Below are 282,713 nucleotides of genomic sequence, written 5' to 3' on the forward strand. Positions count from 1 at the left end.
TTTGGTGTTGGTGAGTTTCAATACGAACTATAGAAACAAGAGCCGATGTGGTCTTCTATGAATGAAGTGTTATTCAACCCATTTCATTTTCTTAACTTAGTGTTGAATATTCGATCGTTTTTGAAATTATTTCACACCATTCGTTTTGAGCACTAAAAAAATCTGATATTTCTGGAAAGTCAGGCTGCTTTAAGCATGAATTAATATCTATTCAGTACTGGGTTTGGAAAATAATCGAGCAAATAACTTCAACGCACACTTAAATTACAGGAAACCGCATGCTATCACTACTGAGGTAAAGTCAGTGTAGTTAAGCATAATCGATATCTTAATCTGTTTACAGATTCTTTCGAGCTGAAGCAAATGAACAATAAATATTACAGCATAAATTGTAGTACAAATTTTTGAATCATTTCTGACATTGACTATTTGGAAAAAAGGAAGCGGTCACAGGGATCTACTATGCCGAACTATTATTGAACCGATTCAACGCTAAATTGGAGAATACCCCACCCTATTTGCAACGAAAAAGTGGTCTTACACCATGACAGCGAACGAACTATAATGAAAAATAAGTCGTCATTAAGGTAAAGTGTGTCAATTCAAAAAAAAACCTTCGATTAGCGCCTACTAATAACTAAGTCCAGAAATAAAAACCTTGTAGTTAATAATCCGCCTACGCCTACCAAAATTTAGTTTGAATATTGGTGAATCCTTATACAAACCCGGGTGTTTAATATTGCCTGCCAAAGGCGATCACGTAAAACCGTTTCTATAATTTTAGAGTTTTCTCGCGGTCGCATTTTGAATTGACTATGAACAGCTTGACATTCAACCCCCTTACTTACGGTGGTCTTCCAATTTCTACGCATTTACGTTTGCCGCAAAATATTAGCGCGTTGACCATTCGAGTTGGCCAAAGGGTGGTTAAAATGTTGAATGTGATAAGAAGTAGATTTGTTTGCGAGTGTGTATTCGACCTTTACTGCGTAACAATCATCGATTGTACATGAACTATATTTGTATTCCCAGCGCGGTGGGTGTGTTTGATAGCAGAGCTCTAGACTAAAACACAGAATACATATCCTGCAGCAGGATATGTTCGTTCGTTGCAATGACCGCAATTTGTTGCAACTATAAAATTATAAATAACCATTGTAGCTTCTGGCTCACAAGTTAAGCTGCTGGCTATATAACGAAGTTCTGTAGGAAACGGGGGTGCAAATATTAGCAAACAATTTAAAATTATTGAACGACAAATTTATAACCAATTGGGAAAATGTGCTGGGGATATAAAACGAAGTCAAGTGTAGAAAAAACAAGCTTAACAGCGAAAAGTTAATAAAAGAAAAAAACGCAATTAAAGTCGAAACAAAAGCAAAAGTAGCAAATTGCAGCAGCAATTGTTTGCACTCAGTGCTTAAGCACTCCAAATGCACATGCATAACATATGTATATATATACATTCATACGTACATATAGTAAATGTATGTACAAATATATAGTTGCAGTAGTTAGTGGCATGTGGCATGTGGCGGTGTGCGATACAACTCGTGCAGTGTTTAAATAATTGCGGTTTTGTCTCGCCCACAATGGTGTTTTAATATTGCCACCCTTCCTCGTTGGTCAACTGCAATTGAATCGTCGTCGTTCCAGTGTTTTACTAGCTTGGAGGTTTTACATTGAACTATGAGCTGGGGCAAGGCATGTGGAGCTGATGACAATGTACACAGATGCGTGGAATTGAATTTTTTATTGAATTTTAAACTTTGAAGAGCTTTAAGGACAGAACAAATGCATTGAGCTTGAAACAGACAAATAATGGGAGTAATAAAGGATGCAATAAGGCTTTGAGTAAGTACAAGTCACACTCGTGAGTAGGTGAGTAACGTGACATAATGATTTGGCATATTTAATTATATTAAAATATATTTTATGTTATGTCATTGAATTATCTATCCTCTTGAGAGTATAATAATAAGGGCGAAATTATTTGAGAAGAAACTGAACACTTCAGTATATTCTGAGCGGAGGTGGCAGCCATAAATAAAACTTTGGAGCAACTGATCATTCACCTTATATTGGTTAAAATCGTAGAAATATATTCTGGTAACAAGGCGGTCATCAGACACTTATCAGTTATACGTATAACTTTTATATCGAAGTGGGTTACAAATGCAGCATTTCATAAAGTCACAATAATTTAAGATTAAATTCGTTCGCGCTGTCGGCGTCGAGTCAGCATGACAAACCCGCAACTTTCGATACTAATATAGCATTGGAAGCCTTTCAGCACGTCTTCATATATAAATATAAAGTACCACACTTGCTCAGATTCAGCAGAGTCTAGCTTTGACGAAATATAGTTTCGAAAGTTTGAGCCGTATATAACTAAGAAATGAGCGACATTGGACATCATCTAGTTTCCGTTTGAATTTCACTTATAGTTATAAAAGCGGATGCTTCAGCCTAACCTAACCTAATTTCGTCTAAACAAACACAATTTTATCTCTAATAATTTTATCGACTTTAAATTAACCAAACTAAGCTTACAAAATTATTGCTAAATTTCTATATATCAATCGATAATAACCTTTTGACTAGGTAAATAAGAAAATGGGATTATTTTAATAACGAATTTAAAATGTGACGTTCCAAATACAATTTCATTTCTTGAACCTTGATATAGAATTACATAATTTAAATATGTGGGTATAACTTGTAAGTCAGAATATTTTTTTTAAGAGGCATTTTTTTTAACAGATAAATACAAAAATGTACTTCTAGAGAATTTCATGTACTTTAATAATCGCTTTATATGGAAAACTTCACACTACAGAGTGGCTTAAAAAATTATTGACAAAAATTTTATTTCCTCAATGATTATCCGCCAAATATTTCTAAAAAGATCGTGTGAAAATTTCATTCGATCGACTTAACCGTTTCGGTAAAATTTTCCTCACCAACTCCTAAAACAGTGTTTCGAGAGCAACGCTTTTAGAGTTTTGGGAGCCGATTACACTAAGTTCAAATATTTTTACAAGTACGTTCATATCTCCGAAACTATTTGCCGGATCTACTTCAATTCATTTATTTTCAAATATATGTTCATTCGATACAAAATTATATGCAAAAAAAAAAATTTAATGTAATCCCTTAAGACAGGTTTTGCTCATGTTTCCAAGTCTTCTTTATCATTAACAAGTGTTTAAAGCAACAGTATATTTAGTAATAAATTAGGTTGTATAAATATTTGAAAAACTAAAGAATTTTGTAAATTTTTTGCTTTCTTCTATGCCTTCTTTTTAGAATTTTATGGTCACATTTTCATTTAATTTTTTCTCAAATTTCCCTATCAATAGCTAAAATAAAAATGTTTCTCTCCTGTGCAGCACTGTCTGAATAACGGCTATTATATCTTTCCCATATCACAATTTGCATTTCTTCTTGCAAATAGGATAAGAAAAATTGCGAAAGCTTAATCTTAAAATATTTTTCATGTTGATTATTAAGTAAATCAAGCGTAAAAAACAGCTTGCAATTACGTAAAAAGTCTAAGCGACATAGTACGAATGTTTTATGTTTTAGACATCAAGACACACCTCTAGTTTCTTTACCGAAAAGATACTATGTGAGCATTACGTTTAAGTACGTTGCCATATAAATATACTTAGGCACTCACTCAAACTCAATAACTCAGCTGCGTTTGCGTCGGTAATTGCCCTCGTAAATTTTATTATTACATCATTAACACACACCCGATCGTAGACTGGAGGCCGATGCAGTGTTGATAGCAGCTGTTGAAATTAAATTTTTTAACACGCCACGGTCCGGCAATTGTCATTGGCATGTGCTTTAGCCACTTACTTACAGCTGGACAAGTGAGGGCTCAATGCACCACCGCACCACCCCCTCGGAAATACTCTCTATAAGATACACGCTTTTATGTACGAGTACTTCCGTTGTTTTCATTTACCACATCGTCATTTCTGACTTCGTCATTACTTCAAAGTCAGGCAGACGCCGCATACACACACATACACATCCATACAAATATACACCCGTAAATATATATAGGTGCTTATGTTTTGACTTTAGAGCAAGTATGCGATCAGAAAAAAACACTTGCGAAAAACAAAAACTCGTAATTATGCCTTGGCAATGGTCCAAATACATTGTGAGTGTACAAAAAAAAAAAATCCAATAAAATTGCCATTAAAAGCTTTCTGCGAATTTTTTGTATATTTTTTGATTTCCTTTCAGGTTTTGTTGCAATACAGGTTTTCGAATTGCAGTTACGCATATATCTTATCGATATAGTTGTCTGTTCATTAGTTTTAAATGACTCTGTCGAATTCCAATATAATGTTTATGCTAATAATTAAATATTTAGGATTGATGCGTGTGTGTGTGCGTGTAAGTAAAAGATCACCTCTTAAGTCAGACGCAACTTAGTAGATGTCTTATATAGTGGCATGAGGAAGATGAATATCGATTTTGTCCATTTGAGATCCCGCTGTTGCTAAGCGAAGGAAAATACTTGCCACAATGTTCAGAGCCTATCACTATCCCCTGCTAAATCCACAACAACCATATTCACAAACTGGACGAAAGAGTTTAGACTAGATCTTAATCTTGCAGTCGACGACATTAAAATTTCGACCGATAAAAATAGTAAAATTTTAAATGTTACACTAGACAGCCTTTACTATTATACTCCGTATACGATCACGTCTGTTGTCAAAGTACAGAACCGCAACAAAATTCTCAAGTCACTACCCGGCACCTGGGGAAAAGACTATGAAATTTTGTTGGAAACTAACAAGATAATCGGCCGGCCGGTTGTAAATTACGCAGCAGCGGTATTGTCGCTTGTAAACAATGTGAAGCTATAGACGTGTCAGAATACTGCTCCCCGTACAATAACAAAATGCCTCTTAATGTTTCCCATCACCAGGCCAGAATGCTTCCGGTTAAGGAACACAACGAGCTCCGCTCCAGGCACTACGACGACATTCCACACCTTACCTGACTCGCTCCCAAAGAATAGTGAAGTCAAACTACAACCCATAGAAGAAGAAGTGCTCGAGTTGCCTCGCGAATCTAGAGTGACACTTGCGCAACTTCATTCTGGATACTGTAGCACTTCTACTTATCCAGAATTGACCCCAATATGCCAATCAAAAGTGCTGCATGCAATGAGTCCTTGCATTACTGTAACCACCGCTTTGCTTGTCATATAAAACCAACTCAGCAACCCTTTTTCCCTGTGGTCCGACCGATAGAAAAAGTATGTATCCTGGGTGGTCCTTAGGCGACTTTTGACAATAATTAACTTACTCCTTAGCACTCAAAAAAGGCCTAGGTAACCGCTACAACAACAGTTGACACTTCTTTGAGGTACTATATTTTGATAAGTTTTATCACAACATAATAATATACTAAGTTACGTATCCTTATCCTGATCCGAAAGAACATTATATTTCAAACTTTCACAACGGCATTCAAGTCTACTTAAATCGACGGATTTGTGTTACTTCAGTAATAAATTTTGTCTAAACAAGAAAAAAGTTAAATTAAGTTGCACCGAAGCTACAACACTCTTCAAAAATACAAAAGGTTTCTTAGAAGAATTCGATTTCGATGATTCAACTTGTATGACAGCAATGTGCTATACTTGTAATGATTCGATCTGAACAATTTCTTTAGATATTCTATTATTGCCTGAGATAATGATTCGTTCGAAATTTAGTGAAGATATCTCGTCAAATCAAAAAGTTTTCCATGTAAGCACTTGATTCCGATCATTCAGTTTGTATGGCAGCTATATGCTATAGTGATCCGATCTGAACAATTTCTTAGGAGATGCCATTATTGCCGAATGATAATGATATACTAACAATATCGGACCATATGTATTAGTTATGGAATTTAATCGGCATTGCCGACATCTAATGATATGACATTTCCCTCCTTGATATTGTATATGTATCGAGTATGAGTCAAATAGGGACAAACTTACAATTATTTCTCATAATTCGATTATAGCGCCATCTAGCGGAATAATAGTCCAAGCTTCCTGCTTCGGCATAAATACGATATTTTTTAAAATTCGACTCTGGTATCACTTATCGAGATTTAATTTATCTCAAATACAAATCGGTTAAAAAAATTGTATGAAACGCACACTCATAGACACATATATATATATATAATATATTATATTTACTACCCTTGTAAATAAAATTTTTAAGGTGTCATACTTTTTCATATTGCAATATGAAACATTTCCTTTTGCAGATCCTCTATGTATATACCATATATATATATATATATATAAATATATATATTTTTTATTTAGAGATAAAACTAAAAATCGGGAAAAAATCGAGAATAACATATACTCACATTGCTGCTATATAATACATCACAGGGAAGCGCTAAAAAGCATTTTCTTATTTTCCTTCACTTAAATATGCCCGCCAGTTTGTACAATAATAAAAGTATTGACTTAGGTAACATACTCATAATTCTGAACTGTCTGTGGTTTCAGTATTTGGTTTTCAATCAAATAAATGCTCATAGTTCGACTCTTATGTGTAAACAAGCTCGGCAGGTGGTGTTTTCTTGCGCCCACTTTGCCGATTCTATGCTTGTTTGTATGTATGTGTATACCGGTATGTGTACAAATAGTATATATATACAGAAGCATATAAAAGTATGGAGCTTTATGTACAGTTAATGTTAATCTATATCTTACATTAAGCTAATTACTTTCTTTTATTTTTCTTATGATGTATGTATGTATATATATATATGTGTGATTACACATTTTTTGAGTCGATTACATTGTTGGCTTTAGTAATTATCCTCTATTTAAATACTCATAAGCCTAATTAAGAAATTAATTTGTGGCAAACCTTGATCATTAGGCAGAAAGCCGTGGTAATTACAAAATGTTAAACAATTTAATTGAATTCATTTATTTTCAGCAATTTTTTTTTTGTTTGGTTTTTGTTTATATTCTTCAAATCAGTTTGCTGTGCTTTTTCGCCCACCTCGTTAACGTCTACGGAACATTTGGCGCATGTGTCTGTTGTTTCGAGTAGTACGCGATTGCATAACAGTATGCACATAGAAATATACGTATATGCTTATGTACATGTGTGTGTGTACTTTGATTGGGTTGTGCAAGTAATGTTTGTTTATACAGGATAGCTGATGATAATTATGTTAATTACCTAATATAATGTACTAATGCATATTAAAATACATTTAAACAAATAAAAATAGATGGAAATCAAAGGAGTACGCACACACATATATATATATATTTATATAGGCACAGACATACATGTAATTATACATTAATGCCAAGAAGAAGCTTGAGAACTGTGTTCCAATGGAAATACCAATGGTAATGACTTTAATCAACAAGGAATCACAGTAATTGCTGCGAAGAGTTAGAAAATATATCCCCAAAAAATATTAATTCGATAGGATTTAAATTTAGCGGTTTTAACAAATTTAATCTATGTATTCTCTGAAGTGCGCCGAAAATACTATTATTTTCAAAAAATGTTTCCATTGTCACGCCACTTAAGAACGGCTAGACCGATTTAGCTGTTTTTTTTTTTGTAGTTTTCTAATACTCTGTAGAAGGTTCTTACGGAAAAAAATATTAAGAAAATGTCTCAGAAAGATTGAAAAAATACATTTAATTTTGCATATTTTAAAAAATGCGCGTAACAAATGTCATCGTCATTCACAGCCAAAGACTATATTGAAAGAGCATCGTTTGTTCGGAAATGTGGTTCTCTAATCAAATTCTATCACACTAATTTACTAATTTTTGAAAATTACTCGCCACAATTAAATGTACCGACTTTGACGGTAATATTAATAATACCAGTGATGATTTAATTTATATGAACAGAAAAAAATGATGAAATTAGTTTTAATAATAACATTTTACTAAATTAAACTGCTTACTCAATATAATTTAATTATACCTTAGCCGCAGCAAGGCGTGGCCGGGGTACTACTAGTACAGAATATTTTCCAAACAAATGATGTAACACTAAGAATCTCTTTCAACAGCATCAGTAAAGAGAAGTTTACGTAACTGAGCGAGTAGAGCTTTGTTGGTAAAAAACGTTTTCCTGAAACGGAAATTTTGTTAGGTTTCACTTACTGTCTTTAAAAGCGGTACTTGAAGGTAAAAGAAATTAATGGAGTTCTACTCGACTTTAGAAATACGAATTAGAGGACATTGCTTTATTTAACGTTTCGAATAAGCAACATTTTCTACTGAATCTTAGAAATGTCTGCGACGTAGACGAAATGGTGATTTTGACATAAATCGCTGAGAATCGCATAGTAAATTTTTCAGGCTGTATAATTTTTTGTCCAAAAATATACTTGGACTATCCATGACCTATCATAATTTTTAAAGCTTTTGGATTGCATCATAGAGGTATCTGCTTAACGAACATGGTGCGCAAATAATTGAAATTTTTTTTTTGATATCATCTATTCGCGATTTTCAAAAAAAATTTTTTTATTAACATAACTAGCTGCTGTGAGCCTGCGAGATCCTTTTTGTCCATGAACAGAACGCAAGAAATCCACTAAGCTGATTGCTCTGAGTAAGGTTCATCTTGCCGTCGTAGGAGTTTTTTCTGGTCATTGCTTAATAGGGTTGCATGCGGTAAGGCCGAAAATTTTGTCGGACGCTAGCTATCAAAGTTGTATGGAGGAAGGTATGGTGGAAACATTCATGCAGTTTCTCCTCCATTGTCCATCTTTTGCAAGACTGATGAAATAGTCGGAATTTATATCAGCAGCCTCGGCAGGCCAATTTGTGGCAGCCTCAAAGGGCTTTGTCGATTTTTAAGAATAAGTTTGATCAATATTTATGAGTATTTAGTTATCACAATAGACCGGTGTTTTCAGCTGTCCAAGCAGGAATCGTTTATGGATCGACCTTTTAATCTAACTTAACACTACATATAAACACCATAAGAAAGTTATCAAGTCGAATTCAACATAAAAGAAAATGTTTAAATATACCATATATTTCGGCTTGTCAACTTATTTGCTGCTTGCTTGAACAACTGGTATAGTTTGTTCGGTTTCCCACCCTCTAATGCTTGGCAAATCGATACAACATGTGCTTACCCGGCCTATTTGATTTGTAGTCTGGTGTATTGATAATATCAATTAATTTCATAAAGCTAGTATATTCTTCTGTTAGTACTTATAATTATTTATTATTCTATTCGGTAAGTTTTTATTCTGAAGATAAATAAGTTAATATGTTTTATTATATATGACGATATCATTAGCAAATAAATTTTTTTAACTTAGACAGCGAGATCTGACGCGAAAAAAATCTAAGAAAACCTAAAGCTTTTAAAATAATAATCGAAAAGACAAGAAAGTGTCATATGAGCACTTTTTAAATTAGCAATAAAGTAAAATTGTGAAAGCAAAACCAGAAAGACAAAGAAGGAAGACTTATCAGTTTCGGACTGAAAATATAGAACATTGATGATACACCAAAGAAGTATTGTGTTTATGCCACTGTTTTTCACACTACACAATAAAAATAGGAAGAGCGAAATACTAAAAAGTGAAATAGGCACACCCAAGAAAAGCCTGTTTGTAAAATTTTCCACTAATAATTATTTTTGCTTCTTTCAAATTGCTGACATGCTGAATTTCGCACAATCGACTTTTCTCACTTTTCACTTATTTACAAACTCACATACACACTCAGATGCAACCGCGTAGTTTTCGCCTGCAATTAAAGCTATTAGATATAATTTTATTGACAATTAACCCCAACACAATTCCGCACAACGATTTTACTTCATCAGCATTTTGTAATTAATTGTGCCAGTAATGTTGAAGACAAAAACAAAAATTAAGTGCGCGAAAAGCCTGCAGCAAACTGAAGCAAATTGGCCATGGCTGATGATGACTGCTGTGGCGACTGCAAAGATATCTTGTTTTGGTTGCCAAAAATGTGAAAACAGAAATTTCTGACCAGCAGGCCTTTCCAGCAGTGAACTCGTTATAATAACGGCAGTATACTTGCTACTGTACATATGTATGTACGAGTATGTGTATGCTGCACGGCATTCGTCAAAAGCATGTTGGCAGTTCATAATCGTAAAATTCTAGCATCTCCTCCAGGCGCTCAATGGAGATTAAACTGACAGAGTGAGGCCATAAGATACTTTTAACGCGCACTTGTTTAGATTCGTCTATGTGTATTTGTACTTTTACTTTGTTGTTTTTGTTGATACGGCGGTTTAAGAAAATATTTGCGAGTTTTTATATTTCCACTAAAAACCATAAAAAATAGAAAACATAAATTGACGACCAGCATTCACTTTGAAATACTTTTTTTTAGATCAACTGTGTGTAAATAAAACATAAATGCGCCACCCATTGCAATTAACCACCTTTCCTCCAACTTTCCATAACGCCAGTGCGTCAGCGCTTCACCCGGCCTTCCTGTAGCTTTGCGTACCTTATTATCAATAGCAATATTTAATGTCTTTTTAACATTGAAAGTGGCACATTTGTTCCAGTGAGTCACATGATTTTCTGTAAGTACGAAATATTTATGCATATATGTACCTTAATGCGTGTGTGCGTGTGTATTGACAGTGTATATATACTTTTAAAAAGGCGTAACACGTATCAATCGGGCAATTTGAGGCCCCACGCGCTACTCCCATAAAATACAACAAATTGGAACAACAAACAAAGGCATGCGAAAATACATATCTAGGCCGAAATACTAGCATATACATATAGGTTCACCAAATGTAAACTAAACCAAATTTTAATTGCGTATTACTAAAAATTTTGCAAAACCCCATCGAAATTCAAAAAGAGCACATCGAACCAAATTAGAAAACCACACACACCCATACAGATGTTGTTAAGTAAAAAAGCAGACAAAGGAAGACTCTTGTGTATCAAGGACTTGTTTTGCAGACATAAATCTTTGTCAATGTTAGAATACAATAGTTTAAGGATTGAATGAACAAAGGCATACAAATTTTAGTCAACTAAAGGAAAACTTTATACATACATATGTATATACCCATATGTATTATATAGTATGTCGACACTATGTTTGTTTATTATTAATCGGATGCTCCTCAATTAAATAATAACTACATTTAATATACAAAATGACCGGTTCTATGATTCAGCAGCCGCTGCTACTGTCATCTTCGCTGTCGCACAGTATAGCGCCCCCGTTTAAAATGCGGTCTTAAAAATCAAGCGAGAAAATCTGAAGTTTGTTCGATATCCCAACTTCAAAGAAGAAATATTATATGTGTGGACGCGATTATTTTAATGCTATCACTATTTCACTTGTAGCCTGGGTTGTCCAAGCGCGTTAACTTCAAAAGTACTGAAAGGATGTTTGCCAATTAAGCGCTTATTTTCTTTAAGTCTAGACATTTATTGTTGAGCAGGGTTTGAAGCACATGGCCACTGCGGCTAGGTCGTATGAGTGGCATGTCTTCGAATGAGTCCTTGACTTTATGTGCCTCTTCAAAATTATGTAGTTTCAGCCGCTCAGAACCTGAGTGCTGGAAATAAATTTTCATGAATTTTAAACGTTGTACCAACGCAAGTTTTTGTTCCGTAATTTTTCGAAGTGTATGGAAAATAAACGTCAAACACATCGGTATACTTTGACAGCTGGTTCAATATATATACATCATATATAATATACCTATATACATCAATGTATATCCCCAAGGAAATTTTATATCTCTAAAAAGTAAAATATATATTTGCAAAATAAACTATGAAGGAGGTGATGGGTGTATTAATTGTCTGAATCTTTAATACAAAATCGGTTCAATATTTAAACCTCTGGTCATTAGCATAATTACTTTGTAACTTTGAAAATCGGTATTTTTGACTGCATTCGCGACACTGTGTGCTTCCGGTGTAGCCGTCATTGTCTCCCAAGTAAACATAAAAAGGCTGCTGACCCGTTAGATTGTCGTTTCTTTTCATCAACTACATGGACAAATAAAAGTGAAATGGAAGCATAAAAAGACTAGCAAAATACTCGAACAACTCAAATTTATTACATCGATGTAGAGACTTTTATGACACTTGTTTGCACAACGTATCATTGCCGGAATGAAAATCTCCAAATCTCCATATCCACCCATCTCAGCTTGGGATATAAGTGAATGTGACTAAGTATACTCTCAAATGAAAACATCAACGGCCAATTGATTTTTGGCTGGTCACAACAGTTTTTATACTTTAACTCGATTATAGGAGTACTCGTAATTGCTAGTGGAGACGAAGTAAACAAAAACCTTTCAAAAATAAATATATACAAAATATGCATAGATATGCGAGCATAAACATTTTTTTCTCTTCCAAGCCATAATACACGAGTGCTATGCATAATTAAGTAGCAGCTCCCTCATTTCAAACGACGCTAAAGTTACCATTTCGGGTTCGGTATCGTGTGTGTAACAAATATTCAAATAAGAAGGCACTTGAGTCAGAAGATGGTTATTGAAAAGTTTCAAGCGTGAGGGTTTTTTTTTTAGTTTTCGTTTTTGGTAACTGTTTTAATGAGAAAAAATTCGAAACTCTGCGGAATACAAATTGAAATATAATTTTAATGCGTCAAAAACTAAAAAGACATTAAATACGGAACTTCGCTGCGATCAGTTGGTCTGATTATAAAATTTATCGGAAGAATTAATCAGCAACATGAGCTAATTAAAATCGTTGAGCCATCAATTAAGCAAAAAATGTTTAGACTGCATTAGACAGGTACAGAAGTGATCTCGACGCATACTTTTTGCAATTGGTTGGAATGATCAAAGAGATGTGAAAACCTGATGTCTGAATAATTGGTCGACTCTCTTGCAATCGAAAACCAAGGTTTATCGTCCTTAAAGAGTATATTTCTCTAAGGAATCTAAAATGCAATGCAGTTTTCTTTGTCAGCATTGTAAATTAAAAGCTCTTTTCTTTTTTCGAAAGTGAATCAGGGATTACATCAATCAATGACAACCACATTGTTATATGAATAGAAGTATAGAATATATAATTAAAATGAAATGATGCCGAACATGAATTTTTGGGTGGGGTGAGGCTTTATAGGTATATGAGTCTCGTGTTGAAAGAAGGCAGTGGAAATGCACATGGCTCACAACTTTGAAGGTATACTTAGTTTAGTAAGAATCGAAACGAATGTCACTCTTGAAATTCATTTTGAATCAATTCTACCCGCTATTTTAGACTGAGTAGAAAATAGTGATGTAAACTCCTCTGTCGACGAAGGATACTTATACTTTATAAACTTTTTATCAGGTGGGATGGAAGAAGTACTTAATCTCAATTAGTTTCGGTTTAGAGTCATCTTTCAAAAAACTAATTGACTGGCTATTATGTATACGGGCAATTTCACGGCGTTTATATAACCATAATATTTAAATATGTCCTTCAATTCATCATAATTAATGCCCAGCAAAATTTGCATATTAGTTTCATGGACAACCAAACAGTGTAGCAGATTAGTAGTTTTATTTGCAAACACGATTCAACTAATATAACACAAACATAATTGTGAGCTGTCACTTGAAAGCATACCCAACTCATAATTAAGCATCCTTAATTCCGCAAGACTGTTTAAAGTCACGCCTCATTTAGCTAAAATGCGGGTTAAATATAATAAGTAGTGAGAGAGACAGAAAGAGAATGAGAACCATAAGTGTCTTAATGCAGCTCAGTTGAAATGCTGCAAGCAATGTGATTGTTGCTATTGGTTGATTCATCCTTACCTAAAATGTACGCACATATGCAAATACTTATGCATACCGACACACAAATTTAAAATTGCAATGATAACAGTCAAAACAAAAGATTGCTTACAAAATATGACTGTTAATAAATCGGATATACCTCAGTTAAAAAGACAAACAAAGATATAGGCACTCCCATATTTGACCTATTTTCACAAACGACATTTATTATTATGTTCTTTATTTATATTGTCTTTGTAAACATAAATACACATATATATGTATGGAACGTAAGTTAGTAAGCATTTTATGATGTTTTCTTACTAAACAAATATGGATTATGCGCAAGTAGAATTTTTCAGCTAATCATTTTTGACGCACGTACACATTTTAGTATTACTTGTAAATTTATATGTATATCTGCGTATAACACGCGTAGGCGTGAGATGCTATATTTTTGGTATGATACTTTCATTTCCTCCATCCTTTTGGATTATTCGAACATTCCATTGACATCACTAAAGCCCATAAAATAGCGCCTGTCATATTGTTGAATAACTTTGTGCAAAATATATAGCCATTCATAGAAGTACATTCTCATCTATGCACGTTAGGGTGCGCCAAATATCTATATTTTTTTAATATTATTACACGGGTCAACAAAAAAATAATTGTTGTTTGTCCTAAACTTTATACCATGATTTTTCGATTATTTAGACACAAAAACGAAAAGAAAATACTTTTTTTTTGGTATAAAGTTTGCTTTTGCGATATACCATATTAAATTTTTTAAAAATTTTAAACACAAAAGTAAACTTTTGAAGGTCATATCTTTTTTTTCGTGTATTTGTGACCTAAACTAAAGAAATTTTACACTTTCAAGTCAAGGTCAAATTTCGTGTTGACCCGTGTTATCAACTCTAACCCATTCAAATGCCTCTCACACTCTCTTTGCGATCGTGAATGAACTAGGAATTACATTAACCGAAGACCATCAATTTGCGAAATGGAATAAATAAAAAAATATTGAAATTTATTATTAATAATTTGACTGGATGAGACTTTATAAAAGTTTAATAGAGAAGGGTAAAATAAATTAATCGATAAAACCGGAGTCCAGCTTATATACATTTTTGATATTTTTTTCAACGCTTACTCTCTCAAATAGTGCTATTTGATGTAAGAAAAATCGTCACCAAACATGATCCCAATTGCTCAACTCAAAGGAGTCGCTATTTTATTTTAGCTTCTTAATTAATTACCATTTTCAAATTACTAAATTTTTAAGTATGGACGGTAAGAGTTGATAAAAATTAAGTTTTTTTTAAACACCCTAATATATACACACACCTACATATGTATATAAATTGCTTTCAAGCGATATTGCTTTACAAGCGATGTTTTAGCGTTTTATGGCACCCTGAATAGAGAACAAGATAAAAATGTTGTCTAAATAATTTATGTGAGTAAAAATTTGCCTGTCAAATATAAAACGTAAATATGTAAACAAATCGTTTTTGTTTATACAAATTAACAAGTAAAGTAAGTTGGCGAAAGGTGTTAAGCACCTTTTGATATTAATTAAATAATTCAAATTATGCTTGTGTGCATACAAAAAAGAAAATATTAAATAAATGATATTATTACTGAATAGTTTAAAAAATTGCTATAAACTAAAATCGCAAGTCTGTGCAAAGTAAATTCAAAATTTCTTTATTTGTTTTTATACTCTAGCAACATTTTGGGATATACAATATATAGTTATACATACATATTATATAATATATATATATCTTGATAAAACCTATATATATATATATATATATATATATATATATGATTAGAATGACAAGACATGTTGAATCCCAGTAACTGTCTGTCTGTAAAAATTGAGATATCTTGAATAAACCTGGTATATGTTTATACGGATGGAATCGGAAATATGAGAACACTTTCAACCAAATTCAGTATGGTGTTCCTGACGTTTTTATATTGTGGAATGAAAATGGGTGAAAGCGAACTACAACCACGCCTACTTCTCATATAACACAATTTCGGCGCTCTCAACTTCATTTTCACACATTTTTTACTCTGAACAGGGCATATTAAGTTTGGCACGATGTTTGTAACACCTAGAAGAGAACGTCAGCGTGACAAGCTAACTTCATTTAGCCATGTCCGCATGTCTGTCCATCCGTCTCATCCAGAAGCTGCGCAATTGTCAGAACGGCTGATATAAGACTACTATATGATATAGCTGCCATACAAACTGAAAGATCGGATTAAAGTGCTTGTATGGAAAGCTTTTTCATTTGACGAGATATCTTCATCAAATTTGGCTTGGGTTATTGTTTAAGAGGGTCATCTCGTGTGACGGTTTCAAAAAATTGTTTTTTTTTTGCATAAATCCAATCTAGAGCATTCATGGTAAAGTACTTTTCCGACATTGAATGTAGTTGGAAAGTTACAAGAGTGTGAAAACTTGTATTTTTGAATATTGAACCGTTCTTTTTTTTCATAAAAAAGTAGTCGCAAAAAATCATGAAATTTTGGGTTTTAATGTTTAAAAGCATTTAAATATTTAATTTTCAATTTGTAAAATATCCTAGCTCCGACGGTAGCCACGTACCTATATTGTAACATGCAATTTGTATTTTGATTTTAGGGTAGGCAGTCAGTCGGCTGGAATCATGGAGGCCGTTTGTCTACATTTTTTCAACATGGGTGCCATTGGAGCGATAAATCTTGCAATTTTAATATTTTTACTTAAAAAAATTAAAACTAAGGGCTTAATAAATATATAGTAAGTTCATTTCACTAAAAAAAATTCCAAAAACACCTCTAAAAACGGCCGTCACACGCGATGACCCCCTTAAGGCAATAAACTGACCGATCGAAGTTCTTGTAAGGTATTTTGTGTATTGGTGAAGGATATTATAGCTTCAGTGTAACCGAAGTTAACGTTTTTTCTTCTTTGGACTAAATTCGTGTCAATTAAAATTGTCCCATCCCTGTCCTAGATCGAAGAGCGGTTCGTGTGAAAAGGTTCTTATCCACTATCAGCCTGGGATAGTTGTGTTCCATGCAAGTTCCTTTTAGCTTGAGATCTTCTTGCTTAACGAAGGTTTTTTTAATTACTTCTGATTATTAATCAAACAGGAATGCTAAATAATTTTCTTAGCCTTCCAGAGGAACTATCTGGTATGAAATTAGTCGCTTTGTGATGGATTCAAAACGTTTCGCTGATATATTTAATAATACAAAGATTTATTTCGTCTTCAAGAATTTTGTCTCCAGAAAAGCGTGATTAAAATTGTTCAAGTGTATTCTTCCGAGAGAGATTAAGCCAAAAACTTCACCTAAATCAAAAATCGTATGAAATTCAGAAAAAATAAGAGATGAAAATGAGGAAGTATACTCCACAAAGTTTAAAATATTATTCCTTAAACAACAAAAAAAAATTTTAAATTTAATAAAATAAATAAATAATAAAAAAAATTAAAATTTTTTTTGGTTTTTTTCGGATAATTTCCAGCCGAGTTATGGTGAACACCGCAAATTGTTTTTTTTTCAAGACGTTCTGGGGGAAGCTCTGTTACCGGCTTATGCTTCAATATTCCCTCATAAAAAATTTACCCTTTATTGTCGAAAGTATGCTGTCCGAATAAAATTACTTAAGCCATATTTAAGAAAAAAATTCGCAAAAAAAGTCTTTTTTTTTTACTCTAACCCCCCCTTAAACAACAAAAAAAATTTAAAATAGCAAAAGTTTTGATATCTACATATAGGTATACAATAGATATGTACATATGTACATAGGTGCATACTGTAAGTAGTATTTAGGTGTTCACAAATTTTTAATACGTATTTTTGATAACCTAGATATTTATAAATATTATAATCTTTAAATATACATATGGCAAGACAATCTTGCTAACACTTTGTACGCGAATCACACATTAAAGAATTGAAGCTGTTATATCAACTTGCAAGTCTTGCGTTTTTTGTGATTTTTTTAAAAGGCATTTTATTTAACAAATAAACACAAAAAATGCATTTGCAGTATTTAATGTACTTCAATAATCGGTGATTCACGGTGAAAAAAGTTGGATTCCCTTGTTTTCGTTGCCGATCTGGTTGTTTTTTGTGAAAAATTTTACCCTTCATATAGGCTTAAAGAATCGAAAGTTTTATCAAAAATCTTATTCCTTCGATCATTAACTGACAAACATATATAAGAGAGATATTTCAGAGGAACTCTCCTCACCAACTCAAAAAACAGCGTTTCGAATATAACGCGTTTAAAATTTTAGGGACTTATTGCACAATGTTAAAAAAATTTTACAAATACCCTTATATCTCTGAAACTATTTGCCGCATCAACTTCCAACTTTCGGAGAATATTCTCAAATACATATGTTTATGTACATATGATATCCATATGTACGTAAATGCAAAATTAAATTTAGATTTTTTGAAATTTACAAGTAGATGTAAATATGTATCTCTTTAATACGCATATTTTAACACTTCTATTAAAAAACATGAAAAACTATCCCCAGTTAAAAAACACGTTATCATAGACAAATGTGGTATAAGAGTTTAAAAAGCTTGTTTGGCCGAAACCGAAAAAGCTATCACTGAATATTAAACACACAAATAATGAATTAAGAGTGCAAAAAAATTTACTCATCCAATATATTAAGTAGTTTTTGCTAAGCGGTCAATAGTAATAATTTATGTAAATTAAACCAAAAAAATCTTGTCATCAGACGCACACACAAACAAGGCCGAATTTCCGACTGCTTATCTGAACTGGTATTGAAACGTGTAATAATGTACATTTATCTCTGAGAAAAATCTCAGCTTTACATGTTGCATTCCATGTAGCTCGTCATAGTTATTGAATGTTTTTGCAATATTATCAAGTTCATATTTCATTACATTGACGTCATTTGCTCACTCACTCAATCATTAACACCATTGGTTTTTGTGGTTTCGTTGATTTAAGGCCTAATGATTGCCGACACCAACTTTTGGCAGCTAAGAATTACACATCATTTTTCATCTAAACAAATTACGCGCAACAAAAATATCAACTAGACACAAAAACTCATGGAAAACTTATTTTGCGGAGGCAATAAATGCAGTTGTTTGTTTGTGTAGCAACCACACAAGTGGCTTGCACTTGCGTAGCCTCGAGGCTTTCCGAAAGGCTATCGCACAATAGACACTCAACTGTCAGCGAGCATAATTTCAAGTGCCATCAGTTGGTGTAATCATTAATATGCAACGTGCCACGCTGCCAAACACTTATTCTTCACAATATTTTGCACCAACTTGCAGCGCTGCGCCGTCTTCATCAGCACCAGCCTGTCAATGGGTGAGCATTATTCATGTCGACTTCGTGGTAAGCGGAGCATAGCCGCCACACAAATGTGACTTAATTTTCACTTAACATTTTATTGTTGTTATCTCATAACCACCAAACAAAATGCCAACAAATTACACGAACGCAACTGGCTGCAACGAGACTTACATAAATTCTAACTTATTTATTTTACTTGACTTGACTTTTTGAATTCACTTAACTAACCGCTTGCTAATTTGTGTATATTTCTTCTCTATGTTTGAATGCGCGTTGATTATTTTAAATTTGGCATATCAGTTAAAAAGTGGTTTTCCCGCGTTACTCGCTTTCCACTACCGGCAACTCGAATAACGCACGCAGCTACACGCACACAACTAAATGCGCTTCCTCGCTCACATACATATGCGCGTGTTTATGTGTTACGTATTTCAATGTTTCCGTTTCGCCGAGTTTCGTTAACAACTCGGAATTTTCGCGCTTTACCGTTAATGGCAATCGCAACCGTATTGCTTCGATTTTCCCAATAGACTGACAAGCGTTTACCACCAAAACATATCAGTGGCCATCGGCAGCCGCCGCCAACAAATGCGAATTCGCTATCAGCAACAACTACAACCGCTAGCAGCTGACAACTTGAAGTCAACGTTGGCAGGCAAGTAAGCAAGCGATTGCTGTTGGCCATTATACAGTGACGCAGAAGCATGTATTATATTTTATAACTTATTTTTTTAGTTTTTATTATTATTTGTTAGTAGCAGCAGTTATCACAACTTTTTATATAAACAATTTTACTTTTATAATTTTCAGTTTTATAAAATTATTTTATGAATAACCATTTTAATATATAAAATATGGAATTTAGCAATTAACAATTAACAAGTTTTAAAAAGTATTTAAAATATTTTAATTATTAATGGCTTATTATTATATAAAAAATGTTAATTTAAACCCTGTTTATTTTTTATTATAATTTCATAAATTTTTTATATTTTAAAATCTTAATTTCTAAAGCATGAAAATATCATAACTGCACAAAAAAGTCTCAAACTAAAAAATGCACCATGTATATTATTCCAATACATTTTTCCCAACTCACTGCACTTGGCAACTCTAACTACGTAAGCTTTTATAGCTAAGTTTTATATCTCAAGGAAATATAGGCTTTTAAGCTCGCCAAACAACTTTTAAAGCTCTTCAAATGCCGTTACAAATGCATACATATGTACATAAATCAGATATATACATATATACATTCACTATTGATAAAAGGCCAAGTTTTAAATTTACATTCATATTAATTAATATCTACTGCACAATTTTATGAATGAAATCCGTACTTGCGGTTATGGTGAGTAAAAAGGGGAGAGGTTAAAAGCGCTATAAAGAAACAAAAACAGTAATTTCGATGTTTGCCTGCTCATAAATGTACATATATAGATATATTTATGTACGTTTTATATGATGAAAATAAAATGATTGTCATCAAAACACTTCTTAGAAGAACTTCTTCTTGAATTAAAAAAAAAAACTACTAAGGAAATATTATAATCTATTCATTTGTCATCTTAGATTATTGGATAGCCCTATACCAATTAAAGCTCTAGCAAGAGATAAGAATTAATTGCATGAATTTAAACTAATTCGTTCATTATAATATTTGGGAATCCATTATGGTTGTCTTCCAAGTAAGCCATACATTTATTATAATATATCCAAGCCCATTAGACATAAATCTAGTTATTTATCACCAAAACTTCTAAATATATGAACCTAAAATTCACATAAATGAAAGACATTTTTGACCGAGGGAAAGCCTCGTAAACAAAAAATGTCTATACCTGGCTTTGAGTACCAACATGAACTATAATACTGTCAATATTTCATGACATTTGATCCAAGCACAGTTGGATTATTATTTGATGGTTATTGACTCAAAGGAATAGATAAAGGCGGGGCCAGTATGAGAATGAAGTGGCGTACGTGACGTATGGGTATAGAATGTGTTGCGTAAATAGAAATAATCAGCTGTTCTTTATTACCGCCAATTATTTCGCCACATAATTCCAAGATTTTTCCTTGGCCCACCAATTTTGGTAATCCATTTTACTTTTGTCATACAGACAAGGATTCTTTTGCACTGCCTTGATTAATATCCATTTTTTTACCGTTTTTGTCGCATGCAAAAAGTTGAGGGATGGAGTACTGGATTCTTCTCCAGTAAAACACGCATTGTCAATCTGTCGCTCTCCATATAAATGCACACATTCAACACAGTTGTCAGTTGCACACTTTTCCGCTACGGAATCAACTTCATGCTTTTTTACAAATGAAAAGTTTTTTGCAACGGGAAGCCGGGTTTTTTGACTTTGGTCAAAAAGACAAACGTTCAAAGGACAATTTGGCACTGAAATACGCAACCGGCTTTCATCGACTACCTCGAACAATCAGTATAATGTGCGTTATTGGATCGATTGAGTGTTACGCCGACTTGTAAGGACAAATACTTTTCCGCCCATGTAATATATATATATAAGTGTAATTTTTGGATGTATGTATAGTTCTTAATTATGTAATCTTCAGTGGTACAAAAATTTTGTTTCAATATTCCTCTTTCTTATTTCTTTATTTTATATTGAAATAGGAAGAAGATTCGTCGATTTAGTCAAAGGTTTTATTAAAGGTATCATTTTATGCTCTCCCAACATGTTGAAACAGAGTATAATAATTTTGTTCTCCTAACGGTTGTTTGTTGCATCTGAAACTAATCCGGATAGATATAGCGCTATATACTTATTTATATAAATATACAGGATGACGAGACAAGTAGAATTCCAAGTGACGGTCTGCCCATCCGTTCGTCAGTCTGTGTAGTCAACAACTTGAGTAAAGCTTAACATATCTCGGAGAAAAATGTGTTTCTTGGTACTTGTGTGAAACATGTATTCCTTGGCACTACAAGTATAAGAAGGTTTACATTGCAGATGGGTGAAATCGGAACATTGGCACGCCTACAAAATATCGTTAATCGAGAATTTATAAAGTGACGTAACTATGCCATGGAAATGTAAAGAAGCAAAATTGTCATATATGAACTGAATCAAATCCAGAAATAATCCATGAGACGGAACTTCACCAAAAACGAGTCACTGTGTGGTGTGCAGTTTCATCAAGGTGTATTGTCGAGCCATACTTCTTTGAAGAAAACGGTGTATTAGTAACTGTCAATGGGCACCGTTTTTTTAAGATTTTGAATCAGTTTTTTTACCCAGAACTGCGCCGAAGACGTATCTCTTTCAATAGCATTTGGTTCCAGCAAGATGGAGCCACTGCACCCATAGCCAGACCGGTTATTGCGGAGTTCCAACGCAAATTTTAAAACAAATCAAGAATCAAGAAACTCCACTTACCGCTGCATCAGACTTTTTTTGTATGAGGTTAAGTCAAACAAGAGGTGTATAAAACAAAACCCAGAAATATGACTGAACTGATGTAGTCCATTAAATCGATAATTGAGGCAATTCCGACTTCAACCTTTCCGGCGCAATGAATAATGTTCTACTTAGGTGTCGCATACGCTTGGCTGAGCATGAGGGTCATTTACGGCAACCGAACTTAGCATTTCCTTGCGGTTGCAAAAAAAATATATTTCTAAAAAAATAAAGAAAAGCCAATTTTCCAAAAATCTTCCAAAATATTTCACCTAACTTATTCATCATTGAACGTAACCACTTAATTGTCTGTTGTTCACCAAATTTTCCATCCATGCTTGATTTATTTAATAAATTTTATAATTCTGATTCCAAGTCAGAAATGATTTAAACAACAAATAAATTATATATTTACTAGTTGTACCCTAGTTGTTCACCAGCTAAAATAAATTTGAAGGAAAGACATTAGACAAATATTCATCTCATTTTGAGTGTGTACATGTATGTATAACGAAAAAATACTAAGATCTTAAACATTCCGATTACTCCATAAAAGAGAAATATTCGCAAACAGACTTAGACTTAGAGTCTAAAAGATTTTTTTGCCGACTTATATGTATTTTATATAATATACGTACACTCAAAATTAAAATTGAGCCATTAAAACTGCGCGCAAACCGAAACGATACATATTTTTTCCTAGATTTATACATTTTTATGTTTGTGTCAAGTTAGATTCATATGTCAATTAGTGTATGTTTGGTAGCTTTTGGCCAAATTTGATCTTGGGTGTATACAGTCACTATATTATAGTTGAAAGAAGTTCTTCGATATTATTATTATAGTTTTCCGGTAACATGGTCTACAAAAAAGTTGAAACCTAATTAAATTAATTACTGCATAGTCCGGCAAAAATTATTTGAAAGCGTTTAAATAGGTAATAGGAAAATTATAAATGGATACTAAAATCGGCATGTAAGTAACCTAATATTTATTGAGTCATGTCGCCTAATATGTATGGTAATAGTAATGCACTGGTATGTTATTAACATAGTAGCACTCATTTATATTGCTATTGGAATTAATAAGAAATCGCCAACGAGGTTAAGTGAAACATAATAAATTATTTACTAAAACTGAGGAGAAAAAAACGTAGACTACAACATTCTCTCCTTTTTTATTGTATTCTCCTTTTTTACTTATTGTATAATTATGTAAATAGTTATATTCTATGCATTTACTTTTAAATAATGTATGTGACATTGGTGTGTATGTGTGAGTGTAAGCGAAGTGGCCGTTCGCAACACAGCGTGCGTCTAATACCATGTTCCGACCGTCAAAGTGAAAAAAATTAAACAAACATATAAAGAAAAAAGTAAAAAATTAAAGCAATATCAAGTAAAAAAGTGAAAATTGCAGAAAATAGTATCAAAAGCGAGAGAGTAATGTGGAGTGAGGCTGCCCAAGCCGATATAATAAAGTTGTGGCGAGTAAAAATGGCACAGCTTCGATCGGTTAGTCAAAAACAGCTGTTCGAGCTAAATCTTCAACGGCAGTGAGAACATTCTAGATTAGTGAATAAATTAAGTTAGATTACGGACACTTTGATATTTTTATACTCTTGCAACATGTTTTGCTCACCTAACGGTGGTTTTTATCACCTAAAACTAATCGAGATAGACATTTTTTAAAGTTGACGTGGCCCCGCCCTCTAAACCACTGAAGCTAACTAAGTGCGATAACTCACTGCCATTGAGCCATTGAGAACATTGGACAATGGACGTGGTACCGCCCACTTTTAAGTGAAATCCTATATCTCAAGAACTACATAACTATTTTCAACCAAATTTGGTGTGTGGTGTTACCCAATCAGTTTTATCATATAGTGTGAAAATGGGGGAAATCGGTGGAGAATCACGCCTACTTCCCATATAACAAATTTTAAATTTCATCTGATAAAAATTCAATACTTCCGACTTTTAACTTAAATATTATATATACGGAAATCTCGTATATCACTTCACCATGCGGGAGTATAAAATGTTCGGTTACACCCGAATTTAGACCCTCCTCACTTGTCAATATATTTTTTATAATACTCAAATCAAATTAAAATGGAATCTAATCAGCGATCTAATCTGAGGTTTGATCTATACCGGTAAATATTTATAATTTACATACAAAGACAATCTATGAAGTTTCTCTACATATTTTCCTAAAAAAATTCAAGCAAGTTACATACACATACATATGTATGTATTATATAATATAAAATTTTTATAATATTTTATAATTTATGTGACATTGGAATCAAGTAAGATAATTAAATCTTATTAATATATCGTACCCTAAAATATAAAATAACATATATCAAAAAATTCGAAATAGAATTTTTTGGTGATTACGATTCACTGCACCAGATAATATTGCATATACAAGTATCTACATATATACAAAGTTATAAGCTCATTCTATCAGATATAACCAAAGTATTACCAATAGTATGTGTTTCGTTCATTCGTTTTTTCTTTTCCTGTATACTTTTCAAAAGTGATGTTGCGTTATTTTGCATTTTAGGTGACGATATATATTATAATGTATACATATTTATTTATAAAATTAATAATCTACAAAAAGGCAGCCAAAGCACTCCATTTCGTACGCCCGCTTGAGCTTGCTCTGTGGCTTTATCGTTTGAACGCTACGTCAACGACTTCCACGGAACTTCAGACAAAGTGAACCACAAGCATGACCGTAATAATTATAAGAAACTACGTACCAACCAACACCAACAAAGTATTATAAAAACTCATACACACACATGCAAACACTTTATCTGATAATGATAATCAAGTGAATCAAGTGTTTATCTTAAAATAGCAATAACCACAACAAGTCCAAGCCTCGTCAAGTGGATTGGGCGATGACAATTTTTATATATGTAAATTATATGTATAAAGAGTCCAAAAAGTATTAAATAGTAACGTCAATATGTATGTACATATATGAGTATGTTATGATATGATTAATGGTAGTTAATGTAAATTGATTGAATTGGAGATTTGAGACGAAAATATGAGCATGAACATAACAACTATGATATCAATAAATGAAATATCAGCTTAAAAGAACACTAATGTATACATTTAGATTATATAATAAACAATGTTTATTGATGAGAATTTAATGTAATGGCGTGAAGATATCTTAATTTTTTAATTGGCTTGATTGTACTTATTGGCTCTTATCTTGTCCTCTGTAGTAAATTAGCACATAGAAAATTTTTTTTAGTAATTATCATCTTATAAGAATGCAGCGGTTAAGCACAATTATTACAAATATAAATATTATATCATATTAATACATCAATAATCAGTGTAAATTCTTAAAAAATATTTCAACAAAGTTTGAAAGTATATATTATATAAAATGTATAAAATTTTTAAGGAGTAGCGATTTTTTTTAAGATCAATTTTCGATAAATCATACAAACTTTCATAAATAAAATAAAAATACAAAAATGAAGTCTACATATTTTCGTAAAAGATATTCATTATATTCAAACCTCAAAAGTCGCAAAAAAGAGTAGACAACTACTTAAGATTAGTTTCCTGAGTATAATAAGACTTGATAGTATTTGATAAATTATTCATTTAGCAACGTTCATAAATAAATTAAAAATAAATTATGAATACATATTTTTTATAGATGTACTCAAACTCCAAAATTAAGGAAATAGTGGAGGCAACTGCTCTAGATCAGTTTCCTGATATTGACATTTCAATTAACTGTAAAAAGAGTTGAACATAATCGATAATATACACAAAAAGACCACTGTCAAGACAACTTCCCGTAGGTAGTCGATATTCACTTGTAATGTAAATTTTAGTATACAGTTGTCGAAATAACAAACCTTGAAACAATTGGTAAGCCCTCATATATGGGTGAAAACTTGAGAAAAGCAAAAAGATTTGTGTACAACGAATAAAAGCAATGATGAATATCGCGTCAGATATATTGTAATTAAATTCAAATGAAAACAGACTCTCTAATTCTGAAAGTACAAAATTATTGAATACTTCACAATAATCAATCGCTATTATCGACAATGTATTTTAAGAAGGGCGAAGAAGACAGTATATGAGTTATGTGCATGAATATGAGCTTCCTATTATATTTAAACCACTTGATTACAATAAAGTAACTTTGAAGAGAATTACAATGAAAAAGTAAACCATAGACTTCTCATTAAAATTATGTTATGATTAGTAAAACGTTTGTAAGCATATTTGTCCACACATGTGAGTTCTTAATATAAAAAACAATAATTCAGCGCTTTTAAAAAAAAATTTAGCCTTCAAAGTTAAAACTATTGGAGTGATACTACTTTTATATATTATATAATGCTGAAAAATAATCGCCTTAAAACGACGAAATTAAACGACGTCAGAAAAATTCATGAGTATTATTTAAATTGCTTATTTTTAAATATGCCTGAACTATTTTCACGTGCTGCAAGCGAATAAGCGAAAGCGACTCTACATGAATTCACCCATATACAGGTTTACTTAAACATTCAATAAAGTCTTGCCGGGGATTTCCAAATAGTGTCCATCAATGCTGAAATGTGAGTAACGTTAAGTGAAACGTGTTGGTCACACTTCTTTAACGACAGGTGCTGTGAGCCAAAAGCGATATTGCACCTACTCATACATATTTATTAATATTAATGTACTTATTTAGAGTATGTGTATGTACTTGTATTGCATATAGAATAAAAATTTTTTAAAAGACGAAAAATTGTGTCTATATACTATACTTGAGATGCATATAAGAAAAATGAAAATAAAAATGCATAATGTGCTAATAAAGGAAGAACAAAATAAATATGTGAATAAGAGAATAAATACGCAAACAAATGTTGTTAATTATTGCGAAAGGCAGGTTTGTTGAACTTTCTTTTGTGTAAGTGGTTTCCATATGACCCCAATTTAATAAAGAAGGGATGCTTGCGAGTCGATTAAATAACCTGGGACATAAAAATGTATTGAAATAAAAAAGAAAAAACGATCTCTTATTTCAAATACATATATCTTTCTTTTAATGATGAAGTTGCCGAACTTCATTTGTTTATAGAGATGTTTATGTATTGTAATTGATCGCTTTAGATATATGATATGTACTTCCGTTTTCCAAATTTAAAATGTATTCTAAATGAGCTTATATCACTTATCAATTCAACATTTTAATAACATATGTTTACGACCCTATATATATCCCGATAAATTTTAGATACAAACATCGGTTAGGTGAACAAAAGTAATTTCTGCAGCATGCAACAAGATCATAAAAAGTATAAGCGTTTATTTTGTCTGCGATTGTGAGCGTGTCCAAATTACACGGTTGTCACAATTAATAACATGTCTTCATAACAATAACGACGTATGTACATAATTGTAACTTGTCACAAGTTTCATTGTACATGCAATAAAAAAATTTGCTTAATTCGAATTGCTTCCATCAAAAAGTGATTAATTTACTATTTATAAATTGAACATTTTTGTGTGTACTAGTACATACATACATACTTATATATCTATGGTTGAAAATTCAATGAACATATGATATTTATGCATCCGAGTGCTGCTCACATGGTATTATTGCTTTGTTAAAATTTCTCCAAAATCGATTTTCTTTTCTAAGGTTTTCGATTTTTTAAGCCACTCCGAAGTATAATATTTTTCACAAAAATCAACTTTTTTGGAATCCATTTTTCAAAAATCAAAGTTTTGACTAGTTTTTCGATCATTATCTGTATTCATCTATTGAATAATAAAATCTTCCTGTCTGACGGCGACATCTTTTTTCGGATTTCTCCTGGAGATAGGCTATGGGATCAAGGGAATCCAAAGTTATTCAAAATTAATCGCCAATTATTAAAGTACATTAAATTATGTAAATATTTTATTTACTAATAAAAAAATAAAATTCCACTTTGAAAAGAATTCCCAAAAAACGGCTTCGCACTACGTTAGATATTCCTTACTTGTAAGCTATATTTTTTTTAACCATGAAAGCGTGTGTGATTTTTGACACTTTAAACTACATGTAATAATGTTGTTAAACACATTTATAGGAAAAAAAACATGCCAATGTTTTGGAAAATTATCAAAATAAAGTAATATGGTAGTTTGCAACGACAACATGCACACCTAACCAGTTTTTTCATTTTTCTTGCACCAAAAGCTTGCAAAAAAGGAATAATAATAATTTGTTTAACAGATTGAACTGGTGTCCGAACTTTTATTCACCTAAATTTTTAGTTGGACATTTTAAATATTAAAATTAATATGCCGATATTTTGACTTGACAAGTTATTGTTGTGGCAACTATACACGGTGTAACTGCACTTCATTTATCATTTATCATTTTTCGTGCCTAACATAATTTAAAAGACCATAAAATTATATGTTTATATTTGTATAATGTCATTTATGTCATTCAGGACATAATATTAAGATATTATGGTATAATTTTCCTTTGACATTTTTTTAACCATTCTGTTAAACTGAAAAAATTAATGCAATAATTTGTGCGTAAAGATCGAGTACAGTTGGAACGACTTTTTAAAATATCGGTACGGTGTTTGAGTGGACTACTCATAGTATGGGAATGTGGTATATTAAGGGGTAACCTAGGAAAAATTAAAAAAAATATATATTTTTTACTTTTTACATATTTTGATAGATGTCCTTTAATAACTGTATACTGTTAATGAATATATTATATATAACAAATATATTTTGATTATTTTTTTTTTTAAGGGTTATCCACAGAGAATGCGGGATTGCTGCAGTAATGAAGGATAATTTTTTAGAGCCTTCGGAGATCGCCTGTAACTCAAAAAGTATTAAATTTGTGTCTTTAAACATTTTACTGTGTATTCTCAAAATATGTATAAATATACCCTATAATTTTAAAACAATTGATAGAGTCTTTTCTTCTTAACTTTCCAAAAACCACCACACTAGTTGTGCCCTTTAATATAGACGACGCCATGAAAGAGAATTTTAAGAATATAAAATGCGCAAATGCTTTGTACATTTTAATGCATGGTCTGTTCCCTAATAGACTTACTGAAATCTGTATTTTAATTTGTGTGTTCATTATTTTTAAAATTCTCTATCATCGCAATTACAAATGAATACTGAGTAATAACTAACGGCAACTATAGTTTATTTGTTCCGAGATAGGGATCTCCATATCATTACTTTGGACCTAAAATATACATTTCGGAACATAGCAAAGAAACCACAAAATAATAGGGATGTTGAATTGAACGGTATTAAAAAGCGAAAACTGAAAATTTTACGTAAAGTTAAATAATGTGTTTTAAAAAAATTACGTACTTATAATATTCTGTTCAATATTATTTGCTAACATCTGGACCAAATTTTAATTTCCTTAAGTGCGAAAAAATTAAAGGTTGTGGCAAAGTGCACTAAATATAACAATTAATTGCATAATTGCCAAGTGCACTTACAATTCTATTCAGCTGAAGTAGTATTTAGCATATATTATAAACCAACAAACATTGACCACAACTAAATCCAAAATGATTAACAATTAAAAAAAATTGTTATGCTTTAATCAGTATTTATTATTGCGTTATACAATTTATTAGTTTTAGAGCTTATATTCAATATGCCACAAGGTGTTTATAAATATGCAGTTATTATTTAAAAATATGCGATATTAATTAACTTATTTTATGCCGCTAACGATCATCGAAATTGCCATATGATTGTAGGAATTCCGCAGTCTTTACACGCTTGCCAGATTTTGATCAATATGATTCGCGAATAGCCGATCATAATCATGCCGCTCAGCTTAAAAATCCGTTTAATTGCAGGCATCCCGTTTGATTGGACGAACTAATAGATTAAGAGGCAATGCATTATGCATTTTAAGTATTAAGATATTATATTAAATGAATTATCTATAGGCACGGAAGTGAAATCGATCAACCATAAGGAATGTGTGTGACATATCGAATTCCTTTACGCTCGCAGTATACTACTTAGCACCTCCATAGTGAAAGTTATTATTTTAGATTGTTCGGTGTAAAACTGGGAAGATTTCAAATAAAAAAGTTAAAAGGCTGTCACTTGTTTAAAATTCTTAAACAAATTTTAATAGAAAATTACAAATTTGAAAGGTTTAAAGAAGCTTGTATGTTGTATGGTCTATAATTATATTCGTGCGTTTTTTCTAATCAAAATGAATGTTTATTTAAGAAAAACATGTACAATAGTATAATTCAAAGTATTGCCCATCTGAAGTAATAACATTTTCCCATCTTACTGATAATTTGTGGATTCCATCTTAAAAGAACTCGCGTAATGGATATATTTTCCTTCACCACACACAAACCGATGCAAAAACGATCATTTCTGACATGCAAAATCATCTTTTATCGATTTTTGGCTTCAATTCATAAAGCAGTCCCGCTTAGAATGGCTACTTAAGTGACTCCCAAAGGTTTTGCAAGCTCTTCTTGCGTTTGGCAACAATCTTCATGATGTAATGCTTTCGGTTCCCTATCTTCAAACCTTTTTGAAAGCCGCTCAGGACTTTCTTCGAACCACTTTAGGCATAATATATTAATGAATATATGACCAACATATCACTTTGCTATCTGTTAGGTGGGATTGGCACGGAATCATCTACCATGAGCTACTCCTCTATCGTCAAACTCTTAATTCAGTCCTGTACTGTCACCGATTGGAACGTCTGAGGGAAGTAATCGCTCAGAGCTAGCTAGCGTCTGCGAATAGTTGAGGATTGTATTCCATCAGGATGACTGTAAGCCTTGATAGTGACTGTAATCCGTATTATATGGACCAGTTATTTTTAAAATAGAATATTCCTGAATTGAAATTCGGAACATTTAGTATTTTCATGTAGGTTATAATTAGTTGCGTTACTAACCTAAAAACTACCTAACTTAGTTAATTATCGAGCATTATTTGAGCAATTTAGCTGTTTTTCTCACCTGGATGCATCTTTACATTTTCCATTCATTTGTTCGCGTCATTTAAAGTGTGATTCAATGAATATATGATATACTTTTTTCAGCTCTTTAAAATATCTGTTTCTCTTCATCAATAGAACAATGGGTATCTTCTAGTTAATCTGAATTTAATTTTTATAAGAAGAATTAAAACAATGCAATTACAATTAAGTGCAATGGGAGAAAAAGTGATTAATTAGCACATAAGTAAAGCGCTTAGCAATTATGCAAGTTATGTAACTCGTTTCATTATTATAGTTAGACAAATTCATACTTATCTATTGAATCTGGTAATTGCCAGATGGTTTATACAATACATATCACATGCACACACACACACACATACATAGTTCGTTAGGTGGCAATCAATCACTCATTCAGTTTTTGAATATTGAGAATTCCTCACTGCGCAACACCGATTTGCCACCAGCAATGATAGTTCAAGCAACTAAGTCCGTTTTATTGCAGGCGAATAAATAATGCTGGCTAATAATTGCATACAAATATTTGTACATATGTTTGTATTGTATACTCGCGCAATGCAACGATGGACAAGGCTAATGGCAGCACACAGCATGCACCCGATGTGTGAATACTTAAAATTTAATTGATTCAAATTTGAGAATTACCTGTGGAATCATTAAGTGTATTTATATTGGTTAGTATTATGATCCATAAGTGTCCACATATATACAAGTATACACATATTTGTGATTGTGGATTTTATTGTACCAAAGTGTGAAACTGCACATCTCATATTTATGATCCTGTTTTTTTATTGAATGACACATAATAACAACTATAAAACTCAAAGTTTAAATATGCATGTGCGTGTAAATCTTAACACTCAATTAATATCGGGTTGTAATTTCGAAATGTATGCGCATACATACTACAAACATATGTGCATATATATGTGTATATAAATTATACTATCTCATAACTATACTTAATAGCCCGCAGTCGTCTTTGCATAAATACAAATAACTATTTTCCTTTATTCATTACTAACTATATTAGGTGTAAATATGTATGTAGATACATATAAGGTGCATGTAATTGAACGTAAGATAATTAAAAGTGCACATACCATGCAATTAGTTAGAAAACACTGTTTTATTCACAGATACATTCACTAATAAAATTAATATTATTCATTACTTTTTCTTTCGAATTCATAAATGATTTCTATCTGAACCAACCTATTAAGAAATAACAAAAATAATTTTTGTTTCAATTTCTAACCCCCAAAGTCTTTCTAATCTCGAATACCGAATTAAAAAATTAAAAATAATAATATGAAAATTTTAACCCTAAATACCGAATTGCAAAAAAAATTGATACCAAGTTTCTAATTAGAAATTAATTTTTAAGTAATAGCATTTTTAATTCTATTTAATAATTATTTTAGTTTTAGATACTTCGCGTTTGAGTATTTGTGTTCTACCATTTTGGTTATCCGCTGAAAAGTTAAGTTTATTTTCAATATATTGTAGTACAGCACTTTTTGTCTTATTTAAATTTTATTACTTTTAAGTGGAGTTTTTCAGTTAGAAATATGTATGTACATTTTTAATTTTTATTTCTTCTCCTTCTCGCTTTTAATACAATATGAAAAATATTTTTTTTATTTGGTATTGAAATTATTGAATTAAAAGATATTTTACCACTCAATTCCGATTTTGGGATAAAAAAAGATGCGAGACTCTTATGTAATGAAACTAAATTTGCAAAATTTGTCTTAACGTTATAGTCAAGTTCTTTTTTGTCATTATCATGGGCCGATACTATTCAATAAAAGTATTACTTTAAGTTAAAATTTACTAAATTTCGAAATAAACTATTTTTGAGCAGGAGGAACGAAAAACTTTTGCGAAGTGATGCTGTTGTGAACTAAACTCTTTATTTTTAACAGTTAAAACGCCTTGAGCGCAGACGAATGAGATAGAAATAGAATCAAAAATATTTTCATAACTTTAAAATAAACGAATTTTTAAATTGAAAAAAAAAAATCGCCCGAGGTAGATTTTTATTAAATTTTATGAATCCACGATGTAAATATTTTCTCTTCAACGGTTCAAATTCTATGGTATTATTAATTATTAATGAAAACATTTTTTATGTATTTTTCTATGGGAAATATTGAATGCATCCGTTAATATTAAGCTAAAAATCCTTCCTCACAGGGAATTGTTTTCTCTGTATATACATTTATTTTAACCCATAAATTCGATATAAGTTCCTTTTATGTTATTCATTTCAAATTCTTAAAACATTTGTAGCCGTAAAAAAATATATAAATCGTACGACGATATATGTATGTACAATAATTAAAACGAAAAACTATTTTAAACCATTTTCAAACGCTAACAGGTGGCAGACTGAACCCACTAGACAATAACAAGCTTTGAGCATCCTATTTAAACTATTATAATACGAATACACCTTGTTATATGTAGCTATATATTCACATATGTTTTTGCTTAGTATAGGTGTTAGTTTATAGTCGCGACGAATAGCGATGGTAACAACTTTCTAGTGTAGCTGCCACATTTTACGCATGCGCGGCATTTTACAAAGACGATTATCAAAAGCGATTTATAACACAATAAAATTGAAGAAAAAAATAAATTCCCTCGTTAAATTAAAGCAATTTATGAATGTTCTTAATGTGTAAGCAATAGATTGTAAATCGTAATACAATTGAATGATGCAAACCATTGTAATTGCAGACGAAAGGTTACATACTTATATAAATTGCACAGATTAGCATAAAAATGTGCAACAAGCAATACAAAACACATGCTCACACACACCAAAAGAAGAACAAATCTACAATTACATATGTATGTGTGATAAGAAGAATCAAGTCAGATAAACAATTATGTGAATTTACAAATCATTGCTTTTAAACAATACAAAAGTTAATTTATATCATGAAAATATACAAACAAACTAAAATAGTACAAATTTTAATTTGTTCATGAAATTTTCGTAAACAAACATTTATTTATAATAATAGCGATCGCAATCTATTGGCAGCGGCGATGAACCTTCATTTTTGTGGAATTTAATTGCGGTGAACTTGAATGGAATGCAGATAAGTTGGCTTTAATGTAAAAAACTTGTATGTAGTGTACAAAATGCCCAGAACCTTTTTAGCTTTATATATATTTGTATGTATACTAATGCGACTTGCTGTTTTTAAACTTAATACACTAGACTATTACTATTATTCTGCCTTTTGTTTGAAAGTTCTTCGCGATTCGCTGTCATCTCAAGCGCAACACAGTGATATTACTGTAATTTGGCACATTTCAAGATTGACATGCTTGATTTTGATATATATTTAAATATATACAGTTGTTTGTACACCGTTGAATATCTTAAACTATAATAAGATACAATATATATATAGATAATACATGATAATGCTAAACTTTAATAATTTAATTGTACATAATATAACAAAATACTACCAGCCATGTAAAAGTTATTTATATATACATATGTATGTGTCTAGTAGTCATTTAAACAAGATTATTAACTAGCGGAGCAATGTTAATTTTAAACACAAAATTACTCTCAATTAAATGAAACTGAAAGTTATATACTCCAGTATAATTTAATAATTAGATAAGTAATGAGGTCAGTAGTACACCTATATTGCGTATTATTTAGCTACATATCTATATAGTTAAATTTATTTATTTAAAATAAATCTGTTTTTCAACCATCTAACACTAATTTCAGCTTCTATTGTTTGTTCATTATGGCAAAAAAGCATATAAGTACCTCTGATCATTATGGAAAACGGGGCTACTCAAATATCACATGGCGTTACGATTTAAAAGTGTGATATACTTACAATACCTTAAAAATTAATTTCGAAACAAATGAAATTAAACCGTTAACAATTTCGTGCGATTATCGACATGTAATTTCAAGGCAAGTAAGCATCAAAGATGTAGAATTATTATATAATACAATTGAGCATCATTGTTATTATTCTTTGTACATATGGTATATTTTTTGTCTATACTATGCTTGAGGTTTGAGAAATAATATTATTAAGTATATTGCGAGATTCAGACATCTTAAGGAATTAGTCTGATCACCTACGTAGTTAAAAAAAATCATGAAATAGACTAGCAAGCATACGAGCTTGAAAACTAATTTGCTGAGCGATTCCAAGATATGTCAAATTCAACAAAAGTTACTTGAGGTTAGCTTCACTTATAACCAGCTTTACAAATACTAATTAATGACTACTATAAAAACAACACCCCAAGAAACTCAATAAAATGTTTTGATATTTCAAATCTAAAAATATACAACTGCTACATAAGTTATTCGGGAGAAAAAATTAAATTGAATAAAAAAGTAGTATACTAAGCCTACTACTTGTATACTTGTAATAGCCGGCGATCGAAGTGAAATCTATTCATCCATCAATAGTTATCGTAATTAACAACAAAATTATTCGTCATCTCCATGTTATGAATAGTTTCCCCCGGCTTTTATGTGCTTTTTAATATACACTCACTATCAAATCGATTTGCAAAGAAATACCACTTGGGATTTCCAAAGTTTTTATTTTCAGTTTTAACAACAATTAAAAATAATAAGTTCGCTCGAATTCCCTGTTAATGCGACCATAATGTGTGTATAATGCTCAGTATAAGTGCATAGATCTGTATGTTTGTAAGTGTGAATACAATGCAGTCGCAGTTAAACGTCTGATGCATTAGAGCGGGTCGATTTTTTTTCTTCTATAATATCGCGTATGCTGGAACTATTTTACGGAGCATTCTAAACGCCATTACCTAAAAGATAAAGGGCTATTTTTCTTGCCTCTTCGAGTTTTTAATTGGAGTTTAGAAATCATAAAATGGCAAATATTTTCCGAATGCTGGATCAACTTTAAAAAATTTTATGCAAATGCACTTAAAACTTCATGTATGCTTTTTTGTATTGGAAATATATGTTATACGATGTTGTCCGATTTTTATTATTTTCACTGCCATTGTGGACTATTCTGCAAAATTACGTGCTGTTGGCTTTTTAATGAAAGGCAGGCTACCGGAAAATAAAATATCTTAATATTCCATTGTATGGGAGATATGTTATATAAAATATAAATTAAACTTCACCTCAAAAATGGCTGGCTCTAAAACGGTTTTAGATCCCTAATCTCTTAGGCAAATTTGTTCAGAATGATCTGTAGAACATTTAACGCATATGCGATTTTTTAAATCATTTTTTAGCTCCGTGTAAATTAACCCGCTCTAATGTGCTTAATATATTATTGATATTGTTAATAATATATGTATGTATATCTGTCGTCGCCTGTACTTCATAATCGTCACACACAAGCCTCTTTTAGACGTCAAACACTCGTTAAATGACTGTCGTCAGTTGTTTATTTTTAGTTGCAGATAAAATTTCTTATAAACATACATATGTATGTATGCATATTTTTACATTTATATGCTAAAAACACATATACCTACAAACATTAACGTAAATTCTTATTTTAACATTTTGAATGCGCCGAACTTCGTGCGAGCCAGTTACAAATTGACCACAAAACCAGTCATTTAAAAATGTGATATATCCAGCTACATTTGTACGAGTTGTGTATTAGGCTTCCTGTTCATTTCCGAAACAAACTTGAACTCTGCTTGCAGAGCGCGCAAGTTGAAACGAACATGCCCACTTTTTCGCGCTACCTCCACCACGCCTCGCATTGTTGCCCTGACAAGTGTTCAAACGCGAGTGTGGTGCTAATTCGGTACCCACACGCGTAAGTAGTAGCTGGTGTATAAACCTGCTTTGCCGCGAAACTCCTCGTTCTGACTTACTCACCTACCGAACTTCGATGTACGATTAAAGTACGTATGTACATGTGTTTTGCATACATACGTCACGGATTGTGTAAGCGCCTGCTCACAACAGAGGAAATCCACAATTAATACTGATGCTTGAAACAACAACAGCAACGACAACGGTCGTATACCGTTGTTGTGAGCAGGCGAAGAAGTGCCTGTAAGCGCAGCTTTAAATCGTTGCGCTGTGTAATCGGTCAGCGAAAAACAACAACTAAAATACACCAGCTCGTACATTGAGAGCCCAGCAAATGTTAGTTTTGCTCTCTTAGTAGCGCTTGCTGCCACAATGGCTCCCAGCAGCAACTAAATTTGGTTGATTGACGATTTGTCCGTTGTTTTTCTTTACGATTCGCGATCACACATACATACACAGGTATAAGCGGTGAGCCCCACAAATTACTAAAGCTGCTGTTGCTGTGCTTTGTTCGGTGATCCATTCTTCATCCTCACGAGCTGCCTCTGCAGCTGCTGCTGTGATTGCTGCTCTGTTTTTTTGTTATTGGTTTTTATTTGTTTTACGTTGGATTTGTGCGGCGAGCGGTAGTTGGCTCACAATTGACGGCTGTTATGCATTCTAGCGCCTGCGTCTGCGACTAGCTCTGTGCGAGTGTCTGTACCAGTGTCTGTGTCCGCTGTGGCCATTGTCGTGCTGGACGCGTATAAAAGTTGACTCGCGTTCGATGTTCTGATTAGTATTTGTGCGCCGCTGACTTTGTAACGTTCGGAAAAACTTTTGGAAAAACTTCAAGCTCGAACTTGTATTTGGTGTGTTGAGCAAGTGCAAAATTTCACAAGAACAAACATAATTATTAAGTTTGAGTAATAAATAATTGAGTGGAGTTGTTGAAGTGTATTGTGAAAGCAAACGAACCCAATAAGGAATACTGGAATTAAACAGCAAAATTTACAACAACAAAAGGATATACAAGTTTTTTAGTGAATCGGCAGTATTGGATTAACCATTGAAAAAGTATGTAGATTTCCAAATTTTTTAAATAATGTCTTAAGTTTTATTATTTTCTTCCATAAAAAGCAACTGTGAGAAAATTGTTTGCTATGTTTGCAATAAATTTTATTTTCGTACTCGAATTTTAAGCTTTAAGCGTTAATTTTGTAGTGAAAAGTTAATGACTTCAGCAGTTTTTGTAAATTGCTATGTGCCGTTGCCAATAAGAATGGTTTTTCAAATTTATAAATGCTATTGCTTTTTTTTGTCTCTTTTTGCAGCAAGTGATTTTGTACTACGCTGGTGTTAAAATGATTTAGTTTGATTCATAAGTGAGTGAATCTAATCCTTCAATGAGATATATAACGTAAAGCATAAAATATAATATTTCCATCATAAAAAGTTAACTATATTCTGAATGCAATATTTTTTTCTGAAAATAATGCAATAAAAATATCTGTTTTGTATAAATATTTTAAAACATGTGTAAGACACATATTATGATTACATTATTTATATCTATATTTCTTTCATACTTAGGCTGCGGTTAATCGATTTTGACATTTTTTTTCAATACCCAAACATTATTTGTATTGTACTACTTTGCCACTATATGCATCGAAAATATATACCTACTCAATAGGATTGAGGTTTGGGATTAGGTAGTAACTGAATATTTCGTGGCTAAAAGGATTCTTTCGTGAGATCTGAAAAAGAAATTAAAGCATTATTTTGCCTAAAAGTCCAAACTTCCTTATACAAATAGCATCGCATTCTTTTTCTGACAATCCAGTACGTTATATATGCAAAATCAATTATTTACAGAAACATAGTTTTTTTAATTTACTTGCAAATACTGTGGATTTATTGTTATAACTAAAATTAATATTCACTCCCATTCAGTTGACAGGTGAATGCTCGCCCACACCAGTGCTAAAAAGAGAATATAGTTGTTAGTAGAGACATGTAAATATATACAAATTAACTGTTGTCTCGTTTTCAGGACAACACAATTATTTCGCATATAGAATTATTTTACTGGGATTCATTCTATGAAAGTTTAGTGAAAACCATTTGAAGCACACTTGAAAATTTATGAATATTCCTTAGATTTCCATTTTGAAATGCAACTAAGCCGTCTTGTATATATTATGCACTATTTTAATAAAAATATATTGCATTCACATTTTTTTGCTTTATTTTCAAAAATTTATTAAATGAATTGAAAGTATTTGAAAAATTATATATATTTATCCAGTTACTGGTAAGGCATAATATTTGACAATAAAAATAGTCCCATAAATTTCATGTTTTTTGTAATACCAAAATGTAATATTTAAGATTAGTGTTCTTTAATCAAAATGTATAATTTAGTCAATTTATTACTTTTTAATACCTTTTGTAAGCTTATATACTATTTTAGAGTATTTAAATAAACTTATAACTAACTATCCGATCGTTCAGGTATATGTTATAGTGATCTGATTTAAACAATTTCTTCTGATAATGCATTATTGCCTTAGATAATAAGTTAAGCTTTAATAATTATTTTAACAGATTTTTATAGCCTATCTACATATTAATATTTACAAAAGTGAAATTGAAACTATTATATATTAAATTAAAAATTGTGAAAAATATTCGTAACGATCTTATATCTTTAAAAAGTTTAATATTATTTGTATATTTTTAATGAATATTATTTTGACTCACCCCGAGGAAAGCTACTATTAAAGATAAGTAGTTAAACATTTAAAAATCTGGAAGCACTTTTCGACATTTGAATAAAATCATAGAAACATAATACTGCTCAATAAAAAATATGTTGTTTTTAATTTCTTTTTATTAAACTATTTTTAGTAATCTCCTTCTTTGAAGTCGTTGACTTTGAAATAAATTAAATAAAATTTTTCAATTAGGTTTCTTCTTTTTTCTACTTATATAGTTTTCTAAAATTTTAAGGCATCAAAGTAATTGAAAATTTCTTTAATACTACCAAAATAATGTGCTCTAAATTAACCACTACTTTGGATTTATTTTTTTGCCATAAAATAATTTATCAATAAATATTTATTATAAAAGCAAGCTATAATTTCAAAAATGTAAATTCTTTCCAAAAGATATACTCCAATGTTAACTGTGTTTGTTCGCCATATCCAGTTTTACGCCAAACAACAAATTTTTTAGATTGTTTTTCAGCAAATTTGTACTGACATCGGCTTTGAGATTAAAACCATTAATTATTAAAAATAAAATGATATATTTCAATTGTATGCATAAATTATATGCTTTTTTTTGATTAAAAAACAAACTTAATTGTTGCTATGTAAATACAAGTAATTTTTTTATTATAAATATTATTATGTGGTATCGCAAGTATTTGGAAAATTCAAAAAATGTGTTCTACTTTTACTTATCTACGTTATATTTTAAAATTCCCTCAGTAGCATAAACAAGTAACTAAACTGGTGGCATTCCACCTCTACCATACTTGTCCGTTTTGAATCGATTAATATATTATAATGATTAATAAAAAACACATATATTTTTAATATAAAAATGTTAAAACATAGATTTACATATATTTAATTATATAATTGCTGACAACATTAACAGTTTTCGATATGAGCTACTCAAGAACAAATGTACGCCTGTAATTGCTTTTAAGCATTCTGGGGCGTATACGCAACAATTTTTATGAAGAAATGTACTGTAAACACATAGCAATCTTGTTTAGCTGCAAATACACACACACATACAACGGCAAGCCGACATGGTGTTTTACGAATTCTTTGCGTTATTACTTGAACTTTCTAATTACGACTATATTTTGATTATAAACGCGAAATTATATATAATCACTTTGAAATGTTTTCGGTAAAGTTTTTATATGAATCTATATACATACATATGCATTATTTATTAATAATATTTATTATAAATATGTATATTCTGTTGCTGATTACCGCTTCTAAGCATACAGTTATGCCTGGTGGTACTTTTGTTGTGTTTTTGTTTGATTATAAAATTGAGCTGGCGCTCAAGCCTTCTGGAGAGTTTGTTTAACTCTGAGGCTAATCAACCGATTTTACTCAATTACGGTAAAATATGAGCAAAACTGTTTATTTGGTATATAATGTAAAACTTTGCCATCCTTATGACCATGAAAATTCATACCAAGTTTTTTTATTGTTTTTACAAATTACTACTTTTTCGTAAAAAAGTGCCAGTTTCAAAAATAGAAACGCAATTACTCTTAGTTAATATGTCGTTTGCAATAAAATATTACCTAAGCAAGTTTACCCCTATTAGTTGTTCATGTTTAATTGCGCTTAAGTCACGTCAATGCTGATAACAACAGATTTCAAAGCATACTATTACGATTAGCAGTATCATTGGAGACCAGTAGCTGACTTTAAAAACGCTAAAATATGCATTTAGTGCGGATTGTAAACCATTACCTTTCAAACGAACAAGTTTGGTTGCACTCTAATAAGTATCAACAGTTACATAGGCACACTTATATGTATATACATAAATATTATTATTATTGCATTACTAAACCGATTTGCATTACTAAACCAATGATTAAATAGGAATATTTATAGCTGAACTCTACTAATATTGCAAAAAAAAGTTGGTCATAAAAGTTGCAATTTATCTTTAACATAATGTAAGTAATTTCAGTAAATTCAGTTTCTAATAAATGGATTATAAAACAAAAATATTAAGGGGCTCACCTAGTGTGATAGTCTAAAATAAGACAGATTGGAAATTTAAAAAAAAAACTATCAATTTCTTTAAATTTTTTATAGTATATTTATACACATTAAAGAATACATAGTAAACTTTTTTAAGAAACAAATTAAATATTGTCAAAATGGCGGCGTTTAAAAATTAAATTTCACCTAAAGTTTTGAATATTTTCGGTCTGTAAAAATTCATTATATGGAGAACTACACATAAGTACAAAAAATACATAAAAAATGTTATAGTGATCTTATCATTTGTCTGCAAATAATCACTGAAGCAAATTCGAAAAATGCATATAGATTAACTGATTAGACTGAGCGATTTCTCTTCCTTCCCTTAATAACGCTAGGTTTCGTCTAGAGCTTTGCATATAATATGCTTGTCCTTTTGTCATAAATATTAGCTATATTTCAATTATGTATATTTATATCTTGAATACACTTCATCAAATTGAACTCAGAAATGATTATGCTGTTTACCAAAATTTTGTTCAAAGGCATCGCTCCTTGGAGAAACATACATTTAAAAGCAAATTCATCTATTTTCGCCGCCTTTTCTACTTTCTTGTATTTAACAATAATAATTCAGATCTTAGGTTTCACATAATTAACATTCAACATAATATTCTCCTCCGTTGAAGAGGTAAACAACTTTCTATCTGAATAAGTAGATTCAAACAATAAGTTTATGGTAGAATAGAGTAAAGCAAAGTATAATCGGTAAGCGCCATAACAAACTCATTCTCCTCAGTCGTCTACGATTCACACAACACTGGAGAGTAACGAATCGAACAAACAACTGTTCTAAATTTTTTGATAATACAGGAGAGAGAAAGTTCAAGCTAGCTAGAGTAGAGAAGTGAAGAAAAAATGCCGGTTTACCCAATTAAACTTTAATTTCTTATTTTCTGAGTGGTTTTCTCAAACTTTTTAATTTTTTTAATCGCGTTATTATTTAAATGTGAAAAATAGATGTACAATTTTTTGCTAATTGATTGGATAGAGACATAAATAATCCAAGTGATATATATCTGTTGGGATCACTTATATTACTTAACTAACTTCAAACAGCACTATTTTCAAAAATACAACAACAAGCAATACAAATAACAGGGCCAATAATCGAAAAGTAGAATTCAATTAGCCACAACTTACTTAATTAGCAATTATTTGATTTACAGCGCGTATGTTCATGAAAGTTTAGTATTTTTAATCATTTTATTGCTATCCAATATTTATGATTTAATGAAGGTGAAAATTAATATGTTAGCTTAGCACCTTGTTATATTGAAAATATCACATAACTGTAATTGAAAATTTTATCTGCATACCAAAACAATAATTATTACATATTTCAACACTTTGTCCGGTCGAGGGGTCTTTATATTAGATTACACAAATACACGTTGTAATACATACATGCAATATTGTTCATATATGGCAGAAAATATTTGAGTCGACTGACTCAAGTCGTGTGTGTGTTTGAAAGCTATTTGTTTGGTGAAAAATTAACAACGAGTTTGTTTCAAAATTTATATATCCAATGGAATTACGGTAACGGAATCGTAGAAAATGTTACAGAAGTGCTTTGGGGAGTCTACTTTATCACGAACACAAGTATTTTAGTGATACAAAGCATTCATGGAAGGTGTCGATCCACCTCTGTGAATGACGATAACATAGAACAAGTTAAAAAAAACAGTGCTTGAAAATCGGCGTGCTGGCATCAGAGAAATAGCAGAGGATCTCAACATCTCTTATGGATCGGCTCAACATATTTTGCTTAATTTTTTGGGTATGAAGTGTGTCAATGCTAAAGTTGTACCAACAGACCTGAATCTTTTGCAAAAACGATGTCGAGTAGAGAATGCAAGCGCGTTACTGATGACAAGGCGTGGAGTAATGAGTATGAGGTCAAAACTGTGTTTGTATTGAGCTTCGACGTGCTTGTATTGACTTAAAGATCTATTTTGCAGGCGATAGTAAAAATCTGTATTAAAATACGTGAAAATATAGTTTTTCCTTTTCGCCAGTCCGAGTCAAATAAAATGTTAAGATTCAATAAAAGTTCTTTCACCCCGGGCGTTTCAGAATAGAATTTGCTGAAATTAACAAAACTTGCCATCTATAAAAAGTTAATTTGGTTTTAAAAATGTTTGCAAACCTATTGAAACACCATATATGCATTAGAATGAATAAGTATACATATGTGTATGTATGTATGCGTGTATGCTTTCCCACCCATGCATCTATGCATTTAATGACTTCGCGTCCTACAACCGTTAAATCACCCCAACTTGATTGGCCGCTCTAATCAGCGCTTGCGCCTATTAGCATGTATATGTATGTAGTGCATGCATATGAGTGCGTCGTAAAATAGTGTTAAACACATACAGGTACGCCCATTGCTGACATCTACCTATGAATATTAAATTTTTAGTTTTCTACCATTTTTTTAACTTGAAAGCGCCATAAATGCAGCATTCTAACTGTGATTGGAATTTTGTTGTTATTGTTATGATTATTATCTTTCAAATGTGTTTACAGTGTAGTTAAAACAACACTTGTCTGAAAATGTATGTATATGTGGACGTAGTCGTATTTTACGGGAATAAAGTTGAAAGAATTCATATGTGTGCATATATGTATTTACAAAAACAACAACTACATAACAACAATAATCGTATGGAATAGTTTTGTAAATGGAAAAGAAAAACATTATTTCAGTTATTTATAGATAATTGTATTTTTTTGTATGAAAGGTGTAAGAATATAAGCATGTATGTGTGTATATGTACATATATAGTACAACATTGCAGAAAGTATTGCGGTTTTGCAGGAAAGATATTCTATTTTTTTTTTTAATTTTTTTTTTTGATGGCAAAAAAGTAACTACTAACTAGTGCTTAAAATAACACTAGCTATACGCTAGTAGTATTGGAAAATTACTTGAGCGATTATCTACATATGTAATTGCCTCTATATAACATACATATATGTATGTACATGAATATTGACAAGCAAACGAATTTTATGATATTTAAGTGAACAGTAAACTGAACAATTACTCTACACATACTCATACATTTGTACTTTACTAATAATCAAATTGTCCTTTCACAAATTCAATCTCAAGTCATACGTGACGTATTAAACGATTACTGTTGAATAAGTACCACAATTCTTACATATTCAAGGTTATGTTATTGTTCTCTGACGTTGCATCACGTAAATTATTAGTATTTTGTACTTTACTTTCGAAACTAAAAATACCAATCACTGGCCGAAAATTTTGATTTTAAGCTATATTCTGCTATTCATAACTGTCATATACTATAGCTAGTATTGCTGGTATGGTGGAAATTTTCAAAAATTCTATTAATAAGCTTTTTTAAAATCTTTTATGTGGAATATGTTAAAATCTGGTACAGTTGACGTGTACAGATTACTAAATGGTGGGTTGGAAGCGTGATTGTAAATAATTATCCAACTGTCACTAGAGCGTTAAAGAAAATTTTTTAAATAATATTTCTTTATAATTCTACTTTCCACTGGTAAGTGAACAATTTTTTTCTTGGAAACAATCAGTTACAACGTAAATTACATGAGTATGTATGTGCTTATATTGTAATATTCATACGTATATATGTAGCTGAGTAAAGTTTCTGTAAACAATTTTTTTTCAACCTGACAATAGTTGGAATTTTTGAACTTCAATTATAAATTTTCACAAAATTGACATTTTACATTTTTACAACAATCATTTCAATTAATACTGACGCACATTTACCAGCGTTCCAGGGCTACTCATGTGCACGATCACATTCGTTCATAACAAATTATGTTCGCTTAACCAAATTAAACAAATCAAAACGTATTACATTTAAGCATAGCTGGGTAAGTGTATTTGAATGGCAATATTTGTATGTATATGTGTGTGTGTGCTGGCAGCGAGAACAGCACAACGCACAGACAATTGCACAGCAGCATCGCTTGTAGGAAATATGAATTGTGTCGTGCAACCTTTGATTGCTGGTAATTCGGAAGCACTTGCTTCTTTTGTAATGTCTTCTCTATTTTGTTGGCATGCACGTTGTTTCATAGTTATTGTGTACGATTGTTTTTTTTTATAGATTGTTTTAAATGATGTGACCGTCAGTTTGCGGGCGTCATTATTATTGCCAGAATATATTTTTTCACAGATTAAGCTACCTAATTAACGGTTTTTAAATGCACGTGGTAGAGACCGAAAAGGTGCAATAGAGGAGGGTTGGGTGTTTGGAATTTATTACTACTTTTTTATATATTTAATTTGTACGTGTTGTAGAGTTTTGAGTACCTTGTACGAGTTGACGGAAGGGTATCTCAACGTCGTAACTAATTGGGCGGACGTAAGTAGCCTCGACTTTAACTCGAATAACACTCAAATGGTTTTATTTACTAGGAGATACAAGATCCCGGAGACACCACTGTACGGATAGGAAGTATCCGCCTGCAACCTGTGGATACAGTGAAGTATTTAGTGCTCGTCCTAGTTAGGAAGCTTTCATGAAAGCCTAATATCGAGTAAAGATCAATTTAGCCACTACCTACCTCTGTCCGTCTGTCTATATACACAGCAACTCGTCCCTCATTTTTTGAGATATTGATCCGAATTTCGCACACATCCTTTTCTCAAGCTTCTTATTTGCCGGAACCGCCGATATCACATCTTTATAGGATATAACATCCATACACACTGGTCGATCGAAACTAAGTCCTTGCATTGAAAAGTATTTTATTTGACAAGATATACAAGGTGCGTTCCAAAGTAAACATTAAAATAGTAACAAAGTAAACTCTAGTAGCATCACCTATATGTCGACTAGTGCGTTAGAATCTGCTATCCTTTATCGACTTCCAGTAAAAATTTCATGACATTTCATCTATTGAAAGTGAAGTTATTGCGTTTTAAGTGTCACTATGTTTTTGTCATCGGTGCGAAATTGAGCTCCGAACAAAGATCCAACATTAAATTTTTTTTAAATTGGTAAAACTTTTACCAAAACGTTTCAATTGATGAAACAAGTTTATGGCGATGATTGCCTATCCCGTAGCAGAGTGCATGAGTGGTTTCAACGTTTTCAAAGTGGTCGTGAGGACATAAATGAGAAATGAGCCGAAACCCAAAAAATTGCGCCTGGAGAAGTCAAAAGTGAAGACAATGATTTGTTTTTAGGATTCCAAGGGTATTGCCCACAAAGAACTTATTCCACCCGGCCAAAACGTTAATGCGGTATTCTACCTTGGAGTTTTGAAGCGTTTGGTGCGCCGTATTCGACGTGTTCAGCCCGAATATCGCGAAGATGGAAGTTGGCGTTTGTTGCACGATAATGCGCCGTCTCATCGATCGACACTTTGGGCCGATTATTTGACCAAAAGTCACATTTTAACAATCAACCACTCCCCGTATTCATCTGATATGGCACCGTGCGACTTCTACCTTTTCGGAATAATGCATTTGCCGATGAAAGGAAAGCGGTATGCAGACGTGGAGGCCATTCAAAAGGCTTGCACCGGCATACTGGCGGCCATACCGGGCACTAACACTAAAATACTCGTTCGACATGATTGTGGACCGTGCACAAAGCTGTATTTAAGCAGAAGGAGACTATTTTGAATAATTGATTTTGCCAATGAAACCATTTGTTCTGTTGTTCCTGTTTACTTTGAAACGCACCTTGTATTTATGATTTGTCGTGGATTATTGTACGAGACAATGCGCTATAATCTCCGAAAATATTTCTCAGATCGGACCATAATAGCATATACTGTCATTCAAACTAACCCACCAAAGTAAGGTTCTTGTATGGAAACTTTTTTTTATTTGTGAAGGGTATTATAGCTGATTGTGTAACTCTGTAAAACTCGTATTCGAATGGCGAGAATGTAATCATAAAACATTAGAATTAATCATTCTACTGCTCAGCTTAGCACATAAGACAGTAAAGTAATTATCGGCCATAACATTGTTAATAAACCATTACTGATGTGTATGTGGCGAGCTATGCATATAGGCAGTAAATTGAGTCTGCATTTATGAAAATAGAAGAGCGTCAATAAAGACTGAAAAAAAACAAAAAAAAACATTAGAAGCAAATGCATTAAAAGCAGAAATAATAAAAAGGCGCCATACGGCGCACTGACCAATTGGCGAAAAATCAAATTGACCTTGAATAATGGTTATGAGTACGTAAAACCGTCATCTATAATTGTAAGAGCGTTAAATACATATATATGTACGTATGTAAGTGTGCACGCTTGTTTGTTTCACTTAGTACCTAGTGTATGCATAATTTAATAACAAACACGCTGTATATTAACTGCTGACAGCAGCAAGAACCGCTGATTTTACGGTTGCAGCTTAATTCAATGACAAGATTTCACCTCATCATCGGAAGCAGTGAACAATGAACGGCGAACACCGCAGAATGCAATTTGTTGCCCTTTTTCAGTTTCAGTTTTTTTTTCTTTGCTTACGTTACATTCAAGTTTAGCCACGAAATTCGAGCGGTAGTTTCCACTAAAAAAGTGGCGCATATAATTATATTATATTACACATACACTCATACACTTACTACGTTTTTACATAAATGCGAGTTAATAAGCCTGCTTACAGATATCTTGTGGATACACAATTGTTCAGACGTCCATTAACTGTTAGTGGCAAGCTTTAAAAATCGCTAAAGAATACAAATACATTTTTACATACATACGTCGTGTTATGCCAAGCCCCATTCTTAGGAGTTCAACCGTTATGTAATGCATTAAAGCGTTGCCAAGAATAATCTTTGTATGGTTTAACGTAAAATTTGCTCAAACTCCACACTTTCATAATAATATGTACACGGAATGCTGTTTTATAAATACTTATATGTATATATATGTATGTATGTATATGTATGTATGTATATGTGTAAGTTCGATATATGCACTTGCATAACAGTACAGTGTACATTGTTGTGTCCCAGCATTAACTTCCTTTATTTATACATATGTATGTACATATGTATATAAATGTTAAAAATTATATTATACAGGTTTAACCAAAAACTTGAGTACCTATGTCATATAGTGGTAGCGGTATTTCGAAATGCAATGGCAACCAATGAGATTTCAGTGCCATGATATCATTTACATAACGATACACCGCTGTTTTTCTCACCGGGCGTGCAACGGCATATGAATATGCATGTCAAAATGCAATGAACAGCATTGGCACGCATGCGCCTGAACTTACCGTTTACCAATTTCACGCTCAAGACGCCACTCACGTACGTTTTTTTGCTTATTTTTTTTTTAATAATAAATGCCAATTTGTTCGTTTTCCTTGTAGGCACCGGTGTCGCTTTTGTTAATTGCATTATGTTTGTTCAAACGAACACTGGCTCACTGAACTTCTGCACATATATTTCTATATATGTATATAGTGAATATGTCTGTATGTAGGAATGTAATAAAATTTCAACACAAATTTTTACGTCCTTGTGCAGTCACTGCATTTTATTGAATATCTTTTTGTAATTGCAAAAATTTGGCAAACAATTTTGGCTTCTTAATCGTATTAAACTAAATCAATTTACAGCAAAACAATAATGGCACCTACGTAAGTATGAGCAACGAAATAAAAAGAAGATCATATTAAACTAGTACAGTTTGATGGCACTAGCAAAAATTAAATTTTCTTTTGTTGTTAAAATTATTAATATGGCTGTTATATTAAGCCTAGTTATTTATGAGCTGCAAATGAAACTGTTTTGAAATTCCAAAACGCTAACTGCTGCGTTATTATTGAGTTCCTTTATTTAACATAACAACGTTATGAAGATGTGCGCTATATATATTGATTTATGTGTACTACTTTTACCTACATATGTTAAACATGATATTGAACGGATTGCCTTCCGCAATTTGTGGATCCTGCATCGGCTTTGCGGCCAAGAATAAATCAAATCAATTTTTGATACCCTGTTCTGATGTGAATCGCTTTCCAGTGAGAGCGTACTACATCGTTTAGAACAAATGTTAATCAGAAGGGCAAGGTCTGGCCTATAAGGCGGCAGAGGAAAATCTTATATTGATGAAATTTCGAGCGTTTTTCGGCAACCGCTCACTTCAATTTGAAGAGTTGTTTTTGGTAGCGTTCTCTTTTAATGGTTTCCCCCAGTTTAAGGATCTCTTAATTAAACACCCCCCATCTTACCAAATACAAAACATTTTGCGTTTAACATTGGCGTTATGGATATTCGGCTTCGCCGTTAATTTAGCTAGTTGGCCAGGTTTCGTAAATAACATTTTTAAGGCACAATGTTAGACATATTTGAAGGAAAATAAATTATTGTTGTTTACACTTCGAATGAATGACATATGTATGTATACTGAAAAAGAAGTACTAGTTCGGAATATTGGAAGAATTGAATAATAATCAATTAATTTACTTGGCAAATCGCACGAATATATTATACTTCCAATACATTATAATACATTTACCATTAACACTCATAAAGTACCTTAGATACATACGAAGAATATCAGAAACCAACTGAAACTTTTTCGAAAATAGTAGGTGAAATTTAAAAATTATGAAGTAATTATAATTAGTCAACTGCTAAATATAAATAATATTATTAATTAATTGATTACTATAAAACCAAAAAATAACTTATTATTAGCCACCATATTTAAATACCATCTAGCCATAAAAAATTAAAGATTTTCCGTTATTCACAGTTAACCAACTATGGCGGATGTCATAGCATTAAAAAATATGACTTTTATTTTTAAATATTGGAGAAATTGAAAACCGACTAATCGAATGTTATTTCAATGCAAACCAGCTCAGAATTTAGGGTTATCTAATTGAAAATTGAAATTAGCAATGTTCAGAATAGACATCCAACGCGAAGATCGAAGTTATATATATAAGAGTCTATAAATAAAATTAATCAATATATGAATTTTTAGTACATAGTATTTCTTCTAATCAATTACTTAGACACATTTTCTTACATCTGAGATGCAATAATATTAAAAAAAAAGACTTTCATTCATAAAAGCTAACTTGTGTATAATTTTCAAAAACACAATGTTCATCTTCTTTTATTCCACTTCATTTTGGTCGAAATCGAACTCGCTTAAGTACCCCGATTCGCACCTCTTACCTCGTTTGTTAGTACAACTTTTGAATTTTAAATTGTTATCAACTTGCATATACATATGTAAGCGTAAGAACTTGATCATATCAAATAAATTTTGCTTTTGCTGTATTCTATATACTTCAATACATACGTACGTATATAAATAAATCACAAAGCCGCAGCGACCAAACAGATTTTGACAATAATTAAGCAAGCGAATAAAACGTCTTTGTTCTCCGTGTCATTGTGTATTTAAAGTGAATACACACAAATGTACTCATATGTATATATTTATAATTGTGTACATATGCATATGTAAAGTTTGAAGTTATAATTTTTAAAGCCCATTCTAAATTGCAAGCTTAAGCATAAGTATGGCAAGAAGGTCAGCGGCGTTGTCATAACAATCAATTTTATAGATAAATACCTTATATGCAAATAAAGAAAATAAAAAGATATATAATACGCTTTTAATTGACCTTTGAAGTCTATCACAATCAAGTTAGGCCAAGAGGAAACCCAGCATTTATGTATAGTTGTATGTATTATAATTACACATGTTTGTATGTTTATCAAAGCCAGCATTTAGAACTCACACGCATGACTGTATGTATGTATGTATGTATATGTACATCTAACCATTAAGACATTTAGACATGCACATATCGGACTATTTCAAATAAATCACAGTTCTCTTGCGCATTGCCTTTGTTGGTGTATTCACACTTCATTTGCGCTGGCATACTTAGTGCTCAGCTTTTATACATATTTATCCTATTAAATAGTATATACCTAAATGTTTATATTAAATATATATATAAGCGCCTGCATGTTGTCGTAATTATGCAGCTTAACATTGGATAACGAATTAACTTCCCCAACAATGAGATGATTGGTCTTTTCTAGCCAACAGCTGTGGAGCAATGAACTAAAACCGAGCAGTATGTGTGAAATTCTATAATTATATAATAACAAATACAGATATTCGTACATATATGCCTACAAGCATACAAAGGTAGACATTGATAAGTGCAAAATAGCTTTTTATAGACGTTGCATTATAGAATCGAAAATCTCTACCATGGCCGTTTTCATTTAATTAAAAAATGCTACTATCAGTCTCCTTTAGTTGGACAAGTTATCGCATTTTAATTATAAAATAATTTACTAGACTCAAGGCTATACGCTCGTAATTTATTGGTTTCAGCAGAATTTTCAGTACACTCCTCACCATAAACTTCAGTACATATAAATACCTGTCAAGGATGTATGCGTCAAACTTTTGTTGTTTATATCATATGCATGTATGGAGTGTAAAATCTACGTGTACATGCTTCTTTCAAAACGTCATAAAATCAAGTGTTTGATGTGCAATGTAACTATGGCAGCTGTCCATTAGCCTGATGGACAGGAAAATGAAGAATATATAATTTAATCGCATAAAAATTAATTTAACTCAAGGCTGCACATCCGTTTAAACTATTAATTAAATAAAGCACAGTTATGTTGTTGTACGATTACTGAAGTTATTTTAGTATTGAACACATCAACTCTCTGCTTGGGCTTATGACATGAATATTTGTAGTTGTATGGAAATACTACATAAGCTGATGTCCAGCTTTGATATTCATCACAAAAGAAAAATTTATTTATTAAAAATAATGCATATTTCATTGAAACTAATATTTAACATATACATTAGATATTTATATGTATATATTGCTTGCTGTGTTTCTAGCTTCATATTATATTAGAAGGTGCTTCGAGACTTTGATGCACTTGATAATCATGTACTTCACGCTCTCAGCTATTTAGAATTGAATTGATTTCAGTAAAACCTCTTAATCATCAGTCATTCGAACCTTATTACAGAACTCGGGCAAATTTGGCCATGCGAACGAGAAAAGGAGATCCATGGGTAGTTAAACGCGACGTTTTCATTCCCCAGCAAAAAAGAATGGACCAATGGGCAGCTCCAACGCGGAATCTATGTATTCACCGATGGACCAAAGCGTAAAATAGAGATAGGAGTGTGCTTCTTCTGTATCAATCCATACGATGAAGATTGCTTCAAATTATTGTATATGACTGCAATTCAGTTTTTCATACAAAATTGCTGGCATAACGGAAGACGGCCACCTACGGCGTTTCTGCGTCTCCTTTTTCAACCAATCAACCAACTATATTATAATCTCAACAATTATTAATACTAAATTCTTAAAGTTGCAAGTCAAGTGGGCTTAATTATATGAACAGACCCTTTTAAAATACGAACAATAAGCCTAATTTGAAAACGGATTCGAAATTGTCGATTGGCGATTTTAACTGATACAAATAAGCAAAATAGTGCAAGAAAATCAACAACACAAACTCTTATCGAGCAAGATTGTCTAAAAGATAAGCAACTTTAAATGTGCAGCGTGAACATTTTTTTAAGAATTTTTAAGCAATCTAAGCTAAAATCTATAAAAACCCCAAGAACAGACCTAATATAATAACAGCTACATTTAAAGGCTGAGATATTGCCAGTATCGTTAAGTGCACACATCTAGTTTGGAGTTTCGAAAAAATAACATACTAGAATTTAAAATAAATATTTCAAATATTTTTTGAGTTATGGTCCTCTAAAGTGTAACCACCCAGTTCAATCGGCTCATTCACTTCGGAAATTGCGAATAGCTTGCTAAAAATATAATTTTTTGTATATATTCACCAATTATGTATTAATATATCTTCCGAATTTCCAAAAAATGTGTGCAGCTTCTTATAAAAAACTTAAAAAATCACCTCTTTTAGGTGTGCCACTTACATACCCATAAGGGAATTTTAGCCGACTTGGACTCATTTTAATTTATTTGATCCTACGTAGATGCCAGTTGGACTAGTTCTAATACATTTTTCATTTCAAGAACTATTACGATAAATCTGCTCAGGCACCATTTTCAGACTGATAATGTTAAAAAATAATGTTGTTTTAAAAAGCAAATAATTTTAATTAGTTATCCCTATTATTTTAAAAAATCTGAAAAACATATTTTTTTTGTTGTCAGATTAAAAAAATAACCGTAATAAATTAAATATATCAATATTATTAATATTTTCATTACAACTGTTTAATTCGCTTTAATAATCCTTCTTTTTCTTTGAATTTTATTAATCTTATTGAATGTTATTAACATATTGGATTTAAAAATACAAACAATTAAGCAATAACTAAATTTGATCAACAATAGATAAACGACGATTATTATTATTTTTTTTTTTTTGCTTAAAATTTTCAATAAAAATTTATTAGATCTCTAATACAACCTGATGTCGCACTCATAATCGCAAAAATTAAATTGTATGTGAGCATGTAATAATATAATATAACACTGTTTATATAAACTTATTGCATATTTATAAAGCTCGTGAAAGTTGATTTACTTTGTTGATTACTTCCGACATACTAATATAGAGATTAAGCGGCAATTATCTATAACTGATATCCAAATAGCCAAAAGTTGTGAGTACGCATGCGTACGCTCATGGCCTTAATGTTCATACTTCCGTTTAGAAGAAATGTAAAATATATGAGGATTAATTAATTGTAATATATATTAAAGGTTAGACTGTTGAAATTATTAGAATACTAGTTTTGATGATCTTATGCATATTATTATTTTTTTATTTTTTTGAAATTTCAAGGTTAGCTTAGTTTAGTACAAATAATACGTATTAATAAAAATACAAAAAAATATATAATATAAAGCTTATATATATAAATATATATAAAAAAATATGCTTACAAAAACAAAATTCGTTGAAGGTTATGTGCATTTAGTTCCTGCCATTAGATTATCTCTTAATGAAACTAAACTTCACACACATTATTAATATGTCCGATAAATTCAATGCACTCAAAATAGAAAGCTGCTCGTTTATTTTGCTTTTTCCTTCATTTTTTCCTGACTCATAATAATAATCAATACGATTACAACCTTGACGGTGGTCCTTCTAACTGATCTTAGTTACGCCAATTATGAAAGTCTTGTGGTTTCCAACTCATTAAAAAACAAAAGCACATAAATATAACATTACGACAACATTATTATGACGAGTAGTATGTAATATTCTACATATTTTTGTACGTACTTTGCAATATGCATATCAATCAAGTTGAATAATAAAAATGTTTATGGTCGAAAAGTTTGTCGCAAGTGAACACATAAAAATAAAAATAATTTTTTATTTATAAATTATTGATTAACAAGCGTTAACTTAACTCTAACACAAACAACATACCGCCACTAAATAGTTTATATATATATATATATGTATATATGAGAATTAAATAACTGTGCATAATTTAAAAATTAATTCAACAATATTTTTCTTGTCTCCTTTCGGTACATGCAAATTCGAAAAAGTCTGACAACTTATTACCCATATCTTGATTAACAAACCGTCCACTTTTATTACATGTAGTTATAATGCATACACACATATATGTATACACCTGCGTGCATACCAACTAACTCACCTACTCACAGCGTAAACTTACAGACACTTTATCAATATACTCACATATAAATAATTGCTACTACATTTAGTCGAGACATACATATATTTGAATAAAATATTTTACTATAAATTAGTTGTTGATATACAAAGAAATTAAATGGAATAAAATAAAATAACTTTGTATGCGTTAGTTAAGCTTTTTGCATGTTTTTTGTTTTAGTGACAGCAAGCGAGACTCCAAGTATGGTATTGCATCAGTTTCGCACTTGTCCTACCAGTCGTATACGCAACCTTTTCAATATTGAAAGCTAGTTAGAGGCCACTTCATCGTATGCAAATACATATGTTCGCACTCATATATGTATGTTTAGACAAGTACATGTGACAAGTATATGTGAGCATTCTTATACAACATATAAATAATAATATAATATTGAATAAGTAATTAATTACTTGTAAAACCAAGAAATAATGTAAATTAGTAATATATGTATTTGCATCTACTCATAAGTGTATTACGGCACCTATTACTCAAATATGTATGTATATTATTCTTGTTTCCGTTACTTATAGTAAGATTTTTGCACAGATTTTCAAAAATATTGAAAAATTACAACTGATTCCTTTCTTTTAATCATTGTATAACATTTTCTTTTTTAATATTATTAATAATATAAACAAGTAAGGAAGGGCTTAGTTCGAATGTAATCGAACATTTTATACTCTCGCAACTTGCAAGAATCAAAGCTCGGGAAATTCCTTCAGGTGCTGGCAAAACTTTATATTAACAAGTAAGGAAGGGCTAAGTTCGGATGTAACCGAACATTTTATACTCTCGCAAAGTCAAATGGTATACTCGTTTGAGATTTCTTTGTGGATTGGCTGATATTTTCGGTAGAAGGTCAACTATAGGCACTGGGGTCTACATATTTAGTACTTAGGGGCTTGAACAGTTTTGGTTCGATTTAGACAATTTTCGGTCACAAGGTGGCATACTTTAAACGTATTATTCACGTAAAGTTTTACCCCGATATAATCATTGTCGCTTGATATGCATAGTGGAAATTGAAAGAATCAGATGGAATTTAAAATGGTGTTATATGGGAAGTAGGCGTGGTTGTAATCCGATTTCGCCCATTTTCGCACTATAACATACAATATGAAAAGAATGTTACGTACCGAATTTGGTTGAAATCGGTTAAGCAGATCTCAAGATATGGGTTTTCACCTAAAAGTGGGCTGTGCCACGCCCACTGTCTAATTTTGAACTCGGTTCCTATAAAGTCATCTCATACCATCCCAGAGATAAAATTTAATGTCTCTGGCGTGTTTAGTGCTTGATTTATCGCGCTTTTAGTAGTTTTTAACAGTACCGTTATATGGGGAGTGGGCGGAGTTGCCACCCGATTTAAACTGTTTTCACACTGTGGGTAGAGGTTCTAAAAAAATTTGCTTCCAGTGAATTTTGTTATTATAACATTAGCGGTTTAGGAGATATGCACATTAAACCTATAAGAGGCGGGACCACGTCCACTTTAAAAAAATATGTACCAAATAACAATCTTATATCTAATTGCGGAGCTTAGTTATGGTAATTTATTTGTTTCTGATTAATGGCGTTTTGTGGATGTGGCAGTGGTCCGATTACGCCCATCTGCAATACCAACCGTCTCACGGTACCAAGAAACATGTCTACCAAGTTTCATAAAGATATCTCAATTTTTACTCAAGTCACAGCTTGCACGGACGGACAGACAGTCACCCGGATTTCAACTCGTCTCTTCATCCTGATCATTTATATATATATATAACCCTATATCTAACTCGATTAGTTTTAGGTGACAAAAACAACCGATAGGTGAACAAAGCTATTATACTCTGTAGCAACAGGTTGCGAGAGTATAAAAATGTAGCGAAAGCGTTCAACTTTATTGATGAATTACAATCAAATTTGGTATCATATTAACTTAATTATATTATAGGTCATAGACTTAATTAATTTTTTAACTAAATTTTACTCTCCGTTAGCGAAAATTATATTAAAATCATCTTCAAATGAGATATAAGCGCATATAAAGGCAACCGAAGAGGCCAATATAATATATTGAGTTGATGTGGAGAACGTTGACCAGAGGATCGGAATTCAATATATTAAAGATATGAAGTTTAGATCAAGGTATATGGTAGACTTATTCCATTATAAATCAGAGCTTAATCACATAATTTTTAAGGAAAATTGCCCACTTAATTTCACTAAAATATCACAAATTTTAACCAACCTAAACGGTTAAAAGACAGATGGAAAGATGGAAATCATTTTACGGTGTATATTGGCGACAGAGAAAGTTACGGGCTGATTGCATTAATTTTTGACATTGCTCAATTATACTCGAGAACATATTTTAAATCAATTTTATATATATAAAAATCGAAAATCATTATTAGTAATATATGGGAGTTGGGGATAGTATTGACCCGATTTTATCAATTTTTGCCAATACCACACACTACTAACATGCCACAGACTAATAAAATATTCCCAGGGTTTCATTAAGATACCTTACATAACATCATCAATCATATGGAGTAAAGTCAGTTCGAAAATCCTGATATTAGTTATATGGGGGCCAGGCCAAGTTTTCGCCCAACTTTATTCATTTTAGACACAAAGATACACCGTTATGATTAAAACACGCTCTCTAATTTTCATTGAGATAACTCACATATTGGCCGATATATGCGGTATAAAGTCATCCGGAAGTTCAAAAATCTTTATATTAGGTATATGGGGGCTAGAGGAAGTATTGACCCGATTCAACTCAGTTTTGACATAGAGACATACTATTATCAGGAAATGATCCTCTCTAAATTTCAATTATATATCTCACACATTGGCCGATTTTTTGGTTCGATTTGGATAATTTTTGGTGGTATACTTTAAAAGCTTTGTTAGTGCAAAGTTTTATCCAGATACGTTTATTGGTGCTTGATTTGCATGCTGGGAAATGAGAGGATCAGATGGAATTTAAAATTGTGTTATATGGGAAGTAAGCGTGGTTGCAGTTCGATTTCCCCCATTTTCGCACTGTAACATAGAAATGTTAAAAGAACGTTACATATCGAATTTGGTTTAAATTAATCGAGCAAGTCCCGAGGCATGGGTTTTCCCCAAAACGTTGGCGGTGCCAAGCCCCTTGTTCAATTTTTGTTTTGGCTTACCAAAGGAGTACCATCCTATGTGTTAAATTCAACGTCTCTGACTGGTTTATTCAATGAGTTATCCCACTTTTAGTAGTTTTAATCAAAACCGTTATATGCATGGGCAGTGGGCGGTGTTATCACCCGATTTCATCAATTTTCACGCTCTTGATAGGGGTGCTAAAAATATTTGTCTTAAGTGAATTCGATTATTTTAGCCTTAGTCTTTTAGAAGATATGCACATTAGACCTATTACAGTTCAAGACCACGCCTATTTTTAAAATGTTAAACTGCAGATACCCCCCTCTCATGTGATTCGTTATACCAAATAACAGTCTTGTATCTTATTGTAAAGCGATTAATGCCGTTTGTGGACGTGGCTGTGGTCGGATTACGCCCATCTGCAATACCAACCATCTGACGGCGTCCAGAAATATGTGTACCAAGTTTCATCAAGATATTTCAATTTTTACTCAAATTACATCTTGCAAAAACCGACAAACGAACAGACAGTCACCCGGTTTTCAACACGTCTCTTCATCCTGATCATTTATATATATGTACTATATTAGACTTCCTTTTTTTTTAACTATTTGTTTTTTCGATCCCATGGTGAAATTTTGTTGGAAATACCAAAAAAAAAATTCCCTAAAAATTTGGGACTTTAATTTTAATATTAAATACTAGGCCTAGGCCTGTAAAGATTTCCCATATAAAATACACGTAAAACATTATTTTTTTTCTTTTTAATTTTATAACTCAGCGGCAGTTGATGGGATTATCTCACCCGTTATTAGGTATTCCTCAGAATTGAACGCTCTACAAAAGTCTCCATTGCGGTAAAGTTACAACCTGCACCTGCGAGGTAGTTCGGGCCCCCAAACCTAATTTTTCCATGAAATTCGCGTTTTTTTGGAATTATCTCGTAACCAACACTAGCTACAGAAAAATTGTAAATAACGAAATTGTAGGAAATTTAATTTCTTTGGCACCAAATCGATAATATTAATACTCTTTGAGATACAGAGATTTTAAGTTGAAGTGGTATGGAATTCTTAAGTTAAATTGTTAAATAAATTAATTTCACTATAAATTGTCATTTAAATCACCAAATATTTATATTTTACATTGCAAACGATTGAAAAATTGTATTATTGAACATTTTGATGCTGAAATAAAAATTTTTTTTTGAAACTTTCAAATTTTTTTTCCTCTTACTAAAAATTTTATGTCAACTCTCTCCTGGTTTTTATTTTATCTGTTAATCATCTACTGCATTTAAAGTTTTTATAAAAAGTGAGATAAAAATAAGCAAAACAAAGATGGGATGATTTTTACTTCTTCACTCTTTGTATTATGATACTGATAAATTTTTAATTACGTAAAATACCAAGGCATTGTATGTTATTACTCGACTTCACCTGAGTTGTACAAATTTGCCGTTTAATTGCAGCGCTTTCTTTGTTATCGCGCTCGAGTTCCGCGAGAGTAAGAACATAGCTTCGCGACTACTGAGCGGCCTAACGTCGTTAAACGTTTTTTGCATTAAATTTGAGGTTAGGTAAACTAATTGTGCTAAAAAAATGTGTGAACAAGATAATAAAAGTATTTACCATTATTTAATTAAATGAATTGTTTTTTTTTAATGAAAATTATACTTGAAAATAGTCATTTTTATTAACAACTATTTATTTTGATGAAAAATTCATAATTTATAATAAAAAGCTGATGATTTAACAATTAAGCTCAGAAATCCCTAAAAATTCCATATCACTTCGACTTAAAATCTCTGTATCTCAAAGAGTATTAATATTATCGATTTGGTGCCAAAAACTTTTTTATAGGAAATTAAATTTCCTACAATTTTGTTATTTACAATTTTTCTGTAGCTGTGTTGTTTACGAGATAATTCGTAGTGTTGTTTACGAGAAAAACGCGAATTTCATGGAAAAATTAGGTTTTGGGGCCCGTACTACCCCGCTTGCACCTAAGTTATAACTTGCACCTAAGTTATAACTTTACCGCAATGGAGACTTTTGTAGAGCGTTCAATTCTGAGGAATACCTAATGACGGGTGAGATAATCCCATCAACTGCCGCTGAGTTATAAAATTAAGAAGAAAAAAAATCAAGTTTTACGTGTATTTTATATGGGAAATCTTTACAGGCCTAGGTCTAGTACTTAATATTAAAATCCCAAATTTTTAGGGGATTTTTTTTTTGGTATTTCCAACAAAATTTCCCCATGGGATCGACAAAAAAAAACGTTAAAAAAAAAGCAGTCTTATGTATATATAACACTACATCTAACTCGATCAATTTTGGGTGATACAAACCACCGTTAGGTGAACATAACTATTAAAGGTACTTTGTAGCAACATGTTGCAAGAGTATAAAATTAAGCATGGATTTAATCTGATGAAGAACGGAAACTCAGTACAGTATTTCTTATAATTACTATTTATTATGGCTCCTTGAATTAATCTTTTTTTTTATGAAATAGAAAATTAGCACATTATGTATATAATATAACCTCCCAAATTCCACTCCAAATTACAGTATTAAAATGTAGGAAATTAGAAAATGATAATAATTTATGTGGGAGATATCTTCTTCTAGTTGCCTCTACAGGATTCTGAAAGAAAAAGGAATGAATTTAGAATATTTTCATAAAATTTCCTTGATTATTAATTTTAGTTTCATTTACTCTTTCAATAAAAGTGAAATATGTGGTAGCCCATATAATGGTTTTCTAGACATTGACAGATAACAGATTGTTCGGCTATTTCCTTTTTTATACTTTGAACAGGGTATATTTTGTTTACCATGAAGTTTGTAACACCCAGAAGGAAACGTCGAAGATCCTATGAGTTATATATATATACATACTTAAGAAACGTGACTGTCGGTCTGTATAAACCAGAGTCCTATAGAGGTATTATAGCTTTGTTGCAGTCGAAGTGAATATTTGTGCTTTTTTTTTGTGCTTCGAACAGACAGAACTTAATTTTACCGTTTTCAAGCGTTTGTTAACGTTATTTATGGTCATGAATCATCAATAGATTATTCTCTTAACTCTGGCTCGTCGCAGCAGCTTTTGAAAAAGTCTATCGGCCTTAAATCTAAGCTACGAGTCGGTCGATGACATCGCCAAAACTGTAGGATCACAATTTCCAGCCATATCCAAGCATACTTGTATATCATGGTTCTGTTTCACGCAGAATTGCGCAAGAAAGAGTTTGCGCCAACATTCTCAAAGAAGGTTGTGTCACTACGCTAAAATTTACATCAAACAGTTATTCTCTGGAGATGACATGGCCTCTCTACGATCACGTGTAACTCACAGCTTATAAAATTCTGCAACATACAGCTCAACATTTACATTCGAAGTAAATTTGCAGCAGTGTTTTGCAGCAAATCACTTCAACGCTATTACTTTCCACTATCTTCCTCCAGTAAGGAAATGTAAACATGTTAGGACCCTTTAGTTGTTAGGAAACGTATAAAGTTTTTGGCAGTAGTTTTAGTACCGGTCATATGACGTACCGTGTCATCGGACGACATACTGATCAAGCTAATGTAAAGCGGATTAAATTTAATCTTGCACCTATAACATAGGTTAGAGGAACTTGATATGATGAAAAACATAATTCATAATTTAAAATAGGTACAATAGTATTTTATATCTGCTTCCAACTTCATAATAATATCCTCTTAATTAATTAGTAATAGAAAAATATGAGCATTAGGTTATGAACGAAAACATTAATTTAGATATTTCTTTTCTACTTCAAATATTTCCAGTCTTAATAATGGGCTCTATACCGAAACTGTCAATTGTGAAAGGTCAACAACAGGACATTACACCGCGTCCATTGCATCGCATTTTCGAATCCAATCTTTTGCATTACTCACACAAGAGCGCGCTTATAACGCACAACAATGGCAGCTCCATTGCCTCCGAGTCCACGAAATGCACCTACAAGCAGCTGAATCAGCGCGCCAATCAATGTGCACATCTGCTAGTAGCCGATATAAAACGCAATTGCTTGCAGCCCAACACTGATGGTGATTATATTGTGGCGGTATGCATGGAGCCGTCCGATGTGCTTGTCAATACATTACTCTCGATTTGGAAAGCCGGTGCCGCTTATCTACCAATAGATCCAACCTTTCCGAATAATCGCATACAACACATATTGCAGGAATCACGTCCCGTTATCGTGCTGTGCGACGACAATATCGATCGACAACGCTTTAACGGTACACCGACCATCAGCAGCTCTGAGCTCTTCCATCGTTCGGCCGAATTAAGTAATGCTAATTTGATGCCAGCCGATATGGTTGCCGACGGTACTAATCATTTGGCCATCGTGCTTTACACATCAGGCAGCACTGGGATACCGAAAGGTGTGCGTCTGCCACACGAAATAATCTTAAACCGTCTGCAATGGCAATGGCATACATTTCCCTATGCGCCGACTGAAACAGTGAGCGTTTTCAAGACCGCACTCACCTTTGTTGACTCGGTATCGGAGTTGTGGGGACCGCTGATGTGTGGTCTTTCCATTTTGGTTGTGCCAAAGTCGATAACTAAAGATCCGGAGCGTTTAGTGGATTTGCTGGAAAAATACAAAATACGTCGTTTAGTTTTGGTGCCGACACTTTTGCGTTCGATTTTGATGTTTTTAAAGTTGAATGATGGCAACACTAAATTCAAAATGTTGCAACGCGACCGTCTTCTGTATAATTTGAAGATTTGGATTTGTTCCGGTGAACCATTACCGGTAGCTTTGGCTGCGAGTTTTTTTGATTATTTTTCCGAGGGCATACATACGCTATACAATTTTTATGGATCCACCGAAGTGATGGGCGATGTCACGTATTTTGCTTGTGAAAGCAAGAAACAGTTGAGCTACTTCGATCATGTGCCGATTGGTAAGTTAACGTTCCCATAGAGGCCTAATAATAATATTCCAATTCTCACTTCTACTGCACAAAATAACATGTATATTCTCACAGGCATTCCACTTTCAAATACGGTGATCTATTTGCTTGACGGGGATTTCCGACCAGTCAAACAAGGAGAAATTGGTGAAATTTTCGTTTCGGGTCTCAATCTTGCCGAAGGTTATGTAAACGGTAGAGATCCAGAAAAGTTCGTGGAAAACCCTTTGGCTGTGGAATTTAGTAAGTTCAAAGTCACTCAAACACGTATAAAAAATAGCAAACGTTTTTTTTTCACACAGAATACTCACGTCTCTATCGCACCGGCGATTACGGCTCCTTACGTGACGGCAATGTGATGTATGAAGGACGTACTGACTCGCAAATAAAAATTCGTGGTCATCGTGTCGATCTTGCCGAAGTTGAAAAAAACGTTTTAGAATTACCGTTCGTCTATAAGGCGATCGTATTGTGCTATCATGCTGGCAAAATTGATCAAACAATTCTGGCTTTCGTAAAACTACGCGACGATTCACCACTACTGAGCGAAATGCAAATTGAAGCGAAATTAAGGGACAAACTTGCTGAATATATGACACCACAAGTGGTTCTAATTGATAAGGTGCCCTACCTTGTCAATGGTAAAGTTGATCGGCAGGCACTACTAAAAACCTATGAGACGGCAAATAATAACGAAGGTGATTCCAGCATTGTACTGGACTACGATTATAGTCTCGTGCCCAAAGATATCAAGCACATAGCCAGAGAACTCTTTGAGACCGTGGGTGGTGTGATCGGGCGCTCGACACGCACTACTCTTTCGCCGCGCAGCAACTTTTATGAATTGGGCGGAAATTCATTGAATTCAATTTATACAGTTTCTTTACTGCGGGAGAAGGGCTACAATGTTGGCATATCTGAATTTATTGCGGCTAAAGATTTGGGTGAAATATTGGAGAAAATGGTACATAACCGCAATTCGAATGCAACGATCGAGGACTGGTCAAATGCTGCACCACATCTCGACATGATCGCTGAACCGCTTAGCCATGCACACAAGCAGCATGTGATTGAGTAAGTAATGCGAAATGTAGAAAGGATTTGAGGTGGTGTGATCAAATGCTTTTATCTACTCTTTTACATAGCATCATCGTCGACAGCTTCTATGGCAAGGCGGATCTGGAGCAATGGCTGAAACCAGACATTTTCCCAAATGATTATAGCGATCTCATCAATGTAAGCATTTATTGTAATTGCTTTTATTCACGGCTACTTGTACTATACACCTAAATAGGCATTTCGATAACATTAATTAATATTTTATCTGTTTAATAGGAAATATGGGACGCTTTGGTAGAAAAGAATCTAAGTTTGGTGGTGCGTGATAAGCGCACGGATCGTATTATTGGTACCGCGTTGAATTTTGACGCACGCGCTGAGCCAGAGGTTGAGGTTAAATCGAAATTGATTATTGTTTTCGAGTTTTTGGAGTTCGTTGAAGGTCCTATACGGTAAGTAGCAAGTACTTCAATTAGTAAACATATAGGAAATTTAGAGAAAAAATTAATTTTTACTCATAACTTTGGAAATTCGAAGATCGATTTTAAAAACTCTTTTTTATAATTTTTATTTTTTTAAAAAAAGAGACAATCAACTGCCTAAAGGACTCAACCAAATACTACACTCATTCATGATGGGCACCAGCTCCGATTTAAATCCACAAGAGAATATTGCCTGCATGCATTTCATGGAAAATGAAGTGCTGCGCGTTGCCAAAGAAAAGCAATTCGCTGGCATTTTAACAACCAATACCAGTCCCTTAACGCAGGTAAAATAAATAGATAAAAGCCTTCCTTGTTTTCAATACGATTTCAATATAAATTGTATTTAACGGTGTGCATTGGTTTCACTAACTTTTTTAGCAATTGGGCAACGATGTCTATCAGTACAAAACATTGCTGGACTACCAGGTCAATAAATATGTGTACAACGATGGCACTATACCCTTTAGAAAAGCGCCCGATTCGCAACGTGCCATTGTCCATTGGCGCGAAGTGACCGACTGAAGTGTGGAGCAGAGCATCATTGTTACCATATTAATACATTTTGTTAGTGATTTCGAAAATTTTCAATAATTCTTGATTTAAATAATCAGTATTTACGTAGTGACCTTCTACCACACAAGTACTTGCGTTAAAACTGATCTTCGTGTAGTTGTAAATTACGAGTATTAGTAGCTTTGCAACCCACACTGGAAGTCGCCTTTTGCACTCTCACCTGATTCGTTGATATGGAAATCGAGTTTAGCATTAAGCAATTAATTATCGGTGTGCGTTTTCACAATTGTATATAGTATTATTTTATTTGTTATATAAAAATTGTATTTTATACATACATACCATTATTATAGTTGACAACTCTCGAACATAGAGTTTTCATTTAGCATGTACCTGTTGAACAAAAATAAAAAATCATCCATATTTATATATTTAAGCTTATTATATAATGATATAAAATAAAAACAAAAGTTTAATAAAGAAAACCGTAGAAAAATGATTACCTGTTTATTTAATTGCATCCGAATGCTGCTTCTTTATACAAATGGGGAGCCTATATATATTGGGACGACGCATCCTAGAGGTTTACTCATCATATTATTATAGAATGGCAATAGAATTACTCCATCTCATCGAGCTAACCTTCAAGCGTTTTCACATAGATTGAGCCTAATCAACTAAAACGAACTGAGCTTCATTCAAAATTGTAAAACTTGTTTGGAGAATTATTCAATTGAAAACATTCTTAAATTAAAAAAAAAAAAATAAACTATATATACGTAGGTACATATTTTGTAAAGGTATTCCATGAATTCAAAGTCCAAAACTCACAAAGTACTGCAATAAAAAATGGCGACTGGCACTCAGTTGTCTGTGATTGCTAGCCGATAGACAATTTTAAAAATTTTAGTATAATGATGTCTAGCGGCTACAAGTATTATACTCGCGCTAGTAGCCGTACTTAATACGGGTGTAAACTTTTGGACTCAATGAAGTTATATATGAGATTCCGCTAACGAGACTTTCTCCTACTTTTGTTTATGTTTACATTTCGATACTTTCCCTCAGTCTCTACAGTTATGGCTTACTTAAAAAAAACTTTATCAATTGTTTTAAATTTTAAGGGTATATTTATACATATTTTGAGAATACACAGTAAAATTTTTGAAGAAAAAACTAAACATTTTTCAAGTAACGCGCGGTCCGCCACTGCTGTAATGATTCCGGCCTTTTCCGTGGATAAAATGATGTTTCGAGAAAAATAATCAAATATAAAAAAAACATTGACCATTGACGGTTACATTTTTAAAGGTTTTAACTCAAACAAATAAGGAAGGTCTAAGTTCGGGTGTAACCGAAGATTTTATACTTTAGCAACTTGCAAGAATCAAAGCCCGGGAAATTCTTTCAGGTGCTCGCAAAATTTCATTTCAAAAAATGTTGGAAAGTTATCCAACATTGATTGTTCGACGAAACTGAATGGTTTACAATCAAATTTGTATCTTATTAGCTTATACTAGTGGTCATAGATTAAATTAGTTTTATATCTATATTTTACTTCCCGTCAGCAAAAAGTATATTAAAATCATCATCTGATAAGATATATTTGACACAAACTCAACCGAATTAAGGATATGAGGTTTGGATCAAGGTCTAAGCCAATTCCATTTATATTCAGCGCTAAGCCGCATAGTTTAAAAAAAAAAGCTTCTCCACTTAAATTTATTTAAATATCACACATTTTGAGCAACCGTTTAGAGATAGGTGAGAAGTCGGAAACCATTATACACTTGTAGGGTATATTGGGGGCAGTAATTGTCTGACATTGCTCAGATATATTCAAGACATACACTGAACGACATGTTCAGCACAGGGTCTGTTAGAATAACGAAAGTCATTATATGTACGGTATAAAGCCAACCGGATGTTTGAAAATCATATATTATTTATGTGACAGATAAGGATAGTATGGAACCCAATATCAACATTTTATGAACAGAAAAAAAGATATATTGAACGATATTTGCAGTATAAAGTCAGACGGAAGTTTGAAAATTTGTCTCCTCTGATTTCGGATATAAAATTTTATGTTTTCTCGTATGTATTTATTGATTTATCGCGCTTTTAGTTGTTTTTAACAGAACCGTTATATCCGATTTCATCCAATTTTACAGTGTCGGTAGAGGTGCTGAAGGTATTTGTCCTGAGCGAATTTGTTTATAATGGCTTAAATGGTTTAGAAGATATGTACAATAAATCTCTTAGAGGGCGGGGCCTACACCATTTTTTTTTTTTTTAATTTTTAGTAGATCGTTACCCCTTGCTACTACGATCTCCTGTGCCAAATTACAATTTTATATCTTTATTTAGTGCGTGCGTTTTATGGGAGTAGCAGTGATTCGATTACGCCTCTTCATCTATTTATGTATATCTATCTAGATTAGTTTTAGGTGATAAAAGCAAGCGTTAGGTGAACAAAACTACTATACTCTGTGGCAATATTCATTTAAAATTTTAGTATGTTATTTTTGCAGGTATATACTTTCAATATATGCCAGAATAAAAAGTTTTATTTTTTCGAAATATCACACAAGGTCCCCTCTATCTCAAATGCTGAAAACTGTATGAAAATGACGTCTAGCGTCATAATATTTTATATATACTACCGAACCTGAATATTGGTATATGACCGTGAATGTGACTTGATGGTTACATCACATGATGTCAGAAAGTGTTTGTGTGATATAATTTAGACCGTAGGTGATTTTATTGATTCACAAAGTGATCGTGTCGTGATTAGGTGATGTGATGTGACGTGATTTCATCCCGTTTTCACGACTGTCACATGTCTATGTAATCGGAACGGCCAAGGACTTTCAACTCTGCAGAATTCTTCCGCTACAACAACCACAACAACATGATTTGATCATGTGATGTCATCTAGTGTTCGTGCGATATCATCAAGTGTGGATGTGATATAATTTGACCAGGGTTACTCACAAAGTGATTGTGATGTGATGATTACAAAACAAAACATAACAAATACTAAATTGCATTGAAATAAAAGGAAATGAACAAACAAACAATTATCAGGAGCATTTTTTTATATTTTAACATTAAGCCATAATAGTAATGTATGTGTGTAGTTTATTTGTATATCTTAATTTCATTTCCAAATTCATATATCTCTATAACTACATATGTATACAATTCAAATTCTCAACTAATACATATTTATATCATAATCATTATTACATAGTATTAACGGTATTTATACCCACGGCTTAAGCGGTTATATTAGTTTTTGTTTCTCGAATTTATAATATAATATTGTACGCTAAAAAAAATTATCATTATTATTAATTATTTATTTATTTTAAATACAAATTATTCAGCTCTATGTAGCAACATTTTAACGCAATTTCACTCAAATACCTAAGTATTTACCATATATGCCCAACATTTTGAAAATTAGCGATAGGCGTGTGTGTTTCTGTATGCGTGTGTGTGTGTATACATACATCGGCGATTAGTGGGTGCTGGTTGATAGATAATACAACTAAATATTAGTACACTTTACGCATTATTAAACAGTTAAACTACAATACATCCTTTTGTACAGCTAAGTATATATATATTATATATATGTACATATATTTATGTATATGTACTATACGTAGGTAGTGTGAATCAGTTGAAAATAATCAATATAAGATTATAGATGTCGCCAGCGCCAACTTTTTTACTCTTCAGTTTTGCATTTCTGCATTTTTTTTTTAAGAATACAATTTGGTCTGAAAGTTAACGGCTGGCTGGCTAGCTGCGTAAGAAACGGAAAAAGCCATTGCAATAAGTCCATTTAAAAAAAAGATTAATTTTATTGCCTAAAATTACACTCGGTGCCATTATTTCTTATTCTTTATATAACCTTGTTTGCAGTATTTTTTTCGAATTCAATTTTAGTAATCATTATAACTAAAAGAAAAGATATTTTAAATTACGCCGATTTCGTCGTTTTTCAAATTCGGCTACGAACTCTTAAGCGCATACGACGTAAGATGCATTGCATGTAGTGGTGTATACACAAACCGTTACTTAAGTATAGATGTATGCAGACTGGTATAAATACAAAACGAGATGAAATTTGTAAATTTCGGCATCAAATCATCAGGAATATATAACACAAATAATGTTTAGTAATTTGCATCTACTAAGCGATTTGGTTTGAACTTATGCCTGTATAAATGCTGCGCTGACTAAGGTTTATGTACGCTTTGCTTTTAACTCGGCACACAGCTGCACACGTCACGAGTTATTAGTTTTGCTTTCACATTTCTTTCACATAATATATTGTTGCCCTTTATGGAGTTAACCGTCTTCTTCAATGCCATTTTCACACGCGCACGCAGCAACTTTGACCAAGCAAAATGTAGCGCAGTCACTATATTGCGCGGCGCATGCACAAAGACACGCAGTTGGCTCCGATGATTGAGGTTGATCTATATGCTGTTACAACAACGACAACAGCTAGTAGTTTGACGCGCACTTCCTTTAAATAACAACGGAATTCTGTGCTTGCATAACGCCGCCAGCTCCACCAGGGCCACCGTTTGCGCTGCCGTCCACACTTTGTCCTTGCACGCTTTGATCGAGACGTCGATAATTTTGGAATGTCTTCCACTCGCCGGTGTTGTAATCCAACCGTATATGCGACTCAACCAAACAAAGTGCTGTGCTGCCATCCTCTTGCTGCACTTTCTCCTACGATAAAGAGTTATATATTAGAGTTTATATGATATGTATGCACAGCAAAAATAATAAACTTGACTTTACCTCAGTTTCACCCAATTTTATAACTATGACATTCTCCGAGTTGGGGCGTGGATTTTCACGCATGCCCGCCATGAAGCCCAATATGAGCGCCTTGTCCGGACGTGAAACGCGATTCGCCTTGCGGAACATTTCGTGCGCTTTATGGACATGCTCGTTCTGTAAAACAGACACAGCGGTTAATAAGCACTCGATTAAGCCAAAACTGCAAAGACAAGTGTATGCTTACCGATAATGAGAGTCCTTTGCGCTGGGGTGCCTGTTGCGCCTGTGGCTGTTGTTGCTGTTGCTGTGCCTGCTGTGTCACCTGCACGATGTGTGTGGCGCGCGGCATGTTCGCCGTTGAGGCGCCTTGCTGAATTTGTATCTGCTGCGGCTGGCCGCTCGCCGTTTGTGCGCTCGTAATAATTCGTTGTTGCGGCTGCGTCTTGTGCTGCAGTACGATCTGTTGTGGCCGCATTTGTTGTTGCTGCTGCGCCGTCGGCTGGGTTATTATGGTGCGCTGTATTTGCGTCTGCTGCTGCTGTCCCACACCCGTGGAGTTGTTGGCAGTCTGCACCTGCACAAATTGCGGTTGTTGACCAGGACGCTGGATTAGCGTTAGACCTTGTGGCAATGTTGTCAAACTATTGCCCTGCACATTTGATATAACCGGTCTAATTATGGTCTGCTGGGTAGGCTGCATACGGAATATAATTGACATTTATATCATATATTGTAAATCTAGCAAAGCTTGTGTATAGGCTTATGGCATTACTTACCGCATTAATGAGGTTCGTTTGTGTCGGCTGCTGCACGATCATGTGTTGTGATGACAGCGTATTTGTGGGTATTAATGTTGGTATGTGTTGTTGTTGTTGTTTCGCTTGATTTCCACTTTGTTGCTGTAGTTGTATTGTTTGTGCTGTCTGCACACCAGCTGGTGTGGTCTTCATCAGACTTGGTGGTCCACCGGTGGTTGTGGTCATTAGCGTAGTACCGGCGCTAGTATTTAGCCCTTGCAAGCCGCTCATATTGCTTATGGGTATCTGCTGATACATGTCGCCCCCAATATTACGCAATATAACACCCTTCTGTGTCAATATGATCGTCTTGTTCTTCATATTTGCATTCGCATTAGCCACATTCACGCCACCCACGTTGCCTACGGAGCCACCAACACCAGCTGGATTCGTGGATTGCACGAGTACTTGTGTTAGTTTTGGTTGTTGCGTGGCGCTCGTATTTGAGACGATCGTATGTTGTGGCTGTTGTTGCTGCAATTGCGCTTGCATATGTTGTTGTTGGGCTGCTTGAGAGGCTGGCTGTATGGTGACTGGACGATTGGGCAGTTGTACATTTTGAATATTCAATAAAGTAGGCTGTTGTTGGTGTTGTTGCGTTGTTGAAGTCGCTATAAGAGGCGGTGGATTTCCACTACTTGTGTTCGTTGTTTGTTGATGGCGTACCGGTGTCATCATCACACCTGACGGTGAACTTTTCAAGAGAATCTTCGTGGGTGTTTGCGAGTTCGCCGATGCGGCGGTTTGGTATAAGGTAGTGGTGTTCTGTTGAGTTGGCCGAGCGAAGGAAGTCAGTGTCGGCATTGTAGCGGTTTGTAGTTGTTGTTGTTGCTGCTGTTGTGGTTGTGTTGCTGACGTCGTCAAGATGTATTGTGTCGGTGTGGCAGATGTGCTAACTGACTGCTGTATAGTAGATTGCTGTATATGAGTATGTTGTTGTTGTTGATGCGTTTGAAGGTTTGTAGATGAGTTAGCTGTACGCTTAGCTGGTTGTATGATTGTCTGCGATATAATAACAGGTCCACTGTTAGCGGCAGTCTTTAGCTGACTCAGCGGCATAGACTTAATGGATTGTGCCGTTGTTGTTGTCGACGTGCCAGACGAAACAAGTTGTTTCTGTAATTATTTACAAATGTGACATTCTTCGCAACAAACAAGAAATGACAAATTAAAAACTTACCGGTCTTGAAACAGGTGCTGCTGACGAAATTATCACGGGTGTTGAGCTGTTAATTAATATTGGTTGTTGTTGTTGTTGCTGCTGTTGCTGCTGCTGATGAGCGCTTTGCTGAGGTATTGACTGAGCTTTCGGTGATTTAGTCGATGTTATTTTTACCGAAATATTATTTGGCAAATTCGCCAATGGATTGTTGGTCTGTCGCAACTGCTGTTGGGTGTAAATATTGGTCGACATGGTGGTGTTGGATACAGGACTCTTTGTCGTTATTGGTTTTATATCTAACTTTTCCATTTTTATCATTGTATTGGCATTAGTTGGCGATGTGGTGGTTGTATTGATTTTTTGCCTAGTCACGGTTGTTCCGCTGCCGCTCAATGTTAAACCGCTAATCGTTTGTTTTTGTTGTTGTGGTGCGGCACGTATAAGCACATGCTGTGTGGCCTGCTGTTGCATTGGCTGTTTTTGTGCTTGTAAGGGCTGTTGTTGTGGTGTTTTTTGCTGTTGTATAATTATTCGCTGCTGCAAACGAGTCGGCGTCTGAGGGAGTTGCTGTGCCAACAATGTAGGCTGCGTTTGTGGTTCGATCTTTTCCACTTTAATATTAGGTGGCATTAAAATCTCTTCACTCTTAATTTCAATCTCTTGTTTAATTCGTTTGTGGCTGTGATTCAAATTATTACTATTGTTATTAACTTGCGTTTGTGTCGGTGTTCGAATTTGCGTTTGTGTTTGTGTGGACATGCTGCTCACTTTCGTTGGTGTTGCAATTGTGGCAGTAGATGCGGATGTCAAAATTGAGTTGGCTACACATGTGGATGGTATTTCAATTGATTTAATTTGTGGTTTGCTCTCTACCAACTTGGGCGAGGTTTGTTGGGTATAGCTTAATGATTGAGCGTATTCCGGTGTCGATGGCTCAATCTTAGTAGTCAACACATTGTCTTTACTATCCGTTAACATATCATCTATGGAACTACTTGTATTTAAGCTGGCTCCTGCCTCTGTCTTGATTTCGACAGTTGTGGTAGCCGAAGGTGTAGTGGCGACCCCCACAGCATTGCTAGAACCACTTGTCTGTGTTGGTGATGTAGCTAATGGTGATGTGTTTTCTGCTGCAGCTGCCGTTGCTATCTGTTTCTGTTCTTGTTTCTTTTGTTGTTCTTCTAATTGTTGTTCTCGTTTACGTTTCTTGGCCGCAGCATAACCCAAGGGTTGTTCCGAAAGTTCGATCAATTTTATTCCACCGTCCTTTCGACCCGCTGGTGTGCGACTTAGGTTTGGACGTTGTGGTGCGCCAGATACATTAGGCGTTCGAAAACCCAAAGAAGGCACTCTCGACGGAATACCTTTCAGCGGTGTGGTATCCGTCATTTTACGTGGCATACCACGTGATCGTAATGGTATTGTTGGAGCAGAAGATTTTTTTAAGGAGGATTGTGCGTCTGCTGATTTATGAAGAAGTTCAGTTCGTAAGTTGGCACTTTTAGGCTTTCGTTTTATGGTAAAATGCTTCACGGGATTTGGCTGCTGTCCCACCTATTCGTATAAACAAGAATGCATGTAAATTATGAAACATTTATAAATAGTTTGTATAAGAAGCGTTTACCCACTTACCACTGAGACCAAGGCATTTTTGTTTAAATATAAACATTCTAATGGAAGCATGCCTAGATCGCTGTGCTTACTGACTAATTTCCGTAAGTCATTAACCATATCAGTGAATATAGGTCGCGTATCTTCATATTCTGAGATTTCTGTATTAAGCGAGCTTGTCGCTGGAAAAGTTTTCATGGTTTCCGCCAACATTGAGACCCACAGCTCCGAATCCAAACCTGCCACTTCAATTACTTCCTCTAATTCAACTTTCCACTATAATTTGAAAAGATACAAATATATATTTTTATTAACTTCTACAACATGATTTTAACTATTTTAACTTAAAAACACTATAAATTCTGACAGCCAAATTTCCATATCAAAGCTATTTTCAAACCCACACATGTTTATAAATACGCACATCTTCACATATACACATGTGGTGGTACTTTCATAGTGCGGATACACTTGCCGCAACACTTGCTAAGTTTAACAACGAGCCAAGTGGCGGGAAAATTTTTAATGGTAATAGAATCACCATGAACTAATACTAGAAGCAAATGAATATTTGTAATATTAATATGAATTGATCGTGTTTTAAAATTGAGACACTATACTATATAAAGTCAACAAAATTGTACAAGAAAACAATGACGAGGCACTGGCGTTCAGCAGACATGGAGCGATGTCATCAAAGCAAGCACAACTACAATCATAAAATGCTAAACATTAAGTATTCGTATGCTCTTGTGCGCGCATATGTTCATTTACATGGGTGTACTTTTAATGTGTGATCTATCTTAGGTTTTCATAATTTACACCGCCCGCTAGCCCTTCCAACCAATCAACGCGTTTATTTTCTGACAGCAATGCAGCCGTATCAGCAGTATTTACGCACCTCTTCTACCAACCGACGTGGTATATGGAAAAAACTTAGCAATAATTTCAGTTTCACTTGAGTCTGCAAATCCGGAAAACACTCCTTTATGTTGCGCAGCACTTCCTTGTTAAGTTGTGAGCATATCGACCCACTTATCCACGAATCGTTCGAAGTGCCGAGTTTGTTATGCAGCCACAATGAAGTGTCGCTGTCCCGCACATTTGCCATATTTTCACTTATTTTGATATTTTCACTGTAACAAAATCACACTATCCGTATTTGTTGCACTTTACAATATGAGATTGCTTTGCAAACCTCCTCTGCAACAATTTCTTTATATTAGATCGCGTTTACTTTTTCCAATCAAAAATTTGACACGAAATCCCGAAACGAAAATATAAATGGCGGCGTCGAACACGGTTGCATTAATGCGTGACAGTAAATGTCAGAGGGTTGCTTTCCGCCAAAAAAATAGTAATGCTCACAGTGTGTAATAATAGCTTGAAGAGTGCATATTTGTGAAAATACATCATTAAAAAATCTAATTATATTTTCCAATTTCTAATATATATATTGTAAAATATGTAAATAAAAATTAATTTATTTTCATAATTGTAGATTATTTAATTGCAATTAGTGTTGAAATGTTACTAAACAACTATGCAGCCAAATTTAAGTAACTCTGTTTTACTTTCTTCTATCAACGTCACTTTAAGCAGAGAATGTATATCATATGACAGATACCATCCGCCTTCCTTTAATTCTATTCGTAAATAGATGTAAAGAAATCATGGAATAAGAAAATATCGTAATCATAACGCAATGGATTACTTGGGTGACCATAGCACTGGAACTGTGAAAAGGAAAAGTATGTCAAATTCGGCAAAAATTCTTATTGCTGCAACCGGTGGTGTTGGCATTGGGTTAAGTGTCATATGTGCATCTTTTGTAGCTCCTGCTTTTCGAAGAATATGTCTTCCATATGTTCCTGCCACCTCTGAGCAGGTTAGAAATGTGCTCAGCTTCTTACCTAAGAACTCACAAAGCAAATTATTGGACATAGGATCTGGAGATGGGCGAATTGTTGTAGGTACATAATATTATTTTTTTAATAAAAAATTTAAATAATTAAAAAAAAACCTTAATGTATTATTAGCGGCGGCTAAAAACGGACTAAATGCAGATGGTGTTGAACTCAATCCCTGGTTGGTATGGTTTTCGCGAATATCAGCTCTACGACAAGGTGTCTATGGTAAAACACACTTTTATAGACGTGATTTGTGGAAATATAGCGTGACGCCGTATGAATATATTGTTATATTTGGTGTGGAACAGATGGTACGTCAGCGTATAATCAATTTGAATGTATAGCATTTGGTATGATTTCTTTTTTTTAAGATGAAAGATTTGGAAAAAAAGCTTATTGTGGAGTCACCGGGAAATGCCAAAATTATCGCATGCAGGTTCCCACTGCCGAATTTGCAACCACAACATATTATTGAAGAAGGCGTTAACACTGTCTGGTATTATGACTTGGACAAGGCTAAGTCAACCGCCGAAAGAAGTATATAACCTGGAGTTACAATTAACACATTTAAAATGCGATTCTTTTTTTTTTTAATTTTTATTTGCTGCATATGGTGTTGCGCTGGTTTTTAATCAAGCTTTAAAAAACGCAAAATGAACTGGATATAGCAAATAGTTCAAGTACTTACATACATACATACATACATAAAAAGTGCAGACACATTTACTATACATATTTTTAGATTAAAATGGATTGATATATCAGTCATAGAGCAATACCGATGCTTATTTACCGTGAGATGAGTATGAATTCCGCAGTATATAAATTTTAAGGACGCCGGTATGTTAGCTGTTTTTAATCAAAATTGTAGTGGCTCACAAAGTGCCGGTTTCTTCGTAAAATGAATCGTAATAATTGTTCACAAATTTGAGTTTTTTATCTTGCCTTTTGATTTGTTTTTCAACCCGTTGCGAGATTCGCACACTTCGACGCAATTTTAGTAAAAAATTTGTCTGTGTTTGAGCTGACAGTTGCTAAAAACGTCGCCCAAGATAGATAAATTTATTTTCAGGGTCACGATACACTTCAGTAAATCCTACTTTTGCATAATGTTGTTGAAAGATTTCAGAGTCCCTAAAAGACAAACGAACATGAACACCAAAGCATCCATTCGAACGTAACGTGGCCAAAGTCACAGTTATTAAACGCTTTAAAAGTCCATAATCCCGTAATAATGCATCCTTTAAGGCGGTGGCTGTTAGTAAAGCTGGATATGCGTTACTTACTTCAGCTGGACATTGATATTCATAATTATGAAAGTCACGTATCATTTCAGCAATAAGCGCGTTAAGCTTAGATGAATGTCTCTGCGCACTTTCTGAGCCATTTGCCACGTTAATGAAGTTATCTTTTTCCAGTAAAGATTCGGAGTACTTTTCTTTCATCGATGGTATCCAACATACTTCCACATTTCGCATGAATGTTTGAATGTTTAAGGCAGCAGCTGCATAACCAACAATAGCATTAGAAGCGTCATGTGCAACCATACAAAACTGAGGATATAACGTGACAAAGTGTCCAACAATATTATCCGCAATAAGTTCACTCAAATGACTGGGAAACAGTGATTCGAAACAAGCGTCACTTTCGACTGGTCTCTCGTCCGAACCATTTAAGCTTAGTTGCAAAAACGCCTGTATACAAACTTGTCCCAATTCAACTTCGTCAATTGGTGTATAGGGGCGTATTAAATGATAGTCACTTGTCGGCAGTTCAGGTAGTTTATATAGAAACAGATCATTTCCAGAATCCACAGGCATCAGACGCTTCGAAAAGAACAATAATTTCATATAAAAGATAATTAATATAATAATAATTGTTGAAAGGCTTACTTGCAAATCAGCCGTAAGACCGCCACGAAATACCCAAGGCTCTTGGTCGCCCGACATGAAGGCCTCCTTCCAACCCTTGCTAAACCCTATAAATAGTTAACGTAAAGTACACCACATATAAATAAATTCACGTCCCTTTCCTTCCATATATGTATATGCTTACATGTGTATGTACCCTGCGTGTAGGTTTGAACATTAGTCGGAAAATGACCCAGACTCAGCCATTTCACGAAGGCATTTAGTAGCGTCAAAGTACCAGCAATGTCCCACACGTACGAAAATAAATCATGACATATCTCCTTGTTCGCACAATTAGCGATTTTACGTAGCAGTTCGTGTACAGAATTACAATGATTGGAGAATGATTCCGCTCGCTGCATCCACTCGGCTACCTCTGGTTTGGGCGATACTGCGCCATCCGCATTAGAACATTTTCTAACAGCTTTGTCGTTACCTAGCAACACGTTCGCATTCGCTTTTAACCAGTTGAATTCATTTAATAGCTTTAAACCACGATTTCCATGCTCAAATGGCAGATAAAAGAGATCACATAGTAAGTACAGATCCTCCACAGTAATGCTACTACTACTACCGACCTCCGGAGGATTTCTGTCAATGCAAAATAATATAAATAATTACTATAGAACAAAATAATAAAAAAATAATTACTTGTCATCGCAATCTTTCATGTCGGCATTTGAGAGTGGCGAACCTTCAGAGCTCTCCACCTGCATGCTATTCTGTATAAGAAGCAGAGTTAGAAAAGTAAAATTGTTAATATTTGCACTCACGAAATTTTAAATTTGCAATTCTTTACATTCAGTTCGTTCATCGAGCCATTGCAAATATCATCATCATCGTCCACACCTTCAGCCATTACAACATCCTCAGAAATCATTTTGCGATCTTCCTTGCCAGAAGCTTGCGAAGCTAGACTACTGCTGCATTCCATTGGTTCATTGCCACCTGCACTGTTTGCACTGAGCGGGCTCAAAGTATGCTCATCTACCATAGGTAGCGCACCTGTACTATTTACATTTTCCCTTGGCGTTGCGCTTGTGTCTACTGATAATTCTGGTGCCTTTACAATAGTTGTGTCAACACTTTCAATTGCCAATGCATCCGGCAACTTCTCTTCATGATTCAAGTTCACAATTGGCGACTCTGTAGAGAGTGATTGTGCTTTCTCAATACTCATTTCGTCCTCCTTGTACACATTATCCTGATTTAGTGTTGTCGTTGCATCATTTGCATTTAAATTGGATTTTGTTAGTGCAGAGCTATTTTCAATTGCTAGCGGTATTGGTTTTGTTATTGCCGTTGTTAGTTCCAGTATAGAAACTGGCGATTTCAGAATTTCGCCTTCCGTGTCTAAATTTCTCGGCAATATATCCTCCACAACTTTGGAGTGCATTATTGGTACCGCTACGATGGATATTGGAATTTTTTTGGGCAGCTCAATATTCGACGCCACACATGTAGGTATGGGATTTACAATGTCGTCATTTGTTACAACTTTTGTTGGAGAAACCAAGGAATTCATTACGGGATTCGCAATCGGATTAATAACTGATGAGTTAACGGTACTACACACGTCAGCCAAAGCTTGGAGTTGTGTGGTGTTCACTTCAGGCACCGTTATAGTTTTCGTGCTAGTCGATGTCGTTGTTGTTGTCGTCAAACTCATACAGGTGTTAATAGATGGTATAATTGGTATAATAGGCATAACCACTATTCAGCGAAAAAAGATAAATATATATAGAGAGAATAAGTTGAAAATGCTGAAATATGTAACAGTTGTGAAAGATCTTACTTGTTACTTGTGGTTGCGGTTTCGTAATGGGACCCCAGGCTTCCTTTGCCACAAAGAACTCAGGCAACCATTCGTCAATAGCGTTTCTAAAAAAAATATATATAATATATAAAAACAAAAAAAAAAACTCTTTTTAATTAAAAAATAAAAAGCCATAACCATACTTTAACGCAATGCGAGGATGATACATATTTTTCGATAAACAATCCACCGGCAATTCTTCCTCATTCGTGCCGTCCTCGTTTTGGGTTTCGAGTTTAATGTCAGCAGATATAGAACCTGGTTTCAATGTATATTAATATATTAATGTGAATCCACATTTTTTTTTTGTGTTACTTACTGTTTACTTTAGAATCAAGACTGCATTTCGACCAGCTGGCTAAAGTGTGAATGGCAATGGTATTCGCGTGGAACTCACAGTTTGGATTAGTCATAACTCCTCGTAAATGTGGTATTAATTCTGGTGAACGGCCAGAATAAGGACCCAAGAAAACTCGTTTTTGATCATAATCGTTCGCATGCAAATTATCCCAAATAACGGGTGGTCGACGTAAAATTTCAGTTATTTCCTGAATAGATTCGAGACTAATAATTTTTGAGATTACTTTGTTGCCAGTCCACATGATATCGATATCATGGTTAAGTTTTGAACCCAACGTATTTAAATATTCTGAATCGTGGACTGTAGGTATCGCACGCGTGCTACAATACTGAGTGGGGCAAAATAGGAATTTCGGACTGCCTAAATGGGTGAATATTTCGTTTGTAACAGATACCTAATTTTAAAGAAAATATTATATATAATTCATGTTCTTAGTATTGGTGTTTGTGTTACTTGAGCATTGGCAAATGTTTGAAAAGCTTCTTTATCAACTTTGGACATTTCCGAATCGATATCGTCAAAAAGTAATGCAAATGCTTCGCATCCAAATTGTGAAACCTGGTCCAGTTTCCGCTTTAGTGTTTGAATTTCTTTTGGGCTACTGTACGACATATCCAAGCCAGGTGAGAGAGCGTAGTAAAACATTACATCGTGCTCCCTAGCCGCAGTTATTAAGCCTGCAACCATTATATTATTCGTTTTGCATTAAACACCAAAACTTATTTACGAAATTAAATTTGTAATTATAATACTTGTAAGATGATCAGCTTCTTCAACAGTGTATAATTCACGCCAATAAGCTCGATGTTTATAGTCATCCTTTGGAGCATACACATATGAATCCATGCCCCATTTTTTCATCCTAATAGATTTAAATTATTAAAATAATTTACCATTAAAATATTATATTTTTACGCACTTTCTAAATAGATCCTTCCGTTGCTCAGTTGTCCAGGGTCTTCCATAGAACCCTGTATTTAGAAATAGAAACTTGAAGTAATTCGTTTAAAGGAGAATACACAAACATTACCCTCAATTACACCACATATGAAATTTCGACCCTCCTTGTGGTCCCGCATTTCTTTTACGGTATTCGCAGGCCTTTCACCGGCCTGCTTTTCATCCACCATTGACTCCTCAACTTCCAAATTAAGTGTGTCCTCCATTACAAGAGGCGGATTCGTACACTCAAGCTATCTCAAATATCTATTATGTTATTAATATTATATTTTTATATTACTTTTGAAGTTTTCTGATTTGTTTTTTTTTTTTTTTGGAAGCAACTTTTTACAAACTAAAGTTCGTTCAATCGTGTTAAGCAACTAATACTGCATATATTTGAAAACTTATAATACTTTAAACTTTTCTAAAGTACGCACTTTTAGCTACAAACTTTAAATTGAATATGCAAATATTTCTACAAAATAATTGCAAAAATGTAAACCATTGCAATAAAGCCGCTGGAGATTAGCTCAATGAAATGTGAGTACAGCAATCGACAACGAGTGAAATCGATAAATAACTAGCTCGAATGTGCTGGTAACATTTTAAAACGGCATTCTCAACAAATAGATTAGGGTAGACAAGAAACTTATTTTCCTATTAAGACTATTCAAATTTAAAATGACAAAGGCAGACATATAGTACGTATTGTAGTATACTGCAGCAATCATATGTGTGTCAACCGTATTTTCAATTTTTGTTCCAAACAAATGGAGTTCTGTACTACAATGGTGTTCAATAAACCATAAGAATAATGTGCTGCTCTGTAATGTACTACGATGGCGGGAACTGAACACACCCAAAGCTTAAAGCTCTTCTGCCAAAATCATATGTTTTCCGTCAAATTGACATGTAACAAAAATTAAAAATTTAAATAACCGAACAAATTAAAAAAAAAAAAATTGGAAAAATGTTGTTGCAAGAACCTTTTGCTAAAATCAATATTTTATATTGATTGGCCCTTTTAAATGCCCATAGAGATAATGTAAAATATTTCCTCTTCTCCTCAAGTAATAAAATATTTTAAGATTCTTTGCTGTCATAAACATTTTGGTATCATTTTGATTTAATTTTTTTGCAACAGCTCATGAGTGTCAAACTCATAGCAAACCATATGTGTAAGAACACATAATAGTTATATATGAAAAGTAATGTAGTACAAAAATTTAACACAGTACAGGAGCCCAATATCATTTTCTTATATTGTTCGATATAATGAATAACAAATTTATACAATGAGGTTTTATAGTATAATCGCTTATATTTCTTATAGGACTATCTACTGCAAATATTTAACAATATTTATGATTTTCACATATAATCAATTAGAGCTATCAATGTCTTATAAATACGCTGCTGGGCATCGTAGAGAAGACAATGTAACAAATTGTATTTTCTAATCGATTACTGTTCTTATCGACAATAGAGATACCTTCGGGAATGTCATCGCAATTTCCATTTGTTTTGTTTGCAAAGTGCTTTCTAAGGTTCTAGTATAAATTCCCGGATTCAATCGTTTTAAATATATTAAAGTCAGGTGGGCACACCTGAGTTTCAATTCAAATGCAACCGTTTATTGTTATTCGCAACTATCGTGATGATGATGAGCTCAAATGTCAAGAATTGGTGCGTGATTACATTATGTCCTTCGTTAAGAGATCCTTCTACTGCTTTTGCTTCAGGGAGGTATGTTGAAAGCTTTTACTCTTGAGAGAATAAGCCTTGAACTATTAAGTATTATTAGTTGTATTGTTACAGATAACGCTGCAGTTTATTGTAATAACTTGGGCTATACTATTCATATTCATCGGTGTGCCATTGCATTTTTGTGCAATGACCATACCTGGCTGCATATTTTTCTTATTTTCTGGTACATACTTTTCATTTTACGCCAAGGCCGTAGAACTGATGAGGGTATAATAAATCTTTATAACATAATTACTTCGGAAATAAAATGTATTAAATTTGCTTCAATCACAGACGAAACCATCACAATCTCTCGTGGCGGAATGCTACGAACCATTCATATTTCGCCTGAAACCACGAGAAGCGACATACCAGATCTTCCTCGATGAATCTCCTTACGAACAATCATACCTAAATAAATTTAGAAAAAAGGTTGGTACTCAAGATACTTTTGCGATAAATGATTTTCCCAATCATATACTTGTTTTGATTGGTGTTTAGATAATCGCTACAGTAAGTGTTAAAAAACACAATTCGCTTTATAATGCAGCTTGGATGTATCGCTTTGCTATGGCGCCCGATTATCCCTTTCAGAGAATCGCCGAACCAATGCTGAATTTAGTGTCAAAAAAATGTGTTGCGAACGGATGTAGCTCTTTGGAATGTACAATTTCCGAGTGGCAAGAGGAAGAACGTGATTTTTATGACAATATGGGGTACTTTTTTATTTACTTATATTTCACTTGTTTCTGATACCATTGATTTGCTTTTCGTGTGCTTCATTTTCAGATTTGTTACTCGTCAAATTTACCATAAACAAATTATAGGAAGTAGTTTAACTGTTATGAAGACTCTTCTTACATATGACATTCATGCGAATGAAAGAAGCGAACATTCCAAATTAGAAACAATAAAATAGTATTAAAGCCGATTAAGTATACTGTACTGAGCAAAACACAGAAGCCTTCCGTAAGAATCCTTATCCAAATACTCACTGCGAAAACGCACATTTTGATTGTACAATAAACTGCATTGTATTTTTGTATAATAAACTGCACTACATTTATAAAAAAATTTAAAGCTTTTCATTGCAATAAATAAAAAATAAACTTTGTATATACATAGCGAAGCTTTTTTTTTAATTCCTAGATTGAATCGGAAAAATTTGTTCTTTTGTAAGTATTTAGATAGTTTAGATTTTCTACTATTTTTGAACAGCCCTCGAAACTTACAAAATAAAAAAATATAATATAAACGCGCTTATTAATACTTACTCCTTTAAGCGTCAGCAATCAAAAGAGCGGATATTTCACATTAAATAAATGTTAAGCATATATTTGTAAATACATAGTTTTTATGCAATTTTCCGATTTTTAGCGTGTTCTTTTATCTTAATTGCATATTTCTGTTTGTTGTTTTTAGAAAGCAAATTAGTAATTTAGCATCATTTCTGCTTTTCGACCTATTTCGCCTTAATTATACGCGAATAAATACAAATGCATAAAGGAAATGAAAATATATATAAATCAATAGAAATCAGCATACATGCAAATATATATGTATGTGTGTCTCGTACATATGCAACACATACGTAGTATAAGCTCTCGCAACATTCTCTTTTAATATAATTTAAAAATACAGGTATATATAAATACAATATAATTGCGAACATAAGTAATATATGTAAGTATGTATGCTACAAAAAATAGAAAAAAGCTCAGATTTAGTTTAAGTTTTACTATTTTTGTATAATCGTAGTGGAAAGCTGTAAAGCTTGAAGATTGATTCTTTTTTTATTGCATTTAGGCAATTCCACTTAATCTTATTCACTATAAGAAGATAGTTGGTAGTCAATTTGGTAACTAGGGGGCGGTCTCTGGCGCTTATTCTCGTTTACAGCTAGCTATTAGTTTCAATAGTTTTGTCTCTGGTGAGTGTAGCAGATGTGAATAGCGAAGCTATTGACATTGTCTCGTAAATATCGTTCTACTATGAAAAAAGCAAGTGTATACGACGAACTTTTTTTTTTGTTTTTTTAATTATTGTTTGTAATTTGTTTTCTCTGTTTTTTATGTGTGTGTATGCTTTTAGTTGCTTTTTTTACTACGAACAATCGCAGGTGCATGTGTGTGTGTGTTGAGACAGTCCTATTTATCCAGCCAGTTATCCGGCAAAGAAATGCTGATTCAATATTATTACTAGAAAAAATTGTTTTTAGAACAGTTTAGCCCGTCGCTTTAGCTCGTTTCGTCTCCATTGGGGCAGTCTGTAGAACTCGGAACGTGAACATTGCAGCACATGTTCGAATTCTACATCCGACAAATGACGCTAGGGAATAAAATGAGAAATTTTTTTTACTTTGCATGAATGAAAATTAGTAGTTGGTAGTTAGTTACCTCTAAGTTGCAGCGATCAACATCTGTTGGTAGACGATAGTTTGTGATGACTAATAAATGATAAGGATAAATCTTAGCCGGCTCATGTACAAGCAATGAGTGCGCCATGTTGGGTAAACTCCGACGTATCAAACCAGCTTGCGGATAATGATAGGACAATACACCCGAATATGTGCTAGAAGCGGGAAGCTCGCCACCCATCTGTTAAATAAAAATAATAAAAATAATATGAATATTTACAGTTGAGTTAATGTTACACTCACCAGTGCCCGTCTATCACCATCAGTTATGGAATCCACCGAAGCTGTTAAAAATAAATTAAAAAATGAATAATAAACAAATATTTATTATACGTAATCGGCGCGTGTTTACCTTCTGATTTTCCGCAACTTAAATCTGTACTATGAGTTTTATCCACAAGACCTCCATATGAAAAATCCTAATAAGTGGCAAGAGTGAGAGTTCAAAATGTATAAATATTACAACAATAATTAGAGTTTTTGTAGTGAATCGATATTGGTATGTGCGGATGTCTAGTAAACTTGTGTGAAGCAAAAAAAAAACTATACTACAAAGAAGGTGCAAATAAGGAACCAAAACAAATAATGCAACTTCATGCCGTGCCAAGTAAAATACAAAAAATTCGATTTAATAGATAAAGATAAAAACAATAACCAACCCCTAATATAAATAAATCAAAAAGGAACAGAAATAAAGAATTTGTAATGTGTGTTTTGGGTGTACCTACATATGTATGTGTTGGTTTTCTCAAAATCAATTTTAAGAAATTTAATCACATAAACATAGTTTTCTTATAAAGGTGGATGTGTTTTTTTTTGTTTTTTGTATTTCGTAAAATAATGGTTTTATAAATTTAGCCTGGGATAAAATTATCACATAAACTCTAAAAGTATTAAGAATTATTCAATTCAAAATTTTTTGATTCAATATTAGGTTTTTAATTTTTTATTTCAATATATTGGAATTAAAAATACAATTTTCAATTGTTCTGAGATTAAATATTAAAGATTAAAAGTTTTATTTATTTTAAATTTAATTAAGACTGGAATGAAAAGGGATAAAAAAGGAATGACCTACATACTTCTATTTGAATCGCTAATTTTCAAACTAATTCAATATAAATAGGACAAAAAGAGCTAAGCTATGTTTATATCTTATTTATTTATTTATTGACTACGAAAATCGGCAATATACATATTAAAAAGAAGCTTTTCTTATCCAAAGGTTACCAAAATGGTAGAACATAAGTATGCAAACGCGAAAAAATGTAAATTTTAAACAATTTATTTTTTAAACTTTTTTTTGTAAGGTGGGATAAACTTTTTTTTAATTCCGCTATTTGGGATTAAAAATTAATAACAATATATTTTTAACTTAAATTTTTTTTTAATTCAACTATTTCACATAAATTTTTTGAAAATATTGAAATTTTGTAGTTATATTAATATAAAGTCATACAAGTGATGACAAAATGTTTGCGGAGATGGAATCAATATGCAGTTTGCTTAAAAAGGGCTATCTAGTTGAAAAGATCTATGAAAATATATATGGACCTTACTTTTTTTATGTTATGTAAGAACTATTTGACAATGCATCTTTAGGTCAAGAGGTATTTAAAAAATTAATACAATAGTAACGATATAAATCTTCGCAAACTCAATATTTTTAATGACGAACCTATTAATACAAATACCCGTTTGACTAATCATTTCGACACTACATTTTTTATCATATGGTAAATTTAAAAAAATAAAAAAAATATGATAAAGTTAACTATTCACATTTATTCTGCTAAAAAATAATTGAAATGTTCAAATGAAAATTAATGCACAACAAATAATATGGGAAACACAAAGAACTATTTACTTGGAGTATAAAAAAGAAAATAATTAAAATGGCATTATTAGGCAGATTGAAATAAAGCAACACACTGAAAGCGCTTACAGTAGCAACAGGGTGCACAGCAGTAGTACCACCAGCCGCAGTGGATGCACTGAATGTATGTGAGCGTGGAGCCAAGCCGTATCCTGGTTTAGGGACATGCCGCAAGGCGCTCACCACTATTTTTAACAGTTGTATGTAGGCATATATATTTCATATATGTACATATATCACATAAACATATGCGTGTGTGTGCGTATATGTGCATAATCGTTATATGTGTACGTATGTAGTAGCATGTGATATGTATGTATGTGGTCATGCAGGCGTGAGAGAATGTTGTTGATCACAAGACATTTGATGACGTTGATGTTAGAATGAAGCGTCCAAGCAAATATTCAATGAATTACAGGTGAAGCGTATGATATGGTGATATATTGGCAAATTTAAATCAAAAATGATCGACGAGTATGAAGAGTTTTACCATTTGATGAGGATGAACGAGAATTGCACGTTGTTATCATTATGTCATTAGATAATTTAGTAGTAATCATCAGTCAACAGCATACAAATTCACATTTTCAAGGCGTTGTAGTTTATTTGCAATACACGTTGTTTATTTGTTATTATTATTATTATTTGTGCATAGTTGTTGTCCGGTACCGTATGTGGATTTTGTGCACACGGGTAATAGATATACACGAACGCAAGCCAAAAGCAGCATTGAAAGAAAAAATATAGTGGCAATTCAGAGGAAGAGTTGGAAGTGAGTAACAATAGGCCATAAGTAAGGGTAATTATTAAATGTTTTATAAATAAGGTACTTGGCGGTGAATGCCGCAACTTTATATCATATTCAAATAATTTACTTAAGGACAGAGGGCGCTAAATCATGTATGTGTATAGTATAGTTAAGGAATAATTGACCAATTGTGATCCTCAATTAGAATCGATATATGTATAACAAAATTCTTCCAGTAATCGTATTGAAAGTTCAATTACAGATACTCACAAGTATTTAAGTTTAAATATGTATATACAATGTAAGTAAGTATATAACCCTGTTAACAAGTAAGTGTAAGCATAAAATTCACTTTTTTCTATTAAATATTACAAGACTATACAAAATGGGTTAACTAAAAACTCGAGAAAAATAAAAAAAAAATTATAAAAAAAATGCGAGATTTAAAAAGTGAACAACGCCGGAAGTGCAGTACCTGCTTTGTGTATATAAAAATACTTTTTGCTATATTTATTGTAGTTTATAGGTTATGTCCAACTAGTCATTGTTAATAGCAACAATACAAAATGTTAATCACAAATGGGTTGTTTTCAATATGAAACGTAGCAATACCAATCACCAACAAATTGAACGAGCCGAGTATATAGCATGGCTTTTGCACCAAATGAGACTGCATTGTGTTTTTTTTTTTGTTAAACTTACGGAGCTATAGCCATTGCGAATAGATGGCGGCAAAGTAGACGTTTTCAATCCATATCCTGGTCTAGGTGGAGATCGGTAGGAATGTATCGCTATATTTTAAATATGTAATTCAGAATTATGATTTATAATGGGCCCAAAATAACTATATAAGTAACGTAATTTTTAATAAAAAAAAATGTGTTATTTTAATATATCAACGGTTCAAATTTTCAAAACTTATTTCGACTTTTGAAGTTAAAAAGGACTTTAGTACACAGACTGTATGTTATTCATATTTCATTTGTTTATATAACTAAAATAGTGATTTGAAAAAACTTAATGAAATGAAGTTTAACTGTAGATATGTAAAACTAAATTATGCTGACATGTAGTATATACTTAGGCGCTCTTTTTAAATTTAAAGTTTTCACGAGGGGTTAATAAATTTTATTACTAATGTATGTATATATATAATAAAATTTTGAAAAATATAATTTTCACAAGGGACTAACAAATTGTATTACTTATGTATTTAGTAAATGATTTATTCCCAGAGATGCTAAACCTCACATATTGCTTTATTTAAAGGGAGCTTCGCACGCATTTGTGTTTTTAAAAGAAGACCCACTCTTCGAAAGTTGGACTATTTTTCTTTATTAACCTTATATCTCAATATATGCACATCGTTTGTCTTCGTTACTTACCGTTGTAGCTGGGCGCATTACCAAGCGATTTGCCTAACGATCCCCTGTAACTAGTCGACCGATCAAACATTTCTTCCTCATAGAAAGGCTTCTGATGATCTAAATTACGTGATGGTGAAGCACCAATAGGCGACTCGTATCTATTTGCAGTTATGAAAATGTAAAGACCAGATATTTGTTAAATTTATTCATTCAAGTTTACAATAAATTCAGCACACCTTAGCTTGAGTATGGGTTCTTTGGCTGCCGAGGGTGTACGTGATGCATTTCTCGGGTCTAAATTTTGCTGTTTCCACTTTTTATATTTTGCGTGTTCTTTTAAATCTTTTGCAATTGCTGAACCAATGCCTGAATTCAACTTTTCAAGCTCTTCAGCCTCACGTTGTAGACGTCTATAAGATAAAAAAAAAAAAATTAGCATAACCGCTTTTATACATATTTCCCGTTACTACGTACGTATCAACTTCGCCATTTTTCATATTGTCGACTTCATCGTCATCATCGGAAGTAGCTACACCCCTATAAGTGTCGCTGTAACGGCGCCTACGTTCTGGATCTGTGTATGGATAAGGCGGTGCTGGGAAATCATCTCTTTCGATTTTCGGTTTCTCGCCTGGTGGTGGTTTCTTTGCAGCTGGATAGTGCGAGAGCTCTATGGGCTCTTCGTTGTTCATGGCAGGACTTTTGGGGCGTGGTGTCTCCGATCGGATGGCATCTACAAGCACTTTCATAGCGCTGCGACTACGGGAATGTGGTCGTGAAGGTGGCCGACTGCCAGCTATTGAACCACCGGTGCTGGTGGCATATGATGGCGGCCGATGAAAATGTGGCGACAATGGCATCTTGTCATAGGGATCGATCGGCTTGCGTAAGTAGTGTGGGGCATCTGTCAAGTAGCTATATGTGTAAATACGTGAAATATCTTCACCACCAGGTCGGCCATATTCACGTAAAATTAGACCAGGGCTAACTGTACGATAGTGCTGTAAAATGTTATGAAACACATTGTTGTTAAAGGAGTTAAGAAAAATTATATGTATGTGTGTAAAAATACATATTTTTTATTTGTTGTTAATTATTTAAGCAATTATTACTTTTTAACAAGAGTTTTGATCTGTGAATATAAATATGCTATTTTATTTGAATTCTTGTGATTTTGCATGTGTTTATCGAAAGCGCAAACGTAAGAAAGCCAAACTTATAGATACAAAATTAAGAAAAATTATGCAAATTACTTATGTACAAACCAAAATAAAAACAAAATAAACTTAAAGAAAAAACAAACCTTGCGGCTAGAAGAATAAAGTGAACCATTAAAACTCGGCGTTCTGGAGCGCGTGTACTGAAAACAACAGAAAACCATTGCAAGCTCAAAATGTGAAAAATTAAAATAATAAACAATAAGAACGGGAGTAAATTATAAATAAAAGGTGGAAGTGGATGTACAGGTACAGGTACAGGTAAGGACTTCCTGGGATATTTAAAGGCGGAGAGACGGTTTGATGGGCGGCATTGTATCCAATGAAAGTTGCTAGCCATAAGCATGCACACTCAAGGGCAGTAATGTGTTCGTCCAATACAGCGTTTTTGTTAATCCTTCAATAATCCTTTGCTTTAGGGTGGTTGGGATGATAATAGGTGAAACGTGCAGCTATATAAACGTGTACAAGTGCACAGTGCAATATTATTTTGTGTGCTGCTCTTCATGCTTTAAACTCACAAATTTACCGATAAAGCTTACAATCGTTATTATTTGTAATCTTATGTATTTACAATATAAATATGTTAGCCCACAGCACATATGTTTATTTTCACACAGCACCGAACCATTCATACTTACCATATCACTGAGCGCACTCGAGCTCATGCGATCGCATTCTGTGTCCGTAAAGGCACCATTACCCACCGCTGGGCCGCCACCATTTAAAATAATACCAGACTCTGACGGCCCGGGGCCACAACGAGGGTGCCAAATAGCGCTGCCTTGTAGGTACATCTCTTCGCCATCACCAAATGGATCGCCGCACTTTGTGCAGCGTGCACAGGTTGGATGGAAGTGATGATTATCACCAGCTTGCAACACTTTTCCACTGATAAAGCGATTGCAGTAAGCGCATTTCACACCGAATGACTTTTGATAGCACTTTTCGCAATACGGCACACCATCCTTGCCCATGTACTCGCCATTTAGAACGGAATTGCATGCTTTACAGCGGAAGCACCAAACATGCCATTGCCGATCTAGTGCAACTAATGCTTGACCTTCTTTCAACAATTCACCACAACCAGCACAATCGTTCGGGTCGTAATCCTCCTTTAAACGTGCCTTATCAGAAACTACACCACTAGTCATTTGCTGGTGCGCCGTGGCGCGTGTTGGACTTTCAGCTTTCGGTACTGGTGAAACCGTGCCTTCTTTACGCGACACATCGGCAGCATTGGGTTGTCGTATGGGTGATGAAGTAGCCGCTGGAATACAGTTTTCACATAACACCTCTTTACCGGTATTTGTTACCTACAAACAAACATAAAGGTAATTAACAAAATCAGAAAATAATACAAAATTGAGAAATCAAAAACTCACCTTGCTTCCAGATTTGAAAGGATTGCTACATTTCGAGCACGTGAAACACTTTTGGTGATACGTCTTTCCCATGGTCGAGACCACTTCGCCCTCGACATACTGCTGGCAAGCGGCACACTTTGTGCCATAGAGACGCTGATAGTCGGGAATGCAATAATATACGCCGTCTTTGGTAAAGAATCCGCCGGTGGCTAGCGACTTTTTGCACTGACAACACTGAAAGCAAGCTTTGTGAAAATGCTTATCGGCAACACGTAGCACCTCTCCCGAACATTTTTTATCGCATTTTGCACAATAAATTTTTTGCTTTCCTGAAATAAAAAGGTGGAAAATAACAAGCGACTTTATTTAATAAATAATAGAAGCAACTGGTTTGAAGAGTTAAATTTAATTTAACAATTTGAATATTTGTGTGTTGATATAAAAAACTGGTTTCTACACATACATATGCTAAATATGAATTAATTTTTTTGTTTGCCACAGTTAAATATATTGGGATTTAGGCCACATAATTTCCAAAAAAATATTTTTAAATGAACAACTTCCATTTGTAACTTCCAAAACTGATGTCGTTAGTAAGAAAAAAAAGTAATTAGCATAATATAATATATTCTATATATAATATATATCTGCGGTCTAAAACTAAGTTGTCACTCAATGAAGTGATTATTCTTCAAAACCTCAGCCTCAACAGCTTTTTGCTATTAAAAGGTTAGGTAAATGGTACCTAACCTAAGTTTTTTGGACTTTTTTTTAGAGCTAAACTAGAACTTGAATTATATTGGGTATAGTATTAAGTGGTTATATCCTCATGCAAATTTAAAAAAATCCATTTTATTTTTTGCACATACATATGTACATACTATTTCGAATGTAGATATATTTGAAGTTGGTCCGGCATATAGTTTGGGAGATATGAGCGTATTTGTAAGAATTTTTAACTTAGTGTAATCGGCTCCTAAAATTTTCAACGGGTTTTTTGTGCAACGCTGTTTTCAGAGTCGGTGAGGAAACTTTCTGTCAGGAAATGAACAAAAGAATAAGATTTTAGATAATAATTTCGAGTTTTTAAGCCACTCAGTGTAAATTTTTTCACAAAAAACACTTTTCTTCAGAAGCCGTCATCTTGTCAAAAATCAAAATTTAGACTGGCCCGTTGATCTTTACTTGTATTCATCTCTGATAATAATTTTTTTTGGTTTTTAGATTTGGAACAATTTTAAGCAGAAAAATCTTTCCCACTGTCTGACACTTTTTTTCGGAGTTCCTCCTCTATGGTAGATCAGTTGCGGAATCAATGGAATCCAAAATTTAAATGATACGCATATAATTTTTATATAACATTTAAAAAAACAGAAGAAATGTTTTTTTTCTAAATTGCAAGTGGTTATGACCGCCTAATCAAAGATTGAAAGCGGTTTGATATTATTTAATCTTATAAAAAGGTATATAAACTACTGCAATTGTTTCTTGAAAAAAGCTAATGGGATGAGGAATACAAGCACTTGATTACAAGACGCAGTTTCATCATGAAAATAAAGCTATAAGTGATTTCTAATTCAAATCGTATATTTACGAGAAATTTATTTTAAATAATTGCTTTTAGATATTTCATCAACATATTTTTATTAAGTTTCAAAATAAAAGAAATATGTTCAAGTGTATGCATGTGTTGTTCATCTCAACCTGCATTTTTATTACTAACGGAAATTTCGTCAATTTAATTACCAGTAACTGTTAACATAACAACACCAAGATTACATGTGTTATGCCTAACATTTGGTTTTCGGTTAGTTTACTGCACTTTCACTCAGGAAGTACATCATCGTTAAAATTGTAAAGTCATTACATACTTTCATAAAAAATTTCGACACAAAAGTAAGGCCATGTCTGCACTGTGCATTTTTATACATACCGTTACATAACTAATAATAATTATGGACGGGTTTTTATAACTGTATTACAAAAATCAAAGGTTTAACAGAAATTAACAAACGAAATTATTGTACAATTGAAATTGAATTAACCTCCAAAAAAGTTTTTATAATGATTACGATTCCCATGTAGTCATGTATCGCTGTAGTAAGTATTTAGTATGCACATAGCAAACTTATGTACCATACATACTCTACAACAAATTTCTATAAAGTAAAAAAAAAAGTTTCTAATAAATATAATATGAGCCATATCTTACAGGCCGTGAATTTTTTGAACTTCCTACTAAAAAAAAAACTTGTTAGAAAACGCATGGCAAAGGCCATATTTGGAGATATGTGTGTTTGTAAATATAATATGTCTTCCGTTGTAATTTCCATGCAAAAAGTGTGAAAAACAGAAATTTATAAGAGACAAAATAAAAAATCTGGCGAACTGGTTATAATTAAACCAACAAAAACAAAAAAGTAAAAAAAAAATTTCTTATTTCCATATGAACAACATATGTATTATGTATGATATGTACAACGAATAATTCATGTAAATACACGAAAACAAATTGTCGGTCAATATTTAATTAAATTCAAGTTCAAAGTATGAATGAAGAAACACATTTGAAAACGAAAGGTTTGTAAGTGTATTGTAATAATAACATTAATAGTAACAATAATGGCGTGACTTCCTGTCTGACCTCTTCGCTTTCTGTGTTAAGAAAAATATTGGCCTCGTTAAGTGTTATTAAGCATTTGTGGCAATACATGAGGGAAGTACATACCATATGTATGTTTTAAAAATTTAAATATGGAAATGGTGGTAAGCAAAGACGCGCAATTTTTAAAGTATTTAATTAACTTTTAAGATACCTGATTTTTATCAAATATATTTTTTTGAAAATTTAAATAAAATAGTAAAAATACATACATATGTACATAATATGATCAAATGTATGTGGTGTTAAGTCACCATGTGAAATTAACATTCATAATAGAATAAAAGATATCGTCAAGGTCCCGTTTATATATTCATTTTGGATTATTGTAGAGTTCAATGATTTCCATTGTCTCTCTATTTCTGATATAACAAAGCTTTTTGTATATTCATTAGCTCAAAACATCAATTATAGGGTATTAAATCAAAGCGTCAAATCGGAAAGTTCTGTAAGTAATTAAGCATAAAGTGACTTTTGAATCTCCCGTGTTGATATGTAAATGTGGCACAGTCCTATTCTTAGACTACAAACATTTTTTTGTTTTTATACGAAAGTCAGACGTATCAACTTATTTAATTATGCATCAAGCTACGTAATTTAATTTGTGCCTTTTGATTTGAAGTCGTTATATCGTCATATTATTTGAAAAGTTGTTTCACAATTTTAAAATAATGCTAAATCTACAGTATTTAGATACAAAAAATGCATATTTTAAATATTTACAATAGTTAATTCAAAGCAGGGTTGCAAAATTGACTATTAAAAAAGTTTGGATTAAAGAATAACAAATACTTTTTAATTCCGCTCTTGAAAATTCATTTATTTTAGCCGAAAATCGAAACTAAAAATTGGAAATTTGATTTTTAATCAGAATTAAAAAAAAATGTAATTATTTTTAAATTAAAAACTCGGAGTAAGAGATAAAAACATTATTATTTGTATCAAAAACTGTTGAAAAAGTAAGCTTTCTTTTTACTAAAATATAAAGTATAATATTTTAGAACATTTCACATTAAATCACTTTTTTTCAACCCGGTATATAGGATTAAAATTTTCGTTTTTAGTTTTGATCCGATTTTTGCGATTAAAAATTAATTTTTTATTTTTCAATCCGGTATTTGGGATTAGAAATTAAAATATTATTACAATACTTTCAAAACGTAAGGGTAGGTAAAATTTAATCAGAAATAATTCTAAAAAATAGATAATTCATTGATCTTAAAACATTATTACTAGCATACCACAATTGAAGAGGATAAAATTTGTCAAAAGCTATATAATACAAGTGATGATGGATAGATTGAAACATTTAAATAAGTATATGATTTCATATAGATAAAATTAATATTATATTACAAAAAAAAAACAGGAAAAGTACTTTTACTACACATCTTTCAGACCCCAAAGGAAAGACAATTTAAAAGACAGCAAATGAATTTGAAAAAGTACTAGCCCTGCAATGTTTGATCACACCTTTTGCTATAGCATAAACATATTATTTTAAGGGTCACCCATAGTGTAAAATTTAATATAAATCTATTGTTTTTTCATATTTCGATAGGTATACCTTTAAAAATAACATACTCTATTTTAATTCGATATCTAAAATAGTTGTGAGTTACAGCCTTCTAAAATGCAACCGCTAGTTTTTTTTAATCCAAATCTCAAATATCGTCTTTCTTTTATTGTCAACGAAAAGCAACGAAAAAAACCATATTCACTATTATCGAGAGTATTTGTAAAATATCATACTAAGGAATATTCTCTATTTAAATCCCATTACTTCACATTACAAAAAGTTCTTTCACTGTTCATTGACATCAGATTAATTAGGAGTTCCTATAATTATACAAAAAACTTCAATTTATGTATTTGAATACAGTGCATATTACTTGAAGAATGAGCTCTTAAGTGGAGAATATCATAATTTATGTTACGCCTGCTTTAAATTATGAAACTTTATATTTGTGAGTGTATTTGTAGACGAGTGTATATGAATGCGTGGATATATATACATTTATATTTTTTGATTTCATATAGAACGAAGTGAAATTCCTGCTCACTGGAAAAACAAAATATGTACGAAAATAGATGCTTCGTAGAGTTGCACAATGAAAAGAGAGAAATTACAAATACAACCACTTGTGTTATGCGTACCAAGTCTGCATTCATGTGTTAATGTATGCATGCAGTGGAATTGAAAAAATAAAAAATAAGTAAATGGAGCAACTCATTTACAAAGCAACGAACTCACGATTTGTATAGGGATTAGTAGGGCAATAAAATCGTATATGCATCCACAGTAATTTTGCAGTGAAAATATTGTCATTCGCTGGATTAGCTTAAACAAACTCGTCCCGTTGCTATACATAAACAGATGGAGGGCGAAGATGGCGCCAAAAGCTGAGTTAAAAATACGACATCAAGTGCAAACTGAACAGAAAATAAAATTAAGATCTAGTATTAATATTCTCATTCACTTAATTGCTATGTCAAAATAGTGTAGGGATTAAGGAATTTGTATCTTCTAATCTATACAATATATAAGCGAAAATTTTTGTGATTAAATTTAATTTTGTTTCAGGCAGCTACTTATAAATTGCAAACATCTCAAAATTCCCATAAGCTGTTTCTGTAAATAATATTTGCTGTGAGTATTGGTATATCAACTACATAATCTCGCTAATTTAATTTGGTATTATAATTAGTTGAAAACATCAATATTGACGCATTATTAGTGTCCACTGTATGGATTCATGTTACTTGTGCTGCATTTACGATCTCCTCACTCATTTGTTAGATTACCACACCTTAGTAGTTTTTTATTTTTTGTTACAATAACTGACTCTTTAAATTTCTTTATACATATGTATATCGAAAAATAATCAAAATTTTCAGCCTTAGGCAAACTAGTATTGGAAGGATAAAAATAACGGTATGTAACATATTTATATGTTGAGTTTATTTTATATTAAAAAACTCATACAATTTTTTTCAGATAATAAATAATATATCTTAAAAATTATTAAATAATTAAAATAGGTATTATAAATCATTTTATGATTATTTGTGTATTTAATAATACGATTTTATTTTTAAATAAAAACAATCTGAAAAACGAGCTTTTTAGAACATACATATGTATTTCTAGCGTCGACCCTATTAAAATAAATTAACAGCTGATAAGTTATCAGATTTGTGAGGTGAAAAATTTTCTTACGTAATATTCATTTTTGAACTAATTCGAATTATTTGTGTTGTTTGTTATTGTATATGCAGCAGCTTTGTGAAACTGAAATATATAATAGTATATTGGAAAATTCTATTCGAATAATCCATAAAATCCTTAAGTAATCCTAAATATTAGTGACACTAAATTAAATGAAGAGGTGACTAAAACTATACGCCTACCCAAAAAATCACACTATAAATAAAAGAAATACCTGAGTTTGGTTTATGTAAATACAACTATAAGCTTATAATACCGCAGATTATAATGTCCGGCGAAGAGACTGAAAAAACCTTGGACTTCCATACGGGTAACCAATGGTATGACTAAAGTCTTACTCAGAGCAACAATATAAAAATTTGTGTGGAAATGTGTAAAATCAAGATGGCGTGAGTGAAATTTGTCTCCTCAGTATTTTAGTTCCCAAATAATTTAAAAGTCGACCTTCACTTCCTGGCATAAACTTCACATACGAGTAAGTTTGTGAGGGGATATCACACAAGAGTAAAAAAATTACTTCAAGCGGTAATGACCGATTTACATACAACTTTCCTCACTTTGCCTGACAATTCATACTTTAACAACGAAGCGCAGAAAGCGTATGTTAGAATGAACGAATGTTGCTCGCAAAGCGTAAAAAGATAAGAGTTGCCTAATATTTTGCTTCGCTTTGCTGTGACCGTATTTATACGAAAGCGTACATCGAACTTTTCAAAACAAATGCGTGAAGCAAAATGAAGCAGAAATTCTATGTGAATCAGCCATAAGGAATACTTAACAAGTATGTAAGACAGTGTGCGGCAACCGATCTCACAAAAAATCTTGTTTTTTACTACATTCCTTCGTTAATTTGCTTCTTGCTTCTTTAGGTGCTAATGTTTATATTATTTTTGTGTGTTTTGTATTTTAACGTATTGAATGCATATATTCAAAATTTGCAAAATTGGATATTGAACATTATACCTATATACATTTGTATGTATGTACATATGTGTGCATGCAAATAATCGCCATAACGCTTTATAAATCTTAAATAAAAATATATGGTACACACATTTATTATTATATAGTATTGTAGATACATACACAACATAACATTTCAGCATTTTTATAGAGAAAGGAGAATTTGCTATTAAATATAATAAAATAAACTTTCATAAAACATTTTTTTTTAATTTTCATCAATTTTTCATATGTTTCATTCTGAGGAATTTTGCCCCCGCTTATTTATCGCTACTGCATTGAAATTTCTATCAAATTGTCATCAACAGAAATCACTGTCAATATGTACATATGTTACATATATGTATATCTAATAAGAGTGAGCAAGTCTACTTGCTATATTCTAATACATACTAACTGTGATAAGAACTAATCAATAAATGCAGGTTTGTTATATAAGATTTCTATTGATCATGTTACTTGAAGGTGTTGCCATTTGACTACACCCAATAACATAATAGGAAAAATTGTTCTCTGTTAGACCGTGCAAGTCACGAGCTAAGACAATATTTTGATATCGAATTTATTAAAGTGGTTTCAAATTTTAGCACTGAAGGTGATTCTTAAGCAAACAACTGTCTAAAGAAGTTATACGAATGAAGAATTGTGCACACCTAAATATCGAAACTTATGTACATTAAAATACTCAGATCGTCTAGTTTATATATAGTACATATGTATATTGTATTTTCTTACTATCTTAAATGTCAATTGATTTTGACTAAATTGAATTCATATACAAATATATATTACGTATATGTATGTATTCGTACGTGAATGAGTTCGATTTGTGGCCCACAATGGCATTTAATTTTGAATAAGTTGCTATAAATAACTTTTTAAAGTTTTTTTTTTGATAATTTTCAATTTTCTTGATTTCGTTCCTAGTGAGTCACAGCTAAGGTATTTAGTTTGGCAAATTTTAGTAATAATATGAAGGTATATACATACATAAGTGGGAAGGAATGAACATAAGTAAATAAAAAAAATTTGACGGCGATAGAAAACAATTTCAAATTGTGTCTAAGAAAAATAAATATGGTTCAACATATAAATAAAACCAAAATTACTACATGTGTATACATATACATATTCCCAAAAAAAAGAGAAAAAGGGAAGCTGTCTATGCTTCGTTATTTTCTTAATCCAGTTTAAAACAATAGAAGCGAAATTTTGCAAATTTAAAGGGAATACACTGAAAATAGTAACACATAAATATCAATAATACTTATATTATATATTCTTAAATAGCACATATGTACATATGTACATATATCTGTGTCAATGTACGAAAATAGCTCAAATCATCTTAATTTAATAGGGGCAATTTGAGTTATTTTGAACAGCTTATTCGAGACTCGACACTTTCTTTTAGCTTTAAAAATAACATACTGAAATTTTATAAAAATCGATATGTCAAATAATTTTTGAGTTACAGTCTCCAAATATGTAACCACTTAGTGCTTAATCAGTTTATTTTTATAGCGTATACTCCATGGTATCTATAAGTTTTTTAAACTGACCAAAAATCGAATTTTGGCAAAAAGTCTACTTATTTTTAAATGCCGCCAATTTTAACTATTTTTGGTTTTTGTTTTTGCGATCGTAGATGATTTACGAACAATATCTGCTAGTAAAGACTTTTATGTTTCATCCAAGGAGAAGGCCGAAATCACTGCAGCGTGGAGTGGAGGACCTTGTTTTTAACGCCGTCGGAAATCGCGTGTAACTTGAAAAATATTTAATTTGTATTTCAAAAATTGTACAATGTATTCCTAAAATATGTACAAACATAATTTTAAAATTCTAAAAGAATTAATGCTTTAGTTTTTTTTTTTTTGAATTTCCGAAATTGCTATTTTAGGCTGTCACATTCGGTGTGCGTTTTTAAGGTATAGGAAGTCTTCCATTATAGTTTAAAAGACAATAAATACAACTTTACAAATGGAATCTAAATGTCTGTCTTAGTTTAAAGGGACTTAAGCTTTTTTTTAGCATATATACATACATGTCTATATACATATAGCAGATCATATAGTAAAACCACAGCAAATATTATGATTTTGTTTTATTGATTTTTTTTTTTTTTGTTTCAAACATACACTGCACCGAGAAAATATTATAAGAAGTATTTTAAGATGAAATACAATTCAATTCAGCAAAACGAAAAAACAATAGGGAAAAGTAAAAAACGAAAATTCAATTATCCATAGATGATAAGGCAATAATGACTCTACTTTTCTCTCACAAACACATACTCATGTGCACATGGCAAACAGGTGGAGACTTAAGTGAATGTGCATGCCGGCTATGCATATGTATGCACAAATGTACATTTCTAACTACATACTTGAGAGAGCGTTTAAGTACTTGTGCAGTAAATGAATTCAATTTCGAACATGTGTATATACATACATATACGATTACATACTTATGTTTGCATATAGTGTGAGATTGTACATTTGTGAGTTACGTCGGTAAAATGATTCGCTGTCTAGAAATACAGAAAAAAGCATTGAAAATAGTTTCTATAAAAATTATTAAAAACTTAAGTTTCTTAAAAAATTTAATTTGAAAATACTAAAATATTTTGATTTCACATAAATATATATGTACATACACACACATAGGAGCCAAATTTGAGATGACGACATATTGAGTATGAAGTGATTTCTAACGAAGAAAAAAAGAATAAAAAAATCTAATTTTATTAAAATTTGTGCTTGTGTGTTTAAACACGAGTTCGAAGATAAATATTTAAACTATAAAAAAGTGGATGAAATCAAAAGTAACTAAATAACATAAGATCAGCAAACATTTTTTTTTTTACAAAACTGTATGTACATGCATATGTATGTGCATAAGCAAACCAACAAAAGCTGTGAATGTTTGCAGGTTCAGTTGGTTAAGTCATGATATGACGTACTTGATGCTCTCTTCACGCCGCTTCTCACTATCGCGGCAAACACTCGTTAACCCCACGGTATAGCAGAAAAACGAAAAAATAGTAATGTTCGTTTGCTGGAAAGTATGATTTTTATTACTTGTGTATTGTAGTTGTTTTCTTTTTTGCTTGAAACAAGTCGGGCGTAGTTAATATTATGTAATCACGCTTTTCGTTGTTCTCCGAAGTTCTCACAGCGGCGTTATCAACAAATGACAAACACATACAACTGAACAAATAGATATGTTCAGGTGTATGTATGTATGTACATGAAAAAACTCTTTTAAATACTAAAATCGACCTACATTTTGCTTATTTTTAAATAAAATAAAAATATTTTAACAAATTTTTTCGCTGTTTATTCGTTTTCATAATAATTTATGTTGTCCTATATGTATGTACGTAAATAAGTATATACACATTTTCTATTTAGTATGTATGCTTGTAGGCTCATATGGTAATGGTTAAGCCTTCAAGTGGAGTCGATGATGTCATCCGGAGCCACTAATTGAGCAAATATGTATGTATATAATTATATATTATATACAGTTGTGCTCGAAATATTAATAGTGCGTGAGTTAGAATCGTATCATTGAACTTTTACTCGTATTTGCATGTGTAAATGGCAAGTACCGCTATTTAAGGTAACTAAAGCTATAATAAATTAAATTAATTTGAAAAAATGACTGTTTACTTGAGTCTCGAGCCTATCTGTGGTTTTTATTGTTTCATTGCGAAATGTACTGTTCAAAATAATAATAGTGAAAATTGAAAAAGGTACATATTTTCACTTTATTAAAATTTTTGGAAACGAATCATAAAGCGTAGTTATTATACGTTATAATTATTAAAAAAATAAAATGATTTTTTCACGGAAAAGAAACGCAATCTCAATATAAAATTAAGAAATGAGGGAAAATTTTCTCGGACATAGAAGGCATCCTGAGATGTACTGTACCAATAATAGCCAATACCATTCAAATATCAGAAAACCTAAAAGTAGAGGCAGTAAAAGAAAGACAATCGATGCACAGTTCGCTATAGCAAAACTGATGCTGCTGCGTCTTTGTTTTACATCCAAAAGCAATTTCTTCCAGCAGGAAAATGATCCGAAACATACGAGTCGGCTAGCCAAGAAGTGGTTTCGTGTCAAAGGGAACGAGATCATGCCTTGGTCTGCACAATCACCCGACCTTAATCATAATATAGATAACATATGGGGTGATATTAAGAAAGAAGTCAGAAAAGCTAAACCAGGCAATAATCGCGAACTTTCGCTAATAGTGAAGGATTTTTGGGAAAAAATACCTAAAGACCGTAGTGAAGGTCTAGTGAACTACATGCCGCGTCGCTGTAAGGTAGTTCTAGATAATAGTTCTATTAACTCCATTTCTTTGTATCTATTCATAATATATAATAATATTTTTAGATTAATTTTTGCTTTATTTTAGTTTTTTTCTTATTGAAAAATTTTGCAGTTTTATATACACATAATATGTAAGTAAAACCCATATAATATTATATGAAATAAATGTTTGTTACGTTCGTACTCAAACACATAAAAAAGTAAATGAACATTTTGTCAAAAATTCGTTAATTGACTTCTTAGCACTATTATTTATTTTGAACACAGCTGTATGTACATATATATGTGCATAAGCAGATTCATGTGTATGCACATACCATAGAGGTATATACTATGTACATACATACGTCTGTCTGCGAATACATTCCATGCCTAATTCATACAATAAACACATTTTGGTATGTATTTAGTTCATTCATTTAATATAATGTTACGTTATGTGTGTAAATAAGTATGAACATAGGTCTGAATGAATATTTAATTGCGTGTGAAAGGCAATTATAGCTTTTTTGGGCAAATAATAGTAGAAATAGTAAGTCAAACAAAACTTTGGGTTAAGAATTATAATTAGAATATATTTTACATAATTATTAAGGAATATATATATGTATGTATATATGGTATATGACTCTCAAAGAAATGCAAATGACCTACATTTCATTTTTATTTGGAGCATTGCCTTTTTGGAATTATCAGCTGTTGATTCATGAGTTTTATGCAATTAATGACAACTCTTCTAGACTTGTATATGAATTTGGTGGAGGAATGGGTGTTCGAGATTGAAACTTTCAAGTTTTAAGGACTAACTAATCAAGAACTAATTTGACTAACCAAACCGTTCCGTATTTTGCCGGGACAAATATGGTCACCTAATTCAAGATGTTACAAACTTCGTAGTTTGCTACGGGTATAAAAATTTATGGAAAATATTTTGTATTGCATTATTATTAATACAGAATTTTGTATGAAGCATTGTATTATAGTTTTCATAGCTATTCAGCCTACACAGTATTATATGTACAAATTGGGAATAAGGAAAAACGTTTTGATATTACTTGGATGTCAAAAGGTCAACGCCATTTCCCTATGATCAACGAAGTTGACTGCTCAGAACTAAATGCTGAATCTTTTGTGGCATGCTTAAATAAATAAAAACAACAACGACAACAGCATGCTCACCAACATAGGAAAGCCCATTGCGTGCATGCACACCCTAATACAGCTCCCACACAATTCCTTCATTGCGCTGCCACCGTCACACACATACTCACAAGACAGTTGCCCTACACTCTGTGTAATGTTTGACATTTTTATGTTGTTGCCGTCATTGTTGTTTTTGTTGCTCTTGCTGTTGCCACAGTTTCAAATAGTCACAGTCACTTTAGTCGAGTACCCAGTACGGACGCCACTCTCTCAATCCGATCCAAGTACCTAAAGTACTATGCGATGGGACTGGCGATGAGGCTAGTGTGTGGAAGTAAATGACAAAAAAAAATAGAAAAAGTAGAAAAATAAAATGTAAACCAAACGTGTAAAAATGAGCCGAGGTGTGCCGCCGCTCGCTTGCTCAGCTGAAGGAGAAACAAGGAAATTAAAATTAAATTCAATTGAACTAACTGGCAGAGAGTCAAGTGTAGGTGACCCACATTCGCGAACTCTAGTCAATGGCTTCATTTCGCCAAATCCATGTGAAGACATAATGTAAGATAAAATCATACATATTGATAAATTCAGATAAAATTTAAGTAGTCGGGAATGCGTTTGTAGTGATTTGTGATAGAGTGTATGAGGATATGAATGCAAGCGTGCGATTAGAATAAGCACAGCATAATGAGTTTTCATCTTACATTCCTGAAACATTTTATTGCCTATATATACATATATCCCTTAATTTAAAAAAAAATTTAAGTGAAGAAAAATATAAAACAAAATAAGAAAAAACATTAACTTCGGCTATAAAGCTTTTATAAATAAAAACGTTTTCATACAAGAATTTCATTTTGATATGTTACTTTTTATGGCAGGTATATGCTAACTTGGGCCGTAATCCATTCCAAATATCAAAAAAATATCTTGTCAAATAAAAAGTTTTCCATACAAGGACTCGATTTTCATCTATCAGTTTGTATAGCAACTGTATCCTACAGTGGACGGTTCCGATAAATGACCAGTTTCTTGAGAAGAAAAGGACGTGTACAAAATTTCGATTACAAATCTAGCAGGGAAAATAATGTTTCATGTGCATTTTTGTTATTGTACATTAATGATGTTAATTTGCACCAGAGAGCAAATATAATAATGGAAACCAGACCCAGAAATTTTAAGGATACATTGTTAGCCGCAGACATAATGAAATTATTTTACTTGCTTTGGCTATTTCCTTTTTATAAGAATTACTTTAATACAAAATTTAACGGTAACTTTCTAAATTAACTTTACTCCAAAATAAGTATCCCATTTGGCAAATATATATGTACCTATGATGAAAATTTAAAAATTTTTCCCAAACCGAAACTTAAATGACTCATCAAGTCCGAGAAACTATTTTGTACACAAATCTAAATCTTTAAATATTTGCTCTTAAATAACAAAAAATAGACAAACTCCATATAATAAAATTATTTCCTTACCGTGACGGGAACAATATAAGTAAATGTGTATGTATGTGCTTACATACATGTATTAATATGTTTTTCTTCTAAGTACATATGTATCTACGAATATGAGCGTAAATAAATTAATATTTCATCATTAAACTTCTTCACTAGCGCGGCGTGGAGTATTCAGTAAAAAGTTATATCCATCCGTACATACCATATATGTATACATACGCACATACTTATACATACGTATAATAGATATGTATGTACATAAGTTACAAAATGAAAGTCAATTAGTTTACTTTCAAAAATATTCGGTGCAAACAGGCATTTTATATCAAAGCATAAAATAACTAATTTTAAATCACCAGCAGAGATTTTAATTACTACATAACGTGATCTTTCAAGATATTCAAAACTTACGGAGGGACTAATTGCAGATCAAATCGAAATATATAACAAAAAATTAGTAAGTTTAATTATTTGTAGGAATATAATAATATTTTAGTTGTAAAAAATTCATATCCATAACAACGTTTCTCACTTAACATTTTTGTGAGTTAAAAAAGAAAATATTAGTTTTAAAGTTAGCCTGGTATTATGTTTTGAATTTGTATAAGTTTCCGTTGAACAAACAGACATAAAAAAGTCGATTTGATACTTCCTCTCGTACTAAAAACAACCTTCATGACAGGCTTCGCCAATAATGAATATTATTTTCGCATTTATTTAACTTCTTAATTAATTTTTCTTCTTCTTTGATTTTAATGTTGCTATATTCATACATAAGTATTTAGGCATAAAAGAATTACAACAAAAGTTCCAAATTTTGTATACACCCATAAAGACTTTCCGATGGGTATTCGAATTTATCACTTAATACTTAATCATATAATTCATTGAACATTAAAATGCACTTGTCTATTTTCTTGAATGAAGTTCCTTATGCCATTGAGAACAATAAACAAAGCAAACGGTATAATGTGTGATTGGGTTGAAAGCAGAGCTCAAAAGCATTTACAATAGAAGTGGGAATATACAATAAGAAATTCTATAGCGATAACAGTATGAATGACGTACACTAGCAATTACAACAACTACGGCATAGCGGTGATATCATTCTTCGAATTTTCGAAAATTCGAAAAACAATTGGATTCAACACTCACACAGCGCGGTATAGCAATCAGATTGCGTGCAAAACGAAGGCAAACCATGATGAATGATGCAAAGAAAATAAAACAGGGAGTGGACGTGTTTGGCTGTATGTGTTTATGTACAAGAGAGAAAAATGCAATTGTATGTGAATATTTGAAAGAATCCTCTCCGTGGTTAAAGATCATTGTCAAAAATAAAGTAAAAATATTTAACTAATGAATTTTTACCACTATCCTGCTTCATTTCTCCTTTTCTACTAATTTAAATAGTCGTTAATGAACGACAACTCTGCATACGGTTAATTCACGAATTTAATTAGTATAATTTTGTACTGTCACACATTTGTGCAACAATTTGCACTCTTCTTACCCATCTTTCTTGTTGCTCCCTTATCCGGCGCTCAAATACACGTACTCGGTCTGCTACAAATTCACTCGATATCTCGTTGTTGTTATTTTATTGCTGCCGCCCCGCTGTTGTGTGTTATTCGAAAAGCACCACACCAATATTTCTATCTATATACTCTTCTCACGTTTACGGAACAGCACTCAACACAGCACAAATTGGACAATTTCTTTAACCACTACCACACTACTCCGTAACCGATACCACACACACACGCACCAACATGTACGTACGATTATCGACTAACCAATTGACCGATTCCAACTAGAATTTTATCCTTAGCTTATTTCCAATTGCAACACCTTGTATGCACCTTTCCGCCCTTTTTCACTTCGTTGATTTTTCTACTATTTTTCAAATATAATTATTACTGCCCAGACAGTTGCGATTAACTCCTTCTCTTTACACTTCTAATATTTCAATAATTCTTTCTAAAGCACCACTGGACAAAAGTTTTGCAAATACAAATATACCGAGATCGAAATGAATTTACAATTCTATTGATTTCTAACATTCACAGATAATCTTCTACAGCCTGTTTATTAGGTATTTTTTATACTAATTTTACAGAGTTGTGTGCTACCGTTTACAATCGACACCACTAAATAGGACTTTTCTTAATTTTGCGCACCAAAAATTAACCACCACACACCCGCTTTTATTAACTATTGTCAGAGCAGAGTCTGCTTCAATTTTCGAATGAACACTATACCAGAGAACTCTATTTCGCTGTTGTCGAGCGAAAAAGGCAATGTCAAATAGTTGCGCCAAATTCATATTCTATTAATATGTGAAATAAGGCCCTAACAGGGTGATTCGCATGATATAAACAAATGTTTAGTTAATGTAAAATGGTCTAGTGAACACTAAATAAATATTCGTATGTAATGAAATAAATACAAAATATAAAACGTAAGTCACGTGACGCATCGCCGAAGTAAAATTGTTATATTTTGTGCTTACAAAGCTTAATATTAGTATAATCAAGACAGGCTACCACAAATATCATTAATACAATACTTATACGAACGCGTTGTATTCGTTTTTTGCTAACAGTATGCCAAAACAAGTAAAACCGTTAACTTCAGTATTTTTTATAGCATACAATGGTATATAATCATCATAATATTGATTTTGATGGGTCAGTTTGTATGGCAGCTAAACGATCTGAACAATTTCTCCGGATATTGTAACTTTGTCTGGGACAATGATCCATGCCAAATTTCATAAAGATATCTCGTCAGTTGTTTGTATGTTAGCTATAGCTCAAAAACTAAGGGAATAGCTCGCGTATGTACTGACAAACGAACATGTACAAATTTACTCAGCTCAACATGCTGATCATTTATATATACATATATTTTATAGGGTCTCCGATGTTTTATTTTAGGTATTACGAACTTCGTGGCAAACTTAATGGCACATCGGAATAAATGATTGCCACAACGATTACAAATACCATCAAACTCTGGGACTGATGTAAATTGTTGCACTTTTCTGATAAGCATGTTGTATACTAACCTCGACCAAAAGTCAGCTTAATTGCGCCTATTAAATGCGGGCAACTAGATCTAAGGTAGTGTTGTTGTTGTAACGACAGAAAATTTCGAGGAATGCTGCCAAGTTGACAGGCTAAAAACTAAGATAGTTAAATAGTATAAAGCCAATTGTTTTCTCTTTTAATCCATCTTATATATAGTATATTTTGTGTGAAATGGGCGTAAGTTTCTTTCAATAACATTACCAACAAAAATAATAATATGTATGTAATATAATAATCCATATATAATTCCAAGAAAAAAATCGTAAACAACTATTTATATTTTCTCATACATCATTGATCGTATTCATACTTATTAACTTTTTAAATTATTATTGTAGATGTATGTTTTTAAAAGTTTTTTTAATATAAATATATTTTTTTCCTTTTTGATTGCGGACAATTACTGATAAAATTAGCACGACAACTGTAGTCGGCCAGCAAAAAGAAACGCATTTTATGACAATAAAATATTTTCTAGTTCAAGTATTACATATTTTACATTCATTTGATTTTGTAAATAATACATACTTATTATTAAAACTATTTTATTTTAAATTTTCTTTTATTTATAATTGAGACTCAACGTATGCATGTGAATTCAATGTCAGTAAATGTTTGACATTTTCTTTCATCAAAGTTTAAGTAGCACATGTATTGTATGAGATGCTAACGGTTTCGCCTTTTTGATCTCATATCCGTTTTGTCTTTTACCTTTTGTTTTGAATTTTACACTAAACTCGATTTATTATTACACACCTGTCAGTAAGTGTGATCACCATATAAACATAATTTTCTGATCATTTTCTGTTTATATTTACTTTTCCTTTAGATTACACGCTTTAGCTTTCTTACTAAAATCAACGATTTATGTTGAACTGGAAACGGATACGATTTTTTTGTTTTTAGTTATTTGCTAAATTTTCTTTGCAATTTTTTCTCATAATATATATTTATATGTATGTGTGTATGTATCGTACAAACTTACAAATACGTAAGTTCCGCAATACCCATTAACTATGTAAAATATGCTTCAAATTTTTTTAATCAATATAACGGCATGTTAGTTATCTAGGTATTCATACTTTTAGTTACTCAATTTTAATAATTGTATATATGTACTCAGTTTATGTTTTGGGATTCTTTTATGAAGTATACACTACCACTTTATATCGTGCTTATTAGCTTAATGTTACCGCCGAGCAAGCCGTCCCCAAGAAGAACTGCAACTAGTTTGCGCTCGTGCCTATTCTTCGTCGGAATCACCTTCACTTGAGTAGCCAGTTTGTTGAGGTCTTCGTACAAAAGGCGCTGTTATGACTTGACTGAAATATTGTCAAAATTATTAATTTTGCATGAACCAAATTTCGGGAGAACCAATACTTACGCGATTCTTCGATAGTGATTCAACCATTCTTCCAGCATTTGTGCTACCAACAGTGGACGTTTACGTATTTTCTGCTGTGCCACTAGTAAGCCACCATCTGTAACACACACATCCAACCATTGTCGCATTATAGCCTCTTCGCGGCCCATCTGAAATTCAAAATAATTATTGGACTATCAAGTATGTTAGTAAAATATGTTTATTTCAATATTACCTCAGCCTGAGTTAGAAAGTGTATTGGAAAAAGTTTTGATTCACAATCCATCAACGGCAGATAACGTACATCCTCTGGTTCATCTCTACGCGGATCGATGCGGGCAAAGGGTTCCATTGGCACTAAAGCACTGAAATGTCCACGTGTATAACCGAGCGCAATGGGTGATTTTATGCAGAAATTTTGATCCCAAAATAACGGCAAGTAAAGACCTATTTTTTTTTAATTATACGACATTTTTTTAATAAGAAACTTATTTTTAATTATAAATTTTTTAATTTTTAATTATTGAAAATTAAAAATAAAAATCAATTTTTTTCTGTTATAAAAAATTTGAAATAAAAATTAATTTTTTTTAATTATAAAAAATGTTAAATAAAAAGACTTTTTTTGGAATACTGGTATTAAAAATATGGAAAACAATAAATAGTTGTTATTGCTACATAAATAAAGTGTATAACCTTCAAATCTCGCATAGCCGATGTCCTCGCCACGAAAGCTTTTGACATATTTTACACCGTAAACTATGATTGGTCGTCGCAATATATGTGCTAAAGCAAATATATGTAACTGCTCCAAAGATGAGCCCGGTTGATTGGCCAACGATAGCAAATTACTCCAGTCTTCTTGCCATTGGGCATCTTCCAGTGTAAAGTGTAACATTGATGCCTGCCACTTTTCGTATTCCTTCCAACGTGGATAAAAGCTGATAGACGACAAATTAATTATTAATAATACCATTCATAATGCATGTGGCAGTATGCGTGTCTTACATGGGACCACATTGATGCAAAGTGTCTGCCAAGGCTCGACGCAGCGTATTGTCGCGGTCAAACACACCCCAAGTTGCCTGCATTGCCGAGTCTAATAAGCAATCGCCAGCGCTACGATTCCACAACACTAATAACCGTGAGCCCAAACGTGCTGTGATTTCCAGCGACCAATTGAGTGCGGGTGGAGGGTTTTCAAGTTGCTTTTGGGCATCGCGATCTAACAATTCATCATATAGTTGCTCCTGAATTTGTATTGGCAACTCTTCTATCTCGGCTGGCAAAGCGAATGTCGCATGCTCTTGCACATACAAGCAATTAAAAGAAGTTTTACGCATGCGTAGCGTATTAGCAAAATGTCTTCGTATATCAGCGGCTAAGTCGGGTGCAACATATGAAGGTACGCGTTTAATGCCAGGCCCAGAGCCTGAGATTTGTGCAAGCAACATGGGCAACATTTCTTCTCGATGAAAGCGTATTGCCAAATGAATTAGCGTGTGGCCCACGTCAAACGCCGAGTTACGATTCAATATAGCGATTTCAGTCGCCGTTAAAGCACGTGCAGGATTACCGCCACAGGACAAATATGCCTCTACAGCACTATAATTGTTTTCAACAACACCTTTGGAGTATGTATATAATTAATGTTGCTGAGAGATAATAATGTTAAATGAGGTTGGTTGAGACTTACCGAGGCAAGCATTTAACCACTGCCAATCAACTTGTCGCCTTATTTGTCGTGTTCGCCGTTCTTGACGCTCTTGCACCGTATCACAGTTGTTTATAGTCTCAGAAGAACCTGCACGTTTATTTACCAAATATGCGCGTGTTTACTTCAAAACAAATTTTGAAAAACAAAAAGATTTTAATATATTCTCACCTAGTTGGTAAATATGTTTTTTGTTGAATGAATTATTCGTTGACACGGTCATGTCATGGTTTTCATCCTTTATGTTGAGGAATTTGTTACTTCCCGAGCCAGCTGTTGTTGTGATGGCATTGTTGTCACCCAAGGAAGCTATGCAGGTTGCATTTCCATCACGTGGCTCACCGCACATAGAACATTTAAGACTTTTTGGCCAATTTTCATAAGTACACGTCTGTAATCAAAGTACAAAATTAAGTCAAATATTTATAGTATTTATATTTATAAGAATGTATCTTACATTACAGGCCCATTTGGCTACATAACAGTTCTGTAGAGATGTGGACGACTGATTGTGCTGTTGTTGTTGTTGCTGCGATGAATTAGCAAGATTATTTAAGTGTGTTGTATTAACGGTTGTGGTATTTGTCGCGACAATCATATTGGCATTAGACGACTGTTCAAATGGACTAAGTCTATTTGAAGCGGCACCGACAGATTGAATATAACTATTACTTGCTTTTTTATGAATTTGGTCAGTGTGGCTGCTTGCTTCATTTTTATTCGATTCCGCGTTGTTGCTAGTATTCAATTCCATATCATTAGTGATACGTAGTGATTTTAACTGTTCTTTAAGGTTACTCGACAAAGTTGCCGAAGAGTTCGTGGTGATTACAGCTGCTGGTGTTTCGTTGACGATATCCACGGTTTTTGATCTTTTTTCAATATAACCTTGCGAACTATCAATTGTATCTAAATTTCCTGTAGTAGGTAATGAAGCGGCCGCCGCCTCACCCGCATTGCAAATATTTTGTTCGACATTAACATCAACAGCCGTGCCCCGCTTGCTGCAACATTGTACACAACGCAAACTTCGTGGCCAGTTTAGGTAGGTGCACATTTTGCAGGCCCATTTAGCGCAAGCAGATGGGGAGGCCGTAGCGGGTGTTGTTGAGGGCACATCTTGCCGCGACTGTGCATAGCAAGCGTTAAGGCTGGATGCTTCCACCACATCAGCAGTAGCGCCACGCTCCTCCTCGCCACCAAAGGCAGTTTGCGGTGGACTTAGTCTAGAAATTTATATTTAGACGTTAGTTTGTTCAGAAGTTAATAAAATATATATGTGTATTTTATTTACCGAAAAATATCCTCATTCAACAGTGGCTTCGCACCTTTACACATGGTGCACTTAAGCGACGAAGGAAAGTTTTCATAGGTGCAATAATCGCATGTCCACTTTTGTACTTTGCTGTCATCTGAATCGCACATCTCTTTAGTCGGCAAAGCAGTACCTTGAGAGCTATCCAAAACTCAAGCTAACTGCGTTTGGTCGATCGTTTGACAAAACCACAATTCACGACACTGCACAGCACACTTCCTGAATGTCCGATTTATAAGTTATTTTAATGGGAGATCTGTATTTGTCCAATCTAATACCTTTTATAATCCAATTGGAAAAGACAATACGCAGCCAGAATGTTGAAGGTTAATCGTACTTATCAATTTAACCTTAGTATAACCGTATCTTTTTGTAAGGCAGATGGAAAACGTTATATTGGAGGACACTAAAGGCGCAAACGTGTTTTTTCGGCCAAGGACAATGGTATATATATATACATCAATGAAGGATGAAAGCAGCGTCAAAGAAAAACAAAAACAAACACAAATGTGATTAATTAAACATAGGCAATGCCAATTGGATATGTCCTTGACACTCAGCCACAATATTTCTTAGGCATCTATAAATATGTTCACTGCACCTACATACATATGTGTATAGCATTGATAATGCAATATAATTAAAATTGAGAAAAGTTTGCGCTTTTCACATTGGCACAATGGCGCTGGTCCGAATTCCAATGTCGGAATTGGCACAAAAAATATTTAGCAAACAAATTACAACAATCACACACACATGATTTTCACACGCGTCGATAATTTCTAATTGTGAATATAATTGGACCCAAAACAAAGGAATACGGAACACTAAGTGGCCAACAATTAAACTTTCACTGCATCACCAATATTGTGGGAAAATTGCATGAAAGCATTAAAACATATTCACCTCCCGCCCCTTTGCTTGTACGAATAATTGCAGCTAAACACGCATCCGTACTTGAAATCGACGTGCCGCAATTTTTTTTATAAACTTCGAATTTTTATTATTTCATGATATTGATTTGCGTTTTCTATTTTTTTGGAATTTTTGCAGAATTGCAACAAATAGAAAAATTGTTAAATTCGACTGAGGAAAATGAAAATGGACCACAAATTTATTACGTCAATATTTTGACAGTTTCAATGCGTTTGCGATAGTGGTAAATAATTGTAATGCGTTCGAAAATTGAAATAAACGTATTATTTTACTAACAAGCGTTTGCATTCATACTTTTGTGTATATGTAAATATTTTGAATTTAAAAGGTTTCATGTAATTTTGTTATATTTTGGTATTTGTGTTAAATCGTATAATAATAATTTTACAAATTCAAATATATTTTAATTGTGACATTGATCAATGCATTTCGTTTATCAAAATTATTTCTTACTACATTTCGATTAAAATTGTGTAAGATTAATTTTTGAGACATAGTAATTAATCTGTATAAGATTATAATAGTTTATATAATCCTTCGACTATTTGCACTTGTGTTGATTTTATCCATGACTCTGGTTATGCACTTGTAAAAGCAATTAAACATAGCTCGTCATGAGCTCAAGGCAAAACAAAGAAATCATCATTAAATTAAAAACAAGCAATAAAGAGAAACAAAGAAAGTTATTGAAGATCGGAAGTGATTTCAGTGCGTAAACAAAATAAATAAATATCTCTCATTATTTGAATAACAACAAGTCAGATAATAATCAACGTGCATTGTATAATAAGTAAATATTGTAGTTGCTACATAATTCTCTAATATTTTCAAACGGGAGTGTGAATTCCAAGTGGTGTGAATTTAGTGACAAGGAATAGTTACTTGACGTGAGTAATGATTCATTTAATTTACAGATATGTACTATATATGCATGCCGTTTTAGTGGAAACCGTTTTTATTTAATGCCTTTGTTTGTGGTTTTGGTACGGATACAGGTTTAGTTATTTAAATCTGATTGCGCAGTTCTGAAACGATTATGGTTGCACAAACAAGTAAATATGTATAAGTGATGCGCTTATAGGTATACATTCATATACGCATAGACATAAATATACATATACATATACTTAAGTACTTGTAGTGATACTAATATATATGATAGGAAAATAGTCAAGTTCGTGGCCAAAGTTTTTAGTTTCTGTTCGTATCACCTTGATGCATAGATAACAAATACTATTTCGCTTATTAAATAATTTATTATTGTTACAAATAAAATACTTACCGTATATATGATTATTGCAAGTATAATAATTTTTATATTAATGGTTGGCATGACTAAATTTTCTGTGGATTGCCAGTGAAACGATCGAACATAAAAACGCATACGCATAGCAACAACCGCTTCCATTTGGGGTGGAGAAAGTGTTAACCAGTGGCTAAATTACTAATGCCGCCAGGAAGTAGGTTGTAGACACCACTTGCAGCAAACACATTTACCAAGCGTTTACTGGTTACAGTTATCACATAATTTTAATGTATTAATTGCGCCGCATCTTGCCAGTCAACGAAAGCCATGAGCATACGCACAAGGGCACTAGTCTTTTCAACCTTCTTCGGGAGTTGCATCGCAATTGGACTCCTGCTGGTCAGTTTAACAACAAATCATTGGGTACGTGCCTATCCGAAGCGCCTCAATTCCACAGTAAGTAAATCAAGATCTGCACGTGGTGCAATGCAATGACTGATTGAATATCACTATACTAATCTTTAAATTTTAATTTTTTTTTGCCAGGATTCTAAAGGTGATATTAACTTTGGATTATTTTATGGCAACAAAGATCTAGACTATGGCTTTGGTGTACGCACCTCAGCTATTACTGGTAAGTAGTGTAAATATATACATTTATCCATTTTTTTTACCCTGTACTCTTGGTTTTAGTGTACACATTCGATCAAAATGGCCCGGAAACGATGAACTTTTGGCTTTGGCTGATCACAGCTTTGGGTACTGGCTTCGGCTTACTTACATGTGCAATTTCCGCAATCGCAGCCGTATTAAAGGCTGCATCAGCAGCAAAGCGTCCTGCAACTATGGTACTACTTTTCGCTTCTAACATTTCATCGGCCGCCGCTCAGGTGATCGCTTTTATATGTTGGCTTGTTCAGTTCTATCAATATTTGCAACAAAATGTACTTGCTGTACAAGATCGTCATTGGTATAGTCATGGTTTAGCTTATTTGGGTTACAGCTTCTACTTGGTAATTGCATCTACACTTGTTGTTATATTGAATATTATCATATTACTGCATGCCAAACGTCGAGAGCAACACGATCGCCAAAGACTTGAGCCTCCCAGTGAGGTGAAGAATCAAGGCTCCATAATGTTATACTAAGAGCTTACGCTTTATCCTCATAGAAATATTTTTTAGTAAAAAAAGAACCAACTGATGTTAATTTATTATTCGTTGGCGTTATTAATGAATCTCAAACTGCAAATGATCATACTCGGAAATTGTTATATATCCTAAAAGGGAGTTAATTTCTTATCCATATTTATGCATGTACAGTTATGTACATATGTAATAGGTAAATAGCATTTAAAGTATATACATACTCTACTATTTTATTGGACTGCCTACTTTATCAACCACTTAGTTTAGTCCTATTTCGGGTTTCCGTTAAATCTACTTGTAATATTTAAAAAAATATGTTTTGAATAAAATAAATTTTGAAGTACCTACCAAATGTATGACTCGGTGAATGATTGTCTTATATTTATAATTATGCGAGTTCTGACTCAGTGCTTACTTCGGTAGAAAAACTTAAAACATTTTCAATAAAATTTCAGTGGTATGTTTGTTTCTTCTACAATCGTTGCTGGCTGCGCATGTGTATGCTTCAACAATCGCTGTCGTAACTACAGTACTACCAAATTACAAGCATTCAGTAGGCCAGCGAACAGCAGAAGGTATACGGAGTAACCAAGTTTAGCACGTCCATTTGAGTAGAATGTGAATTCAGTGCGTAGAGTGTCCGCTATGGAGATATTGTTTGTCAAATGTTGAAAGTAATGTGTTGTCCAGAAGATAACGGTTGAAAATGCAAATACGGAATTCACTCCAATCCAAATAAATAAACCGAAAATATTGAATATGCGTTCTACTGGGTTCTTGTACAGGTTAATTATTGCAAAAGTCAAGGCGCATTTGACGAAAGTCAGTTAGAGTTAGCATTAAGGATAAATAAATAAAACGCAAAGCCACCAGTAGGCTGGTATGTAAGCTTTATCATTGATGGCGTTTTCTGCATTAAAATTTAATGACTTAATGAAAATTCTTACATTTGAATATTTGGAATAATACTTCACTCACGTTTGAATAAGTTGATTTTTGGGCTCCAGCTATTTCTCGTCTTTGGAACCATCTTTCTCGTGCAACGATCTGTTCACATGGTATCGTGGTTATACCTGAATGTATGGGATTTAGTTCGTCGAGTCGCATGGTAGCATTATGTTGACAGTTATACATACAGAGACCAATGTCGAAATCACAGATCAATAAAATTATTGAAAATTTACTAAGATATTTGTATAAAAATATCAATTTACATACATATATTGTAATCCCTGTATGTATGAATATGTGTTTTTATACCTTGATCAGGGATAGATACCGATTCTTTTCTCCCCAAGTAGCTGCTCATTTGTCGAAACCGCTCATATCGCTGTAGGACTTTTTTATTTGACAAAGTACCTTCACGAAAGTTAGCATAGATTATTGCCCGAGACAATGCCCTATAATCTACCAATATATTGTTCAGATCGGAACATAATAATTCAAACTGATCGATCAAAAATAGAATACATATTGCCATAATATATCTATTTCTATTATTAAGTAACTTTAATTCGACTTGAAAGTTGTTTATGTCAAACAACGTGTCTAGAAAGACCTGGCAAAACGTTTTCCGTTAATGCAAACCGTTGGCCGGTTACCTTATCAGAATCAGTTATACATATCAGTTATACATATAGTTGTTATAAGAAATGCACCTCCGAATTATAACTTCGGTTCAGCCGAAGTTAACGATTTTTCTTGTTATTTTTGTACATATTTTCTCATTCCGGCTTTGAGATCACAACATACGGAGCCTCGACAAATCCTCGTTATCATTTATGCTCGATTTTTACTCCGGAAATCTTAAGTTTAAAGCTTTGACTCAATTATAATGAAAATAAATAATTACTAATACACAAATACATGTGTATGTAAAATATATTTGTTGATAACATACCCGCAAGATCAAATACCAATTTCGATGCTAATTGTTGACGATTCAGACAGCCCGCGTTGAGAGTACGGCCGTTGCTCTTAACTTATAAGGATAATTATAAGTTTTTGTGGAATTTATATGTAATTTTCATACGTATAGACACTTCAGATATTCTCTATCTATTTAGTCACTTAGTAAAATGTCTATTCATACATATATTTATATGTATGTTATAAGCGGAAATTGGCTAATTGACTCAATTAAGAGGTGTAGAATTGACACACTCAATTTTTGTTGTAATACTAATAGTACAAAGTACACATGCTAATAACGCAATTATTAGTGTTATTGCAATAAGTCCACGTTTTGCCGAGACCATTGTTTAGAACGGCTTCATGGTATTTTCGTGTTAACTTTAGTATTTAATTTTAATATATGTGACTGCCTGATTTTATTTGATTCTTATCTATTTTATCTATTGTTGGGCTTAGTTTACAAAATATTCCAAAGTTTATTGAAATTACCAAAACTATTTTTAAACCAAATTAATTTTATAAACCGTTGTTTAGGGGATTGAACAATGATGCTTCGCAACGAATATCTATGTTCACAATAAAATCATTTCAAACATCTCCCAGCTAAATCAGCTGCGATACCAATCATTAGAGCAAAATACAATCTTATCATTAAAGATGGAAATTCGTAACATTTTATCAACGATCTTGGTTGAAAGGCAGACTACATACATACCTAAAATGCAAAGCAACGTACATACATAATATCCAAATATTAGAAATGGAGTTTTTATTGAATACGATTCACTACATTATATTACATACTTATGTATTGTATATCTGCAAAATTTAAAGCTTGTGCAATTACCATACATATAACCAAGTTATCATATTATGTATGTATGTACATATATACAAGGTGCGTTCCAAAGTAAACAGTAAAAGAGTAACAAAGTAAACTACTAGGTGCCATCTATATGTCGACTAGTGTGTTAGAATCTGCTATCCTTTATCGACACCTATGGCACCGTGCGACTTCTACCTTTTCGGAAAAATGCAGTTGCCGATGAAAGGAACGCGTTATGCAGACGTGGAGGCCATTCAAAAGGCTTGCACCGGCATACTGGCGGCCATACCGGGCACTAACACTAAAACACTCGTTCGACATGATTTTGGACCGTGCACAAAGCTGTATTTAAGCAGAAGGAAACTATTTTGAAAACATACATACATATGTATGTATATAAATGACTGCTTGTTGGACAAATTTAAAGATACAATGATTTTTGGTTGTTTTTTTGAAGAGCATATTTCTAAAATAAATTGAATCCTAATTGATATACATTTTATGTTATGTTTGAAATGAATTAAAATGTTTTGGTAAATATGTACATACATTGTTTTTTCGCCTCTTTGATCAATCATTAGGGTTGCGAATTTTTCGATTCAAACATTTTGGATTTAAAATTAAATTTTCATTTTTTAATTCTAGTGTTGGGATTAAAAATTAGATTTTATTTTAAATTTTTTAATCAAGCTGTTGGGATTAAATTCAAGTTAAAATGTTTTAATCCAAGATATTTGGGACTAAAAATTTAAAGTATTATTTTTTGATTTGAATGTTCGCGAAAAAATGTTAGTTCTAAAGCAAATTCTTTTTTTAAATTCTTAATTATATGTTTAATATTAAAGCTTTTTTTTTATTTTTTAGTCCGGTATGTGGGCTTAAATTATTATTTTTAATCCGGTATGCGGGATAAACAATTTTTTTAATTAAAATGTTAATTCAATTGTATTTTTAATGCATTATTTGCAACACTGTCCTCCAGTAATTGGTACTCTCACGAGCAATCTCAAACCAATTGAGGAAACCAGCAAATGAAGCTGAACTTTCCTCAGAAGGCAGCTTTGTCTGAACCGTCTAGTGCGTTGATTTGCATTTCGAGTGCATCTGAGCCACTTAATTTTTAGTAGTAAATCAAAAACTAGAGACTTATGAAAGGCCAAAGAAGCCTTGACTTATTAGATGACAAACCGCAAGGCATTTGGTGATCTAGAATTAAAGAAATGTATAGCTATTATGAGATTGGTAAGTTAGTTTCCATATTGTTTAAAGATCTTTCAATTTAAACTACTATAAGTTTGAAATTAAATTTGGTATTGAACTTTAAGGAGTTATATCCACACGCATAAAAAAAAAACGGAATTTTTGTGAATTTATTTGTATGAGCATTTTATTTAATATATAAATAAAATAATAGTACATTTACAGAGTTTAATGTACTTTAATAATTGGTGATTCATTTGAAAATGTTTGGTGTCCTTTGACTTCGCAGCCGACCTCAACGAGCGTTTCCGGAAAATAGATGTCTGGCGGTGAGGTAGAAATTTTAACTAAAAATTATCTCAAATCCAAAAACCAAAAAAAAAAAATTATTACTATAAAAGAAAACAGGTAATGATCGAGGGCCAAATAGCGCCTTGCCAAAAAATCATATTTTGTGAGAAACATTTATATTTCGGAATAAATTAAAAATCGAAATTAGTATTAAAAATCTTGTTCCTTCAAATATGTACAGCTGTGTTCACAAAAATAGCAGTGCGAGAAATGCAATCAAGTAATGTTATTTTTTTTCAAGTTCCGTTACGATTATTCCAACGTCTACGCATTGTTGTCGTAGAATGGAATGTGTATAAGGAAGAAAAAAGTGCGTATCTTGATAAGCCAAAAAAATTTTGTTAAGACGTTTAATTGATAAAAAGTAAGTGGTTTTGTGTTAGTGACTATTATTAACAGTAGAAAACAAAAAAATAAATTTATATTTTTTAACTTAGTGGGAGGGGCAAGCATTGTACTCTTGAAAAATAAAATATAATAGTGCAACTAAGAAACCTGGGAAAAACATATGAAGACATCCAAGAAATATGTGGATATTCTGCTAAAATGATTCATAATGCTTTAAACTTTAAAGAAATACCCGAAAATCGTGGTATCCAACGTAAAACCTAACCTCATGAGGACCGATCTATTGTGCGATATAGCAGGGCGCAGCCTTTCGCATCGTCCAGCAAGATAAAAAATGACTTAAGCTTGAATGTTAGTGGCGTTACTATTCGGCGACGTCTTAAAGAACAACATCTCAAAGCGTGCCATCCACGAAAAGTTCCACTGTTAGCCACCAGACATGTCAAAGCACGTTTGGAGTTCGCCAAAAGTCACCTTAATTGGCCCATTACAAAGTGGCGAAATATTTTTTGGAGTGACGAAAGTAAAATTGTGCTATTTGGTTAAAAGGGTTCCAGACAATATGTCAGACGTCCACCTAACACAGAGTACGATCCTAGGTACACTTTGAGGACAGTTAAACACGGCGGATTGAGTATTATGGTATAGGCATGTTTTTCTTACGGTGGAGTGGGCCCTATATTCTTGATTGATGGGATCATGGATCGATCTGTATATGTTAACATATTAGAAAATATTATGTTTCCTTATGCCAATTGGGATATGTCACTAAAATGGTCGTTTTAACAAGATAACGACCCCAAACATACAAGCAAACTGGTCAAAAGCTGGATGGCATTAAGGCGGATCGATCTTATGTCATGGCCTGCGCAGTCTCCGGATTTAAATCCAATTGAAAACCTATGGGGAGATGTTAAACGATATGTTGCAAATGCAAATCCAACATCTCGATCACAGCATTGGGAGGTTGTTCAAAAATCATGGGAGCGGATCCCTGTCAAGCGCTGCCAGGACTTGGTGGATTCTATGCCTCGCAGTTGCCAGGCCGTAATAAAAAATAATGGGTACACGACTAAGTACTAACCCAAGCAAACAAATTAAAATAGTTTTTTTTAATCCAACAATGTTTTTTTCAACTAATTCCACTGTTTTCATTACTCACTGCTATTTTTATGAACAGCTGTAAACAGCACTTTTTTGTTTAAATTATTAATGTAAAAAAAATTAACAACATTTTGAATAATAAATTGATGTGTTTTTGTTTAAAATAATCACAAAGTTAAAACAAAATTAAATTTGTGAACATTCATTTACTTTTTGATATATAAAATTAAGTTTAAAGTTGTAGCTCATGAGCACTGCTATTTTTATGAACACAGCTGTATGTACATACATATATATACATATATGTTGTCTGTACAGCTGCCAGAAAACAAATAAGTAGATGAATTTGCACATATAATTATGTTCTATGAACTATACAAATCGCAATGCTGTTGCTAATTAACGGCACTACAAATGAGACGAATATTAAACGTTATATACAAACAAAATATGTGAAGCAAGAATACTGCATATGGAAAAAAAATTTACCGTTATAAATTCACGAGATACACTAAAACAAAATTTTGCACATACATATAAAATAATGCTTTTACGAAGGTAAGTATATGCAAAGCAATCGATTTTTTGAGATCTCAGAGTAATCTTGGAAAGCTCGTTTGGCAAGAAAAATGTTATGATGAAACAACTGTTACAATAATTGTTATTTTAATTTAAAAATGTAATGCGTTATAAGTTATGGTTTTTCTGTCAAGACAATAATTTTTAGGCTTTGAAATGATGAAATTTGTGTGTGTTGTGATTGCAAAAGAAAAACCTGTATGCGTCGAAAAGTTTTGAGATATGGAATTCTAATCTGGAACCTTCTAGGAGATATATTTATTCGAAAGGCGACAATGAATAAACGTACAAATATGAAATCCGAAGAAAACGTTTGCCAGATTTCTTTTAAATAGAAAAACTTTCCTCGATTTAAATGGCACATGAATTTCTACAACTCAAAGAGTGGTAGCCCCGCATCAATACACTCCGCTGCGCTTTTGGTCAAGAAGGTTTTCCAAAATTCGGTTCAAGATATTGCAAAACTAATCCAAAAAGTCTTTAAAATATTTGGACATATGTATGTACATATATGGATCTTATTCTGTGGGAATGTATTTATTGTAGTATCCAACAGTGTATTAAAGGAACCCCTGTAGGTTTTCTCATCAGCAGTTTCCTTGCTAACCACAGCGTCGCCCCCAAATGAAGACACTATTTATTGGGCAATATTATGCAGTGCTGCACAATCTTACATACAAACAACATTATATGTATTATATGTACACATGTATGTATATACATATGTATGCATGTATTTGGTCACCTTAGTGCGCAATTCTGTATGTCATTGCTTGCTAACATTTCTTGCTTCGGTTTGTGCAACACTGAACAGTCAATTGCCGGAAAGGAAGTGTGGGGTGCAGGTAGATCCATGCGGAATTCTTCCGTTTTGCCTTTTCCTAGCAACAGCAACAACAACATTAGTATGTACATACATATCTTCATCAAAGCAGTGAATTTGTGAGCCGGAGAAAACATCACAATAAGGAAACGCTGACGATCAGTAATTAGAGGAAGTGCTGCCGCTGTGTCTTTGTCCCGACATATCTAAACAAACTACATTCATACAATTAATTTGAAGAATGACCACTCGTACAATCTATACCACTGGGATGGAGAGTAGTAAAAAAGGCAGAGTGAACTGTGAAATAATGCCAATTAATTGATTTGTTTGCGAAATGTCACAGTTGTGACATAATGACACCGTTTAATGCCTTATTTGTTTCACTTTACTTTTATTTACTGGTTTTCCTTTGCATTTCTAAGACGTTCGCTTGAGCGATTGCTGTGGGCCCAGCATGTGTGGCGATCATCTCCCTGTGCAGCCAAATAGGTGTCGAGCCGTAGGCGCACTCAATTAGTCGTGTGTGGTTGCCGTTCTGCATTCGTATGTTCGAAAGAAAGAAACGAGTATTGCTGACTATTTTGACATTTAGAACACAATAACAGTGTCAAGAATGCACCACAAGAGTCCATCCATCAAAATCGTCTAAAAATACCCACATACATATAAACATGTTTCGTTTTTTAATTGCTCAGCAAAAATTTAAGGAATTTCAGTAAAATGAAGCAATCTTGCAGATGTGTGCCAAGAACAATCATACGGCATAATTATTTTTTGATATACGGTGATGTTAGTTCTAAAGATAATTAAAATTTACCTTGCAAAACAAAACTACCAGGTGGTTTATATCTTTTTTAATAATTTTTCAGCCTTTTTATTTTTTATATATCCCACTTGCTTTTCTGTATTGTTAGAAAATCTATTTAACAGTTATAATTCATCTGTATCCTTTGCCGCTTACCCTCAAACTTGAATGAGTTTTATAAGAAATCATTTTCTCCATTCTTGAAAAATTGGATGTTTTCCATTCGGTGGCTATCTGCTTTAGCAAACTATATTTTATATTCAGCAGAGTTATGATATAGTTCGAGATTCTCATAATAACAGGTAAAAATTTCATCAGTCTTCAACCGAATATAAATTACGGTTATGTAATAAGCATAAGTAAATTCTGAAAGACTAGTACGCTTTGTCATTGCAAAAGACCAGAGTTCAGATTTTGCTTCGACCAATATCAAAAAGATGTTTTCTAATAGGCGATTGTGAACTTGAGATAATCTCATCCAAGCATGCAGTAGAGTCATATCCCTTAATTATATGGTATATTTTCCCACAATTTGCAAAAAAAACACTGTAAGTTCGATTACTACAACTTTCTTACATATTTCTCTTTTTTCGTATATAGTTAAATTTATAAGGAATCGATGTCATTGATTGTCATATTTCTGCAAAACACCATAAAAAATTATAAGAAAGAAAGACTTTCAATTGACCGGTTTTCACAAAACTGTCTCCTTATACAAAACATATTACTTTCGTTTATAATTATTACAATATTTCCTTCGAGTTACGAATTAAGATATTCTCAATTTTAACTAGAGTTTGCTCGATAACCCACAGAGACATTCAAGGGCCCCTTGCAACATAAACAACCTCAATAAACCACAAAGCAACCAAAACAAGCAAAGAAATTGCATTATTTGACTGGGTGGCCCAAACGGTAGTTTCGCAATGAGGTTCCGTTGCCATAAATTACCTGCCACACAAGTTGCAAGCAGAGAACGGAGAACTACTATTAATTGTTTGCTCTGATAAAGGACATATTTATATCATTCAGATTTTGACTCATCGTATACTTTGCGAGAATTTAGTGAAAAGAGTGAATGGCAGGCGCAGAACAAAGGCCTAAAGAGGAAACAATAAGAAGTGAGTGAAGTGAGAAAGAAGAAAGTAAGGCCAAAGAAATCCCCATACATTCTAAATTACCAACACCTTTGGTGGCAAACATTTTAGTTGGCAATAAAGCATCGACAATGTCAACAATACGGATCCCGGCGAGTCCAATTCATTTGGGCTACCTTACACGCAGACACAGAAGCGCAACCAAAGATCGCCATATCAAATTTAGCCAAAAGGTAAATATCATTATTACACTTATAATAATGCTTAAGATACTCGTAGTGGTACTTGGATGGTTGCGTTTGCGTTCGGTGCCACCAATGGTGTTTGGACAGATCAACCCCTAACTATGTAGTATGTGCATCCATCGTGAGGATGCGTGTGTATGTGTAATGATTAGAAAAAGGGGCACTTTTCATATTGCAACACCACAACACAAATTGTTTTTCCTTTCTCTGCACAATCACAAGAACATGTATGTATAATGCATATGTATATAAAAAGTCTTTTCCTTTCTTCTGTCCATCGCTTGCGCTGCTTGAATTGTCAGATTCTTTTAATTGGGAAATTTATTGCACGAAACTCTATTCAGTCGCGTTGTTGCCAATATGTCTGGTCGTGCTTAGGTAATTCCATATTCATCTGAAGTTCGCAAGAAATGGCAAAAAGACAGTTAAATATATAACAAATAGTATATGATCTGTAATTTAAGTGGAAAGAAATTATGGTTGTGATAATATATGTATGTATTTATTACAAACAAATTTTAAATTTCTCTTTAAAACGCCGCAGGTGTTTTGACAGCTAAGAATCCTCTAATAATCTAGTAGTGTCTTAACGTATGTCGAGAATAAGGAATTCCATTACTTCGTCAATTTTCGGATAGGAAATTTATGCTCAAATATAGAACGTAATACATACATTATGTCAGAAGCACTATTGGCATACGAAAACCCGAAAAAAAATTTGTTCGCTATACTTTTGATATACTCCAATAATATGCTTCCAAGAGGGTGATAGTTTGTTATCCTAACGGTTATTTGTTAGTTGTTAAGTTAGACCTAACAATCATCAATTAAGCTTCGTAGGAGATTAGAATGAAATGAGATATAACTACGCCCACCTCCTTCATATTGGATTATTAGCCTTTACCAAAAAATACAAAATATTACTACTAGGTGGCGCCCCAGTTGAACTATTGCCAAACCCGTACAAAGGCATAGGAAAAACTTTGTTTTTTAATATCTTAGAATATAGATTTTAAAGTACCGATTAACGAACCCTAAATCGATGGTTATATAAGAATGTCAAAAGCCGCAGCCACTGTTTGAAGACAGTGTAAAATATAGTAAATATAATAGTTAATATTTGCTCAGAATGATCTATGATATTAGTGGAAACTAGAGCAGCCTCTACGTATGTTGAGCTATTAAGACATCGGTTCAATGGATCAAGCTGGAAACTCAACTAGATCGTATCTATAAAGTAATCGTAAGTGAATAGAATAGACGGTCAAATGGTCGTCACAAACGAATGGCTGCTGTCGAATTTAAAAATTAATTATTCCGCTAGATAAGTGTTAAATTGATGTAGAATCCATTCAAAACAGAAGTAACTTATGTAAGTAGTGAAAGCGAGAGCGTCCCAAGTGAAACGAACGGAAAATGCAAGAATGATTTATGGGGATACAGAAAGCTTACACAGTCTCTAAAAACTGAATCATTATAATTCTAATCTTGCCATGTCCTCTACGATCAGCATTTATGGCAACACTTTTTAGAAAGGATTTTAAGATTATATTTTTTTCGTTTAATAAGCTATTTGTTACACAACTTATCGCTTTTATGCAAACTAAATATTTGTCGATGAGACATTCCAATACATATTGCTTGCATATGGAGGCATATTTATCCATGCGAAAGTATATATGGATAAAATCGATAGAGTTTTCCAACGACGCAAATTCTCATATTTTTTATCGCTGTAAGGATGAGTTACCAAGATATGGTATAAATCCGACGGATAAATTCAGAACCTGCAAACAGCGAATGCGCAAATATTATATAATCTTACGTATATAAATAAAAATGCACTTACATCCAACCCAATACAAATGTATATTTGTTTATATGTATGTATGTATATTCATTCTTAAATATTTAAGTAGGAGTACGAGTACCTGTGTAAAAAAGGCACTTTGCTTCGAGTGTCACATGTTCAAAAATCCTTCGTGTTCAATATTAGTATGGACATGCATCGTACATATGTATATATTTATGTGCAAGAGGGTGCAGAGATATTGAAACTGACCGATAGTAGATGTCACTTTCTAGCTGAATATACATCGATGTATATGTATGAACAAATGTATATACTATGGGCGCTGGAAATATTTGGTCACGTAAGAATAACGAATATTTATTTGCATACAAAGAGTATCGATGCAATCGTTCAAAAGTTCCTTTGTTCCAGCGCGTTGATGGGTATTTTTCTCGTTGAGCCTTATTTCTACTTCTTCTTCTTTCTGTCGGCGTGTAATCTACGATTTGCCAGATTATTTAGCCCCTGTGCCTTTACTACAAAGGTGGGTATGTCCCAATAACCGCTAAACGGTGAGCTTATCTTCTCTAAACGTTCTTAATACCCTACAAGTTGATTGTCTGTGCGTAATCTGTGGTTAATATTGTTGTTTGCTTGCTTGTCTTCAAAATTTTGATATTTTCATTGCTCTACGCTGTTGTTTCATACATACCTAACATGCTTGCCCATATGTGTGTACATACATATGTATATGTGCTGAAAATAGGGAAAATTTCGCTTCACTTTCGCTTTCACACATACCCATGCGTACTTTCAGGCAGGACAAACCGAGTCGAGCGGTCGATAGGATTTAAGTATGCAAAGATTCTATTATTTACACGTTGGCACGTACGACGGACGGTATTTGCAGCGTAATGAGCTGGCTATATAAACAATGTGGCATATTTGTTGAGCGACCGCAGACCTGAGTTATCCTGTCTGACGCCGTCGGACACCGGTGGCCGACTCACTGTCAGCGCTAAGAATCCGCAAGTGTGAATTTCAGTCGGTATGTACACATGCAGACACTCGTAGTTCGGAGTGAAATTTCGTATGTGCACGTGAAACCGCACCTACGCCCCTTAGGTAGATAATCACCTCATTAGACACGTTGATTCCAAAGTGGAAAACAGAAAACTGAAACTGAAAAACATTTGTGGATTTTATAATAAGCCAAATTCCAACGATCGTTGGTAGAACTTCTCGCCAGTGTTCTGTGTAAATAAGTACAGATGTTAATGATGTTTATTATAAGTTTTAAATTAGTAATTATCTCTTATTATACCATTTACATATGTTTACATATTGACACGAGTTTTGTAACACCCAGAATGAAACGTCGGATAAAATATATATATAAATGACTGAGCTGAATGGGTTTAGCTAGATCTGTCCGTCTGTCCATATACACGCAAACTAGTTCCTCAGTTTTTGAGATATTGATCTGGAATTGCTGTTGGAACCGCCGATATCGAAGTACTATAGCTTTTTCGGAACCGTGATATAGGACCACTATAGCTCGTAGCTACCTTGCAAACTATACGATCAAAACCTTGTTTTTGTATGTATTGAATCTTTACGATATTTGATATGGATTATTGTTTAAGGTAAGGTACGGTACAGTCTCCAAAGAAATTGTTCAGACCGGTACGCTATAGTGAGTATAACTGCCATACAAATTGGCCGATCAAAATCAAGTTCTTGTATGGAATCTTTTGCTTTGGTTCAACCGAAGTTGAAGTATTTCTTGTTTTTTTTGTAAACAAATATACATTTTCTTCTAAATTACTGTCCGTGTTAGTTGTTCTTCGGCGTTAAAATTATTTCCTGCGAGAATTTGCTTGAGATCTGATAACAAGAAAAAGACGCAGATCCGGTAAGAAAGCTCGCACCCACTTTGAACAACTTATTACTGTGATATAATATCTTTAGAGTGCCAATTAATTTCAAGTCAGTTTATAAATTTTTTGATGCTTGTGCCGTAGTCATCGTCTTCGGTGCACTTATGACTTATACGGCATGCTTGGTCGGTCCGCCTGGCACATAGTCCAGACAATACTCATCAAGCCACTTTTTGGTATCAATAGCTTTTTTCATCATATAATAGTGTTTAACCTTGGACATTTCTTTTTATACATTTCTTCACCTTTCCTTCTTCCATACCTACGAACTAATTCTTTAATTGCTGTGAAATGTATATACACATGTCTTTTCAAGGAATACAATAAGTTATGAAAAAATGAAAATATTTGTTGTTGTCTCTCCAAAGACAATTCTATGTAAGAAGCTTAAAATTAAATTGAACTTTGTTGTCACCAAGAGCCTGATGGTATATTATACATTTTATTTGTAAAATGGATTTTAGCCATCCGCCGTACTGTCTTTCCCATAGTAAACATTGAATTAAGTCTATGAAATTTTGGGCATGCCACAAATTTCAATAACAGAAACCACATTCTCAAACTTAACAGTTCACAGCAAAGCAAATTTATAAATCATCCATAAATATTTTAAAGATATCCACGAATAAGGAGCAAGTAGCCTTAACTGCGACTTTTATTATTCAAATAACTTTTCTATCCGTGTCGAATCGCATATAAAACGTACATACGTATATACATTTATAATTTATATCGCCATTCAATCAAACTCGATTGACAACTGAGCTGTTGATTTAACAAGATTTACACTATTTTATAGAAGTGACAAATTAAAGGCAATAAATTTTGAAAAAACCGATCTTCAACAAATCAAAAACTTCTAGAGATCATGTCAAATGTGAGCTACACTACAATTACTACGACAACAATACTAATCCAGCAAGATACGCCGTTCGTCCCTTGACATCGTCACTTTGTGCATTGCCGAAGTTGCATTAGATCAATACTTTGATTCCGACACTGATCTTGGGTGTGAAAAATCACTTGAACAATTAATATAAATTGATGTTAACGACATGGATGGTAGCGATAGGAGTACTTACGGCATTCTGATCTGTTTGTGACGACACACTGTCTAGAAATTCTTCCCACGTGCAGTGCATTCGAGCGAAAAACAAATTGAACAAGCGTCGCTTGATCGAACAGGTAGGTGTTTCATTGCACGCCCCCATCAACTGAGGAATGTCCTTTTCATTTCTTTACAATCACAAAACATAAAAGCGAAAATAAAAACTCAACCGAAGCGAACCGACACACTTACATAAGTACACATAGTCGTGCATGGGTCGTATGAATAGAGAAGTGTGAGCACTCGCACAGCGGTTAGTCCAGTTCGCAGCCTCAGTTTCATTCTTAACCATTGATTGTTGTGCTCTGGTTTATTGTGCTACCAAATGATACGCGTTTGTACCTTTTCGCTGGACCAGACAGTGTGTCTACAATTTTGCAGTAGCGGCGAATGCAAGGTGCAAGAGTGCGCATAGTTGCGTTTTTGGTTGTTGTTGTCTAGAAGGCATAGCAATAGCATAAAAAAGGCAACTAGGTATTGTTTTGATGAAGAAGGAGGGAATTGCATGAATGACACAGAAAAATCATCAGTCAATTGAATAAAGAAACCTGTGGCGTTGCACTCGCTTACATACATATAAGTATGTCTATACATACATATATACTATATAATTTATATTGCAGTTTTTGTTTCCATTTAGAAATTTTGGTGTGAGAAAATTTCGTTTGACAAAACATATTTGGACAAAAGAGCATTTGCACCAAGAATTTATTTTCAAGTGCTAATTTTCTATATCTTAACTAAATGTAATTGGTGTAAAATTAACACCGACTTATATAATAGCATTGCAATTTTTAATTTTAATCATTATAAGTATCTATGATATATACATTTGCTTATTCATTCAGGATACTCAGGATATTATTTGCCATAACAATTTGGTTTAATGCACGGTATGACGGGCGACAACCATTAAGCGGATAGGTATGTAATGTTGTATTCATACTTTCATCCAAAAAAATTTCTTGAATTTTCATGATGTTTTCTAGCGAGTTGCCAACATGTTTTTGGAAATTTAACAAACTAGACTTGACCCTTGAATATGCTGGAACAAATTCGCCTTAGCATTTATGAAGATTTTTCTTAAATCTCGAAATTCACTGTTTTCATTGTAAAAAGAAATATCATACTAATATTATATCTTGAAAACGGTTGAATTTGTTTTATGAACCTTTGACAGTATTTTAGTTAAGTTTAGAACTCTCTCTCTATTTTTTGTGTATTCCTTGTCAGGCCAAAGAATTTTTAGCCCAAGTACTATATATCACAATGGCTAAAGATCGTTATATTTCTTATGATTGAGAGCACCTACAAGTGAAAATACAGCTAATACTAACAAATGCTAGTTTTTATACTCTCGCAACATGTTGCTACATAGTATAATAGTTTTGTTCACTTAACGGTTGTTTGTATCACCTAAAACTAATCGAGTTAGATATAGGGTTATGTATATATAAATGATCAGGATGAAGAGACGAGTTGAAACCGACCGTCTGTGCAAGCTGTGACTTGAGTAAAAATTTAGATATCTTTATGAAACTTAGTACACATGTTTCTTGGTACCGTAAGACTGTTATTTGATGCACATCATCACATAAGGGAGGGGCATCTGCAGATTAAAAGTTTTTGTAAAAGTGGGCGTGGTCCCTCCCTCTACAAGGTTATATGTGCATATCTCCTAAACTGCTAAAGCTATAATAACAAAATTCACTGAGAACAAATACTTTTAGCACTTCTATCGACAGTGTGAAAATGGGTAAAATCGAGTTGCACGAAAGAACCCCGTTCAAAATTAGACAGTGGGCGTGGCACCGCCCACTTTTAGTTGAAAACCCATATATTAGAAATTCGGTGCATAACATTCCTCTCATATTTCTATATTACAGTGCGAATATGTGTGAAATCCGATTACAACTACGCCTATTTCCCATATAACATCTTTTTAAATTCCATCTGATTCTTTCAATTTTATATAAAAAATAAAATATGCAAATCAAGCAACAATGATTGTATCGAGGTAAAACTTTGCGTGAGTAATGCGTTTAAAGTATGCCACCTTGTGACCAAAAATTGCCTAAATAACTATAAAGAAATCTCAAACGAGTATATCATTTGACTTTGCGATATAAAAAGTTCGGTTACATCCGAACGTAGCTCTTCTTTACTTGTTTATCATTCATTTTATACAAAAGATCCTTTGATGTTGTGCCGCTAGCGACACTTGCAGCCGACATCGCTTACATTCGGAAAATGTCTAACCCTTTGTCGGCATACAACGCCACAGTCGGCCATGTTGATCATTACTGTGCAAAATACAAACAAATGCGAAATATTTATAGTTAAAACGAACCCCGAGCACAAATGTGAAATGTCAATTTGGTGAGTAATATGGAAAATCATAATTTTGGCGTTAATTATGTTGTCTTCGAAAGGTACTTGTACTCGGTAGCCGTGATATTTTTCGGCAAAAATAGAACTTATTTTTACATCGAGCCATTTAATTATTATTATTTATTATTAGGCTTAGCTAATATAATTTAAAATACATAAAATGTTATAAATAATTATCCAAACCTTTGAGCGTATAGCGAATCGAACAAACAATTTCTTTAAACCACGCCACAGGGACATACTTTAATCAGGATTAAGTTAAGTTAAGTTACATGATAATTATTTTCGCCGATATTTCAAAATGGGTTAATAAAATCTTAAATTAATAAAATCTTTACTTAAACATTATTTTGCGAGTTCAGAAAATATTTTTAATTTAGTAAAATTACGCAGTGAACGCCTCTGTCTAGGTTTTCCGTTCTTTTGTATTTAAGGTTACGCCATTTCGAAAGGCTCGTAATCGATTTCAGGTAATGGTAATGTCATTTGTGAACGACTTTTCAAGGTTTTGAAACACTATGATTAAAAAAAAAACATATAACTGAGACAAAAAAACCTTGTTTTAGTTCAATTGTTAATTAAATTAATTTTTAATGCTTTATTTGCAATCATGTTTGTAGATCGGCTCAACACTTTTTGTTGAGATTTTGGTTATAAAGCTGGTCGAAAAATTTATACAAAAGTTCATTAAAAACTTTGAGTAGATGCCTAAAAAGAAAGAAGATCAGCACAAAGCAGCTTCTTCGTAAAAATTTACTACCTGTGATTCTGTTTTTTCTCGAAATTCCTGTATATCTCAATATACATAATTGTAAAAAATAAAATGAAATAAAGAAATCTTTTAAATCTCGGACGCGTATGAAATTGAAAGTTATTGTACGGTATCGAAGTTTTTGTTTATTATATATTGAAGTAGCCTCATTAGTACTAAGTTATTCTTCGATCGTTTTATGTCAGTCGTTTCTTTGAAACCACAACGACCTCAGAGTTATAACCGGACTGGGTATTTGTGAGGACCTTAATTTGTTTACTCTCCTATTGCTTACCTAAAATAGTGAGAGTACCAAAATATACATTACGGAAAAGCATCGACTACATGCCGCATTCATTATATTGTTATAGCAAACAAAATGTCAAAATCAGCCAACTGCTCAGAATCAGTCAGAATCATACATAGGGTTGTTTGATTGTAATTGATATTCAGTATGTGTACTAATACTGTATTATGCGACCCTATTCCCTATACCGTTTTTTGTTTTAAAACGAAATAAGAACGGTTATATGGCATTATTGTTGAAGTTATCGACACTTATCGAAAATAAAGGTGTTCAACATTTATGTACAATATGTATAACCCAAAACTTAAAATAAAGAAAAATTGGTAAATAACAAAGAAGTGGAATTATTATTATTATTGCCCAATTTATTATGTACTTAAATTTACAAAATTGTTCAAACATTTTCTTCAAAACAACAAATAACAATGTCAGATACAATGGCGCTATTAGGCGTTATCATACTTTCTTCATTATACCCTGAACAGGGTATATTAAGTTTGCCACGAAGTTTGTAACACCCAGAAGGAAACGTCAGAGACCCTATAAAAATATATATAAATGATCAGCATGATGAGCTGAGTTGATTTAGTCATGTCTGTCTGTCCGTCTGTCCGTCCGTCCGTCCGTCTGTATATATGCAAACTAGTCCCTCAGTTTTTAAGCTATCGATCTAAAATTTTGTACCTGCTCTTTTCTCACTAAGAAGCTGCTCATTTGTCGGAACGGCCGATATTGGACCACTATAGCATATAGTTGCCATACAAACTGAACAATCGGAAGCAAGTCCTTGAATGGGAAACTTTTTTATTTGACGTAATATCTTCACGAAATTTGGCATGAGTTATTTTCTAAGGTAACAATGTAATTCCCCAAGAAATTGTTTTGATCGGATGACTATAGCATATAGCTGCCATACAAATTGAACGATCGGAATCAAGTGCTGGTATGGAAAACTTTTTCATTTGACGAGGTATATTGACGAAATTTGGCAAGAATATAATCTCCGAAAAAATTGTTTAGATCGGATATAAACTGAACGATCGGAGTAAAGTTCCTGCATGGAAAAAAATTTTATTTTTTATTGCCGATTCACGAAATTAGATCTGAATCAAGTTATTGTAAGAAACCTTTGTATCTGTGAAGGGTATTATAGCTTCGGTGCAACCGAAGTTAACGTTTTTTCTTGTTTTAATTAAAAATTGCGATAACTTCTCTTCGGCGTTACGATATACTTCAAGAATACGAATATACCATAAAAGCGAAGCGACGATAACAACGACAACTAGGAAACGACAATTAAAACAACAACGGGAACAGGGCTAATGGTTTCATGTTTCTTTCAGCTTCCTCAGAACCATAACTCTCTTAGTCAAATAAAAAAAGCAAATCAATTTTAAACGAAATATTTGTTTAATTTTGTATTTTCTGCACACAATCTTTTCATATTTAACATTTCAAATTGAAAAATACTTGCTTAAACTTAAATATCTTTCAATTTAAATTACATAATTATCTCCTAAATCTTACACATATTTATGTTTATATTCACGTTATATAAAATATTATATATCTACTATCCTATATTGCCTTACATATATTTAGCTTGTATACCTAATTAAAATTTATCTAAGGTATAAAAATAATATTAATATGATTGTTAGAGTTACCGAGTATTTGAATTTGAATCGAACCGTTTCCGTTTTCCTTCGCCCGATTTTGAAACGAATGTATATTTATATCTACTTTACTATTTGAGGTTTATGTGGTATCCTTTTATCTGAATTTATATATGTGGGTATATGTGTATTTATGAGATAAATATGTGTTGATGTATATTTGTATAGGATGCGTAAACAATAATATCGAAACCTGCGCTTTGTTTATGCTATTGACATTGACAACGCTAAATATATATAAAATAAATATTATATACATATACATAAATATATATGTAATATATATATATATATATATATATTCATTTTTTAACTTTTGTACATATATAGTTTCTCTAGTTAGGTCCTTTTTAAGTAAATATATATATTAAATATATACACGTTTATGTATATATGAAATATTCGATATAAAAACGAATTTGTTTCTATTTTTGTAAATATTAATAAATTCTCGTGTTGGGTTCTGTTCACGTCAAGTGAATACGATGAGTCGCAAGTTCCTGGCTGCACTCCTCTCGCCCTTCTCATGTCAAGTGAGTTAGATGAAAAGCAGTGTCCTGACTGCTTTCTCTACTATATTCCTTGTTATTTATATATGTGATGTGTATCTTTTTAATATTGCATCCAGAATTCAGGTACAATATAGAGTATATGATTGTAAAAAGTTGTAATTGTTGGTTAATCGGTAATATTTGCTATCCAGTAAAGAGGTCTCTCAGTTGAGGTATTGGTTGTATTGGATTTCAGGTTTTGTTTGTATTCGGGTATTCCGGTAAATTCGCGATCCAGTAATAAATTCATATTTAGGTGTTCGGGAAGACGCGAGATAGTGATGTAGGTATAGGTCCGTGAGAAAGGATATATTGATTTCCACGTTTTATTTCGAGTATTCGGACATTTGGAAAAGGACACGATTCATTAATGAGGTCGCTTAGTATCCATAGAGGTAGGGGTACATAGGCACAAAAATAGCAGGACCCATTTGACGTTCCTGTGGCATATGGGTCTTCATGTGTTTCTTCAGGTGGTCGCGACGTCCGAATTTCTTACCGCAAGCTGAACACGGATAAGGTCGCAGTCCAGTATGTATGCGTTTGTGACGTGTTAGCTCTTCATTGCGCGTAAAGGTCTTCCCGCAAGACTCTACGTCACATTTAAAGGGACGTTCTCCTAAAAAATCGAAAGTAAATTGATGCAGGTCAGATTTATTTTTCAGTGAAATTTTTTAGCACTAATATTAATATATTCCATAACTAATTATGCTTTTTTAAGAAATTTATTTTGATATAGCGCACTTTTCTTTATGCAAAACTTACCGGTATGTATACGTATATGACCCTTCAGTTGTCCATTGTTGGAGAAAGCCACATCACAGTGTGGACACTTAAATTTCTTTGGACGCTGTTTTCTCGCATTGATGGCTTTGAGATGCGCCTCTTCGGCCATAATGCGTGCATATTCCTGCTCCATTAGTCCGAATGCGTATGGGTCCATGCCCACGAAACTGGTGGCCGGCGCAGCGGCAGCACTACTACCCGTGGCTATATTGGTCGATGATAGCGCTGACGTGAGATGGTTGGGTCTGCTTAAAGTGGCAGCTGCACTCCACATGGTGGCGGGAGTCGGCGCAATTGTTGGCATAACACTATGCGACAACAAGGGGAATCGATTCTGCTGGTGAGCCTCAAAGTTATCTCTGGAATCGGAAAAATGTAACGAAGGCATTGTATGGCGACGAGGAAGTCGTATTCCATAGACATCATCGGTAGATGGATGGGCGGATATTGTTGGGGAGTGACTGGATTCGCTCATAAAATAATTTCCATCGACAGTGCGTTGCATATGCTCCAAGGGTTCATTGTCTTCGCTGAGTTGACTGAAATTACTTTGACTGGAAGCACATTCAGAGATTCGGCTTGTATGCATGTAATCAGCATCGGCCACTTCGAGCTCCTCATCATCTGACTCAGATTGGTCCACATCTGTGGTGACATCCTCGACTTTCAAAAATTCCACCTTAATATTAGCTTCAGCCGTTGCTGGTTGTATTGGTGTGCTTTTACCACTAACAGACAGATTTTGGGGTTCAGAGGGGTTGTTCACCTCCTCGGCGATGACGGCAATGCGTTCATCTTGGAGGTGAGCTTGCGCCTGATCAGCTTCTTGTACTGCTGCTGCTTGAGCTAGTGGTGTTGTACGTTGTGTCGTATCCCAGGGACGGAAGAGACGAGAATAAGTATGTGGTGGATATGGAATTTTTAGTGCAGACATTTTTCTTTTAATTTTAATTTGCACACAATTTGTTTTTACTCTCACTTTTTAAAAATTTATTTTTGCACTAAATATTCGTAATTGACATATTCACGAAACGCGCAGCGTAATGGAAGAAAAATACACTAAAGAAGAAGCAATTCAAAATTCTTGTGAAATAGCCGTGTGGCAGCGCGGCAGGTAAGTGCGTACACTATGAAGTCTTTACAAAAACTGACTGCTTTGCAGACACAGTCGCAACATTTATGTACTGACGCTGCGAAGGATCTGCGAAATATGCAATCTTTTTTCTCTTTTTATCTACCTCCTATCCTTTCAACACACAGATACTTACAACTACTTGTGCAAGAATACAAACACAAAGCGAAAAACGCACACACACACAGACGGCTTGTGTTCACACTTTTATACTCCACCCTTAAACGCGCGTCTCCATTGAATTCATTCATGAACAAGAGCAAAACCCTGCGGTTTTGTCGTATCCATATAACTTGCCTTGACTTGCCTTCGATTGGTGTGAGTGGCAGGAGTTACCAGCACCACATGTCTGTCTGTCTGTCCAACTGGTCGTTGGCTGCATGCCCTCTGTCAATTCGCAGACAAGCGTGCACGCACACTGCCATACAGGGGCACACCAATAATAAATGCCGAATGTCGGGGATGATTTTTACAGCAATGGCTGCTGCGCTTCTTCCTGCTTTTAGACGCTACGACTTTGCGGCGTTGTTGTCATGCTTTGCGAAATAAAATTTATTACTTTGCACTACGTTTGTATATGCGTATGTATCTACTTGATAATTTTTTACATTGTTGTTGTTGTATATACATGCATATGTGCGCTGGTATATCGTCGTAATTATAGTTTGGTGCGACCATCGAAAAGTCAATGCGTCGCTTTGCAGACACATTTTAAGTAATGGTCTTTTTTGTGAGTTTTTCGATTATGAATTTTACGCTTTCCCACCGACAAACCCTGCACTGGATGTGCAATTTTTGTAAGAAAGTTGTCAGCCTCCGTTCCAACCTACCCCCACCCCTAGCAGCCACCGTCACCGCAACAGCATATCACGCGCCTCATGAACTCTCCCCTTGTAACGGTTTTGTTGAGTGCTTCGAAGTTTTGGCTACTGTTATTGTTGTTTTTGTTATTGTTAGCGATACCGAATTCACATATCAAGTGGGTTTCTGCCATTTGCCGTAGCTGTTGTTGTTGTATGTATGTGTGTAAACTGTTACAATTCTGGAGGTGGAGTGTGCATATTAAGCGCGCCCTCTGATTTTGCGGGCATGTCGCAACTTATGGTGCCGCACTAAAATGCTGAGGAACGGTTCGGTGGATTCCATTTTGCGTCATTCTCATAATCATCAACATTAAATGCAATCATGCTTATTGCTGGGGCCTGAGTTTTCCGTTCGATTTCCTATTTAAGCTAAAAACTTTAGATTTTTGTCGTTAAAGAAAGTTCGCGAATTTCTCAAAGCGTGTTACCACGTCCATAACTTTGAAGTTACAACAAACTTGAACTGTAAAATAATTAATATTTGGGCTCTAATAGGATGAATTAAGGATAAAATGGGAAAATGAGTAACATTGCATAATAAAACCGCCCACCCCTCATACAATTGTTATGTTCAAATGTACTAAAAATTGCATTAAATTCTAACCAAAACCGTCGAAATAATTAAATTTAACCGTAAATATTGTACAGAAGTATTCTTGTGAATCGATCTATAGGCTGCATAATGGGCGTGGTACCGCCCACTTTTCGGTAAAGTTCATCACAGAGCAACTACCCGATTTGAACAGCGTTCTCCTGCTTCTCCTGATACCCTTATGTTATAGTTTGAAAATTGCCTGAATACAATCAACTATAATCTACTATATGACATTATTTTAAGTTCCAAAAAATTTGTTCAATTTACAATAAAGGAAGGGTCAATAAAGATATTCAAATGAAATTTATCACTCTCTATACCTGTAATTGTTTTTTACCAAAAATAGCGCTTACTATGCTAAGAATTTCGGTATTTATACCAAATATATCGGCCAATGTGTAAGATACCTTTAAAAAAATTAAGTATACTTGTAATATTGGATATACTGTAGTTTTTAGTGTCCTAATTGGTTGAGATCAGTCCAGACCTTCTCCCAGCGGCAATATATCCAATATTTTGATTTAACTTTCTTTTGACTTTGTGCCGAATAAAAATGATAAAATTTCATTTGCATTATGTGATTCGGTAGGTTTTATATAATATATTAAAATGGTCAGGACGCCCGCTGCATTCGCGGTCATTAATAACTATTATGTATGTACATTAGGGTGGGTAAAAAAAAAAGATTTTTTGCTTGATACTCTGAAAAATAGGTTCTCACCTTAAGAAAATCTCTCCAAGTATAAGCTTTTAATTGTAACGGGAAGGTCCTCCGCATACAGTGTATGACAATGGATATCTCGTAAACGTTTAACTTAAACGAAAAATGATAAGAGACCATTTTGTAGAGCAGTAAATTTTGAACAAAACTGTGACTTTTCCTATTTATAATAATTTTTTTTTTATTAAGTTATAAAATTCATAGTAGCAACTAATTTTTTCCATAAAATAATCAAAATTTATCGGTTAATATCGTATCGTAAAAGACCATTTTGTAGAGCATTCTATGTTCACAAAATCTATGATAGATATTTTTCAAGTAGTTGGAAGCTAGATGCCTACCTAAAAGTTTTCTTGATCCTTAAGCTTTAGGTTTTTATCAATGTTATTTATAAAAACTCTGCTTATCGTTTGGTTGCAGGCTTTGGATTCCACAAAATTGTATTTTATTTATCTTTTAATCAAATAACAAAATTATGTTGAAAATCATGCAAAATGTGTAAAGAAAATAATAATATTAGTATTTAAAAAATGTAAGGATCACTAAATTCAATTTTGGGATTATACATACATATGTAGGTATATACGCGAATCTGTTATGATCCTTAAATTGCTTGGGGTTAGTCAAGGTCTCTCCTGTCACCTGCCTTCTTGGGATACATAATATAGAAGTTTCTTCCGCATATGTGGACACGTATCTTTTTTTTCCATTAAACGCATCATAATATCTTTTTCATGTATTTAAATATTATTGACGCCAGCTGAGCTGTAAGTGTTACAAAAACAATATTACGTCAGAAAAGGTTGGCAGGTATGTTTTGGAAAACTTCTATTTTGGGATTTCTTCAATAGTCTTACATAAATATTGAAGCGTATATATTCACGTATATTTTATCTATCATTAAGGAGTTAATTCTCGTTTATGTTGGGCGTTTTCTAAGAAAAATTATTCCATTCCCTCTTTTGAAAGTACTTATAACTAAATTTTGTGGCCTTGCAATTATAAAATTCATAAAGACCTAACATACAAGTAAACTGAAAAAGCTTAAGGCCATTAAAAAAAACACAAAACTTAAGTACCAGGTAGACGTAAATTTGCGCAAAAGACTAATAACGCTTGTGTGCCTGAAAATATTTACAGATTTGCTCAGAAACTCTATTGTTTTTGTTTCGTCTTTTTTTAGTAAATCAAAATCATCTAGAGACGCTGCGACTGCAGTCAGTTATGATACCTTAGGGAGGAATTCAGTGAGATGTTTAGCTTTTCCGTTAATGCTCTTACATTTTTAGTCCTCTGTACTCTGCTTTTCTCCCAATATACATATGAATGAACCCGATTTCACCTGCTAGCTTCCTTAATTTTAAGTGCTTTTCCGGAGAAACTCCTTTTATTACTGGTGGCTTAATCTCCCGAAAAAATGGTCAAATACTCAGCAAAGAGTCGATTTTGCCGTATAGTGTTGTTATAAGCTTAAATGACTAAAAATATTATTTCTACGTATTAGTCTATTCGGATTGGTTATACCGATTATATATTTTAATTGATCATCTTGTAAAATTTCGATATTCTGAATAGTTTCATTCAGAAATCAAATAATAGTCGTCTCTAACTCGTCACTTTTCTTCTCATTGTTTTTGAGCTCTGCTCTCTTGTAAAAAACTACATGTGAAAGCATGAAAGTTATCCAGTTGAACCTGGTATAATACTACAGTATGTGAATACCTCATTGAACTGGTATTATATCCAATATATCTTTATTCCTTTATATAAAGTTATTTGAAACATATCACTTGTTGGTTCGACTCGCATACTCAAATGATAAAACAAATGTGTTTATCTGTTGTTATGGCATTATATTTACAAGTCCGGCTATATTTCACTTTACCACATATTTATTCCGAAGGTTTTTTAAACTTGGTTGCCTCATTAATATGCAATGTTGAGATGGAAGAATTGATTCTTCATCCATATGCCGTTCATAGTAAAATTCAGAGCGAACAGAGATGTATTTTGTAATTAATTGGAGCCAATTTCGTCACTTAGACCATCTTTTTCCGAAATGCGTTTTATGTAGATTCCCAAATGCATTCAAAACATGAGTTTTCCAAACGCTTAAATACATACTTACGTGTAAACCAATATCAAAATAATTTTCCATTAATAAATGCGATCAATATGTGAATGCCTTTGTATCTACAAATGTGCTATAAATCTTAATCCTTTCCATATACTCATATTTTCGTTATAATAGCTTAGGCCAACTTGGCCAACCAATAAAGGCTATAGTGGATATAATACTAATTGCTGATAATCTGTGGGTTTTTGCAACGAAAAGGGTTACTTGTCCTTATAGTAGCCGCACATATTACATTTAACAATAGCGTAAATCCGTCTTCTAAAATATATTCGGAACGCCTCGTATGGTAGACTTTTACAAAGAAATCCGCTAATTACGCAAGCCATGGAGGCAAGGTAAGATTCATATTTTCTTTAAAATATGTAAGTAGACATTACTGTATTTAGTATTTGCCCGCAGACGCATTTAATGTCGGAAAATCCCTTATATGCAATTTTAAATGCCAAAGTACTTTGCGTAAGTGATTTCTTTAAGACACTTACCTTAATGGTGTATCCTAGCAATAGAAACAGATCCTAGGCTTAATTCAGTGTGGTTACCAAAGAACTGAACTTGTACTAGTTACATTATGTCTTTGAATATACCTTAAATTAATACGATATTGCACTTTTGACAATAATTTGCTAGTTAAGCCATTCACAATGGTAAAACTGATCTAAAAAGTGTAAAACAAAGCTTGGTAACACTGAAGCTATCGGTTACACTACTAAAATGAGCTCTCTTGTATCGAATCTAACTCGATATTTTTGTTGTTTTTTACATGTAAATTTTCTGATAACAGAGGAGCGTGTAAAAATACCCGGCAGAAAAATGGCGAACCATAGGCGGCTAATATTTCATAAGTTTCGTTTTTTATCACTTTCTATTAATAACATATTATATCTATTAGATTATTAAATTTTGAAATATAAAAATTTTCGGGAAACATTTATACTTAATAAAGATAATGAGAGTTTTCGTGAAAGAGAGAGAGAGAATTAAGCTACATATATTTAGAATATTAATGCTTGCTGCTCAATATAAGGCTTCTTTTTGCCTTTAGTTCTTTTTCGAATACTTTTTGTCTAATTTTAATTGCAATAGGAGTATGAAATGGGTTTCGGAGCAAGTATTTGATTTTAGTCTATGTGTCATTTACATATCTTGGTTCTCTTTATACTGTTGCAACGTATTGCTACAGAGTATAATAGTTTTTTTCACCTAACGGTTGTTTGTATCACCTAAAAATAATCGAGTTACATATTATTAATAATTGATCAGGATTATGAGACAAATTGAAATCTGAGTTACTATCTGTCTGTCCGTCCGTGCAAGCGATAACTTGAGTAAATATTGAGATATCTTAATGAAACTAGGTACACCTGTTCCTTGGTAAAGAAGAAAGTGTGGACAAGGACCACTGCCACGCCCACAAAACGCCGTTAATCGAAAACTTATAAATTGACATAACTAAACCGCAAATAAAGATACAAAACCGTAATATGGTACAACGAAGTACAAGATGCTCCTCATAACTATGGTTTGAAAATGTTTAAAAAGTGGGCGTGGTCCCGCCCCTAATAGGTTTAATACAGTGATCGGACTCTCTTAGCGAGTTTTGATTATATGTGTGTTTCATACAGTTTTGTGATAGTTTTTATACCGTAGAAACGATGACATGTCAGTAGCTTTTTGACCCAATAAAAATGGTAGTCTATTCCCAATCTATGGGAAACAATGGAGCCCTTTTTATATTTTTCATTTGTTTTGATTCTCTTTTCTTCATAATATGAAACACATTGGAATACATCAACATAGTCATGTGTAGACCAATGTTTAAAGGTGAGCTTGAAGAAGCCTAGTGAAAAATTTATGAAAATTAAATTCTTGGCGACTGTTTTTCTTCAAATGAATGGCGCTGCAATTTTACTGAAAGAGAATATAATTGACCGTTTAGTGCACTTGAGCGCACATTATTCGTTGCCAGGAGATGTGGAATATTTTTTTAAGTCCATTACGTAAGAAATTCAATTCGAAAAAAAAACCCGCAAAGTAAAATAAATTGCCCCTTTTGATCTAAATCTCCATTTTTTGTTTGCATCACCTACCATTTTTGTATAAGGCATTGTCAATTTGCCGCTCTTTCAGAATATACTACCATGTTATATAATATCATGCTTTCTGACTACATAGCGAGCAAGACGTATGCAGAAAGTATACGCATGCACGTTTAAAGCAAAAATCAACGATTTTATATGCGCTTTAATATTGAGTGATAATTAGATTTTTTCTTTGTGGAACATTTAAATAGATGTGCAATTTGTTAATTGTTCATAATGAGAAATATAATTATTTATATTTAAGAAAAAATAATTATATTTTTTATTAATTTAAAGGAAACCAGTGATGGTTCCAATTACACTTTAACTAAAAAACGTAAAGGATCAGTAAAACGTATCACTGGGACAGTTGAGTCGCTACCTACACTCATACACTCTAAAAAATTGAACGTTTGAATGCGTAAGAATACCGACCACTGATTTAATGTATATATTCTCCAAACTATTCAAGCTATATCACTCAAATTTGCACAGGGCATATCATTTCGGTACCTATTGCGGCAGCATGGAAATAGTTGAAATCGGATGAAAACCACGCCCACATCCCATATAACGGTTTTGCTAAAAACTACCAGTAAAAAGTTCCTTTAAGGTATGTCATCTCAGGTCTAATTATCGGAGCATAACTATTCAATCTCGCAGATACCGGGGAAATATGCTTTTAATAATAATATACCCTTGTGTCAACAATGGGTTGAATCGAATCAATATTGCTCTTAGGCCCCATATACCTATCATATAATATATCGACCATTATGTTAGTTATTTTAATGAAATTGAGAAAGCGTTTTTTCTAATAACTGATATTCACGATTTTGAAACGTCGGCAGACTTTACCATAAATATATATGTTTATAAACATTTATATATATAAAAAATTGGTCGAAAATAAGTTCTCAAGTATACTATCAAAAACTAAGCGAGTATATGACCATCAAAATAACTTAATATGATACCAAATTTGATTGTAACCCGTTCACCATTTCATCGAACAATGAAGTTGAACCCTTTCGCTATATTTCTTCATATATGTAAAGTTTTGCCAACACCTTTAGGTGATTCCTCGGCTTTGATCCTTGCGAGTTGCAAAAGTATGAAATGTTTAGTTACACCCGAACTTAGCCCTTCCTTACTTGTTAAAGAGTATGTAGATTCTTCAAAATATAATACTATACCTTTGTCATGTTTCTCATAATTAACTTGTCATAAGTAGCCATCAAACACTTATTGTTATTACATAATCACTCGTACATAAAGTCTGTAGAAAAGTCAAGGAGGTTGCATAAACCTTGGAAAATCATTACTTTCGCTTTTATGCAGTTCGACGCAGATTTGATCTTACTAATAGCTTTGGGCTCCGTTAGGAATAAAAAGCTAATAGTATCATACATATACCATATACAATACAAGGTGCGTTCCAAAGTAAACAGTAAAAAAGTAACAAAGTAAACTCTAGTAGCGTCATCTATATGTCGACCTGCCTATATGCGGAATCTGCTATCCTTTATCGACTTTCAGTAAAAATTTCATGACATTTCATCTATTAGAAGTGAAGTTATTTCGTTTTAAGTGTCAGTAAGTTTTTGTCATCGGTGCGAAAATGGGCTTCGAACAAAGAGCCAACATTAAATTTGGTTTTAAAATTGGTAAAACTTTTACCGAAACGTTTCAATTGATGAAACAAGTTTATGGCGATGATTGACTGTCCCGTAGCAGAGTGCACGAGTGGTTTCAATGTTTTCAAAGCGGTCGTGAGGACATAAATGAGAAATGAGCCGAAACCCAAAAAATTGCGCCTGGAGAAGTCGAAAATGAAGACAATGCTGATTTGTTTTTAGGATTCCAAGGGTATTGCCCACAAAGAATTTGTTTCACCCGGCCAAAACGTTAATGCGTTATTCTACCTTGGAGTTTTGAAGCGTTTGGTGCGCCGTATTCAACGGGTTCGGGCTGAATATCGCGAAGATGAAAGTTGGCATTTTTCGCACGATAATGCGCCGTCTCATCGATCGACGCTTGTGGCCGATTATTTGACCAAAAATCACATTTTAACCACTCCCCGTATTCACCTGATATGGCACCGTGCGACTTCTACCTTTTCGGAATAATGCATTTGCCGATGAAAGGAAAGCGTTATGCAGACGTGGAGGCCATACCGAGCAACGAGCTAAAAAACTCGTTCGACATGCTTTTGGACCGTGCAAAAAGCTGCATTAAAGCAGAAGGATACTATTTTGAATAAAATTAATTGATTTTGCCGATAAAACCATTTGTTCTGTATTTTTTTTAAAAGTCCTGTTTACTTTGGAACGCACCTTGTACTTTAGAATAGATTTAAGCACTAGTTAGTATCTAAGAAAGAGTGTGATTGTCCTAAATACTAGATCATAAAAAGCCATTTCTAATCAATATCTGCACAACATGGAATTTTCAATTTTTATATAATTTATAATATATGCGTTTTTATTGAAATTTTCTTCGATATGTACACAACCATTTGGGCTTCTACTGATGCAATACTTTAAACAGTGGTCAGAATCAGAATTCTTTCGTGCTTTTGGGCAATTTTAAGGACGCCCGGAGCCCCCTTTTTAAAAATTTCACATACCCAAAAATTCATAAGCGATATGCCCTAAAAATGCTTTTGATATATCTAGATGTCAGCAACATATCTACATAAACTTTAATTTCTCAGCTTACTTGTTTCTCCTTGTGAAATAAAACGAACTTCAAGACAGCCTTTTCTAAACTTTGACGATTATTGCGTCAAAACGAGTTAAGTAGTTGTAGAAAGAATGAAGAAATGTGGACAGAAAACATGAAATTTTTAGTGGTATATTATGTTCCTTTTTACACTTTGCACTAATATCTTTATAGCCCTTAACAGGGTACTCGTAAATATATTAAGTTTGCCACTAAGTTTGTAAATGATTAACGTGCTTAGCTGAGTTGACCGTCTGCACTTCTATATATACGTGAACTATTCCTTCAGTTTTTGAGATATCGATTTGAAATTTCGCACCCGTCCTTTTTTCCCCAAAAAGCTGCTAATTTGTCGCAATCTGGCAAAATATGCGAATTGCTAAGATCGGATCACTATATGATATAGTTGCCATTCAAATTGACGGATTCAAATCAAGTTGAAGTTAACGTTCTTAAGTGTTTTTTTTTTTTATTCAAAATTTTGCGGATTGAAATTTATTTAATGCGATAACGTACGTATGTATGTAAATATCGAATCGAGTGCATACAAAATGGCGATTATTGCAAATAAAATAAAATATTTAAGAAATCTCGCCTTTCCGGACTATAAAATGAGCGAGAAATCATCAAGGTGTCAAATATGAGTAACTATGTATTTGTTTTTGCTATGATACCTCTGCCGAGCCTATAAACTTTGAAGGCCTAACTGGGATGCGCGCTGCAAACGTAAACCGCACTTTTGCGTGAAACATAAATCAAATTAGTTGTTGAGGCAGTTGGTTTCATTTTATTTCACTTTTTTTTATGCGAATGAATGGTTTTCGGACTGATTCATCGTAAATGACAAAGAAAAAAATGAAATTCAATGTGTAGCACTTGGAATTTTGGTACAATAGATATGACATGGGCGGCTCTTAGGGTTGTCATAGTTATAAACGCGCATCTGTGGATTCAAACAAACAAAAGCAAAGCGCACGGACAAATTTATATAAAATTTATGTACACATGTACATATATATATATATACTACTAGTGGTAATGATTTGAGCAAAGAAGCAGCCAAATGGTACACCAACAAAGACCACAAAAAGGACACAGGACGCAGGACGAGCCAACGCGGCCGCGTGCGGTGTTGACAATGCGCTAAAGCGGTGATATTGATAGTGACTCGCGCGCCGCATTCTACGAAGATAATAAGTAGCACTTATGGACCTACACACATATGTACACCCATGGCTAAGTACGTACTCGTATCCGTCCAAAAGGTATCGATTAATTTATGTTGCACTCAACTCGTGGCAACATAAACCAAGCATGCGGTAGCAATGGTGGCTTCTTCCACTTTATACGCGAACTATGCGGCGAAAGGGATGATTTGTAAAACGGAATGGCAGATACATTTGGCCATAGAAGTGTGTGCATGTGTAAGTAAGGATGTCGCTGTACGTCACTTTGCGGTTGCTGTGATTGTTCGTAACTTTGGTTTCTAACACAGTATCATAGCACAATGCGAATTATTGAAAATAAGATTGAAAATCGAATAAACAACCCTTGAATACTTTTCCACATATCTCTTGCTTTTGACTTGTGTCTATAAGAGCTGCTTGATTCAGCGCTTAAGGATATACATAAGAATATATGTACAATTTGTATTTTTAGATTAGTACGTGCTTAGACACCTTTAGGTACGTAGAGAAAAGTGCGTTGTTAGAAGTATCGAAACTTTGATTGAAAGTATCAATAATACTGTATGGCAAAATCGAGTTTTTTCTGGGTATTGGAGTAAAACAATTTTTTTTCGATTGATTGAGTAGTAAGTAAAAGATTAATTTTTCCAAAATTGAAATGTTTGATTTTATAGTTCAAAACTAGGCTTATTGCAAAATACTATTATAAATTATGTATTAAAAAAATTTTAAATATCGAAATAACGTTCCATTTTTTATACTTCGATGTTGTATAAGATTTTTCGGATCTTCGAAAAAAAAATTTTTTCTATTTAAAAAATACTGCCACGAGTTTGAATAAAAGGAAAAGGTGGATGATATCCAAATTTTTAATTTTTTTGAAATCTATGTACTTAAGCGTAATGTTTCGAATTTTCCTTTTCATTTTTTTTCGTTTTTTCACTTATGAGCATTCACTATTGTAAATAATAATTTTTATATGGTATACTTATTACATAATGTAATCACACATTACTTTTGAGCTATAGAAATCGCCGCTCTTATTGAACGACCAGAAAAAATCTATTATCGTTATATAATCAAACAACTCCAAATTACGTCTAAAAAATTTCAATACAGGAATTTGCCTTTTCTTATGCAACCAAGAGTTAAGCTACGTCAGCTTTCCTCGAAACTATTTTAGAAATATTTTTGCTGTAATAGCAACAGCCGAATTGGGCTATCACATAAAATCATATTGTGCGTTGGCTTAAATTGTATGATTTAACTGACATTTTAGGCACTTCGCGTGACTATATGGTAATTTCGGATAAATTTGTGTTTACTTGTAGAATGTAACTTGATGGCTAAAACCGTTTTCTAGATTTCGATAATGCTTCCTTTATTAAAGGTATTTAAAATTACTTAACCAAACCTATTCGGAAAAAAAAATACATCGAGACTTTGTTTGAAAATTAATTATTATTTATTTATCTTCCAAATATTTTTCGCAAGTTGTGTAAAGAACCAACAATAATTTTAGATATGAGGTAAATATTTAATTTAAATATTTTTATAGGAATATTTTCACATTAGATTTACTTCGAAAGCATATCATACACAATTAACATATTTTACACATTTTACTCATTCTACATAAAAGACTTTTGTTCCTAACTGCCTTTTAGCTTCTTAAGTGACTTTGACAATTTATTCTGGAAGTAAGGTAAATCCGCCAGTCGTAACATGGTAGACTTGTACAAAAGCTTTAACGTAAAAATTAGCAGTAAATTGTTCATAGAAATATGCAATAATAAAATAAAATACTTATAAATAGTACATAGTTTGTTAGATAGTGTTATTGCGAACCTAAAGTTAAAATTTCAAGTCGGCACATGCGCTTCCGAGCACCATCGTTGCCCATTTGAATAGTACATTTTCGATAAAACTTCACGTGCGTGAGGCAGACTGATTCAAACGCTGTTTTCGAACTGTGCTAATCTCTTAATTCATCCGCAATTTTTGAATAAAACTTCTACTCATCAGAAAACGGTCAGAATTTAATTGACAATTAATCCCTTACTAAGCTAGTGTCTTCCTTAACCCTTGCATACTTCCATGTGTTATTTATACATATCGTTTTACAATCACTCCAATAATTGCTAATATTTTTTGGTATAGTTCTTATTGGAATGTTTCGCACGTTTAATAAATTTCTTAGAATATTCTTCTATTCGTCAAAACATAACGATTTTCGAATTGAATATATTGCATAACAAGCGGTTATACATTCATTAATAAAATCATTCTACGTACTCTCACGTGCTGAAATCACAAAATTTGCGCATAGAAGACGGCAATACGCCTAAAAATAATAAGCATCAATGGATTATAACACATTTTTTTGTAGCTCTCTAAGTTTCTTCCTTGTTAAGTTTATTTAGTCAACTAATAATATGCTTTGCTCGACCAGTTTGTCTATTGTAGATGAATTTTGCTACAGAGCTATATTTATTTCTTATTTGCAGTGCAATTTTTTCTGAAATCTCCTTACCACGGGTCTTCTTCCTGCTTTAATTTCAGTTGTGATCATTTGTCTCTTCTATGTGCAGACATTCATTACAAATACATAATTGGGTAAGTATGATTTCTTAATCTTATTTCGGTTCTTGCGTCAATTGTGCGAAAATCCTCTGGAAGGAAAAATTCAACGTTTTCCAGTTATTCAAATAAGCGATTATAATTGTTTTTTAGCTTCTTCTTGATGTCGTTGACATATTTATTTCCTTTAAAATGCTTCATAGGCCTCAAATCCGATTATTGCCGTGTAATTCACTTCATTCTCCTACACAAAGCATCAGCAAGTAGTCTAACCAATGAGTTTGAATTTACACAACTGACCGTTAAAATGTTGGCTTTGGATTTGGCATACGTCGCTTTTGTTTCGATTTTGACAACTTAAGTAGTGCCACATCTGGATCGGAAGTGTTCGTGCGGAATTTCTGTCACCATAACTACTATCTAAGTCGTATTTTACCTGGATTTTACAAGCATGACCATATGTTTGTATGTGGGAATGTAATTGGATGTGCCTTGGTCCACGACTATGTGCGGTTTTTGGTGTGTTATAAATACATTTGATATTTGTAAATGCATGGAAAGTAGATTAGGCCATGTTATTTGCATTTAAAAGAGTCGGCCAATAATAATATCGACACAGTGGGACAAAATAAATGTTATTATTAACAGAACTATTATTATTAAGAAAAAAAATATTTTTGTTGGAGTTCATCTTCTTACTTGTATAACATATGAGCTCTTTTCCGACATTTAAATTAAAGTTTAAAACATCTTTGGATAACTAGTGGATATTTCGGGCCAGACATTATTTCTAATTCTTAATTCCGTTTCTAGTCTGGACACCTATTTCAAACGAGTGCTTTTTATAAAGGGAACATTTTTTTAAAATTAAAATGAAGCTGATTAACCCGAATATCCCAATCGAACACAGTCTTTTATGATCCGAACTTTCAATCGAACGCGATGGGCTTGGTGTTCCATTTTTCAACTGCCAGTGTGTTTTCAAACTAAAATAACTAAGAGCTATTTAATAAAGCAGGAGGACTAGGCGAAACGTCTCCCATTAACAATTAAATAATTAACGAACTCACATCATGGCCTTCATGGGGCATCACAAAAGTGTCAACAGAGAAATTAAAAATGAAGACATTTAACAGTTTTTCTAAGTGAGTAGTATTTTCCATCTGTGTGATTGTAAAGTTTCCTAATCAGAAAACATTAATAGCAGAAGAAGCGAGGAATTTCCTCTGTGTTCGGAAGACCAAAAGGAGAATGAAAGATCGACTTACCAGTCGTCGAGAAACTCGGTCGAAATTTGGGTATGCATTTTTCGCACAAACGGCTACTTGTGTACAGAAAAATTCTATATTCATGAAACTTGCAGAGTTGTTAAATAAATGATGTAAGATGTAAAATATATTTTTTCTGGACGGGGAATAACACATTCGTTTGCTCTTTGACACACGGTGACCGCCTGTAATGATATGGTACTGATCTTTATCCATTAAACTTTATTCAATTTGGCAGATAACACGCTTTTAGGATTATGGCAGATTTGCTTGCTCCCGTGTGTACTATTGTCAGCTACAAGCTGTGCGCCAAAAAAGATTTTCTATCCGTCAAACACACATAAAAACATTTGTATGTTTTTTCCATTTTTGAATTTTACAATGAGTGCAACAACTTATTTGATCTATGAGTGCATGCACCTCACGTCGATTTGCCAATGAATGCGAATGCTGTAATACGTATTTTGCACACCTTCGTTTGTCTGTGTTGTTTGCTACCGTAATGCCTTAATCGCTCTGAATGAAGTTGGGCAAGCGTAAGTGGTTGTCACCATTGACAATTCAATATTTTCGGGTCGTTGACAATGACGAAAAGTCAAATGCAAATTGAAAAAAAAAAAACAGTAACTATTGCACAGACCGTGAATGGATGGTCAAGCCACATGCGGTTCAATACAGTGTGTGCAAGCATTTTTTGCTCAAACCCCATTCAAGCGCATGCTATTCACTCTACATACATACACCTACATTCATACAAACAAATATGTATACTTAGAAATGTTGAATTTTTCAAAAGATTCAGTTGTTGCAAAAGCCTTTTCACACTTAGTCGGCACAATAGCCGATTTTTGGCACAATGTCGAAGGGGCTATGTCAGCATTGTGGGCCAGTCTAACAAAACAGTTCCACATACATAACATACGATACATGGTGTTTTAGGTTAGATGACAATTGCAACGGTAGGCACATCTGTGCCCTGATTCTCCGTGTAATCGGAAAAGATGAATAAACCAGTGAGTGAATACCGAATGACTTGATGAAAAAATTTCGTTCATTTCTGAGTTACTGAATTTGCGAATTTTCATATTTGTACGTTGGTTATTAGTGTTCCTACATAGCATATGGTGACACCCACTGCGTTGTTGTTTCGTTCCTCGGTTAAGATGCATAAAATAGGCGATAAATTCTTTGCATTATTTCACAATGGAAAATGCTGATGACATTCATCATGGTGCAATGATTTTTGGAAACCTACATTGTACACACACACACATGCATTCATATGTGATAACGCATCTTTGCCACATGACTCTGAGTTTTGCTACGCGGCATCCAAGTCGCTCAGTCAAAATGAACACACTTTCATTTTTGAACTCTGCCAGTGGAAGAAGGCTGTCTATATAATATTACCGCGAAAAATTTCAAAACTTTATTGTTTCACATAATAGTGAAACAAAGTGCATTTGATTGTATTGTCACCTTTGCTTTTGATTGATCTGCCCCATACACATCAATCCATTTACATTTAAGTGCACATACATACATTTATATGCATTAATTGCGTATACTTTCTGTCCCGTGCCGTTTTTATTATAGAACATTAAATACACTACTCGAAAACTAAAATATTAAATACGTGAAATTTTCTATGAAAACGCTCTATTTTTGTGCCTTTTTTGCTATGGAAAGTGAAAAGGAAACTAATGTGAAAATGATGGATGGGATTTTATTCACTACGGATTTGCGACCAAAATGCGCAATTTTATCAATTAATTTTGCGTTTTTGTGGGGTTGTGGTAAAAAAGTATGTGGTACGAAGTTTTTGATATGAACGCAGGTCAATGTGGTTACATAATTATTTTTGTCATATCTATATGCCCGGCAATCAAATCTACTGGTTACGTATTATCTACTTTGAAACTAGTATGAATTAAGAGTCCAACTAGCTAACTAATGTTTATTAATTTCTTAAGTTTACCATTACCATAAATAAATAAATTTATAAAAACATAATAAAAATTTTTTAAAAATAAATATTAGGTTTTTTATTAAATACTGAAATTTTTAAATTGACAATCTTAGATGTTTCAACTTGTGTTGACATGGTCAACCAATTATTTTCGGCTTTGGTATCTTGACGTGCTCATTTTCACAGCCTTCCTTAATAACCAATATATCTACTTTGAAGTCAAGCAGACTAACAGAAATTAGTTTATTGTTATTTATTATTCTTCTAAATCACGGATACTAGTATTCGAGTGGCACGAAACTTTAAGTGAAGGTCGTGAAGTCTTTCCACCTTTGTTAATGACGATAACATCGAGAAAGTTAAAGAAACAGTCCTTGAAGATCCTCGTGTTGACATCAGAGAGATAGCAGATAATCTTAGCATCTCTTGGAGATCGATTCAAAACATTTTGGTTAACGGTCATGCCAAGCGACATGAATACGCTGTCACATTCTTGCATGATTGGCAAAATGAGCTCATCGAATGCCACAGTCAACATTTCAAGTGCTCCAAGGCACTTTATTCCATTTTTAATGCAAAATTTAATATATATTCTTTGGTCCATTTCTTTCAAAAGTCAAAAATCGCAGAGCACATAAAAGCTTGACTAACCTTTTCTGTTGTCAAAAACAAGCTACTAATTGAAATTGGCTCCTAATGCAAGCACATGACAAACATATGCGTCCGATTATAACAAAAAAAAAATATATCGATAATCGAATGTACACAGTCGCGAAAAACCACCTCTTCCTGTGAACACATCTCTTACGTTTTCTCCTATTTCGAACTAATAAAAATATGAAGCTTATTTTTGTGATATATGATAATATATGTATAATATGTAGAAACTCTGAACTCTTGCTTGCAGTTCAGTATCTTAGAATATCTAAATAAAGACTTACCGTCAATATTACATTTTTTTACTCTGCTATTAAGTACACGAATATACTCATAAAACTCGCAACTGAGTCCAAAATATTTAATTCTGAAATCAAACCACCAAAATGTGTTTGATAGTCAATTATTTGCGGTTGTCATCATTTCTAGTAAAATATATCAATTGTGGTGTTAGCACAGTGTGTAGCATGTAAAGGGGACATTTGAAAAATATTGCAGAAAATCGCTTATTGTCTTCCTGTTTCTTAAACAAACAAACATACATAAATGAAAAAGTGTTCATTGCAAACAATACAACGAAATGACGGCGCACGTTTGATGTTTTCTTTTTTGACAACTCTGTCAGACAATTGCTACACTCAGCCGCACCGTCAGAAGTGGCCGACTTTGGTGCGACAATTGACACTAGCAGGACAATTGAACGCCTGCAATGAATACTTGATACCTATTGACACCTTCTCAATAAGAGAAGTTATCTGCTAATTAATAAAATTCTTAAAAAGATTTACAAATGTACAAATTTGATTTGTTAAAAGAATTCTGCGAAATATATTTATAGATGTATGTATGTACGCCTTTGAAAACTATAGAATATAAATGCCTTTGAAAATTTTCTAATTAAGATTTTAACTTGTTTTAATTTTTTGTTTGAATTTAAAATTTATCAAGTGATATCAAAATATAAAAAAGTAATCGAATTCAGTTAAATTTTCAATTCGAGGAATTGAATATAGTTGCGAATTGAACAAACAACTGGATCGACACAATCAAAAGCGGTAGAATTGCAAGCTTCAACGTTCTGACAACAGAGTAAAGAATTCGTATCAATTTTTTTGGTCTCAGAGGGTTGTTCTTAATATGATCTTCCAAAAAGTTGAAAAAAAATATTAAGTAAAGTAAGGTTTGAAATCAAGGCTATCAATATTATCGCTACTAAAAGGCTCCTAAAAATATTTTCGACTCCGCAGAGTTTTGTGTTGCTTAGATTCATTTAGCAGCTTAAGCGGTTTATTTTAAACGCGTTTTCTAGAAACTGGATTTTTTGAATTTGCTGCAGTGATTACTCGGAGATAAATGATACTATAACTATGAAATTTTGTTTTCATGTTCCGTATAGTTCTTCATATAATGACCTACCAGTATTTTGTTCTGATCTGAAATCGAATTTTGGCAGACCAAAACGACCAAAATTCGGGATAAAATTCAACTTTTTTTAAAAACACCGCCAGTCACTTTTTAAATTCTTTTTTCGAGGTCATTGTACCGATAATATCCTCTTGTAAGAAGTTTTTTTCAGGTTTCATCCACGGAGAAGAGCGGAATTACTGCAGCAGTGTAGGAGCGTTTTGAGCGCAATCGGAGATCGCGTGTAGCTCCGATCTCACGACAGTCGGGTCTACGTAACCGGAAATTTAATGTGTATTTTTAAAATATGCTAATATACCCTTAACATTTTAAAATAATTGTACAGTATTTTTTTTTCATTCCCAAACCTGCTTTTTTGTAAGGTATCATACAAGGTGTGCCTATAAAAAACATTATTGACTTGTGGGTCGCTATGAGAAAGCGAGATATTCGGGGGAATAGAAACCAGTATGCAGAGCATTTAAGAAAATTAGGTACTTGAATTCATGGGTAATATAAAATTTGAACTCTGAAGAACGTATTTACGATAAAAGAGAGTGCGATGTCAGAATCTGTAATAGAACTCTTTTTTTTTTTATAATAATCTTAAATAATTTCCTTCAAATGAAATACAAATTTTCTACGCTGACTCATACACACCTCAGTTTTGCACATGCATATATACAAGACATTTAGTAAAAGCTAAATAAATTGTGTGAAATCGATATCAAAGTGACCGTGGAAATCTTGTTGACAACGCCAATATGTCTGGCATGGAACGGAGAGAAGTACACATTCAAACAGATATATATATATATATATATATATATGTATATATAAATATGTGCTTATGTAACCGCATGCCTAATTTTTGACACACATTTTACTTAGGGACACTAGCTATAGAGACAATAGCCTGCCAGGACGCTTCCACAATAATTTATTAATGTGTCGAGATGCGCATAGAAAGAGTCATAGAGGTGCCAAAGCGTTATTCGAAACACAGATATTCAATATATTTCATATGGAGAGTATGTATTGTATATATATATATGTATGTATATACATATGCATGTGCGTCGATATCTTTAGGTAAGTGCGATCATTGCCGATCATATTGTATCATCGAAATGTCAGCGCACAGATGCTCAATGCAGTTTGAAGAAGACTTCTTTGTACGAGCGCTGCTTATTGTCTGTCAATATGTATATGTATGCAAGTGTATGTAAGTATACAAAAAAATTGAAGAATGCCACTCAAGAGTGTACTTAGTTTAAGAAAGCAGCAAACAAACAAACGGCGCTGGAATATTTGAATGGCAAGAGGGTGTTTGTGCAGCAGACTGAGGCAACGCCAATCCTTTTGAGATCTCAATAAAGGAACTTATTGTGGACAAATTTATAGTGATCGAGAGTTCTTTTAAATATATAATTATAAGTGTGTATATGTATGTGTATGCATTGGTGTGTGTTTGAGGGCAGTACCCCTCACCGAGAGTATCTTTTGACTTTTAGCAGGAATCAATTTATTTTATGCGGAATAATCGTGTTGATGGTTACGTACTCGCCCCTTTTTTCCACTGGTATTCCATTTTATTATTGCATGCGTCGCCTTATTGTGTACGAGTTTCGCTATTTTATTTTTGTGGTTGATATTCAGTGCAATCGCATTTTACTAAATACTCATTCTCGTTGTTGCGATCGGAATTGTTACAAATCATCGCAGAAATCCAAGGTACTCCTGGGCAGCGCTAAATATTCATCCCTGCGTTGCCGGATCCGGTAGTAACGCACACATACATGCACATATATTTATTAAGGCCAACGATATTTGGTTATCTAGTTTTCCGCAATTGCAAAGGTGAAGAAGGGTGGAAGTAATTTTAATTTATGATGTCAATTTTGCATTGTGGTTTTGTCACTATGATTTTCATTGTAAACAGTTAGGCATCCATGCGGCTGGTTGTCGCTTTTAAGGCGTTTAAATGGCGTTTGAAGGCAACCTAATGCAATAGTTGGTAGATTTTAGGATATGTACACACATACTCACTTAAAGGCATATTTTATCCTCCTTGGTCGGTCAGCAACTGCCTATATAATTTTGGTCATGTGCGCAGTGTGGTATCAGTACTTTACTCTCTTGGCTGATTGACACTAATTTGAAAGACCGAGTGGGATTCAGTTCTTCATCATTTGCTATTTCCCAAACACCTACTTCTGATACCACCAGTTAGTATCATTGAGTTGAAAACTCTGCATCTATTCGGACGTAAGCAGGGCAGTGTAGTCACTAATTCTTAAGTCGCTAATTATTTCATGATATGTGATATTTGCCGACGGCAAAGCCTCATAATTATCTTAATATATTTTTCCCAGAAAATTTTTCGTGATCACTCGAATGACCAGTTTTTTTACCATACATTATATATGTATGTATATACATATATTATCGGAGAGCACAAAATCGTATATTACCAGGAAAAGAGGATTAACAATTAAAAAACTGTGTTTTTATTGTATTTTTATCAATTAAACTAGTAGTATTTATCAAAGCCTCATTTGTTATTGCTCAAAAATTTTTTTTTTTTTATATATTTGATATTTCATTAAAAATTTTTTATCTGCAAAACTTATTTTGGGTAACGGTGTTGCCATTATCAAACAATATATAATATAAGCAATTATTTATACTCAAAAAATATCACTCTCTCTTACTCTCACTAGTGGTTGCGCTCAATGAACTTGGACTTGCGCTCTGCGAACTTTTGGTGCGTAACGGTAAATAAATACGAATGCCACAACGTTGGTATGTAAGCCATCATATAATTTATATTTAATTGTACATGTGTACGTTAATAAGTGAATTCATATACGCAGATTAATGATTAAAAATCTATGCTATTTTTGTTCTTCAACTCTGTCTTGTGGAGCGCAGCGATTGTGTGGTGAATAGCGCAAAATTCATAGATACCATGGTGAGCCGAAGACTGCTTGTCGTACTAAAGTCGTCAAGCTTCTGCGACAAACGTAAAGAGTGAAGCACAAGAGGTGCATAGGAAACGACAACCAACAACAAGGTGAAAGCAGCGGCAGCAGTAACGACAGCTTTGGCTCCAACAGCGCCAACTTGTACCACCGCAGGCAATGCACGAACAGTCGCTTAGCAGTAGCACAGCAGTGGTGCCGTCGTGACAATCGATGCGGTGGTGAAAAGTCAGTACAATTCTACGGTCTTCCCTTTATGGAAGGACGGTCGCACTCTTGGCCACAATGTGTTATTATTGAAGAAAAAAATTAAACTGAATAAATTAAGTGTAAATAAAATTTAATATAATATAATATAGCGCAATTACAAATAAGCAAGTCAATAATGCTATGCATTCGAGTGTGAAATGAAGTGTTGTTTTCCGACTGAAAAGTAGTGAGGCTCTTGCGTATAAGAAAAATTTTCAATGAGCAACTTGAAATTGTTTTATTCCTTCTGCTTTTTCTGCAAATACGCAACAACATAATATTCTGTGTATCTGAAAACTGTAACGCCACCACCACAGCGCCCAACCACCCAACCGAACACCCACTTTTACGCTGCCATCACACGATTGCAATTGTGTGTCATACCGAAAAAAAAAACCAAAACTCAGAAAAATAATGAAAAAGTTAAAATAAAAAAAAAAACAGGCAAGCCAAATGGAAAAAGTGTATACAGGAAGAAAGGGCTGCGACAAAAACCTCTTCAGTGACAAAGCAAATGGTGCTAATCGCGGTACAAGCGGAGTCTGAATAATCGAATTGAGTGAGACACACATTCTGACCGAGTGAAAATCGGACGTAAAATACAACGAAAAGAACGTCGAGAAAACAATAGTGTTTCACTTTTTTATTAGGAAATATTTTTACTAATGAAATGTGCAATTTTAATGCCAACACCTCGTTAGTCATTATACATACAACTGTGTAAATCGTCACACACATACACAAACACAAATATATGTGTGATTTCAAATCCAAAAAGACTGAAAAGTGCAAATGCAAGTGACAGTGAAAATAAGATAAACGCGTTTAATATTGCAGCCACGAAGTTAAGCAGGTGTAAGCTGTGCGAATATCCTTTGAGGAAACAATCAAAATAACAATAGCGCTTTGGAGACAAAGCTCAAATAATCGGAACAACTACAACAACACAAACAGACACACAAAAATATAATACAAAATGGTTAGTACGAGTCGCAAAACGAAAGAAATAATATGTAATAGGCAAAGTAGAATTTACTACAATGAAAATGGCACACACACACACTCACTCGTATGCATGTAGCTTTGTATCGCGCTACGGCGCCTAATATGCCTTTATTCTATACTAGTATACAGTCTTTGAAATGTACCACCTTACCTTTGCTTTTCACCACACTGCTGCGCGTACACGTACACAATTCCATACAAACAGACACACGGAGGCGTAAACAAGTGTGTGTGTGAGTAAATGCCGTTAAGAGGCGCACAGCGAAAACACACACACTCACATGTCGGTGTTCTTTATATTTGTTCATTTTCATTTCCTACCTGCTGGCCTACCCCGCAAAGTATGCTACACTTTCTTCATAGGTACCATTGAGCTTAACATACTATAAATAGCATAACTGCATAAACACATACATATACACTACTTATGTATGTAGGTATGCATGAATTCTAATAACGCGCAGCCACGGTAGAAATTCGCTTCGAATATTTTGCACAAAAGGCAGTTGCATCATTGTACGAGTGTATACATATGTATGTGTGTGCGTCTCTAAGCCAAGTTGAATAAAAATTGAGATCAAATCAAAAGAATTGCCCCGTGCTTTTGTTTAGCTGATTGCTTTGATTGACAGCACGGCGTTAAATGAGCAGCAAAAACACCGAAAAAAATGCCGAAAAACATACTTTTGTAATAGATTCGCACATACTTTCAAATATGTGTGTCTGTATTTAGAAAATATATATTTACGCAATTTTTTAAATCAGAAGTGATAAACTTTTGTAACTGCAGATGTGTGTATGCGTGTGTTTACAGTGGTTTCTAAATTTTTCAGCAAATTGAAAGGAAAGATAATTGAAAAATGGAAAATGTTTTATAACTTCCAATTTTATTCATTGCTTCGCTTTACTTACATTTCTGTTCTACCTGCTGATTTTTTGACGATAGTTTTGACTGGTATCTAGCGAATGACACGCGTGATGTTATACTTCAAGACCTGAATCGAAGCGGGATTGTCCGCATAGACTTTAGACTTTACATATCCCCACAGGAAAAAGTTTAACGGTGTGATATCACACGATCTTGGCGGCCAATCGATCGGCTTAAAACGTGAAATTATCTACTTACTGAAGTGTTCTCTCAATAATAATATGTGGGAAATAATGATATATGGCGATATGTGGGAAGTGGCGACGTCTTGTTGAAACCAAATGCCGCCGAGATCACGAGCTTCAAGTTCAAGCATCAAATAGTCGTTTGTCATGGCGTTTTAATCGGTATGATTTTAGAAGAAATATGAACCGATGATTCCACCAGCCCACAAATCACACCAAACCGTTGTTTTTTATGGATGAAATGGCAGCTCTTGAATCTCTTCAGGTTGCTCTTTGTCCTAAATGTGGCAATTTTGCTTGTTTACATACCCATTGAGCCAGAATTGGGCTTCATCGCTGAACAAAAAATGACTCGAAAACCTTGGATCTTCTGGGAACTTTTCAAGAGCCCATAAAGCGTATTTTGTGCACTTTCAATTTAAGATCTCGACGTAAAATGCGTTTTGTGAACATGGCAGTGGTCCGATTATGCCCTTCTACGAATTCGTCCTTACTTTTTTGTCAAGGAACTTGTATACCTAGTTTCATTAAGATATCTTAATTTGTACTCTAATTATCGCTTGCATGGACGGATGGACGCTGTATGTCAGTCACTCGAATTTTAACTCGCCGCATCATACTGATCATTTATATACCCTATATCTAACTCGATTATTTTTAGGGGATATAAACAACCGTCAGGTGAACAAACTATTATACTCTGTAGCAACATGTTGTAAGAGTATAATAAGCAGGTTTATGATTGAGGGCGAAAAGCTCTTCCAGCACTTCCAACTTCCTGCAAGATTAATTTTACTGGATTAGGTTAGATAGATTAGGTTAGGTTTAATCGCTAACCTTCAAGGTGGCGACCGCACTTGAACTACTATACACACTTCTCTGTGAAGCCGTAAAATATATATCCTAAAATCAGATCTTATAAGTCGAAAAAGCGCCTTGAGGCCAGTACAAATCTACTTAAGCGTATTATTTCTACTCCCACCAGCCCAGTGGGAGGTCTGAAAGTGTGCGCTATCAAGTGTTTAAGTCTTGATCTCACCAAAGCGAGAAAGTCAAAAAGGCAGTGTTGAGATGTTCCTACTTTTATATTGTTTCTACAATTGGCATCTAGTAAGATTCTCAACCTTACCGCGTGGACACCGATAGGACAATGACCAGCTAGAACCCTTACACTAACTAAACTTTATAGAAACGTCATTATTTTTTTTTTTGCCAGAGAAACGAGAGTTGTTTGCTAGTCGTTATTTGATATTGATATTATTCGTTTCAACACCGGAAATAGTTGGTCAAATGACCTACAGAAGTATATACATATTTTAAGAATACACAGTAACATTTTTGAAGAAAAAATAAAATATTTTCAAAGTAACACGTGATCTCTGATGGCGTTAACAAAAGGGTCCTCCACTGCTGCAGTGATTCCGGGCCACGAAGAAGGATAAAAGCTAAAAAGAAATCTAATTGGCGACAAAAACCAAAAAAAACTGATAGGACATTCTATTCACCAAACGTTAACTTATTTTTTGCAGTGTATTCTGTAATATATTACAATAAATCATAACAAAATAATGGACAAATTAAATATTGACAGAAAGAATAAAAAAAAACTTATTTCCACTTAATAGAAAAGTTTTATGTGAACTCTTTCATGAGATACTGTTGACAATATGTATATGTATTGGTATGTATGTATATGCAAGCGATTATAGCACTGCATAGGGACATTCGTTTACTGCGAAGTGATGATTGTGGTTTTGGGAAACTTGGGTCATAGGGACGTATGAAAGTGTCTGGCGCCAATAGACTCCGTGCAGTGACACATAAACTGGATGACATCGTTTTGCCCGTCGATTTATTGTAGTTGTTGAATTGAATCGGTAACTTTCCGAATTTGTATGATGTAAGCAGTCGCCACAGTACTAACAAATTCCTATCTATTGTACTATATACATTTAAACATATATTTGATATTACGCAATACACATATTAATATTTATGTGTGTATGGGAAAATATGTTTTATATGTGAATATGTGTGCGCAACTACGAGCATCTACGTCATCTTTGCTTGCATCCTTGCGCATTGCGTACGTTAACGCACACACATATATATATATATGTAAACACACACACACATATATATGTATATGTACTCGTCCATAAGTGAATACAACTGAATATTAATTTTTTTATTTGTTGATTTAAGTTGGCGTCGCTGAAGTTATTACATTTATTAAGTCATCCGTCGAATGGCACAAATTCCAAGTGAAAAAGTTTATAAAAGCTTATAATCGCTCTTTCCATCTTAAGTTCTCACTACTTGGCGCTTATTACTGTGGAGGGCTGTTAGTCGCACGTTTTCTTGCCAATGCATGCAACAAAAGTAGTCAAAGTAACCGGCAGAGGCCATCACCCTAACCTGACGCTGTCAAAATATAAGAAAAAGCTCACATATTCATAGAGATATACTATAAATACATAAGTATGTACTTATGCATATACTTTTTGTATCGTTTCTTGTTATTCATTATTTTGTATTTTATGTTTTGGCCTGTGCTGTTAGCGTTTCGTTCCAACGAGTCGGCTAAGGAAAACTGTAAATCGATAAAGCAGAGAACGTAAAACAATGAGAAGGTGCAGGTTCGACAGCGAACAATTTGTAGAAATTTATCAAGGAGTTCACCACAGATGCACGAGAAACAAATAACATTTTTCGCTTTTATAACAGCGGTGAATCTGTACACATACGCTCTCTTACCATAACCAACCGACGAATATTGAAGAGAATATAATATGTGAGCAAAACTGGGCATATTGATATACCATTTGAAATATATTCCCTTTTATTGAACTATTATTTATTATTTTTTAAATTATTTTATGTTAATTCATTTTTACTTTATTATGAGAAATATATCAAAATACTTTATAAGTACTTAATAGGTATTTTGATATATTTCTCAAAATAATTCATTAATTGTACTTGACACCATTATGGAGTCATAAAAGTACAGAATTGTGTTTTGCCGTCGGTATTTCACATTCATGCTTCAATTTTTCTTTTCAAATGCATGTGTAAACATATAATATGTAACAGGACATACATATATTATGTCGTTTACACATTTGTATGTATTTTTATGTAGATATGTACACTCATTACTTCATGTGAAAATTCCGTTGACACATTTTTTGCTTTTATGTCAAAGAGTCAATCTGTCGAAGAACTGACGCAACGACAAAGTGTCACAACATTGTGTTGTTGGTAGAAAATCCGAGATGTGCCATACACACTCTTACAAACATACATCGCATATGGGCAAGTGCAAAGTCAATGTGTGTACAAAAAAATCGAACGTACTTACGTAAATTCTTTGACAAATACAGTCAATCCCGGTTAAGTGCCAAAACCAAAGATGCAGATTTTTTGTGCTTTGTAGTACATAAGCGATTGTGGTACTTAAGCGAGTGGTACCAAAAATATTATTTCTATGTATTTAAAAAAAAATTACCGTTTTTTTTAAAAAATTAAGAAAAAAAAGTGAGATGCAGCAAGACACCGGCAGATAAGAGGGATTGGAGGAGTGATACTTAACCGGGGTTTACTGTATACATAAATCAGAGGAATATTGAATATTTTCTTTAAAAAGTTTCTTGAATTGTAAATCGACAAATTTACTATGTTGTCACTTTTATTCTAAAATATTTTAATACTCATATTTGAGGGGTTGTCACTTTTCCCTTCTAGAGGGAATATCAGAAATTTGTTCAATTTATGATTTTTAGCTTTTGCTATCGTCGCGAAAAGACGCTTGTAGGCAAACGCATGCTCGGGGAGATGTGTAAGGCGTTTGCTTTTATGAATGAAACGACTTAGCTTATTGCTTGTGCGCCAGCGTTCATGAATGAAAATGTTGTTGGTGTGTGATTTACTACAAATTTAGGATTTGTCAATTTGGCTGCCATATTGATTTCTGGTGCTGATGCTATTTGAGACAATTGTTGTTTTTGTACAACAATGTTTGTATTTTGCCTATTGGCTGATGTACTTACATTTGTACGCTTAAAGGTATGTAGATTTGTGTATGCATTACTAATTTTGCGCGGTCGTACGCATATTTGTACATACATACTTACATATAGAGCAGTGCGCTCACATGTTTTCATTGATAATTGGTAATATATTATTACAAGTATATTATATAATATAACATATTGATGTACATACATATGTACATACATAAACTATTAATTCTGTAACAACTGAAATTAGAAAATTATGAAAATAGTAAAATATCATTTCTTGCATAATCTTTCACATTTTATCAATGTAGAATTTGCGCAAAAAAATAATAATTTATCAATTTTTCATCATAAAAATCGTTTATATGGCAAAAAATAATCATGCATATGTGAAGTGGCATTTGTATTTCTTGTTTTCTCATTCATTTCATTTCATTTTTCTCTTTATATTGGTAGATACGTATTTTGTCAGAGAACGTTGTTAAAAATTCTCATTTCTGTTAAATAACAGCAAAACTATACAGAAAGTGGTGAACTCCTTGATCTCAATTTTTCAGCCAACCAATCGAGCATCATACAAAATTCAATTTGCACCTTCTCATTGTTTTACGTTCTCTGGATAAAGTGTGTAAATGCCAATGTTGAACCAGAGAACGTAAAACAATGAGAAGGTGCAAATTGAATTTTGTATGATGCTCGATTGGTTGGCTGAAAAATTGAGATCAAGGAGTTCACCACTTTCTGTATAGTTTTGCTGTTATTTAACAGAAATGAGAATTTTTAACAACGTTCTCTGACAAAATACGTATCTACCAATATAAAGAGAAAAATGAAATGAAATGAATGAGAAAACAAGAAATACAAATGCCACTTCACATATGCATGATTATTTTTTGCCATATAAACGATTTTTATGATGAAAAATTGATAAATTATTATTTTTTTGCGCAAATTCTACATTGATAAAATGTGAAAGATTATGCAAGAAATGATATTTTACTATTTTCATAATTTTCTAATTTCAGTTGTTACAGAATTAATAGTTTATGTATGTACATATGTATGTACATCAATATGTTATATTATATAATATACTTGTAATAATATATTACCAATTATCAATGAAAACATGTGAGCGCACTGCTCTATATGTAAGTATGTATGTACAAATATGCGTACGACCGCGCAAAATTAGTAATGCATACACAAATCTACATACCTTTAAGCGTACAAATGTAAGTACATCAGCCAATAGGCAAAATACAAACATTGTTGTACAAAAACAACAATTGTCTCAAATAGCATCAGCACCAGAAATCAATATGGCAGCCAAATTGACAAATCCTAAATTTGTAGTAAATCACACACCAACAACATTTTCATTCATGAACGCTGGCGCACAAGCAATAAGCTAAGTCGTTTCATTCATAAAAGCAAACGCCTTACACATCTCCCCGAGCATGCGTTTGCCTACAAGCGTCTTTTCGCGACGATAGCAAAAGCTAAAAATCATAAATTGAACAAATTTCTGATATTCCCTCTAGAAGGGAAAAGTGACAACCCCTCAAATATGAGTATTAAAATATTTTAGAATAAAAGTGACAACATAGTAAATTTGTCGATTTACAATTCAAGAAACTTTTTAAAGAAAATATTCAATATTCCTCTGATTTATGTATACAGTAAACCCCGGTTAAGTATCACTCCTCCAATCCCTCTTATCTGCCGGTGTCTTGCTGCATCTCACTTTTTTTTCTTAATTTTTTAAAAAAAACGGTAATTTTTTTTTAAATACATAGAAATAATATTTTTGGTACCACTCGCTTAAGTACCACAATCGCTTATGTACTACAAAGCACAAAAAATCTGCATCTTTGGTTTTGGCACTTAACCGGGATTGACTGTATTTGTCAAAGAATTTACGTAAGTACGTTCGATTTTTTTGTACACACATTGACTTTGCACTTGCCCATATGCGATGTATGTTTGTAAGAGTGTGTATGGCACATCTCGGATTTTCTACCAACAACACAATGTTGTGACACTTTGTCGTTGCGTCAGTTCTTCGACAGATTGACTCTTTGACATAAAAGCAAAAAATGTGTCAACGGAATTTTCACATGAAGTAATGAGTGTACATATCTACATAAAAATACATACAAATGTGTAAACGACATAATATATGTATGTCCTGTTACATATTATATGTTTACACATGCATTTGAAAAGAAAAATTGAAGCATGAATGTGAAATACCGACGGCAAAACACAATTCTGTACTTTTATGACTCCATAATGGTGTCAAGTACAATTAATGAATTATTTTGAGAAATATATCAAAATACCTATTAAGTACTTATAAAGTATTTTGATATATTTCTCATAATAAAGTAAAAATGAATTAACATAAAATAATTTAAAAAATAATAAATAATAGTTCAATAAAAGGGAATATATTTCAAATGGTATATCAATATGCCCAGTTTTGCTCACATATTATATTCTCTTCAATATTCGTCGGTTGGTTATGGTAAGAGAGCGTATGTGTACAGATTCACCGCTGTTATAAAAGCGAAAAATGTTATTTGTTTCTCGTGCATCTGTGGTGAACTCCTTGATAAATTTCTACAAATTGTTCGCTGTCGAACCTGCACCTTCTCATTGTTTTACGTTCTCTGGTTGAACCTACATCGGTGACAACAAGGCAACATACAGTAATGCTGAAGGAAACACGAACGACAACGCTGTCGTCACCGCCATCATTTCCACAGTCACCGACCACACCACCACTACCGTTGCTGTACGTAGATGACGATTTACACAGATGATGTGTCGTCGTTCCCAATGGGCGAGACGCCCCCATGTAGTTATGCACTACATATGTATATATATATATATATATGTATGTATATGCACGTGTGGTTACTATCTCCTCTATAGTTTCATATTTGCCGCTGCTCCCAACTTTTTCTTGTTTTTATCATTCTCTGTTATGACTATTTAAACACTGTAAGAACTTAAAAGCAATGTTAAGCATCACGTGATAAGCAAAATGCTAAGGCGTCCTTGTACGTAAATTTATTATTTTAACTGAGTGTGGCAAAATTGGTCAGTTTACATACGAAAAACTTTAACTATGCTGTGTTTTCAATCGATATCTTCATTGAAGAATTAATTTTCTTAATTCAATGCTATTATACACATAGGTATAGCAAATATATAAAAAAAACAAGAGTTTCGGCTGCATCGTAGCTAACGGGTGATCCAAGTAGAGGTACTTTTTCCAATAGCCTTTTTTGGCAGATAACGTGTGAGTCGTGTCAAGCTGTCATGTTATTTTTGTTCAGTATTATTTGACATTTCATCATGGAAAGACCTATGCCTGAACAACGTTTACAAATCGCCTAACTTTGTTACGAAAACTCACGTTCTGTAAATAATGTGTTTCCCGCGTTAGACTTTTTGCTGTGGAGATATGTAATGTCTAAAGTCTATGTGGACAATTCCGCTTCGATTCAGGTCTTGGAGTATAACATTCGCTAGTTACCAGTCGGAATGGTTGAACGAGTCATCGAAAATCGGACTCAACAGATGGACCCTGTAAGACGTAGCCGTGTCCAACCTTTGAAAGAGATCATCTTCAAAAAATAAATGCCAAAGAATGTTCATTCGAATGATAACATACATTCCCCATTGAAATTTAATTTTCTGTGTTTTTTTCTTTAAAAAAGTAGTGAAATTTGAAATGGATCACCCTATATAATACCCTTCACAAGTGGATTTCTTATAGCAATCATTTACTTGACTAAATCTTAAAACATAACCGGCCAATTGTTTGCATCCAGCGTAAAACGTTTTGCTAGTTCTTTCTAGCCCCTTTGTTTGATAACAAACATGTATGTACAATATAAACAACCTTCAAGTCGAATTAAATTGACTTAGTAAGAAAAAAAAGTATATTTTATTAAGATCTCTCCCTGGTTTTGATCGATCACTTTAAATGACAGCTATATGCTATAGTGATTCGATCTGGACAATTTGCTTGGAGGCCATAACGTTGCCTTTGGCATAAAAAAGTTTTCGATACAAAGACTTGGGTTTGATAGATCTGCTTGTATGGCAGCTATACCGGCGGTTCCGACAAATGAGCCGTTTCTTAGGGAGAAGAGACGTGTGCAAACTTTCGGATCAATATCTCAAAAATTTAGGTACTAGTTCGCGTATATGCAAACATATGGACATGGCTAAACGGACTCAGCTAGCCACACTGATCGTTTATATAAGTATAAACTTTATGGCGAGACATTCTGAGTGATTTTAAACTATTAAGTTATGTATAGTATGTTTTCCATGATTATTTTAGATTTTTGAAAAATCTTGATATAAGACTTACTGGATAGACACACTTTCGTACACGTTTGAAATATCAAAATGTATCATACAAATTTACTCACGAAGCGTCGAATGGTTTCCTTACTAATTAGTTTCCACATGCTGATTATTTTCTTTACTACATGATTTGCTTAATCCACCAAAATTATGATCAGGAAGGAAACAATACAAAGAATTTCCCATTTTTCCGAATCTATAAATATCACACACATTACAATATTCACTCGAAACAACGATTGACTGTCTGTTATAAAAGAGTTCTTTTATGAGCTTAATCCCTTATCCGTATGCCCATATAAAGCGACTCAAATGTTCAAATCGGTTAAAACAGCCAGTGAAAGATGGTGACTCTTGGTTCTATAAAATATAGCTATTTGTGTTAACCTCACCTTTTTTCATTGTTACGGCTAAGAAATATCAGTAAAAAGCCTCGTGGTGTCAGTTCTCATTTATCTTCCCGCACTAATCGATCCAAGCACAAAATATTTATTTTTATAATTAAATTGAGAAATTTTTATTATTTTTATTTTTTATATTTTTCCGAAATTGCGTCTTGTCCTTTATTTTTCAGCAATTATCTACATTTGTATAATTACTAAACTTTCAAAGACAAAACAGCTATAAAAATATGACTCTGCAAATTCACTTAGATTCCCTAGACTGCAAATACATATGTACTTACAAAAACACATTTTTTCTGTAAATAATACTTATAAATAAATATGTTTATGAACTTATTTTTCCATGTCTAGAAAAAAAGACTGACCCCGAATTGCATTAAAACAAATGCAGTTATATTCGAAGAAAAAAAAAAATTAGATAAAGTAAAAGTTAACTCTATGTGGTAAATGACTGAATGTATCGAATTACGAAGCAGTAAACCATTTGACTAGGCTTCCGCGCCAATATGTTATGCCGTTTGCGTTGTTGGTTCGTACTTAGTACTCTGAGTAATTTTATTATATGTATGAGAAAACTATGAAGCTATTAGGGGTACTCAAAGATACTAAAACTTAAGTCATTTGTCGAAATTATCTAAAAATTTTGTGAACCACTTCATAATAAATAATGCTTGTGCCGAACATTAAAACTAAATATATTTTTGGAAACATAAATAAGTTAAATTAAATGTCATACATTTCTCAGTCTCCCCATTTCTTCTTCATTAAAGCACCCACATTTCCCACACTCCTAGAAAATGAGAAAACGTTAAAGAAATTATACGATTATTATTAAGCTTTCTCAAGCGACTGATGGACGTTTAAGTAACTTCTTGATATCAAAAAAATTCTCGGAGGTTTGGCATTGATTTCAAATTTAGCTTTGATCTCTTGAGATGATTTGATGGGCAGACGTTTAGTCTTAAAACAGCAAATTAATAAAAGAAGTGAGTTTGGATAACAGAGTCTGCCTAACTCTTCAGCTCTCATTTGTAACTTCGAGTTAGATAATAATTGACTTTTTGTATAGAAATCATTCACCAAAATCGAAAACGTAGAACATATAAATTGCTCAATTTCACCCATTTACACCATTAGACTTTCTAATTTTTTTTTATTATTCTAAACGTTGCCGATTTTAATTCACAGATTGTACGAAGAAGAAGCCGTCGAGCACGCATGTGGAATATGGGACTATTGTTCCTTATTTACTACTGTGTTAGTGTGTACTCGGCCAAGAGTGAGGGAAAGACGGAGAGTATGTTCAATGCCGAGAATTTACAAGAAGAAGGCGATAGTGGATTGGATGAAGCAGGCAGTAACGGACCCTCAGATAGTGATCTTGCGGATGCCGATGTGATGGATAGTACACTCAGCTCTATAACTACAACGGAGGCAAAATTTTTTTAATACCAAAATTTCATATACCTCCATGCTCATATTTAATTTAATTTTAGACTACGATTATGACAACGGAAGCCACACACACCGCTGCCAAACACGCAGTTCCCACTTGGCGACCAAAACGAAATTGTACCCCGCCCGCCATAGAACAATTTCCCCAGCCATTGATGGGTAAATGGGCACGTCAGCATGGTGGACTCGTCATTCACGTACTCGTTGCCATTTTTACGTTCTTTGGTTTGGCTATCGTTTGTGATGAATACTTTGTTGCCAGTTTGGATCGTCTGTGTGAAGAATTGAAGCTGTCACCCGATGTGGCGGGCGCTACTTTCATGGCAGCGGGTAGTTCCGCGCCCGAATTAGCCACGGTGGTGATTGGTGTATTTTTCGCCAAGGACGATATCGGCATTAGCGGCGTTATTGGCTCGGCGGTGTTCAATATAATGTTTGTAATATCGGTCTGTGCACTATGCTCTGGAACTGTGTGTCAACTGAATTGGTGGCCATTGGTGCGTGATTGCTTCTTTTATAGTCTCTCCATATTGGTGATGTTGATTATCATCTTTAATGACGTTATATCTTGCGTAAGTAGAACAATTTAGGGTCATTTAAATAGTTAAACATTATTGTTACTCTTGCACTGATGTCTACATATAGAAGTGGAATATTTTCCAACAGCTTTTTCAAAATATTTTCCTCGCCTTTGCGCTTTACTGGAAATTATCTCTTAACTAATTGCATATATTTCGCTTTTTTATATATAGTATGAATCCGTATTCATGTTGCTATGCTATGTGGGATATTGTGTGGCGCTACATTTCAATACGGAGCTGGAGCGTTGGGCTTTGTCCCTAAATCTACCATTCAAGTTGCCCACAAAGGAAGAACAATCATCACTGGTAACATATAAGAATATGCCGGACAACTCATATACACAAGGCACTCAGCAGCAACAACAGCAAACAAGTCTTACACAAGACGGTGCATCTGGTTCACAACAACAGCAACAGGCAACAAACGAATACCAAAGCTATGGAGAATCAAATACTAGTTGGGATCCAAACGCCGCTTGGGGCGATGAATCGTCCACAAATTCAGTGGGAGTCAGTGTTAGATACGGCCAACCGCCTGGCGAAGATGACTGGGGCACGAATACGTTCTACGCCTCTGGACCCGGATCGGGACAAGATAATATGGCTTATAATCCTGATCAACCGGATGCCGTCGTCACAGAAACAAATACAAATGGTGACGGCAGCAAACCGACTGTGGGTAAACCACAACCAGCTGGTGTTGAATATTATAAATCAGCTGATAAATCGAAAGAGGCACGCCCCAATCCATTAGAACGTCCCACGGAAGGCGGACTTCCAACACTGATCGCCTGGTATGTCGTCTATCCCATACATTATTTATGCAAGAAAACTATGCCAGATTGTCGCACCGAAAAATACCGCAATTGGTATCCATTCACATTTATTGTATCGATGATATGGATCTCGTTCTATTCATATTTTATGGTTTGGATGATAACCGTGATTGGTTCAACATTGGCCATACCAGACACGGTTATGGGATTGACATTTGTGGCTGCTGGTGTATCTGTACCCGATGCCCTAAGCTCAATAGCGGTAATCAAAGAAGGCTTCGGCGATATGGCCGTATCGAATGCGATCGGCTCGAATGTCTTTGATATCCTAGTGTGCTTAGGTCTTCCGTGGTTTATACAAACGGCCATTATAAAGCCTGGCTCGCACGTCAATGTCATCTCGAAAGGTAAGTATATATTGAGAATATAATTACAGCATTCTATGAGTGTCCAAATGAAATATATGTATGTATTTATGTACATATGTATTTACATAGAAATGTACTTAAATACGTATATGAAACTACTACATAAGTACTTAAGAAAAAACCAATTCCGATGCTGGAGTGATGATTAAGGTCAGAATTGTGCATATGTATGTATGGAACATTTGAATTAATGCATATTTATATATACACACGATTTCAAAAGCACACACTTAAGTAGTTTATGAATTTAAGCTCTAACTGTTTGACAATTAACTGTTTTCTTCATAATACAAAAAAAAAATTAAATAAATTTTGAACACACTCTCACTTTAAAGTTCATTAACGTTCTTTCTTGTTAATAATAGTAAGTTGTATTTAAATTTAACAAACTTTACATTAAAATTTAAGAATTGTTTGATACCATTATAGCATTTTTTCTAAAAATTATTATTCCCAGACAATGCTGAAAGCAACTGAACTGAATCAATTAGCATTTATTTCTATATAAATTATTGTGGATAATGCGTTAATTGACTTCATTAAGAGGCTTTCTGAAATGCGTATAAAATTCTGATCATCATAATTCATATTAAGAGTACTTACTATACATATATGTACATACGTATACCCTTTCAGGAAATCAAAAAAGTACTTCATGATATTTTTGCAACAAACTTCAAGACAACTGAGTTGTAATAGTAATACTGTCCATAAAATTGTTTCAAAACAATTTCATAGAGCATTGGTTAAATTTGTGCCAGCAGCCGCGGTTATACAAATAATGCGAATAAAATTGGTTTGGTGTGAGTTAAAATGTATTGTTTTGAAATAATATTGAGTTTATTAGGTGAAATTTTAAATTTGAGAATTTTTTTTTGTGTAAATATTTTGAAGCTTGTAAACAACAAAAATGTTAAATGATATTATATGCCGATTTTGCGTAATTTGCTGCCTCAACTTATAAAAAATAGGATGATCAAAGCAGCACACACTTTAAGAATGATCTGCAACTGTAGTAAATCAAGAAATACTATTCGCACTTGTAGCAAAACATATAATATATTTCTGATCCCTTTTCCCGGTTTTAGTACATATGTTAAACATTTATTTAAGAAATTGGTGGTACTACGAATATGTCAAAAATATTTAAGTCGACTTGAGGAGGTCCAGGAGTTTTATTAAAAACAGAAATTAATATCTTTTATTTATTAAAAAAAAATCCAAAATTCTGAAGCAAGTTTATAAGATAGAGATAGAAGGCAAAAAAGCAATTGATTTCAAAGTCCTTTTTAACAAGGTGTAGTCTCAAAAACTTGTTAAGCAATTCATTAAGCCCTCAGTTATTAACCTCGAAAAGTTTTATTAAACAATTAAGATAATAAAGCGATGGGAGTAAAATCACATAAACCATTTAGACATATCTCAAAAAATTAAATTTCCTGCAGGGTAATTGGATATATGACGATGAATAAAGTTTTTACGAAAAAATTTAGATTATTATAAACTTATATTTTTTATACTTCATGTAGAAATGAAAATAATTAACGTTAAATAAATAATCGTATAAATTTGATTTTTGTGCACTGAGATTTTTCAAGTAATATTTGAAAAACAAATAACTATTTAGCTGCATAAATCACCTTAATAAATTTTTTTTTTATGTTCAATAAAATTATTCTATTAAATAAAAAATCTATTTTATATGTACCTATGTACATATATCAGACTAACTTAGCAATTATTACAGTATACTTATTTCAATAGTAGTTAAAAGTTAGTTTTTATCGTGGTCCAAGTGACATTTACTGCATAGTAATCCAGAAAACATTGTAATGCACTCGCATTTGCAAAATCTGATCATCACTTATAATACCAATACACAGGTCCGTAGAGAAAACCGGGGTCCGGGGTAATTGTAGTGAATTGTTACAAACAAAAATTTGCAAATAATTGGTGCACATCACCGGGTTCTTCTGAGAACTCAGCCCGGGAGGAATTGCCCCTGATACCCGCTTTGAGGTATCAACATAATTCGCAATATGTTCCGGACCGAGAGGTCAGTCAGTCCTGGGTCAGTTTATAGTAATGTGGTAAATAAATCAATACAAGCAAGGACCTCGAATCAAAATAGTTATACTGTAAAGCGTTTCAATCAGCACTGATTATACATACATTTTTCAATTACACAGTAGTGTTTATGATTAATCGTAGAATTGTCGATTTTTTCTTCACTTCTTCATAGTTGTATTATTAGTATTCGAATTTTATAGTAAATTTATTTTAATTACACTCTCTTTAAAGCAAATTTTGTTTCCTCTCTTTCACAGGTTTAGCATATTCGACCTTATCGCTTTTCTCGACGGTCATCTTTCTCATTATGTCCACACATTTGAACGGCTGGAAATTGGACAAACGACTCGGCATTATACTGATGATTTGGTATTTGTGCTTCATCACATTGGCCTCGCTGTATGAGTTGAACGTATTTGGTTACATGAACCCACCGGAATGCGCCAGTAAATACATTAACAAACTCTTATATATTATATATGCCATATGATCAAATTTGACCCAAAATCACATTTTCATCGTATTTTAACACAAACCCTTAATATCGGCTTCAAAATAAGCTACAAGCATGCCAAGCATACTTAAAGTCAAGTTTCCGTACAGTTGTTATAAGCCTCGCCTTCAGCGAAATTTGGGATTCTTGGTCACTTTCTGGAGCGCCATTCGGCGCTTCATTATCAAACCATTAACCAAAACTTATTGACCTCAATACCTCTTGAGATCCTCTGCTAGATCTTTGATACCAACACGGTTTTCAAGTAATGTTTCTTTAATTTTTCGAAATTTTTGTTATTAACAAAGGTAGATGGACAATTCGCATGACGAAAGTTTTCGATTACACCACGACCTTCCCTTACTGTTTTGTGGCTCTCAAATTCTTGTGTTCGTGATATAGTAGACTCCCATTGGAAACACAAAATTTCAAGCAAACTTTTTGCTAATTTTTTTTTCTATGATATAAATCACCCGAAAAACTTGTTGCATCGTAGACAAGCACAAACGAACGTAGGTAAAAAAAGATTGTACCAATCTAACAGTTGTAATGGACTAGTCCGTGTCAAATTTGACCATATGGCCATACATTGATGGGTGACTCTTATTAATAATAATTGTTTTTTCAACTTTTTTCAGGTGATTATTAGAAAAATAAATGCGGCCGGATTAAGAATATAGAAACAACACAGAAGAAGCTGAAAACACAAGATATTTTTAAATCAAGCATTCAGAGGACTAAGCTACAGACATACATAAATTCAATAAATAAATGGGTCGACATCAAGTAGGTTTCGCGGTTTATGAGGCAACAAAACAAAGTGCAGTTTACATCCATATCTACTCTTTTCTATGTATGTATGTAAGCCAAAAGCGATTTGAATTTTGTTCTGTTGCTGTGCGGCTGTGAAGCGAAGCTGGACAAATGCATTTGTTAAGTTTACTCCACGTTTTGATCTCGTGTCTTCTACAAAAGCATCATTCACACAAGCAACTGGCACAGAACACAACCACAACCACAACCGCATACGTATGCGAAAAAAAACTTAAAAAGAAACACTTCATATGTACTTCAGTACATGTGCCATAGTACAGCGAGTCTGCATCAAACTCTAAGCTCCAATCCACAATCTCCATATCTTATTACATAGCGCTGCATACTGGACAAATGCTTACATACTGACACACATACATACATACATACATATACGGATTAACGACTGCAAAACAGAAAATTTTCACCATTATCAATTAAACGGCACCAGCTGTACGCTCAGCGCAATGAAATACTTGTAGTCAAATACAGGGTGATTGAGTGAACTTGTAGTTATGTTGATTTGATGGCGTTAATTTTTTAATACACGAAACGTTAACTAGCTATAAATATATAATTACTTGGATATACAAGTATGTAACTTATATGAAACCAACACAATCTGCTCCTCTTCCTCAACTTCTGGCGCCTCCATTAACGTGTATGTATGTATGCCACATTATTGAAAACCTTCCAGGTATTGCAAAAATATAGGACAAACTCAACAAAATTACAAATGAAAATATAAAAAATTATTTAAATAGATAAAAAATAAAATGTAACGAAAAGATAGCATATACCATATTAGCACGGCACCATATTTACAACAACATTTTAATATACAAACCAATTCGCAAAAGTAAAATGTTAGTACATACGTTTTTACATCGCACGAAGCAACAAGTTATATAATATGTATAAATATTCATATGTATGAAAAATATTGACAAGTAATACTCCTAATGCAAGTAATACTCCTAAAGCAAAAGTTTAAAATGAAAGCTATAAAAATAGTGCGGTTCAAATGACTGTTTTTAAAGTGATATCTTAAAGGGTTCTTATTTATATTATTTAAAGTATAGTATTTGTTAAATTTATTTTTTTATTATGCTATAGCTACTAAAAGTATATTCATTTTGAAATTAAAAAATTGCAACTTTTAAATAATTTGTAAAATTACATAAATTGTATTTACCTCTTTTATAATATTTGTCAAAATATTTGAATTGTTTTTTTTTTTTTTAAATTACGAAAAGAACCTGAACTACATGGCAACAGTAAAAAAAAGGAAAAGAAAATGCATCTCCTGTAAAAGTTACGGAAATAAATACTTGTATACGAGTATGCACATTCTATGGAGAACAGACTTTGAAATTTACCCCCCGCTTACGAGAGTAAAAAAATTTTGGACATTCCCCTATTTACGGCACATGGTTACAAAAATGAACTCTTTAACAAATTGTGATGATTTTAAAAATTAATGATTTTTGTAGCCGAAATGTGACTTTGCTTAAGATTTTTAAAACCATACATTGTCCATAAAAAACAAAGATCGAGAAAATACATTTTTGGAAAAATTCAGAAATTATTAAAAAATATTAATTTTTTCAAAAAAATCCCTGTGTTTTATATTTCTTTAAATTAAAGAATATTCTCTTCGAAAAAACCTCAAGCTAGTAGCTCAAGAAAAGACGTTGCAAGCGAAAGTCAGCAAGAAAACTTATTTGAAGTTAAGAAAGAGCTAAGCTGATCGCTTTTTATTGAAATGGAAATATTTTTGTTAGATTAGTATAGGAAATGTTTATAATATTGTTGGCATATATCTATAAATGAACTTGATATCTATTTTTTTTTCGAAAATGTTACTTACGTACATATATTTTTTCGATAATACTTTTTTAACCTCATCATGACACTTATAAAGAACCGTTTTAAAAGATGAGTGACTTTGAAAACAGCATTGATGCCATAAATAAAAATAAAATTATTTTAATAATACAATAAAATATATATAATAATAAAGACCAGCAAACAACAATACAAATAGATAAATGAAACGACACTTGCACTCACTAAGTAATGTAGATAGGACGAAATATTCGAGTAAACAAATATTAAGATTGCATATATTAATGTTTAAGTACATAAATATAATATAATAAAGCCATAAAATTATAGATTATACAATAGAAGCGATATACATACATCTATAGCAAGCGTAAACGTACACATAAGCGCATACATATGTACAATGAAAGCCCTGTAGAAAATTCAATGAAAACTTTTGAGCGACTAGTAATTGTTTAGGTACATATGTATGTATGTGCTTTCGACGTTTTTATAAATGCATTACCGTTAAAAAAATACATAAAAAAACCAATACAAGTTCAAGTAATGCGAGTAATATAGTTATATATAAAATTAAAAAAATGTTAAAAAAAATTAATATTTAAATTTGACAAAATCTCCCTCAACTACTAAATATACATACAAATATGTATTTGTTATATGTTTATGCGCTTGCAGTATTTTTTAGCTAAGCTTAACCAATTTATATACGTACACACTTTTTAAATTTTAGATACATACATATTTTGAGTAATGCTTTACAAAAGCTTTGTGTTTGACAATAATTCACAACGATCGAATTTTTGTAAAAATGACTACTCTTCTCCCTATATTTTTGTTGTCAACTAATCAGATCGATTTAAAACTACTTAAAATTTTGATCCAAACATTAATATTTAAATAAAAATTTCAATTTTAGTGTTCTCCTATATTGGGCAATTAGCCAGCTTAAGATACTTAACCTTAAGCATATGTAAAAACTATGATATACATAATTTGAATACATATAAAGTCTCCAAATACATACCTATATGCAGTTTATCCCAGGCTATTTCCAACTAACATACACAAAAAAAAAAAAATATCAGAAAAAAGAAAGCGATTGAGGTGAATAACTTAAATTTATCACTAGCAGATATCTGAATATAATTTATGTAATACTTTCAACAGCTTGAATATATGCTTCTGGTTTCCTCATAATTTCGGCATTGCTCGCCAAACTTTAAGCAATTCGAGGTCTCTTTCGACAAATTTTGCTCAGAAAAGCTTTTTCAAACTACTTATTTTTCGAGCTTCCACAAACAAAAATTAAAAGCTTTTGTATGAAAGTTTTTTTGATGTATAGTCTTAAATGATACGACAATGAAATCTGTGTTGACTAATGTGAAAGTTAGGTTGAAAGTAAGTTTTTTGTATAATTAATATTTGATATATATTTTATTGTAAATGCACCGAATTTTCAATTGAATTTAATTTTAGAAATGTATACTACCTTTCTCGTTATTTTTAAATACCTAATTTTAGAACGAATGCAAAATATAGCATAGCATAGCAGGGCATAGCATAATATAGAGATTTCCACTTGAAACAACCACATCCCCATGGTTTCGTTTATAGATTTACAGGCACGCAAGATTTTATATTTACATACAACCAATAAAAAATAGTTAATATGCTTACATATATACATACATAAGTATATATTTTAATGTAAACGTTAACACACAATTATAAATAGCTACATTTTATTGGATATGAATATTAAAAATTAATTTTAAATTAAACACATGGAGGGACATGACGGAACATTACATAGGCAACGAATTTTATTTTTTTAAATTATTTTTTGTACTATTTTTAAGTGAAGTTGTAAACAAATAAGTATTAAAATATGAATATAAAACATGTAAAAATAATATCACAACAAAAGGCAGTAATGGAAGAAATAATGAACGAGCGAATCCAGTGAAAGTGGAGTAATTCAATATTGTTGATGGCTAAATACTACATATTAAAATAAGTACACAAACAATTTTCTGTAGCTTTAATGTTGTTTGTTAAATTTCAAAACCAGTTACTGCTTCAACACAATTAATACATACATATATGTATATGTATATTTGCTTAATTACATATGTATATGTATGTGTGTATGAACTTTTCACTATGTACTTGTAAACATACCCAAAAAATACTAAATATAATACAAAAATGGATTGTAATAAATTGTGAAAAATTTAAATTTGTTAAACTACATACATACTTATTACCAAATACGAAACATACGTGCATACAAACAAACAAACAAATAAATAAATATATGCCCGCAAACACAATTGTATATCTACTAATTATGGAATAAACGAAACTATATGAAATAAATTATATATACTTGTATACATATAAATATATATACATACGTATATATAGTGCATATACATATACATATGTACATACATGCTATACATATAAATACATAGTTGTTTTTGTTATCCAAATAATATTATATACTATTAAGATTGATAAATGTAAATTGGACATTTGAACACAAATACACACTCGTACACATACACACACATACACACACATACACATACATACACATACATACATACAAACATACGCAAAACAACGCAAGCTGTTACACTAAACTCAAAACTACTAACTAAAAAAAAAAAAGTAAAATAAAAATTTCAAAAATAGTCAATTTTAATGGGTGTATGCGCGTAACGGTAACTACCGTTGTGGTGCATTCATAGGAATTTAGTCAATTTTAAATTAAATTTTATTAAAACTAATATAAATAAATACATAATTGTGTTAAGTATTTGTTCTATTGTCAATTGAGAAATGTCAACATGCTATTCTTATTAAAAACTACATTCATACAAACATACATATAAACATACTCATAAAAGATTATGTTATTTATAAAAATAAGCGCCAAAAAACACTAAATATGTTTACAGAAAATTAAAAAAATATTGTTGAAGTTGAAATGAGATTTTTTAATTGTTATATATATATATTTCTTTTTTTTTGGAATTTAGGTAAACACATACATATTTTGTGTCAGGACCAAATTCAAGATTCCTCTATTGAAAGCCGTTAATATATTATTTTTGTATAAAACAGCAGAGTATAAACTTACTTAACCTTTATTTTGAACACTCAGCGCGTTTAAAAACAAACTTAAGTAACAATGTTCCGAAAAATGATTGATCTTTTTGTAAGCTAAGTAACTAAAGTTATATTCTCATATTTACATAGTCAAAATTATTTTACTTCACATTTTTAAGTTACCATGAAATGTTGTATAAATTCTTTCATATTTTTATTTAATTTTAGTCACTCCGTATAAAGTGATCAGCTTTCACGCATTATTGAAAATATTGAAACTCAGAAATTTTCTCAATGAACTTCCAATTAAAGATTGGTACAAAATTCATAACATTTTGAAGCTTTTTTTTTAACATAAAAACTTAAAAATATTATCGCTCAAATTGTTGGACAGAATTTTATGAAACGAAAGAATGGTGAAAGCTTTAGCTTTGAGCTTACACTCACTACAACTATTTTAACACAAAATATTAGCACTAAATATTTCCGACAGATTTTTACAGTGATTGATCAGGTCAAAAAATGCGAAAGCTTTAAGATTTTCGGAACATACTTGTCTGCAATGCTTAGGTTTTTTGCATAAAGAATTAGAAGCAAATGTTCGGTAAGAGTTGTTACGAATCTTGCGACTCTTCAACTAGAATATTTCCACACAACTCCACGCTGCGCTTTAAAAGCTTACAAAACAAAATCAGTCTCAAATCTAAACTCAAATGCCTGAAACACTCCATGCGAATCGTAATAGTAGATGATTTTTTTTCAAAGGAAAAATCAGTGTGTACTTCCGTAGATAGCTTCTAAAGGGTAAGCTTGTATAACGCTGCGAAGCAGACACCATGCCTTTCGTCGGTTTATTGACTTTTAATATTTTTAAGCACAATACCCAATCTATTGAGACATTCTTAACAACGAATAATTATATACCTTTGAATGCTTACGCTTCAATTGCTTGGTTTTCTCCTTGTTCTTCCCGACCACACGCCGTCGTTTCACATAAATATATATGTAAATGGGCTTTGGTATGTAGACATTGACATTGAAAAAACTTAAATGAAATAAAACCACTTCGAATTGATGCAAATTTTAAACTTGTACTTACATCACTCAGGCGCATAATTAGACCCCTTCGTACTGGGAGACAGACACAACGTATTCTTTACTGACTAGCGTATAAACTTTGCATTTCTCTTGAATGAACTAGTTTTAATTTATTTTGTAAAATCTCATTGAGTGGCATGAAACTATTCACCTCACTTAAGGAGTTATATCCACTTGCAAGTCAGAAAAGACGCGTTTTTTCGCAAAATCTTTTTAAAAGCCATTTTATTTATTAAATAAATAAAAAAACAAAAATATTTTGCATTTATAGAATTTAATGGGCTTAAATATCCGAAGATTAATTTTGAAAAATTTTGGAATTCGAAATTTACTATAAAAGTGAATGGGCGCCTCTAGATGTTAAAAAAAAATTTTTTTTTTCGAAAATTCTCTTTTCTTATAATTTACAAATTTTACCCGCAGGCTAATAAAAAATTTTTTTTTTCGCTCCACCCTAATATATAATGTTTTACTTTAACCAATCCATTATTGGATATATATATTATCATGTAACAATCATAAAAAACAATTTTGCGGATTTTACTACCTTTTATAACTGGGGTATAGCAAACCCCACCTACTAGTACAGAATGGTGAGATTAGTCACTTCGTATACGAAAGGTTAAGACGGTTAAAATACAGGATAATGTTATGCTCACTTTTTTGTTAGTGAGAGTAAGAACTTATCTAATACAGACATAGTTTGACGAAAAGCTCCTCCGAACGAATCGTTAGCCAGCTTGTTTGCTTTGACTTTGTGTTATTTGTGAACTTTATTTTTATGTATAAAAATTATACCACAATCTTATGATCTCAGTAGCGGAGTGTGTTAAGTAAGCGTGTGAAAATTATATGTTCGAAGCCGAGGTTCACCAAAAGTCAAGCTATTGAAATAACGGAAAGATAAAATTCAGGAAAGTATTTCTGACAGAAAAACGTCCTATTAAATTTTCTAAATTACCTGACATATTTAGATTCCCGTCATTATTTAAATTGGAGTTATTCAAAGTGGTTTTGGAAATTAATTTATACAATTTTTTTCAAATATACTATATATATGTAATTAAACACAATTTTTTATTGGTTAAGTTTTTGAAGCTATAAACTAATTCATAATTAACATCTGTAGCCATGGCCACGATATGTTAACGAAAATCCAAAAGCTTGCAGATGCAAATACAACTCACAAACAATTAGTGTAAGCGTTCGAATACTCATTCAAAAACAAATGCAATTGCACACATAAAAAATATATTTGTTTTACCTACATACATACATGTAAACAACAAAAATATATAATATAAAAATTGAGTGGTGTGTATAATGAAATGATATGCATACAAGAAATATATAGGTACACATATATACATACATATATTATATATAGGCAGGAACCCGATACTGTACAATGTTTATTGTTGATGTTATGTTAGTTTAATAAAACAAAAAAAGGAAAAATAAGAATTAAAATAAAACTAATAAAAGTCACATTAAATGAAGATTATTTAAATGATAATAAAGTAATCAGTTATTGATGCTTAAATGAAATGAATAATACAATAAAAATATATACAAACAAATATATTGCTGTTTGAATTTGTTGTGGAAAAGAAAATACCGGATATCCCGTTAACTTACGCCTAGAAGTATGCTACAATTAATTTTCAAATGTCGGTTTGTTTTAATCAGTGACAGCTGCTTGCTCTCGTGCTTGTCTTTACTGAGTGAACAATAGAGGAGCAAAGTGTTCAGTTGACACACAGAATTAACACTCCATAGATAACTCATTTGTATTCCAAAACCTACTAACTTGGTTGGACCAAAATTTCCAGCACATTTTTTTCATATTTTTCAGCTTCATGTGGATGCATCTAAGGTTTATATTAGATAATCCACAAAAATATTGTAACTATCGTAAATATATGTACACAGGGTTGTATTTATTCACTCCATTATTAAGTGGTAGTCTACTGAATTCGACGTTATCGATCAGAATCACAGCAAAACTCATGCTGTGAAGGTAGAAAGGAGCAGAGAAACACCTATTTTTTTGAGTTAACAATCAGTCACAACAAAGAGAGCGATGTATAATACCATATAAATAAATTAAGTTGTCAACTAGAAAATTCTAGTTATGCCTTTTCTACAGATATTCAATGCTTCTTACTTACACTGCAGTCTTATTCAAAATTATTTTCTGCATGGAGTAAAGTTATCGAATGTATTTCTTAAGGGCGCACCTGGTGTGATAGCCATGAACTGTACTGTATCCATTGTTTTAAAATATATATATATTTATACATATTTTAAGAATATGCAGTAAAATTCTTTAAGACAAATATTTAATATTTTTCGAGATTCTCCACTGCTGTAGCGATTTCAGCCTTCTCCGATCGAAAAATAAATCAAAAATTGACAAAACGGCGGCGTTTTTAAGGAAAATATTGGCTGTTTTTGGACTGCCAAAAAAACTGGTAGGTCATGGAGTACTACATATATACGGAACAAGCAGAATAATTTGATAGTGATAGGTTCGTTTGCCCCGAGTAATCTTTTCAGAACATAAGGCTATAGACAAAAACTATTTAATATATCGATATAAACTTTAATATTTTCTTTTTAAAGGTACAAACTATCGAAATATGGAAAAGAAATTTAATTTTTAAATTTCCCACTAGGTATGCCCCTAAAGTTTAGATATGTTTCTGTAAGATAGAAGATATTCCTTGTTCACGGATGATTCCTGCGTGCTTAAATACATGTATCATTTCAATTTACTGCTGAATTATTACTCAATCAAATAGTCACATACAAAATCTGTAAGCACAAGTCGCTCTCCTTCGTTGTTGTTGCTTTCTATGATTCCCTCAAAGAGCGCCCAGAAGCTTTCTTACTATTTACTACATCGACATTTGCGTACTCTTACCTATCGGTAGCTTTTAACATATGGTAGAAGGTTGTGCTGATGCTTACGATAGGAATGCGAGTTAGCGCAGCCGCCGGGTTACTTTCAGCATACGCCACAGGTTTGTACGTGTGTTCCTGTGTTTGTACATACACACATACGTATGTATGCGCGTCTGTTGATTTCTTTCATAGCAATAAAAATAAAATGTGAAAGAAACGAATAGAATCATGGAATTGGTGCGGTTGCGTTAAGACTGGTTATCGCTCAGCTGTCAGTTTTTCATACACTGCCGACCGTAGCGGTTGAAAATCGTATTTTGAGCGCGAAGTGTGTAAACGCTGACAACTTATACATAAAACAAAAAAGCTAAGCGCCAGCAAGTGGCAGAGTGGTCAGAAACAAAAAAACACTTTTAACAAACGGGAAAAACAAATTTTCCGACGGAAATCAGGAAGGTATCACCAACAACAGCAAACAAGACACGCCTTCATTTTATTGTTAGCAGGTGATTTCTTAATTGGAAGTTTATGAAAATCAAAGAATATTTTACGCTTGTCGTTTGAGTGTGTTCCTCTTTGTAAATCGTATATTATTTATTAAAAATAATTGTATAAACTTAATTATGCAATATTCTCCAGCGATAAGCAAGCGTAAATCAGCACAAAAGGTCGATCGAAAAAAATTGATTCATGGTTTCACTGATATGATTACACACACATGCATACATATATACATGCATACAAAGGGCTATAGAATGTACTAACTGCATAGAAACTGCAAATGTCTGTCGTTTCCTACGAGCCTTTTCTTTTAACGCGCTAAATATTGTTAGCTTTGTCAATGGCCAGCTGATCTGTTTAATATGAACAAGCGCACATATGTATGTATTTTTGTATTTATTGTATTTTTGTATTTTTGTATGGACATATTTTCGTATAGTTTTGTTTAGCGTCTAGTGCATATGATAAAGAGCCACTCGAGACCCGGCCGCTTGCGTTGGCATGCTTAATCTTATGTAAGCCGTTATAAGCAAATTAAGTGCGAATTATAGCAGAATTTCTATATTTGGGAGCAAAAACATATATACATATTGTAAATAAATATGTATGTAATTACAGTATTCCCTCGATAATCACCACCAATGAAAATTGAAGGAAATATATAATATTAAAGTCGAACTATTCAACTTACTACGGTTCACGGTTTGTAATAAACTATTATATCCTGGTTAGTAACAAAAACTAAACTCTTGACTAAAAGAGATAGAATCTTAAAGTTGACTGTGATTAAAGTTGTGTAAAACTTGGTCATAATACCTGACCTCTTGTCGATATTACATAAATAGAGCAAATATATTATTTTGAAGCCAAATTTCATCGAAATGGATTTTTGTGAATCTGTCGAATGAAAAGTTTTTTGTACAAGATCTTGCTTTAAATCGGTCAGTTTGCATGGCGGATATATGCAATAGTGGTCTGATCTCAACAATATGTTCAGATATTATGGCGTTGTCCTGGACAATAGTTTTTGCCAAATTTCGCAAAAATAAGGATTGTCAAATAAAAAATAATTCCATATTATGACTTGATATTGATAGATCAGCTCGTATGATAGCTATATTTCAGACCGATATCACATAAATTGAGAGACGAGTTTGCGTTTATACAAACAGACGGTCGCGGCTAAATCGTCTCAGCTCATCACGCTGATCATTTATATACATATTTTATAGGGTCATCGACGTTTCCTTTTGGAAATTTATAATTTTGACAGTAAAAAGGCCTAATAAATACTTACTTATAATTGAAAATGCTGAAAAAAGTAAAAATATGTCAAAAGTCTAGTTAAAAAACCTTATATATCGTTCTTATAACAAATTTTAAGACCGTTATTTTATTTGAAAAATATAATATAATGAACATGTACACATAAGAAAAAGAGGGTGTTTATTATGCTATAAATATAGTGAAGGTAACTATTACTGAGTACATACTGTAAGAACATTTGTTAGAGAGAGCGGAGAAAAAATTATAACTCTCTTTTAACAGTTGAAATTTTAACTGAAGCCTACACATACACAAACACTTGCACATGCAAATATTGTAAAACGTGAATGCTATTAAAATAGCAATAACAATAATTGTTGTTTATTTTAATTATTTGACGGAGTTTCTACAATAAAACGCATAATATATATTAGTTATTTATCTCAATTACCATCAATGAAAGTATTTAAAGCTACTCTAAAAATTTATGAATTTATTATAAATTACAGAGTTACGTTAAAGCATCACTGCCATCGCCGCACATACACCGACAACATCACAAGCATGTCATCAACTGCAGCCGTCGCACCACTGCCAGCCATCGATATCGATCAGCCCAAATATGACCAGAGCACATACCTTAATCGTGCCAAGCATTTCTTCTTGCTCACCAATCCGTTGAATCTCTTAGCCACCAACGAGGAGTTGGAGCGCGCCAAGCGTATCGTACACAGTTATCGTGCCGGCAAACCGGTGCAGGAATGCGGCAGTGTTGAGGAGCTATGGCGCGCCAAGTACCTGTACGATTCGGCTTTTCATCCGGAGACAGGCGAGAAGTCGTTGATTATTGGTCGCATGTCGGCTCAAGTGCCAATGAACACGCTGATTACAGGATGTAAGTACGAGCATTTTTTCAGTTAATATAATTTTTTTTTTTTATGATTAAAATATTATATAAAGTTTGAGGGTAGTGCTTACACAAAAAGCCTTAAACTATATGAGTTATCAACAACAATTTCCAACAGTTTGGCATTGAGCTGATAGCGGCGGTTTATAGCGTTTATTTCTATAAGTAATTATTTAATTACAGGTTAATGTCAACATACATAAATTATGCTATAAAAAGCCGTAATCATAAATGTTTTCTTAAATTACAAGGAATGAGTTGTTTGCAAGATTGCAAATACATTAAAATATGTAATCGAATTTACATTTGAATTACATTTTTTTTTTGTTTTAATCCAAAAATCGTAATTAAAAAATAATTTTAAAAATTCAAACCCCAAATACTGGAATTAATAAACTAAAAATAAATTTTTAATCTCAAATAACGAAAAGGAAAAAAAAAATGTAATCATAAAACCCATATTGAAAAACAAAAAAATATGTAATTTCAAGTTTCTGATTAAAAACAAAATAAAAATTGTTCAAGAATTTACTCCAACTTTTAATTTAAAAAAAGAATTTCTCAGTTTTTAATTCGTTTTTAATTTTTATTCTCATTAAAATTAAATTTTAAATTTTCTAATTTAATTCCAAAATCGGAAATAAAATTGCAAATTTAATTTTTAATCTCAGAATTGTAGATGAAAATTGAAAGTTTAATTTTTAATTAAACAATTGGCAACCCTGGTTGTTTAGTATATATATTTATAAGTAAATTTATTTGAGGACTAAAAATTTGACTAATACTTTATTAGACACCTTCACGATTACCTCATGTGCGTTGTTATTTTTATATGAAAACTGGTGACTGATGATAGGTTTTATGCCACATTAGAATAGCTGATGTATACTTGAAGAATCCTCTTTATCGATTTTTCTACATGTGATTTTTTCTTGCCTCCCTGGTATTAAGTTAGAGACTTTCCTCAACCATTGCTAACGAGTACCTGTGTTCTTTTGACTATCGATTGAATATTTCCCCTCTATTTATTTATTCTTTTGAATTAATAGCTAAGCAAAAATCAATATTAAAGCCACGTGTTAACAATAAAAATTGTGTGTACAAATAAAATTGTGTATTATTCATTCATAAAATCATTAATGAGTGAAAAATTAGTAATGAGTGTTTCACTTGTTCATTTATTCTAATCAACACTCATGAAATCATTAAATTTCTTAAAAAGTATGGAATAAATGAGAATTGCTGAGCCATCGAATAAACTGAATGCGCTCAACAACATTTGTCGACAACAAAAATACTATAATCTCTCAATATTACTCGGATGCGGCAAATTATAAGTAAAATATGAATACGCCTAAAAGCGCACACAAAATTTCAAAAAGTTGTAGTAAATGTTTGGTACACAATTTTTAATTTAAGGTTATATATTTCCCTTGCTGACAATTTATTTTTATTTTTCTCAATTTAAATTGCTTTTATTAATATATTCAGCGCAGTGAGAATATAAATAAGTTGTTTTTATATTATTTTAAAATGTATTGATTTTTTTGCCCGGTTCAAATTCATCAAGGTTTTGCGTCAATTTCAAGCAATGAAAGCAATTTGAAAGAATTGCAATGCAATACAAACTGCGTATTATGTATGCATGCCTACATATATTCGTAAATATTATAATTACGACGTACGAGTTGCCCTCAATATATCAAATATATTTATATGTATGTACATACATACAACAAGGAGTATAAAAAACGAGTTTTAGAATCAGTTTCCATAGGAGCAATGCACAAAGGCATGAAATAGTTAGTAATTAGTTTATCTTAATATGCAAAATAGATTATTTGTAAGAAATAGCAGTAATTTTTAGTAGTTCCAGCTTCTGGGATGCTCCATTGATTAGCATTTTTATACCTTGAACAGGGTATATTTAGTTTAGTACAAAGTTTGTAACACAGAGAAGGAAACGTTGGAGATCCCATAAAATATATATGTACATATATAAATAATCAGAGCGATGAGCTGAATTGATTTAGCAATGATGGTCGGTCAGTCTGTCTGTATATACGCAAACTCGTCTCTCAGTTTTGAGATATCGATCTGAAATTTTGCACACGTCATTTTCTCTCCAAGAAGCTCATCATTTGGTGAAACTGACGATATCTAACCACTTTATCATATTGCTGCTATGCAAACTGATCGATCAAAATAAAGCCCTTGTATGAAAAACTCTTTTATTTGACAAGATATCTTGACGAAATTTGGCATATATTATTTTCAAAGGCAACACTCCAATCTGCCTAATGGCTAATTTCGTTATACGGAAAATATTTTTAGATATATGGAAGTCCCAGATACCCACTGATGAGCCTAAATAAAGAAAATATAGTCATAATCATTCCTTTCCTAAAGGTGAATATTTGAATAATAATCAACCAAGTAGTTTTGCCGTACTATTTTGCAATACAATTTTTTCATTGTTGGACCAATACTAAATAATAAATACTGTTCGCTACCGCTGGGTTGCCGCGTCTAGACAATACAAGATAAATATATTCACATATAAAATTGTGCGCATTTAAATATGCCATAGATGTTGGATATTGAATGTTTTATTTTCATCATTTCATTTAAATGTTGTTGTTGTAACTTTCTTGTAGGTATGCTATCGTTCTACAAGACCACACCAGCAGTCGTCTTCTGGCAATGGGTCAATCAGACATTCAACGCAGTTGTCAACTATACAAATCGCTCTGGATCAACACCAATTTCTAAAGAGTAAGAACAAGCAATATACATACATAAACACCGATATAAATATGTGCATGTACATATCTGTAGCGCCTTCGCTAAGAAATTATAAAACGACAAACTCACTAATTGTGTTATCGGTTCAATTGTTCATTTTCGCTTTCGCTTTTATCTGTTTCCCTTTCAAATACATACATACATATGAATGTATATACACATCTAAAATTTATTAAATACTGTATACACATATTTATATCACTTAAGCGATAAGAACATACATATTCTGCGTTTACATGGAGACTCTTTTGTCGCTCATTATCGGCAACGTCACACTGTGAGTACACACGAGTGAAAAGAGTGGAGTTTTTCTGTCATTTCTTTTCATAAAAATTTCGCAAATCTTTGTGCGGTTCGGCTACGCGATACTTAGAGCGTATTGCATAGTTCACTTGTATGTTGGTCTCACATTTTGCTTACAAGGAATTATTGTGTTTGAACAATAAGCGGCTATAACTTAATAGTTTCAAAGAAATAATTAAGTCGCGAATTCCCTAATCCACCAGAATGTATTCAATACCTGCTACTAATATTATTTAAAAAAAATTAAAATTTCCAAAAATATCGTATATATTCATTTGAAACCACGCGCTATTGCAACCATGAAAAGAACTTCAAAATGGAAAAGAATGCTGAATTGCGTAGGAGCGAAATGTTACGAACAAGAACACAAAGCATGCCACTCGGCACAGTCCGTTCGTCTTTCCTCGTCCTCAAAAAACCGATTTGGGCGACAAAAGAGTCCGTATATGAATTGGGACATATAAATAATTTTTTAATTTTATTTAGATATTTGTATGTTATACTTATGCATACTATTTATTACTTATATTGAATCTAATGGTGTCTCTCTTACAGGCAATTGCTTACTTCATATGTATTGGCCACTGGTGGCGCGCTGACCACAGCACTTTCCCTCAACCGGCTAGTGAAGGTGAGTTGTTTTGCCAAACTAACAACGTGAGTCAATAACAGCCCTATCGAGAATGCCCCTAGGTTCAAAGTGATTTGTGCTACTATTGACAATTTAGTTACTCATGGACTATCGAAGATGAAGAAGATAGAAAGTAGTTACAAAACAACAAAATTGCATTTCTTATAAAAACTAAACATAGTAGTATTACCACCCTAATTCTATTTACATGTTTTTCTTAAGGAATGCAACATAGCATCTCGCTGACTCCATGCGATAAATTATTTTAGCTTTACTTGAAATGATTGATTTGACCTTACTTTTTACTAACTGTATATATTTTCTTTTCTCATTTTTGCTGCATTGCAGAATTTAAACCCGCTAATTGGACGTTTAGTACCCCTGGCGGCTGTGGCAGCAGCTAATTGCATCAATGTACCCATGATGCGCATGCAGTAAGTGAATGCAATTAACCGCTTTTAATTTTCATAAATCAAACTTTTAAATTACATTTTAAAGAGAGTTGAAAAACGGCGTCACTTTGCTGGACGAAAAGAACAACGAATTGGGCGTTTCGAAGAAGGCAGCTGCCGTTGGTATCACAGCTGTGGTGGCTAGTCGCATTGCTATGGCTGCACCTGGAATGGGTGAGCTTTATGTCAAACATTTTTTTTTTACAACTTAAACAATTTCTCTATCATCTCTCCCTGCAGTACTAACACCATTGTTGATACAGTCGTTGGAAAAACGTGGCTTCCTCAAGCGCTTCCCCAAAGCCAGCGCACCTATCCAGACACTCTTCTGCGGTTTCGTCTTGATATTTGCCACCCCGTTGGGCTGTGCTTTCTTTAGTCAACGCGCCGCAATCGAGGTGGGTTAAATACCTATAAACATTTTTATAAAAAGTTTTGAATAATTAAACAATATTTTTCTGTTTTCTTCTGAACAGGTGGGCCGCTTGGAGGATGACGTGCAACAAGACATTAAAAAACACAATGCCGAGCTTAAAGAAGTATGGTTCAACAAGGGCTTGTAAGCCAAAGGCAGTTTTATTGAGAATATCTTTTAGAGACTTTGCATTTTTAAAGGACAATAAAAAATTCCATTTAGTTTTTGACAAGCGCTTATCGTCGTTAGCATTTGTGTTAGATAAAAGAATAATTACTTGGCATTTATATGTAATTAATATAATTTATATAGTTATTCGCGATTTAATTGTACTTTAGATCAATCGTGTACTTTAATATTCCAACGTTTCTTTGCAGCATTGTAAAGAATTACCTCATTTTAGACATGTTCATGCTTAATGATAACTTATTTAATAATAATTTAAAGTGTTTTCTTCATATTTTTAAATGTATTGTACACGAAATTGTTTAGAAGGAAACAAAACTATGTAATGTAGATATGTTATTGCATACAAAAATAAAGACTATTTTTGAATTAATGTAACTTCAATTAAAAATGCTTTTTATTTGTATAATTATGTCAAAATAATTTTTTTTCCTTTTTTTGTTTTAGTTTGCCAAAAATATTTTTCTTGAGATTTATAAGTAAAAAATTGTTTAAAAAAATATGGCAAAACAAAAAAATTATCAAAATGGTGGCAAATTATTATTATTTTTTACATATTCTCTCTATGATTAATTTATTGAATTCAAATTCATATACATTTTTTTTTTATAATATCTTAAAATGTTTAATTTTATTTAGTATTTATATTTTATATTAATTTTCTATTATTGATTTATTTAATTTATTTTTCTTAATATATTGAATTTGGTCAATTATTATTATTTTCGTGTTTAATTAATTTAATTAATTTATTTTAAGTTCATATCACTTTTATTTATAATATAGTATACTATTTCAATTTATTTAGTATTTCTATTTTTTTTATTAATTGTCTGTCATAAACTTATGTACATATGTATACACTTAATTTATTCGCTTCTTTTGTAATTTCAATTATTAAACCTTTAATGTTAATTTGATTAAAAACTTAAAAAAATATAAAATAAGATTAAAAAAAAAATCGTTTTATCTAAATTTACTATCTTCTTTTTAAACACCACATAGCGTAGCAAAGACGAAAAGCTGTCACACCTAATAAATGTAATATTGAATTTTGAATTACTAAATTTATTTTAGTTGAGCAAAAGTATTTCATACGGAAATTTTTCAAAAATATGTAAAAGTTGCCCCATGCACAATAACGGAAGAATTTCTGTGAGCCGCGCTTTCGTATTATTGCCATATACATTTTGTTATTAAATACAAAGATTACCTATAATATTAATTTCTACATAAAATTAATTAATTAAATTCCAACCTTAATACGAAAATATATGCCAGCGACATCTGCATGTGACATACATTCATGTTCATAGTGAAAGCAATGATATGGCAACTCGCTTAATTTAAATGTTTTGACAGTTTCAAAATTTACGAAAAATTATCGTAAAACAGAATACAAAAGATTAAGGAAAAGCGATGTATGTCGTCTTTCCAAATGCAAAATTGAGTTGGGCGTGCATGTGTTTAAAACCGCAACGACAAAGTGCGCTGAATACCAATTAATTGTACCACAACTTGAATAACTAAAAAAATAACTCTTTTGCATTGCTACAGGGAGGATTTTGTAAAATTTTTATGTAATAAAATTTCTGGCTTGCCAATTAACTTGTGACTGTGCTAATAGGGTTTTGAGATTTCTATTCAATAAGAACTTGTGAAATTCAGGTCATACGTCGTATTCAGGTAAATCCATTTTAGTAAACATGCTGAAGTCCGAAGTGGTTTGAAGTAATAAATGAGCGGCAAAAATTATGTACACTGTCTTTTTTTTATTCTTTAATATAGCTGTTATCAATTACAGAAAAGTAAGCTGTCGATAGCGTGGAAAGTAAAAAAGTGTGAAACGTGGAGGAAATTAACCGCCAAAGCAAAAGAAACAATAGCAGCAGTGGAGAGAAAATCTGGGAATAAGCAGTAGAGCAAGTAACAACTGCAGTTCGTGGACAATTAGAAGGGAGTACAAGGTGGTGGTGGCGGTGTTGTATTGGCGAGCAGCATCGTTATTTGCTCGGCAAAGAGTGAAAACACATTGCGAACGGTTAGTGACGCGCAGCAATCGGACGGCAGCGTTTGGGATCAGTATAGCCATTCATAGGAGGCAAATATTTGCCTTTTTTTTTGCTGTAAAGGCAGTTTGTTTACTGCCGATATATATTGCATATAATAGCTTAAAATAGCGGCATTTAAAGCAATTGATTATTGAATTTGTACAGCAGCTGTGATCTGTCATTAGTTTAATAGCTACATTACGTGCTTATTGAATTACTACTGCTTTTGCAATTCAACCGCAATGAATATGGAAGACTACGAATCATTACCCACTACCAGTGTGAGCATTAATATGACAGCCGGAGCAATTGCGGGCGTATTGGAACATTGTGTTATGTATCCATTGGATTCGGTTAAGGTGAGTTTTTGTGAACTGTTTTAAAAATTTATATGTGAAATTAAGTTAATGCTAAAGCCATCGATTTAATTTAGTTTTTGTTACAAATCAGCGGTTGAAAGCTGACTGCTCAGCTGTTAGCAACGTTGTCCCTAACCTCACATTTAAGCGTCGTGATGTAATTCTTTCCTCTTTGTTGGCTGCTTTATTGTTGTTTTTCTTCCTATACAAAAATGTTTTTTTTTTTCGTTTGTTCAATTTCGGCATGGCATGCCAGAACATAGATGGGTATATCTATTTATTATTGGTAATGAATGCGTGCTCAGATGTTCTTTTTCATATATAAATAAGTGCAAAAGAAAGTATTTTAATGTATCAGCAGATGTTTGCTTTGTTAAGGATTGTGGGAGCAGGTGTAATTGGTAGTAGTAAAACAGGTGTATTGTAAAATTATTAACTAAACATAAACTACTACACCCATATGCGGTTAAATGTTTTGTATGAAAAATTATCAATATTGGTAGTAATTATAGATTTTATATTTTGAACCAATGCTCTTAAGCATTAAAAAAAGAAAAACAAGAAAAAAAACGTTAACTTCAGTTGCACCGATGCTATAGTACCCTCCACAGTTATAAAAAAATCTTTACTCTGATTTTGATCGGTCAGTTTGATGAATTTTGTTTGATTTCGTGAAGATACTTTGTCAAATAAAAAAGTTTTCCGAAGAAGGACTTGAGCTTGATCGGTCCGTTGTATTGCAGCTATATTCTATAGTGATTCAATATCGGCGTTTGATTCAATGAGCAGCGTTTTGGAAATGAGTGCAAAATTTCAGATCGATATCTCAAAATTGAGCTAGTAATTCGCGTATATACAGACAGGCCGAAGACGGGCATGGCTAAATCGACTCAGCTGTCATGCTGATCATTTATATACATATATATATTTTATAAACCTACGACGTTCCTTCTGGATGTTACAAACTTTATGGCAAACTTAATTTGCTGTTCAAAGTATAAATAGATGCCCTAGTTTATGAGCATATCGTCATATGTGTACATACTCTGTACATACCATTGTATAAGCCTACATGGTATCATTATACAATAATACATACATACATATATCGATCTTTTAAAATTTGCCGCAACTATAAACTCTTTCAATTAATCATTATCTTTTAATATTATTTCACATTATTGTCATTATTACTTTAAGCTTTATTAACTTGAGGTTTAAAACAATATTTTTATGTGAGTTGCTTTAATTTTGCTAAATTGTTAGGTAAATTGCTCTGTAATTTTCGATACGACTCATATATTTTAATTTCATATATTTCAACGTAATTCACGTTCAAGTTAGCAGCTTATGTTCCAAAACATGACTATGAGTTGCTAAAATCGCTTGATCTACTTTTTATATACTTAAATGAAGTCTGCGGTCGCACTTTGGTTAATTATTTGTGGCTGAAGAATGCTTATCGGCTACTGATGTATTTGGCCAACAACGTACTTACCTGACTGCCAACTTCTATATGATAAGATAATAATTAGATCTTAAAGCTATTTTATGTGAATTAAATGTGTTGCTATCAAATATGTATTATATCATTATTATGATAACGTGAACGCGTTTATTCTAGTAAATTGTTAGTCTACTACTAAAATACTTATACGACAATCACATCGAACGTGATGAGTGGAAATTTACGTATGTATGTATGTATGTACGTCAAAATAATTAAATATAGATAGCATATTTGTCTTAGTTTCAAGCAATCGAGAAGAGTTATTAAATCAGTCAGTGAATGGCGTAATACGAGTCAAACCACCACCCATTGCAGACACAGAGCTCGAGTTGCCTCGCGAATCTAGAGTGACCCTCGCGCAACTTCGTTCTGGATACTGTAGCAGGTTAAACTCCTACCTATCCAGAATAGACCCCGACATACTAAACACATGTCCTGCATGCAATGAGTCTCCGCATGACACTAACCACCTCTTTGCATGCCCTACAAACCCCACTCATCTAACACCCCTTTCCCTATGGTCCGACCCCGTCGAAACAGCTCGTTTCCTGGGCCTTCCGTTAGATGACCTCGACGACAACGAATCTAGAATTTATCACCCTAACGGGGATTAGATAATCGTTATAACAACAACAACAACAGTTATTAAATCAGTATCTTTTATTTTCCGTAACTTTTAGATATTTATATTTAATATAATAAATTTTGGCTCTAAACGAGTTTATATTTAGCTATGAATTTTTTCTGTTCGTAAATATTTTTTTTTCCGACATTATACATATATGTATATATGTATGTATATACAATAGTGATAAGCACTTTAAGCTAGCAAAAAAACTTAATTTATTTATTGGTTTGAACGCAATTATTGGACAAAAAAGTAATAAAAAAAATTCCTATATATGAAAGCAATTTTTAAAAGTTATAAAAAATTTTCCTATTTATAATATGAAAACAACTTTTTCACGAAAAATTTTTATACTATATGATGTGCAAACTCTAATGATTGATTATTGTTTGTACTTACAAAAAGCTATATTAAAATTATGAAATGGAAGAATTTTCACTTATTTTCTGGTTATTAGGCATTGTTGATTAATGATTTGATGAAATATACCATATACATATGCATTTTATGTTCATATTTATGTTAATTATTCTCTATATGCATATCTGCTCTGTTGAAAATAGTATAATTACCTGTGTCGGCATACGGTGTCTTATATAATTAATTGGGGATTTATCATGAAATACACATAGGAATGGTATGCGAAGAAAAAATACACAAATTTATTGCATATGTGATCAGAATTTGAAACGAATCAGTAAACAAAATTGTAGCAATTTGTAGAAATCTTAAATGTTTCTCAGAATCATCTGGACATTTATTGAAGTCAACGAAATGCCGGGATGTGACAAATTGTTGTAAATTTCAAACGATGTGCTTTTGCATAACAATGTAATTTAATATATAAAGGCATATAGACTACTAGTAGACATTATGTAGAGCTTGAAACGAATTTCGCAAGTTTTTCTTCTTCCATACCGCCCGCACTTTTGGTTGGATCAACAAAAAATGGGGGAAAAAATTATAAAATAATATGGTTATCATACTACAATTGTGCAAAAAAAAAATGAGTAGTAATTGTGAAGTGTTTGTTCAATCGTCATTTATCGTGGCTTCTGCTCCAATACATACATAAGTATGTACATTTGTATATAGTATATAGACACATATACATACATATATGTTTGTATGTTTTACTTTCCGCGATTGTAATTGAACGAGTGCATGTTATTGTTGTTGATTTTTTTTTCCATTGGGGGTAATAAAGTGCGCAACAACAATTGTACTGGCATTTTTTTACTGTCATGTCTTCATGCCTAGTAATTATCTTTTAATTTTCTCTTACTTTTGATTGTATGTAATTTGCATTATTATAAATACGCATATACACACATAGTTGAGTATATGAGTATGTATATGTGTCTATTAAATATACATTTAAATCATTTAATATACTCTTATATATACTATATACATATAATCGTGCTCATGAATGAGCCTCGCGTGCGTTCGGTTAGAGATCTATAGCACACCTTATAACTTATTGGGTAATGCATACAAAGTTGTGTATATTATATAGAATATGTAGGAGTGTATGCATAAAAGTGGGCGGTTATAAATAAAACGATGATAAACTGATTTATACGATTTCTTGGAAATTTTACCGTTTACAGCAAAAATAAAATATTTTTATAATTAATGCTAGTAGAAAATTATTGTTTTTTTTTTCTAATTCCTATTTGCATTTGAAAACTGTTTCATGCATACTGCTACATAACCTCTCTTGGATTTTTTAACTTTTCTGCAATACACATAATCTCTGCTATGTTATGTCTAAGTTATCGATTTCGCCAAACACACGTAAAAACTTATCTACTATATACAACTTTAACTGCATACACTCGTCGTCATTGCATATAATAGTAGAAAAATTTCTGTGCGTGATTTTTTTTGGTTAATTTTTTTTTTCATTTTATTGTATACATTTTTGCGCGATCTTGTTAGTGTAGCTACATACATATGTATTTGTTGACGAGTTTGCCACCTCTTCTTAATTTCTTTATAACTAATTCATAGAACTTAATATTTGTTATTTAAGTATGTTTGTATGTTATGCTTTGTATTTATTAACACACATTTAACAGAATTTATAGTTTTTTTTATACCCTGAACAGGCAGACTCTTCAAATATATATATAAATGGTCAGCGTGACGAGCTGAGTAGATTTAGCTATGTTCGTTTGTCTATGCGTTCGTATATACGCGAGCTAGTTCCTCAGTTTTTGAGATATCGATATCGAAATTATGCATATGCACGTTTCTCCCCAAAAAACTTCACATGTGTTGAAATTGCCGATTTTGGAACACTATAACGTATACATAGCTGTCATACAAACTGATTGATCAAAATTAAGTCCTTGTATGGAAATTTTTTTTATTTGACTAACAAGTCAAAGCAAGTTCTTGTATGGAGACTTTTTTATTGATGAGGGTATTATAGTTTTGGAGCACCTTTTTTTTTTTTTTTTTTTTTTTTTTTTTTTTTTTTATTGCATTGCAAAAGCTTTATGGTTTTTATTTATTTTCCATTGGGGTCATTATAGAACATGTCGAGGTAAAATAATTAACATTTTAAAATATGCTCGAACACAAAGCGAAGTTCAGTTTAAAATTGATTTTAAATACGCTTTCTTTGTGTGCATATGAACATATACATATATACGTATGTTCATATATTCCAAGTTCTATTGCAAACGCTTTGTCTAGTGTGAAAGTAAAATATGTACTTTACATACATACATATATGCATTTGTTTCTTGCCTATTATATAACCTATAATATATATTCTTCTTCGTTGTACCAATAGTTTCGTACTTCGATAATTAAAATTTGTATTTATTTAATTACTTAATTAACACTTCAGAGTGTTATTTTCTACTTTCATATATATATGTATATTGTATATATATGTATATATATGAATGAAATTTTAGCAACTATAAACACTACTTCTACTCAGCTCACACAATCGCTATATTTTTCACTATATCATTTTTCCTGCATCATGCCAATCAGCCGTCGTCTATCCACTCTGACATATGTATCTGTTTCCCAATTCGATATATAACGATTCGCGGAAACCACGCAAGTGCCGTTTAAGATTTCAATGTTAGATAAGGTTTTACTGTCAGTTCCCCAAATATACTATATTCAATTTTTTTTGTTTGTTTTGTTTTGTTTTAAGAACCTCTAAAGAGACGTAATAGCGTTATAAATAATGTTTTGTTTTTGTTTGAGCAATGATAGCAGGGCGTTGTTTGCATAAATCAATTGCCTTTCCCGAGCACACGACATTTTTACCACCAAGTGGTGCACATACATACATACATGTACGCATCATACATCTATCTACAAGCGAAAACTGCACTCGACGACCGGCTTTTGCTGTGCACCGAGCTGAAGTGCAACAACTTGATGTAGAGAACTTTCCATATTAATTTAGATTATGAAATTGCGAATAAGCGCTTTAATTATAAGCGAAAATGAGATGCTCTACAATTACTAAGTACTTCAAAATAATTAAGTATAGCATAACATATAATTACCACACGACACAATTTCCTAAATTAAATTTGTGTAGACCAACAAATTAATATTAAATAAAAATAGATATCATTTTCATTACAATTACGTTTTTGTGGTTGTCCAATTATATGAAGGATTGGTGAACAATCAATACCGCTACATTATACAGTTCATAAAAATCTATATATGTATGTACATATACATATATATTTATACAAGCGATATACTATCCCATAAACATAAATATTTATACATATCTACATCTACATATATGTATAGACTCTAACCTTGTTATTTTTGTACGCAACTTTTATAGTCAAATAATAAATAGTGAACTTAAAATATTTATTTTCTCAAATGAATGCACACACATGCAAGATGCACTTTATTATTAAACCTTATCAATATTGTTTGTACACGTATACATACATAATTTCAGACAAGAATGCAAAGTTTATCGCCAGTCACATCCAACTATGACATCAGCACCACCTTCAAGAATATGATCAAGAAAGAGGGTATTATGAGGTGAGTTAATTGCTACATTACAAGCTGTTTTTTGTTTTTTGTCCATACTGATAAAATTTTGGCAATTCCATATTGTTTTTCATAACTATTGATGGCCTGCTGCAGACCTATACGTGGTGTCTCCGCTGTTGTTGCTGGCGCCGGACCCGCACATGCGCTGTACTTTGGTTCCTACGAAATGACGAAAGAGCTCCTGACTAGGTTTACCACCAACAATCATGTCAATTATAGTGAGTATAATATTTAATATTATATATATTATATTAACTGTTTGTAATGTAAATTCCGTTAATTTAATTTTTAGTGGCGTCCGGAGTTATAGCGACACTCATACACGATGCCGTATCGAATCCCACAGATGTGATAAAACAACGCATGCAAATGTACAATTCTAAGTATAATTCAGTTATTGGCTGTATGAAGGACGTATATCGTACTGAGGGCATTCAAGCATTCTACAGATCGTACTCCACACAGCTAGTAATGAACATACCATATCAGACAATACATTTTGCCACATACGAATTTTTCCAAAATATGGTAAATATTAATAGAATTTGCGGTATTTACGTACAAATTAATAATACTATATTTTACACGTTAACAGTTGAATCATGAACGAAGATATAGTCCCGTAGTTCATATGGTGGCCGGTGGCGCGGCTGGTGCTACCGCTGCTGCCTTCACAACGCCACTGGATGTGGTGAAAACGCTGTTAAATACACAGGAGAATGGGCTGACAAAGGGCATGGGTGAAGCAATTCGGCAGGTAAAGAAAAAAAAGTAGTGCTTACCATGTGTCTTAAGCTGCCCGTATAACGTGCAATGTAATCACATAATTGCTTAAATTTGGTTGCAGATCTACGCAGTGGCTGGTGTGAAAGGCTTTTTCCGTGGCATGTTGGCACGCGTGTTGTACTCCATGCCAGCAACCGCCATTTGCTGGTCAACATATGAATTCTTCAAATTCTATTTGGCTGGCTCTAATCATAGCACCTACAAGTCATCGATCACCGGCAAGAATGCGTTGCAGCGGCGAGACGATGTAGTGGAACCCGCTGAAAAAACAGCCTACGTGCTGCCAGTGACAACAGCCGATGCCGTGGAGGAGCTACCAACAAGTCCAAGTGCTACAACAGCTACAGCGCCCAGCAGCGTCAGCTCGGGCGGTGCGACAGCTGGACCAGCGCCAAGTAGTGCAACGGCGATCAAAAGCGTATGTGAACTGCCTAGTAATGTGACTACATCTGCATTAAATCTACACACCAGGCATACGGATGTGAAAAGTACGCGACCATTTGAACGAGGATACTCGAGTCCGTAATTCAAAGAGTGATACTCAGAAATAGAACGAGCGTTGGAGAGAGGGGAGCAACATGAAATAAAAAAAAATATTGTAATATACAAAACCCTACAAAAATTTACAGTAATCAAGCGACGATTCAATGCCAGCGTAAAGCGCACGTTAATACAACAGACAACTTTATTGCGGTATTTGGCAACGCTGGTGTGTGCGTGTATATTTATTTATTTTTTGGCGTGTCTTAATTGTGAGGTCTGGTGCGTGCAGTTGGGCGGGGTGGTGTGTTTAACAGTGTCGACGTGGACCGTCACACTGCGAGTCACCCCAAATTACTTCCTACCACGAAGACGATATTACGAAAAGAGTGCTCAAGAAGGTTATCTAAATGGCGAAAGTTCTGTTTGGTGGTGATGAATGTGATAAATGTTATTTTTTGTTTGTTTGGTATTTAAATACCCATCACCTGCCTGTAGCACATACTGCAAAGAAGCTCAATGAAGAAAAAACAAGACAAACTAAATTTAAAGCTATTAAATGCATAAAATAATTATAATACTAAAAAGAGTAGCATCGAACCAGTGCTGAAACCCTTTGGCTTTAATTGTGGTGGCAGCAGGATGGAACATTTCGTCAACTCTCGGAAAAACCGAACCTTTTACGGCATTATGTAAATATGCATGTCTTTATCTACATCCCTGCTCAGCAACCATACCTTGCGGCACGATGCGCCTTTCCCCTCTCCCCCGTCCGCAAATTGTTTGCGGTGTAAAAATTCATGTTTGTAAAAATAAAAAAAAAGTATCAATTTCGGAAAATGAAATCAATTCGAAAAATCACTACGTGTTTACTGTACACAATAAAATCTTTGCAAAAGAGGATCAACTTGTAATCTAATTACAATACACTAAATAAACCTAGTTTATACATATATATAAAAAGAAAAGTAAATATAAAAATAAAACCACAAGAACAAAAAATGGAGCCATGCGTAGTTGTAGGCACAATACTCGTTAGCAGCATTTTGAATTTCCAAGAAATTCACAACCCAACTATACGAGTGCATAAAAATACAAGTCACGGTATCGAACTGCGTTTAAGTTCAAGTGCAGCGCGATCTAGCAGCAAGTTGAAATTATTATTTTGCCATTACCACGCTACAACATGGAATCGACAACACTTTCTAACAACATACAGACATACATACATACAATTACACACATAGTCACACACGTTGCAAGAGAATTTCTACTGTGATTACATATATATTACACCATGCACGCCTTATATGTTCGGAGTTAAGAAGATGATGTTCAGTTTGCTACTTGAAAGACAGGTCTTTTCAATACCTTTTTGTTTTCATTCAAGCTATTTAGATTGTGGTTTTAGCGTGGTGACTGCAAGATATGAAAATTGTTAATATTATTTTAAATTATATTAAATGTAAAACTCTTAATATATGCTAACTTAAAAATTTTATTGTTATTAAATTACACAACCTTGTAATTTACAAACAGAAAAGCTGAAAAATTGTCTTTTCGCCAAAATGTATGCTTTGCATTTTTATTTAGTGGGGCGCGAGTGGGGTAAGTGTATTGAACTTTTTTTTTATATAATAAAATTTGAGAAGCTGTAAAAGTTTTAACCATTCATGTAAATAAAAATATATTGTAAAATACAATTATTCAATTTACGCTTAAAGTTTTGTGGCAAATTTTGTTTGTAACATTTTTGGTATTATTAATATGTACCCTATATATTATTACAATATCAAAAGAAGTAAAAATGGAATTTAGAATAGTGAAAAGCACTATATAGAAAGCATGGCGCCACTAACAGCGTTTTTATACACTGAACAGAGTATATTTAGTATTATTATTTTTTTTTTTTTTATGGAATTTTGGGAATTATTACTTGGAGTTTAGAATACTGGTACGCGAAAAAAAAGAAATTTCGGATTATTATCTCACTATTATGTAAAATATTAAATATTTGGACGATGTTGTCGAGATGTTTAAGTATAGCGGCGACCGACTTCAGCTGAATGACTTGTTGCCTTTAAGCGTAATTTGTGCCGAGAAATAGCAGGTTCTGCACGAATTAGAGTTTTACACAGAATACGAATATGAGCCATGAATAAATCGTAAAGCTCACACACGTAGAAACGATTTTTTCAATGAGAAAATTTAAATTTTTTTTAAGAAAGTTCCGAAAGGATGTCTTAGGTTTGGTTAAGAGGTCGATCCTAACAGGCATCTTACTTGCACTGCTTAAAACCTTGGTCAGTTGTGATAAAAAAAGGACAACTTTATTATAAAAACCTTTTTTGTTTTTTTGTTTTAGAATACATAATTTATCTCATAAATTATTGTACTTTTTGGGTGCAAAAGGAGCATTTAGAAGAACATATGATACAATAATGTGACTCCGTGATCACGACGGTGGGATCTACATAACCAAATTGGACACGGATTTATATCCGGCCAAGTCTACTCACCGACTTTTCAACAATTATTTGGGGACTTTTTCTGCAATTATCACAACAACAACATTACATTATTAAAAGCAGCAAAATGAGAAAAAATTATATCACTTGTATAAATGTACATATATATATATATTTTTTTTTATTTAAGCAATGTATATAAATTTTTAAATTTTAAATATTATTTTTTATTACGCCGCCGATAAAACAACATCTACTTCTAGATTATGGTATCCATACCTCTACGACGTGAACGTTGACTTAAAATAGGACGCGGTTTGTACAGATCCTCACTGTTATAACGCTGTTGACTCAATTTATTTACAGACGCAATGCGGCGAACGCATTTCACCTCATCTGTAAAGGACACACACATTAAAGTTCGTTGAAACGAAAAATCAATACGAACATACACATAAACATGTAGGTGAAAAGTAAGTAGCGGCAGATTAGATATAAAATAAATAAACAAATAAAGAGGCACATAGGAAATTTAAACGGAAAAAGGAAAATACTCAAATAATCAATTGAAAACACTTCAAAATTAATTAACAAATTGCTTACCCAGCATGTTTTGTAGGATATACAATACATTTTTGTTTTTGTTTTGGTTTTTTGTTTACATTTAATTTAATGAACTCTTTTATAACTGACTATGTTATTAGGTCATGCGATACGCGTAGACGCTACATTTTTACCAGTACCTATTAATCGCTTCATATTGAGTTTTGCTTTTCTTTGATTTAATTTGTATGCATATCTAAAAATCAATGAAGAATAGAGCGAAATGTAAATAAAAGAAAACAACGTGATATCTGTTAATCGAATAAGTAATTAGCAATTTACAATTTCTTACAAAATTTTCTACTAAATATTTTTAATTTAAACTTTGCTTTACAATTCAAAATACCATTTATTTTCGTTTTAATTTATAAGTATTTAAAATTAGAAAAATTAGCGTGAGTTTGCAATAAATGAGTGTGTACGTGTGCCAATAGTATTAGTAATTCTTATATACATACATATACATATAATAATTTGGGTGCAGAATTTAAAATTACAAAAATTTATTAAATGAGTAAGTGTTATTTATAAATTATTTCTGTAATTTAAAAGTTAAAATGCGGAAATATTTTAACATTTAAACACAAAAGGCGTTATATCCACTTGTGAGTTTCAAAAAAACGATTTTGTGTTTTGCATATATGTATATCGAATACATTTGAGAATATTCTTCGAAAATTTAAAGCTGATCCAGCAAACAGTTTAAAGAGATGTAAGCGTATTTGTATGAATTCTTAAACTTAGTGTAATCGCTGCCAAAACTTTAAACGCGTTTTTCTCGATACGCTGTACCGAAGTCGTTGAGATAAACTAGAAACAGATATAGCTAAGAATATTTGTCAGATAATGATCGAATAAGATTTTTGATAATAATTTCGAATTTTTTAAGCTACGCTGAAGTGTAAATGTTTTCATTAAAATCGATTTTTTTTGGGAAGCCGCCATTTTGTCAAAAATAAAAATTCTAACTAGTCCTTCTACCATTACTTGTATTAATCTATGATGACAACAAAGTTTTTTATGTTTTGGATTTTATATAGCTTTAAGCATAAAAATCTTCCTTAACGCCAGACACCTTTTTTTCGGTGGTACTTCTGGAGAGCGGCTACGGGATCAAGTGAATTCAAATTTTTTCAAAATGAATCACCGATTATTAAAGTACATTAAACTCTATAAATTTACATTTTTTATTTATTTTTGAAATAAAATGCTGCTTTAACCGATTTCACGAAAAACTATGGTTTTTCTAACGTACAAGTGAATATATCTACATAAGTTATTGACGAATTAAGATGTACACAGTTCCATTAAAAAAAAAATATTTCAGAAATATTCAAAAAATATTGATTATAGAATAACTTTTGATTAAATTAATAAATATGTCAAGACCAAAAAAATAATGGTTTAGTAATAAAATGTATTTAATTAAATTTCATTTAATATAGCATATATTTTATAAAGAAAAAGTTTTCTAAACTCTTTTTATATACAAGTAAGTACAAAATTTATTTGGGGTAGTAAATGAAACACTTTTGTGACAGAAAAAAAATTTTTACCTTATCGGAAATGATTGCAGAGTGAATTCACTCACACGAAAAATAAATTTTTAACACAAATTCATACATGCATATGTAGATGGAAAATGGAGATAACGATTAGTACATTCAACATATAATTAAGCATCTCATAAAATTCAATTGACCACGCTTTTTTTTTTAAACGCTTATTCTAAAATAGAAATCTAGTTATTCGTTGCTAAAGAATATAAAAAAACGTGAGAAATTATTTACAAGACAAATTGTTAAAAAACAAGACAAAACTTACACTTCGACTGCACCGAAGCTATAATACCCTACACAGGTGCATTTCGTATAGCATAAAATTGTTTAAGATTTCTATTTTGTTTTTTATCGCTCAGCTTGAATGGCAGCTATGTCCGATAGTAGTCCGATGTCGGAGGTTCCGACCAACGAATAGCTTCTTGGATAGAAAACGACGTGTGCAAAATATCAGAACGATATCTCAAAATCTGAGGGACTAGATCGCGTATGAACAGACGGACGGGCGAATATGACTCATTTGACTCAGCTTGTCACGCTGATCATTTATATACCGATTATATATTTTATAGGATCTCCGAAGTTTCAGTGTGTTTCTGTTTAGGGCATAATTAGTGTTAAAATATTTCGTTTACTATTACTATTTACAGTTAAAGTCTTAAGGCGATACATTTGAAAGACTCGAGATTTTTTCTACTCACTACCTTTACAAACCTGTTTACTTTATTTTTAGGTGGAAGCAAGCAAACAACAACTAGTATACTACTTTTCTACAAATATTACATCTAAATTAAACAAAAAATATGTGTTACAGAATAATGCAAATTAAATAAATTCATAAAAAACACTGCAAAAATCTACGAGCACAAAATGTAGGGGTGTTGGCAAGATGTATTAATTGCTTACCGGCATTTTTATCCAACGCCATATTCTCTTTGGAATTCACGCTCGCATCGGATGGCGTGGGTGAGGGCTTACTTTGTACAAGACTACCGTTATTATTGCGTTTACGTTTCCCATGTAAGTTGTGAACGCCATCGTATGTACTACCGACCGAGCTGCCCGCACTTCTTTCGCCGCTGTTAAAATATTCACGCTCCGCAGCATAGGTGGGCACACAATCGATCGTTAAAGTAGCACATGTTTGTGGTCTTTTACCGTCGTCTGTTTCGCCTTCATTTTGCTGTTGTTCGTAATTGTCGCACAACTCATTAACACAATCGAAACGTAAATTGTTAACCACACGCCGACAGCGATCCATGGCGTTATCTATGAGACGCAAGCGATCAGAAAACTGTTCACTTGCTTCTTCGAAGAAAAGTAGCTGGCGCTCATCATCTGTAGTGAGCGCGCTTGCAGCTTGAGTATTCTGCACGACTGGTGCAATAGCGCGTTTAGTTGATGTGTTGTCTATTTGACAATCTTTCACAATCATCTCAGAGGTGTGAGTATATGTGGCTGATGATGGTCCCAGATCGATGAAATTGATGTTGGGATTTTCGAGCATATCACTTAAAATTACTACTTTATTGCCGTGTGGTTGTGTCGCCAACGCATTTGTACTTACATCTTCAGTTATCATAGTCGATGCTACAGCAGGTTTCTCTTCGTGTTCTTAAAACAAAACAACAAAATAAAATAACGTATATTTTTATGACATATGACTCACATGACTTTGTCACAAACTTACCGCTTTTTGACTTCCCTTTTGGACTATGCGAAGAGTTCTTCGTATCTTTAATTTGACTTGGTTTCTTATCGTTGTTGTTTGATGTGGTGTTCTGACCAGCTTTTTCGCGCTCGCTGCCGCCATTTTTACGACTAGCACCATTAGCACCTCCACCTTCGTCATTCGAATCGGTTGATTTGTGTCGCCGCACTTGATTCACCCTTTCGCTATTGTGGTCATCAATGGGTGCTTCAGTTTTGGTATTTTCTGCACTGCCATCATCTTTTTTTGCGCTACCACCGTTGTTTGAAGTGCTTCGATGATGCTTCTTTTCATTTTCACGTTTCTCACGCTTCACGTCGTGGCTTTCAGATCGGCTCGACGAACTTGATGAAGATGTGAAAGCGTTTGAAGTTTTCGATGTGACGTGCTTTTCGTTTTTGTTACTTGAACTTGTATCATGAGAGCGACCGGTGGAGGAGCTAGACCGTTTGGAGCTACTACTACGTTCGGTACTATCATTCTTACTCTTTGTACTATTGTCGTGTGTGCGTGATCTATCCTTGCTTCTATCCTTCTCCTTGTGATTCTTATCTTTATCTCTGTGCTTGTCTTTTTCTCTGTGTCTACTTTTATCGCTACTTCTATCCCTATCACTACTCCTATCCTTCTCTCGACTCCTGTTTTTGCTTCGATCCCGATCTTTATACTTGTCTTTTGAGCTGTGCGATCGCCGTTTATCTTTCGAATGCTTTTTATGTCGCGAAGACGATGAGGAGGAACCGTGATTGCGTGAAGTACTTGCTTCTTTTTTATCCCGCTGCTCTTGCATGGGTATTGGAAATACTCCATCTGTTACATTCACAGATTCAGCTTTCGATTCGATTTCACCCTCCTCCTTGTATTGCTGAATACTTACATCTTCTAAGGAAGAACCGAAACTGCTGTCCAGAGGTGTGGGGGTAGGTGTCGCTGCAGGCGTTGTGATGCCTGTAGCTTGCATGCGTTCCACATCAGTATCGATTGTTAAATTACCGAAGTGATGTGGTGCCCCCTTACTTTCCAAATTTTCACCTATAGTACTCACTTGTCTTGTCGATATATCATCACCTGTTACTGAATTGCATTCGCCTTCCCGTTCCAGCAAATTCGCTTTTCGCTCAGTGCCTATAAATCAATTGTTATTTCCCCATACAAATATATATAATGAATGAGCTAATAATGCGTCCCAACCTACCTTCAAATTTAATCTCGTCTTTTTTAATATCGAAATGTAGCTCAGATGGCGCCGACTTCGCACCTAACATTTCGGACGAATTTTCACTGAATTTTGGCATTTGTGCCTCCTCAGATATATTCGCAGAAGCCAATTCAATCGCTGCTGCTGTTTGATCGGAAATCGTTTGTGGCGTGTTATGTGTACTGGAATTATCCATGAAACTATGTGAGGCATTTGCAGTCACGTCAGAGATGTTACTGTCACTCGACACCTGTGATAATTGAGAATCTTGCGATATTAGCGCATCCGTACCAAACGATATGTTGGCATGTTTCGCAACTTCGGGATCTGTTGAATTTGCCGACACGGAGGTGTCCTGTGTTTCTGAGTCTTGTTGATTACCGGTTTCAACTTTTATCATACTTTCGCTTGATATTGCTTCGAATTTGCCGATGTTCAATTGCGGCTTCATATCAGCTTGATATTCATGCTTAATCTCTGACTTTATAGTTGTATTTGGTTCCACACATTTTACAAGTGGTTCGAAAGGCGGTGACTCGTCATCCTCGTCTGCCGTTTTATCATCGGCATCAACGTCCATATCCATGACTGATGGGTCGTCTCCGTGACATTCTGATTTTACTGTCGCTTTATCGGAATCAGGACTCACTTGTTCCAGTCCAGTTGGCAAAAGACTGCTGGTTTCTATTTTTAATGGCGGTCCAGTCAATGGCAACGGTGGTAGTGGATGCATGATTGGTGGTGGCGGTTCGTGTTTGACGGGAGGTGGTGGCAGACCTAAATATTTATATGTAATTTCTTCAATGCGCGGTTGAAAAACGGTGCCTATTTTCGGATTCACTACTTGATCAACTATACGTTCCACGCCTACATCCAAAAAACCAGATCTGCGCAAACAAATGAGAAAAATTTAAATATGTTTTACGCCAACGTGTCCCACTCGACTTACTCTGTGATATGTCTACGCAACTTCTCACGTAGTTGATTTTTATTCATGTCGGGCGTCCATTGTTGTTCAGATAGGAATTTTTTCACTGTACTTTCCACACGTTGTCGAAGATTTTGATAAGCAGGCTTGGTGTCCACGTCTGCCATTGAATCTTTGCGAAATTCATCGAAAACACCTTGTGACTTTACTTCATGCAAAATTCGATCCTCAAGCTGAGGATCTAAATGTGAAGCCATTGTCGTGCTTCTATTTTGAACTATTTTTTTTTAAGTAGTTGTTAAAAACACAAATGTTTCTAATAACAATTACCAAAACTCAATTATTTTGTTATTCTACGCCTCCTACAAAAAACATTGTGATGTTGCCAGACGTTACTATCTGGTTTCAGTAATTTATAACACACCGTTCACACGTAAAGTAAGATTTCTATTCGAGCAATCTTTTTAAATTTTTCTTCATCACGGTAAAAAATACTTTTAGTATTTAAATAGTAGCAAACAGATGTTTTTACATTTGAAGCAAGTGTTAGATGTCGGTATGAATATGATCGGACCATAACTGCTATCTTTCGGGCAAAACTAATGTTTTTTGATAGTTTCATTAATAATTTCGGGGTGAAAATTATTATTTGATATTTCAATGCAGGGCTGACAACAAGTGTTGTTACAGGGAAAATTCAGAAAAAGTTAAAACATTTGCTTAGTTTTAGATATTAATTTATAACTAAATTCCAGAAAATCTATGCTATTTAAAATAGACAATACAACACAGAACAGCTGAAATTAATGAGTTATTAATTTTCAGGATTTTTGAATATAAAACTGCCAAAACTTAGTAAAGATATTTTAATATAGTAAGAAAAGAAAAATCCCTTCTATTAGCCACATTAAAAAAAAAGAAATAGATAATTTTATTTACGTTATATTTACGTATATTTTATTTACTAAAACTTACTTTTCGGGTATATCAAAAGAATTACGTAGAAGAAATATCATATAATAATAATTAATATTTTCATTATAAATGAGTAACAAAAGTAATATTACAAAAAAAAATTGTTAGTGTTTGCAGTCAATAACACTGACTTGAAATACTTTCAACAAAAAAATATTTAGGTGATAACAGTAAATTCTTTCTAATGGACAATTTTTAAATATCATAAATATGTTATTAAAAAAATGTATACTAAATTTACCTTTTAATTTTAATATATATTTTTTATCTTATAAAAGAGTAACATTTGATTGTTAAAATCATATTTTTCATTAGTTACACTTCCAATCTTAAAATAATAAATTAACCCTAAGGCTGATATATTATTGATTGAAATTAGTTTAGATTTAGCTTCTTTAATCGTTCAACAAATTTTTAATAAAAAATATTAAGATTATAATAGAAAAAGTTTTAATGAAAAGGCTTTACCTAGACAACTTAGAGTAAAAAATAGTAGATAAATAGAATAATAATAAATAACAATGATATGACCCCCTAACCCAATTCGAAATAAAATGTCAGTTCGCTTTGTTATTTATAATAAAACATTTTGCATACTGATGTGACAAGAATAGCGAAAATAAGTAAATACGTTATAAATAAGATAATTATTTTGTAAAACATTATTTGAAAACGGTCAATCTAGTTGAAACATTGTATTGCAACGATCTCACCAATGGCTCGTCGTATCAGAAAACATAGAGAGAGTTCTCTGACGGAATACACATAAATAACGGAATGAAACATTCCGTCGCAATGTGATTGGTCGGAGTGGCAGCCATTTTTTAAATACACAAAACATTCATGCGAATCACAACATCGCTCACCAATAAAACAACAAACAACGGGTGGGTTAACGGCGGCACGAAAGCAGTGTTTGTGTGCTTATGCATGGCACAGGCTATTTGTGTGTAAATATGTATGTCAATGCCATGGCTGACACATGGGCTCAGTGTTTTCGTTTACAGTTAATTAAAAGAAGAAGGCAGTCAATCGGAACCAGTCGAGCGGCCCGTCCGCATTTAAATTATACCGCGTTTGCATTGTCGCTACGGTAAATAATACCAATTGCAAATAAAATAAATTTACATACCTACACTAATACCAGCTTATATGTATAATAACAAAAAACAATGTGTAGGTAAAAGTACTTTAGAAGGAAGTGGATTAACTAGTCAAAACAGGTGTGCAAATAAAATAATAAAAACAATTTGTTTTTATTAAACTCCACATACAAGTGTATGTGCCAGCGAGACTTTCAAGTGGACAGTGCAAATTGTCAAATCAAGTGTAGAGTGCCGTCGTTAAAGCTCAACAATATGTTACAACATCAACAACAATCACAGGTGTCACAGGGATACTACGATTACAGTCAATCTAGTCCGACTAATTTTACAAATTCGGATTCTTTAAATACAACGCCGTTTTCAGTGAAGGATATACTGAATTTGGTGAACCAAAACGAGAATTATGAGGTGTTTGGTTCTTTGGAGAGGTTAGCTAAATTTTTGTTAATTTTAATATTATATTACTTTATTTAGATATGGGTATATGTTTGAGCGTATTATCACAGCGGTCAAATTTAAAATCAATTACATTTAAATAATCTGAGCAAATTTTAAATACAAATTTCCCAAAATTAACAACCAAACTTTATTATAAACTTACACTTATATAGCACTTAACAAACACGATTTTTGTTAGAATATCGTTATAACACTGATTTTTTGTTGTACCTTAGTCAACAAAAATTCATAGTATTGCTATAATTATAAAAATACATAAAAAGGCAAAACAAAGCGCAAACAATAAACTTGAATATAATATAATTAAAAGCGATGTGAATTGCCAAATGAAATTATGTAGATTTCTTCCTTCTTAAACTCTTAGTTAACAAACCTGTTTAAGGTAGTTGGCAAATCGCCACGCTTCTGTAAATATTTTTGTCATATGAGAAGTCTAAACTTCTAAGTTTTTAGCTGCAATTGACGTAAATAATCTACCTAAGGAGCAGTTTCAATGGGAGAGGCAAGTCTAAGAATTTCAAAAATTAGAAAATATTTTTGTTGCATTAAAGTACACTTTAGGATCCTAAGTATTGTACATTACTAAATTAGTAGAATGGCGTTAAATGAGTATTTCTCTTAACAGAATTTTTCCAATCGGGCGATAGATTGATAGACAAGCACATATATTCACCTGAAATTTTGACTGTAGCTTCGCAGTAACATTAACATGTAACCGTATGTTTTTTTTAGTATTGTAACTTTGTTATAAACAGTTCACTTCTAATTTTTCCGGTAAAACAGTTAACCTTATTTAACAATGCCCCAATTTCGAGAATAAATGTATTTGGTTACGGCCACGGTCATCCTTCGAAAAATGTAATTCCGATGAGTTGTCCAGTAACGGCTATTTTTTGTATCAAAATGTTATATACAATTTTATTATTCACTCTAATAATATGAAAGAATGGAAGAGCGAAATACGATTTCTTATTTTTTACCCGCTGAATGAATTGTCAAAATTAGTGTGTTTTGGGAGTTCTAGACTGTACTAACTCTTGAAATAAAAAGGGTAATAAATAAATTTTCTATAGCTTTTTATGAGCATTATTAGTTAAAAAAGTTCTCTTAACTCGGGATATATACATATAGTTTAATAGGCACCTTTATATTTTTCAGCAATAAATGCAAGGTTTCTGTTCTCTAATCAATTATGATATAAGTAAGACCGGGATAATCGGTTTAGAAAGAAATGATGAGAAGAAAATCGAAGATATATTAACTCTATAAATTCGTTGGCATAATTAGAATTGCATTCTGGAGAATTGGTATAACGCATGTAACCCAAAAAAGCGGTTAAAAGAGGTTCATTGGAACTACTTTGAAGTGTTCGGAGAGTGTTTGTTCATTATGAAATGCGGCTGCCAGCATAGTACAGACGCAATGAAAAAGAGCATTATAATCAACACAGTTTAGCAATCAAAAACAAAAAAAAAACTGCGTTGGAAACATCAATAAGAGAATATTTCACTTAAGAGTGTTCGAATTTAGAATAGTACCTTGTTCACAGCAATCTACTGTAAACATCAGAGCAGATAGTGTATAATTAACAGAACTGAACAGATATAAGAAATGGATAATTGATATAAGCGAAATTACGAAAAATTAATGCTAACACAAGTCCACGCTTATGGACTGATTAGTCGTACCAAAGTAAGCCAAACCATAATTTATGAAACAGGCTATTTAGAAAATGCTGTCAACCTGTATTCTTCGTTAACACAGATCACAATAAAATTCAATTAAAACATTTTTAATATAATAAATCTGAGGCTAAACGTTACAATTTATTTTTATTTTTATACATTGGGTTACGAAATAGCTATACTGATGTCCCAAACGCCACCAGCGAGGACAGCTACAACACCTCCGCATGCTTACCTTTTATTTAGGGATAGGCTGACAGAATATATGGAGCTCTTTGAACTTGCTAAAGCATTGCTTACGGTGTTTCATAAGACACCTGTGAGAAATTTTCCAATTGATAGTAAAAATGTAATCGGAAATATGTTCGTTTACCGTCTACCTACAATAGGTATAGCAACGGTCTTAACCACTTTTGTAGCCGATTGTAACACAATGACAAAGAGAAAACTTGCTGACAAATTTTAAAATTCACAAAGAATTGTTCAATCACACAATAAAAGACAACCGTTATTAGAGTGGACCAACAAAAATTATTATTTTTTCCTCAGATAACGTCGAAAATCACGAAAAGCAATTCTGGTAAAGTTTGAGCTCTTAATAGTATTTATTATTAACAGGTGGCGCATTGTGATTTTTGATTTTCCATATAAATACCACAGAAATATTTTGTTATTGTGTTAAGACGTTTTATGCATTCCAACAAATGATTGTTAATGTGTTTCAACAAACTATTGTGAAAAGAAATTAATATTTTTGTGAATTCAACGATCTATAAAAAAGGTATGCTGTTTATATTTTTTTACAATATAATACCTCGAAATCATAAAATACTTTAACTTTTATGATTATTTTTTTCGATAAATTCATAGATTTGTTGGTTTTCATTTATTGATTAAAAATAAGGTAAAAATACAATTTATAATAAAATAAAAAGTATTAGAAAATTTATGATTTGATGAATTTATCGTTTACGATTTAAGTTTGGAGTTTTAACTTTGGATTGGCTGGGCCACCTACTTTTTATACTTTTCTATTAAATTCTGTAAAAAATATTTGAATAACTATATCTTTCAACATTGAACCACATTTGCTAGCTATATTCACATGTATGAGTGCACCCGTTGAATATGTATATATGGTATATAGGTACATATATATATATACTTATACATATGTATGTATGTATTTGAATAACTCAACACTGTCAGGTAGCAAGAAGAAAAGAAGCTGTCATTTAACTCTGCGGTTTTTATTTTTTCTATTTATTTACATTTAATAACGCCTCATAAAAAACAATTTTGACCAATTTCCAAAGAAAACACATACACCCAGAAAGTCTGTGTTTTCATAGGCAAAACGGATGCGCACAAAGATACAACGGACGAAAAGCAAAAATGAAGAAAAAAATGATGAAATAAAATTAAATACAAATTTGAAAGAAAGGTCTGCTAAAGTCTTTGCTTTAGACAAAATCAACTGCAGATGAGGGAGAAGCGCGGCAAGGAAAACATCCTACGCAAATATAAGTGTTTGTATTTGTGACTACGCTCATCACGGTGCGTAGCTGCAGCACTGGTTTATAGTGAACGCACAAGAAAATTTATTATGATTTCTTCAAATTCATGAAAATTGTTGTTTTTGTTAGTTTTTTTTTTTTGAACACACTAAATTTTGTCAAATCATCGACAATGTATTTTTAACCAACCTCTATGTGCATACACACGTTTGCAAGCAAGTAAAGGCATAGACATACATACAATACAGATGCAAATACGTGTTTAACTTTTTTCTTCAAATATTATATGTAAACCTTGTGTGTGTTGTTGCTGACATATTTTTATTGCTTTGGAGTGAGGTCGATAGAAAGTTGAGTCGCGGGCGCCTGCGCAGAAGTTGATGACCGTTTTTGTCTTGAAGCAACAATGTTCACATGTATGTATGTATGTTTGTATGTGCGTAGTGGCATGAAACTCAGCTGTAGGTAACAGTGCACATGTGTATATTATGTGTTACATACATATATGTAAATATATAAATGGTCATGTGTGCACTGTATGTTCCGGTCACTGGTTGGCCGACGGTGCCAAGCCGTTCCATTTTAGTAGTGCCGCTTGGCATTAGTTCACATACTTAAAGCAGTGTTCAGCGTTGTCACCAAGCAGAGATCAGCGGGATTTGCGAAATTTCTAGCCCGCTCACTAGTCGCCATACTACGTCGATGTCTTGCTGCGCTCACATATGTATGTGCTCGCATTAATAACGGTCAATATGCGCACATATGTATTTCATTAATTATGCCTACGGGGGGTGGTGACATAAGGAACCTTTTACTAAATGCTTATTTCCGCATTTAATTTTTTGCTCATGCGTTCTCTTCTCTCTTCTTCTCCCTTACTATTTACAGTCCCATGCATAGCGATTCGACACCCGCATCTTGCGTCAACGATTACGACACGCAAAGTTATCAGGAAACTCCAGTTATGTCACAACTGCAAGTGCCCAACATGACCCCGGCGACAATGGCGGCGGTCGGCGCAACAACAACATCCGGCTACCAGTATCCTCTGCACAACCATCATCCTCATCCTCATGCGACTTTCAGTGATTACGCTGCTACCCCGCATGCAGTTGCGGCTGCCGCCGCCGCTTATCCACCACATTTACACCCACATTCGCATGCGCACGGTCATCATGCCCAGCATCCACACCCACACACGCACACACATCATGTACCTCCTCCTTACCATCAACATTATGGCGCTGTGCAATGGTATATGCCGACACCGGCAACACCTGTAATGACCAATGGCAATGCGATGTGTGCTGCAGGCAGCAGCAGCGCCTCGCCCAGCGCATCCGGCGCGTACGGTGTACCAGCCGCACATTCCACAGCTTACAGTTACAACTATCAACACCCGAGCGATGCTTACGGTATGAGTGGCGTGAACGGTACGAATGGCACGAATGGCGTTGGCAGCCTCGAAATCGCCAGCAGCAAAAGCGACTACACTTCCACACCATATGTGACGCCGTCGCCCACCTTGGATCTCAACAGTTCGACAGAGGTGGGCGATCCACACACGGCCGCATCGGCGATGACAGCGAAATTAACGGCGTTGCCATCAAAAGGTAGTGGGCATGGTAAGTCCGCAGTGGCGTCGCAACAATCTCTGCAGAACTTAATGGAGACCGCAAATAACGGTTCCTCTATGCAGCAGCATTTAGCCAATAGCGGTGCAGGCGGCTTGCACAATATGAATGGACATTTGAGCACACAAAAAAGCGTCTCCGACAATGTGCAGGTTTCTAGCGAATCTATCTTGGGAAATACCGGCAGCAGCGGCGAATGTGGAATTTCTAAACGCAGTAAGTTTAGTTTGATTCGGTTTTTAACATAAATAGATATTCATCCAAATTACCATTATAATTGATTACCGTGACGAAATTAGTCGATTTAGCCATGTCCGTTTGTCTGTCTTTACATACCAGAAGTAATTCCTCACTTTTTGAGATATGGCACGGTCCTTTTCTCCCAAAGACGCTGCTCAAGTTTCGGAAGCGCCGATATTGGACCACTATAGGATATAGCTGCCATGCAAAATAATCGATGAAAATTAAGATGAACATTAGGGTGGAACGAAAACAATTTTTTTTTTGCTTAGCCTAAGGGTAAAATTTGTAGATTATAAAAAAAGAAAATTTTTGGAAAATTTTTTTTTTTTTAAACATCTAGAGGCTATCTAGAGGAATAAATATCGAGTTAAAATATTTTTTGGCCAAAAAAAAGAATTGTTTTTGGTTTAAACTCTTCACATTTATATACAAATTACCGAATTTGACGGGTTTTGAGCAAGGAAAGCATGTTGTTATTTAAGACTTTTTTTAAAACTCCAATAATGACCACAAAAAGTTTTTTTTAGTTGATGACTTTAAATTGGACAGAAAGAGGACTCTCCACAGCTTCTAAAACAATTATCAAAAACTCTTAAAAAATTTTTAACTGAAATTTACTTTAAAAGAGAGTGGGCCGACTCTAGTTGTACAAAAATATTTTTTTTCCATAATTTTCTTTTTTTATAATCTGCAAATTTTACCCTCAGGCTAAGCAAAAAAAACATAATTAAAGTTTTTCAGGTTTTTAAGTTAAAATATTTTATACATTCGTAAACTCATGACTATCGAACTAAGCATTCTTCCGATAATGACAAATACTGCTCTTTTTGGGTACGAGTATATTAATTGAAAATTTTCTGAAGCAAATATTTTTTTATTAAGAAAATAATGAAGCAACAAAATACATATTTACTACCATTTTGAAATAATAAAAGGAGCTTTTGTGGATCAAATTCTAAATGTATCCAAAATAAAATTAAAAATTAAAAAAAAACGTCAATTTTACCTGTAATCTAGTTAATTTGTTTTCTACGTTATGCATAACCTAAAAACTTCTTTATAATAGCTCTTTCAAAGATCTGTATTAATTGGAAATTAGTTAGTTGTGTAGTTATTGAAAACTCATATGGACGTCTAACGAATAGTAGATTATCGAAATCACTTGGTTCATTCTATATGCAAGGTTTTCAAATCTTTCTGAACGAAATTCGTGTGGCTATTTGGCTTATAGTCTACGTTACTGAATGGTTGCAGTAGTAGTTATAGCTAGAAGGTAAAGAACCTTAAAAAAAAAAAATAAATGCATCTTTGGAGAATTGTTTGGATATTGATTTTGGGAAAGTGGTTCTTCGCCATGTTTATTCTTAAGGCTTATTCTAGTGTAGAATTTCAAAAAAATAAAATTTTTAACTTCCCGCTAAGAAAATTGAAAATTTTCTAAAAATCGGGAAGATATTGGTTTCACCCCATTTTGCAAAAATCGAGTTCTCAACAGATCTCGACGTTTTGAGGGTCGAGGAAGCTTCCCCGAACATTTCTACGATGATGTCCGTATGTCTGTATGTATGTGTGGATGTATGTGTGTGTGTGTGGATGTATGTGACCCTCTTATAACTTTTAAACGGCTCAACCGATTTGAATAAACTAAACGGCATTCCAAAGGGTTTCATTGCACTTGAATTTCGTGTGTCGTTTGGACCCAATCGGACCAGTAGATTTTGAGAAATCTCAAAAATAAAAATTTTGAAAAATCGTTTTTCTTTCTTCCAAACGACTTGACCGATCAACACCAAAAACTAATCAGTTCTAAACCTTGAAGAAACACATCGTTTGCCGCAAACCGGGTCGAAATCGGTTGATTTACTTGCTAGATATCGAAAACGAAAAATTTCGAAGAGCTCAAAAGCAGTGAAAAAAGCGAAATTTGAACGTTAGCGTATGAAATTAGAGGGAAGTTGCAGGGATGGCCCTTGAGGCCAACCGTTTTCCACATTTTTTTTCATATTTTCAAAGCTTAACTATTTAGGAATATGTCTAAGACAGGATTTTTCCAAATTTTAATTATTTTCGGAGATATAGACTGACTGACCCGCCCTCTAAACTGGTTCGGCTGGGTCTTATCGAACAAAAGACTTTACGCGAAACTTTAAATTCGTTTTTCTCAGACCAGACTTTTTCAATGATTTTTAGGCTTCTACTGGACCGATTAACTTGAAATTTTCACAGAATCTTTTTTATAGACCTCTCACGAGTATGAACTAGCGTCATCCCCAAATTTAAATTTTTACTATTTTTAAAAAATACGAGGAAATGAAATAAATGGAAAAAAATCGTTTTTTTTCCAAACAGTCTTTTTTACTTATCGCTAGTTTATACAATTGCGACATCATTACAGATTGAGAATCTTTGTTAATTTCAGATGACTAGGAGGGTTAAAATCATGCTTATGCTCATGTGCACTTCATCAGCTGCCAGTTTTTTAAATTTTTAACTTTTATTTTTAAATTTTTTTCTGTACTCTTGTAACGTTAATAAATAAGTGATAAAAAAACCGATGGTAAAAATAATGATTGCTTTTTTTTTACGACGCTTTAAAAATTACGTAAAATTCATGTCTTTACACTAGAATAACCCCTTAAACATTTTTTAATTATTGCCATAATATTAGTAAATAGAAAAGAAAATGACCAATTGCATAGTTACATGTTTGGACAAAAAATGTTGAATTTAGTTGAGAAATTCCTTGACAGGAGTCGGCACAATATTCCTGACGGTATACAAAGTATGATATGAGGAAAATTTGTCTTTTAAAATCCAAAAGTATATCAATGCTTTTCTAGATCGGTCATGACTTTTTACGACAGTTTTACGAATTTTAATATTTACTTCTAAAAAAAATTTATCGTTTGCTTGATGTAAATTTTTATATACTATGAGAAATTTTGATATTTTTCCATCTTTGTATATATTTAATTTTAAATTTTGTCTTAATATTATTTTACAGGAGACACCTCACAAGTCACCTCTTCGCGTTCAGAGCTTCGAAAGAATGGCAAACCGCGTTGTAAGCGCAAACCACGCGTGCTCTTCTCACAGGCGCAAGTTTTGGAGTTGGAGTGCCGTTTCCGTATGCAAAAGTATCTAACAGGTGCGGAGCGTGAAGTCATCGCCCACAAGTTGAACTTATCGCCGACTCAGGTAAAAATTTGGTTCCAAAATCGCCGTTACAAGTCGAAACGCGGTGAAATCGACGGCGACACAATCTCCGTGAAATTGAAAGCGGACAGCAGCGCGACGGGCGTCATGGCGGCAGGTGGCGTTATGTGGGGTCAACTGCATCGCCACAATCAAACACATCCACAGCAAACGGCGCTGCAGGCGATGCATCACTCATAACACGCAGAGCAAGGTGGATACTGCGAACACATACACATACATACTTGCGGTATTAATGTACGTATAAGCATATGCAGTTCGTTGAGTGCAAGTATATTTAAATTATTTAGTTCATATTTTACAATTAAGTTTTGATTTTTCGTTAAAAAAATTTGCAATAATTATGGAAATTCGGTTTACGCGAAGTACCTTCGGAACTAAATGAAATTAACAGTTGTAATAGCATAAAAGCCTATTGATAACGGAATATCCGAGCACAATGTATTTTAATATTAATAGTTAAATAAGTGAGTTGTAAATAAAATGACAATAATTGACTTGGGTCGAGAACATACAATAATAAAGTGCCATTAAATAAATCAAGAAAATATTTTATTTGATCAACATCGAAAACAATAGTCATTTTATCAATGATAAAAGGACGATTTAGGAAACAAGAACAAAACGTTTACTTCGGCTGGATAGGAGCTATTATACCCTTTACAGGTGCATTTCTTATTGGATAAAGGGTATAAAAATGAAAATCTTGATTTTCATCGGTCAGTTTGTATGACAGCTATATGCTATAGTAGTTCGACAAATAACAAGTTTTCCATGCTAGAAATTGGTTTTGATTATTCAGAGTGTATGACAGCCATTTCATATAAAGATCCGATACGATGACGTTGTCAAATTTCAGATTGATAGCTCGAAAACTGAGGAACTAGTGCTCGTATATGCTCATGGAAAGACGAACAGACGGACATGGCAAATAGATTACGCTCGCCACGCCTGCGTATAGGCTCCAACGTTTCCTTTTCTACAATATGTTACAACCATTCTCTCATTACGTATAGTAATACGTATACACTGTTCACGGTAAAAATAGGCGTGTATAGATTAGTTGGCTGCAAAATAAATAACTTGCGAGTAAAATCACTTTAGAGAAACCAACTAGAGGAGGTGGGTTGGTTGGATGATGCCCAAGATTAGACACTTTGCGTGATCCTCATTTTGGGTAAGTACCGTGTGATCTAATTAATATTAATTTTTATTAAAAACCGCAACTTTTTGTTTTAACTTTTAACTTCGGAATTTTAAGTAGTTATCTCCACGTTCATACCCTTTTAAACGATTTAGGATCGCAGTTTCTTGAAGCGCCTTTATATATTGATTGGTCATGTCATGCAGAGCCGACCGAGTATAGATAGAAAAATCATAAGTATACTGATTTTATAATAAAATGTTTCTTTGTATCCAAGATGGAAGACCCTCCGAATGTTTTTGATGTAGGCTTATTTTCGTTTGTCTTGTTGCCAATCAAAAACTTGGGGCTGTTATTAACACTAGAACTACGAACCGGTTGTTTATTATTTATTTATACAATATCCTCTTTATTCGTTATTTAATATTTTAGGATAATGTCATGATTTTTATTAAATTTGTGTGTAGAATAATATTAAAGATTATTTTGTTCTTACGCTTCAAATTTTCAGAGAGAGAGAGACCTATTTGAAATAGGTATGTGGTAAATCATCGCAGTTCTAGTGTTAATATCCTATATATAAAAAAGCACTGAAGGCAGCCTGGAGTAAAGCTTCACTATGAATTTAACCAAGCCTCTTTAATATAGCTAAAACATGGATACTAATAATGATGCCCTATGATGCTTCGCGATGAAAAATAAAACAATATTTAAGCTTTAAATCGAATTGTGCTATATTTCGGTTGTCTTCGAAACCAGTGGCTATATAATACTGGCTAAAATAATAATATACAATACAACAAACTCGGCTATATATACCGAGTTCAGCGATGTTGGTTAAAAAGATGAAAAGTATTCTAATCTTACATGAAAGTGTAAATAAACTCTAAATTTAGAGCAGATGTTTGGCTGCTGCGACTTTGTCAATCTTATTATATACCTTTAAGAAATATTTATCACAGTTGAGCATTCTTTTGACAGAAGAAAAGGCCGATATCCTATTTTAAAATCAATTTGATATCGGATACTTAAGATATAGCTTAAGAAATTGGTTAAATATATAATTAAATTTGGCTCGTGGCTTTTTGGTAGCCGAATTATTCAAAAAAATTTCCGGATTTCCTACTCAAGACGCACATCATTTATAGATGATTGTTCTGATTTCGTAATATTGTTTCTGGAGCTGCTTTTCTCTGAAAAATAAACTTCGAGCTTAATATTTAAGCAGAAAAAGCATTATTATGGATTCGTCACGTACATACGTAAAATTAATAAAATATGTGTCATAACGTTAAGACGAGTACATAAGCAACCATTTTGAAAAAAAAAAAAAAAAAAATTGCAGGTAACTACAATTAGATGATGAAATGGACACTGAGTCGATGAGTAAGAGCTCGCACCGTCAAATAAATATAATCTACACACAAATTTACATACATGTGCATATGTAAATTCCAGTACATTAAAATTTGAACTCGTAATGTTCTGGTAGTTTGAAAACAGCACACGGATGATTTAAACCGATTTGGCATATTGAACTGGAGGTCTGTTATGTGATTCCGAACAGTTTGCCAGTCTATCGATCCATTAGCGGTCACATACGAGCACAAGCATAAAGAAGACAGGCGGACAGACACACTGACTTACGTGAGCCAGACACTAAGAGCGGGGGAGGCGCGGCCACGGTAGCGGATATGAGTATGGCAATATAAATTAATTTTTATCAAAAGCAACGATCAATTTTCGAAATATGAAAGGCAACTGAATAACAGCAGCAACGCCACTGATGGCCTCTGTGATGGCAAGAAGATGCAACATTTTCGATTTTTTTTTAAACCTTTTATTTAACAATTTAGCTGATATGCGTGTGTGGACTGGTGGCTAATGGTGGAGCACAACAGAGCGTTTGTGGCATTGCAACACGTTAGGGTAGGGAGTAACAAGTTGCAATAACAACAGAGTTGTTGTTTTTATTATTTTGATTTCAAACCACAAGTACTTCCCCCTCCCAACATTTTCGCTTTGTACTTTGCCCTTTCAATACAGTGGCATGCAACTGTAAAAGATTGTGTGGCAAATATGCAATACTCACAAACATAACTGTATTTATGTACATATGAGTATTTTGAGTTCATAAATAAGTGAATACTCAATTTAGTCGACATTTATGACAGAGCAACAATAACAACAAGCCATCACAGCAGTTTGCTGGGCACGAATTGCGTTGTTGCACGGATTGTGCGGCAGCGGCAAAGCGTAGGGGCAAGAGTTTTCCGCCTTTTAGAGGCATTCTCGTACGCGTGAGTGGCGTATCAATTACACAATAAACATACGCCATTCACAAATGCCCGCACTCCCACACATACATACATATTATACATACATACGTATATTAGCTCCTTTACATTCAAGCCTACAGAAATATACATATATAATATTATAGATATATAGACACTTTGGCATTTATAGACATCCGGATGCGTGTCCATGCGCCGATGTCATGGAGTCATCAGTGCGATTGCACTTGCTGCGCAAATACTCAGCGTGCTTTGATTGCCGTTAGGGGGTTGCATTGAAAGCAGCTGATTACACTTGAAGATCGCCTCGCTTACGATATTGTTTGACTTGCTTGACACCCTTCGCTTTGGGGTATAAAGTTTCATAAAACAATATGAAATATATACCATGTTTATACATGTATGTATGTAAGTATGTACATGTGTATGTGTGTGTATAGTCATGAGTTGCGAGGGCGGTGAAAATAAAAATCAGAACGTTTACAGGTTTATTCAAGAAGGTTAATTTAATTTAAATGTTTGTTCGAAGGAAAGGAAGGGCTATTTTTTTTGTCATCAAATATTATATTTAATTTCGTTTATTTAAAGTAAGTATATTAATGAAATACAAAAATGTTAGGATTGAAGGCGTGCATTGATTTCGTAACGAAAACGAGAATACACATGTTGTCCAGAACTTTCGATGAAACTTGCTTCAAATACTTCTTGTTGCATTAAAAAAGTGACTGGAGTCGTAAAGAGTTGGTATCGGCGGTTTTCTATGACGTAATAGATACGTGGATAGACAAACATAAATATAAGCATTTCATTTTATTTATTGGAATTTTTGGACAAACAACTATCCTTTATTAGTATGGTAACCTAGTACACTTCTCAAAGAAGCAAAGCAATTAAACTCCAGACTTTGAATTAAATAGAAAGTGATTAGCTGTGTTTCTTTTTTATTTTATTTTGTGTGCTTGGAGATTGGGAGGCCTATAAATTTTAAACTGTTTCCGAACGGCTAATGGATTTACGATAAGCTTATTGATAGCTGAAATGACTTTCGAAATTTTATCAGTACCTGACTAGAGTCGTCGCTTTAGAAACAACTTTTCATTTGATGTCAACAGTTGCGTTTCAAAATTCAAATTTGTTGTGTATTCTTCCATATAATGTTATGAAAAAAGTCACTAAAACTTAGATAGGGAAAGTTTGGGTTTACATGTGGACCATTTATTGAAGTATCATAACTTGCGAACTATTTAATTGTTGCCAACGAGAATGAAATCAAATCTTCGAACTTTGCCAACATAATAAAGTATTATTGAATTCCATTATTTGTCATTGCAATAGATAGTTCAAACACCAACATATACAATCGAACTGAAAAATAACACTAATAGTTCTTCTGATATGTGGCAACTCCAAAATGATCGTAATCATTGTATACCTTTCCCTCTTTCCGGTATACCAGATATTAATACGATTAACCGATGTATATATCGGTGAATATGGAGATATGTATATTAAATAAAAATAAAATTAATAAAATAAAAATATATATTAACTTCGGCTACATCGAAACTTTAGTACCCTTAACAGGTGTATTTCTTATATTATAGCATATATATAACTAAAAGTGAAAACAACCTTAACGGCCAATTAAGGTTACGTCTATATCTTATATAGATCGGTTGTTTTGTATGTCAGTCATATCCTATGGTATAAATTATGGCGTTCTTTGCTTAATAATTCATGTCAAATTTCGTAAAGATATCTTGTCAAATATAAAGTTTACCATACAAGGACTTCAATTTAATTGATGGGTTTGTATGGCAGCTATATTCTATAGTGGCCCGAGATTGGCGGTTCTCGCAGTTTCTTGGAGAGAAAATGGCATGTACAAAATATCAGCTCGATATCTTAAAAACTAAATGACTAATTCGCGTATAAACAGGCAGACAGACCCATATGTCTAAATCGATTCAGCTCGTCACCCTGTTCATAATTATATGTGTAGGTATATATTTTATAGGGGCTGTAACGTTTCCTTCTAGGTGTGTCAAACTTTGTGACAAACTTAATTCTCCCTGTTCAGGGTATACAAATGTAAATATTACTAAATAAATATGTATGTATTTTGCTAGTAATGTGCCAACAAAAATTTATAGAAATCGTTCATTCTTCTGTTGCCGTTTTCCTTTGCTTCTATTTATCGTATTTATTATTTTTTAATTGGCTATCTGAAATTCTTAACAGTAAATATCAGGCAGCTTAAAAAAGCTTTCTAGAAACTTGTATACAATGTCATCACATATTTCCAATGATTAATACTTTCATAACTTCCCAAATTTTATTTGAATAATTCACTTTGAAATGTGGCATGCGTTTTGCACTGTAAATACATACATATGTACATATATTAAATCGTAATTAATTTTTTTCGAAGAAGATTAGGCAGAATTAATGTCAGCGATATACAGAAATAATAATTTGAAATACTTATTTTAACAGTTTTATTTTAATTTGTAATCATTATACGAATACACAACAGTTGAATATACAAGTATATACTCGTACAAGAAACAACAAAAAAAGAGCTGTGAAACATAATAATTAGATGTAATTAATTGTGAAAAAAAAACTAAAAATTACAGAATATAAAAGAATTCTTTCTGCATGCAGTTATTTGATTTTACTGAGGCAGTGAAAAAGTCGACTGTTTGTTTTATACACACATATACTTATCTAGATAATACATATGCATATATTTGTATAAGAATCCGCTTACTGCAAACAAAACGCCTCACGGTTGCATGCCAAACAAGCAAGCCTATTGCTTGTAAATTACATATACATTCACATATGTATGAACACATATTACATATTAAAGTATAAGTGACACAACGCCTCATGTCAATACAATTTTTCAAATCGGGCGTGTAATCGCTGCCCAACGCACACGTAATAGATTTCAAGGATACCAACACAAATAATTGTTCACAGGAGTTACACACATCTACTTCTAGAACTACATATATAACAGTATTAGTATTTGTAAGCCCACATATGATAAATTTGAACACGAGCTCTCGTATGTTGACCACAAGAGCAGACGCTAGGGACTCGTATTACAAGTCGCCAGGCTCAACAAAAATCATACACACATTTCTATATGTGGGCAATAAAGATTTCCGCTAGTCTCGTGGCATGAAAATCGCCAGCGAAGACGTCGGCGACAACGACACCCAACACCATACCTACCGTCGCGTCACACCGGCGCTGCAAGGAGTCTTTGGAAAAAGGATCACCAGAATCTTTTCAATCTACACACAGACACATTGCTATTTTAGTTAGTGATTTAGAGGCAAAAGTGACAAAAACATACGATAATACATTTATGATTGGGTACTCCCATAAGTTTGTGCGCAAATGGCTACTGTTAGCCATACTACTGTTCCATTGCAGACAATTTTAGGGTGGACTAAAAGAAATTCGAAATTTATATTGTAGTTTAGAGTTTTATTCTTTTAAATATTCGCCAGCTACATCATAAATTATATATATGTTGAAAAGTTTTAAGGAGTTAAGTTGAATTTCAAAAAAGTCATTTTTTGTTTTGCATTTATATCGAATGTACAATAATTTCGAGAATATTCTCCGAAAAATCGAAATTGATTCAGCAAACAGTTTTGGAGATATGAGCGTATTTTTCAAATGTTTTGAAGTGTGATTGGCTTCCAGAACTTTAAACGCGATTTTTCCGAAATGCTGTTCTCAGCGTTCGTGAGAAAAATTTCTCCGAAACTGCTAGACCGATTGACTTGTAACTTTCACACAACTTTCTTAGATATATTTGTTAGGTAATGATCGAAGTAATAAGATTCTTGAAGCTCGAATTTTCAAGTTACTCTATCAATCTATTTTTTTGAAAAGCAGTAATTTTGTCAAAAATAAAAATTTTGATTAGTCCTATCATTATTTGTACTCATCTATAGTAATATACTATACTATTTTTGCTTTTTCTATTTGAGACACTTTTATGCAAAAGAGGATAAGTATACAATACAAGTATTTTTTTCTCAATATTATTGTCAGTTTATATTAAGAATTTTTTTTATATTTTAGTTTAAAGTATTTTTAAAGCCTGTTTTTTAGTAGTTTATACTATATTTTTATACTCTCGTAACATGTTGCACAGATTATAAGTTTTGTTCACCTAACGGTTGTTTGTATCACTTAAAACTAAACAAGTTAGATATAAGCTTATATACCTATATATAAAAGATCAGGGTGACGAGACGAGTTGGAATCCGGGTGACTGTCTCTCCGTCCGTCTGTCCGTGCAAGCGATTACTTGAGTAAAACTTGAGACAACTTAATGAAACTTGGTGCACAGACGGTCGGATCATTGCTACGCCCACAAAACGCCATTAAACGAAAACATATAGCAAACATAGGGTCATAACTAAGTACTAAATATAATAATAATATAGATAGAAGATACAAAACTGTAATATGGTACAGATCGCAGTAGTAAGAGGCACTTGTGGGCTAAACATCTTTTTTAAGTGGGCGTGGTCTGCCCTCTAAATGGTTAAACGTACATATATTTCAAGCCACTGAAGCTAACTCGACCAAACTTTCTTCATACACTGTGAAAACGGTAATAAACGAGTAAATAAATGAAATCAGATAATAATCATGTCCACTCCCCATATAACGGTTATGTTGAAAATTACTAAACATGTGATAACTCACTGAATAAATGAGCCACAAGCATTAAATCTCACACACAGGATGGCAGGGTAGCACTTTATGGGAGCCGGTGTAAAAATTGGAAATTGGGCCTGGCACCGCCCACTTTAATGTGCAATCCTGCAGGAACTACTTGATTGATTTCAACCTAATTTATTGTGTGAAGATATGCAATTATAACTATTGTAAACTATGTGAAATCGGTTGGCAACCATGCCTACTTCCTATATAACAAACTTTTAACTTCCATCTGATTCTTTCACTTTACAGTATATCAAACATCAATGAATATATTAGAGTGAAACTTTGCACAAATAATGACCTCAAGGTATTTCATCTTACGCCCAAAAATTGTCGAAATTGAATATAACTTTTCAGGGACCCAGACACCAAATATGTGGACACCAGTGCATATGGCTGACTTTTAATCGAACATATCGATCAGTTTGTGCGTTCTAGTATTCAAATTGGAGGAGAATATTTTTGTGATAACAGCATGCGCTTATGTTAAAATTGGGTAAAATCGCGTCAATACTTCCCGTAGACCCCATATACATAATATAAATATTTTCGAACTTCCGGTTGACTTTATTCCCCAATTATCGGTCAATATGTACAGAATCTTAAAGAATTTCCGAAAGATCCTCTTTCTAATAATAGTGTATCTTCTATCTTCTTACCTGTGTTCGCAAATAAAAGATGCAAACTTCCTACTTTTAATTAAAATATATTTATACGAAAATCACGTATATCACTTTTCCTAGGGAGAGTGTAAAATGTTTGGTTATACCCGAACTAAGACCATCCAGACTTGGAAAAGGGTGAATAAGGCTACAAATTTTGTGATAAAATTTTGTTTGTATATATTATATTGTATAATATATTGTACAATAATTTGACAATATGATATGAAAGGGAATGAAGAAAATTGCACGACTCGAGTTGCTGGATTCGTGTCGTAAGCATTGACTCAACACATTTCGGCTTGAAACACATCAGATTCGTACCAACAAGCGAGTATATTTTGCAAAACAAAACCAGTCCAGTAGTCGGTGTGCTGGAAGTACCAAACAAAAGTTATTCATCAGTTTTCACGGTTACCAGATTTGACTCTCTGCGGACAATTTTGCGCTCAAAACTAAAGAAAATCGCACTGAAGAAGTGTTCTGAGTTATGGTCTTAGAACAAACTAAAAGTCAAACCCTACAATTCGGCTTATGACGAATGCTTAAAATGAATTTCGAGCATCTTAAAAGTCTGTGTGAGAATAAATGTATAAGAAAACATAAACTTTTGTTGTATTGTATTAATTTTTTGCAATATTGAATGAAGAGTTCTACGTTAGTGACATGCAATTACTTGCAAATCTAAAATCTCTAAGCTGTTCTGATGAGGTTTACAATCTTTAGGAACCTCCTTGTAATGAGAAAAATCAGTTTTTATCTTGCATATTTAGATAAACCGAATTCTGCGCTGAACTTTAAGTTCACTTTTATTTCATTTTATAAAATTTCTGCAAAATAAAATGTTTCCAAAAGTCAAAAGAAAGCGCTTCGAAAGGGTAAGTTGTCGCTGACTCCCTTAAACCCCATTTGATTGAATCGCTTTGAACATCTCAGTTGATTGCTAATTAATTTAGCTTTAATTGCCATCGAATTACCACTTGAAATTCCTTCGAATCAACAAAAGTGTATTAAAATACAAAAAATAAATACATAAACAAAATGTCACAGATTCCCACATTAAATTCTAATAAAACCCGAAATGCACATGCTTAGGCGATACGCGATGCAAGTTCTTCGCGTGTGTGTGTGTGTTTGTGTACGTTCGTTGGTATACTTTTGAGTGTTTCACTATTCAATTGTTTGCTTTTTATGCCAATGTTTGTATGTACATATATATGCTTTCGTATGTTTGGGGGGAACGGCGGTGGCGGAAACATGAGTAAAAATCCACTTGACATCTTCCGATCACAAATTGGGCAACAATTTGATCTTGACGCCAACATGTCAAACAACGAATGGTGAGCGGCAAGCAAAAGTTCTAAATCGAAAATAAAAAAAAAATTATACAAAGAATTTAATTATAAAAAAATGTTGGGCCAAATAACATTCAAAACCACAAGCGATTTATTAAAAAAAAAAAAAATTATATATACACTTGTACAAACAAATAAAAAATTTATTGTGCAGTATTTGAATTTAGTTGTTGCACATATATATGAAGATATGTATATTTACATATATATACAGTAGAAATGTATCAACATTTAATGCATACACCATATACACTTATATACAATATATACCCATACATATATATATATGTAATTATATATGTATGCATTTATTTGTACATATGTAATGTATGTATGAAATTTTCGTAATCGTTGACGTTGACTCATTGCCACATGAAAGGCAGCCGATTAATAAATCTTAATTTGCTTATTACCAAACTTCCTATTGCATTTTTCCATTTGCATGAGACATTTATTATCCTTTATGCGCATGCGCATAGCATTGTAGGCGGAATATATATTCACTGGTGAATGTAATAGCGGCCGCTGTTGTCTTTGATCCTTTGGCACTGGGCTGCAAGCATAGCGACAGATTGTGGCGCTTAGAAATGTCATTACATGCGCTATTAAAAGGACGCATCTCACCCACTTTCGCTGACTAGTTGCTGACGCCAGCTTATATCTGCACACATACATACACACTCACCGCAAGTAAATATAATATGTTCGGTTGCGCATGCGCACTTGTTATCGCGTCGCTTCGGCGCATAATTGAAAAACGCTCTTTCGCCGCCGATCTTGCTGATGCTGCCGATAACTATCTAAGAGTAAGTAAGTCACTGTATGGAAATGACAAATTTCTCCACTTGAAATAGTATTCGTTAATGTTGTGCTGCACATATTTGAATGTGAATGTGTGTATATATGTACATATGTATTTAAGCGTATGTGTGGGAGTGTATGGCGAATGAAATATTTCAGTATCATTTTATGTTTACAAAAGCAAATGGAGAAAGTGCTTTAGACTTGTACGTGGTTATGCAAGCATCTTTAGACGTCGCAAGGACTTAAGGAGGACTGCCGAAAAATACTAACGGCGTTGGCATATGTGAATCATATAGTTACGTATATGTACATCTGTTACCCTGTAGGAAATATCTGCTCTTTACCATAATCATAAATAACTCCAAACAACTGTTTTATGCTCTTAGCAGCCACCGTTGAAATCTTTACTTTTAAAGGGATAAGGAAGCAATTAAGCTCACCTATTATACATTTTTTTAAATGAATTTTATAACTCAATGGGAAAAAAAATTATTTTAAATTGTAAAACTCATAGTTTTGTGAAAAATTTACTGCTCTACAGAAACATTATTTTAGAAAAAACAAGAAAACAAGAAAACTTCGCTTCCACCGAAGCTACATATATTACCGTTCACAAATACAAAAGATTCCTTACAAGAACTTGATTCCGATCGTTAATATTGTATGTCAGCTGTACAGTACATTGGATAGTAATCCGTGTTAAATTTCGTGAAGATATCTCGAATGAAAAAGTCTTTCATACAAGTACAATCGACTCAGCACGTCACGCTGCTCATTTAGATATATATTTTATAGGGTCTCCGACGTTTCTTTCTGGGTGTTATAAACATCGTGGTAAACTTAATAAACCCTGTTCAGGGTATAAAAATAATAACAAATCTAATAACAAGTCTATACCGATATTTAATATACGTCATTTATTTAGTTTCGTATATGCGGCAGAGTATTTATTCTTTGATTTCGGTTGGGCACTACTGAATTCGTGTACAATAAAAAGTAGCACAGACTCAAACCAATTGTTATATATATATTTCACGTTAGTGTGGCTACTCTCCAATAGGTGCCGCTTACAAGAGATGCTGACAGAGTGCGCCAAATGAATCTAATCTTTCTAATACACATTTTGTCAACAATTTCAAAAATATTTAAAACCAGGCTTTGTTATTTTCTAAACTTTATTTAGTAAATTAATTTTTAGTACTTACTACTAAAGTCGAGTTGAGACAGCACCGAGTTAATAGCATGTTCACCTTGTATTACAAACTCATATACGCTATTTTGAGAGAAAGTGTTCTGGGTGTTTAAGAAACTGAGTTAAAGTAACATATTTTTACGTTTGCAATGCAAGAGAATGGTTTGACTTTTTGAGTGGAGTGTTGAAACCAATGTTTTTGGTTGTGTCGTCGAATTTCGTTGAAAAAACAGATTTGCGTGTTTAATGAAAAACACCACAATGACTAAAAAAGGTGTGTTTGTGCCGGAAATGCACCTATTAGATAGCTGAGCTCGTTATTTTTCCTTTAGCAGATATATCAGATAAAAATAATAATGCATTAAAAAACTCACTTTCATTAATTTTTGAGTATTATTTATTTAAAAATATAAACCTTTTAATGTTTCAAAGTTGATTTTATGGCATAACAAACTGATTTTATTTGTATGAGGATGGTGAAGAAAATAATATTTAAAAATTAATTAAATACCAACAATTAATTTTCTTTATTTGAAATTTTTTTTTCTCGCTTCCAACCATTTTTGTTTTCATTTTGGAGTTTCAAGGATGTAACCAATAGAAAAATTGTTAAAATAATGCAACTAACCTGCGGATTTTCAGATTAGTTTGTTTAGAAATATTATATCCATATATGTATATACATAAAAATACTTGTATAATATAATCATTTGGCCATCCATCGCTCATAACATTGATTTTAGTACTTTGCGGAAGCTTACTAAGTGATGATATCAAATTTCTAATGAATAATGATAAATAGTGAAATCACTTGGCATTGAATGTTTGGCAAATATTAGTTGAAGAGCACTTCGATTAGCTATTAAAGCGAATTTACTATCCACACAAGAAACAAGTGGCCAAATGCAATACACACACAGCAAATACGTGCACACATAAGTATGTATGAAAGCAACCACTGCCATGATCCCGTAAATGCACCGTGACCAGGGAAGAAGTGAAAACCGATACGAATTTACATACATTTATACCCGCAAAAATTGAAGACACGCCGGCACCCTATAGGAAAATGTGAAAGTTAAGTTTCAACAAGTGCATAATTTTGACAAGTTAAAATCAGAATAATGAAATAAAAAAGAATATTAAAATTGTGAATGCGCAAAACAATAGTGTGAAAAGTGGGCAAAGCGCTGTCCATTAAAATTATGTTTTATCACAATTTTCAAAATTTTTTGCATAATTAAAATGAAAATCATATAAAATGGAAATTAGCCTTTATAGGCACTGTCTAGCGCATCAACATTGATATTATTGGTAAACAACTTGACAGTTTTGATTTTGACATAGTATTTAGAAGAATCAATAACCCTATTAGTTTTTATAGTATACTCTATTATTTATTATATTTATATAATACTTATATATATATTTAATATCTATTTTTTTGACGAGTATTGATATATCTCAAATAATTTTGGTACAAATGGAGTTCGCGGACATATACTTATGACAACATTTTTTAAACATACTGTGAAAAGGGTGTAATAAATTTATTCAAAAGGAAACGTGGGAGACCCTAAAAAATATATAAATGACGAGCGTGACAAGCTGAGTCAATTTAACCATGCCCGTCTATGCCTATGTCTCTCTGTATATACCCGAACTACGTCCTTTACTGACCAAGAATATGCTCATTTATAGGAACCGCCGTTGTTGCATCACTATATCATATAAACTGAACAATCAAAATGTAGTTCTGTTAAGGAAACCTCTTTTTTTTGACAAGATATCTTCATGAAATTGTCGTGGGTTATTGTCCAAGCTAACAATACAATCTCTAAACTGTTTTGACATTGTTTTGATCGGACCACTATAGCATATAAGTTGCTGCCATACAAACTGACCGTTTAAACTTGATTTCTTGTATGGATTTTTTTTTTTTTTTGTGAAGGCTTTATAGCTTCGGTGCAACCAAAGCTGAAGTTTTTTCTTGGTAATTATACTAATTTATTTTTAAAATGTTACGATATTCATAAATATCGCTATTTCTGTTATTAGTAAAATTATACATGAAAAAATTTTGAATGTCTTCATTTTGAAATTATCATTAGTAATTTCCTACAAGGTTTGCACTCAGTTTTCTTCCAGTAGATAATTTAATTGAAAAAAGCGATTCATCATATCTTAATAGAATTTTAAAGCACAAGTAAAGATATTAAGTAACTCTATAAACAAAAATAAAAACCTACAAAAATAAGTTATATCATTTTATACAACCAAAATATATATTTATGTATAGTACATATGTATGGATTATACCCGTATGCTAAAATGCTTTTGATATTGAACTTTGATTTCTAATCTCAACACTTAAACAAATAATATGGACTTAAATACAAGAGGTATTAAAATAACACAAGCCATAGATGCAGTAATTCAATGCTGCTAAACGAGGGGAACGGTGAAAAGTCCTTCACATGCTGAGACTTTATTTGGTCACGTGTCACTGCATTGTTGTGGTTTATTCGCATGAATACAATTACACCTCAGAAACCATTTCACGTATATACATACATACATATGGATATAATAGGTTATTTAGCTATATAACAACAATAATGGCACAATCATTTGTGACTATTCGACCGGCTGCAATATCAACCCTGTCGCTGTGTCATTTATTGCTAATTACTCAAGTATTATTGAGAGTTACTCAAATGTAAATAAATATGTTTCTTTTTTAACGAGGCTTACGTTAGTCACATTCACGTTAGCAGGTCACGGCGTCCTAGCGATTTTAGCATTTTTTCTGTGATGCTTAAAAGAATCAACAAATTCTATTCACAAGAGTGTAAATAATTTTCGCTTGCGGGCAAAAAGTCACATTACTTACTTACTCATGAGTATAACCGCAAAAGAGCCAGCTGAAGTACACAAATGAATGTTAACGGGATATTAAAGGACATAGCGTATGTTAAAGGTAAAGGATATTGCGATATATCCCTGTATAAACAAAACAAAAAAATAAAAACGATAGAAAAATTCATATTTCATAACTGTTTGAAAAAATTTCTCGTTTCATAGAGTTTGTTGGAAATTAAATGTTCTACAAAATGGTCTCTTACGGGTTTTTCGTAAACCTAACTGTTTAAAATATACTAACGGTAGGTATCCTATCTGATAATAAGAAAAAAATAGAAAACCGTTAAATGGTGGACCTTCCCGTTACAATTAAGAGCTTTTACTTGGAGAGTCTTTCTTAGAGGTGTCTATCATACATGATTTTTGACCTACTCTAATATATATGGTATATACATGTAGGTATATAATAAATCTGCATTTATAAATCTCGCCACTTGCAAGTGTGTAATCAAGGGATAACTCATTAAAAAATGTGAATTATTTAGCCAACATATTGCATTTTACGTACGATTTCATTTTTAAGGATCTTATCATTTATTTTATTTGTATATCATATATACAAGTATATGGATATGTAAAGGTAAAGGTGTAAACATCTTAACAGCAAGCAGTTTAAAATTTTTTAATACAAAAAGATACTTTTATATTACCGATTACTGATATAAAAATATACATACACATGTACATATATACATTTATATTTTTATTAACCGTTTATAAAATTTTATATAAATACTAATACAAATTATTGGCGTAGTTTGTGGCCTCAATCGAACAGAAAATTCTTACATTATAAAAAGCTCAATAACGCAATAACACTCACTTATACGCAAACTTACTCAATGGTGGGAGTAAAATAGCGACGGCTATTTTTCACTCAGTGGAAGCCATTTTTATCATTTATTCTCACCCAATCACGTGCTCCAATGAACTTAAATATGTTTTTCAAGAGATGTTTTGATTAAAACAAATAAAAATGTAACTTCGGCGGCACCGAAACTATAGTACGTTTCACAGGTGCGTTTTTTATAGCATAAATGGGTATAAAAAGATCTTGATTTTGAACGGTCAGTTTGTATGGTAGCTATATGGTATAGAGGTTTGATATCAGCGGTTCCGACAAATGTGCAGCTTCATGCATTCTAAATTCTGATATGTTATATAATTGTCGGTTACAAACAACATTTATTCTTACAGATTTTACAGGGTGTTTTATTGGTTGGTCCTTTGAGAAACCACTATTTGCTCATTTTAAGTACATATATATTTTTACAAAAATCCATATTTTATTGAGATTATTAGTAAACTGATAAAAGATACATTAGTTAGTATGGAAATCTACGTGATACAGATGTGAACCTGTTGGTTCCTCAAGGAACCATTTCAATTTTATTTCATAAAATTTGAATTTATATTTGGAAAATTTTTATCATAACTTACAAATCCCTATCAAATTAAATTGTAATAACAATAAAGATACCAAATTTTCAGCACTAATTAATAACTATCACTTGAAAGTACAACATTTTCCTTGAAATTATTTTTTCGATGCACTCTTACTCAAGTCAAATGTAAATGACTACAAAGCTCACACACAACAATGTCACGTGGTATAATATTTAAAAATGCATGTGTATACATGAATCTTTTACAAAAATTACGTTTGGTTCTTGGAGGAACCACCAGGCATTTAAGGGTTAAACAATACATATTTTCAAAAACCCTTTACCAAAATCGTGACAAATCAATAAAAACAAAATTTTTTAATCACTTTCACCAAAGTGAAAGCTGTGGTTTGAAGCTGAAATATGTTCATATATACATCTGATCAAATATGACTCGGACTGGCTCATTAACTGCACCCGCTAACGGAATCGATATAATTTTTTTCCTAGATTAGTACAGTCTTTACTAATGTTTGTATGTTTTCTTAAAAATCCGCTTCGGGGAATGTGCAATGACGCCATTAAACTGACATTGTTGACCATCCCATTGATCAGATATGTATGTACATACACATTACTTCCACCTGTTAAGATGTTCAAAATTTCCATTATTTGCCGCAATCTAATGTGCCCCAATTAGTCGTGCAGCTTGTCTAATTTGACGATACAAAGCACTGGGTAAAATTGACATCTTTTTTAATATGTTTTGTATGTATGTATGTATCTATACATATTTGTATATGTATTTAACGCGTAAATACTGCAGTCACCCAATTTCTTAATTCATACAATTTATGAAACCACAAACAAATGCAAGTAGTCACTCAATAGCAATACAATAACAATATGTGAGCTCGCACTATATTGGATGTTAACGGCAATAATCGCACTCATAAATCACTTGAGGTAGCGCAATGATGCTCGCTCTAAGCCAATCAGCGGTCAACACCAACACTACCGCTACACACGACAAAAGTGTACCAACCACAGCCGAACAGTGCGAAGATGTCAGAGACGCTGTGCGGCGCATGAGCGCTGCAAACAGCAAACGAATCAGAAATTGAGTTGGAAAAGCGCTCAAAGTGGGGCTGCTGAGATGCTTGAGATGATCGGAGTGTGCGTTTCAATGTGTGTATGTATGTATGTAAGTGTAAGTATGTGGGTATTAAATAAAAATAGAATAATACACAGTATTTACCATAGAGACGCCACTATTGTGAGTACAACAACAGCGGCATTGCTTAAGGGTCACTCGGCGGAAAAACACTCGAGTGCCACATAAACGGGAGGTGGCTGAGTGCTGGTGCTCTTGCTCTGGCTGCGGGCGACCTAGTCTATGCTACCAAGTGCGATCGAAGTATTTAAAATCTAACTGTGCGTGGTGAGTTTGTTCAATGGTGTCGCATGAGCAGACGTTAACGGACGTGTCAAAGGTCGCGAGGAAGCAATAATCCAATAATAATAGTTCACAGAGTGGTTGTTGATAAATATTGGATTAAAGAGTTTGCAAAGCGATAAATATTTGACAAATAAAAAAAAAAAAAATTTAATAAAATTAAAAGCAAGCAATTCTTATTGAAATAGTTGTGGAATGTTAACGAATATGGAGAATAGTGGCCATAGTGTTAATGGCGGAGGTGTATTAGTGAGCCTTAGTAAGGCGGCGCTCACAACGCCTTTCTCCATAAATGATATTTTAACGCGCAACAACAATAGCTTAAATGCAGCACAACAACAACAGCTGCGGCGGCGACTCTCCGACACGGAAATGTCGTTTAACGCGGAAGCAGCAGTCGCCACAGATTTTCGTCAAAATCAGGCACGTGAATTGAAAGACGGTTTGAAAACGTCTGCTTCGTGTTGCCATATCGGCGCGAGTGAATTTAATAACAGTAAATTAAGTGCTGCTTTAGAAAACGGCGCCTCGCGCAAGCCCTCCAACAATTCGAGCCCGATCTGTGAAATGCGCACTGCGGTGGCAAAGTACTCGGCATCATCGGCGGCGGCACGCGGAGCAGGCGGCGCACAAAGCAGCAATTGTGAAAATAACGATTTTATGCCCTACTATATGGCCACTTTGGATAATAACAATCACAGTGATTACCAGCTAGCGCGAAAGTTCGGTTATATCGGTACGGCGGGTTTGGTGGGCGAACGCGATTGTCCCATTGACATGCGACGTTGCAGCAATAATGAATCAGGTAAGTTGGCGTAAAGTTTTAAAAGCTTTGTAATAGCGACAATGCATTAGCGCAAGCGAAACACTGTGGCGCATTGTTAGACGCAACTAGTAGACACGTGTTGGTGACCAAAATTTTTAAAACTAGCACAAACTAATTTTCAGCAAGAAATATGCATGTATTTACTACAACTTTGGCTTTTTCTTATTTTTGTTACTTAGACTCTGAGTCTTCACCGCCTCCGTCAATGTTGTCGCTTTATGGTGGCGCCTCTACCGCCAGTAATAGCTGCATGGGAAGCACTTCACCTACGCTGCATGACACAGACGCGCTCAACGGTTCGCTGAGCCGTAAAAAGCGTTCACGTGCCGCCTTCAGTCACGCGCAAGTATTTGAGCTAGAGCGTCGTTTCGCACAACAGCGTTATCTCAGCGGCCCGGAACGTGCCGAAATGGCCAAGAATCTACGTTTGACCGAGACACAGGTGAAGATTTGGTTCCAAAATCGCCGTTACAAGACGAAGCGCAAGCAAATTCAGCAGCATGAAGCCGCGCTGATGAGCGCCGCCACGAAGCGTGTGCCAGTGCAGGTGTTAGTGCGCGAGGACGGCAGCGGTGCGGCGACGGCAGCAGCGGCTGCTGCATATGCCCACATGTTACCGACGCATGGCATTGATCCCGCACTACTGCATATTTATCGTCATCAGGTAGGCAACGGATATTTTTATTGTAAAATAAATATTTAGATGCACTGTTTCTGTAATAAATTATATTGCATAAAAAAATTAAATTAATAAAAATATTTGCTATTTTTGTTTCTATCCATTACAGTTGCAAATGGCTTACGGCGTTGGCGTTTCATTGCCTCAAGTATCGTTTCCTTATTTCTATCCGCAAGCGTCGAAAATACCTCAACCAATACCACCGCCCAGTCAGTCGTCGGCGAACGGTTCAGTTGCTGGCGGTTTTGCCATACACGCTGCGGGAAATCACGCAAATATAAATAACAATAACAATAACAGTTTTGAGATCACAAAAAATGCATTAAATTTCGCTAAAATGGAGCACGGCATGCGTTACATACAATGCTCCTCGGCCTCCTCATCACCCACGCATGGCAACACGCTCGCCAGTGGCGACAGCAGTAGCCCATCGAGATCATGCTCCAGTCCAACTGCCATGGATACCGCTGGCGCCATGTTGACATCAGCCATGTCTGCGGATACGGAAAGCTGCGCTGAGACGCACTCCGCTACGACGGAGGATTGTGATGAGAATGTGGAAATTGATTAGATAATCCGCTAATAATACTTCTATCTGAAACGTTGCTGTGTGTCTATGTAATGTAAAAATTTGTGTGGCGCAGTGTCGCAAAACTAGCAAATAATATGATAAAAATTAACAAAATTTGTGATAGTGAAAGTTTTAATTGGCTTAGTGGGCATATGTACTTTTAGAATTGTAATTAATTGTAGTTAGTTGTTTAATTTAGTTTTAGAAATAAGCATACGTGAAAAGAAATAACGCACTAAAAAAATTAAAGTATATTCAATAACTTCATGTTTTTTTTCTACAATGTAATATATGATGGAATACAAGTGTTGGCACCACACACATATGTATGTAGCTTCACGGTTGAGACATGTTTTTCAACACTGTTTGCAGAATTAAACAAATTATATAGGCGTAAATAATACTTAATTTCAACAAAAATAAAAAATCTTAAAAAAAAAATATGTTTATTAAAAAATTATTTTTAGAACCCGTAGCTCACAAATTTACCAATGCCTCTTATTTTGCATATTTCCTTGTTGTTGTTGTTATATCTGCGTACATTTTATATGATTTTTCGTGTAAGCAGAAATAAAAATGGCCGATCTCGTTTCGGTCGTATAAAGAAATAGTAAGCTTCGTAAAGTGGGATCGTTCTTTAAAGATGAGCATGAGCGCAAAATGTTCGTAAATACTCTTTATCTTATAGTCTTTATATTAGAGCACAATATTCATGACGTGATTCTTACCTTTTAGAGCCACAACGCTAAGTAAAAATTTGTTGGATTTCAGAAAGTCTTATCATTTTAAAAGGTTAATGTTTTCATTAATTAATGAAAACCGAATACAATGTACCCGCTAACAAGCTTTATGCAGCCACTCAAGGTGTTATATCCACTTGTAACGCAGAAAAAACGTTTTTTTTATATTTTTTATTTTTGAAAAAGCATTTTGTCTACTAAATAAATAAAAATAATGCATATTTACAGAATTAAAATTTTTAATTTTAAAAAATTTGGAATTTTCTTGATTTCGCAACCGATTTCCAAGAGGACCTCTGAGAAACGGTGAGAAAGATTTTTCTGCTTAAAATTATCACAAATCCAAAAACCGAAATAAAGTCATTATTAGTATAGATAAATACGGGTAATAATGAAAGGACTAATCGCAATTTTGATTTTGTCAAAACTTCTCTAAAAAAATCGTTTTTGTGAAAAAATTTACGTAATAATTAAATTCAAAATTATATAAATATAAAAAAATCGAAATTATTATCAAAAATATTATTTATTATTCTATATTAATTTTTAAGTCGATTGGTTCCGCCACTTCGGAAAAATTTCCCTCACCGGCTCTTAAAAAACATTTCTAGATAAGCGCGTCTAAAGTTTTGAGAGCCGATTCCACCAAGTTAAAAAAAACTTACAATACACTCATTTCTTCAAAACTATTCAATTTAAAATTTTTGGAAAATATTCTTGAATATATGCACGATAAATCAAAATAATTTTTTTTGAATCCACAAATATAACGCCTTTAAGTAGAACATGAGTATAAACTAAGTACAAGCCTTCTTTTAAAATATTCGAGGGAATAAAGTATGTTCCTAGTATTTCAAATATTTATGTTAAGTTAATAAAAACCGAATATGGTGGAGTTACGGCGCATCAATTATTCAACAATCTTCACTTGGAAAAAAAGTTGCAAATCTCATCAGTCCCCTTAAGAGTTTTCATCTGCTAAATTTTTTATTCTTTGAATCAGCTGTATCAACTGTTGGACCTTGATAACCGAAGAAATTGTATTTATTTCCTAATCTTCACTTGATTTCATTACATACACACAGCTGCCTGAATTACATGTCAAATATTTATACCCTGAACAGGGTATATTAAGTTTGCCACGAAGTTTGTAACACCCAGAAGGAAACGTCGGAGACCCTATAAAATATATATATAAATGATCAGCATGATGAGCTGAGTTGATTTAGCCATGTCCGTCTGTCTGTCTGTCCGTCTGTCCGTCTGTTTGTATATATACAAACTAGTCCCTCAGTTTTTAAGCTATCGATCTGAAATTTTGCACCTGTCCTTTTCTCACAAATAAGCTGCTCATTTGTCGGAACGACCGATATCGGACCACTATAGCATATAGCTGCCATACAAACTGAACAATCGGCATCAAGTGCTTGCATGGAAAACTCTTTCATTTGACGAGGAATCTTCACGAAATTTGGCGTGTATTATTATTTAAGGCAATAATCTAATCGCCGAAGAAATTGTATAGATCGGATGACTATGACATGTAGCTGCCATATTAACTGAACGATCGGAGTAAAGTGCTTGCATGCAAAATTTTTTTATTTGACGAGGTATCTTTTCGAAATTAAACACGAGTTCTTGCTTAAGGCAACAAATTATTCTCCGCAGAAATTGGTCAGATCAGATCACTATATCATATAGCTGCTTTTTATCACATTCCGCCATCTTCTTGTAGGCTGAAAACTTTGTGGGAAGCATGAATTTCATTGAGTTTATCAGCAATGACAACGTCATCAGTAACAATGCAAAACTCTCGTTTATTGAGCTCACATCGATTAGTACCGCAAATTCTTGCCTGAAATATTAAGGAGTTAATTTAGTGTTGGTTGCGGCAAAGTATGCCCACCCAGGCTGAAGAAGCATCATAAGTGTATGTAATGTTGCACTTGTATTTGGCGAGACACGCTGACACAATGAGACACACTTCACGACGACAACAACGCTTAGAATTGTCAAAACAGTCTGTTCAATTATTATTAATTAGCCAGCTATATATTGTAAATATATTTACAAACGCACACGTATATACTTGTAGGTAAGCACATGTGTGTGAAAAAAGTAGCCGAGAGTGAAAAAAACTGCTTTAAATTTGTTTTAAAACACATTGTCTGACCACTTCAAAGCGCTATGCGTTTGTGTGTGTGTGTGTGTTTGTGTTTGTGTATATGTGAATAGTAGGAGGCCTGTCGACTATTATTGTTGTTTTGCTTTAACAATGGCTGTTAGAGGTGCTAACAGTAAACACAACGGTAATAATTTTATAAGAAACGGAAATTGTGGGTGTGCAAATGAACGCGCGTATAACTATATGTATATACATATACATACATATGTACTTGAGTAAATTGTATTTAAATACATACATAAGTATATAATTTAGCACATGTTTGCATTTTATAAACTATAAATTACGGATAAACACACTCTTCCATATACATAAGGCTCGTAATGCAAAATTCGCGCAGAAACTTACATTCCTATTTAATCCAAGTACTTGAAGAAAATTTGTAGCTTCTGTATTCAAGATTTTCCATTTAAAACCATTAATATACCAATACATATGTAGTTATAAATTAAATTTCACTTTTAATCGGCACATCTGCAATAAAATCTAATCATTATTCTACAAAGCTCTAACGATTTGGTACTTGTATTCCGCTATACGCTTATAATTTAGAGGCTTTTGTAATTTTTATACCCTGAACAGGATATATTAAGTTTGTCATGAAGTCTGAGACCCAATAAAGTGTATATATTATATAAATGATTAGCGAGATTTAGCCACATACGTTTGTATATACGCGAATCAGTCACTCAATTTTTGAGATATCGATGTGAAATTTTGCACACTTTCTTTTTTGCGAAAAAGCTGCTCATTTATAGCAATCGCCGATATCGCACAACCGTAGAATTTAGCTGCAATACAAACTCATCGATTAAAATTTTCTTCTATGGAAAACTTTTTTATTTGAAAATAAATCTTCACGAAATTTGAGGCAGATTTGTTTCCAAGGCAACGCTACTATCTCTACATAAATTGTTTAGATCGGACCACTATATAGCGTAGAGCTGCCATGCAAACTATCGACTAAAATCAAAAAAAAAAAAATTTTTACACCCTTTTAGGCTATAAGAAATGCACAGCTTCGGTGCAGCCGGAATTAGCGTTTTATTTTGTTTTTCGATTTCAAAGCCAAAAAGTTTACTATAATTGCGCTAATACGGTCATAAGTTACGTTAAATTGCCGCATATGTCTTAATATTATATATATTATATATACACAAGTTTACACACATATTCATATACATATTTGCATGTGTATGTGCAAGTGCTATGCTTTTGTTTTTGCCTGTTGTAAATTGCAAGCGATTTGCTCAATGCAAGGATGTTCTTATCTGCACTTGTACATCTACATACATACATACACATTTCATTATTTAGCTACTTGTAGTTGAATTAGAGCAAAGCACTTAATGCGAATAATGGAACCGATGATCGCATCGGACTAAATTATTGCTCATATTGCAGCGTGTAGTGCGTTAAAATAAGCAATCAATCATGACATGAGTGGTTTTATGAGGCAAACAGTCGGTGGAAATTCAACTACAAGTACGGTGTGTGCTCTCAAAGTGGGCGGAGCTGAGCTTTACGAATGAAGAAATTTGAAGAAAGTCGATTTAGAGAATTTTTCCAAATTATTTCTATCCGTTCAATCCGTTTTAGTGTCGTGGCAACTAGATCGGTTTGAGCAACGCAGTAAGTATTCAACTCTTTGAATTTTATTTTGTATACTCTTGAAATATATGATAGTAAAAACATGATAATGGGTAAAAACAACAGTTGCTTGTTTTTTTATACCCTGAGCAGATATATAATACAATGTTTGCCACGAAATTTGTAACATCCATTAGGAAACTTCGGAGACCCTATTTTATATTGTAGTATATTTATATAAAGGATGAGAGTAATGAGCTGAGTCGATTTAGCCATGGCCGCTTGTTCGTCCGTCTGTCTGTACATACGCGAACTAGTCGAAAAGTTTTTGAGATATCGATCTGAAATTCTCTACACGTGCTTTTGGATATAACTGATGAATGAATGATGAAAAACAATAGTATTATTAATATTTATATCCTGATTATTTAAATTTTATTGCATACACACAAAAACAATAATTTTAATACAAATATTTTCAATTTTTTTTTGTTTTTTTTATTTGTTTAATTTCCTCATTTTGTATTTGCATTACTTCTGGCTAAGTGGCTTCGATTATAATTTGCATTAAAATTTTTAATTAGTTCAATCATAAGCTACGCAAACCACATAACGGCATGTTGTTCTTAAGTAATGATTGGCTTACAATTGAAAATCTACGATTGCAAATCGAAATGTTTTAAACATGTTGTAATCAAAAAAGTGAACAAAATGTTGCATGACATACAATGGAAGCAGAACGCTTATAATATGTATGTTTGCACAGTTGCATGTGTATGTGCGTACAAGTATTTGCAATTGATGGATCTGCTCGATGTCTTAAGTGTTTGGGCCAAGGTTATGAAGTACCACTTAAGTGCACAGTGGCGTAATGTATGAGTAAGAAATAGGAAAATAACAATTTTTGATATGTTTCACATTGTTGCAAGACGAGAATATTAAGAATTTAAAAAAAAAACAAATTCATTTTAGCAATAAGCGTGCAAAAAAGTCCGAATTCATCTTAAACATTAAAATAAAATTTTTTTAATTTGCTCCACTGTACACGCACATATACTAATGAATGTATGAATGTTTTCATAATAGCACTTGTGCCTTGTTCTTTTTAAGTACTATTTTTTAACGATATTTTTTTTCATTTTTTAAGTGCTCTCAAAAGTGTAAAACTTTAAGTGGATAATGCGAAATTTCGTAAACTCAAAATTCTTGATGTATATATACTGTTTATGTACCATATGATAAATAGATTATGATGGTTTCAAAAATGCGCTATTATATTTTCACCAATAATCCTTTAAGTTTTTTTTATGACTTTTTACGGCCGTACATGAGCACAATTTATTAGAGGAGATATCTTCTAATCTCTAATAAAAAGTGTTGAGAATATAAATTTATAAACTCAAATACTATATACTTGTACATACGTACATCATCACCTTGTCTTTTTAGGTCAACAGATGATGCGTTATGTTGTCCAAAATTTCTTTGACTAAACTGTGCAAGGAAGTCTTCTGAATTGAACGTTACAGAGTAAAAAAATACAGTTTAATAAGCAGCCTAGTCAAAATATTAATATAAATTTTTAAATAATAATAAGTTTTTTGCCATTTTCAAACCTTTAAGTGCTTTATAAAAAAACCAGCACATTTTCTCCTCGTTATCCTCTTTTCCTAATTTTAATAATCGACAGAGTTCATTCACTATTTGATTCTGTTATTAAATAGTCTGAATGTAATAAAAATCAGCCTTCAGAACTAGCGAACTTTTTGAATTTTACGTAGTTTGTAAACTTTTGACTTGATTTATTTTATGATCGGTAGCAATCATGTCTCATTATACCATCTGATCAAACTTATTAAACTTCACACGGACTGGTCCATCCACGACGCGAAAAGTTTGACAAGTCATTATTATCGCCACAAAATAGAAATATATTAACAATGAGTTTGTTTGAAAGTTTGCTATGAAATCGTTGAAAATGTTGCAGAAGTGTTTTGGAAAGTCGATTTTATCACGCAGACAAATATTTCGATAACATCGCAAACGTTAAAAAAATCGTACGTGAAAATTATCGTGTTGGTATCAGCGAGACAGCAGATGATCTCAACATCTCTTATCAGATGATATAAACATTTCGCTCGACTCAACCAAGTTTGGATATGTAGTGTGTCAATGCTAGACTCGTACCATAAGACCTGAATCTGAGCTGAGGACACTACATTCATCGAACGCATCATTACTGGTAACGAAACGTGCATTTATGAATATGACGTCGAAACAACGTCCAACAATCTAGCAAATGGCGCTACAAAAATGAACCAATACCAAAAAATAAAAAAACAAAATTTGCTGAAAGCAGTGAAGGCCGAACAGACCATTCCAGTCAAATTTGATGAAATGTGTGTTACCATTTTCTCTTGAAGATAAAAATTGTGAATACAATTGACCAAATTGTACTTAAGTCTGAAGATAACCTACAAACATTTATCCTTATACACACTTATACATATATATTATGCATATATCAAATATATACCTACATATGTATGTATACGAGTATATGTATGTATTGTAATTTCATTTATATCCTTATGATTCCATCCTATCTTTAGCATAAGCATGCATTTATCAATACATATGTACGCTAATAAAAATTTAAGCCTATATGTATGTGTGTGTGCGCTCAAACAAATCCATGTAAACATTCACAATTGTTTGTGTACATTTACATGCTTCCAGCATTCGGTTTCCAGCTTCTAATTTTCCACCCGATGCTCACCTCTTACCGCCTACCGCCTACCATGAAAACCGCAGGCGAACTGCTGTAATCACTGCTGGCAGAATAAATTGATACTTTGTTTATTGCTTTGGAGGCTGCGCGCTTGTTTGTAGAAGCATCGCAATAATAACAAATCTTTCAACGGATTGTGCCAATAATGCAACGAAAGAATCGACGTCGGCGTAACAAGAACAATTTACATATATAAAGTTGTGTATGTGTGTGAGAATGTGTAGTTGTTGCTGACGATTTACTGAGGAACAAGTTGCTTAAGCTATCTGTGAGGCAGTAAAATGAATTGATTGCCGCAAATTGAGGAAATAAATGCACATATAACAAATTCCAACGTAATAAAAACATATCGTCGATAATTATATTAATTTTGAATGCGTACATACTTATAAATACAGTCATTTACTATTTGCGAGAGAATTTAATTTTTTACCATTCAGTAATTTTTTTTAAAGTTTTTGCAACTGTCGATGGCTACTAAATTGGTAAAATAACGGTAGCTTATGATTATAAACTTATCAATGTCTGACAAACAAACGGCAAGCGAGCGAGAGAGTGAATACTCACATGAGCAGCGGTTTTCCGAGAAACATTATAGAGACTTCTTCAACGATCTATTTAATGCCTTCGGGAAAATATGGAGTGGTACAAGGTTGGTATTAAAAGGTATGAGCCAGCAAAAATGTGAGGTAATGTTAAGTAAGACTTTGACTTCGTGACAGACTATTTAATCATTACGTTGAAATATCTGCCATAGCGTTGACGATAATACTCATCGCAATATATTTTAGTCTAACAAAATTTGTACATATTTTTGAAACTTAATATTTATCTTTATCATTTTCTTCCTAATCTTAAATAGTGTAATGTTTATTGAACGAGCATTTCTTCTATTTGCAAGTTGGATATAGTTATTATTTTTTTCTACCTGCTCTCAAGAATTCCGTGGCTAACCCCAGTAAGGTGGCATAACCGCTAGATTGAAATTCGCTAATTAGTTAGCAGAGCTCGGAAGTTCTCTGTACCAGAATGGCTGGCTCCCTGAGCAGTGAGATGACAATTTAAAGTTTTAAGGAGAAATAACTGTATTTTAATGGTTCCGAAACAGAAATTTGTAAATAGAGAGAAATTGCGAAGAATTAAACAGATTTTAGTGAGCTCGAAAGATAAAAGGGGTTTAAAAATCTTTACAGTTCAATACGAAAAATAAACACGTTTATGTAAGATTTTAATTAAATAATTTTGAAAGATTTTAGATTCCTTTGATCCCATAGCCGATCTATGAAAGGTCCTCCGAAAAAAGCTGTCTGCCGGTGAGGAAGATTTTTCTGCTTAAAACTGTCTCAAATCCAAAAACCAAAAAATTTTATTATTATTATCGACGAATACAGGTAATGTTTAGAGGACTTGTAAAAATTTTGAATTTTGAAAAAATTGCGGCATTCCAAAAGTTGTTCGCTTTTTGTGCAGAAATTTTTTTTAACAAAAATAGTACTCTTTTGAACTTTACCTGAAAAATATATTCAAGAACGTCGTTTGAAAATTTCAAGTTGATCGGTCCAGCTGTTTGGGAGAAATTTTCTTATATGCTGTGTACGAGTATATTTGATTGGTATATATTTATGCAAAAAATCGATTCTTTGAAATTCTCAAGTGGATATAACACAAATCTTTTCGCATACTTATATGGATCAGTCGATTTGTTGGACGGGGCTCGTAATCAGCAGACTGAATGGAAAATCGAATGTCTGGGATTTGGTTTGTTGATAATATATATATAAGTATACATATGTATGTATTTGTCTACTTCTCCTAAGTAATCACGTGCATATACATACATATGTACATATATTTATATATTTATATATGTATGCATATGTTTTTCGAACACTCTGCTTGGCTGATGGCTTTTTCCGGCTTCTGAAGTTCACATAAAGTATAAAAATGAGGAGTTCTTGTCAGAAGAGTCGAAATAAAAAGACTCCCAAGTTTGTTTACAAAAACAGTATAGCTTGGTTAATAGCGGCATACACTCACACATGCTCAGATATGGAAGTTTTGTGTAACACACACACACCCATTCACATAAGTACACAGACGAGTATGTATGCATATACAATACAAGTGCGTCGACGTGAATTAAAAATGCTAGTATAATATTCGCTCCATTAATAGCAGCTCTCCTGCTATTGGAGATAATCTTAAATGTTTGCATTTAACTAAAAAGGACGACACACACACAGATATACACACCTAAGTATGCTTGTACGCCACATGTGGCACCTATGTAAATATCTACTAGAAAAGTACTACTCCATTCAAAGTAGAGAGCGTAATGAGTGTCGCTACTAATTACATATACACACACACACAAATTTCTTATATCAACAGTTAATAGATAAGGAATGTGCAGTTGTAGTCAAAGTTGTGGTAAATTGAAGTTCATTCAAAAAATGCATCATAAATAAACAAACAAATAAACATTGCATACATATGTATGTTTGTGTGTGTGCGTTATGTTGCACTAACTTCACGCTGTGTCGAAGTGAAATGTGAAGAGTTCAGCCGCGGCGCTTTATTATGTGGCCGCCGAAATCGTGTAAACAAAAGCGCAGTTATTTACACATATACGCACACACAAACCTATGTACATATTTATAGCGGTATTTATGTGGGGAATACTTGTAGTGCACATCACACTTAAACAAATAAGCAACTGCACTTGCTGCAACTGCAACTAACGCATGTGGCATGCCTCTACACAGTGAGTTATGTTGTGTATGGCAGTGTTGTTGTTGTTACACATGATTTGTTTGCATTTTTGTATTCTTTAGTTTATACTGCTAATCAGAACACCAACTTATTGTCTATCAACGCCAAATGCTAATAAGCCCTGCTGTACGTAGAAAGTATGCTCAATATGGTATATACTCGTAAATGTATACACCAACACACATACATGTGTGAGCTTGTAGTAGGCGCATATAATTGCGTGTAATTTAGTGCTGTAATAAATTAATATTATATAGCCAAATAAGAGCATTTCCTGCCCACTTTTTATTCAGAAGAGAATTCAGTAACTGAAGTACTGCAATTGTGGGCAAATATATGTATAAGAAGGAAGTAGTGGAAGTCCTTTTTAAGTAATATAAACTTACGTTAATTCTTTCAAAGGAAACAATAACAACTATAAGTACATACGTTCACGTTGTGCCACAATCTCGAGTTTATTAGTCTTTCGCATGTTGATACCCGTATATTACCGTTTGAAAATAAGCTATACGGACTACAATCTTGTCTTTTTCCCATCTTTCAGAATATATAATTCCATCACGTGTTTTCACTTTACAGGATCCCGATCAAAAATTGTGCATTTAATATACTTATATCGAAATTGGCCTATAACCTTGCAAGACGCCCCGATATTGAAAATGAATATGTCGGTGCGTATAGCTGACTATACAAAGAAAACAGAGATTAATGGGTAAGGAATCGTACTAAAATCAAGTAGACATCTTTTTCCGACAATAATGTTGCATGGTGCTAAAACTGAATATAATCGGTTTAACACTTTTCTTAGTTTCCATATATGTAGGAGGTAATTATCGATATTTTAATTCATTTCGAAGCATACTTATATGTTATTACATATAAGGTATACTGAAAATATTACCATTCGTTTTGCACTAAAGGACATGTTTAGTATAGCTGAAATGATCGGATTTATGTTAAATATGCACTGTGTTATTCGATAATTTTTAGCCATTTTTAAGGTAATTTTATAATGTCACTCTCATAGAAACCCTCATTCCTATTGGTAAAAAAACTGGCATAGTCGGTTTTCACAAGCTTCTCTTGCGGCGTGTTTTTCTACCAGCAAAATCATTCGTCATACACAGGAAACGGTAATTATCACTTGATGTCAGTTCCGGACTATAAGGTAAATGCATATTAACCTCCAAACCAAGCTCCCCGAGCCTTTAGCGAGTCACTAGCTATGTGTATGACCAGGCGTTGCCCTTATGAAACACAATTGATCTCCTATTAGATTCTCTATTGGCTTCTGGGCTACTGCTTCCTTCAGATGGTGCAAATTAAGAGTGTGGCCGTAGGGGAGCAGCTCATAGTAAATGATTTTCCGCTAACCCAACCAAATAACATACATTGCAAAACTTTCTTGACCGTCAACCTTACTGCTTACTGCGATTCGACCACAACCGTTTTCACTTGCCGTTGTTATACGTAACCCATTTTTCATCATCAGTAATCATTCGTTTCAAAAATGGCTGATAATTCGGTCCATGAGAACTTTTTGGGTGAATTCATCTAGTGCGTAAATATATATGTACATATATATCGACTTTCTTTTTGTATCCTGCCTTATTAATATGGATCCAAAAGGTTTTTTGTGCAATAATCTCCTGTGCAATTGAAACAATGCTTACATAATGGTCGGACTCGACGATTTCCATTATTTTATCGATAATTCCGACAATTGATATCAAAATTACCGTAACGGATTCGACAAAACATACGACATAGTATCAGGACCATAAACACTATTCACATTTTCAACCGTTTGGCTTGCCTTTTCGCCTTTATCGACGAGTAACGGTCAAATATGGCTAGGTATCTTCTCTTTGCTGGTGTGCATCTTTGATGCGTGCTAAAAAGTACTCAAGAAAAAATAAAACTGTCCGAGAATTTTTTTGTTTGGTAGGAAACTTAACGTTATATAGCCTGATCACACTTATGTTTATAAAGCGATATATAATACTAGACCTTATATTATAAAATAACAACTTTGAGTGAACGTATTATCTTGGACATGCACATTATCGTAATGAAATTGAAATAAAATATTTTCTTTTATCTACATTTCGCCTTCAGATACTTAATAAAATTATTTCCGCTCCTCTGGTTGACCGTTCGTTTAGTTGATCGTCATAGATTCACAATGAACTCGAACATAAACTTTACATTAATTTTAAATAAAATGTAAAACATGATTTTTCTAAACTTACTTTATTGAGAAAACAAAAACATTTGCTAATTGACTTTTCTTTAAAGGGACACTAACGCCCACTTCTACAAAGAGGCCATAATTGCCCAGAAGCAAAGTAAAGGAGTAGATAAATAAAGACGTTCAAAAATTATTCCATAATTATTCTTTTAAATAAGAATGCCCTTTGCACGACACACTGGGCAGTGACGCTTCGTTACAGCTTCTTTCACAACTTTCAGCAGGACGTGCGGGGGTCAGCCCAGTTGAGAGTCGCTGCTTCGCTTCGTTTGCGGCTTTTCAGTTTCACTTCTAACAAAACCATAATGGACGTTCATTTATGCACACACACACATGTATGTATATGCGTCACAACTTCTTGAGAGAGCATTCAAGATGCAATTGAAGAGTCTACGCCATTGTGTGCGGCTGCGAAGATTATAATGGTGGCACCAGCGTAATTGAAGCAGTTAAATTGACACTAAATTGCGCCCTTTCGGACTTCTAACCGAATCGAAGAGGAGAGAAAAATGGGCGAAAAAGCAAAAATTACAACAAAACCAACAAAAAAAAGAAGAAATTAACGAAAAGTAAAGCATGTAGAAAAAAAGTAGAGACGCTGAAGAAGGCCAATCAAAGAACGTGCAACATTCTTCCAAATCAATTTACTTTCCTTTTGCCACATTTATGTCGACACTAAGAATTGCGACAGCTGAAGGACTACGCTTCACGACGGTAGTAGTAGTGGCGGACGCAGACGATTCGAGCGCTGTCAATGACTGTGGCTGGTGATTGCGATGTGCTTCATCAAAAAGGAAATTGGAAATTGCTGTTATAAAAATTCATCGTACACAAACACACTATTGCATTAGTACATATGTATGTATGTATGTATGCGCTGTTGTGCTACATACTTGTATAATCATCGAGTACCGTGCGGGTGGCGGTGGTTTTGGTGATTACTGTGCGGTTAGAATGTTGATTTGCCAACCAGGTGAAAAAATTGCCATTTGAGTTTTCCAGAAGCTAAGAAGCTGATACAGAAAATATTGGCAAAGTTAAAAAATGTTTTTTTTTTGCAGCGCATAAGTGAGATCGGTGAGTTGGTGGTTCTGGTTCCTTTTTTCGTGGAAAGTCGTCACACCCATTCTTTGCAATCTAATTGCGTTCATTTCTATGGCGCTAAATTGCGCTGAATAGCTACGAGCTTGAGCGGCAATTCTACTTTTGTTTCCTGCGCACGTCTGTGGGAATGTGCGGCACACTTGTAAGCGCTGCTTAATTTAATGAGCCATCAATGAGTTTGTTAAATGGAATTTAATGGTATTTAGCAACACATGCATGTGTATGTATATGTATATGTAAGCTGTGAAACTAACTGGCAACGTATTTAATAACGGTGAACGGTGAGGAATTGAAGCAATATTAATGGATAATCGATAGAAGTAGAACTAATCTTTTCTGGAGGCATAATGACAGCAATAAACTTTAGCTTTCCGAGAGCCCAAAATCCAAATAACTGAAAATGTGAGAAAAAAATTTCTGATATACCTGTGAAGTCGAGTTTTAACTCGAAACTGGATTAACTTAAAAGATACTGAATCTAACTGAGAAGAAGATTCCGCTGTTAACAAGCATCAATATCAAACCAGTAATTTTTGACCAGAATGTTCATTCAACAAACAAATTTAACTTTGGCTACCGAAGCTGTAATACCCTTCACAGCTTCTTATAGCATAAAAATATGCTTATGCTGATTTGGATCGGTCAGTTTGTATGGCAGCTATATGTTATAGTGATTTGGATATTGTAGCGTTGTCTTGGACAACAATTTATGTTAAATTTTGTGAAGATAACTTGTAAAATAGAAAAGTTTTCCATACAAGAACTTTATTTTGATCTGTCAGTTTGTATGACAGTTGTATCTTATAGAGGTCCTATTTTGGCGGTTCCGACAAATGAGCAGCCTTTTTGGGGCGAAAAGGGCTTGTGCCAAATTTTAGTTCGATTTCTCAAAAACTGTGGAATTAGTTCACGTATATACAGACAGACGGTCGACATAATCGCCAATCAGAGTCGGTAATTCGAGCCTTCGGTTGTCTTGTCACCTAGTTTCAGTATAATGTTTTTAATTAATTCTCAGCAATTCTTAAAATTTCAAAATATTTACATCAATTGTGCTATTTTGAGTTTAACCACAACAACAAACTACTCAAAAATTAATACCCAATTTTCCTAATGAGTAGTTTACTGCACATTTTCATATTGTTGCTGTTAGTTTTGTTGTTCGATTGCGCCTTCATGCCATTAACTTGCAATTAATATCCGCTGTCATCCTTTATGAGCGTGAAAGTTTTATAAACAATATGCAAAATGCGCGCAAAAGTCACACAAATACACACACACACATACACATCTATATGCACACATGTGTACACGTAGGAGTGCATTGGCTTTTGTTGCCATTTAAACTTTTAAACATTTACTCAGACACTTTAAGCGGATTTTGAGAGTGCATTAATGGCGATGGCACTGACTGTGCGCCACTTTGGACCCATTACGGCTACACGCGCAACTTTCTGCTGCAATATCGACAATATCGGCAATATTTGTGGTAATACACAAACAAAACCACGCGAATGCCATGACATGGCAAGTGTAAACAAAGTAAGTTTCGCTTGCAGCGGGAAAGATTTCACAAGCATTTGAGTTGCTATTGCATACTACGCACATGTATTTATATGTCTATATATAGAGATGTTTGTATGTATGTGAAGAGTTGTTGATATTTCTACTCGAAAGATGCTTGTAATTATATAAAGGAACGAAGTTTTATACTGATATATAGTAGATACGCAGATAATGAAGAAAAACAGAAAAGCATGTCGATCATATAACGGTTATTTTAGACCGTTATATATATATATACACTAACTAATTCTAATACAGTCCAAATCACCAGTTTGAAAATTAAATTTCAACTATTTACGAGTACTATCGCTATATGTCAGGTGCTATTTGTTAAGTTAACGGCAAGCTCTCACTTAATACATGATTACTATTCTTCGGTCAGACATAACTTACATCAAAGATATATTACCATTTACAAGAAAAAAAGTTTTTCATACAAAAATTTAATTTTGATTGATTAGTTTGTATAACAGCAATATTTTATAGTATCCGGAGCAGGTTCGCGAAGTGAAAGCCTCTGTGTCGACTGTATGTATACCAATGTATCCAAGTTTCGTCGACTTCATCGAGTAAACAACATCAAACACTATTGTGAACTGGCCTCACGACCGCGCTTGTTATCCCGGTGAACAAACCAGGCATCAATCGTTTCGAAAACTATCTCCCGCTCAATATTTCATGCAATATATAACAATACGAGATCGTGGACTTTTATTACAATATCCTCTGCGGTTGCCGTTTTCGGGGCACCATTGTTCGCCATCGAAGTAAAACATTCACGGTATATAACATCCAAGCTCTCTTTGATCTCACTACGCTCTTTTCCTTCCAAAAGCTAGAATTAAATCACCCATTGATATTACCCTTTTTCTATTTTTCTAATTAGTCTACAGGAATGCAATACACAGTAGTAAATTACTCTTGTTATAGTGGTACCATCGGGCGTTGAGGCTAAGTACTTATCCGACTACCTTCGTATATTGCAATCTTACCAGTTTGTCCGATGCTATTATTCAAAGTTTTCTCAAAACTGTACGTAAATACTACTATATATACATATGTGAACGGATAAATTCTTCTGAGAACTACATAATGACCATTAAGCAACTTCTCCGTAGTTTACACTTGCTTTAGCCGTCCCACGTTCAGCATACACTCATTCCGGCTGCTAAATACCTTCACCTAATGATTTATTTGTTAGCTGCACATTGCTGGCACTACTCGCCCACTCGGAATCCTTAAATGGAATTGTTTATGCAGCAATAAAATATAGTTTTCTCAATTTTCCTTCACATTAATTTTTATTTGCACAACTTTTTTCCTGCTCGACAATGAGGAAATACGCATGTGTGTGCACACCAACATGGATACATACATATATACATGAATGTAAGTATGTAACGTATATTTTTATACAACAACACTGAGTCAGCCGCATTTCTTAAAAGCTAGTAAACAATTTAGTGATTTGAATTGCTCAACTTCTGCTGGGGTCGCACGCGCTTTTGGAAACGATCTCTTCAGATTTACGATCGAACTTTTTTAAGAGAAACTTAAACGAATTAATACGCAGCGGATGACTTCCATGCCAACAGATTGAAGTATACAGCGCACACATTTACCTTCGTGTATGTACATATGTGTGTGTATTTTCACTCCACAGCACTTGCAGCAGCGCCATCGGCAAGAACAATGCCATTAACCATTGCAAGCAGCACATCACACACACATACAACTACATACATATGTGTATTTGCTTTGTTGTGTATACGCAGAGGTGGGCAAATTATAAGTCTAATTGAATAAACAATCTCGGCAAGTAGGTGTTTTCTGATTGGATAAATAATACAAGAACAATGTTCACGGTGTGTGATGTAAAATTGGTTGGAAATTTTCTGACGAAAATTGTTTATATATGAATTGTGCTCAAATTGCCGTTAATTGTTTTAGCGCATTCAACTTGTGGGTGGTCTTTCATTTCCCCCATCTTGTTTCATACAATTTTCCAGGAACAACATTTTTGTGGCGGTCGTAATGTCGTCTGCTTTTATATTTTGGAATTGTTCATTCAACACGAATATATACAAACATTCACTCATACATATGTAGTGGTCTTTATGACTTATATACAACTATAAATTGATCTAAAAATACTCGTAGTACGCTGATGTTTGCATGTATGTATGTGAGAGTATGTCGTCATTGATGAGTAGATAATACAAATATATATTTTGCTAATTACACGAAGTGAAAAATCAAAGCAAATTCAAATCATCGCCTGCATTTTATTAACATTTTACGAAAATATGGCAACGCCACAATAGAACCCTTGAATTTTGCATAGCTTTATTATGATCTTGAAAACTTTTATAGAATTACCGTCGAAGTTTTTGAACTTAACAATTTTCCTTGTTGAAACCATCGTTGTCACCCTATACTTTTAGCTACATATCACAAACCTAACTCCAAAGCCATTACAGACTTAAACTGTTCTTCAAAGTTTGTTCTCTCAGGCACTTTTCAGCTTTATATGAAACTTTACTGACTACTTGATCAGTTGAATACAATGTTGATATGTAATAGTGTAGTAGTATACCATCTGAACAAATTTGACTCGGATTGAAAAAACAAATTTCTCATATTTTAATACAAATTTCACATTCAAAATCAAAGAAGGAATTTGAAACCAAAAATACAACCATGTCAGCGCTTAATCCAATTTTGCATACACTTTTTATAAGCCTTAACTGGGATGGCCTAAAGTGGTGTCAACGCATTTTGGTTTTTTCGGCTTCGGCTTATTTTGAAGCGCCATTCGCTAGATTGTTGAACAGTTTCCCCGTTATATTGACAAATCCATATCTCGTCATCGTTTGATGAAATTAGGGTCCTCAGATATGTTGACAAGCACCCTTTTGCGATCTCTACACTACGTCGTTTTTACAAAAGATTCAGGACATTTGGTATGAGTCCATCATTGAAACGTCTCATAACTAAAACATTAACCTAAGTGTGTTGAGTCGATCCATAAGAGATTTTAAAATACTCTGCTATCCCTCTGATGCCACCAGTATCATTTACAAGCACTGTTTCTTTAACTTTTTGATGTTATCGTCATAAACAGAGGTGGATGGACGACTTGGATGAGGCAAGTTTTCGATGACTTCACGACCTTCACTGGTTTGAGCCACTCAAATACTTGTGTTCATGATAAAGTAAACTTCCCAAAACACTTCTTCAACAGTTTCAAGCATACGGTAGAGGTTATTCCGTCGGAATCTCGAAATTTCAAGCAAACTCCTTGTTAAATTTGTATGCGAAGGCATTTTCGTGAAATACTTTCAAATGGATTTTGAGACCTAACTTTCGGTATAGCGTACCAAGCTTTTTTAACGGCAGATAAGAGATCGTACATTTTTTTATAATTAAGCTTTGCAGTTTCAGTCTTGACTTCATTTTATAAGTTTTCAATTAGATTCAAGTCAGGGCTTTGGGATGACCCATTCAAAATGTCGATCTTCGCTGCAGAAAATCAATTTTTTTTACTAGCTCCGAGGTGTATTTGGAATTGTTATCTTGTATAATCTACATATATATTTTTTACGAGAATTTTGCATTGTCTTAGCAATTTGAATAACTTTTTGTCGTGTTTCAAATTAAATGCGGAATTTTTACATTTTAATTAACTTTCCATTAAAGATTTTAAGCTTTTGTATGAAATCAAAGTTTGTGCCATTCATGTGTTCATAGCTGTATGTATGTATGTACGTAGATATCCAGATATGTTATCTATGGTATATGTATGTATGTACGCCTACACACGAGCAATCTCATTAAAAAACGCTATATGGATAAATAAATATAAACATATATTTTATATTTGTTTGTATTAAATTAACACTTAACGAGAAATTGAGGAGCTGTTTTTGGAACGTTTTTTTATTTTTAATTCTAAATAAACGCCAAACCCGTTTCTAGAGAAACAATAAATGTTTGAAGAGAATTATCGAAGTGAATGCAAATGTGGGCAGGTGTTGTTCTTGGCTGCTTATGGACAATTGGAAAGTTATGGGTTTCTCTCTGCCGCCGGAAATTACGCGATGAAGCTTATTTAAATAAATATACATAATATACCATATACATACATATGTATGTATGTCTTTACGACTGTTGAAAATATTCATTTTGGCGCAATCATTACGTCAGAACACTTAGCATGAATTATTGGAGAAGATATCGAAACTCAACCACACTAATGCACATGCTAACACATTTCGTGGATTTTAAGACTTTCAAAACTCGAAGCACTTGAGAAGAAGCAGCAAAAAAAACGGCAATTAATGGTATACATATTTATGCAATGCTACATACGTACATATAGGCACTTAAGCAAAATTGTTCACATAGGCTAATATATATTCAAATAAATATATCACGCTCTGATTCCCCAAATCTCCAACCATATGCCCTGTCAAATCTGATTAACAGTTTTAGCGATCTCTTCGCTAGTGCAAAAGTGTGAGATTTCAATCACATTTAAGCCACTTGATTCCAATATATTCTTCCTATGACTTGTTGTAGAGTTGTGTGCTTCTGTATTCATATAAATCCATCAGCTGAGTGGTATTGCGCTTCTAAATAAATTTTTAGACGCTAATTGTGCGCGTTCAAGGACAATTACATGTGGAAATGTTTTTGTTGATTTTGTAGTAATCATGAAATTAAATTGCCGTGAATACTTCTGCCGTACAGAAATGGGTGCATTTATTTTATTTCATGAAAGGGAATTTATTTTTTTATTTATTTAATATCGTTTGTTCAGCTCACTTGAAAGTAATGAGATTAGTAATTATTACAAATCTTTCAGTAATGATTTTCATTCCCGTAGGTTTCTCGAAAAAATAATTCTCCAAAAGTATCAGTAAATTGAACTACTTAAACTAACCGTGAGGTCCTAAAAATATTATTCAATTACTGTAATAGTGAAACATTTTTCCAGTGCTTGAAATGTTAACTCTGTCTTCAAAATAAAATTCTCTAGTCAACTACGGTTTTATTATTGCAACTTTTTTATAAACAAGTTTAACTACGATTTTATTATTGCAACTTTTTTATAAACAAGTTTAACATTTTTTTAAAAGTCCTCAAGTTTGCGAAAAATTGTTGTAAAGCTTAAAACGTACTTACTTTACTAGCAAATCTTATGTAGATTTTTTATTAAGTTCAGATGTCACGTGTTCCTATGGTTTAATAAACATTGTCTCTCGAGACATGCTAAAGAAATAATTTCGATTCTTTTTTTCTTACTCCTAAAATCAAGCATTAAAGCTAGGCTTTTCTTTAGGGCTTCAAGTCTTCTAGTCTAGAATTTAAAAAAAAGATCGATTTGTTATTGTATTTTTCGATAAAAGGAAACATATTTACAATATTTTTTTTATTCAAATTAGCCGTTTTTGAACGGTTACTTTTTTCGATACGGTCGTTACGATATCTCTAGTTATCTAGTTGGCTTGTCATGAATATTCTCTAATATCTCTCTATCGTATGAACCAGCAAAATTTGAAAATTTGTAGTTTGTAATGTATTGTATTTTTATCAATTGCCGAAACACGCTCGAAATTCGACCATATAAACTAGAACATTTCCTTAAAGCAAAAAATGCAATCCTTGATTTCATCTATGTATAATTTAAGTACTGTGTAAACTGCCTTAATGATGGAAGTCACAATTTAATATAAAATATGAAAATTTAGATAACACGGGACAACAAATTTTTTTTTGGTTTTACGCATGGATTTTGTTCAATATATTCTGGTTATATTTGTATAAGCAAATCTATATGGAAAATAATGAATACAAATCGAAAATATTTGTTTTTTAAGCAATTATAGCGATTTGACCATTTTTGATTTTCGCGCCCATATAATGTCGGCCTGCGCGGGCTGTTGTCGGAAGAGCACTACAGTACGATGTGTTCGCAAATTAAGGAATAATGTGTTTCATAATTTTGTTTCCGCTAACAACCAGAACAAAATGTCTTCGGGAAGTGTTGAACGAGGCGCTTACTCCTTTTGCTATTGGGTTGGCAACTAAGTAATTGCGGCGCATTTATTGAAATGAGAGTAAAAAAGTATGATTTAAGTAAAAATTTTAAGATTTGGGAAGTATATCAAGCCTACTTTAATCTACATATTAAATATCAGTACAAAAAATGGGTACCACATGTGTCATGAACTCTTGCAGGTATATACTGAATGGTAAGTTTATTTACTCAATTTTTATAATAATTTTTAACTAAAACATTAATTAGATTAAAATATGTAACGTTTTATTGTAGGTTGGTACAGAGGTGAAAAAAGAGCAATGAAGTTTGCACCGCCGATAATTTAGTTAAAGCTTTCAGGGGTGAAAATAAAAGCTGGAAACTTTGTAGGTGCTCAAATAAAAAATTATGGTTTGTTATATTTCCTGAAGTTACTTAGTAATGAGGAGAAAAAAAAAACGTTTTAAGGCAGTTGTGTATGGTTTCTTTGTAAACCATAGAGCTGATAATTATAACGAGCTGATCACTGACATAATTACGAATATCTCCATCATCGGATGTAGAATGTCTCTAAAGGTGCAGTTGTTACACTCTCATATTGATAAATTTAAAGACAATGTGGAAGCTTATTCGGAATAACAGGAGCACGCTTCCATCTAGATAAAATGAAATTTGAGAGACTTTACCACGGCCAATTTACAGTATTGGAAACTATATTTGGGCGTTAATAAAAGAAACTTCTACGGAACATGAGAGGAAAAGTAAAATTGTTCTTTTTTTAACATTTGGAATCTATTTTAAAATATCTATTATAAAAATGAATCCTAAAGTGTCGGTGTCTTTTAATAAATTATTTATATGTAGATTTTTTTTTGTATTTTTTGTATTTTTATTGAGTTGAGTTTTTCCATTTTTTATACATAAAAGCAAATGTATAATTTTTTTTTATTCTTATTCATATTTTGAGGTATATAAACAGCAAAAATACGGTATAAAGTAACCCGTGTGCAAAACTGCTGTTGACCGGTGCAATGGAAGAAATTAGTCTAGTGAAACCCTGATTCTTTTATAAATATATGTTATGTATATGTACATATGCCACCAATTAGCGCCGAAACACATAATTTTTCAGATTTCGCAAAGCTTATTGTCGTCCACTATAAACGCATTTGTAGAAACAACAAATTTTTTCAAATATTATGAGGGGTATTACTACCCGAAAGTTTTCTGGCCCCAAAGAAGCAAAGTTATTATTATTTTTTTTGTTAAGTTTCCAAAGCAATAAAGTGAATATTTGGAAAATAATATATTCATAGTAATAGTATATAGTTCCGATCATACTATCGACTGCTTTGACACAAAAAACAAAAATATAATCTTCGGTTTCTAAACCACACCAATGAGAATACCATCATATCGTAAATATCCTCCTAAAAAGGGATTCATTTATGAAAACAATACAAAACCATATTTCAGGGGCACATCTAATATTATATAAAATTAAAAAATAAATCGATTTTTTTAAATATTTTGATATATTATACCTTTAAATACAAACTTCTAAAGTCTAGAGGATCAGCTCAATCAGCTCTATCAGTTTATCTTTAAATGCCTTTTTCTCAAAATCATATTTTCAAAATTTGCTTGAGGGGTTACTCGGAGACATATTATCTGATTACTATAAAATTTTTATCATTATTCGGACAATATCTTCTAGTAGTAAATGTTTTTTAGGTTTCATCCACAGTGAAGGCCAAACTTACAACAGCAGCAGAGGACATTTTTTTAGCGCCAACGGAGATCAAGTGTAAGTCGAAAATAGTTATTTTGTTCTCCAGAACTTTTACTGCGCATTCTTAGGATATGGGTAAATATGTATATCCACAAAATTTGTAAAGAATTGACACGGTAGTTTTTTCTTAATTCCTGAAAATTGGCTTTTTTTACGCTGCCACACTAGATGTAAGGGGCACAGCGAGCATTGTTGTCTATTAAAGCAGCTGCTGTGGAAGGTGAGCAACGGTTGGTCGTGCGGCAGAAAGGAAGTCAATTTGAATCAAGACAAATTAGAACTATAATTTGAAGACAGAAAACAACAACAGCATATGAATATACACACACAAATGTATATAAGTACACAAATATACAAACGAGTGTGGCATTTATATGTTTGCTTGCATGTGTGTGGCATAGTGGAAAAGTCAACAACAACATTGGAGATGAACACAAGCAAAACAATACCATTGTTGCTGGTACGAAATATTCACACACACATACCCGTATGTATGTATGTACATATATGTATGCAGGCATACGTATGTACATAAACATAACCTAGCCGCCTGGCTAAGGCTTCAGCTATTTATCATTTAATTTTTTGGTAAATCATTTCAGCGCTTTTTATTTGAAGAAAAATAATCAGTGAATTTTATGTCGACGCTTCAATTGAAATCGCACTAATACGCACACCCACACCCACATCCACATACTCGTACATATGTACATACATGCATAATTGAGCGTGTAGGAGCAGCTGGAGGGTGTAATAACGGCAGTTGCTGTTGGCCATGGCTGCGAAAGTAGGTTGTTTGCAGTTGGATGCTGCCAGTCGGCTGTTAGTTGCTGCTAATGGCTGTTGTTCTGATCGTTATTGTTGTTGTTGTTGCTTTCTGCGTGGGTGGCATTACCACCATTAATATCATCATTGCTGTCGTAATTTTGCGGTGTGTGCCTCTTTTTATGGGACAATGCGTATAAGGCGCATTCACACATACGTATGTATGTGCATATGTATCTATGTATTTATGTCTGCTTGGGCATAGTGGTGGTATATTAGGCAAATATATGTATATATACATATGTACATATGAATGCATGTTCTTTATATGAATGTATGTTCGATTTATGTATTGACCAATGTGTAATTCGGTGTTAGTTCTTGTTTTTAAATTAATTGCTATTTATGTCATAATAAAAGTACTAATTGCTATATTCAAGCGAATAATATAATATTTTACGATAATTTTTTTTTACAGGAAATTCAAGAAATTAGGCAAAAACTTAACAATGCATACCAAAAAAATTTGTCATATACATACATATACTTATATACGATTTCATAAGTCTGAAAAAAATGTCTATAATACTTCAAAAATTCATTTTCGAAATTCTTGAATTTATTTGAAATTGATTTTACTGTAAAGTAGATAATTAATTTTTAGTAGGTCAGTAGTAGTTTGCAATTGGTCATGTTTTAATGAGTTTTTCGAAAAAATGTCTGAGTTGGGTCTGAACCAAATTAATTTGATATCGAATAAATTTGGTAATTGCTTAGATTTTGTATACGTTGATACCTCTTAATAATCCTAGTAATCCTCTTGTTCTACCAGAGGGCTCGTGTCATCCTGCTTTGGAAATATCTGTCGAAATCAATAGGCTTTGGAGGGTAACCGTTGAGTTATTATTATTTTTATTATAAACGAATGCTGTACTCATGAAATCGCAAGAGAATAAGTTCAAAGGTACTACAAACCGACTTAGATAGCTAATTTCAAAAAAGCCTTCGCAATTATATAACTAAGAATATTTCTAATTTTCAATGCGTATAAATGGTTTTCACTAATTTAGTTTAGATCAGTTCTCAAAACACATACGAAATTGTGTGGTTATTTAGTTACGAGCTCAGACATCAACTTGTATATCTATATTCTATATTCAATAATTAGTTATGCTAAACAGCCTTTGAAAAAACATAACTGTAAAACGAAGAAATTACGGCTTACGGTTTATACTTTCTGATTTCTCGAATATGTACATTTTGAAGAGGTCGCCGGGAGCCGTACGAGAGCAACTTATAGCAGACGATTTCTTGCCCATCTCACCAAACACAGGTAAAAAAGGCCTGACTTTGCCACTGTTTGCGCTGGCTCACCGCGATTCGACAATAACCGTTTCGCCTGACGTTGTCGTAAGGGGGCCACTTTTCGTTACAGCATTAACCATACGCTTCAGTAATGGATCGATTTTGTTGCGATTCAGCAACAATTCGTAGATAAAAATTTGGATCCATGAGGAATTTTTGCGTTAACTTGAGTGGCACTCATTCATCGAGCTTCTTTTTGTAAACAGCACTAAACAACAAGATTTGAGTTTTTGTTAAAGTTATCCCCTTTGAGGGAGTTATACTTCTAACTGGAGAAATATAATAGTATTTTCATCACACCGGCCACATACATACTTATGAAATTTAGTAGCTTTAAACAGGGCAAAGCAAACTACAGATCCTTCTGAGAGCACATTTTGAAATATTCAACACTGTATTATCATATAACAGTGATCTCTGGACTTACTCCGTGGTACAGTATTATTGATCCTTACATAATTAGGGTAAAGCCTATTTTTGGCAGCGGATTTATATTTGCCTCTAATGCAAGAACTTCGTAAAATTTGTTAGCTTCTATGGTGTGTGCTCTATATCTGCTCTTTCAACTCTACAACCCAAGATCCCACATCTTATCTTGATGGCAGTTTAAGGCTACGTACCTATGGCATATGGTGAAAAAAAAGAAGAGAAAATACTTCAATGATTTGTGTGATTGAAGTCAAAGAAAAAAAAAAGAAGAAAAAATACTTCAACTAATAGTAGTAGCGCCCTGATCAGTTTACTTATATAGCATAGGATTGAGTCGAAGCCAAAAACTACACATCAGCCTTAAATTCGTAATATGCTCGCGGACATTTAGTCTAAGAAATACTTCACCAGATTTTATAGTTCATTCAAATGCAGTACCCCAAAGGTAAACATTTTTTTAAGTCAATTTGGAACCGCATTGCATTAAAACCTCGAACGAGGAAGGATAATGTTAACTTGGTAGACAAATCCGTAATTTCACGAATAATAATTCCTAACACTTAGTTCTTTTTTATATTTTTCCACTCAATTAATTATCTGTGACTTACAAAATAATGGACGTTACTAAGTTCGCGTCTCGGTTGTGCTTGGTGTATTAACTGCGGCTTACTCTGAGAACTTTAATTTTCCACTACGATATTTTCCGAGTGTTTTCCTCATGTCCGAATTCCTAGAAATAGCCACTAAAGTGTTTTCGGTTTGTGTCCAGATTTATGCCATGAAATCGAAATTTGCGGAAGTCAACACTCAGGCAGCCGCGCACTCTTCGGCATTTTCCCACACACCAAGTGACCGCACAAGTTGTGAAAGTTAACAAATATCCACCAATGAAAGTCAGCATGAACCACTTAATAACGAGGCAGGATCTGTCTGATATCCTGGGGCTTCTGTCGCCAGTCGCTGGCGACATTCACGTAACCAATTCGCAAATTATTACAAGTACATACATATGTGCAGTATTACAAAAAGACAAGTCGACGAGCAAGTGCATTTCACCGAAGTGAAAGAGCCGAGAGAGTAGCACGACACTCGGCATTGGTGATCGGCCATTGGAGTGCGTCGGGCGACAGTCAAGTCTCAAGTGGTTGGTCGGCAGGTTGATTGCTATACTCGATATATTTCGCCTTTTGTGCAATCAAGTGGCAAGTGACAATACAACAGACGTCATTTGTAAACACAAAAAAATAAACAAACAATTTTCCGTAATTTACGTATGTAAATGCGACACCACAAGTGGGAATATGGAAATTTTGTACTGACCTAGAGATGATCGGCGCACATTAGCTATTAATTAAAGCAGTAGTAGAACAGTAAGTTGCAGGATCAAGTAGCAAAAAGGCGCCACTTCGTGCTGCCGAAGAAAACGCTCATTGGCGGCTAATCGGTTTGTAAACAAATTTGTTGTCAAAATATGTGATGCGGTTTTTAGTTGGTGGTGGTCTACTCGATGCGGATTCAAATTGCGGAAGTGGACATGGACGCGCCTCAAGTGGTTTGCCTACCGATTTTCTAAACAAACACAAAATGATAAATGTACATGCATATAGACCGCATGTACATATGTATGCATAGATGTATCTTTTTTCATCTATTTTTTTTTCATTTTGAAATTTTGCTAAATTATGCCTGACGAGCTGTCAACGAATGGGGCGAGTGCCGTTGACATGTGGCGTCCACTGTGTGTAAGTGAATATCCAGTATATATGTGTGTATATATGTATATGTAAGTGCAAATGTAACAAAGTACCATACATATATAATCGTACGTTTCTATGTTTTGTTTGTTGCTTGTGCAAGGAGTATTTGGTATTTTGAGCTAATACCAAATCGATTGAGCGCATCAAAATGTCATTTGCTGTTTTCTCAAGTGTCATTCAATAATTTCGAGCATGCAGTACAAAAATGTAATTGTTATTGTTGCTTTTACTCCATGCACATGTGTATAAACAACCCGAATTTGTGCGTCCATAGCGCATGAGCGGCGAACATAATTATTTTACACGGGGTTATGTCAGTTTTAGAGGGAAAGTATTTTATGTTTTATTCAGTAAAAATATTATACGGCAAAATTTACCTTTTTCTGAGTATGGGAATAAATGAAATTTTTCGAGAGATTGAGTTCTAAGTAAAAAAAATTTCTCCGTTTTTCGAGGTTGGGCTTCAAAGTCAAAAAAATCAACCTTAAAATATCTGCTTTGAGCTAATTGAAAATGTCTTTATTAATTAAAGTATGTAGGTAGTTAGAGTGGATATCTGACGACACACCTGTATATTCCTGAAATGCTAAAAATATAGGTACCATCCAAGTTTTTCACTCATTGCAATTGTGTATATCATTTTACTGTCAAATTTATCTGACAGATGTTACAAGGCTTCAATTTCGAAATTCGAAGGCAATAATTTTCGAATTTTGATGAAAATCGAAGAAAGTACTTTTTTATTTAATAATAGCCTCCCCGAGTGTTATACGAGTGTAATAATACTTTCGATTATTTCAACATTTTGGGGTTCTTGATTTTTAAAATTTATATGTATGTACCTATAAGAGGTCTTATCTATGCCACTGGAGCAAAATTAGTCTACATTCCATAATGTTAAACGATACATTGCTCTGAACTACTTATTTATTAGTATCTATTTTTTTGCTCCAGAAAAATATCATTATCAAAAAAAAGTTTAAAATTTTATATTACACTTAGTCACAACAGTATTCGGATCAGCGAAGTCTCTGACATTTAGGGTTATTTTTGTTAAAACATGGTTTAGAGAATTCAGTCTAGTATACATATGTATATTATAGTATATTTGCGTTGCACCACACCACCACCAACCATGTACTCTCGAGTTATTCAGAAAAAAATGTGCTAATACAGTTTACAGTATGGCAAAATATTTCAATCTTGAGTTTCAATTTTGGTATACAACAAGGTGTTATGTTAGTAAACACCATAAAATATATTTTTAAATCTAGTTTGTAGATCGAAAAACTCGGTAATTAATATTAAACTTAATTTAGAAGAAAACTAGTCTTTGTGTTGATATAATCTGTGCAAGAAACCAAATATTGATTTATATACTTGTAAATTAAATCAAAGATAAGAAAATAACAAAACATACATACTATATAAGCATATATATTAGGGTGGTTAAAAATAACGAAACGAAAATCCATAAAAAGAGATATGTTTTCAAGTAGTTGGAAGCGAGATATGAATTTTTCTATCCAATAATAAGAAAAAAATAGATAACGGCAAGGCGGAGAACCTTCCCTTTACAATTAAGAGCTGATAATTCGAGAGCCTTTCTTAGAGGTGTCTAGCAACCAATTTTTCAGAGTACCAAGCGAAAAAAACATTATATTTTTTGACCTACCTATATATATTAGGGATTTTTTTTTTACATTCAGGAGCTTCATGCACTTTTGGAATTATTTAGCAAAGAACGGGTAAAAAAATTCTCATGTCCAACAAAGTTTTGGACGTTCTCCCAATAACGCAAGTTCGAGCGAGTAAAAGGAGTTTAAGATTTAAATAACAAGAAAAAACGTTAATTTCACAAATCAAACATTTTCCATACAACAACTTGATTTTGATATGAATAATTTATCCATGCAGTGTAACACACAATAGTATAGTTGAAGAGTCGTCAAATTTAGAACACCAAATACGATTGACAACCGATATGAAATGTATAAACATTCGCTAATTGAGCCCAAGCTGCGGGTGTTAAGTTGGTTTTGAGGACGCTTCCTAGAAAGCAAACGAATAACATGCATCCATAGACGACGACGACACGACAGTTAATAGATGTGTATAAATATAAATAAAATTGTATATTCTGAAGAAAATGCCCCCATTCCAGCTAATGGCAGACGCAAGTGAATTTGTTGGAAAATCTGCCAGACATTAAAATAACAATTAGTGCACATTTACACACACACACACGCTCACATATATGCATATGCAAACCAAGTATTAGTATACTAGAGCATAATGTTGTTTTTATAACTGTTTCGACTAAACAAATGTGCATGGATAAAGAAGGGCATTTAAGTAGCAGCAATCGATCGAAAGGGTTAAGTGTTCGGTAGCAGAAAGCAGACGAGTTAACAAGCGTTTTTTATGTCCTCGCTAATGCAAATACTCGTAGATTCAATTTTTATTATACACATACCGTTATACACACACACATGCACACATGTTGAATTGTATGCATGCTTGGCTGTGTTTGTGTGTAAAATCGCATTTTCATTGTCTTCGCTCTCAAATTGACTCCATTGTTTACTTAATATTAACACAAAAACAAGAGAATGAGAAAAAACTGCAGAAAATCTGTGCCGAATGTGGCTGCTGCGCGTGGCTTTTTATGTGCATTGCAAGTTGATCGCGTGCACATACATATGTACATATGTGTGTATTTTTATTGTTGTTGAGAGTTTGATGGATCTCTGTAAGTAGTGGGCCGCTGAAGTGAGCGTTTGAAAATCACCGCCACATGATGCATTTGTGCGCCAGATGAGCAGCGCGCAATTTAAGAAATTAGCTAAATGCCTTCTTGCTGTTGTTGTAGTCGTTCCTTTAGTAGAAAAGAAAAATATTTTGTTTGGGCAACAATGATTGCCTGCTTATGTAAATATTGTTAACTCTTTGACGCTGTGGGTGATCATTTCATTTTTATAGGTGTCCCTTACAACTCAAACCTGTAATGACTTTTCTTTAGATGTTGTAAAGTACATACCAGTATGTATAACGGAAAGATCAGATATAAGTATACATATATAATTTTGTTTTTTTCGGTTTCCGAGATACTGAACTGAATATGCTTCTCAATATTGTAAAATTATAAAATTAAGTTAATCTAAGTGCAAAACTTCTAGCAAAGGGCAAGTATTATATTTTGCAAATTTTTATTTTAGACATATTTTCAAAAAAGAGTTGCCACTTGTTGATAAAAGTAAAACTCTGAGCATTAGATAATATATGCAGTTAAAAAGCCTTCCGCAAATTACTCGGATAAAATTTATTTGGATTCTTTTATGAATAGCGTGGCCACCAACAAAAAATAAATTAAAAACGAACAAATTATTACGAAATGTGCGCTGAACGTAAGATTCTTAATAAAGTCTGAGGTGTGTCTAGGAGCACGTAGAACTAAAATGTAAAACAATCTATACTTCTAAATATTTATACTTCAAGACTTTGTTTCAATCATTCATGCCACCAAGTTGCTTTTGCCAATTCATTCATAATATCAATGTGAGAAAGTATTAAACAAGTAAAAAAACATGATGCAAAAAAATAATTAAAAGACCAAAAAATTAAAAAAAAAACATTGTATTCAGTATTCACCACACTTTATTTTTATGAACTCAAACACATCATATATAGTACATATGTATAAATAAATTCAATTAGTATGTGCGTGTTCATTGCTACAACTTTCCAAAAGAGCTCGCAGGTAAATTTATATTTGCATTAGGGTGGGTAAATTTTGCAAGAAATCAATTTTTGTGGATATAATAGATTAGATGTCTAATATATACACAAATTTATTCTTTCTAAAATAATTAATTTTTTTTCATAATTTTGTATTGATAACATTTCTGGACGTCCATTCGGTGTGTTAATTCGAAAATAAATTTGCTCAAATTCGAATTGTTTGGACTTGGTACACTTGCAAGTCTGAAAAAAAGCATAAGTAGAAATGAAAATTTACATTTCAGAATTGAATGTAATAATGGGTGATTCATTTAGAAACATTTCTTATACTCTTGACCTCGTAGCCGATATCCAGGAGAACCTCCGAAAAAAGGTGACTGGTTGTGAGGAAAACGTTTCTGCTTAAAATTATCTACAATCCCAAAAAAATTTAACATAGATAAATACAGGTAATGATCGAAGAACTAGTTTACATTTTAATTTTTTATAAAATTATTATTAAAAATCCTATTCCTTCGATCATAACTTGGCAAATATATCTGAAAGGGTTATATGAAAATTTCAAGTTGACCGGCCGAGACGTTTCGGAGAAAATTTGCTTGCTGACTCTATAAACAGCGTTTCAAGAATGACGCCTTTAAAGGTGTAGAAGCGGATTACACCAAGATAAAGAAATTCTTACAAATACGCTCATATCTCCGAGAATCGGATCAGCTTCAAAATGTATATGAATATTCTTAAATATATATAAATTCGATATATGTATAGGCAAAACAAAAATTAAATTTTTTAAAATTCACAAGGGGCTATAATCCCTTAAATCTCTTTTAGTTTTTTTATGAAATAAAAAAAAACATTACATTTTAAATAGTCTAGTAAGGCTCCTTTTACAGCGAGGCTGATTAAATATTGCTATGCAACAAAATTTTGTTTTGATTTTATTAGCGTGCCTTTATGCATTTAGGAAAAACCTTCAAGATATGTGTCCATCCTAATGCATGCTCAAAATACATACATACATATGTACAACGGCAAAACAAATTCTTATGCTGCTCAAATATAAAATCACTCATTCAAGAGTGAAAAATCGAGCAACAGCAATTTTTGAGTGTAAATGTACATACATATAATATATAAAATCTAGAAGATCTGTTGTATATGATGTATTGTTAATGTAGTTGATTTTTTCGTCTTTTCGTCAGAGACATTGCGCGTAGTAGGTTAAGAATGGCGTCTTCAGGTGTAGTTTGTTTATGTTGTTGCCAACATTGCCACTACATTACTTATTATTGGTGGCGTTAAAAGCTGTGGGAGCCTGGTGGGTGGTCTAAGAACGCCCATCCTTTTTGCAGCAGCGAACTTCAAATGCGGCATGTGATGCATGTGATTACAAGTATGATAACTTATAACAAAACATGTGTGCCTATAAAGTAAATACATTCATATATACGTATGTGTGTATGTATGCAGAAGGGAGTCACATGTGCCACCTTGGCTTGTTTATATTTCATAAGAAGAAATTTGTTTGCATTCACTAGAGTAGGTGAGCAGCTATAACTGGCTATTTTGTGCATATATGTATGTACATATGTACACATATAAAAATGTGCTGAAGTGATTATGCATATTACACAATTACATATGTATGTATGTATGTAAGATGTAAGCATAACCCAAGAAAATGCTTAATTCATTTAATTCAGTTTACACTTTCGCAGCGCATTCACTCTTTTGTCGCGGCCATTTACACACCTTCGTACACATGTTTGAATATGTCATATCAACTAGGTTGTAGTTTCGCTGGGAAACGCCTTTACCCTTCATATTCGCCCTGTAGCGTTTCCCAGCTAATGATCGCCTCTTGAAAGCCACTCGTGTGGAATTAATAGATTCTGGATTATGCTACAAACATACATATTTACATATATACATATGTAAATACATACAAACACAACAGCAATACACGTGCTCTGTGCCTTTTACTGTTCGACACTAACTTCGGAGTGTCAAAATCCTTTTATTGTGATGGCTTGGCTTTGTTTGCGCAATATTGTTGTCGTTAGCAAAAGTCTTTCAGCGCTTAATTAGCGATTATTGATTGTTTGAATGCAGTGTATGACATACTTGATTGTGGCGGTGGATTATTCGAGTGACTGCGGTTATATTGTACGAGCGAATATTCACACTTTTTGTATGGTGACATCAAATTAGAGCAGCTTTGGTTAAAATCTGATTGCAAACCAGTACGTAGTGGGGCACGAAGGCAATTTGATTAATTTGAGAGCTGAGGTTAGTAGAAATTTAGGTTTACCGTTGGTTATGGTAATACTCTATTTAAAACAAGTAAGGAAGGGCTAAGTTCGGATGTAACCGAACATTTTATACTCTCGCAAAGTCAAATAGTATACTCGTTTGAGATTTCTATGTGGATTGACTGATATTTTCGGTAGAAGGTCAACCATAGGCACTGGGCACATATTTAGTACTTAGGGGCTTAAACAGTTTTGGTTCGATTTAGACAATTTTTGACCACAAGGTGGCATACTTTAATCGCATTATTCACGCAAAGTTTTTTCCCGATACAGTCATTGTTGTCTGATTTGCATAGTGGAAAGTGAAAGAATCAGATGGAATTTGAAATGGTGTTATATGGGAAGTAGGCGTGGTTGTAGTCCGATTTTGCCCATTTTCGCACTATGATATAGAAACATGAAAAGAACATTACGCACCGAATTTGGTTGAAATCGGTTAAGCAGATCTCAAGATATGGGTTTTCACCTAAAAGTGGGCTGTGCCACGCCCACTGTCTAATTTTTAACGCGGTTCCTATAAAGTCATCTTATACCATCTCAGAGATAAAATTTAATGTCTCTGGCGTGTTTAGTGCTGGATTTATCGCGCTTTTAGTAGTTTTTAACAGTACCGTTATATGGGGAGTGGGCGGAGTTGCCACCCGATTTCAACTATTTTCACACCGTAAATAGAAGTGCTAAAAACATTTGCTTCTAGTGAATTTTGTTATTATAGCATTAGCGGTTTAGGAGATATGCACATTAAACCTATTAGAGGCGGGACCACGCCCACTTAAAAAAAAAAAGTTTTAACTGCAGATGCCCCTCCTTAATGTGATCCTGTGTACCAAATAACAGTCTTGTATCTTATTGCGGAGCTTAGTTATGGCAAGTTATTTATTTTGATTAATGGCGTTTTGTGGGCGTGGCAGTGGTCCGATTACGCCCATCTGCAATACCAACCGTCTCACGGTACCAAGAAACATGTCTACCAAGTTTCATAAAGATATCTCAATTTTTACTCAAGTTAGAGCTTGCACGGACGGACAGACGGACGGACGGACAGACAGTCACCCGGATTTCAACTCGTCTCTTCATCCTGATCATTTATATATACATAACCCTATATCTAACTCGATTAGTTTTAGGTGATACAAACAACCGTTAGGTGAACAAAACTATTATACTCTGTAGCAACAGGTAGCGAGAGTATAAAAAGATAAAACATACCGTCGGAGAAAGTGTTAGTCTCTCATAATTGCATCTTTCCGTATTAGACCAAAATATAGAGTTTAAAAAATTTATTATTTTTTGGTTAAGCCAAAGTGACAGTATAACTGGAGTTTGTAAGTTCAATTTTTCTATTCCAACAATTCATTAGTCGTTCTGTTCACATGAAGGTCGATCCTACGTAGCCAAGTGAACCCGAATTTCTAACTGGGTAAGGACTGTTATCTCTGCAGAACTCTACAAAAATACTTTTACATCGCTATAACAACAAAAACATCCAGTTTAATTATTGGAATTGTCGTTTAAGTGTTGCTAATTGAGGCTAGATAAGATCTGCCAAACATTCAGGGTTGCAAATATTGCATTAAAAATAATTAAATTATCAATTATGGTATATGTTTTTATTTTGAAATCGCGAAGATCTTAATTAAAAATGTTTTTCAAAATTGTAATCCCAAACCAGTTAATATGTTATTAATAATTAAATACAAAAAAAAAAACGTTTTCGAACTAACATTTTTTCGCGCTTGCCATTTTGAAATCTAGACCAATGGGAGGAAAAGTTAAACATTTATACAATCATGGTTGCAATTAACGCAATAAAGAAATAATTTAATTAACATTTGCATTAATTTTTTTATTTATTTTGTAATCGCAAATACGGGATTAAAAAAGAAACAAAAAAATGTTTAATCCCGCGATAAAAAAATGTATCTAACATATCGTAATAAAAATTAAAAATAAATGGATTAAATATTGAAAATTTATTTCGCAAGTACCGAATTGAAAAATAAAAAATTTAATTAAAATTTTTGAAAAATTTTAGTAATTTTATAATTAAAAATTAAAAAAGGGAATTGTTATAAAATTTATCATTTTTTCGTGGTTGCGTACTTCATTCAAATAAAAAAATAAAATTTTCAATTTTTAATCTCAACGTTTTGAATTAAAAAAATAAAATTTAACATCGGGGTTATAAAATAAAAATTGAATTTTTAATCCAAATTTTTTGAATGATAAAATTTGCAACACTGCGAAAAATTTATATTTTTTTAAAATTTTTAGTTCTGATTTTGGGATTAAAAATAAATTTTTCAATCTTTAATTACTAAACATTTTGAATTAAAAAATTCGCAACACTGCAAACATCTTACAAAGTTGAGGGTGCCTTATATATGTATAGCATATGTATGTATAATGTGCAGTATAATATTTACTATATTGTTTAAAGCCAGAATACAATGTATCCGAATTCATCAGCTTAAACAATCACTAATCTTAAATATTTTCAAAATTATGTACTCCGAAATTCAAAACAGCAAAGTTCGCTAACCTTTGACACTTGAAAAATCCTACAATATGCTTTCCGTAAGCGCTTCAAATGCTTCTTTCACTATTGGTGATAGTTTAAATAACACTTTTTCAATATAATTTCCATTAATTGTATCATAATTGTGATAAATGAAATAAAAACATTTAACTCCACATATACAATTCTAAGTATGTGTCATGTGAAAATGAGAATTGTACGCTGGCTTCTGCTAGTAGGGCTTTGTTCCAGCGACTTCTCTGGATGTTATCAACTCCAGATTGCTACTAATGCGCCAAAGAAGTGTTGGAGTGATGGAGTATTTGTGAAGTGACTGAAAGATTCACTCAAGTCAAGTGGCTGGCAAAGCGCGGCTTCCGTTCAGCAATTTATGAATGTATGAAAATGTTTATATGGCTTTGATGATTTCACTTAATGTTTTCAATATTCCATTCCATTTATTTTCCTTAAACTTATGCAGATTCAATAGCTTTCTCTCTATTCTGCATAAACTCTTAAAACTTTTTATCTTAAGCTCAATAATGTTTTTTTTTTTTGGTAAACTGAATAAAAAGCAGCCATATTTAATTTTTTTATATATCTGAGTAATTATGTAGATGTTTTCAGTGCAACCAAATATTAAGAAGACATACAAATGACCCGAAGTTGTTGTCTACAACACCTACCTGAAGGAAGGGACTTTTCCTCGAAAGTGAAAAGAGCAACGACTGGTGCTACTCCCCAAAGGAAAAACACCGCCAGAAGAACCGTCATCTTACCGTCCACTTAGACACAGCGGGTAAAATATTCGAACGGAAAGGAGGCAATCGCAGGAACCAGGTGGAAGGGTGGTGCAAAGAAGTATTGCCTAGCGGCCGCCTTAGACATCAGAAACGCCTTCAACCCCGCCAACTGGGACTGCATCGTGCAAGCTTTCCGAGAAAAAAAGTGCCAGAATATCTGTGTAAAATAGTGGACAGCTACTTCACAGATGGAGTCCTAAAATACGACACGAAGAATGGCCCAAAGGTGGTGATCATCGCGAAACACCTTGACGAGATTCGCCATATGTTTGGCATAACCTTTGATCGAGTTAACCGATGGATGGATACAGTGAACCTCCAACTGGCTAAACAGAAGACTGAGGCTGTGCTTATTACTAGCAGAAAAGTGGTGGATACATTCAAGCTAAAAGTCGGAGACCAAGAAATCACATCACAACCTTATATCCGATATCTGGGAATGATGCTTGATGCCCCACTCAATTTCAAGCAACAAGTGGAACATGTGACCCACAAAGCATCAGCAGTGAGAGCTACTTTAGTATGACTGATGCCGATTGTTGGGGGTCCAAAGCAGAATCAGAGATTACTACTGTCATCAGTAGTCACGTCAGTACTGACTTATGGAATATGCATCTGGGCAGACGCGCTGGACACCAAAGATTCATGGCGAAAAGCTGGACCAGTATATCGTCTGAGTGCCTTAAGAGTAGCCAGCGCCATCCGCTGTGGAAAGACAGAACCTATACCATCGAAAAAGGTCAACCACACTGAGCGCTGATGAACTCAGGACAAGAGAAAGGCAAAAGAGCATCACACGTTGGCAACTACTGTGGGAAGCCGCAGAGAAGGGTAGATGGTCATACCGTCTGATACCACGGATTGATGTTTGGCTGAACTGGAGTCATGGCGAGGTCAACTATTATTTGGCACATATTCTTTCAGTACACGGTAGCTTCCGGTCGTATCTTCACCGCTTCAAGCACGATAACTCGCCAGAGTGCCCGTTCTGTCCAGAAGCTATTAAACATGCGGAGCATATTTCCTTTGAATGCCCACGATTCAATGACCAACGAGCTGAACTGGAAACGAATTTAAATGGAATAATCCAACCAGAGACAATAGTAGAAACAAAGTTGTCATCAGAAACAGCCTGGAACGCCATCAGCACATTTGCAACAGAAGTCATCATAGACTTGCGGTCCATCGACAAAAAACAGAAGAAAGAAGAAATAACATGTTAGCTATCGAAAGGAAGAGCAGTAGATATGAGCCCGGAAAAAAGGGAAAGTATTAGTCGGTAATAACATTAGCTAGTCACCAGGCTAATGATCAAGTTCGACATACCCAGCGCGAAACACCTAAGCCTGGCATACGTAATTGTATTTCCTCCTTAATGAAAAAAAAACAAAAACAAAAAACTACTGGGTCTACAGCAACATACCTTCTACACCCAAATTAATACCGAAAAATGAGTCAGCTGTTAATTCTTTCTTGAGGTATACTTCACTCTATATTCTAAGCTGCATTTCTCAGTGGTGTGGTGAATTGCGAAAGAATTACACAAGCAATTAAAAGTTCAATAAAAGTAAAAAAAAGTTGAAAATTATTTTGCAACTTTTTAAAAAAATGTGCATGTCTATGCACTCAGCACGTTAGCTAATTTGCGTAAATGTTGGTATGTGCGTTTGTACATACATATTTATCTGGTTGATGGAAACACCAACAGATGATGACCATTTGAAAATAATCAAAACTGTTGACTTAAGTCGAATCGCACCAAATCAAATCAAATTAAAATAATACACAAAGTGCATTCGTGCACCAAAATGCACATATCTCAGCAATTGAATGTACATACATATGTATATATGAGTTCACTTGTACATACAGAGCGCGGAATGTTTAACCTGCAGCAGCGCAATAGATAGCAATTACAAATAATTTATGATTTTATTTCTACTAATTATGAGTTGTTGTTGGACGCATTGAATTCATTTTTAATTTATTTAACGAAACAAAATTATTATAAAGATTTAATCTCACACAAGTCATCTTAGAAATATTTGTTTATGACACATTTTAAACATGTGCTTTCCGAAATACTGGAACGAGTTCTTTTAATTTAAAGTTAGCTCAATTAAAAATTTGTTCAAAGTAAATTATATATAAATTATTAGGGTGGGTCAAAAATAAAACGAATATAAATTTGTATTGTATTGTATTATGAAAAATTGGTTCCTAGACACATCTAAGAAAGTCTCAACAATTCATATCTCGATTCCAACTACTTGAATATATATATATAAATATTTCGTTTCAGAGGGTTTGTAGGAATTTGAATCTCAATCATGAATTTGATATCGATTTTTGTTTCTAAATTTCTCAAAATGACATGATAAAAATCAATAAACATAGTGTCATCACAATAACTGTTATGGCGGTTTGTAATATGACAGAGTTGTTGAAGCTTTTATTGTGTGTGGAACAAAAAAACATGGATGACAAAAACGAAATTTACTTGAAATGGCTTTTGAAACTGAACAAACAGTTTAGTTCTCAAAACAGAAAAATTTTACTTTTTGTTGATAGCTGCACCGCGCATCCCAAGAAAATCGAGGATAAATTGATTGCTTTTTGATTGAGTTTGCTTTTTCCCTCCCAACGTGAGCTCAGTATTCATTCAATGGAAGAAGGTAGTATCATTAACTGGAAACAGCGTTACAGTAAGCAGATTTTACCGAATATTTTAACATAATGAAGAAGTATAAATTATTTTTTATTTGAAATGAAACTTTACAAGAAAAATCGACCTTTTCATACAATTCTATGTTATGAATTTTTTTTATAACGATATTTAGTTTTGAGTTTCGTTATTTGGAAGTTCGGCTATATCAATCCAAAAACGTACTCTCCTACACATATTTATAACCAGAATATCTTTTATGGCACAATGTAAGGAAACTAAAATACAATATTTATGGCAAGTAAGATAA

At 33.2% G+C, this 282,713-nt stretch overlaps 15 protein-coding genes and 1 long non-coding RNA gene across 31 annotated transcripts; 10 read left to right on the plus strand and 6 right to left on the minus strand.

The window, feature by feature from the left end:
- Positions 1–38,257: 38,257 nt before the first annotated feature.
- On the plus strand, positions 38,258–66,655 carry e (nonribosomal peptide synthetase ebony). 2 transcript variants are annotated; one of them, XM_036361327.2, is made up of 8 exons: positions 38,258–38,547; positions 62,957–64,090; positions 64,175–64,342; positions 64,402–65,173; positions 65,245–65,335; positions 65,435–65,610; positions 65,744–65,927; positions 66,022–66,655. In XM_036361327.2, the coding sequence occupies exons 2-8, from the start codon at positions 62,965–62,967 to the stop codon at positions 66,163–66,165; spliced, it is 2,661 nt and encodes an 886-aa protein (XP_036217220.2). In that variant the 5' UTR covers positions 38,258–38,547; positions 62,957–62,964; the 3' UTR covers positions 66,166–66,655. The 2 variants fall into 2 exon arrangements, with proteins under 2 accessions (XP_036217220.2, XP_014089742.3); XM_014234267.3 differs by lacking the exon at positions 38,258–38,547 and adding an exon at positions 46,067–46,172.
- A 2,631-nt stretch (positions 66,656–69,286) lies between these two features.
- Positions 69,287–75,823, minus strand: Nelf-A (Negative elongation factor A). The gene is made up of 7 exons (XM_014234345.3): positions 75,443–75,823; positions 74,563–74,817; positions 72,949–74,484; positions 71,748–72,884; positions 71,216–71,665; positions 70,990–71,145; positions 69,287–70,917 (listed from the first exon to the last, which is right to left on the minus strand). Exons 1-7 carry the CDS (start codon positions 75,650–75,652, stop codon positions 70,708–70,710), a joined length of 3,954 nt encoding a protein of 1,317 aa, XP_014089820.3. The 5' UTR covers positions 75,653–75,823; the 3' UTR covers positions 69,287–70,707.
- A 324-nt stretch (positions 75,824–76,147) lies between these two features.
- LOC106617258 (ATP synthase subunit C lysine N-methyltransferase) lies at positions 76,148–77,227 on the plus strand. Of its 2 annotated transcripts, XM_070105917.1 has the most exons (5): positions 76,149–76,292; positions 76,377–76,514; positions 76,581–76,762; positions 76,823–76,988; positions 77,089–77,227. In XM_070105917.1, exons 1-5 carry the CDS (start codon positions 76,247–76,249, stop codon positions 77,106–77,108), a joined length of 552 nt encoding a protein of 183 aa, XP_069962018.1. In that variant the 5' UTR covers positions 76,149–76,246; the 3' UTR covers positions 77,109–77,227. The 2 variants fall into 2 exon arrangements, with proteins under 2 accessions (XP_014089811.1, XP_069962018.1); XM_014234336.3 differs by having other exon boundaries at positions 76,148–76,514.
- On the minus strand, positions 77,018–82,015 carry Oga (O-GlcNAcase). Its single transcript, XM_014234334.3, has 12 exons — positions 81,569–82,015; positions 81,458–81,509; positions 81,291–81,400; positions 80,992–81,215; positions 80,497–80,932; positions 80,321–80,435; positions 80,157–80,242; positions 79,161–80,074; positions 79,013–79,083; positions 78,507–78,952; positions 78,344–78,429; positions 77,018–78,277 (listed from the first exon to the last, which is right to left on the minus strand). Exons 1-12 carry the CDS (start codon positions 81,702–81,704, stop codon positions 77,486–77,488), a joined length of 3,468 nt encoding a protein of 1,155 aa, XP_014089809.3. The 5' UTR covers positions 81,705–82,015; the 3' UTR covers positions 77,018–77,485.
- A 955-nt stretch (positions 82,016–82,970) lies between these two features.
- On the plus strand, positions 82,971–84,350 carry LOC106617238 (uncharacterized). 2 transcript variants are annotated; one of them, XM_014234314.3, is made up of 5 exons: positions 82,971–83,226; positions 83,299–83,454; positions 83,521–83,658; positions 83,821–83,942; positions 84,016–84,350. In XM_014234314.3, exons 1-5 carry the CDS (start codon positions 83,104–83,106, stop codon positions 84,143–84,145), a joined length of 669 nt encoding a protein of 222 aa, XP_014089789.2. In that variant the 5' UTR covers positions 82,971–83,103; the 3' UTR covers positions 84,146–84,350. The 2 variants fall into 2 exon arrangements, with proteins under 2 accessions (XP_014089789.2, XP_014089787.2); XM_014234312.3 differs by having other exon boundaries at positions 82,973–83,226; positions 83,728–83,942.
- Positions 84,351–84,533: 183 nt separating this feature from the next.
- Positions 84,534–108,311, minus strand: Unc-115a (Uncoordinated 115a). 4 transcript variants are annotated; one of them, XM_036361317.2, is made up of 12 exons: positions 107,546–108,310; positions 92,236–92,546; positions 91,492–92,166; positions 90,937–90,993; positions 90,108–90,634; positions 89,870–90,043; positions 89,652–89,791; positions 87,588–87,703; positions 85,995–86,061; positions 85,886–85,926; positions 85,623–85,823; positions 84,534–85,554 (listed from the first exon to the last, which is right to left on the minus strand). In XM_036361317.2, the coding sequence occupies exons 1-12, from the start codon at positions 107,547–107,549 to the stop codon at positions 85,441–85,443; spliced, it is 2,427 nt and encodes an 808-aa protein (XP_036217210.1). In that variant the 5' UTR covers positions 107,550–108,310; the 3' UTR covers positions 84,534–85,440. The 4 variants fall into 4 exon arrangements, with proteins under 4 accessions (XP_036217210.1, XP_014089816.1, XP_036217212.1 ...); XM_014234341.3 differs by lacking the exon at positions 87,588–87,703 and adding an exon at positions 88,969–89,057 and having other exon boundaries at positions 107,546–108,308; XM_036361319.2 differs by lacking the exon at positions 90,937–90,993 and having other exon boundaries at positions 107,546–108,311.
- A 188-nt stretch (positions 108,312–108,499) lies between these two features.
- Positions 108,500–109,626, plus strand: LOC118680643 (uncharacterized). The gene is made up of 2 exons (XR_011394947.1): positions 108,500–108,871; positions 108,950–109,626. It is a non-coding gene; the product is annotated as an uncharacterized lncRNA (long non-coding RNA).
- Positions 109,249–114,629, minus strand: trbd (ubiquitin thioesterase trabid). The gene is made up of 11 exons (XM_014234352.3): positions 114,423–114,629; positions 113,795–113,922; positions 113,496–113,735; positions 112,659–113,427; positions 112,373–112,592; positions 112,184–112,291; positions 111,496–112,114; positions 111,184–111,428; positions 110,723–110,934; positions 110,509–110,657; positions 109,249–110,446 (listed from the first exon to the last, which is right to left on the minus strand). Exons 3-11 carry the CDS (start codon positions 113,624–113,626, stop codon positions 110,368–110,370), a joined length of 2,532 nt encoding a protein of 843 aa, XP_014089827.3. The 5' UTR covers positions 113,627–113,735; positions 113,795–113,922; positions 114,423–114,629; the 3' UTR covers positions 109,249–110,367.
- Positions 114,630–115,065: 436 nt separating this feature from the next.
- LOC106617225 (clarin-2) lies at positions 115,066–117,214 on the plus strand. Of its 4 annotated transcripts, XM_036361310.2 has the most exons (6): positions 115,066–115,339; positions 115,396–115,533; positions 115,811–115,912; positions 115,970–116,154; positions 116,245–116,332; positions 116,392–117,214. In XM_036361310.2, exons 4-6 carry the CDS (start codon positions 116,026–116,028, stop codon positions 116,844–116,846), a joined length of 672 nt encoding a protein of 223 aa, XP_036217203.1. In that variant the 5' UTR covers positions 115,066–115,339; positions 115,396–115,533; positions 115,811–115,912; positions 115,970–116,025; the 3' UTR covers positions 116,847–117,214. The 4 variants fall into 4 exon arrangements, with proteins under 4 accessions (XP_036217203.1, XP_014089749.1, XP_069962019.1 ...); XM_014234274.3 differs by lacking the exon at positions 115,396–115,533; XM_070105918.1 differs by having other exon boundaries at positions 115,067–115,339; positions 115,811–116,154.
- An 8,043-nt stretch (positions 117,215–125,257) lies between these two features.
- LOC106622839 (probable sodium/potassium/calcium exchanger CG1090) lies at positions 125,258–184,026 on the plus strand. 3 transcript variants are annotated; one of them, XM_036361304.2, is made up of 10 exons: positions 125,258–125,347; positions 125,594–125,944; positions 126,008–126,129; positions 159,482–159,563; positions 159,635–160,970; positions 172,113–172,358; positions 172,421–172,951; positions 173,132–174,143; positions 176,492–176,680; positions 177,366–184,026. In XM_036361304.2, exons 5-10 carry the CDS (start codon positions 160,968–160,970, stop codon positions 177,374–177,376), a joined length of 1,992 nt encoding a protein of 663 aa, XP_036217197.2. In that variant the 5' UTR covers positions 125,258–125,347; positions 125,594–125,944; positions 126,008–126,129; positions 159,482–159,563; positions 159,635–160,967; the 3' UTR covers positions 177,377–184,026. The 3 variants fall into 3 exon arrangements, with proteins under 3 accessions (XP_036217197.2, XP_036217195.2, XP_069962020.1); XM_036361302.2 differs by having other exon boundaries at positions 125,594–126,129; positions 159,482–159,567; XM_070105919.1 differs by lacking the exons at positions 125,258–125,347; positions 125,594–125,944; positions 126,008–126,129 and having other exon boundaries at positions 159,364–159,563.
- hkb (huckebein) lies at positions 136,227–138,600 on the minus strand. Its single transcript, XM_014234307.3, has 2 exons — positions 137,423–138,600; positions 136,227–137,276 (listed from the first exon to the last, which is right to left on the minus strand). The coding sequence occupies exons 1-2, from the start codon at positions 138,375–138,377 to the stop codon at positions 137,038–137,040; spliced, it is 1,194 nt and encodes a 397-aa protein (XP_014089782.1). The 5' UTR covers positions 138,378–138,600; the 3' UTR covers positions 136,227–137,037.
- Positions 184,027–186,781: 2,755 nt separating the features above from the next.
- Sfxn1-3 (Sideroflexin-1-3) lies at positions 186,782–194,363 on the plus strand. 2 transcript variants are annotated; one of them, XM_014242156.3, is made up of 8 exons: positions 186,782–187,019; positions 188,790–189,175; positions 191,845–191,962; positions 192,851–192,926; positions 193,275–193,360; positions 193,425–193,552; positions 193,619–193,776; positions 193,855–194,363. In XM_014242156.3, the coding sequence occupies exons 2-8, from the start codon at positions 188,845–188,847 to the stop codon at positions 193,939–193,941; spliced, it is 984 nt and encodes a 327-aa protein (XP_014097631.1). In that variant the 5' UTR covers positions 186,782–187,019; positions 188,790–188,844; the 3' UTR covers positions 193,942–194,363. The 2 variants fall into 2 exon arrangements, with proteins under 2 accessions (XP_014097631.1, XP_036217192.1); XM_036361299.2 differs by having other exon boundaries at positions 186,782–186,969.
- Positions 194,364–195,389: 1,026 nt separating this feature from the next.
- Positions 195,390–205,431, plus strand: mfrn (mitochondrial iron transporter mitoferrin). Of its 2 annotated transcripts, none has more exons than XM_014242161.3 (7): positions 195,390–195,665; positions 195,768–196,389; positions 202,492–202,580; positions 202,686–202,810; positions 202,885–203,120; positions 203,188–203,349; positions 203,440–205,431. In XM_014242161.3, exons 2-7 carry the CDS (start codon positions 196,273–196,275, stop codon positions 203,902–203,904), a joined length of 1,194 nt encoding a protein of 397 aa, XP_014097636.1. In that variant the 5' UTR covers positions 195,390–195,665; positions 195,768–196,272; the 3' UTR covers positions 203,905–205,431. The 2 variants fall into 2 exon arrangements, with proteins under 2 accessions (XP_014097636.1, XP_014097635.1); XM_014242160.3 differs by having other exon boundaries at positions 195,784–196,389.
- Positions 205,432–206,473: 1,042 nt separating this feature from the next.
- On the minus strand, positions 206,474–212,698 carry BOD1 (Biorientation Defective 1). 3 transcript variants are annotated; one of them, XR_001330967.3, is made up of 6 exons: positions 212,347–212,698; positions 211,395–212,284; positions 210,179–211,324; positions 209,395–210,102; positions 206,930–207,125; positions 206,474–206,722 (listed from the first exon to the last, which is right to left on the minus strand). XR_001330967.3 is itself a non-coding variant. In XM_014242159.3 (5 exons), the coding sequence occupies exons 1-5, from the start codon at positions 212,580–212,582 to the stop codon at positions 206,586–206,588; spliced, it is 3,117 nt and encodes a 1,038-aa protein (XP_014097634.2). In that variant the 5' UTR covers positions 212,583–212,698; the 3' UTR covers positions 206,474–206,585. The 3 variants fall into 3 exon arrangements, 2 of the variants coding, with proteins under 2 accessions (XP_014097634.2, XP_069962022.1); XM_014242159.3 differs by lacking the exon at positions 206,930–207,125; XM_070105921.1 differs by lacking the exon at positions 206,474–206,722 and having other exon boundaries at positions 206,926–207,125.
- Positions 212,699–213,911: 1,213 nt separating this feature from the next.
- On the plus strand, positions 213,912–223,684 carry tin (tinman). The gene is made up of 3 exons (XM_070105922.1): positions 213,912–214,834; positions 218,956–219,917; positions 222,949–223,684. The coding sequence occupies exons 1-3, from the start codon at positions 214,581–214,583 to the stop codon at positions 223,338–223,340; spliced, it is 1,608 nt and encodes a 535-aa protein (XP_069962023.1). The 5' UTR covers positions 213,912–214,580; the 3' UTR covers positions 223,341–223,684.
- A 17,297-nt stretch (positions 223,685–240,981) lies between these two features.
- On the plus strand, positions 240,982–243,481 carry bap (NK3 homeobox bagpipe). Its single transcript, XM_036359701.2, has 3 exons — positions 240,982–241,943; positions 242,144–242,628; positions 242,753–243,481. Exons 1-3 carry the CDS (start codon positions 241,334–241,336, stop codon positions 243,212–243,214), a joined length of 1,557 nt encoding a protein of 518 aa, XP_036215594.2. The 5' UTR covers positions 240,982–241,333; the 3' UTR covers positions 243,215–243,481.
- Positions 243,482–282,713: the final 39,232 nt, after the last annotated feature.

This window comes from Bactrocera oleae, chromosome 2, assembly GCF_042242935.1.
Source record: "Bactrocera oleae isolate idBacOlea1 chromosome 2, idBacOlea1, whole genome shotgun sequence".
In the NCBI taxonomy this organism is placed as follows: Eukaryota; Metazoa; Arthropoda; class Insecta; order Diptera; family Tephritidae; genus Bactrocera; species Bactrocera oleae.

Excerpts from the sequence above, each read along its gene's own strand:
- LOC106622839 (XM_036361302.2), top strand. Across the intron at positions 172,952-173,131 it reads TTAATGACGTTATATCTTGC|TATGAATCCGTATTCATGTT; the intron begins GTAAGTAGAACA and ends TTTTATATATAG. Across the intron at positions 174,144-176,491 it reads CGTCAATGTCATCTCGAAAG|GTTTAGCATATTCGACCTTA; the intron begins GTAAGTATATAT and ends TCTCTTTCACAG.
- LOC106617238 (XM_014234312.3), top strand. The coding sequence starts at position 83,104 with ATGCAACCGTTTATTGTTATTCGCAACTATCGTGATGATGATGAGCTC. Across the intron at positions 83,227-83,298 it reads ACTGCTTTTGCTTCAGGGAG|ATAACGCTGCAGTTTATTGT; the intron begins GTATGTTGAAAG and ends GTATTGTTACAG. Across the intron at positions 83,659-83,727 it reads TAAATAAATTTAGAAAAAAG|ATAATCGCTACAGTAAGTGT; the intron begins GTTGGTACTCAA and ends ATTGGTGTTTAG.
- hkb (XM_014234307.3), bottom strand. The coding sequence starts at position 138,377 with ATGTCTGCACTAAAAATTCCATATCCACCACATACTTATTCTCGTCTC. Across the intron at positions 137,277-137,422 it reads TCATATACGTATACATACCG|GAGAACGTCCCTTTAAATGT; the intron begins GTAAGTTTTGCA and ends TCGATTTTTTAG.
- e (XM_036361327.2), top strand. The coding sequence starts at position 62,965 with ATGGGCTCTATACCGAAACTGTCAATTGTGAAAGGTCAACAACAGGAC. Across the intron at positions 65,174-65,244 it reads CACAAGCAGCATGTGATTGA|CATCATCGTCGACAGCTTCT; the intron begins GTAAGTAATGCG and ends TCTTTTACATAG. Across the intron at positions 65,336-65,434 it reads ATTATAGCGATCTCATCAAT|GAAATATGGGACGCTTTGGT; the intron begins GTAAGCATTTAT and ends TCTGTTTAATAG.
- Sfxn1-3 (XM_014242156.3), top strand. The coding sequence starts at position 188,845 with ATGTCATCAACTGCAGCCGTCGCACCACTGCCAGCCATCGATATCGAT. Across the intron at positions 189,176-191,844 it reads GAACACGCTGATTACAGGAT|GTATGCTATCGTTCTACAAG; the intron begins GTAAGTACGAGC and ends ACTTTCTTGTAG. Across the intron at positions 193,553-193,618 it reads TATGGCTGCACCTGGAATGG|TACTAACACCATTGTTGATA; the intron begins GTGAGCTTTATG and ends CTCTCCCTGCAG.
- trbd (XM_014234352.3), bottom strand. The coding sequence starts at position 113,626 with ATGTGCGATTCAGATGACAGCAAAGTACAAAAGTGGACATGCGATTAT. Across the intron at positions 111,429-111,495 it reads TTGCATCAATGTGGTCCCAT|CTTTTATCCACGTTGGAAGG; the intron begins GTAAGACACGCA and ends GTCGTCTATCAG. Across the intron at positions 110,658-110,722 it reads ACTTTCTAACTCAGGCTGAG|ATGGGCCGCGAAGAGGCTAT; the intron begins GTAATATTGAAA and ends TTTGAATTTCAG.
- bap (XM_036359701.2), top strand. The coding sequence starts at position 241,334 with ATGTTAACGAATATGGAGAATAGTGGCCATAGTGTTAATGGCGGAGGT. Across the intron at positions 241,944-242,143 it reads TTGCAGCAATAATGAATCAG|ACTCTGAGTCTTCACCGCCT; the intron begins GTAAGTTGGCGT and ends TTTGTTACTTAG. Across the intron at positions 242,629-242,752 it reads TGCATATTTATCGTCATCAG|TTGCAAATGGCTTACGGCGT; the intron begins GTAGGCAACGGA and ends TATCCATTACAG.
- Unc-115a (XM_036361317.2), bottom strand. Across the intron at positions 90,994-91,491 it reads CGAGTGCGCTCAGTGATATG|TACACGCGCTCCAGAACGCC; the intron begins GTAAGTATGAAT and ends TGTTGTTTTCAG. Across the intron at positions 90,635-90,936 it reads TTTATTCTTCTAGCCGCAAG|CACTATCGTACAGTTAGCCC; the intron begins GTTTGTTTTTTC and ends AACATTTTACAG.
- mfrn (XM_014242161.3), top strand. The coding sequence starts at position 196,273 with ATGAATATGGAAGACTACGAATCATTACCCACTACCAGTGTGAGCATT. Across the intron at positions 202,811-202,884 it reads CAACAATCATGTCAATTATA|TGGCGTCCGGAGTTATAGCG; the intron begins GTGAGTATAATA and ends TTTAATTTTTAG. Across the intron at positions 203,121-203,187 it reads ACGAATTTTTCCAAAATATG|TTGAATCATGAACGAAGATA; the intron begins GTAAATATTAAT and ends ACACGTTAACAG.
- Nelf-A (XM_014234345.3), bottom strand. The coding sequence starts at position 75,652 with ATGGCAAATGTGCGGGACAGCGACACTTCATTGTGGCTGCATAACAAA. Across the intron at positions 74,485-74,562 it reads AAAATGCCTTGGTCTCAGTG|GTGGGACAGCAGCCAAATCC; the intron begins GTAAGTGGGTAA and ends TTATACGAATAG. Across the intron at positions 72,885-72,948 it reads CAGCACCTGTTTCAAGACCG|AAACAACTTGTTTCGTCTGG; the intron begins GTAAGTTTTTAA and ends AAATAATTACAG.
- tin (XM_070105922.1), top strand. The coding sequence starts at position 214,581 with ATGTGCCAGCGAGACTTTCAAGTGGACAGTGCAAATTGTCAAATCAAG. Across the intron at positions 214,835-218,955 it reads GTGTTTGGTTCTTTGGAGAG|TCCCATGCATAGCGATTCGA; the intron begins GTTAGCTAAATT and ends TACTATTTACAG. Across the intron at positions 219,918-222,948 it reads ATGTGGAATTTCTAAACGCA|GAGACACCTCACAAGTCACC; the intron begins GTAAGTTTAGTT and ends ATTATTTTACAG.
- LOC106617258 (XM_014234336.3), top strand. The coding sequence starts at position 76,247 with ATGGATTACTTGGGTGACCATAGCACTGGAACTGTGAAAAGGAAAAGT. Across the intron at positions 76,515-76,580 it reads AGATGGGCGAATTGTTGTAG|CGGCGGCTAAAAACGGACTA; the intron begins GTACATAATATT and ends ATGTATTATTAG. Across the intron at positions 76,989-77,088 it reads TAAGTCAACCGCCGAAAGAA|CTTTAAAAAACGCAAAATGA; the intron begins GTATATAACCTG and ends TTTTTAATCAAG.
- Oga (XM_014234334.3), bottom strand. The coding sequence starts at position 81,704 with ATGGAGGACACACTTAATTTGGAAGTTGAGGAGTCAATGGTGGATGAA. Across the intron at positions 80,436-80,496 it reads TCTTGATTCTAAAGTAAACA|GTTCTATATCTGCTGACATT; the intron begins GTAAGTAACACA and ends CATTGAAACCAG. Across the intron at positions 79,084-79,160 it reads GCTCGATGAACGAACTGAAT|AATAGCATGCAGGTGGAGAG; the intron begins GTAAAGAATTGC and ends CTTCTTATACAG.
- LOC106617225 (XM_036361310.2), top strand. The coding sequence starts at position 116,026 with ATGAGCATACGCACAAGGGCACTAGTCTTTTCAACCTTCTTCGGGAGT. Across the intron at positions 116,155-116,244 it reads CGAAGCGCCTCAATTCCACA|GATTCTAAAGGTGATATTAA; the intron begins GTAAGTAAATCA and ends TTTTTTTGCCAG. Across the intron at positions 116,333-116,391 it reads ACGCACCTCAGCTATTACTG|TGTACACATTCGATCAAAAT; the intron begins GTAAGTAGTGTA and ends TCTTGGTTTTAG.
- BOD1 (XM_014242159.3), bottom strand. The coding sequence starts at position 212,582 with ATGGCTTCACATTTAGATCCTCAGCTTGAGGATCGAATTTTGCATGAA. Across the intron at positions 212,285-212,346 it reads TTGCGTAGACATATCACAGA|ATCTGGTTTTTTGGATGTAG; the intron begins GTAAGTCGAGTG and ends TTGTTTGCGCAG. Across the intron at positions 206,723-209,394 it reads GGCGTTGGATAAAAATGCCG|ATGAGGTGAAATGCGTTCGC; the intron begins GTAAGCAATTAA and ends TGTCCTTTACAG.